Source organism: Coptis chinensis, chromosome 2, assembly GCF_015680905.1.
Source record: "Coptis chinensis isolate HL-2020 chromosome 2, ASM1568090v1, whole genome shotgun sequence".
NCBI classification, from domain to species: domain Eukaryota; kingdom Viridiplantae; phylum Streptophyta; class Magnoliopsida; order Ranunculales; family Ranunculaceae; genus Coptis; species Coptis chinensis.
The window spans coordinates 95,195,255-95,483,612 of record NC_141457.1 but is presented as its reverse complement, the minus strand read 5'-3'; the positions used below and the strand labels follow the sequence as shown (position 1 = coordinate 95,483,612).

Here is a 288,358-nt window from a genome sequence, read left to right as displayed (position 1 = left end):
GGAGCAAGAGTATGCCGCGAAAGGAGAGAAGAAGAGATGAAGAGATGAAGACAAAAGAAAAAGCCAACAAGATCGGGGTCAACAGGTTTGTGGAAATCACTGCGAGCCATGTATAAGGAAACATGTCCGTGGTAAGTTTATGAGTGGACCGATAGTCTCAACAACTCCTACTTCTTATGGCAATGCGGCCATTGATTCATTAGCATCACCACTGCTTGCAGCTCCAAGAGCGGAATCCGTAATTAGTGTTTTCACTCCCTCACTTTTTTTTTTTTTTTTTTCAATACATCTGGGTCATCATATGGGATTGAAAACACGACTCCTGCCTTTCAGTTCATGGATAAGATTCATCTCGTCCTATCATCATTGGGCATCCAAACCGCACAATTCTAAAGATCCAAAGTATTGATACTCAATCATTGTGGTGTACAAGATACTATGCCCTGTCAAGAGACTTCGAATCTCATGAGTCAACATTCGTACATGCTTAACTTGCTTCCTTTTGTTTCTTCATCATCCCAACTTCCCTATCAAGCTCCCAAGCTTTTTCTTCTTCAAGAAGAGCTCTCTTACCTTTGGCGAAGAAGAAGAGGTATCAAAGTTATGAGAGTAATTGCAGTTGCAATGCGAGACCAAAGCAGTGAGGATTTTGAAAATAGTAAGCCAACATCACTGAAATGTATGAGGCACATAAGTCCATTCATTTAGTAAATCGCCATTCCACAAAGCACAATAAACGCTATAAACCGAGCCATAACCCATTTGAATGGGATGTTAATGAAGTAGACGCGAGCTCGAGAAGGATTGAGAAATATGCAACCGCGAATGAGAAAATCACTAACTAGTCGGCATTGCATAATGCTCTCAATACTCCAAAATCCTTCCTCATCGCGAATTACCCCGCTGGAATTCATCATCTTCAGTGAGTAACCAATACAAGTAGACACAAGATCAAAAGCACAGTAGCTATTCCTTTTGACATTACATCCAAATACTTCTTCTCTCAATCCATTCCTGCAATAATATTGAATTTCTGATAAGCCTAATTGTAAAAGAATAACTAAAAGAACATATCTTTGGTACAACATTGGATAGAAACTTAATATTATCAGTAACCATTGGATGGAAACCACAAGATTTCGACACGTGTAAATTTTATTTGTTTTCAATAAAATCAGTACGTGTGTCACGTGTGAGGGGTATTTATGCCATTACAAAAATGTGAGTAGGAAAACATACGATGGAGTTAAAGTTGACTAATTCAACTAACATAACTGGGGCCAAAAACGAATTTAGCAACTTAGGAGAGCCAAACGCTAATATCCATATATAAAGTGGGGCCAAAAGCTAAATAACCCTAAATTTTTTGATACATACTAATAAAATAAAAAAAATTATATAAAAATGGTCATAATGTTGTGTGTATAGTATTTTGATTGGTAGTTGTCTTTGATATGATTGCCTAAGCATTTGCAACAATGGTGATTCGCATGTAAGTCCTTGGCTCCCATTTGATTGGGATTCGAGCCAATGCTCTGTAGTAGATTTCGGTTTTAAACAATTAATATATTTGCTACGTATTACTTTTGGCCCTGTCCTCCAATTCGTTTATGGTGCTGATATGGGAATGCCACCTAATGAGCTTACTTAGGTGGTTTTGCTCATGGTTCGAGAGGAATAGACATCGAACGTTAATAATCAGCTTACACAAAGGGATTCATCTGAAGATGTTTACACAATTTTTTTTTACTACCGCTATCATACGTCATTTGCTCCCATTTTATGGGGAATCGAGCCAATTGTCTGTAGTAGATTTCGGTTTTAAACAATTAATATATTTTCTACGTATTACTTCTGGCCCTATCCTCAAATTCGTTTATGATCCTGATATGGGAATGCCACCTAATGAGCTTCCTTATGTTAACTGGGTTTTGCCCATGGTGCGAGAGGAATAGACATATGGAGTGTTAATAATCAGCTTACATAGAGGGATCCATCTGAAGATGATTACACAAAAAAAACTTTTACTACCGCTATCATAAACAAAAGCATGGCTTAGGTTGCAAAATATGTTTGAGTGTTGAAACATAGTATATCTTCCACTCTAAATTCTATGGGGGACTGAACAAAATACATCTTAGGCTATACAAGTAATTTTGGACCTACAGGACCCTGTTTCAGACTTACACAATGGGTTGGTGGTAGTTTTACATTGGTGTTGGCCTGATTTTGTAATTCAAATTGTGTTTAGAGTTTGTCCCTTTGGATCTGAGCAAGGTATAATGATAGCTTAGTGCACAATTTAGAAATTGCTCCTACTCAATTTTCTTTTAACCGAAACCGTTCTCGCTGCAGAGAAAGTAATGGCACCTGACCAGGTGCAATGTGGGCGACCGCACAGGGCCCCCAATATACAAGGCCCCCAAAAAATAGTATTTATATAAAAGGCCTATTTGGCAAATCACAAGCCCAAACCAATCAAAACCCCAAAAAATTGGAAATTTCACAAATCACAATAAACAACGGAAATATCCCCTCATATTCTCTTTCCTCATTAATTATTTTCATAAAAATAGGAAATAAGATATATAATAAATGATCAGTATCGAAAAACAGAAAAACATATCTCTTCTCAACGACTAGATATCTCTCTCAACGACTAGATACCTTATTAATTATTTGCCTAAATTAGTCAATTACTCAAATACAAAAGAAAGAGTAAAAAAAAAAAACCCTCATTTTGCAGCCAAAAATGCGAGAAGGGAAATATTTCGATGATCCTTTGTGTTGATGGAAGAGTATTGGAAGAGGGCCGCATTTCACTGTTTGCACAGGGCCATTGAAAACTCAGGGACGGCCCTGCACCTGACGACCGTGACTTCAAGTCCTTAATCATGGTTCCTTCGTGGCATTCCTTCCCAACTCGGAAAATATTTTCTGTTACTATTAAAGTTGTTGGCGCTACACCATGGTATAGTTGGTTGGTATTGTTCTCTAATTTGAATTAGCTGGAGGCACATCTCATTTTTATTTCATTTGTTTAGTTGATAAGTGTATAATCTAACTTGCTTTAAATGATATGAGAAGTGTTCGTTTTGCTACACACGATTGTGTTGTACATCATAAAGAAAGAAAGAAAAAATTGCTACACACAATTGATTGAATTTGCATATATGTTTTTTGGTTTTTGTTTTTGATTTTACATATAATATGTATGCCTAAACTGTCTTTTGATCCTTTCCAGAAGAATATTTCATATCAAGTACTTTTCTTAATTTAGCACTAAATTTTGGAATGAATTTGCATACTTGATAAAATTTACTGAATTCAAGCAAGATGGGGAGTACAATGCTTTTTCACTTTGAATTTATGTCGATTGTTTTAGTATATATACATATAACGCTAAAGAAAATGGTTTTACTTCTAGGGGACGACTGTTAAAATGTACTGCAATGCATATAATTTAAAGAGGTATGAAGAACAATGCAGCCTGTGAAGCGCCATTAGGCAAAGTGTATTTCTTTGATAGTACATTTGTTTCATTCCAAATTGGATATAAGACAAATAACTTAGTTATGCGTGCTGGAATAAATGTGTTGCACTGTATAAGTCGTGTATTAGGGTTTCAGGGATGTTTGTATATTTATAGTTTTCTTCTAGATTTGTCACCTATATCATGATATTCATCTAGATTTGAAATTGGCATCGATTTGTCTTTTCAGCATCTGGCGATGCATCGGAAAAAATGTACGCATTACACGTACTAGATCAAGGTTTGAGAGCTTGCAATCTCTTAAACAAAATCGAAAAACATAAACTCTTCAAACAAAGTATGCAATGAATCATTAGCTATCAATATACATATATTATTTATTCAATTGGACTTTAGGCTTTTGAGTCATTACCTATCTATGTAGCAAGTCCGGCCATAGGCCGGGCCAAATGGCTAGTTTATATTAATTACTCATTTAAATTTCTTACACCACTCTCTATAAAAAGGAAGCACCAAACCTTGATAAAACTTATCGATTTCTTTTTATTGTTAGGTTTAATAATATAAGTTTGATTAAAGTTTTGTGAGAATGTCCAATGTGGCCAAGATAATATTGAAGCTGCTTGAATAGCAAGACATTCCCAATCACAATAAAAGAATTGTAATAAACACTATTTAAAATGCAAAACTATATTTGTTGAGACATTTATTCTCCATACATATAATACAAATATGTTTTAAGGTAATTAGTTCAATGCATTTGCATCAAGTTTCTGATTTTCCACTAATTATATATTATCTGAGGTTAGTTTAATGTAGTACGTTGCATCTAGTTTCAAATTTCTCATTAATTATTCTTTGAGGTTAGTTCAATGCAGTTGCATATAGTTTCTGATTTCCTATTAATTATTATTTGAGGTTAGTTCAGTGCAATTGTATCTACTTTATGATTTCCCGTTAGTTATTCATTAAGGTTAATTCAATACAGTTGCATCCAATTTTTGTTATTTTGTTAATTAGTCTTTGAGATTAGTTCATTGTATTTGCATCCATGTTCCAATCTCCCGTTAATTAGTCATTGAGGTTAGTTCAATACATTTGCATCCAATTTCTGATTTTCCGTTAATTGTTTTTCTAGGTTAGTTCGATAGTTTACAATTTCTATACAATTTGCATACATGTAAGAGTCTGTTTTTATAAATTCATTTTCGTTTTGGGTTCCTAATTACTTGTAATTACTCATGTGAGAAGGCTAAAAAAGTTGACATTTATGCTTTGAGGTCAGTGCGATGCAGTTACATCCGACTTCCGATTTATAGTTAACTACTTTTTGAGGTTATTTCAATGCATTTGCATCCAATTTTTTATTTTCTTTTAGTTAATCTCTTATTTTAGTTTAATGCAGTTGCATCCAATTTTTGGTTTTCCGTTAATTATTATTTGAGGTTAGTTCAATGCAGTTGCATCCGATTTCCGATTTTATGTTAATTGTTCTTTGAGGTTAGTTCAATGCATTTGCATCAAGTTTCTGATTTCCTATTAATTATTTTTTAAAGTTAGTTCAATGCATTTGCATCAAGTTTTCGATTTCCTATTAATTAATTTTTGAGGTTAGTTCAATGCAGTTACATCAAATTTATAATTTCCTATTAATTATTCATTTAAGTTAGTTAAGTACAATTTCATCCATTTTTCAATGTTTCGTTAATTAGTCTTTGAGATTACTTCATTGCATTTGGATCCAGTTTCTAATTTCCCGTTAATAAATCTTTAAGGTTAGTTCAATACATATGCATCTAGTTTATGATTATTTATGCTTTGAGGTTAGTTCGATACAATTATATCCGGTTTCTGATTTCCCGTTAGCTATTCTTTGATGTTATTTCAATGCATTTGCATTTAGTTTCTGATTTCCCACAAATTATTCTATGAGGTTAGTTCAATGCAGTTGCATTTGGTTTTTGATATTTAGTTTATTATTTTTTGGGTTAAGTTAAATGCATTTGCATCCAGTTTTTGGTTTCTCATTAATTATTATTTGAGGTTTGTTTGATGTATTTGTATACCGTTTCTGATTTTTTGTTAAATATTTTTCAAAGATTTGCATCCAATTTCTAATTTCCTGTTAGTTATTCTATGTCGTTAGTTTAATGCAATTTGTATAAAGTTTCCGATTTTCCGTTAATTACTCTTTGAGCTCAATTATGTATTTGAATCCAGCTTCTGATTTATATTTATCGAGACATTCTCACAACATATAAACCAACTATGTTTTGAGGTTAGTTCAATGCATTTGCATCCAGTTTCTGATTTTCCGTTATTTATATTTTGAGGTTAGTTCAATGCAGTTGCATCCAGTTTCTGATTTCTCGTTAATTATTCTTTTTGGTTAATTGAATACATTTGCATCTAATTTCCAATTTTATGTTAATTGTTCTTCGAGGTCAGTTCAATGCATTTGCATCCAGTTTTTTATTTTCCGTTAATTATTATGTGAGATTAGTTTTAATGCATTTGCATCCAGTTTCCAATTTATCGTTTATTATTTGATAAAGTTGCATTTGCATCTAGTTTCCGATTTCCCGTTAATTATTGTTTGAGGTTAGTTCAATGAATTTGTAACCAGTTTTCGATTTCCTGTTAATTATTTCTTGGGGTTTTGCATCCAGTTTGTTTTTTAAGATTAGTTCAATGCAGTTGCATTCGGTTTCCGATTTTCCGTTAATTATTTTTTAAGATTAGTTCCACGCATTTGCATTATGTTTCCAATTTATAATTAATTTTTCTTTGAGGTTAGTTCAATGCAGTTACATTCAGTTTTCGATTTCCCGTTAATTTAATCTTTGAGGGTTAGCTCAATGCATTTGCATCCAGTTTTCGATTTTCCGACGATTATTTTTTAATATTAGTTTGATGTATTTGCATCCAAGTTTTGATTTTCTGTTAATTATTCATTGAGGTTAGTTTAATGTAGTTGTATCCATATTCCGATTTTCCATTAATTACTTTTTAAGATTAGTTTAATGTTTGCATTTGCATCCAGTTTTCGATTTTCCGTTAAATATTATTTGAGGTTAGTTCGATATGTTTGAATACAGTTTTCGGTTCCCCATTAATTATTTTTTGATATTAGTTTCATTTAGTATTATACATATTTTAAAATATCTGTCATTATTGCTTTGTCATTATTATTTTTTTTCCATTTTCTATTATATATTTTGTGATGTTATTTTTTGTATAATTGTTTCGTGTTAAGGATATATTCGAAATAAGTCGGTGCTTTATCAACATAGACACTAAAATTGTATGATTTGTAATAGGGAATTAGTTTATACAAATCACCTACTTTTTAGCAATTTTTTTTTTTATTTTATCAAATATATAAGAATTAGAACACTAAAAGTGTTTGATTCGTAATAGGAAATTACCTTCTACAAATCACCTATTTTTTAGCAATTTTTTTTTTATTTGATCAAATATATAAGAATCGGAAATACACTCAAACTCTTGAAGTATAAGAATTAGAAATACACTCAAACTCTCCAAAGAGGTTCCATGTACGTAGGATTGTAAGCTATTAGAAAATATTATCTTTCATATTACAGTGTCACATAGGATAGAGAAAATGTTAACTCTCATATTAGAGTGACACATATGATAGAGAAAATGTTAACTCTTATATTAGATTGATACATAGGAGAGAGAAAATCCTCCTTTAAAGGTCTCTACTTTAGTATGTAGATAATAGATATAAACATTGTTAAACTCTCTTAATAACTTCATAGTGACTTCATATTTTAAGTGGCATCCAAATTATATTCCTCTTTCAAAAAATAAATAAAACAAATAAATAACTAATAACTTACCCATCATATAATAACATAGTCCAAAATAGTTGCAAAAACAAATCGCATCATATAATTTCGCCAAAAAATAAATCCCAGTCAACACTTGGAGGGATTCAAACTTGCAAACTCTCCTATGAAGAGAGGGGTACACAACCAAATGAATTAAAAACTATTGTGATATATATGTTATATTAGTTTAAATCGATATTGTCATTTAGATCTGCTAAAAAAACAAAAAACATCAAGGTCGGTGCTCAGCTCATTTTGGCTCATTTAATAATATAGAGACGAAAAAGATTTAGGGTTTCTCCAATATAAAAACAAATGGTTCTCAGCATCTCTCCAATATAAAACCAGAAGATTAACACAAAAAACTTCAATATTTTTTTAGATATTTTGTTCTTATTTTTTGTGATATTTATTATTGTTTGCTGTAACAGTTTCAAGTGAAGCTTACAAATATCGAAGTGCATACCAAAGAAATAAACGTTTTCTCTTGAATAAAAATGATACATACTGAAAAATAAACGGATGTGAGTACAAACCCGAAGTTTCTAAAAATGATACATACTACCATACCCGAACCCGAATCCGAAACCCGATCGGGTAACGCTAAATTTGATAAAAAATAAAACAAAACTCGTACCCAAACCCGACCCGATTCTATCTCATATTTAGGGTTTATCAATATAAAAACAAAAGGGGCGTCTCTCAACGATATTATTCTCTCTCGTATCGAAAACAAAAGGGACCTAAATTGCGTGATTATTCTCTCTCGTGAGCCTCTCTCCAGGTAACTAATTATATATATATATATATCAATTAAAGTTTGATTCTTGATCAAGTATTTGAAAAAATGGCTAAACCACTTACTAATAATTTCCCCCAAAGAAAACCCAATGAGAGTAAGGAGAGATGTTTTTTTTTTTTTTTGAGAGAGAAGGAGAAACAAAAATAAATTAGTTTTAATAGTGGAAATATATAGAAAGAAAGAAGAATAAGAAGAGGAGGATATTTTAATTATAGGAGAGAGAGAGAGAGAGAGAGAGAGAGAGAGAGAGAGAGAGAGAGAGAGAGAGAGAGAGAGAGAGAGAGAGAGAGAGAGTAGAAATTGTTTAGAGTTGTTTTTTAGGGTTACTTTTGTGATAAGTGAAGATGTGACCATAGGATCTTGAGATCTAAGGGTTGGATATATAAGTATTAATATATTATGCGGTTTGGTTTGGGTCTGATCGGTTTAAGCAATTGAAAACCAAGGACCGAACCCACCCAGTCGATTTATAGTTTTTTCTAACCGAACCGAACTGGTAGTACTTGAAAACGTTTGATTTTGGGTAGGTTCGGGTCATGTCAGTCGGTTTCGTCAGTTCTTTCAGTTTTTTGCACACCCCCACCTCTTATTTGCTCTCAAGTCTTGTAACGCCCGTATTTTTAAATACGTATTTTTCTATTTTATTAATTAATTAAATTCTTTATTTTCAAAATTCGCTGGATTGGACTCGGAATACGTGGGCCTGGTTTTTGGGCCCGAGTCTGTGTTGGGCTTGGGTTTCGGACCCAAGTATATAAACACATTTTTCTAGAAAATAGGGTTCCGGGAGAATAGAATAATGAAAATGGAGGCAGAGCATGAAAGCTGGATTTCTGGAAGGTGGAGCGCGACGGCTCGGACTCGGAGGAATTCGTAGAGCTGTTAATACAGGTGAGTAGTTAGTTTCTACTTCACCGGTATACAATAATAGTTTATCGCTTCATCATTCTTGTCATATCGTTAATTATTAAACCTGGTTAGTTAGTAGTTTATTGTTTTGGTTATCTTTTGGACATTGCTTTATGGGGCTATTTGATGTTGAACTGTTCGAAGCTTCGACAGAGCATCAATGGCGGCCAAGGCTCTGACAAGATATCGGCAGTACCACTTTTTGAACTGTTTTTGTTGTTGTTTATGTTTGAGTGGGTGAGGGCGTCGGGTTTGATATGTGGGTACTGTTGGAAGCTGTAAAACGTCGACAGACAGTCGGTAATGGAGGCGTGAAATATGAACTGTTTTGTTGTTGTGTGATGTATGTTGATTGAACGATGTTTAGGGATGGGGGTTGAGGTGAGTTCGAAGCTTGAAGGTCCATCAATGGCGGACGCCCAGACGTCCTCCAGTAAAGCGTTTTTTTTATGTGTTTGATTGTTTTGTTGATTATTTGATATTGTTGTGGGTTGTTTGATAATGTTTGGTTAATGTTGGAATATGGTTGGGGCTGTCGATTTGAGCTTGGAACAAGCTCTAATGGTGGCCGAAATTCCAGATCTAGATTTAGGAATAGTTTTTGGTTTTTATGATTTGCGGTTTTTGCTTTTGTTAAAGGTGTTGGGTTTTGCAAATTGAGTTAAACCGATGTGTTGAAAGGGGAGGACGATCGGTTTTGTGGTGGCCGGATTGGGAAATTTGTTGGTGGAAGAGATTATGAACAGTGATTTCGTTTTGGGCCTTGGGCGAAATGTTTTAATTTTTGTTTGGGCTTTAGTTCTATTTTGTTAGTTCCGAAATTTCAAGGTTTGGTTTGGGCCAAAATTTATTAGGCCCCGGCGAAATTTCGATGGTGGTTGGCGAAATTTTAGCTTTAGTTTTATGTGGGCGAAATCTAATTTAAGTGGTTGGGCCCTTTCTTTTTTTTGAAATTTTTGACCGAACCACTTAACCTGTTTTGGGCCAAGATAAGTTTTGGGCCCGTTTTAGTATTGATTGGGACCGGTCCATAGGACTTAAAATATATCCAATTCGGGTCTTCCAATGTTTAGACTTTCGGTTCTAAGGTTTGGGCTTGGCGGATTAGGTCGAACCATGACTTGGGTCAATTGAGCCCACGAGCCATGCACCCTCGACCTTAAGCTATGAACCATGGTATTATGACCATGAACCCGTCGAACACCGGAAATCCAGTTTGACTTTGACGATGACAGTTTGACTTTGACCAGGACCTGTTGACTTTGACCAGGACAATTTGACTTTGACCAAGACATGTTGACTTTGACTTTGACCATGACATGGTGAGTTTGACTTTGACCATGACATGTTGACTTTGACCATTGACGGTTGACTTTGACCTTTGACCATTGACGATTGACTTTGACCTTTGACTATTGATGGTTGACTTTGACCTTTGACCTTTGACCAGGACAGTTTGACTTTGACCATGATAGTTTGAATTTGACCAGGACAGTTTGACTTGGACTATGAAATGTTGACTTTTCCAGTTTTTCTCATATTTGATTTTATAGACTATTGTAATAATAAAATGTTGTCGAACATTATATAACGTTGTTTGTCATTATCTAATTATGATTTGACGTGAGTAGTGTGTAACGTATATATATATATATTGGGCTTTGATTGTGGATTGTAGACTGTTTAATTGTGCTACATTTTATGTTGTAAATTGTATGGACAAATCAAATGTTGAAATGCTGTGGAAGCTGATATAAATTTGGTTGTCAGTATCTATGAAAGATTTGACATTGATGTGGTGTATTTTTGACACGTGACGATATTGAGATGTTAGGAGATATTATATTCCTAATACGTTATAATAAAAATGTATGTGATACGTTGAAGCATTATGACATGATATCATATGTTGGGATATATATATTAATGTAATATTTTTGGAGGAATTTATATAAACGCTCCATTATTATATATGTGAGATGCTACTATGAGGTAGCATAGTATTGGTGAATATTTGCCCACCGGAAGTGTGGTGTAGCAATAATATATTGGCACGTGAAAGTATGAAAGTGGTTATGAGATATAATTGAGATATTTCTAAATATTGTGTGGCTTAGTGCAATAAGGTAATTGACCACACGACGTGATATAGTGGAATGCTTATGAGTCATAAACGCGTATGACACCGAATAAATTCACGAACTAAAATCCTAGAACCTCGACTACCACAACTCATGTGATCCGGTCATGTGTTGGATGATTTGATATATAAGATGATGATATATAAGATGTTGTATATATATGAGATGTTGATTGACCCATGTGTCAGCAATCGTGAAATTTAATAGTGGCTTGATATATAAGATGTTGATATATAAGATGTTGTATATATATGAGATGTTGATTGACCCATGTGTTGGGGCAATCAGAAATTTAATAGTGGTTTGATTATTCCGTCCATAAAATAGAACGATGATCGCTAATATTTTATGCCGAATAGTGGCGGGCTTACATAGATTTGGCTTCCGTGTGAGGATTTCTTGGTGTGCGCATCCCGCCAGTGGTGGTTGGTGCACGAGTGGCTCATTAGGTAAAGCGGAGGCATGTGGATGTACATGTTATCGGGTTCTGTGATTATGGTAGCCGTGAAACTAGGTAAGACATAGATACGGACGTGATTTTTTGGACACGCAAAGAAAGCTTGAAATAATCTAATTATGGTAATGTGTTGGTTAATGATGTATCTTTAGATAGATGATTGTATATGCTCATCGGTTATAGTTTAGTTAGAACCTAAGGCCTCGATGGAGGAACTACATGCCTTATTTATTATGAGTATAGTTTGTTGTGTGGTTAGTGGGAAGTTAAAAGTTTCCGATGGAGGAACTACCTACCTTAGTTATTGAACTTAAGGATGTTGTATTAGTCGTTGAAAGTAAAGGTTTCCGGTGGAGGAACTAACCGCCGTATGGATTGTGTATATATATGTATAATTATATGTTGTATTTTAGGGCTACTTTTACACCAAAGATTGTTTATAATGTCGACCCGATTTGCATGTTTGTTTATCGGTGTGTTCATTCAATGAACATAGTTGATAAGTTTTGACAGTTTAGTGTTGAAGAAGGTGGTTGTTGCTTGTGGTTTGCGTTAGCATCGCATCTCGGGATAAGTTTTGTTTTCCCTCGAGGTGATGTAGATTCTCGATTGAGATAAGGTTATTTGCATTTTCATTTGTAAATTGTTTTGGTAATGAAGATGATCATTGTTTAAGTTAAAAATTTTATTGGTTTTAATTATCCGATATTTTAAAACCTGTTTTATGGGTTTATGGAGTGGAGAGAGCGTCACACCTCGGAAATCGAAGAGTCGGGACAAATAATGTTTTTCCAATTCATTCCGAAATTGGTGTGACAAGTCTCCTATTAAACAATGTACAATGTACAAGTAGAATGTTCTCTCCATTTTCCTAAATTATGTGAAACTACTTTTACCTAGTATTGTTAGCATACAACATATTTTGAAGTCGCAAGATTAATTTGGAATTAAGATTTTGAATTTTGTCATGCATCATTAATAGCCTAGCTTATTATTGAGCTAATTAGCTAACTCATTATTGAGCTAATTAGTTAGCTATCGCAAGACCAAAAAATTCGAAACCCAATGACCCAATGTTCACTAGTGGCGTTAATGGAGATAGTCAACTCGGTCAACAATTAAACAGACTAACGCGTGTATGGCACGTTAAGGGAACTCTAGATATTAGAAGAAAATAGAAGATAGACTAACACAAAATGTTAGTCAATTGGGATGACTCATGGTCAGGTGGATCAAAGTTTAATAAACGATTATTTATTGACCAAAACCTAATACCCCTATTTTTAGGAGGATCAAAGTCTTAAAACCCCAAAATATAATCTCATTGGTTCCAATAGTTTTTGAAGATTTGTCATGAAATGTCAAACACCACGACCACCAGACTTTGGATCGAGTGTTTGAGACAACGTAAATGCATAGAGCTGACCTATTTTTTCAATGGATTATAAATGAAAAACACTTCAATGGATATACAAATTAAACGAGCCGAGAAATATATATATACAAGCAGGTTCCGTTTACCACACTTTTTATACCATGCCTCACAACTTTATGTACAATGTGAATTATAACCTAGTTTTTTGTGGATGTGTTCAACTAATCATGAAGATCACCTTTACAAAATTTCAACTCATTTGAAAGTGTTTAACTATATCAAAAGATGATTGCAAATTCGAAAAAATTTAGCCGTTTAAAAAAAATCAAATTTGAGAACGATTTTTAACTAGGTTAGAAATTTCTAAATGAGACTTAATTTTTCTCAATCCTCGATCGACTGAAGTCCGGTTCATCGATGATTTTGAATACTCTTTCCGAAGCGCCGAATTTGATTATAACTGTCTTTCCAGAGTGAAGTCCCGCCACCGGGGCCTCGACAATCATCTTCCGGAAGTCCGTCACCATCAAGGTCGATGTGTGGTTCCTTCCCTATATCGATATGGTACAACCGCCTTAGCAGCTGCACTTCTTTTTAAGGTTTCACCTTTGCTACTCCGAGAAGTCTAAACCACCGACTTGCTTAAACCCCTGAGTGGCTAGTGTGACATTCGCCGTTCCTTCCTTCCCTTCTGGGTACCATTGTTGGCATCCCCGGGTGGGCGACGAAGTTCATCATCACTACTACTGAAGTTGGTCATGAGGGAGAAGATCATCATCGTGTAACTTCGATGTTTTCCTTCTTTCTACTAGCTTCGTGCTCATTCTCCCTAGGCGGTGTGTTCGACTTCGGGAGCATGCACTTTTTTGTTGTCTTCCTAGATCCCCGCCATCACAACTAAAAAAGAAAAAATGTTTAAACCGAATCAGTTGACGGACGTTAGTTGCTTGTTCCGTTCCCGGTAGACGCCGCCAAAAGATGTGGGGAGTTTCCAGTATCCCACAATCCTCTATTGGGCGTGTGGATGCAACTAGAGAATTGTGATTGAATAGGGGAATGATGACAATGATGCTTGGGATGAACCGATATTCGGCTACCTATGTATCTCCTATGGTATAGAAGAATCAAACTCTAATCACGTAGTTCATAGGTACTTCATAGGAGTGGATTCCTATGGTTTATATAGGAGAAGCCCCAAATCCATCGTCCATTGCTTTCACTCAAAATGGTACTCTTTGTTCAAGTTTCGGCAGCAAGGAAGTAGCGTTAGTAGGTAATCTGTCTGAACCAGCTTCCATATGCTATGATCCACGATAAGCGTAACTTTGTGCTGTACAATTCCAATAATCATGTCATATACTCATATGGGAAAGTTTTGATTATCCGACCGGACACCATTCTTCCAGGGCAAACACTTAAAGTTGGTTCCTAATTTCGTTGCTAGCAAGTCTCAAACTGATTATCCGGAGTGGGAATCTATAGCTTGGAGAGTTAGCAGATTTGGTCACATAAATATATTCGACGATAGAAATTCTTCAATCATCAACACAGTATACTCCGGATGATTCTGACCTCGGCCATTGGAGATGGTATTCCATCTGAACAGTGATCTCTACATTGTCGAGTGGGATGGTTCAGTCGTCAAGGACTTAATGACCGAAAACAAAAACAAAGATGGATTTGGATGGTCCATCGCCATCAAGGGCAGCTTAATGGGCTAAGCGAAGAGTGGACACAAATTGGGTGGACTCGTAAATGGCAGGGGCTACATTGGCTTCTGACGGAGTTTTTCAGGGCGTGAGGTAACCTAGTCTAAATCCATTACATTCTGGAGCAGAGTCAATTCTATGTTTGTAATTTTTGTGATGATTGTAATTGCTGTAATTTTGTCGGCGCTTTAGTTTTCTCTTGTTCCTATTATTTTGTGTATCGCATGTTGGCACCGTTGAACCCAGGACCTGTAAATTCAAAGCGCGGAACAACTAAGAAACAGACGCCTGGGAGACAGTGGAGTCCCATATATAGTGTGTGTGTGTGTGGGGAAGAATCGATCGGGTGTGATCTCTTAGGTGTATGCAGGACTCGTATTCATCATTACTATTTGATATATAGATCATGATCATAATGTGGCTATCCCATGGTTTTGGTTTGGGTAAAAAAAATTTGACACATGATTGTTAATGCCTTTTAGATTTTTGTCAACATGATATGATCTCGCCATATAATCACCCCTCCACCAATTTAACAGTGAAAATTAAATTAATTGATTAAAGTTCTCCAATCTGTTGTCTATAGTCTCTATTATGGAAATTTTTGTTTTTCAGAATTTTCGTTTAGCCCTTCTCTTCACCTTCTTCTCTTTTTTTTTTCTTGCTCTCTTTATATATCCAATTAATTCAGAATCTCATCCAAGATAACCATAGTCCTTAAGGTTCATCTATTTATATCCATCCATCATCCATTTGTTTCAGTCGACATTGCATCATTGCGTTACTAGGCAATGTGCTTCATATGCTATGATCGAGCCACAATAATGGTACTTGCCTATGTAGTCACGTCATTTTTCCTGGACAGACTCATTGGCTAATCAAATTGGGTTGACCGTGTTTCTTTTGTGTGTATTGGGAGGAGAACCTAATTTCCCAACTAGTGTGGTGAATGGTAATACTCTGTTAACCCTACTTTTGAAAGATGTTGAGGGAGGAGTTGAAGAACAAAGAGAAGTGAACTGCAATCTGCCACTGTTCGTAGTAGCGTGGGCAATACCCTTGAAAGGTCTTCCTTATGCCTCCTCCAAAACATGATTCTTTAATGTGAAATGAGTTCCTAATCGAATTTTCTCCACCAAACAAATATACCCATTCACCCAACAAAAAAAAAAAAAACTTTTATAAAACTAATAAATCTTATTACTAGTTGCAGCAATTCAACAGATTCTAAAATTTTCAAGAAACACTACAAACCATACAATTGAAGTTTGTCATTTTGAAAATAAAAAAAACGGATAGAAATTAATTAGGGATAAGATCACACAGACTTCTTTTGTGTTATGTGGAACTTTATCTAACTATATTCCGTGGCTTCAGCAGAAGTATTTTATTCCTATTTACTTGTTCAGTATCTTATAAGTAACTTCAAAGTATGGGGCTCACATTAAACTATTAAAGCAAGTTAGGAGAAAATGGTAATGGGAGGCCGCCAGACCCTCATCCTAACACCAAATAACAATCATGTAGTAATCATCCATAGACGACCATGGACAAAGCAAAACCCAACAAACACCAAAAAAATAACTAATTGTTTGTTAGTTGCATGCAGAAAGTTTTTCCCTGTAGTATAGGACACAATTGTCCTGACTGCAGAACTTATCAGCTAATAATACTCAAAGGTGGTCCCGAATTGCAATTGGCAAATGATCGAGGTGTGGTCACTGACTAGAACTAATTGGGCTTTAAAAATTTTGGAGTTTGGAGATGGAGATGCGTCAATGATTCACTAGCCCGAGAGACTATTCAGCATATATCCTATTATCAACTTAAAATGGAGCAAAAAAAACTCATGGCGCGGAAATACTTTTTAGGGACCTTGCATGCGTTCTGATTGTTATCGAAACAAGCAAAACAGAGTGGAAAACGAGAACTAGTCTTGTAACATGGTATTTTTTTTCCTCAAAAACCAAGCCACGGATTGGTCCATGTGACATCCATAAATACATAAACCTATCTGTTTGGTTAAATTTAGGATTTGAGAGGGAAACCCAACATGGTCTTTCCATTTAAAGTAAGTTTTCAGAGTTCATAGTTTTGTAGTTCAGGTGCTGATGATAAAGCACCCACCACCCTCACCACCCTCCAACTAACTTTCTCAAATCTCCACATGTTCTCACCTTACATACAGCATATGAACCTCATGTCTTCACTTCCACGCTTTTATTCCAACTAATCTTTTCTTTCCGGGATTATTGTTTTTGTTTTACCTGTTCTGTTAAAACAAACTCACTTAAACTCCAGGTCTCTTTATTATTGTCCTAGTTCTGTAGTCCGTCACATCTAAGTCATAAGGTAAACCTCCACTAGTTGTTTCACCAGCTTCTCTATTAATAACCCAATCTCCACACCTTTATTTTCAGAAAGGTTTTACACTCTCCCATACCGTAGTTGTTAAGTTAGCTGCTACCGTCAACCAGTATGGTATGTCGTTTCTTTGTGCAAAATCCTTCGTAAAAACAGTTTTGTAACGACGAGTTGCGCCAACAAGAAACAATGACCCAACGTTTTCTCGCGGACGATCTTGCCATCACTCTGGAGCCAGATTAATCACCAAACCAGACTTAGAAAATGCATAATTTCTCCTTCAATCCCTCGTTTACATAGGTTACTAGCCATATATTGGACTTCTAGCTTGTTGCTACAATTACTAGTTTGTGGAAGAAACAACTCACTTCAACTTTATTTTTGCTTCTCAGGGCGTGGGAGATGTTTCCTGATTGTTCTGGTTATTTACTCAGCCTGGATTTGCCCATTCGAATTTGCATTTCTTTCCTACAAGCAAGACACATTGTTTGTTATTGACAACATTGTCAACGGCTTCTTTGCCATTGATATCATCCTAATGTTTTTGTTGCGTATCTCAACCGCCAATCATACCTTCTGGTTGATGACCCAAAGAGAATTGCAACCAGGTTAGTTAGTCCCTTAAGGCAATGCAGCTCAGACGGCTACATGTTTCAATTTATTGGTTTTGCATGTATATGATGTTTCAAGTAACTAAAATCCATCAACAGGTACATATCTACCTGGTTCATTTTTGACGTCTGCTCAACAGCACCATTTCAAACTCTCAGCCGCCTCTTCACAGAACATAACAGCGGTCTTGGTTACAGGGCACTTGGTATGCTCCGACTTTGGCGCCTTCACCGTGTCAGCTCCCTGTTCGCAAGGTTCATCACAAAAATTCAAATCTCTGCTTTTTGGTTTCTAGAAACTGCAAATTGTTCTGGTGGAACAACAAGAATATTCATTTAGCCCATTTACTTTCCTTTTAGACTGGAGAAGGATATCCGGTTTAACTATTTTGGACTAGGTGCACAAAGCTCATCTCAGTAAATCTCTAATCTCATTTTCCTTTCTCCTATTCATATCTAGCCTATATATTATCTATCATGGGAAAACTTATTTTCATGTCCATTCACAGGTAACTCTGTTTGCAGTTCATTGTGCTGGATGCTTTAACTATCTAATTGCAGACAGATATCCAGATCCCAAAACAACTTGGATTGGAGCAGTAATACCAAACTTCAAAGAAGAAAGTCTCTGGGACAGATATGTAACTGCTATGTACTGGTCCATCACGACACTAACTACAACTGGATATGGGGACTTGCATCCCGAGAACCCAAGGGAGATGTTATTTGATATCTTCTTCATGCTATTTAATTTGGGATTGACTGCTTACCTCATCGGGAACATGACCAACCTTGTCGTGCATGGAACCAGCCGTACCAGAAATTTTGTATGTAATATCACTTTGGGAAAAGCTTGCACTTCGCTCTCATTTAATCTGCACAGAAACAACAGCAACAATAACAGACATATGAGCATGCACACTTGCTCAAAAATCAGATATATGAGATCATTTCTCCATGTTTAGATTGGAAAGGGAGTCCAGTTCTACTCATTTTGGTCTTAAATTGTTTTTCTTAATTGTAGAGAGATGCTGTCCGATCTGCTTCAGAATTTACAGCACGAAATCAATTGCCCACATACATACAGGATCAAATGTTGTCCCACATATGTCTGAAATTCAAAACAGAAGGACTGAAACAGCAGGAAACCCTGAATGGTCTCCCAAAGGCTATTCGCTCAAGCATAGCTCATTACCTCTTCTTTCCCATTATTCAGAAAGTCCATCTTTTCCAAGGAGTTTCCAACAACTTCCTTTTCCAACTGGTATTACTCCATGCATCCTATTTCGAACGACTTGTCTTTTTCTCTTTTTTTTTTTTTTCTATTTGTGTTTATTTGTTTGTTTGTTCGTTTTTCCTTCTTTTTTTTTGGATAAAGTCTGATTTGAACTTTTATGATTCTATACACATGGTTGGTGGAGCAAATGACCATAGCACCAGTTGCACAGTAATTTTCTCTTTGTAGTTTGAATTACAGCGGATATTTAAGTCATACTTTTTGCATGAAAAGGTTTCAGAAATGGAGGCCGAGTACTTCCCACCAAAGGAAGATGTGATCCTTCAAAATGAGGCCCCGACAGATCTTTATATATTGGTTTCAGGAGCTGTGGTCAGTGATAATTATTCAGTTTTATAATTCATTTTGATATAGAGCTTATGCAGATCAATACACTGCCAATATAAATCAGTTGAATTTGATCCGTAAACGGTTGTACTTGCAGGATTTGACAGCATCTACACCTGGGCATGGGAAAGTATGGACCTCCTTTGTTAAATATATGTTCACTTAGACAGACCAATGCAATTATGGAAATGCCTAGTAACTTAGTAAGTAATAATAACAATACCTGAATATGAACTTCACAGGTTCACAGAAAGGTAACTGCAGGAGAAGCATTTGGGGAAATAGGAGTTTTATGTTGCCGACCACAGCCGTTTAATGCTCGGACTGCAGAGCTTTCCCAAATCCTACGACTGAATAGAAACTCCCTGATTAACATTGTCCAGACAAATATGGAAGATGGAAACATTATGATGAACAACCTGGTTCAGGTACATACTCAGTAGACATGCATCCTTCTATCATGCATATTTAGGTTTAATAGCATTCCACTTTATTTCTCTTTCTTTGAAAATTATAAAAGAAAAATGGCATTTCTGCAGAAATTGAAAGACCCTGGAAGTGTGGGTTTTGGAGATGCAGACGCATATTTGGGATTTCTCATTAAAGAATGGTTAGATGAAGGACCTCTACGGGGTATATGTACTCAAGGACATAAAGTATATAATCCACAAGAAGATCCATCAATTCACAAAGGTAGAGACATATACATTTCCATGCATGACTCTGCAGAAAAGGAAGAAACAGACCATATCTATGAACTTATCAAAGGTGGAGCTGACATTAATTTGCCAGACAAATACGGGCAAACTGTTTCTTCATGTTGCTGTCCGCAAGGGCATGTAGAAATGATTAAGCTTCTTCTCGAACAAGGAGCAAATGTGAATAAAGCAGATGCAAGAGGGTGGACACCAAAAACTTTGGCGAAGTTACTAGATCAGAAAAGCATCTATGATCTCTTACAATATTATGAAGGCGGAAACAGAAATTTGGAGGATAGAAAACCAGAACCTATTGAGCCAGAAAAAGGTGAATCTAAGTACTCCCATTGCTTCCAGGTAGCAACAGAATCCCATTCTGGAAGCAGTAGCAGTAGCAGTGCTAGCCAAGTTATGAGCTTGGCCAAAAGGAGAGTCACAATACACAAGAACTTACAAAAAGAAAATCAGCTTGGGAAGTTAATACTTCTACCTGATTCTTTGGAAGAGCTACTTAGAATCGCCGGTAAGTCATTTATTATCACCAAAATAATTATTATACATCTGAAAATCAAAATGCAATAAATTAAACCTTTAAGCTTAAACTAACTAAAGTAAACACAAAAGGGGAGAAGAAATAAGCCTACGCATCCCTAGATAAATCCGTAAATTATGATGACATTTGTTCATGCATTTTGGATATCATACTTGTACCTTGTCAAAGTGCAGGTCACAAATTTGAAGGCTACCATCCTACAAAAGTCATCAACATAGAGAGTGCAGAAATAGATGATATAAGTGTAATCCGCGACGGAGACCATCTGTTTCTCCTTCAATAATCAACTGCAATTAGCAGTGATAGAAAACACATCTTGAAGGTTATAATGTAGAGTGCAAAATACAAGAGTAGTTATGATGCAGTACATCCTCAATGAGATTATATGTACACGATGTCAGATTTCAAGCATGGTCTGCAAAGCCAGCAGTTCCGTTAGTGCTATTTCATTCTCCTCCAAAGTGATTGAATAATCACATGGATAAGAGGAGCTGATATAACCACTATTTGAACGCTACAAATGTACAATGTAGTCATGCATCATCAATGTAGCTTCAAAGGAATCCTGAAAATAATATTAATAATATAAAGAATAAGGTATCTACTGTTCCATTTAGCTGCCCTTAACATGTTTAACCATTGCAAACGCCAATTTACAAAGACAACTTTCAAGATCTTGTTATATAAATAAAATAGATACAGAATCCAGGCTGCAAAATTTGGTTTAGGACTTGAAGTAATATAAGAATTCATGTGTCCCTGCAGGGGCCTTCAGTTACATTTTGTTGCACTATAATGATATCGGGAAAAAAAAACACTATGGTAGTGATCCAAAGTCACCAATTTATGGAGACATCATTCAATATAGCAGTGGGCTGGCAATCCAATAGTATAGATGTCCAGAGCGTTTGTTTGTTTCTGAAGAGATCAGAGTGTCCCATGCTGAAGGGATATATAAAATCACTGATGCTCTGCAAAAAAAAAAAAAAAAAAAAAAAAAAAAAATAAAAAAAAAAAAAAAAAAAATCTTGTGAGCTTATGAAGAGAACAGCCAGTCGAGCAATAACATGCCTTCTTCATACTCGCTCATTCCGCCACTTCTGACATTGATCACAACACAGACATGTAATCGAATTTGTTAAGCCCAAAGAAACCAAAGTGATTCAAATTCCACCAACCCAATTGCATAAATATACGACTTCTCTTTAATAGTTCAATGGAGTGGAAGGGGGTGTGCTTCGGTATTGAAAACAAACTTATCCAATGGAAGGACAGTGCTCTCACTAAACAGCAAATATATATACTTCAATGTCTCTCCCAAGAAGAAGGTCTCCATCTTGTCTCTTCTTTCAGGGGGGAGTTTGGTGACGTCATTCAGGGAAGTAAAACCCCCAGAATCAACCTTTGTATATTTTTCAAATGCCTCAAATATCTTCCAACCCCATTCACGATATCTGCAGAAGAAGAGAGTTCTTTAGTTTACAGAATTTGAAATATAACAAACATATTATGACTTGAAAACATATAGACCATACTTTGGGTCTTCTGTGATGCGGTACAAGACAAACAATGATTCCACTGTTTCAGGGCGCAAAAGATTGTGACGGTCAGCAGGCTTGATAATTATATCATTGACATAATAAGAACTTTTGTTCCCACCATCAAGGCCTTCTTCAGAAAACCCCTGTTTAAAAATAAAGGAAAAGTCAATTCCCTAATTGTAGGACGCAGGGAGATCTGACTGTAAACTTGATATTGAAAATTAAAATTGGAAATAAACCAGTTAAGTGCCTTAACCCATTGACTGTTGCAGTAATTAAATTGATAATTAGTACTGGTTACCGCATGCTACTTTTACTTCAGGCAACTGCATTGCAGTAAATAGATATGCTGCTGGCAACCATAAATTCTTAAGAATGATATACCAATTGGGAATCATGAAAACCCTAATGACAGGATGATCCACATCGATGATATTATCAATCTGATGGAACAGATATGGATGCCAATTCAAATGCCAATAGAGAAATAATGTATGATTGGACGAGGTTGATTGTGGTTTAACAGAGAATTTTGTACCACCTGTTTCAAATGTCATGGACCTCTCCATCACTTTCTTAAGTCTGTAAGTATCAAGACCATTATAAACCAAATTATGTGTACCAACTTTCTCACCTCTACTTTGAAGTAAGCAATTTCTGGAGCAAGGCCTGTGGAAGTGACTGAATACATCTCAAAGCATGTCTTTGTAAGATCTTCAGCTAGTTTCAAATTCTCCAAATCTTCAAAGGATAACAAATTGTCTTTCATTGCCTGTTTCTTTGTAATTCCTTTAGTTGCACCTAAAGCAAGAGTCCCCGGCAGGAAACACACCTGCATATGACATTATTTATGTCAGGGGACACATCTAGACCAATTCTCAATCAACAGATTACTACTGATAATGCTTACCTAAGGCAAAATAAACCATGCAAGTGAATTCTTAAGAAGATGCAGCTAAACTCATTGCTCGAATATGTGCTTCTTACATTACATTACTGTTGAGAAAAAAAAATGCATTCTTGATGGCAGCACGTCATTACACCTCAACTTCATGTTATTGTAACATTGTACATTTGTACTTAACAATTTGATGTAGTTATATGATTATATCTATATTGAAATCTTTCTTCTTCTTCTTTTTATCAAATCATGCGTACTAACACCAACTTGAATATATGTGTGATCTACGAACCCTGCACATGTCCAAGTGTCCAACATTTTCATTATATATGGGTTACGAAATCTTCCATAAGCATATCAATTGACTAAGGCAGAACTAAGTACTTTACCGGTTACAAGAAAATCTATAAACTAAAAAGTATCACATACCAGGTGATCCATTTTGGGACTTAAAGTACTTTCAGATCCATAAGGCAGCTCTCCAATAAAAACCAATCCATTTGGAACAGATTTTCTCACAAGTAGGTTCCTAACACCCTTCATTGCTTCTTCATACATCTCACGCAGGTAATGAAAATCACTATCTTGACTTCTTCCACGCTGAAGCCAAACTTTCAGTAAGTACTCATAGTAGCTGTCACCGCGTGATCCAAGTCGAATGTTTTGTCCACTGAACTCACCAGATTGAGGACTACTCCCACAAAAAAATAAAAGTTTACTTTCCCTTTGTAATTATTTTTCCATAACACTAATAGCAGAGCATGTAGCAAGACAATGTAAAGTAAGACCGAGTGCACAGATAGAGAAATCATACAATTAGCAACTAAGAATAACAAAAATATATATATCATTTCAATTACATCAATATAATTAAGTAAAGTGCTGTAAATGCTTTTCACTCTTGGAGATATAGTCTGGCATTAGGGTAACTCTTCGTATATTTCAACTTCTCTCATCCATGGCCAAAAACATAATTAAAAAACATTATCGAAGCTGAAATGTCATTTATCTTAACTATGTTCATAAATTCAGGATATACGTCTTACGCTAAAGCAATCAAGCAGAATTAATGGAAGTTAGTATATCACTTAAGACACAATTGTTGGAAAATTTCACGATGAAACGAGAAAAGAATTAAGTAGGTCACTTCCGTGTCATCAATTAGGTTCATGATCTGAAGATTCAACATCATCAGCAACACATAAGATTTCCTTTCAATTTGATATACTCAAATGCTTACGAATGTAAACAATATTTGGAAGTTGTGTTAAAGAGGCTGGATGATCATGTAAAGCATGCAATGTAATTTCCAAATGCCAGGTTGATGCCTATTAGAAAACTTTATGACGGATCTTTTGTGTGTAAGCATACTATATTAAATGACAGAAAACTGGAAGCATAAGTAGTTTGGGATAGAAGGTCTCATACTTGATGTATATAGGCACCAATCCTTCAACTTTAGGAAGACTTCTTATATGTTCGAAAACCTTCATGGCTTCCACACCATACTTCGAATCATTTGATACACTACTGAGATAGTTGAACTCAAGCTGTACAGAAGAAACCTCAGCAGTACTGCTCAATCCGTCAGGTGCAGGATGTCCTGAACTATCGCGAAGAACAACATCACTGAACGGAATAGAAGTAGGACTAGCAGTAAAGGCAGACAAAAGACGATCCGCCAAGTTCTTTGCAATATCCAGATAGACACTTGGTTTAGGACCATGAACTTTAACACCATCCACCCCATGCTCCCCTCCACTTAAATGATAAGCACTAAGAAGACCACCCAAAACACGTATACTAGTTTCAAATAAATTAACTTGACCTTTCACAGTAATTCTTTCTAACAAGTGCTTTTCAATCCACGTCCCTGCGTCCAAAACAACATCATCAACGCCCATTATAATCGCCGTATCAAGAGCATCCACAACCGTAGCGCCTAAACCACCTAAACCATCAGTTCCCCTCTGACTCAACGGCATAAGCTCGTCATAACCCATTGCATATTTCTTATAACCAGACCACGCATGAATAAATGCTTGTTTCACCTTGTGTTGCCTATCTGTCCATTTTAACTTATATTTTTCTCTATCAAGACTAGAACTATTTTGATTACTAACTGTTTCATCAGGAGATAACCTCGGAGGAAGGCGTGGCGGTTTTCTAAAGAATTTTCGAAATCCTTGGACACCACCACCATAGATTGTTGCTTTATCAGAAGGAAGTGTACTTGTGTGTGTCAACATTAGATATGATAAACCACCAATCATTAATAATGCTAACAATTTTCCTGTACTACATTTAAAACAGTCGTTTCTGATACTAGTCTTCAACAACAAATGAGTCATCACCTGGATAAACAAAATAATAATAATAATAAGGGGATTGAATTAGAAACAATTAATAAGAAGAAATTTGTCTGATGAGGTGGCAGACCTTGAAGAATGATCGGGGACGGAATTTGGCGTTGTCGTAATCAACATCTTTAATTGAATACGGTAGACCTCCTTTCGACATATCTCTCTCTCTTTTATTACAATGATTGATGAAATGAAGTTGGCATTAGAGTTCTGTTATATGATGAGTGTGGTGGAGTTGTAAGATTTAAGGACAGAGATAGATTGAGATCGGGATGGACAGTGTGAAAGGAAGGTGAAGACTGACAATTGTCTTGCCACGTTCGTACGTTGTTTCCTTTGTTTTATAATTGAAGACCAATTGCTCAGTTGGGGTAACTTAATTAAAGGCGTTGCTTAGAGACAACACATAACAACAGGCACGTATCTCAGAAAGTTGCATACAGCTCACACAATTTAAGTAAGGAATCCAGAAAGTATATCTACTGGGATTTTGTACTCCTAATGTATATCCACAATTTAAGCATAGTCTCGAAACTGTAAGGCAGTATCTTTGTTTGTCTTTTGAAGCCAGCGGGTGCTATTGCTAACATCTGCAGGTTCAGATCCAACGCTAGCCTGTAGAACAGAATTCTTACACATCTTAATGCTCACTTCCACTGTCCCTGCATGATATGAATCGAAGGTTCCATTGTAACTTTTGAGTTCTGGCCCTTCAATGGTCATGGTTACATTCTACCAAGAGTTGCTGTGATATAAATAATTCCCATTTATTTGCCAAGAATTACTAAAACCCTCGCCTACCTCCTCTCTTCTCACGCTGTCTCCAACCGCATGTGAAGGCTATACCTGGAAAAAAAAATAGTGTTGGCAAATCAAATAGAGCAAATTCTTCTGTAAGGGTTCCGACACATACACCACTAACCATGGCACTTCCAGTAAATGAGTTTGTAACAGGAAGATGGGAAACACACTCGCCTACTAGATATGTGCTCAGCATGCCTTTAAGCCTCAAGTTGGTCTTTTTGGAGTAATCTTGAGACTGTGAGATCTGGTCCTCCAAAGCCATCCATTACAGCATTAGCTGAAGGAAACTCGGTTCTAGATGTCAAGCTATATTCAAAAAATAATAATAATAAATTTCAAATTACAAATTACAAATTACAAAATCCACCAGTTACATAAGTGATTAGTTGTTTTCAACAAGTAGACCTTACAGTACGAAAGGAATAAACACTGTGATATGGGTGGCGTAGGCGCATAGCATTAATTATGTGGAATGCACTAGAGGTGCCAATAGAATATGTACTAAAGAACAAAACACGTTCAACACTTGCTTGGTAGGAATCAAGAGTCTCTACAATCTTAACATGGAACAAAAGTTTTCATGAAAAAGCATATCAGTAGGCTTGTAAAAGCACCTACCTGCTCCTAAGTACGACGCATGGCATGCCTATGCGCTCGGCACCAAGCAAACCAGACTTACTTCCTGCAATGAGCACACAGTTTTGTACAGGAACCCCTGCATATTCTGCTCCCGCACGAAGTGTAGCCACAATTCTTTGAAAGCTGAATAAATGAACGAGTCATAGGCTTATTGGTAACTTTGGAAACAGAAAGAATCCACAAACTATATGTATGTATGTATGTGCTCTTCACTCCTCCATACCATATTTAAGTCACAAAATAGAAACCCCTAATTTAGTTTTTTTGAGTATCAACGCAATTATAAGGTAAAACAGTGAAAACAAAAGTAATTTGCTAAATTGGCAAGAATCTAAGCTGGTCGGTACAGGATTATCAATTCAGATACAGTCTTTCATGCCACAGACTTGTTCTTTCCAGATCCACTGACCCATGGATTAGTCCGTCCATTACTTGATCTGATCAATATACCCCCACAAGAAATCAACTTCACTGAAGCCATGTAACCATCCGATTCCTTTTCTCATCAAAGATTTGATTCACATAAGAATGTGATTAAATATAGAAATTTATACAAACAAAAGGTTAAGCCTTAATATAGGAGTAGGTATACCAAGGGATAACCCAACATTTTGTGTGTGATTGAGAGCAATATACAAGGCATAAACAGGATAGGAATTTCTGTAGTAAGAATTTCTAATTTTGGTCCAGGGCCCACCTGATCCTTTCCCATTTTGGAACCAAAGGCATTAAGAGGACCATTTAATTTCCTAAAGATAAATGCATCTGCAAGTCTTAAGTCTTAACTGATGTAGCAATTAACTTCTGCATCATTTACTGGAATGGTCGTTAAATATGTCTCAACAGCTCCACAATGAACTGAGATTCCGATCTCTACTAATCAATGATACAGTGACATACAGACTGTCCACAGGAGGTCCTGGATAGTGAAACTAGTTTCATGAGTATAAAGCTTACTAAAATTCCTCAAGTGTTGTTGGAAACAAACACAAAGACATTAAGACAGCATTCTTGGAGCAATATATTTCCTCACAATATTTGCAAATCATTCCTATTTCTGTCTTCTGTGAAAAACTAAAAGCTTGGACTTCTCCAACATAAAATTGACAATTTTTGTAAGAGATGGTAAGATATGGAGATACCTCTCAGTTGTACCGCTACCAATCTCAACGCTCACATTCAGCATTGCCTCAACCTCTTTGGCAATCTTGTGTTTCTCAGCATTAGCTGCACCAGAAAAGTATAAGAAGTCTTTTAATTAAAAAGATCCCCCAAAAAGAAGAAAATATATAATAAACCAGGCCAAAAATCTCAGGATCGAGAATACACCTGCTTTTCTTACTTCCTCTGCCAATTGCTCATCCAACCCAGAAGAAACACTTTTAGAAAGTACAAGCTGACCATAGAAACTTCTTTCCACATCCTCCTTCCCAACAATTTTTATCCTTGAAATTCTTTCTTGACCAAGCTTTTCAATGATTGGCCTAACAGTGTTTAACCAGAAAAAGGATATCAGAACGGTGCAATGCCATTGCACCAATATAACACGATGAATGCAGTTTTAGATTGTAGACCGAAATACTAATCTAAAGAATCATATTTTGACCAAACCTTAAATACCAAGTTTTCCTCTTGAAATTATACATTTTTTATTTTTCGAGAAAAAAATTTATAGATAGCTATCTTCAATAGTTAAATCAAAAACAAATTATAGAATCCTTCATTCATTCATTTATTTAATTAGGAATCTCTTTATCACACAGTTTTAAAATAAATTTGGTATGTGTATCATCAAAACAGAAACCTAAAGAACATATTGAAGCTTAAACATCAGTATGAATAATAACCTTGTCATTTTCTCATCGTTTGTACAGTATGCTGTTAGTATGACGACAGGTATACCTCCAACAAGTGCATCATCAAGAAATCTGTCAGAAAATATCCACAACAGGGAAGAAAAACAAAGTCAGATACAGGAGAAAATTAAAATATATATATAAAATAAAGACAGACAACAAAACAAATGAAAGAAGACAAAATATGCTTTACAAACACTTAAACTACTCAAATTCACCATAAATAGAGAATGAAATCGTTTACACACACTTCGTAACCCAGCTCCTCTAGATGTTTTTCACTAACCCATATAGTCTATCATGTAACTCAAGATGTTAAAGTTGACATGATCAAAAAAATTGGCTAGGTCAACTTTGCACCAATACATGTGATTTTATACCTTTCTATCATTATTATTTGAATAGCGGTGAGAACCTTATTGAGGATCTGCCTTTTTCCTTGAAAGAACAACGACCAAGGACCAGTTTGAGTCTCAAGTAAAGTAATAAGGTAATAATATAGGCACTACACAGAATACTGTAAGACTTTAGGAAAAGGCCAATCAATTAATGTAAAGCTATCTCACCTGAATAGCTTGATCGAGCGATTACTTCTTAAGATACCAGCATGTGTAGGTGTTATCCGTCACAAAACTACACTAGTGTACAAATTTCATATCATATTTTGTACGAGAACACGCCTACTTAAAACACAACAACCTAATACATGTCAGTCTCATTAAGAGTTACAACGCTGTTTAATTTGACAATTGAACTGGAATACAAAAAGAAACCTAAAGAGTTAATTTTTTTTTAAAGGTGGAGAGAAAAATAAAATAGGAAAACAGAAATGAGCGGAGAAAGGATGTGGCTTGGTTTTTTGTAGTCTCCTATCTTGCATCATCCTTTATTATTAATACAGAAAGGTGTAAAGTGGCAACTATCCAGTTCCTACGTAATTGACCACAGGGATAATAAGATAAAAGAGCATACGGAATTTACATAAGAACAAAGGCAACAAATAAAAAGTTTCCATAATGAAAAGAAAAGGATTTCCCAGTATCATGGTAATATACACAAAACATTGAAGCCTATGAGAGATTGATAACCCAAGCAGGGTGGACATCATTCCAATAAGAATCCACAACAAAACAAATTAATAGACAAACAACTCACTCTTCTATTCCAGGTCGTAAAGGCAGACTTTTTGTTATAATCAACTCATCCAATGCATTCCGCTGCCAGAATACTAAACACAAATTTAATGATTGGCACAGAAATTATGACCATAAAAAACAGTTAAACCACGAGTAAAATTGTTAAATAAGAACCACGGAGAAGTTTAGGACATAAGAATGGACCAAGAAACTTATTCGGATGAACACCCACTAAAAAAAATTAAAAACAGAAATCGGAAATCTTCAACTTAAACAGGAAACAAATCAAGACTATATTGTGTTTCTTCTCCCACAAATTCAAGCCAACTACTTCAACAGGTAGTAACATATTAATTACATCTACTCTATATGCATTAAGAGTCTTAGAGATGTATGATTAAAGGCTTATGATGCAAACTGAAGATAGATCCTGAATTCTAATTTCATCGAAGACAAGTGTGGCATGGAATTTATTCATTACATGTCAAGATCTAGAAACCATCATTAGCTCTACTAATTCAAAGTGTAATGAGTAATGAGCAAAACTTCTGTCAAAGCAAGATATGTTGATTGAATATAACAATAGAAGGTGTGAAAACAAATCAACTTGAATGGAAGGAACAGCTTTGTTCAGCTCACCTCAGGGCTCAAAGTAGTGGAATAAAATTTCAAAATTGTGACTATTATCAGAATCCTATAACCTGATACATACTAAGGTCTCTGGTCTATAGATATGTTTGCAACAATTTCATTATGCTGAAGATATTATGTCCTATTAGTCTTACTAAAGTTTTCAAGGTATATACAGCTAATGCAAAATCTTAAAACTACCTTTTCCCGCATAACACCTTTCATAAATGATTCCTTCTCATTTGTGGGCAAAGAAGTAGGCCAACCAATCTGCAAAACGAATTGAACATAAAAGGAAATAAATGAAAATGATAAAATACATGAATGAACAAAAACATGGATATTTCAAAGCTTACCCTGTTAAAAAACAGGACCAGCATCCTCTCCTCATCATCAAAGGCTTTCCTACAAAGTAACCGATACAACATTACATACCAAGTCAATAAAACTGGTTATAAGTTAAATATCATGAGTAAGCAGTACAAACCTTACAAGGTCCAAATAAATAGGTTCAGTCCAATTTGCACAGTCAAGGCCAAGTTTTTGAAATGCTGATAAAACAAATAAAACTTGGTATATCAATCATTGCATTTTACAATACAGTATGAAAGTCAGTAAAAAAGTGTGCTACCTAAATTAAAGGCTTGTCGATTGCCCCAGCGATATACATCCATAAGGACTCTACAATGTAGAAAGAAACATTAAAGTAAATGGAATCCAAATAACATTTTAAATTGCAAAAAGAAAGAGAAGTTTTAGACAACAAACCCTTCCACTTCTAGAAGAATAGCAAGGTCCTGAGAAGGTGTGTCATCGTTATCGTTTACCGACAGTGAGCTGGTTGAGTCAGCAGCGGAAAAATGAACAATTCCAATATGCTTCTTTTTTCTTAGAGAAACAGGAGCAGTATAAATAGTAGTAGAAGCTGAAAACAAAGGAATTGTAATGGAGCTGGGCCTGAGTTGAGGAGGAAGTAATGGTTTGGTGGATGAGAAGATCGTTGTTGTATGATGATGATGAAGGCTAGTTTCCATTTTCTGCTTAGTCAAGAGAAAAAGTAGTGGATGTGTTTGTTTTCACACTTGTTCTCTTCTGTTACTTCACTATTTTGTTACTTGTTGCCGGTTTATATATGTGTGCAAGTGGATCGGTTCGTAGAACCCAAACCCACGGCCCATAAACTACGGGAAGTTCAGAACAGATATTTCGGTCTATCTCGATATAGTGTGCAATATTTCAGTTTGAGATTTAGGTCAGGGTGTTTTGGTTCAACGCGAATACATAATAATGCCGCAAATAAGAAAGGTTTGAACATTGTGCAAACTTTTGGCTCAATTAGCTTCTGGAAGTTGATCAAAGATAAAAGAATTATAATCACCACTAAAAGCGTTCAAACAATATTGATTTGTAAAGAATATACAACATAGTTCTACACTGGTGTAAGCAGCGATTCCAAAGGAACTGCCGTAAATCCCAAAAATGTGGGTGCACAACAAAATTGTGGATAATAACACTCTACAGAATGATCCAAGTGTGGATTTTACAAGGATTAAAGTGGAAAGACGACTTTTCATTGGTAAAACTGTTGCTGTCATCTAAAGTTGCAGCAATGTGCTCGACCTCTTGCCAGCTTGTCCCACAGACATAACATTTGTCTCGGTGACTGGTAATGTGCAGTATAGTAGTCCTCCATACAGCCATACTGACAGAATTTCCAGTTGTGTGAATACTGCACAGGAGTGGAGCTATTGAACTGCTCAACCCACATTCCCACGCTAACATCCTCCATCTTGAATAACTGAGAAAGTCGAAAGGTTTTAATATTAGGCAGACTAACATTTGTCCATATATAGATTAGATATTGTGCCCATATTAAAAGCAGCATCTGCCCATTGCTGTAGGTGCCTCGGTTCATATATCTAAAATTAAAATATAAACAAGATATAAAGCAAAGCTTCACTTAATTTAAAAGACCATATATGGGGAAGAAAGTGTGCTTTGATGAGTTAGTATACCCTTAAGCTTTGGTTGGCATGTTGAGAGACAATAAATTTGGCAATGTCGATTGAGATGATATACCCTGGTCCATTGGCATAAGGAGGGTATACTTCTTCTGGCCATTCCTACAAAAATAGCAAAACATTAAGCTATCGAAAAATCTCATTTTAGTCTTCACTGTTAATATAGAAGGCAATAGCTAACAATAATTTGGTTTTGGCTTGTATAATCCTGCAATATGACTTGCGTATCAGATGTTTTGTAAACTGTTATTCCTAGCTAAATCAAGTAGGTCTTGCCAATACGTTGTACATATAATATGAAAATAAGCCCTCATGCACCATAGGGTTGGCATCAGCAGTGAATCACTGGGACTGGAGCACCACAATCTCATAAGTCATAACCATGCTATACAGTAAGGGAATGAAGTCCTTATTAAAGTTCAACGATCATTGTATATTAGATACCCTGGGGTTGGAACCATGAATACTCAAATACTGATGGTGTCCTTTGTCCTCGAAGACATGCTAGCAACACATGTTTTTCAGAATATTTCTCATGGATAGAACTAGGCAAACATACCTCATAAGTAACAGCCCATTTTCCGTTTCTAAGAGGTCGGTGCAAAAGGTTGAGATTTCCCATATAAAGAGACTTCTTTGGAGAAATTCCACTAATTTCTTTCAAAACAGTATCCACTCGTACAAAGGTATCATCGTCGCACTTCATGATGTATGAAGCAGTCAAATTGTGAATCTGCAAAAGGATATGTAAGACATTACGTGAGGATTCAAGAAAGGCCGAAATAAACTGCATTTAAAAATAAATAGAAAAATCAAAGGTAACATCTGATAAAAGAAGCTGACGGACTAAATGAAAAAAAAAACTGACCCCATACTTGCAGATGGCAATAGTTTTGAGGACCACAAGCTCATACCGATCCATAAAAGGCAAAATTACAACATCACCAAAGTAAGCAGCCTCCTTCTTCAACACTGCATTGACTTCCCTCCTTGGGTTCTACATGGTGAGCTTAAATAAGAATATATCTGATACCAAATGCTATAAACATTAACAGCATAAATAGCACAGAAGCGACAGACAATCTACCAACATTTTAGATAGATATATATGATATGTATGTATATGTTATAGAAGATCAGAAAAACTTCCTGAACTGGATTTAGGTTCTAAGATTATTCTGGAATCAGGATACTGACATTTTCCAAAAGTACTGACTGTGAGAGGGGTAATACAATATGCTGATTGCTAATCCACAAATTTCATGCATATGTGTGTCAAGCCGTCTACCCAACTGTATAAGTGAGACTACAAGCAGGTACAATCCCTAAAATACGTTTTTCAAATATGTTTGTCTACGAATATGTGCAAATTCTTATGTACCTCAAAAAAATAACAAGTGCTAACTCACCAATGCAACAAAAAAGCGGGACACAACATTTGAAGATTTGACAGCAGCCGGATTGCATCCATGTTTTCCTAACTGCCATGCGTTCTGCAAAGTGATTTGTAGCAGAAAGAACCCCAATAAAAAGTCGAATGGGCCTTTTTAGGCAAAAGGATTGGCCTTCCAGATCTTAGACATTTCCAAGACTTCGTTGGAGTGAAAAACTTGGATGTGAGACGGGAAGAGAGGTGGCAAAACCGATTGCGCCCACGTCACCTTTAATTGCTAATCCTGTGGCATCTTCAAGTGTGAACCCCTGAAGGAATATTCATACTTCCAGTCAGTAGAGTATACTTCAAGCTATTTGCAGAAGCAGATGTAAATAATCAATTAATAGAGATCCCAAGATTCCAACAACGGGAGCAAGGTTATGAAATCAGAAAACATAATCATGCACTGTAAGCAAAAGCAAAAAGTTGTTGAAGTAGAGAAATGCCAGCTCATGATAGAAATGGACAGGAATATATCATATACCTCTCATATCAAGCCCCGCATTCCACTCTCCCCACCTAGGAGATCTCCGAAGAGAAAAATCGCGAACCATATGTCTGTTTATCAGTTCGTTCTTAAAAGGAGACAGACTACTAGACTAGGTCAACCAGATTACTTAAGATATGGAGCATCCCCCCCCCCCCCCCCAAGAGAGAGGGAGAGCAAGAGAGAGAGGTGAAATAAAAAAAAGTGGAAAAAACATAAAGTGTGAAGCCCTAGCATTATAGTTAATCGTTGCGTGGTCCCCAAATTATTAGTATTCCTTGCAAAAGTGGTTTCATGCTATAATTACCGTTCGATAAGGGAATGAAGTCATATGTCGTCCACCCACACTTATGTGGTATCCTTCTACACCAGCTCTCACAGTGAGAACAAACATTCTACCCTCCACAAAAGCAAACGGCCAGGTCACTTCGGTTTCTGCTCCACGACCTATGAATCTTTTTGAACCATGAGGTTGTCTTGGACTCTTTTGACCCCACACTACCGCCCTCAAGATCCACTTTTCACATCTACGAAAGCCATCAACTGCCCAAAAAAAATTTAGAAATATGGGCAAATCAATACAGAGACAGATAATGAGGGGGAAATGAAAACATATTTCAGTATTTCACAGTTCAACACATATTTAAAAGCGTGCCCTTCGCACTATACATGCACATGCATATATATAAACGTCAAGTGCCACTTAAACCAAGTACCAGCATGAATAACTCATAAAAGCAAAGAAAAAAAAAAAGTCAGCATATTTGGTAGAAGTGTCTCCAAAATAGTGGTCCAGGACAATGTCATGATTATCCAACCAGACAAGAGAAAAGCACATTGAAAGAAAACCGCTCACTCCGCTCAGGTCATTCTACAGTGGCTTAGAGAAGGACAACATGAAGAACGAAGCTAATTTAGTTCTAATTTGTTTTAGCATCTGTGGGGACAAAGCCTTAATTGTGAATTCCACGGTTTACTGCCTCAAGAAGTAAGCAACCAACAAATACTAGATCTGCTATAACTTTTACGAACTATATTTTCAAACTAACATCTCCTAATAAATTTTGGACAAATCTCAGAACTATGTTTACAGAAGAAGACAGAGGGAGATCAATGAAAAGTAGTTATTGTAGGAGAAAGAAATATGTGGCTCATGTTGATGAAACATAGACACAAGCCGAGTTATTTATTACATACAAGAACTGGAGTTTTAATAAGAAGCTCCCTTAGATATCCACGTGTAATGAAAACCATGTCCACACTAAACTGAGACGACCACATAAACAAACAAACAATTATTAGATGCTATTAATTCATGATCAAGTACACCACAAAGGCCACTATACATTTTACGAATTTACAGCAACTAGATAATTTCTGATATTCTCACCGAACCCTTAAACCACAGAATAACCTCGCAAACTGATAGAGTAAGGAGTACCTAGTCAGGGAGCTAAGCGATTAAGCCCCCATCAATCAAGCTTCCCACAAGAGTAAATGGCCAAGAGATAACTACAATGAATTTCTAAATACCTCCAACAGGGTCCCCAAACCACAGAGTGCACGATAACAAACTCAAGCAGTTAAGCTTGCCAAAATTTCATAGACCCGTTATTAAACCTGAACGCATGCGTATGTATGACTATGAGAAAATTCATATATCGACTTATTCATGCGAGGGGGGGAAATAAAAAAAAAAAAAAAAAAAAAAAAAACAGAAAAACCCAGACAACCAATCACACATAAAGACAAATATACATCCAGTGAGTTGCCATTTTGAAACATGTATCATTTTGACAATAAGTATATAGAATCCATGGCAACATTCTCCTTCAAAGTCGAAAGATAACAGAACAGTGTTTAAGCCCAAAAGGCTGAAAGACTTGCTGAAGAACCAAACTATCACAATACAACAATTAATATTAGGCACGCTAAGTATCCAACATGCCTATGATTAGACAAGATGGCACCAAATCCAACGTGGGTAACCACATAACAAGAAGGATAACTTAACTAGCACCCTTGAAAAACATAATTACCACATCTTCTTTCTAGAAAATGTTTTAGTTTAAAGAACTAAAAGCTTGGTACGACAAAACATAAAATCCACAGATACACATACATGGGTACAACACGCTCTTTACAAAAAGAAAAAAAGATGTTCTAAAAAACTTTATTCTATCTAAGAAACCAAATTGTGCACTCTATCCCGTATATAACAAACGACACTTTAAAAGCCACACTTCTCAATTATCAAAAGGAATCCCATCAACATGATTTCCAGTTTAAGCCAACTATATATTTTCAATAGCTGGTCAGAAGCAGTAAAAACATATTACTTGTGTGTGACCAAACTCATTCTACCTAACAAACAGTCTTACGGCGCCTTTCATCCTAGGGACTCTCGGACCACGTTGCTCTTACATTTTGCATATCCAAGGATCACTCACAAAAAGGATCTTGCTTTCCTCAGGGCCAAGTCCCATGGATCACCCTACTACGTCTAAACTCAGCTGCCTATACTAAACACATTTTAAATGGTACGTCTAATCACAGTATTAAAAATTCCTTAATGTGGTATTGTAAGTTATAAACTTAAGGAAAGCAACTTATACCTTCAGGTTAAGTAAATGGAAGCTGTTTTGTATTTCCAACTGATATAAGTGCCTACAAACTATTAATCTCTCCACAAACTAATGTGCATAGTTGTTGCTAGCAATTTAAGTTGTTTAGGTTGAAAAATTACCAAGCAGGTCATCATCATTCTTAGATGGCACTCCGTCACACCTTTGCCCCGTCCCCCATTGCATCCTATAACATGTATTATGCTCAATAACTGGCTTGTGGCTCCAATCGCCTCTCAAACGAGGATTCAAATGCAAAATCCTCGGTGGATCCTCCCCGTCGACAGCCTTCAACCCTTGCAATTCAACCATAAACTGTGAAACTAAAACCTTAGAATCCTTACGTCTCAACCTTGCCAAATGAGGTATATTTTCCTCATGAGCATGATGTGGTGTTCCTATAACAGTTATCGATGAACCCGCTGCAAGTCCACATGGAAGAAACAACAAATGCTCGCCGTCACCCTTCTCTAGTTGTTCTCCACTCACTTGTACTGAAGAAGTACACCCTTCTTCTCGCCTCCCTTCAAGTACAGAAGTCTGAGCTTGAGTATTCTCCTCATTAACATTATTCTCCAATTCCTTCAAAGCCTTAGTACCCAGTGTCCATGCCTCATTAGCCATTCTCTCCAAGGACGAAACCCGATAATCATCATCCTCAACCCCCGTCGTTTTATTCTCCATCCTTCTCAAAATCTGGCCCGTAATCCGTCCATACTGAATCTGAAGAGGCTTAATCGACTCCCCATCACGACGAGGAGGCAATTTCAATGGTGCATTATTACTACTGCTACTAATTTCATTCTCTTCTTCTAACAACCTATGCAGATCCACATCATTGGGCTCCTCATTTCTAACCAAACTAGCATCATCAACACCACCCAACGTCGTGGCAATCTCTAAAAATTGTGGGAACTTGAAATAAATGAAAATTAGGTACAATGTAGCTAACCCCAACAAGAAATGTGACAATCTAAATTTCCTACCACCATTACCAACATTATTAAAAGGGGCTTCGCTTCTTACCCTTTTCATCTTCTTCCTCAAATTACAGAGAAACCCTCAAAAACTCCTCATTTCTTCTATTTTGCATTTTGCCTTTTAAAAAAAAAAACCAAACAAGCCCTATAAGTTGCACGGAAGAGAGATGGGGGTTTTTTTTTTTTAAGGAAAATAATGAGATGGTTTTTACTTTTTAGTACAAGGCTGGAAATTTTTGAGTGCGCGTAATTTTATTTGAATTTAATTTATGGGGAAGGAGGTGGGTTTTTTTGGGGTATCAAAAAAGATATATTGACTAATTTTGCAGTTTTTAATTTTTTTTTTAGGGAATAGAACTTCCCTCTGTAAATTTAGAAAATTAAAGTTAAACTACTCACTTGCATAGCACGTGACCTATTGACCCTTTTAACAAAATGAATTTTGGGGATTTTTACGGAAGAGGTCAGATCATTCTCCTATCATTTTGTCTTAGTATAAAGTTAAAAAAGAAGGAAATTTCTTGAAAACAAACATTTCATAAAATCCCAATGAATAATAGCTTCGGACAAAACCAACCCAAGTTTACTTAGGCTTCCCATATTCCTAACAAAGGATTAGCAAAATGCCCCAGGCTTCCCCTCTCTAGAAATTTGGTTTGAAATGTACCAATCCTAAATACCTAGTTCGAATAGCCCATTTGAAATGTCAAATACCAAATACATGTATCACGTCAATCATGATAATAACAATACATAATTGAATAAATCAATAGTCAATTAATTGAGATTTCTTTCACTTGATACGAGTATTGTAGAGCTTACAAACGATTTTTTAAGTCTCTGTGAAACTGTACATAGTGTTACATGCAATGTGTTGTCAAGATGTGTGATTTAATGGATGGTCAATGCCGGAAGGAGCCAATTAAAGAAGCCGCAATGAGTTTCACCCTTTATTCTCTGAGATGAATACTCCAACAACATATTCCACAGATCCCCAACAGTCCATCCGTGTGATAGAATCCATCTACTTAGCTGCCAAGCCATATATATGAATTCAAATTAAAAATGATTGCTACTAGAAGCCCACACAACAACAACAAAAAAAATAACTATATATATAAATAATAGTAATAATTATAAATAAATTGATTGATGGAACAATTATCATCACTTAACCAGTCCCCAGGTCTGGCCACCAAAACAACATGAGGAAGACCACTAGTTGGCGAGCCATGATGATTGATACTAATGGATGCATGGTCCCGAAATAAGAAAGGACACTTGATATAGCACAACAGAAGAAGGAAAGACTCGTGATATTACAATATTATTGGATGGGTAAATGTGTGAAAATTCTTATATGTAAAATTCCATGGCAAATGTCCAAGATGCTACTTAGATTGGAAAAACTAAATATGGGGGAGGACTCGGTGCATGATAAACACCTACTGCTGTCAAAAACATAGTTTGAGGTTCCTCAGTAGTGAGTAGTGACACAGGTGGTAAAACACACAGTACCAGATGATTCGTTTTCATGAAAAATCTAATTAATAGTTGTCAGAGGGATGCTATATATGATGAACTTTTGACAGGATTCACCAGAAAGTACCTGGTCCAAACACGATAATGCTGCCTCTTCAAATGTGTAGTACAGGATGAAAGGTCTCAATGCCTGAGAGAATTCAGACTTGAGTTAAAAGAAAATCAAGTCAACGAACTCAAACCAAAAGATAATGATAAATTCAAAGTAATGATAACAATGTAAGGATAATCCACTCCCATTCGCATAAATAACACGTTTTTAGTACTATAAACAGCATTTGACAAGACATAAGCCTTTTCTTTAAAAAGATCCCTTTGTTTTGATAGAAACTTGCATTCTAATAAAATTATTTTACCTCATAAAACACTTTCCAAGCAGCGGTCTTGAAGCAACATCTCCTACACACTTCCTAAAGATTTGTGTCAACTTATACTAGAGTCATGGCATTGAGTATGACAGGATTCATATCTCTTTTCAGGTCCCACGAAATACACTATTCACACCGTCCAGCTATTCAAAAAGTGAAATGGCAGTTTAAAAACTGGGTTTTGAGTTTTTAATCAACCAAATTTTGAATTGTTGAGTCTTTCAGCTCCATGAGAACTGGCTAAGCATGTAAAAAGAAATTTCTTTGATCTACAAGAATTTTAAAGCAACCAAGTCATTGAAATGTAAGATCACATCTCTTCCTCCCTTACCAAGTCACTAATTGGAGTATGACAACCCAAACAACCTATATATGCTTTACATGAAGATTATATATTTATATATGACAACGGTATCCCTTATCAAGGCTAAATTTTGTTTTCCATCTAGCTCATGACGTGCAGCATCATTGTCTGCCTTGCAAGATTAAAAAACAAACGCACTGAGGCGTAAGGCTTCAGCATCAAGGCGTAAGCCTTTATATATGTTAACAAAACAAATTGTACACCTTTTTTTTTGTAACTTTTTTTCCATAACTTCTCACAACTTCTTAGAAAGAGTAAAACTTCTATTATGTTATGTTTTGAGCATCAAAACCCCTCACCCATTCTATTAGAAATCACAAACTTCAATCATTAAACCCAAATTTTCCCCCATTATCTTTATTTTTTATTTTTTTTTATTGAGCTTAAGCCTCAATCCTCACAAAGGCAGAGCACCATGAGGCTTTGGTCCATTTTTTTAAAAACTGCAGAGTGCCTAGATTAATACTTTCATTCCGGGAAAGTAAACAAAGATGCAAATAGCTAATAACGGTAAAAATGGGGGGAAATTACCTGAGAAGCAGCAAGCCACTGGATTACAGCCTTAAGCTCCACGTCTCCTCCGAAAGCACCACAGCCCCAATTTCCCGTCACAACCCCGATAATATTGTTGAAGTCGAAGTTCTTCCTACTCTCCCCACTGTGAGAATTTACAATCCATTCAGCACGAGCTGCTTCTTCTTCTCGTCCTTCGACTGTGGAAGGGGATTCATGCAACTAGGAGAAAGTACAAGAACGTGAATCAAACAACTAGATGATGTATATATGTTTACGTAACAAATTCTACAGCAGGCCTGGTCATGAAGCAGACAAAAACAAATACGCCAGGAAATAAAGGTTTGCATTATAAATATCAATCCACATAAAAGATGGAATAAAAGCGAAAACCTGTTTAACAAGACGATCTTTGCAAAAATCATCATCTTCCAAAAGCTTCTGGTACAATTGATATTTGGATTCGTCAAAAAATCCACAGAATGCCTTGTTAATTTCCCTGTTGAAATCAAAAGTAAGATACATACTAGTCTAGCTGTGTAACTAGAGAATTAACATGTGAACCCCTTTAAGTAGGCCACTGTGAACCAGTGAACCACAGAAAGGGATAAAAAAGAATCACTTGTTGGCTCATAAGAGCAATGCACTGATTTGAGTACACATCTATGCTCATTCGGTTAAAACATTTGGGACTTGCATTAGTTCAAACAAAATTGTTATGACTTGATACTCTCTTCTTTTTTTAGTATTTTTTTTGCGCAGGTAAAAATATGATCTGGTATGTCAGTGAGACAGTGACACTTTAAACAACAGACATTTTAACATTATAAGCACCGTTATGGTAAAAATAGGTAACTAAAATACAATGCTTTCACTGTACTCTGTAACTCAATTTTCTCTGTCTCTTGTTAATTGGTCATACCGTAGAAGGCAATCAACTCCATATTGTCTCATTTTTGGGCTGCACAATGCATCTATTGCAATGATCCTTGTTCTCCGTCTTCCCATGCAATCCATTGGCTTCCTATCCAGATAGTCACCAGAAAACCGGAACGTTGAAGCATATCTATAACAAAAATGAACATAATAGAATTAAGCCAAGAAATCTGAACATGCTAACCAAATTCTTACGTATTTCACGACGTAAGCAAATAAAAGATAATCTCACCCAGAATAATTTGAAAATCTCTCTGCGCCAACGATTTCTATTGCCTCATTGTCTGACATGGAAGGCAAGAAAAGCATCCCAACAATTGATTCAGGATTGATCATGAAACGGATCTCTTCCTACATAAAGGATAGCAAACCAACATAGAAGTGAAAAATCCAAAGTTCCTCGATAAAAAACCCTGTCACTATAAAAGGAGCTTCAATAGGGTTGGAAACTCCATAATACTGTCTGAGATAACTGCTAGAAATCATCAGTATACAGTATCAGTCTGGAAATTATACTAGTTTCTCTAAATTGATACAATTTATATTGCTTCTATTGGTTATCTTCAAATCTATTGATTTCGGAAGAGCACTTTACCACGTCAACATCTGGTCCTAATGTGGCATTACATATATTTGAGAATACGACAATAATAATTGTCAGCCATCCAACTGATCAATATCACCAAAGCTACATATGATTAGGGTGACAATATCTTCTTCTTCTTCTTGATAAATCGGAATCTGTACCAGAAGTTTAAGAAAGAAACCTGTACACAACCTCTAGAAAGAGCACCGCCTCCGAGATACTTGTTAGCAAAATCAACTTCAAGAGCTTCATTCAGATGATCTTCTATCAAGCCTGAATGACAGACCTAAGTCAAAGAAACACTAACAGTAAATAACAAGTTATATTTAGTGATAATAATGAGATAGACGAGGCAAATATTGAAGGTTAATCTAAATGATCATGGATGTACGCTCACTTGTTACCTCAAAACGGCAAAGAGGGACAGTTGATTTGCTCCAAATATCAGATTTTGGATAAGAAACGCAATTACAATTATCATGCAGTGGAAGAACTTTCCGTTCAAAAGAAACAAAGCCTTTTGGCATGCATAAACATATCCTTTTAAAATAATGTACAAGACACAATATTTTATTTTCTTGGTTCTGGCTGTAACTGGGACAAAGACTCCTGGAAAAAAATTATAACAAAATAAACGAAACAATTTTTCCAGCTGAAGTAAATGATAATGTAGTATAGGTGAAGGTTACTCACGCAAACAAATGATCAAAGTTAATAATTGGAAGATGTTTTCCACGTCTAATTGTTGACGGAAACAAACAAAACAAGGAGCAAGCCAGGAGTGCAGCAATCAACTCCTAAAAGACCAACAAAGTATCAATTGTCACAACTTAATAACAAATCAGATACATTCAACACTTGAAATAACAAAATTTTAGTAATACTGAAATTCTCTCGGTAGACTTGCAATAGATTTCAATTAATTTGATCAACTAATTGCAATAAAAATTAAACTTAAACTGCAATAACTAAAAAGGACAGTACACGGCAAAATGATATTTTACGGTGGCAAAAACCACTTCACAGGGAAAAACCCATGCCACCACCTATCTCAGGTAATGGAAAAAACACAAGAACAAAACTTCAAGTTTTACATGTATAGAATCGAAGATACTCACAGTGAGAAATGCATTATCCCAATCATGAACTCACCATCTTCTTTCCTCAACGGAATGCTCGAAGTCCCCAAGTCTTTCCCCTCTCGCAGGTGAAAGAACAATCCTCCTCTTGCAGGAATCACAAATTGAATTTAAAGTATTGGGAAGAATTCTTCACAATAAATAGACCCCGAGTTCTCGCAACAAGAAGTCGATTTGTAAGAAGTGGAGAAGTATTGCTTTTATCAAACAAACTTGATTCAAAACACAATTCGAAGAGATATGAAAATCAATCAAAATCAATAATGCAAAGATTTTATCAAATATCAAGAGATCCGGAGAACAATTTTTTCAGGAAAAAAAAAGGTCCTTAAAACCACTGTTCACGTTCTCCTTAAAAACTTCCTGAAAACCAAGTTGGTTTTCTCAACTTAACCCACGTCCTATTTTTCCAAAAAAAAAACACACATTTCGAAAGCCCACTACTATTTTACTGTGAAATTACTTTTAAACCCATGCAACTTTAGAACCAATACAGCAGGACAAATTTTATTTAGAAAAAAAAATCTTTAGGTTCAAGTAAAATAAATACTTCTCCAAAAACCTAAGGTCATCTAAGCCATACGTACCTTAGATGTGATACAATGAAATTGACACCATCCGCGGGTTCAATGTAACTTCAATCATGATGTCTTCAAGGTGAGTTCATGGAATTAATGCATATTCTCGAACCTATGTGACACGAAATGAGGACAAACCTAAAATGGGCGTTTCAATCTCCCCCTTTTGGCTCATTTCGTGACAAAACCTCACAAAGCATGCAAACAAATAGTATCTCCAGACTTCCCAACCTAAAGACAAATTTGATTACATGGACTTAAAAAAATACAAGTTCCTCAGTACAACTTCATCCATCCTTGACAGAACCGAATTCTGGAAGCAATAAGATCAGTGACCTGCACATAAAACAAACACTCAAACAGATACATCTCCCCTTTTTTGTCACGAAAGGACAAAAGGTGAAGGTAAGTACCACACAACAATCAAATGCAACGTGAAAGATAAGCAGCGGAAGCATTATCAAACCGAGCCAACAAAAAATGAACTCCCCCTAAATGACACAAGTAGGGATGCATGTTCAGCTCACAAGAATCAGAACTCCCCCTCACTAATAGAACCATGAACAAACAAAACATGTAGTTGCAGGTGACGAATTCTACAAACTAGTCCATGACCACATCAAACATTTACACAGCAAAAATTATGGAATAAGCATGCTACAGGAAACCACACACACTCGGTAGCAGAAAACCATGTTATCAACAAGTGTGTGTGTGTGTGTGTGGGGTGTGTGGGCAGAAAACTGTGCAGACATGTACACTCAATACCACACAAAAAAAACAGCACAAACCATACTCAATGTCCAATCAAATCGAGATTTGTATTCTTCATTACTAAACCAAGTAGTGATGTGTTCAGACAAAGTGAATGCATTGAAACAAAAAAATGAAAAGTGAGTCAATGCAAGTTCAGTCTACAGATGCATCATATTTGAGAGAGAGCTATGAAAATAGTAATGGTCATATAACACATTGGGGAATGATCATGCAAGCCTTAAATAAAAGAAAATCAAGGAATTATGGATAAGTGTCAAAGCCAGTTAACCCAAACAGGAGATATGATCGACAAAGTTGAAAGTTCAATAAAAAATATTGAAAAGACTATACAAATCACATCATATAGGCGAGATGCAATGTAAAATGGAATCATACAAGACAGTGAAGTCTCGATTGCTGATGAACAAAGCAAACAGAAGTTCACACGTAGTGAGAACCATGTAGGTGCACAAAAAATCCTCTATCCACACAAGGTGATGATTGGTGTTAACTAAGAAGTGTTTAGCATACCAACTATGTTTAGAAAATGACATGGACTCTTAACACTTGAGCCATTTGTTCTTTCTGTGCATTTAACCTTCTTCTGTTTTTGAGGTGGCATGGCTTTGCCTGCATCATTTTACTCTGTCTTTGCAACATGTACTACAACCGGTTTCCTTAGTTGTGTAATTTTTTTTTTCCCCGGCTCAAACTTAACATTATCATCGTGAACCATGCTATATGCTAAACAGAAGATGATAGACAAAACACAATACTTAGTTTAGACCAAGCATCACAAAATGTAGACGAGTGTATTGGGTATGAAACATGGATCCTAACTATGATAGAACTACGCAAGAAACGCCCAGCAGAATCCAAAAATCAATGTATCAGATGATTTTTAATTTAAAAATGAATCCCGCCTATACAGAGCAGATGGTATAAAATCATCAATATAAAGCATTGAAAATAAACTAAGCACAAAAATACCATCATGTCATGGGTACACCAAGCAAATATATATATATATATATATATATATATATATATATATATATATATATATATATATATATATATATATATATATACATTTTTTTTTTTCTTTTTTCTTTTTTATGTTGGTGCAATGGCTAGGCATGATCAATTAACCAGTGTGTCAAATGAACAAAAATATTAACTATAGATCTGGTACACAAAAGATGCCTAACAAAACAAGTGTTGAACATGCTGTGACCAAGAATGAACAGAAGACTGACAAACAATGTAAGGAACATAAACTAGTTCAGAGTTGGAACCATGGAGACAAAAAGAACTATAGGCAACTAGGCATGATTCTGTGAAGAAGGAGTTTCAATCAATGACACAAAGACCAATAGACGTCCTAAGGCATTCAAACCTAAGGGAATCTAAAGGCTTGGTAAACAGATCGGCTAGCTGTTTTTCAGTTTTGACATACTCCACACTAATCTCCTTTTGTTCAACTAACTCACGAACAAAATGATGACGAATGTCTATATGCTTAGTCCTAGAGTGTTGAACAGGGTTCTTGGTTATGTTTATGGCACTAGTGTTATCACAGAAAATTGTCATGGTTTCTTGCTGAATCCCATAGTCATGAAGCATTTGGTTCACCCAAAGAAGTTGAGCACAACAACTTCCAGCTGCTATATACTCAGCTTCGGCTGTGGACAGGGAAATGGAATTCTATTTTTAACTTTGCCACGCAACAAGACTATTCCCAACATAAAAACACCCACCTGATGTGCTTTTTCTCTCATCAACATTTCCCGCCCAATCTGCATCGGAGTACCCAGCTATCTCAGAATTAGTCTCAATAGGGTACCAAAGACCATAATCCAAAGTCCCAAACACATAACGAATAATGCGTTTTACAGCAACTAAGTGTGACTCTTTAGGTTTAGCCTGATATCGAGCACAAGCACCAAGTCACCAACACTGAAAGCAATGTCAGGACAACTCGCCGTCAGATACAGTAAGCTGCCAATTATGCTTCTATACAACTTATGGTCTACATCTTTTCCAGAAGAGTCTTTACTCAACTTAGTTGTCGTACTCATAGGAGTGCGAGCAAGCTTTGCCGAGTCAAGACCAAACTTCTTCACTAAGTCTTTAGCATATTTGGATTGAGATATAAAGATCCCTTTATCCATTTGTCTAACCTGGAGACCAAGGAAGTAACTCAACTCACCAACCATGCTCATTTCAAATTCGGAACTCATAATATCAGCAAAAGAAAGAGCACGACTCTCACAAGTGGATCCAAAAACAATGTCATCAACATAAATTTGAGCAATCAACACATCACCCTTGATTTTCTTCACAAACAGAGTCTTATCTACACTTCCTCGGGAAAAGCTTTTTTCCAAAAGAAATGAAGTAAGACGCTCATTTCAAGCTCTAGGAGCTTGTTTCAAGCCATAGAGAGCCTTCTTAAGGCGATACACATGATTAGGACAATGCGGATCCACAAAGCCTTTGGGCTGCTCAACATACACTTCCTCATTAAGAACATCATTAAGAAAAGCACTTTTAACATCCATCTGAAACAACTTAATATGCAAATGACAAGCAATGGCAAGCAAAAGTCGATGGACTCTAACCTAGCAACGGGGGCAAAGGTCTCATCAAAATCAATACCCTCAACTTGGGTGTACCCACTGAGCAACCAACCTGGCCTTATTTTGACTATGGTACCAAACTCATCAGTTTTATTTTTTAAAATCCACTTAGTACCAATGACATTAACATCCAAAGGCCTAGGAACCAAGTACCAAACATTGCTACGGACAAACTGACCTAGTTCTTCCTGCATTGCAAGAATCCAATCTTCGTTGTTAAGAGCTTCAGTAACATTTTTGGGTTCTATTAAGGAAACATAGCAAACATAATGAACGGTATTTTTTATTTTGCTCCTAGTCTGCAAATCAGCTTTCAAATCACCAAGGACATCACCAACTGAATGGTGTTGTTGGACCCTGGTTGAGGCATGGTCAAAAGAAACCAAAGGGGCAGCAACCCCAACAGGTGTAGCATGTGTAGAACTAGTGGACTTGGGACTAGTGAGCACACTACTTGGGAGGAGAATCCAAAATACTAGAGTTCATGTGAGTCTGAGAATCATGACTAGGTGTACTACTACTAGATGTGGCAGCAGCAGGCGCACTAGACGGAGGTACAAAGACAGATGTAGACGGACTCATATCAAACACACCATCATCTACAATAGCATCATTACTTATGTGACACAACATATACATGGGTGACATTTTCAGACGTGTAACTACCTGACTAAGAAACACAATGCCAGCTTGCTGAGAATCCAATTGCCTCAAACCCAACTCAACACCACAAAACCCCTCAACTCCGCCATTCCCAATCTCATCAACCTTGGCATAATGCCCCTCCAACAAATCAGGTAACCTCAACAACAAACTCGCCAAACCCGGTACAACCTCATCAAACCACTTGTTCGATTCCACACTAGTCATCAGCTACAAAATTTATCCCAAATAAAAAATCAAGACCCTGGAAAATAAATATATAAATAATTGAACAAGTTAAATAAAAATTTACCTCGTCGAAGAAGAGAGAGTAACCTTGTCCAGCATTAGAAGCTAGAGAGTGAGAAGAAAGACCAAGTGAGTTACGAATATCTTCAACTGCAAGAAAGAAGATTTCTCCTGAATCTACGTTGCAGTGAGTGGGGCCTTTGGCTAGAGATTTTAAAGCTTTGACTACTTGTGATGGCCAGAATAGTGATGATGATCTAAGAACTAGTGGCAGAAATGGGAGTATTGATTTCAAATCTTTCCGGTTTTCCATTTGTTTCTCTCTTTTCTTTTCTTTTTGGATTCCGGAAATTTTTCTTGTTTTTTTTTTTTCTTTTTGTAAGTGCGATTGTGCTTTTTGCAGCTTCACGATCAATTAATGTTGGAAGGAGGGGTCCGAATTTTTCATTGGAAGAAGACGAGGCATTGTGCAAAGCATGGGTGGCTATTGGTGAGGATTCGGTTGTTGGAATATGCCAACTGGAAAAAGGTTTTGAGAGCGAGCATTGGATGCGTTTCATGAGATTTTGAATTACCAAACCGGTCGAAGTTTCGAGGGGATAAATGATCGATGGGGTATAATTCAACTCGCAGTCAACAAGTTTGGCGGATTTCTCGGTCAATTAGAAGCAGTACGGTCAAAGTGGGATGACCATGCAAAATCCGGTAATGCATTTGTTTGCTTGAATTTATGTAGTATGTGTAAATGTCTTTGATGAAATGTCCAACAAAAGATATTCACTCAAGGGGAGCAATCCTATATTTGTTTGTTCGGATAACAATAATCCTCAGACGTGAAATGTTTGGCTGTTAGTTTTGTTAATGTGTTGAGAGAGAATTGAGATTTTAGAATGAGATATAAATGTGATAATGTCGAGTACTGATGGAAGCGAATGGTCAAAATCTCGATGTCAGTCCCTAAATTGACAGGTTTTACGTTTAAAAAAAGCAGTAAGAAAACGAGATAGGGAAGACATCTTAACCTTATACTCAACAGCTATATACTCTGCTGAGTTGCTTCAGTTTAGTTTTGTGAAGGTTCATGTTATAAATTTACAATGCCATCTTTCATTACTTCTAGATCATAATTGTATAATTAACTTATGTATAGGATTGCATAAATTAATGCGTTTTTATGCGGGATGCGAAACAACCTGTTGTGGCTGTCAGCGGTTCCATGCTTAACACTTGATAACCACAATGGTGCACTTGTTGGTTTCGTATCGCCGAATTACTAAATTATATAATTACTAAATTATAAAAAGACAAGCTGTTAGAATCACTGAATTAATGAGTAAATTAAACAACAGATAAAAAGACTAAAATAGTGAAGAGAGTGAGCTGGCATTAAGCTTAATGCAGAGATAGCAAGCTAAGTATTTGGTTCAGTAGACAAGATTTTAGTCCAAATTCGGCACCTCCATTACTATTTCAAGATTTCATTTTAAGTTAGATTTTTTTGTTTCTTGTTATAGCCGTCTAGTTATTTAGTGGGGCAGTTTCAGTTTCTCTACTTATTGTTAGATAGAATCTTAGTAATATTTTTGTAAAGTTAAAAGGAGGGGTGTGTATTTGTTTTGGAGTTATTGAATAATACTCACATGGTTTTGAGCTTTACACATACAACTGCAGATACCTTTCCCAGCAGTTTGTTGCAAAGACTTTGATAGTTAGAAAATACTATCTGTAGCTTGTTTGCTTGCTGCATTGGGATAGGGAGGGATGGAAAGAAATGAGTTTATTTTGTTGGATCTTGAATAATTGGGAGATCTGGTTGTGAAGATATTTATTTTCTACCTGTTAGTTTTTAATTTTGTTTGTTGAGTACGTGTTTTTAAGAAAAAAAAAATGGCTCCTGGTTTGGATTTTTCCGATTGGTGGGCGAAGGAGACTAGGAAGGGAACTCCAGTTGTTGTGACAATGGAGAATCCCAATTACTCTTTGCTAGAAATTGAGGGTCCTGATGTTCCATTTCAACCAGTACGTGGATAAGGATAGAGGGAAGAATGCAAAGCAATTTACATGGGTTTTACTTCTTAAAGCTCATCGTGCTGTTGGGTGTGTCACTTGGCTTGCGACTATGCTCTGGGCATTGCTCGGTGCTGTTACCATGTCCCAAACTAGCTCTAGAGATAAATGCTTTACCACTGTGTTGTTTCTATTAGGGATGTCCATTATGCCCGAAACTCGAAACCCGTCCGAAACCCAAAAAAAAAACCCCGCACCGAACCCTGTCCGAGCCCGACAAAACCCAAATCCGAACCCAGACCGAAATACATAGGGTCGGGTTTGGTCACACTATTTAAACTCAGACCAACCCGAACCCGACCCGATAATTTGGCCCTAAACCTGTTAAAATGGTTAAAAAGCCCGAAACCATATCCGGACCGAACCCGAACCCAAAACCCGGTTATATAGGGTAAAAATTCCCGACCAAAACCCGAACCCAAACCAGACCATAATTCCTAACAACTTTAAATTTAATTTATTATCTATTTATCTTCAACAAACTTTGGTCTTTTGCTTTCATTCTATTACTTTTTTGGTCTTCAAGACAAATTACTTTGACCAGGTACTTTTACTACTCTTCTCCCTCTTCCCTCCAACAACTCCCCAAGAACAAGACAACCTAATCACACGTTCTTGATCAAGAGATTGGTGGGTTTGATGGTGCTGCTAAGTTTGCATTCACTCAAAAAATTTGTAGTACCTCCTCAAATATCTCTTTCTAAATGTGGTCACCAAGGCTGAGCAAATCAACAGGTCGGATTCACACCACCACAAGAAGTCGAAACTCCCAAAAAGCCATCAATCTTATTGTCAAATCAACAGGTTGGATTCACATCACCACAAGAAGCCGAAACTCCCAAAAAACCATCAATCTTATTGAGTTATTGTCTTTGAATTGCTTGCCTTGTTTGGTCTACTTTTGTCTTCTTCTGCTTTTCAAAAAATATAATCATGTGTGCTTTGAATCTTTGATGACTGTTGGGTGGTTTTACGATGTTAAAGTTAAACAGATCAAATCCAATAAAAGAAGATGACTTTTGATTAATTGGATGAAAAAGAGGTTTTTCTTGAGATCTTGAGATCCAATAGCTGAAAATGACGTTCCTGATGAAGAGATCTAATATTATTTTATTTCATATATTTCGGGTTTTATCATACCCAAAACCCGAACCCGAGCCCGACGAGTACGAAATATAGGGTTAGGGTAGGGTTTGGTCACATGTATCCAACAAATACCCGAACCCAACCCGCAAAGAATAGGGCCGGTCCTGGGTAACCCAATACCCGTTCAAAACCTGAAAAATTGGGTTCGGGCTGGGTCGGGTACCCGTTTGGACATCCCTAGTTTCTATAGACCATAAACAAAATCAACGGTGTTTACAAATTCTACCTTGGTTATTCTTGCCTTCAGTTTTAAGCTTTTCTTTTCCAACATCTACTTTATTTTTTTCCGACAACATCACCCCAACATCTACTTTGGTTATTCTTAACTTGTCGTTCAGATTTTGTGCTATTTGGTTAATCATTATACAATTCTTTTGTGTTTTTTTTTCATACTATCTAGATCATGGAGGCAAAACGTGTTTACGCTAATGTTCAAGAAACACAATTCAAGTTCGATACTTGTTGGAAGATTTTGAAAACTACTCCAAAATGGAATCAGTTGATGACGAAGAATGAAAGTACCAACAAATCAAAGAAGTTGAGAGTTACCATTAAACCAAATGGTGGAGATTCTTCATCATCCAATCTCACTACTCCAGGATCCACAGACTCTTGCTTTGATCCAATGTTAGTAGAAACTTCGACGACAAAAGAGAGACCAATCGGATGTAAAGCGGAGAAAGATTGAAGGAAGAAACATGCCGACACAAATCGAAACCTATCGGAGTCTAATGCAATAATGAAAAGTTTCACATCTTCACTTGATGAAAGACTTGAAAGATCGGAAAAAATGCAAATGGAAAATTTGCAATTGAAGAGAGAAAAAATGCATCACATTCGGCTAATGAATGAAAAGATGATTATGGACACCAAGTTGGATGGCATGACTTCAATTGGCCGAGAATGGTACCAACTTCAACAAGCTGAAATTCTTCAAAGGTGGAAAGAGTCTAGCATGGGAGGGGAAGTAGGTGGTGGGGAAAATTAGAGTATATTCTTTGTTTTCCTTGGAGGTTTTGTGTTCTTACTATCGAATCAATTATGTTTGTATATATGTTTGTTTTCTTGGGAAATGTATCTCATAACTGAACTAGTATGAGATGAATGCAACTTCTAAATTACTCGACATCTATGTAGTAGTATTTGAGGATTTTATTACTCGTATCTTTTGGCGTGGTAATTTTCTGCCTGTCTCATGCATGGAGTTCGGGGAGTGTTTGATATTTTTAAATAGAATTTCAGGGAAGAATGCCCTTTTGGTAAGGTGCTCGGGTATTTTCTACATCACTACATTGCAGAGAATTTACTTGAATGGTGTGCATCGAGCTAGCTTGTTGGTGTGGATTGCTTCACACCTGTGAATAGCAAGATAGATTTATCTTCAGAAATGATAAAGTCACAAGTACGAAATGGCTGAGTTCTTTTGTGAATTGTCAGTGTATACTTGCTGAGTTCTTAGTATATGATTGTAGCTGCACTTGTGGCGATAATTGGAAATTATATTCGTCAGTGCATTATTGAATCGACCCAAAACAAGCTCTCAGTTTTGCCCAAAGCCCTCAAGTTGATTGAGATTAGTGTACTCACGCGGGTCCATAGCAAACCTCATATTTGATTCACGTTGATCTCCTATGATCATATTATGCAAGATAATGCAAGTTTTCATGATCAAAGCCAGGTCTTCTTTACTCCATAAGAGCAATGAATTTCTGATAATTGCCCAACGAGATTGAAGCACCCCGAAAGCTCGCTCGACATCCTTTCGAATAGCCTCTTGCTTTCTTGCAAAATATTTTCATTTATTCCCAACTGGTTGAGATATGCTTTGGAACAAGGTTGCATATTCAGGATATATACCGTCTGATAGGTAATATCCCATGTGATACGCGATGACCATTCAAAGACAAAGTTGCAAAGCGAGGAGCTCTCCCATTGATAACATCATTGAAAAGTGGAGAACGGTCAAAGACATTAATGTCATTATGAGATCCAGGCATGCCAAAAAAGGCGTGTCATATCCATAAATCTTTGGAAGCTACTGCCTCTAATATCACAGTAGCTTCTTGCTTGTGACCAACGTGGGTACCATGCCAAGCAGTTGGACAAGCACGCCATGTCCAATGCATACAGTCCAAACTGCCGAGCATTCCAGGAAATCCCCTCTCCTCCCCTTCTTTTAGTAGGCGTTGAACATCAGCTTCTGTTGGTGCTCTCATATATTCTTCTGCATAAAGCTCAATTACAGTTAAGCAAAATCGCTTAAGGCTCTCAAAGATAGTACTCTTTCCAATTTTGAATTGTTCATCTATATGATTTGCTGGACTTCCAAAAGCAAGCATTTGGATAGCGGCTGTCACCTAATTTAACACGAGAGTGAAAAAAATGAAATACAGAGATAAAGAGAGATATATTAAACAAATCACTTGAGTTGGTGTACCGGAGAGTGGAAAAACATACAAAGAAACACAACCAACTAATTGATAATACACGTACTCACCTTGATCTTCGATGTTAGGCCCGATCGTCCTACAACATCATTTTTCTGAACAAAATATTGGTCTCGCTTTTCAACATCAACAAGTATGTGAAGAAAAAGCTTTTTGCTCATTCGATAACAACTACAAAAATCAGCATCCAAATATGTTGAATTCTCAACAAAGTAGTCCTGCTCCAATTGATAAGTAGTAGAAACCCTTGCATGACGTTTATAAATCCTCCCAAAAGTAGACCCACCATGTTTACCCTTCTGGTTTTGCATCTCCATGAAGCACGCATTGGTTCTTATATGATGATGTAGGAGCGGCACCACTGAAACTGCAACTTGGTTGAGAATATTTTGATATTCATCAGACTCATCATCCGAGGAAGAGTCGGAAGAAATGAGAGAGAGAGAAGAGGAACCATGGTAAAGTGCCATGGGAATGTGTCTGGACTCAATCACTTGCTATGCAAAACACACAACATAAAATGCAAATGGATAAGAAAGAAATAAGTATAGAAATCATAATAACACGTAATAGTTCATAACCAACAAAAGCAAGATATTGAATTTTGCCAGTAAATTACGGCATTCCACACAACAACATTCTTTAAGCCTAGTGATTCCAGTTCACAACTAGAGTTCACAGTATATTCTCATTGCAATAACGTAACTTTAAACATAAATACCACAAACTAAATAAACAAACAAAATTGCAAACACCAACAATAATCTTGAATCAAAACAACATATGCATTAACTTGATATGGAACTACTCAAATTAAAAGATGACCGTACCAACAACAACAGGAACAAATTTCACATTCAATATGATACAATAACTAAACTGTCCATATTGATTCTAGTACCCAAATTGAAACCACTTCATCCCAAAGTAAACACAAATATAAATGAATATATGTGAAGAGGGAGAGAAGAAGAAGTGCTTACAGAAGTTTGAGCTACTTTAGTGAAAGAGAGAGACCAACAATAGAACTTCTAGATGAGAGTTCCCACCACAATTGAGCTGTTTCAGTTTTTCTGAGATATGTTTTAGAAAAAGAGATGAGTTTTTGCGAACGAGAATGAATTTCGCGTGGGTTTTGAAGGGTGTTTAGTTCTAGTGTTGGAACCATCTTTTTTTAGAGTTTTAAGCTCCTTCAAATGGACCTGATTAATCCAACATGGCCTTTTAAAAAAATGACGTGGGCCTGGATTATAGGGGCATGCATTGGTGATGCCCTAATTAACTGCATAGGAAATCTAAATTTAATTTTCCAGAAGTAATATTGATTGAGACATGATACTGACTATGGGGCTCCAATTTAGCTAGAAGCATGGCACATGTAAACTGAGTACTCCTACTGTATAAAATGTAGAAGGTTCAGACCAAATTATAATTTGAGATTTGCAGACTATGTTGTCCTCAATGGCGATTTCGAAGGACCATGGATGTTCAGAAATGATTCACTTGGTGTTTTGCTTCCCACTAACCTCAATGAAGATATATCATCACTGCCTGGTTGGATTGTCGAATCTAATAGAGCTGTTCGCCACATTGATTCCTATCACTTCTCTATTCCTCAAGGGTAACGTGCAATCGAGCTGCTTCCCGGGAAAGAGGGTATCATCTCACAGATGGTGGACACCAAACCACAGCAACAATTCAATCTGATATTCTCTTTAGGACATGCAGGTGACAAATGCCAGCAGCCACTAGCAATCATGGCCTTTGCAGGGGATCAAGCTAAGAATATTCACTACTTGACGTGAACTGATGACAATAGCTCCCTGTGTGGGCCTGTTGTGGATGATGTTAGAGTGTGGGGACTGTCCAGATCAGGAAGAAATATGCAGGCTTGGGTTTGAGGCTTATAATAGGATATTCTTATATATAGATTGTGAAAATCTTGTAGTATATTGTGGAAAGATTCTTAGCATAAGTTTAGGAGTTAGTTTGGTAGTTTTCTACATTAGCTAGGTCATTGTTATTGTATCTATATATATCGAGGTGAATAGAAAGAGAATTATCTGTTACTCGCCCTGAGTTGAGTTATTCTGTTCATACTCTCATTTCGGTTTGAGAGCAACCCCATAAATAGCTCATTGGGATCTTTGCTATTAGGTGTTTTACGGTATCTGAAAGGACACCCTGGTCAGGGAATTTTATTGCGTCCTAGTGATATGCAGTTGCATGCTTTTTGTGATAGTGACTGAGCGGCTTGTCCCTTGACCCGTCGGTCATTGTCTGGTTACTTTGTACTTCTTGGTAGGTGTCACAGCCCGAATTTCTAAACAATAAAAAAAAAATGAATATTTGAAATATAAATATCTCAAACATCACTTGGTTCAATTGTCTAAAAACCCAAGCTATGACGGGGTGGATACAACACATGTCAAAACCTAAAACCCACATCATAAAGAATCTTAACAACAAAAATAATCTCCAAAAATTCTCTTTATAACTTTATGCAAGTCTATCTTCCATCAAAAATCATTAATATAACATTCTAAGAATAACAGGTCCTCAACATCGTATTCTCATGTCATATGAAAAGAAAACTACGTTATTACATCCTTCCAATAAGAATCAGACCTAAAAGAAAACTAACGGATCGCTCGGGGCAAGGATCCCAAATCAAACGCCCAGCGGTTCCATCGCCTTCCACCTATGTTCCTAAGAACACACCCACGTAAGCCAAAACAAAGCAAACATGGATTGAGAAAAATGGAATTTCTTTGGTAACTAACCACATATAAATATTATCATACTTTAATTATCCAAACAATCACGTTATATTTTCCCATAACTTAATCATTCTCAGCTTGGAAGATAGGTAGTTCCGTCATTTCAACCGGCATAGTTTCTTCCCAAGCAAAACTTCCATTATATTAACTCATTCTAATACTCGTTTTAATATCTAAATCATTGAATTAAAACTTACCGATATCTACTGATGTATAAGGGTAGGACCGCGTCCCTGCACAAAATGTTATTAAGTCCTGCCCTCCTGCAAAAGAAAGTTAGAACTTCTATATAACATATGTAGATATTATATTAGGTATTCAAAAATAAGCCCAAACACACTCGCATAATCAAATCAATACCACTAACCCGCAAGGCGAATACCTTAGTTCCTCTCTAGGGCAGTCCAAAGAATCTGGTCATTTATGACACATTCAATGAATACCTCTATATAACGCTAACGGGCCATTTATGGCACATTCAATAAATGCCCACCTAACATATGACATCAATAGTCATAAAACTCAATTCCAAAACTTGAGGCGTGGAGAGTTCTAAAAGAGTGCGGTAAATTGTTTACGCATTATTGGATTTTATTGCATATATTATCTCCGAGAACGAAGGAGTATCTTGATTCATGTATTTTTGGTTTACGCATTATTAATTAGATTAATGTCTAAGTGTCATAACGTTGCATATCATAAAAACTGAAATATCACATAGTAGTTAATACACATACACACGTATATCTAACGGTCTTAGCCTAAAGCCAAGCATGCTAATAGCCCTAGACCTATCCTAATAACCCAAATCATAATCCGAGTTAAAAGGTCAAATTAGGTTAACTGGTCAAAGTCAACCCTAGTCAAAAGTCAACTCTGGTCAAAGTCAAAGTCGACCTGCCAAGGGTCAACAGCAGTCAACCAACCCCAAACTCCTCTAACCCAAAAGCCCAAAGCCTAAGGCCCAAAGTCTAATTGGTTTCGACCCAAGCCAATGTGGTCTAACCCAAGAACAAAATAGAACCTGGCCCAACCCAAACTAATAGATTTCGGCCCAAATAAAACTAATGTCTCAGCCCAACAGCTAAACAAACTAAGGCCCAAAACAAAAATAGATCTCGGCCCAATCCCTACTAAGGAACAGTGTCATCTTCCTCACTAACTTCTCTCCAGCAACTCCTCTCCACCGCCAGCCACCACCGTATTTCTCTTCCTCCTCCAATTCCATCATATCGGTTTGACTCCTCCCGAAAAACCCTACATGCCGATATCGCCCAATTGAAATTCCATCACTCTTCAAAAACGCGTTTTGACGCCATTACTGGACATTCAAGCCTCAACACCACCCCTTAACAGCCCTCACACACTCACTACACTACCCCATCACTAACAATCCATTCCAGTACATAACCAAAACCCCAATAATAAGTTTTAAATAATCTAAGCTACTGGGCGATTTCTCTGGCCGCCATTAACGCCCATACGAGCTCCAACAGCCCACCCAATCATCAAATCAACAAATCCACAATCCATACAATTCAATGTAACCACAACAGTTAACATCACCACCTAATTAAACAAAACCCATCATTCAAACACAACCAACAATATATGGGGACGGTTTGGTTTCGATGGCGGCGCTTATTAGCAACCGATGTCAAGATGTCAAGGCTTCGGACGGTTTAACTTTTACTTTATCGAGTTTTACATACCGTAGAAATCGCAAAATTCAGATTTATCGGTCGACACCATTAACGGGTTTACACTATCTCAAATTTGGAAAATCAGATATTCGGGTATGAATAGCATAAACAAATATAACAAAACTTCGGACTACTCACCTTTTATAAACCGAACAAATGAGAAAACCCGAAGACCGAAGAAATTAATTTTATTTGTTAAACGACGATCTGCCTCGTTCAAAACCTTTTTTTTTATTTCAGAAAAATCTCGTTTTTCTGTATAAAACCCTCGCTGTGTTTTTCCCCAAAACTCTACATGAGAAAACTCATCGAAAAACAAGGACAACCCTTATCTATTTACCTACGGGCTTTTATCCGTAACTGCTGGATATCCTATATCTGTTTTATCTATTATCTATTATTATTATTATTAGGAAAAATAAACGAAATAAAACACGGGGTGTTATAGTAAGTCTCCTGTTTCTTGGAAAACCAAGAAACAACATACGGTGTCCCGCTCGTCCACCTTCTTCTTCCTTGAGAAAATTGTAGACGAACCTGAACCGGCCGATACCGATATTTCATTATAAGATTGCTATTTTTTAAGTGAATAAGGATCTTTGTGTCGGAAAACCGATTCTCTTTCGAAAAAATTAGATAAATCCGAACCAAAAGAAAAAATTTGGTTTTCATCAACAAAAAATGCAAGTGTTTTGGAAGAAATGGTCCTCCATACTTCTTACGAACTACTTGTAAACTATGAGAAAAAATTGTGTATTGTGGAGAAATTATTGATGATTCCTAGAGGTTCAAGAAGCATAATCAGAATTTGATAGTCGAAACTCTGAACTTTCAAAAACTAAATCTCAAAAGTAAGTCTCCAGCCTTCTAGTAGTATTCACTACACAACACACCAGAAAACACTTTTGCTTTTCTCTTACTTTTAGTTGTATATTTCTTGAAAAGTGTAGTGGGATCCACTTATGATTCCAAGTCTTATCTTAAAAAGGACAAGTCTTTGTCATACAAGTATTTGTACTTGATATACTAAAACACTTTTAATATACGAAAAACGACTAAAAAGGGTATCAAACTTTACACCTTTTGACAATATGGGGACCAAACTGTTTGATTTTTGCAATGTAGGAACTTCCGTTAAATTTCTCTAACATCGTTTCTAATTTGTATTAATTTGTATTTTTTTTTTCAACATTGCAAATTATAAAATTTATATTAATTTTTTTCAACATTACAAATTAATTTATATTAATTTTTTTTCAACATTACAAATTAATTTTCATTTGTATTAATTTATAAAATGAAAATTAATACAAATTATAAACAGTATTAGAGAAATTTGACGGAAGTTCCTACATTGCAAAAATCAAACAGTTTGGTCCCCAAACTGTCAAGAAAATAAGTTTGCTCCTCATATTGTAAAAACGTGTAAAGTTTGATACCATTTTTAGTCATTTTTTCTTTAATATATATCTCTTTAATATGGAAAGTGCATATTAACAAATTCATATTTACAATAAGGCTCATGGAACTATCAAGAAAGTTCTTTCCTACCATTATTTAAATCCAAGTCCCTCCACCTCACTTGTATTCACAATTAGACCATTGAGAATATGTTCTTCACTGTCACACTTATGTCTAATTGACCCAATGTGACATTCAACATCAATTGAGCATTAAGAAACTATTTATTATATTGGCCGGGTTTAAGCTCAATTAGTTATGTCACAATATTCTAATGCATAACTCCGTAGAGTGGTGGATCCTTTATTAGAATTCGTGATTCAAGACATCCTACATTCATTACCCAAAACGTCAAGTCTAGTATATGAATAGACATTACTTTTTAATGTTTCAAAGTAATAAATTTGAGACACAATGAATTTTTACAATTCCTCAAGTCTAAGGATTAAATGGTAGAGTAAGATTTGCACACTAACCTTAATAACGAATTTATAGTGTGTTCTCACTTTGATCCCCTTAGTGTCAGTTATGTGACTACACCAATATACAAACTTAGAGTCATACTCAAATGATTGAGATATCATCATCCTATCATATAGCACTTATGTATATTACAGTTTTATAAGTGAAGCGTCCGACTTCACCCCTAATTGCGAGCATTATAGGTAAATAGATACAATCAAATCTCCTGCACATAACTCTTCATATGTTTGATTATTCTAATTCTATTACATAAGGAACTTATGGTTTTATCATATGATATTAATTCACCCACATGCATAATAATAAGATTTGTATAATTAATTAAACATTATTATGTATAAACAATAAATGTTCATTGGCTTTGTAAAAGCCAAAAATCCCAACAACTACTGCCTTTTGTTCGTTGCATGATCCTTGCTTAAAACCCAGACCTCACTGTCTTCACTGGTACGCTAATTAGCAGTGTTCATCATTTAATTTACTACTTATTTTTCATAAGATGTAGTCCAGGACTCCAGGTAACTTAATTTGGGAAATTGAGACATAGATTAACCTCATCAATTGACGCAAGTTTTTTTTTTTTTTTTTTTTTTTTTTGTTTTGTTACTGAACTGATTTTGGTTCTCTGCTATTTTTTTTTTTTTATTTTTTTATTTTAGGGGATAATATATCGGCCTAATTCATGACCATCAGAATGACATGTCTTCTAGCCCGAGGTAGAATAAGATAGGAGGGAGAGGGGGCACTGGATCCATTCCACGAAACCCTAAAGGGATGTGGACTCCATATGGATATAGGGGCCAGGAGGGAACACAAAATAAGGAAACAGGAACATGCAACACAGTAGCGAGGCCGCGAACCCTGAAGCGACAGGTGGACAGTAGCAATCAAGGGATTGAAAAGAAGATCATCGGACAGGAAATCATGAGAAAAAAGATATAAAAAGAGAGGGAGGAGAGAAGAAAAAAGGAGGTTGTAAAAGAGAGAAAAATTATAGTTAAAGAAGGGTGTAAATTTGGTTAACACATTTGGCGCCGTCTGTGGGGACGAGGTGACCTACGATCTAGTGGTAAGAAGAGAGAGTTATAGTATGGCTATAATAGCTAAGAAAGGAAGAGGGAGACCCAAAAAGGTGAGGGTTAAAGTTGTTGAGGAAGAAACAGTGAGTGTGGCGGCGAAAGTAACCAGACTCCTACAGGAAGAGGTAGTGAGGCTGAGAGATGAGAATTATGATTTGAGAAGGGGAAGAGAAACCATATAAGGAGAGGAGGAGACATGAGAGCCATAAAATAGCGAGATGGCATGGAGGGCCAGTATGAGGAAGCCCCTCATAGACCAGGAGCAAATCTAGGGGGAGGCATCACACTGGAGATGGTCCAAGCAATGATTGAAAAAGACCGAGAAGCAAATCGTGCGGTGGAAAGGGAGAACCAAGGGGCGGCAAAGAAAGTGGTGGCATGGCTTAATCAGAATCTGCTAGCAGATTCTATCTGGAACTTCGAGGTACCTAAGAGGTTCGCGCAACCAAGATTCGAGAGATACAACGGGAAGGGTGATTCTGCTGACCACTTGCACCATTTCAGGCAGCAGATGCCGCTGTGGCAAGAGAACAAATATGTTGGACTCCGCTGTATGATGTTTCCCGCCAGCCTGAAAAGGGGAGCTTCAGACTGGTATTATTTATTGGCGTCGCAAAGTATAAGTAAGTTCGAGGAGTTGGAACAGGCATTCGTGGACCATTTCATTCATTAGAAGAGGAGGGTAGTCGACATCGCAGATCTCTTTAATATCAAACAAAGATCCACCGAGACTCTTAGGGAATTTTTATGTAGGTTCAAGGAAGAGACGCTGAGGGTGGAAAATCTGGATGAGCATACCACGGTTATAACTTTCTAGCATGGGTTGAAGCAGGGAACTAGAGTCCACGAATCTATGTCCAAGATCGAAGTCATTACGTTACCCGCGTTATATCCGAAGGTCGAAAAGTACATACGCTATGAGGACATGTTGCAGAGAAACACAAAGGAACCCATGAAGTCAGAGAAATCAGTACAGAATGTAGGACAGGATGATCGAAAAGACAGAGGCAAAGCTGCGGCAAGAGAGGGGGGATCTTATAGGGAAGAGACACAAAGCAGAGAGAGGCAGATACCAAGTTAGGAGGGACATCCACGAAAGAAAACCATACCACGACATAGAGTCGACACCTTTGAACAAACCGTTGGAAGAAATCTTGTCGCTAATAAAAGGGCTGCAATATTATGAAGGTCCGTGGAGTATGCCTAGGGAGTTGGAAGGGAAGCCGCGCCATTTTGTGCATATCACCAGATCAGAAACCATATAACCAATGAGTGTTTCGCGTTGCAATGGCTAGTGGAGAGAATGATAGAAAAGGGGATGCTGAGGGAGTTTATCAAAGAGGTACACCTGGTCGAAAGAGTGCCGACAACGACCAGGATCCTAGGTACAATCAATGTCATCTTTAGTGGAGAAACGTTGGGGAGGAATGCTCAACTCATAGGGACAAAGTAAGGAGGACGGCCAACTTACAACAAATAAATGAGGTTTCGAGTATTCCTCGGCCAGTTTTGGGGGCCACTATGGGAGATGGGAGGATAGAGTTCACACCAAAGGATCTGGAAGCGGTAGTCTCGCCTCACGAAGTCGCATTGGTGATCACAATAGCAGACATGGTGAAGAGGGTATTAATAGATTGGGTAGTGGAAGTTCAATAGATTTGTTGTTTAGGGGAGCGATGGAAGAAATGTGCATAAGAAAGAAGCAGATGAATCCCTTCCAGACTAATTTGTTTGGATTCAACGACAGCATGACAGAGCCAATAGGGAGTTGGTGCTACCAGTAATTGCGGGACCGGTGACTGTGTTCATTCGCTTCATGATAGTGGACACCAATTCACAATACCATGCGATCTTGGGAATAAGATGGATTCACGAGATGAAGGCTAATTCCGTCCACTTACTATCAAGTGATCCGCTTCCCAACTAACGGCAGAATGTACGAGATAAGAGGGGACTAGGTCGCAGCCCAAAGCATTCACCAGGTGGCAGTTAGAGAATTGGTCCACGCACCAGAGAAGGGTACGCAGGGGAAGGACGAGCCCCTATCATATCAGTTACAAACAGCGATCTCAAATGAGGAATTGCCTATGGGGGAAAAGACAATGGATGAGATTGAGACTGTGAACGTAGGTGATGAGGAGGAAGAGAAATTTGTATCTGTTGGAGCAAATTTATCGGAGAAATTGGAAGGCTAAGTTGACTGCCTTGCTGACATAAAACAATGACGTTTTTGCTTGGTCAATAGAGGATCTGGTGGGACTGGATCCGGAGTTCGCATGTCACAGGTTGCATATGAGAGAGGGTACCAAACCCATCCGACAAAAGATAAGGGGTGTAAGACCGCAGTATGTGCAAGGAATACGGGAGGAAGTACAGAAGTTGAAAGCGGCTGGAATAATCCGCAAATGCAAGTTTACAGAATGGCTCTCAAACATAGCTGTGGTGCCGAAGAAAAATGGGAAAGTGAAAATGTGCGTCGATTTCACGGATATCAACCAGCAGTGCCCGAAAGATTGCTATCCAATGTCGCGGATCGATGAGTTGGTAGATCGAACCGCCGAGTTTAAGATTTTATCGTTCATGGACGCGTCAATGGGGTACAATCAAGTGTTAATGTACGAGCCCGGCCAACCAGGAGAAGACCGTGTTAATTTATAGTAGAAGGGGGAGTTTACTGTTATACCCGAATGCCTTTTGGATTGAAGAACATCGGGGCAACGTTTCAGAGAATAGGAGAGAAGATGTTTGAGATCAAAATCAGAAAGGGAATGGAAATCTACATAGATAACATGGTAGAAAAGAGTATGACCGAGGAGGAACATCTGGTGGGTTTGAGAGAGACGTTTTATATACTACGGAAACACAAACTGATGTTGAACCCTAAGAAGTGTATATTTGGGATGACGTCCGGAAAGTTATTCTTAGGCTATATAGTCACATACCGCGAAATATAACCAAACCCGGATCATATCAGGGTTTGCTGGAAATGCAGTCACCATAGAATGTGAAGGAGGTTCAGAGGTTGGCAGGGAGAATTGCGGCCCTTAACAGGTTCATTTCAAAATCTTCAGACAAGTGTAGACCATTGTACCTACTCTTAAGGAAGACAACTGACTTTCAGTGGACCGAGGCATGCGAAAGGGCTTTCCAAGAGTTGAAGTTATATTTAGGAAAGGCCCCGATCCTATCGTGACTAAGGCAAGGGGAAAAGTTGTATCTGTACTTAGTGGTGTTAGAGTACGCAATCAGCTCAGTGTTGATAAGGGCGGTGGACCAGGCAGAGAGGCCATTTTATTTCCAGAGTAAAACAATGTTAGATGCAGAAACCAGATATAGCAAGATCGAGAAATTTGCTTTAGCTTTGGGTTTCTCAGTGTTGAAACTGAAACCCTACTTTGATGCTCATTCGGTGGTTGTGGTGACGAACTTGCCTCTCAAACAGGCCTTAAAGGCTGACAAATCAGGGAGAATGTTGAAATGGGTGGTGGTGCTGAGTTCTTATGACATTGAGTACCATATCAGGATTGTGGAAAAGGCACAAACTATGGCAAAGTTCCTCGCAGAGTTCCCCACTGAAAACCCTACTTGGGGGGAAGAGATTTTGGAGTTCAAACATATAGTTAAGCAACTGATGTTATCAAATGTTGTTCTAAGGTTTCCAGAAATTATTGTATGTATTTCTCATTGAGCGTACTATATGTTCCATATACTTTTGCTGCTCTTTCAATGATTGTTCTTGTTGAAATGTGCATCTCGATCTTTTCCCGCAGACGTTATCTTCTGATATTGGGGAAGCATCTCTAACATTAAGGCAACTGAATGATATTACAAATACTTACCGGATTGGACGAGCCTTACACACCAATGTAGCCGAAGGAGATCTTGTTACATTTGAGCAAATGAAGTTGAACTTAGTCGAGCTACACTAGAAGTACGTGGTAGACTATATTCACGTGGCATGATGGACCACTTGTTCAATCAATGAAGAACGGTGATCTATTTCTGGTGGATGAAATTTCCTTAGCTGATGACAGTATACTTGAAAGACTGAACAGTGTCTTGGAACTGGAACAAAAATTGGTGTGTTGATTTCTTCCTTCATATATGTGCATGACAATTATTGCTTCACGATTCAGATAAATTAGTTTTAGCTTCATATATGTGTATTAAACATCTCACTGGAGTAATTGGATTACGGGCGGCCTCAATGTGCTTAAGGCTCTCCTTGCGACGAGGGGCATAAAGCATTTCGCAATTAGGCTCTTATATAATTTGCCAAGACATAATGTGCCGAGATATTGATCCATTTCCTCTCTCGTCCTTATTTTCGCAGTCTTTGGTGGAGAAAGGGGGATCTATGCTGGAGAACATAACTGCCCATCCAAATTTCTTCATACTTGCAACAATGAATCCTGGAGGTGATTTCGGGAAGAAAGAGCTATCTCTAGCTCTTCAGAACAGGTTTACTGAGATATGGGTTCCTCCTGTTAGCGAGATGAATGAGCTTCGAAGTATTGCTCTGAGGTATAGTGAATAATCAAAGTTTCTCTTTCTCTATTTTGCTCTTCCAGTTCCTAAACGGATCTCATTTTCTTTTTCTCCCTTGTGTTGATCTAGTTTTGTTGGGAAATCACTCTCATACACTGTGGATCCTATGTTGAAGTTCTGGGAAGTATGTACTTGACTCCTCTTGGATTTTTTTTTTTGTTTTTCCTATTGATATGAATTTTAGAACTACCGGGGATTCCTTTTTTTACTTGTTCTTTTGCAATGATCACGAACAAGACTATTCTTGATGATCATCACATTCACATAGTTCAGTATCTAAGGTTAGAGATCAATACTTTTAAATTAGTAGCTGTTTTGCATTTGGTTTGCTACATCACAAGTGTCCAATGTCAGGGCTGAGGTCTTTTTGTAAGTCCATTCTAAGTACTCTAGAGTCTAGAGTTCAAAGCCCCCATATATTGAATTTACCATCTTGTCCTCTAATGTCTAAGATTAGCCTGAAAGTGCTATTGCCACTTTCGAGCTGTTTGTTCCTCCAGTTTGTGCCATTGGAATTCAAAGTTAAAGCAGATGTGTTAATCTCAACAGAAATACTATTTGTTCTGTGATAGTTTTTATTGTATAGTGTCTCTTTTTATTTATTTGACTCTTATTCATTGTCTTTTTTCTTGGGAATTCTAGAGTTATATTGTGAGCCAATCTGGGTTGTATTGGGTTGTTACTCGATCAGTGAAAGATCTATTGTATTCTTGGGTTCTTAGGATCCATTCCCTAAGGGATGTAGAATGTGGAGTATTTTACCTTCTGCTATCATTTGGGCTATGTGGTTGGAGAGGAAAATGAGCACTCTCATAGATGTGCCACTGGGTGATATATATATATATATATATATATATATATATATATATATATATATTTTATTTTTTTATTTTTTTTATTTTTTTTCCTTCTTTATGTGGTTTAACTTTTGGGGAGAGTGTACGGATGCGTCATTCAGAGACTTCATGTTCAGATGAGAGTCCTTGCTTGGCCATGCATGATCACAACTTTTTTTTTTTTATTATTGTTTTTCTCAGTGGTAGCTTTTTCTAGTATCGCTGTTGTATTTTTATTTCCCTTTGTTGTATATGAGTAGGATATCTCATCCTACAAAGTTTTGACTTTATGATTATATATGCACCCTCTCTTACCATCCTCTGCGGACACATATTCCATGAGGCAGCAGCTTCTGCAGTTTTTTCAATTGGGTTGGCCAACTAATACAGTCTCTTGGAAGCAAGCTTCTTCTGGTATTTTTTTTTTTTTTTTCAGATACTTGTTATTCCTCATTGAGTTAACTTATTCATTGTCATAAACAAAACAAAATGTACTCTTAGCAGGAAATCATGTTCCTGTTAAAGCAATTTTATCAGCCAATACGGAACTTCGATTCTTAGCGATGCAAGATATCTTTTGAGTTCCCTTTGCTTCTCTTTTTTTGCTTGCACACGTGGATTTGTTTGATCTTTCTTTTTGTATAGTCTTTAAACATTATGCTGCAATTATTGCCTTTTCATTTGGTGTTGTTATTTCATTCTATCAATAATACTCAATTCAATTTCAAATAATTACGTGGTACAAATTATATATAATCATCATAGGTAGCAAGCAGCTACTCGATCTACCCAAACATACTCTCAAATCACAGGAGTATCCCAATTACATATAATGTATTTGTTATTGGAAAAAAGTTCCTATCTTGTTTAGGTGATTTCTCAACACATGGGACATGATTATGTAAACAACTGGAGGGAGATGCACTCATGGACTTCTACAGTTAAGGATTCGATCTAGAACCCTAATTTCATGGAAACTCACAAACTCAAATCTTTCTCGTTAGTTTCATATCAAATAGCATCAGAATGGGGGCATAGGCCTTAGTTAGAAAAGGGAATATGAAAACAAAACATGCTAAATAAACAAAATAATTTAAAACATAAAACGTTGGGTGCGGAGCAGATCTGATGATTGATGACTTCATATGAAGTCATCCTATGTGATATAGGCCATAGCCTACGGGTACAAACTTACCCTAATGTATAGATTAGTATTTGGGCGCGACTACAACACATATCCCAGCACCCTAAAAACTTGTGAAGTCCAACCTGATTGGCTAAAAAAGAATGACATGGCAATAACTAAAAAATAAAGAAAAACAAACACAGAAAAAATAGGAGAAATTGAGAAACCAAAAAGAGAAATACAACAGACGAGAACAACACAAGTCCACCTTCTTCTTCCTTGAGAAATTTGTAGACGAACCTGAACCAGCCGATACCGATATTTCACTATAAGATCGCTATTTTTTAAGTGAATAAGGATCTTTGTGTCGGAAAACCGATTCTCTTTCGAAAAAATTAGATAAATCTGAACCAAAAGAAAAAATTTGGTTTTCTTCAACAAAAAATGCAAGTGTTTTGGAAGAAATGGTCCTCCATGCTTCTTACGAACTACTTGTAAACTATGAGAAAAAATTGTGTGTTGTGGAGAAATTATTGATGATTCATAGAGGTTCAAGAAGCATAATCAAAATTTGATAGTCGAAACTCTGAACTTTCAAGCATAAGCATTGAAGAGTAGTTGTCGCGTTATTTCATTTTAATATCTGTTCAGTTTGTCGTGTTATTAATGGTTTTGTAGTTGTATACTTTTGTTATCTGTTTTGGTATTGTGCATAAATCTTCTCTACTCTATTTGATCTATCTACTCAGATTTAGCATTTCCAAGAATACTTTAGCTTGTTGTTACTGGGTATGTAGTGTGTTGTCCCAAAAGTGTGGTGCAATTGAATTTCTGATCGCAGAACCGGTTTTGTTCCTTATCATAGACTCCTGACCTTACAACATAGGATGCGAGAAACTCCAAAATATTGTTAAGTGTCACACCCCAAATTTCCAGACAATATTTAAAACAATTATATTTAATTATCTAGAAACCAGGGGTGAAACAAAACCCACAATTTCAACTTGGAAGACAATATAGTTCCGTTTTCCAAAATGGCGTGTAGTTTCTTCCCAAGTAAGATTTCACCCCCAATATACAAATTCCAAAAAATCTCATATAACAGTACTCATCATTTCCACTTTCCAAAATAACTCACAACATAAATACCACTTACATTTCATTTATTAAATGCACATATGATAACCTAATTAAATCTAAGTTTGGTATACCTTACCTTTAAGCCAACACGTCGTCTTAGGGTAGGATATTTACGTCCCTGCAAAAAAGATTAATAGATCCTACCCTCCTGCAAAATAGAGTTAGACATCACAATAAAAGAATTTATCTCAGCCAGTCAAATCTCCATTCATAACCAAACCTCATTTAAGACATTTAAGTCTAATTGATATAACTGGTAAGGCCCCAAGATATTAGGAAATACCACTTATCATAATACTTATAGTAAGGGTAGTCATTCATATGACATCATTACGTCATAAAGTTTCTGCGTGCATAACCGTAAATCTCAAACTATCACAAGTCATTGATATTTTCGTAATAACATATCAAGTTATAGTCATTTCGCAGTCACATAGAAATCACAATCATTTACTAAAATTATTCACAATCACACCTCACATCCATAACATCACACAATTCATATACTTTTACTTAAAAACCACTCGTCTACTTATGAGAATGAGAAAATATCACACCCAAGGAGTATATTCATCCCTTGTGAGTATCAACTCATACAAACCACGTAAACATTTCTCATAAGAAATCATATACATCATATGCAATAACTCTAGCACACGTAAAATTAATATTTTACTTTGATTATTAATTATCTCGTTAACTCATTTATTAAAAGACACAGCCCAACCTTTACTTCCTACTCCACGATTTGCACTACACACATTTGCCAAATCACACATATCCGTGTGCCTCACTCACACCGAGTACCACTACAAGACATATGTCCCAAGCGGAATATAAGCCTCCGGAAACATACTTTCATCTTGTAAACTTCGTAACTTGTGAGTCTGACCATCTCTCGGGCTTTCCATACACATAATCACAAAGCCTCTTTTAGGCATAACAAAATATCGGTCATTCATGACACATTCAATGAATACCTTGGGTCATTCCCCCACATTCAAGGAATACCCATCATAACACTAACGGGCCATTCATGGCACATTCAATAAATATGCCCCGAAGTCATTCCCCACATTCAAGGAATACCCAAACCTACATTCCCGTACATTCAAGGAATACTAACCAACCCAAGGGCTTAATACCTTAGTTCCTCTCTAGGGCAGTCCAAACTATTGGGTCATTTATGGCACATTCAATGAATACCCGGGTCATTCATGACACATTTAATGAATACCCATCTATCACATGACATCACAAGTCATAATATCTCATTACCAAATCCTGAGGCGTGGAGAATTCTAAAGATGTGGGCGACACATTAAAACATTATTATCACTTATAATTATACTAGTATTACTCATGTCAAAACAGACCACACATGCAGAGAGTCATTTTCGTGCGTCAAGGCAAATCAAGTACTTAAATATCATTGAATGTAAACATACTTATAATTAAACAAATACAATTTACATAACCACACTCATATACACAATATCGTAAACAAATAGTTAATTAGCCCAAATTTAAGTCCACACACACTAATGTCCAAAACAGATCCACATATACTAAAGTCTATATTCATATACAACTTCTATCTCACACATATATATTTATGTAGTCTCAAAACAACAGTAATTTCTAACACAATCACATACTTATCACACAAACTAATATATAAATTATAGATATAGTGTAGTATAGTGGCTGCACTTTTTCTCAAAGCTGCCTACGTATCCAAATCTTTTAAGATTGGAATCAAGCCTTCGTAGTTCTTACCAGCCACATAGTCAATGCTATAGTTTTTCCTACATTCATCCAAAAGACATGTAACTTAATTATTTAGAAACTAGGGTATGTAGACATACTTTTTCATGTAGAACTCGAAGTCCCAACCTAAGCCTATCTAGAAGAAAACTTAAGTTGAAAATGGTAAAAATCCTAATTTTCAGCAAACTAGATTTCTGACGAACTATCTTCCGAATGACACAACGCTTTCCACATGTGTCCAAATGCATCAAGGCTTTTTGCGTTAAAAAGCTAACACACAGAACTTATTTTCTTATGTTTTACAAAAATACTCAATCTCATTCTAAATGTTTGATAACTAAGCTCGAACACAGTGCGCATAAACTGATTTCTGACGCACTATTTTCTGCCAGTCAAACTTCCAAACACCATAATTAATTCCACGGGCCTCGGAATGCGATGAGGCCAATTGGAATAAAAATCAGACTTCCAAATCTTATTTTTTTATGTTTTATAAAAATTCTAACTCTCAGTCTAACTATTTTAAAACTGGACTTGAACACAGTGCGCATAAACTGAATTCTGCCACACTATTTTCTGTCAGCCAAACGTCCAGACACCATAGCTGTCTCCACAGGATTCGGAATTGGACAAGGCCAATTGATTTAGAAAGAAGACTCATAAAAATCACTTTTTCATGTTTTACAAAAACTCTAACTCTCCCCCTAGCTTTATGCAATTTGTGATCAAACCCTATGCAGAAAACTATTTTCTGACAAATAGAATTTCTTATGCATAAAATTTTCAAAGTCATATCTTTTCCGTCACTCATCCAAATTAAATGAGGCTCACTACTTTGGATAAAAGACTAATGGGCACGCCATTACTCATGGTAAGGACTGGTTCCACTGATCTAGTATACACTTATCCTTATTATACCAGACTACCAATATAATTGGATAAGAAGCCTTATAAGATATGACCTTCCATGCATAGTCCATTTGAAATAGGTAAAACCTAAACTTTGTCACGATATAACCTCATTATATAGAGTACATTACCAAAACATAAACCAATATATACATAGGGGTAGGTTTACAAACGTTACCCAACTGTTTACAACAATTTTATACAACGTTTTATAAAATGGGATAAAGCATTGGTGGGAATATTCAACTAAGGTCCTCTTTTTATTTTATTTTTTGATAATCATTCGACTAAGGTCTTGAAGTATGGTCTTAAAGGGTGAATATCAGGTAGAAAAAAAAAACATTAGAAACTGGAACCGATTTCACACAGCAGTTATGACAAAGTCAAACGTTAGATCTTAGATGGTCTCATGGGAATACACTAATACAAATGGTATTACACAAATCACACGTAACTCCTATTGGTCCTGCTGATCCAGTTTCGACTCCACAAAATAAATAAGCAGCATTCGTGACATACCTTGAGGAATTGGCAAGTACGTGTCATAACATAGCATTTTCTAAGCAACAATGATGTGACAGAAGAGATATATCAAAGTCAGCTTTAACACTGTCGATGAGTTTACTTACCACATTTCCACGACAGCATCTCGAAGACTGCCACAGCCCCTTCGTGTAAACACCCTTAAAACCAACAAATCGTAGAAAACGGTTATACGCTCTCCGTATTTATGTAAAACTCTCATTTTTTTTTTCTTTTTTCCAAAACTCCTCAAAAATAGGAAATGAGGTTTATCCTCTTTATCCTATCTCTTTCTAATCATTAGCAGTTTTATTTTATTTTATTTATTATTATTATTATTTATTGTACTAGAAAAATATTAAATTAAAATACGGAATGTTATATTAAGACTCTTGTTTTGTTTACATATATTCAAACACCTGCTTAAATGAGGGCGTTCTCTTTTGCAGTGCACCATTACGAAAGAAAATCTTTGTATTGTACCTCAAGGAAGAAGAAGGTGGACTTGTACGTGTTGTTCTCGTTTGTTGTATTTCTCTTTTTGGTTTTCTCAATTTTGTGTGTTTGTTTTTCTTTATTTTTTTAGTTATTGCCACGTCATTATTTTTTAGCCAATCAGAATGGACTTCGCAAGTATTTATGGTGCTGGGCAATGTGTTGTAGTCGCGCCGCGGTCATTGCCATTTAATTTCTTTGTCCTTGGTCGTCTTTGAATTGATTATATATATATATATTTGTTCTTCCTTTTTAGGCGTCTGCATGACATCATTTCTTACTAGTAAAGATGATCTAGATGATGCCAGCGAGGTTCAACAATTGGACGAGATGCATCAGGTTCAGATATGTAATTATTGTTGCAATTTCCAAAGACTTTGTTTCCGTTCAGTTATTGACTAAATTATTATATAAATTGCAGATTCTGTTGAGAAGGTTCGAGTATGAAACACATAAGTTGGAGGGCGTTTTAGTGTTTTCTGCCCTGAGAAATTTCATAAGAAGCTTAGTTTGAGTAGTTCGCAAGAAATGTTTTGTTTATTTGATAGCACGAGTTTCTTCCCAGATATGTAGTGCCGGCCCTGACATTTTGGTAGCCTAAAGCAAGACAATAGAATGTGGCCCTATATGCGTTAATGTTATCATTTTTTTTTAACTTGTGTTATTCAATATAATCCAAAAGAGAGCGAGTGAAGTGATTTTGTTATTTGACAGAAGAGTTTTATTTGTTTTTTTAGATATAGATAAAAGTTTAGGTTTTTTAATTATGAGTTGGTTTAATGTTTTTTATTTTTTTTAATTGTTTGTAATGAGTGGGGTTAGTATTGCCAAAGAGTTTAATAAGGAGTTGGGTTCTCGGGGATTGTGAGTGATTTTGTTATTTGGTAGAGAAGTTATATATATATATATATATATATATATATATATATATATATATATATAGATAAAAGTTTAGGTTTTTTAATTGTGACTTGGTTTAATGTTTTTTGTTTTTTTAATTGTTTGTAACGAGTGGGGTAAATATTGTCAAAGAGTTTAATAAGGAGTTGGGTTCTCGGGGATTGTGAGTGATTTTGTTATTTGACAGAAGAGTTTTATTTATTTTTTTAGATGTAGATAAAAGTTTGGGTTTTTTAATTGTGAGTTGGTTTAGTGTTTTTTGTTTTTTTTAATTGTTTGTAACGAGTGGGGTAAGTATTTTCAAAGAGTTTAATAAGGAGTTGGGTTCTTGGGGATTGTGAGTGATTTTGTTATTTGGCAGAGGAGTTTTATTTGTTTTAGTAGATATAGATAAAAGTTTGCATTAGATTTTTTAATTGTAAGTTGGTTTTTTGTTTTTTTAATTGTTTATAACGAGTGGGAGTGGGGTAAGTATTGCCAAAAAGTTTAATAAGGAGTTGGGTTCTGGGGAATTGTGAGTGATTTTGTTATTTGTGGATGAGTTTTATTTTGTTTTTTAGATATAGATAAAAGTTTGAGTTTTTAATTGTGAGTTGGTTTAGTTTTTTTTAATTGTTTGTAACGAGTGGGGGTAAGTATTGCTAAAGAGTTTAATAAAGGAGTTGGGTTCTCGGGGATTGTGAGTGATTTTGTTATTTGGTAGAGGAGTTTTATTTGTTTTTTAGATATAGAAAAAAAGTTTGGATTTTTAATTATGAGTTGGTTTAGTTTTTTTTTTTTTTTTTTAAATTGTTTTGTAAGTGGGAGTGGGGTAAGTATTGCCAAAGAGTTTAATAAGGAGTAGGGTTATCGGGGATTGTGAGTGATTTTGTTATTTGGCAGATGAGTTTTATTTGTTTTTTTAGATATAGATAACAATTTGGGTTTTTTAATTGTGAGTTGGTTTAGTGTTGTTTTTTTTTTATTGTTTGTAACGAGTGGGGTAAGTATTGTCAAAGAGTTTAATAATGAGTTGGGCACTGGACTTGAGTAGCTTGTATATTCATTTGTTTATCTGTTGCAAGTTGGGCCAAGAGTAAATGGGTTGTGTATTATTATTAGACCTATACAGCTATACTGACAGGGTCTAAAACAAAACATAGGTATTGACGTTAGATCCGGTTTTGGATTCCGGAAATTTTTCTTGTTTTTTTTTTCCTTTTTGTAAGTGCGACTGTGCAGGGCAGTAAAAAAAATAGTAATCACTCAAAAATACAAGGGTTAACGAGTATTACCCCCACTGGACGAGCCAATTAGGATTTTCCCCTAATTAGGCTCTCCCACAAATACACACCAAAAAAAACAGTCAACCTAAAAAATTTGGGTTTATAGTTTTTTTTTTTTTTTTTTGGAGGGAGACCCTAATCTAATAGGTCAACAGTCTCCTTTTTCTATTTAGTAATTGAAGTGCGAAACAACAATTATATGCAAAAGAAGAATAATTAGTGTTAATTACTACAAAAAAAAACCGTTTGGATGTATTTTTCTGGTAAAGATTGAGCTCATGGATTGAAACTGTTCATCTTTGTGTGTTTAACTTATCGTTTTAATTGCTAAGATCCAATAACAAAGTAAAGTAATGACATTAGTGAGAACGTATTTCAATTTTTTTTTTTTTTGCTTGGTAACAAAGAAATGTTAGATTGTAGTTCCAGTTAAGACAGTTTGTAGTAAACTTGATAGGGGACCTCCCATCTATAAATTCATAGAGGTCTCTAAATAAGTTCTTTAAGAACATGGAGATAATGAAACATTTGTTTTATTAATCATATACGGGATAATTGATTTCGTCCATGAAGTTATATGGATAACTCCTTCAAAACATCTTAAAAACATTTTGTTCGTTCTAGATTTAGGGTTTCTTACGTCGGGAGCCTCTTTTTCTCTCTCTCAAAAACATCGTGGTTTCTAACCTCTTTTTCCCTCCCTCCCACTTCACTTTTTTTCTCTCGTAAACAAAAAAAAACATGTAGAGAAGAGAGAATGTAAGTATCTAGATATAAGCTATTTTGTTAAATGTTTCTAAATAATAAAAAACATTGTACAATGTTGTTTAAACTAAACTAACTAAGCATAACATAAAATTTATTAACTTAATGCAGTAACTAGTACAATTCACTTCGGCGCAAAGGTTCCATGCCGTAAAAATGTTGACAATCAGCCATTGAGTTTTAAAATAATTCAAACAAGATGTGAAAATGGAGAAACATGAATTGTGTTGGTGGAAAAAGGTTGAACTTTTTTGTCTTGCAAATAAAAAACTCCCATGTCAAAAGGAATTTCAATATCGAGATTAGTTCCATAATACTTCATACGATAGTCTTTAGTGAAATAGATACAATTCCTCTTGAATATTGTCAAGTCAGAAGTCAATATAGAAACCGAGGTATTAAAACCCAATAACAAACCATGTTGTCCCAAGGTTTCCACAATACGCCATTTGTTACAAGCAAAATCAAATTTGAAAACATCGAACATATAAGTAGCATAAGTAGTGCAGAACCTTTTTCAAGATTCTTGTCGAAGAACTTGTAGCAACTCCCTTGACCATTCTGCCAAGTAGCGATTGCCTGCATCTCTTAACGATATGTGCACTTCACTTGTCTTTGGAGGATCACTCTTGATATCACAAATAAATAGCTTGTTATTAGCACAAATTCCATATAATTCATCCTTGAAGTATATAATGTCCTTAACACCAGTGATATTTTGTATTGTCATCCACGTTTTGAATATTGCTGAGTCAATAAGTCAATATTGAAATCGATGTATTATGTTACACTCCGAATTTCAAGACAATTAGATAGGAATTAACTAATATATAAATATCTCAAACGCCACTCTATTCAATCATTTGAAAAAACATAGATAAAAAAATTTGCGGCTATGTGTTTAGGAGCGAAAAGGCTCCTAAGCACATCTCTAAGCTACCACGTATTTGGGCACCATGTTTTCAACTATCGGCTAATTCTAGCTAATGAAAAATCTAAATAAAGATTCATCTAATTCTCTATCGAAATAAAATCTAAAATGGTAAGTTAAGATATTAAGACATACTCTATCAGTCCTTTTTGGTCGGTTCTTTATGTTATTGTTTGCATCAAATTTCCACTTCACTGTGGACAAAATTATAGGATAGTCGTGGTAGTAAGTTAATATATCATGACAGTCGAGGTCACAGTCACGGCCATCACTCTTTGGTGCTAAGCTGGTAAAGTTGAGTGCATTTTTCATGATTATCGAAAAAAAAAAAGTGCATATTTCATTGTTTATTGTGCTCAGTTTATGTTTATGCCCATTTTCTAATTGGGCCATGAGCAAATTGGACTTTTCCTGTAGCAGCAAAAGCAAAATGCACTCGTACTAAGACTAGTGTCATACTGTCATATACTCATATTGCGCATTCTTCCTTCACAACCATACAATGTTCATGGACAAGAGTGGACAACACACCTCTGCAAACCATCTACCTAGAGCCGTAACTAATTATTAATTTAGAATTGTCAAGGACAAAGTTGGTAACATATGAGACCCAGGGCCGTCTCTGAGTTTTCAATGGCTCTGTGCAAACAGTGAAATGTGGCCCTCTTCCAATACTCTTCCATCGACACAAAGGATCATCAAAATATTTTCCTTCTCGCATTTTTTGCTGCAAAATGAGGGGTTTTTTTTTAACTCATTTTTTTGTATTTGAGTAATTGACTAATTTAGGCAAATAATTAATAAGGTATCTAGTCGTTGAGAGAGATATCTAGTCGTTGAGAAGAGATATGTTTTTCTTTTTTTCAATACTGATCATTTATTATATATCTTATTTCCTATTTTTACGAAAATAATTAATGAGGAAAGAGAATATGAGGAGATATTTCAGTTGTTTATTGTGATTTGTGAAATTTTCAATTTTTAGGGCTTTTGATTGGTTTGGGCTTGTGATTTGCCAAATAGACATTTTCTACAAATATTATTTTTTGGGGGCCTTGCATATTGGGGGCCCTGTGCGGTCGCCCACATTTCACCTGCTCAGGGCCGGCCCTATTGAGACCATCCTCAGATTAGACATTTTTTTGATATTAAATAAAAATAGTGGAAATCCTCTTATACCTTAAGGGTACTGGGCTGGTAGTAGCGTAGTAGTAGCCTAGTAGGACCTAATGCAGCTCTAGCAAGGATAAGATTTTGAATAAGATTTTGATTGGATTCTCGTATCAATTCAGCATTACTGATGGGGTCAAAGCATTAGATTTAGCAGAAGTGAAGATTTACATTTTAAGTGTTTTTAAAGTTTTTTTACGTGTGCTTTGATTGGAATGCTAAAAGTCATTAATTAATCAAATCTCCACTTTGCTTTTGTGTGAGTGGTGAACTGGTGATCAAGAAGAACTGAAGAAGTACATTGGACAGTGGGAAATAAATATTCTACTACACGACTGTCAGACTGTGTAGGGGTTACAATGTAGATTGAAACATGAACATGCTGGTTATCTAATCAATTAATGTGTGCTTCACACTTCCAGGCTATATAGGACAACTTTGACGCTATGGTCCATAATAGGTTTTGAATGCAACGTATCTTTACTTTGTAACAGTTCCGTTTGGGTCGCCTGGATTTTTGTTTTTCCAATTTTACTTTTATTGCTATTTCTTATTTACAGACTCTTATGCTGGGTCTAAGATGTAAATTCTGGTATTTAAAAGGAGTATAAATGTCATTAAAATGTAATTCTTTCAGGTCAGCAATTTCTGCTGGGCTTTATGATGTACACGTATGCTAGTATTTTTGTAGAGCACTTGGCTAATTTGATCTATAAATCTTCCCCCTTGAAATGGCTCCAACAGACGGAGGAGTGAGGGATGGTCCTGTACTCCTGTTTCTATCTCTGATTGGAAATTAAATGGAACAGTCAAGATGGTCTAATCCGGACAGAGGCAAGGAGGGATGATCCTTATAGTACCTCAAGTACGTGCAGTGCGTCTTGGCAACGATACAGAGATAAGCCAAGAGCTTAAGCTTGAGAAGGGTTCACTGTACTCCATCACATTTAGTGCTGCAAGGACGTGTGCACAGTTGGAGTCTCTTATGGTATACAGGACTGGGATACACACGCATGGGCCTTTCAGGCTGAATCGGATAGTGGTCATGTACTGTTTCGGAATCCAGGAATGGAAGACGATCCAACATGTGGACCTATCTTTGACGACATTGCCATCAAGAAGCTCTTTACTCCTGAAGAAACCTAAAGATACACACTACTACTTCTACGGATGAGGATTTCATTTGGGCTTTAATTACAATGATTATCTGTGTATCAAGAAGATCATCCTCTGTTGAATCAAAATGTTGTGAAATTTATTATCTGGTCAAAAGTGGTTGAAGAATCTTCCGAAATAAATTTGGCGATCCAAAAACTTTCGGATTCTTCCAGGCTATGACTTCTATTTGACGAGGTTAGAATTTTGCAATAACTTTAATTCTTGGCATGCTGATTTTCATCACATAGAGACCATTCTCCCTAAAAATGACAGCTTGAACTTGACGTAATTATTGGTTTGGCAAATTTGCGTCAAAACCTCACGGAACGTTATAATGACTTATTCATCTAAGCTCTAATCAACTGCATAGGAAATCTAAATTTACTTTTCCGAAGTAATATTGATCGAGACATGATACTGACTATGGGGCTCCAATTTAGCTAGAAGCAAGGCACATGTAGACTGAGTACTCCTACTGTATAAAATGTACAAGGTTCAGACCAAATTATAATTTGAGATTTGCAGACAATGTTGTCCTCAATGGCGATTTCGAAGAAGGACCATGGATGTTCAGAAATTATTCACTTGGTGTTTTGCTTCCCACTAACCTCGACGAAGATATATCATCACTGCCTGGTTGGATTGTCGAATCTAATAGAGCTGTTCGCCACATTGATTCCTATCACTTCTCTGTTCCTCAAGGGTAACGTGCAATCGAGCTGCTTTCCGGGAAAGAGGGTATCATCTCACAGATGGTGGACACCAAACCACAGCAACAATACAATCTGATATTCTCTTTAGGACATGCAGGTGGCAAATGCCAGCAGCCACTAGCAATCATGGCCTTTGCAGGGGATCAAGCTAAGAATATTCACTACTTAACGCGAACTGATGACAAGAGCTCCCTGTGTGGGCCTATTGTGGACGATGTTAGAGTGTGGGGACTGTCCAGATCAGGAAGAAATATGCAGGCTTGGGTTTGAGGCTTATGCTGTTGGTTTTGGCCTTTGTATTGCTATGGACATGAAATTTGATTTCTAAGGACTCAGGGTAAAAGCTTAATCAGACCCAAAGATAGGCTGCTGTGTGAGTGTGTCACTGTGAGTGTATCGGATTTTAGGAAAGATGTTAGTTAAACAATCTTACTGAATCTGTGTTCTAGTTCCTATGTAGTTTTGGTTCGATGGGCAGTACTGTTTCCTTTTGATAATTAAATTCCATGAAAGAAACATTGTAGATTCATAGTATCACGTAAAAACTAATTGATTCGCATGCAATTTGCATAGGCTTAGAACCGTGTAGTGAATGTCAAAAGCATTGTTTCTTTGTTATGGTATATGAATTCTTCAACTCTTCTAACTTTTGAGGATTGGAGAACTTGAGCCTTCTACAGTAGACTGAAGATTTTAATTTTATTTTGCTCCTAAATGCTAAACAGAGACTTGTCTCCTATGCGTCTCACATTGCAAAAACAAGTTTGATAGATGCACTTTAGTGGGCACTTTTCTTCCAAGTGCTTAAGAAAATTAACGGGAGTCCTTGAGTGATGGAGAGCAGTTTATGAGACAATTCTCTCCTAGTTCAAATAATCTAATCTAAAGCTCAAAGGAGTGCTTGAAATTAACCAGAACACTTTCCTGGGGTCTGTTTTACCAAGTAGGATATACATAAAAGTGATAAAACATAACAGCACAAGAGTTTTCCTTCTCAACATAATACGGTATTTAGTATATAAACTTCTACATGCCTCGTGAAAATGTTTGAAATCAGTGCCATACATCAGTAGGAAATCACTGATTTAGGATGTTTTGACACATGCAATCGAGACTGTTGGAGTTATCCCTCACATGAGGAGAGAAACGGAGCTGATTCTGCGAGGATTTGTCGGGCCAAGGCCGAGGAGGAGGCACCTGGCGCTCATCTTTGTGAAATCATTCCAGTGTTCAGAGCGCGACCCGCGCTCAAAGGGGGCGCACCCGCGCAAGGCCGGCTCTGAGATTGTGGGGGCCAAGGCAAATTCTTAAAAAGGGACTAAATAACCTATTGTTTATGCTACAAAAATATTTTAAATGCCTAATAAGCATCCAAAATTATTTAGTGTAGTTGGTTGCTATTCTAATTTCTCTATCTGTGAGTATTTTTGTATCTAGATCATTTGATATATAGTAGATAAACCCCGGACCCAAACACTGAATGGGGGCTTTATTATTGGGCTTTGACTCGGGGGCCCTAGGCGCGTTTAGTTGGCCCTTTGCCCCGTGAGCCGCCCCGCGACTGCGCTTAGGTTCCAAGTATGTTAAGCGACCAGCTCATATGAGGCTGACCAGCTCGCCAAAGGGCGCCAGCATCGTGTCTTTTTTTGGGGCTTCTACAAGAATCGTGAAATTTGGTTTTTGGATATAAAACCAAAATCAAGGTTTTGGAAAACCTAAGACTAAGAACCAGACAAAAACAAAGAGTGAGAAACCCAATCTTGAAAGCTATCAAGATTGAGAGATAACCTTTACAGAGATACAACCCTGTAAAGAGATAAGAGTGATCTAGTAAGGTGAGAGACTGAAAGGAGAGATTGTAATCTTCCTTCCCACTTTATAAAGAACTGGCTCTTGTGGAAGTAGGCATCATTGGCCGAACCACGGTAAATCTTTGTTTTGTGGTTTGCCTTTACTGCTTTACATTATTATTTGTTGTTGATAATTGTTCAGCGAGTTGGGCATGTTAGTATAGGTAGTTTGTGATATTTAGAATTTGTTTGGAGTTGAAGTGTGTTCAAATACAACTTATCTGTGTAGTGGGGGAATCGATTGGTATTGGTATAATCCCCAACAGAGACACAGCAGTGTCACTTAACTTTTCTCATTCTCAACAAACTCGATGGGCTCGCAGCTAATCCTCCTACAAACAAACAAAAAAAATGTAAACCATTAATTATGTCCATTTGGCTTGAACATTTTACCCAATTAAAAGGAAAGGCAACATAATGTATTATATGGGTTGACTAAGAAGGGATGAGAGTCACAAGTTGCATGGAGGGAAGCATGAACATAGTTTATACCCTTCAGCTTGCCTGCTGATATCTTAACTGACTGTTTTTGCATTGGTGTTTTTAGTATGTTCAATCAAGTTGAAGCCTGTACAATCCACCTAGCTACCACAAAAATTCTGAGCAATTTCTGCTTTGACTATTCTAATGTTCTCTCCTTCCATCCTGTACCTAAAAGTCTCGATAATAGATTATTAACAAGAAAGCAACATCCAAGTCACTGCGGACATTGGATTGTGAAGGTAACTAGAAATCTAACACAAAAGTAATTAGCCATAACATCCAAGTCACTGCGGACATTGGATTGTGAAGGTAACTAGAATACACTGTGTTAGGCTCACATTCAAAGCGTATGGACTTATTCTTGAACTGGTTAGTAACAGCAGGAATCTCTGGAGTTAAGAATAACGAGTCATTATCACTCAAGTAATTGGTAGTCTTCTTCATAGTACAAAATATCCCGATATATCGCGATATTTGGGGATATCTATCCAGATTTCAGAGAAAAATATATAAATATCACGATATGTACAGAGATATATACGACTGCAAATATCGGTAATATTTCAATGATATTTGTGATATTTGAGGATATTTTGTGATATTTTGTGATATTTTATGTATATAACAATTTTATTTAATATTTACCATTATATTTCAAATAAATATAAATAATGTATCATGATATATCAAAAAATATCCACAATATCCACGATATTTGTCGATATTTTGAATATATCCATGATATTTGAATGTGGAACAATGTCAAATATCCCCAAAGAGGAGGATATATCCACGATGCATATCCAGAAATTGAATATCGATAAATACCTATATCCTGATATTTTGTACTATGGTCTTCTTATCTGTATCAGGACTCTCACCCCCCGTGTTTCCAGGAGATGTCAAAGAGTTATTCACTGCTAGATTCTGCTCCCTTGAATTAAAACTATGAGAAGTGCTGACATAAGAGAGAAAAACAACCAAAGGTCAGATGCATAGACACCGTGTTCAAGCTATGCTACCAACCCTGAATAAAAGATGATAATAAACTGTTTAAGATGGCTGATGGCCTAATAATTAATGAAGTTGTTTTTCTTTTTGTTAAGAGAAAAGAGAAAGCAATACACACCAAACAGTTATCATTTGGACATGTTGGATTGAAGCACCTCTTTCTCGTGAGAGTCCGAATTTGTTGCACACTGATAAATCAGGGTGCTTGTTAACACTTTTTCTTATTGGTCCACATCTTAATTTCTTCCACCTCAGCATTTGACTTAAAATCAAACAAAGATACGAGATAAAGTTTCTCACAACTCATGAGAGGAGAAAATGAAAAACAAAGAAACAAAAGCTTTCTCCCTCCATTCTCTGTATCGTCACTTTCCATTATTCAATTTATGTTTCAGCATAATCTAATCGTCACCAATACTCATTCTCATCGCTAAAAGTATCTCCACTCACCATTCCCAACTCTCATCAATTCACATTCCATATTCACCTCCAAAACTATTGTCCACATTAATTAATGGATCACTACTTTAATTTTCTCCTACTAAAACATCACCTTTTAATTTTTTTCAAGCTAGTTTCTTGAAGTGATCATTATTGTTAACTTTGTTTTTTTTGCTCAACATTACAGATTTTATTTTTAATAAATATTTTCTTGTTTAAACTTGTTCAATGTCAATATAAATGAAATAAATATATTTGATATTGATATACTACCTTTCTTTTGTAGATGGATGATGAAGATTTCCAGGTCCTAGATTCCCTTGATTTTGATGATGATAGTCTGGAGGCTTTCGACAGAACACAGTTGGGGTCTGATGATGATATGGCAGAGCATGATGAGTATAACTTAGAAAGTAGCATCTTGGCTGATGAAGATCCCAAAGTTGGTATGGAGTTTAACACTACAGAAGAGGCGTACAATTACTATAATCACTACGCAAGAGTTGTTGGATTTAGAGTTAGAAAACGGAGAACAAATAAAAGCGCAACTGATCGAAAGAAGATACTGAGATATACGTTATGTTGTTCTTGTGAAGGTACTTATACTAAGATCAAAACTCCAATAAAAAAGAGAGATGAAAGACGATTTAATTGTAAAGCAGAATTTGTTGTTAAGCTTAACAAAAAGGGGAAATATGAGTTGGTCAAGTTTATTGCAGAACACACTCATGAAGTTGTCGCAGCTAAAAGTGCACATTTGATGAGGTCACAGAGAAGTGTTATGTTTTCACAAGCAGACTTTTTTAGTAAAATGTATTCTTCAGGAATTCGACAATCAGATATATTCAAATATTTCAGTGAAGAAGCCGGAGGAGCTGAATATCTTAATTTCACAAGAACTGATCTCAATAACTTCTTTCAAAGACAACATGCAGAAATTCGTAAAAGAGGTGATGCACTATCTCTACTTGATTATTTTAGAGCAAAAAAAGAGGAGAACAAGCATTTTTATTATTCTATTCGAACCAATGATGATAATGAAATTTGTCGGGTCTTTTTCTATGATGGATTGTCAAGGCGTGACTATGCGTTGTTTGGTGATGTAATGAGTTTTGATACAACATTTAGAACAAATGACTACAACATGCTTTGCGCACCGTTTGTTGGTGTCAACAATCATGGGCAAACAACTATCTTCGGATGTGGTTTGATAGAGAGAGAAACAACTGAGTCTTTTATATGGTTGTTCACTACTTTCTTGAATGCTATGGGAGGAAAAAAAACCTGAAGCCATTTTTTAGATCAAGCTATGGCGATTTCGAATGCTATCAGTGATGTTTTCCTGGTGTTTATCATGGACTATGTCTTTGGCACATTTACAATAATGCATTAACAAACTTGAATCACATATTTCGCAAGTGCAATTATGAATTTAATCGCCGTTTCAGAGAATGCATATATGAAGGAGAAACGATTGAAGAATTTCAAGAGACTTGGGCTGATTTTCTCAAAGATTTTAACTTGGAAGATAATAAGTGGTTGTAAGGGTATACAAGTCACGCGAAAAATGGGCTCAAGTGTATGCTCGTATCCATTTTTGTGCAGGTGTAACCATGACACAAAGGAGTGAAAGTATAAACAAGTTTTTGAAAGCATTCTTTGGAAGTAAGATGATTCTTCGGGAGTTTGTAGATCAATATGCCAAGGCTATGGCTACTCGTCGTGAATCTGAAAAGGAAGAGGACTATAGGGCACGACAAACTGCACCTAGCTTGTGGTCTAATTGGTCTGTGGAACGTGAAGCCTCCGAAGTTTATACAAGAAAAATATTTTATATATTTCAAGAAGACTACAAAAAAACTCTTGATCTTCGAATGGAATTGGTTGAAACTGACGGAGATGTTTGTAAATATAGAGTGGAGGAAATAGGAAGTCAGAGAAGGAGTCGTACTCTTTACATATAATCAATCAAGAAAAGTCAGGTGTTTTGTACATGTAGAAAGTTCGGGTTTCAAGGAATACTTTGCTCCTATGCTTTGAAATTGTTTCGTGACTTGAATTTTTGTAGTTTGCTCTCCAAGTATTATCTGAAAAGATGGACAAAGAATGTCATTGATGAAGTTGTTTTTGACTCGTATGGAGAAGCGATCCTAAGGGACATTGATCCGAAGTCGCTTTCGATATAGTGAGTTGTCACATATTTTGCAAAGAATTATTGCAAAGGGTGCGACGTCGAGTGATTTGTGCTTAGTTGCTAAGTCAGAGTTACTACAAGTCGAGGCAAAACTGGATGCATTAGCCATTAAAGATGTGAACCAAGGACAAGGATCTCAAAAGAACACACCTGATACACATGGAGTTTCTTTACCCGACATGAATGAGGATGCACAATTCGAGACCCAAAAAGAAAACCAAGTCGTGGCCCATCTAAAAGAGCAAAAGGTCCGCTCGAGACTAAACCATCCAGAAGGAGAACTTCATCTAAACCAAAGGGTTTGTGCTGACATATCAATGATATTTTAATTATCTATTTGTAACTTGTGAGTGTATCATATAGGTAACCAAGAGACACAGGAGATACCTATTACAGAAGACATAGAAGGGGAATTAAATGTGGATAACACAACTAACCCAACTATAGTATGTATTGCTTTATTCTTAGTTTTAAAGTATTGAATTGCTCAAGATCTTAAGATATATGATATATCATGTAAGTCATTTCTTTTTGTATGGGAGGCACATGAACAACAATATAACTTTAATAGATGGAATATCGGAGAAACATCAAATGCTTATCAAGTTGCGCAGGTGGTAAGTATTTTTTATGTCCATTGTAGTATATCAATATATAGAAGATGATTATGAATTCTGACATATGTGTTGTGTAGGATCCATTTAGATTGGGACTTGGGCAGATTCACCAACAATCACATAGCCAAATTTCAAATAACATGGGCACAACATTAGACATGTATCGACAAGTACTGGTACATCAACCTTCATATGAACACAACCCAAATCAAGTACCTCCATTTCTTGGCCTTTTCCCACCGAATGATGTCTGCCATTCTATGCTACTATTTCCTAGTGATTATTCCACATCTCAACAGGTATCCAAAATAGCAAATACATTACATCTTTATATTTTGTTGGCTAGCTTCTCCATCTCAATGACTAAGTTATGCTTCAAATGTTTTTGTAGGCAAGTATTTCCCGCGATTCTTGTGAAGCTCAACGACCGGCTCGACGATTGTCTTTTCTAGATTCATCGATACCATAGATGGTACAATACGTTGGTACATGGTTTATATAAAGAGTGTTTTGTAAATGGCTGGGTAAAAAAATTATATGGGGCACAAAGAAAGTTTTTGGGAATTTGCATTTTTTGAAGATAGTGCTGCTAGTATTTGTTGGTTAAGTTGTAAACTTTTGTGAATTTTGTTTTTGGTGAAAAAAATATAATTATTGTCGTGTAGACATTGATGGGGAATATTGTTTTTGTATTTACATTCCATTATCTACTCTGCAATCCAGCATGTTGTTTTTCAAATTGAACGGCAAAGGTCTGCCGCAATCTTTGAGGCATTCTTTTGTTTAAGGATTTAGGTTTTCATAATAGTATTTATTCCGACTTGAAGTTAGCGATGGTTGATAGCTTTATGAGCTGTTTTATTTTCTTTTTGGGTTGTTTTTGGAGCTCGAGTTCTATAGCCATATCAATAAAATGGCTGAGGATTGAAATATTAATATTGTTATAGATTTTTCTCGATCCATATATTATCATAGCTAGATATGTGTTTGCAAGGGAAGCACTCAATCTTTGGGAGTTTTTAGTTGGAAATTCTCTCCTTCTGAATTTCTACAAAAGCAACGTTTGTGCTTGAGGGCCTCAAGTATGATGAACAAGTGTGTTGGGTGTTTATCTTTGCTTGAAAATTTTCAATAGCAGTACCTTCTTTGTTACTTTCGATAGTTTTTGAGGTCTGCCAGATATGTGTTTCACGCAGTCTTTGTGAGTTATCATGGTCAGTGGAATACTACTTCATGGGTTTTAATTCCACTCTACTTGTAACCTCAGTATTTTGGTAGCTTAACTTGGAATTAAAAAACACTGGAAGACATGTGAGATATTGGAAGAAAACAAGTATAGAACTTCAAATTAGGAAGCGTGGGTGCCTTCTCTTAATTTTGTGAACCTCTTTTCCTGGCCTGCTAGTAACTAAAATTTCCTTTACCTTTTTATTAAAGGGGAATTAGCGATGATTATAAAAAAATATATATATTGTAGTAGCTTGTAACAGCAATTCTTTTCTTTATTATTTTTTTCATTTTCTTAACCTGCTGTGAGTGGAATTTGATCACCACAACTTGGCGGTTCATTAGGAATTATAATACCAATGATATATTTCATCAAGAACTAAATTTTTTTATCAGACTTTGTTTAAACAAATCGTTAAAAACTCGACTTCTCTAGCTCAGAATATATGGTGCAATATGAAGACAATGATATATTTGACCCAAAAACATGTGTCTCATGAAAAATATGGAGTGCCGCGATGATCGCGGAAAGTGTTGGGGAAACTAAAACAAAACGGTTTTGGAGGTGAACATAGAGTATGAATTGATGAGAGTTGGCAATGGTGGGTGGAGATACCTTAGCAATGAGGATGAGTGTTGGTGACGATTGGATTAGGCGGGAAAAATTGAAGAATGGAAAGTGACGGAGGGAGAAAGTTTTGTTTCCTTTTTTTTTTTTTTTTTTTTTTTTTTTTTTTTCCCGTCTCATGAGTCTCATTATCTCGTCTCTTTGTTTGATTCAAATGCTGAGGTGGAAGAAGTTAATATCTGGACCAATCAGAAAAAGTGTTAACAAACACACTGATTTATCAGTGTGCAACAAATTCGGACTCATCTAGTGACAACTGACAACCTACCATTTCCTCCCTAATTAATGAATAAAAAAAGTTAGTTGTGCTGCTGTTGGGAAAGGTTGAGAAAAAGAAAATCAACCAGCTAATATTATTGTCACCCATCAAATTTCTAAAAAATTAAAAATAGGGAATTATCCACACCCTATTCTATCTTCTTCTGAAAACCCAAGATGAAATGAAATCCTAATAATCTATTACTAAACACGATATAGAAAAAAATGAGATCAAATTAAAACCAAAAGAACAACTCTTAATTCACAAATAAAAAAAAAAATACTAACCAACTCTATTACATCTATTTCAAATCAAAACTTTCCACTTCAGAAAACTTAAACTAGTAAGGCTCCAAAAGCGAATCCAAATCAAACGTTGTCATCCACTGTATTCTACCATCTATGTTTCTAAGAACACACACACGTTGCAAAACAAAACAAACATGGGTCAGCAAATTGAATTTGCTGGTATGAGTAAGACTAAAATAAAATATACACTACTACATTTCATCTTCCAAATAAATAAATATAACATTACCAACTATTTCAACTTGGAAGACAAGATAGTTCCATTTTTCAAAACGGCATGTAGTTTCTTCCCAAGTAAGATTTCAATCCCATTATCTCGTAAATTAATTTAATTCAAATCTTATCTATAACTGCTTATGTGTTAGGATAGGACAACGTCTCGTCTCTGCATAAAAAGTTAATAAGTCCTGCCCGCCTGCAAAACAAAGTTAGATTTCCCAAACGTAATCCTTAAAAATCTACATTTATTTCACTCTCACTGCAACCATCATGAGTATACATAATCTGGCATAATATATCGCTAATATTAACATTCATGTCACACCACCCTATCCATCATATCACGCTAACCACATTCAGTGCTTGGGGCCAGTCCATAGGACTTAATAGAGATCCAAATGGGTCTTTCAACGTTTAAACTTTTGGGTTATAAGGTTTGGGTTTGGGTTTGGGCTTGGCTAGTGGGTCCGAACCATGACCATAACCATGACCTTAGCCATGAGCCCATGAACCATGCACCTTTGACCTTAGCCATGAACCATGGCTATGACCCTGAACTTGTTGAACATGGAAATGACAGTTTGACTTTGACCGTTGACTTTGAGTGTTGACCGTTGACTGTGGAATGTTGACTTTTTCCAGATTTTCACATATTTAAGAATATGGACAAATTTAGTAATAAAATATTGTCGAAGCTTGTATAAATTTGGTTGTCAGTATCTAGGAAAGATTTGACGATGATATTGTGTATATTTTGACACGTGACGAGATAGAAACTTTAGAAGATATAATATTCTTAAAACGCTATAAAAATATATGCGATACGTTTAAAGCAATTGTGACATTATATAATATGTTGGGATATATATATTAAATGCAATAGTTTTGGAGAAATAAATGTATAAACGCTCCATTATTTTATCTGTGAGATGCTACTAGGAGGTAGTAGAGTATTTGTGGATATTTTCCACGGGAGTGTGGCGTAGTGCAATAATATATTGGCACATGAAAGAAAGAAAGTGATTATGAGATATAATTGAGATATTTCTAAATATTATGGCTTAGTGCAATAAGGTATTTGACCTGCACGTGATATAGTGGAATTATTATGAGTCATAAATGTATGACATTTGAATAAACTAGGTAAGACATAGATACGACGTGATTTTAGGGACACACAAAGAAAGCCTTAATTAATATAATTATGGTAATATGTTGGTTAATGATATATCTTTATATAGATGATTGTATATGGTTTTATAGAAGGGTGGGTAAAACTAATTACTTGGGCAGAGACGACCCACTTTGTAATTGAGCATGAAATGCGGTACGTATATAATATGCTTGGTTGGCTATTTGTTTAGTTCGAACCTAAGGCGCCTCGATGGAGAAACTACATGCCTTATTTATTATGCGTATAGTTTGTCGTGTGGTTAGTGGGAAGTTAAGGCACCTCAGTGGAGGAACTACCTGCCTTAATTATATTGTTGTACTTAAGGATGTTGTATTAGTTGTTGGAAGTTAAGGCGCCTCGGTGGAGGAACTAACTGCCTTATGGATTGTGTATATATATGTATAAGTATATGTTGTATTTGAGAGCTACTCATACCAGCATTTTTATAATGCTGACCCGATTTGCATGTTTGCTTATCGGGTATGTTCATTAAATAAACATAGTTGATAAGTCTTGATAGGTTTAGTGTTGAAGAAGGTTGGTTGCTGCTTGTGGTTTGCGTTAGCGTCGCATTTCAAGATAGGTTTTGTTTTCCCTTGAGGTGGTATAGATTTTCAGTTGAGACAATGTTATTTGTATTTTCATTTGTAATTTTAAATAAATAGTTATTGGAAAGAGATTTGTAACCTAATTTTATTTGTGAATTTTTGTAATGAAAATGACTTTTGTTTAAGTTAAAATTTTTATTGGTTTTTAATTATCCGCATATTTAAACTGTTTATGGGTTTTTGGGAGTTGAGAGTGCGTCACACCTCGAAGATCGAAGAGTCGGGAACAAATAATGTTTTTCCAAATTCTGTCGAAATTCGGGGTGTGACACGTACATTCCTTTATAAGAAATTATATGCATCCACTCGTCTACTTATAAGAACGAGGAAATCACAACCAGATAGTACATTCATCCCTCGTAAGTATCAACTCACACAACCCACGTATATATTTTGTGTAAGAAATCACATGCATCATAATACATAAATATTCATATGCAATAACTCCATCATACTTAAAATCAATATTTTACTAATTAACCACTTGTCTACTTATGAGAACGAGAAAAATATCACAACTAGGGAGTACATCCATCCCTCGTGAGTATCAACTCACACCAACCACGTATATACTTATTGTAAGAAATCATGTACATCATAATACATAAGTATTCATATGCAATAACTCAGTCATACGTAAAATCAATATTTTTACTTTGCTTATTAATTATCTCGTTGACTTATTTATTAAAAGACACAGCCCAACATTTAGTTCCTACTCCACGATTTGCACTTCACACATTTGCCAAATCACACATATCTGTATGCCTCACTCATACCGAGTACCACTACAAGACATATGTCCCAAGCGGGGATATCGCCTCAAGGAAACATATTTTCATCTTGTAAACTTGTAACTTGTGAGTCACAACCATCTATGGGATTTCCATACACATACACAAAACCTCTTTTGGGCATAACAAAATATCAGGTCATTCATGGCACATTTAATGAATACCTTGGGTAATTCCCGCCACATTGAAGGAATACCTATCATAACACTAACAGATTCATGACACATTCAATGAATACCTTGGGTCATTCCCGCCATATTGAAGGAATACCCATCATAACACTAATAGGTCATTCATAGCACATTCAATGAATACCTATCATAACACTAACAAGTCATTCATGGCACATTCAATGAATACCTTGGGTCATTCCCGCCACATTCAAGGAATACACATCATAACACTAACAGGTCATTCATGGCACATTCAATGAATATCTTAGGTCATTCCCGCCACATTCAAGGAATCCAGACCTACATTCCCATACACTCAAGGAATACAACCCACCCGCAAGGCGAATGCCTTAGTTCCTCTCTAAGGCGGCTTTTCACATGACATCATTAGTCATAAACATTTCTTTTTATCAAAGAGGCGTGGAGAGATCTAAAGATGTGGGCGACACATTAAATTTTCACCGGACACTTTTACACCGGATTTTAACACTCATGAGTTCTCATTTATTATAATATTTTCATTACAAAACAAACATTGTCTCAAACAATAATGCATTACTAAAGATTCCAAATACAATAACTAATCAACTCACCTCATTATCAATTATCTTAATCATAGATATCAAAATGTTCAATCAGGAATAATACATTAGTTAAATGTCTTGTGAATACATTTTAAACAACCACAATCACATACACAATTAAGTACTAACATTATTCATATATAGTTATCACAATAACTAATAACTAATATATAATATAGTATAGTGTAATGGCTGCACTTTTGCTCAAAGATGTTCACCTACGTATCCAAATCTTTCAAGATTGGAATCAAGCCTTCGTAGTTCTTATCAGCCACATATTCAAAGTCAAAGTCCATCAGTGCTAATATATATTATTGCATAATACCACGCCAAATCTTTAGCTACCAATATACGCTATATACATACAATATTCATCAAACAATTATGCATGCAACTCTTATTCCAATACATATAATAGAACTCTTTAGACAAATAAAATAATTACTCCTCCAATCAATACACATTTATTTGAAATATTAATACGATACAAATTGCATGATCATTACATTTTTTCTTGTACAACTAAGACCTACACTAATAAGTTACGTATATTGTTCTATGTATGAGAAATTAAATTGGTTAGGACGGTTTAACCTTTGTCCATTCTAAAAATTCTAGAAAATTCATATAATCAAAGTTTTGAATCATTTATACCATTATGAAAATTAGACAGAAAATCCATTTCAATACAAAAATTCCTAAACACTAATTCGTTTAGTATGTACCCTAAACTATGTGATGGGACATACCCAACAACTTAAATTCTGCTATTTAATTTTCTAACGCACTTTCTTGTAAAATTCACATCAAATAGAATATAAACTGGAATTAGTCAAGGCCATTTGGAAATGAAAGATGATTCAGAGAACTAAAATTGTTTAGTTTTGTCGAAAAACTAGCTACATCATATAATTAGTCGAATTCAAGTCACAAGTCAGTACTTGTGCAGAATTCTGCAAACATATCATCGTTCCAAACGACAATGAAAATTTCAAAACAAATAACAAACATTCATAATTAAATATGAAACTTTTATAAAATGATAATGAAGCAAACAATATAAAAATCACAAAAAAACGATATATATTTGATAAAAATATGTTTAATCACCTGAAATTGAGTTTGCAAAAGAATATCAATGCTTCCTTTTCTCCAACCCCTTTTATTCTTTTTCCCCTTCTTTTTATTTCTTTCAATCAAAGGAGGCTAGGGTTTTGTTTTTGAATAATAAGTTTTTTTTTTTTTTTTTTTTTTTTTTTTTTTTTTAAGAGAGAAAATTCGCAGGTATTGTTTATTCAATGTTTTAAGTCTGTTAAAATTAACCTATGGGCCTCAAATGGGTCTAAAAACACCCAAGGTCCATACCTATATGAGTGAGTACATTTTAACAATGTTTTCAAGCCCAAAAATGATTCTAAAATACCCACAAAAATTTTAACAAACAAATTCAAGTAAAAACAATTTTGAAAAATCAACAAGCCAAACAAATTCTAAAACAAGCTAGACTTCATAATATAATAGTTATTTTTAATTAAAATAATGTAATTTATGTTGTTTAAAAAATGGGTTTGTTATAACTATGTTCATGCACTGAGTTATCACTGAATGTTATCACTGAATTTAACAGGGGTAACAAGAAACTGATTTTGGTGTCCTTCCAAGTGTAGGTTCTCGATTGATGTGGTTGGAAGCCATGAATGAAACTTGGTAGTTGCTGAGTCTTCATTATGAGGTAGCACAACCTCTACTCTCCCAGATGCCTTCCGAATCTCAACGGGAGTTTCCAACAGTACAGTGCACTGGCCACAAGATTTGAGGAATTTGGCCTTTGAAACATTTTTTATCAGGTCCCATAAAAAGTTATTAGAGAGAATTTAAGAGAAAAGCTATTAGCAGACAGTCAGACACTAGTTTGAGAATGCTGAACTAGCAGTTTTAAAAGAAAATAAAATTTAGGTCATTACTGTCAATACTTTGTTGGCAAGGAGAGCTCAAATTACTAACTTTGAGACGACCCTTCATTTCTAAAAGTTAAATTTTGGGTTTAGAATTAGAATGAGAGGGAGAATTTTTTCCTTTTGTTTGTTATAAAAAATGAGTGCCACGTCAGCAAAGTCACGTCATTCATTGGTTTTAGTTTTGACCAATTATTTTTATGCCACGTGGCTTACTACAAACTGAAAGAAATTTAATTACCATTTTTTCTATAGTTTATTGTGTTGGAGTTTAAAAAAAAAGAAAAAAAAAAAGAAAAAAACATGTTGGATGTAATATAATGGCTGCAGAAAATAGTTACAGACATAACCTAAATTTAATTGCAATTTTTATATACCAAAATCTACGGTGCGCCAGCTGCACTATAGTTGTGGTGCACAGCCTTCTGAGCCACATATACTACCGAGGGTGATTCAAATGCGATCGACGGTCGATGGTTGTATTAAATGAAGTTAGGGGACGAGGAAGACCGATAATAATTTTGTTATGTTGAAATGGTTAATATAAATGTAAACCGAAATCTAATCTAAAGTAAAATCTACATTGTAAATTACATTTTCACCATTTTAACTAAATGTCATTAAACTTACAAACTTACATAGCTGGTTACCAAAAAAAATACTTAAAAAAAAAACGTGGACCAGAAGTTTGCGCTCTGGTGTACCTTGCACACTCTAGAAGCTCTATTTATATATAATTTACTATGTTGGAGTTCAAAATATTTTATAGGGGCAAAAACATCATAATAAAAGTGACCAAGAGATACATAAAAAAAACATTAAATCACTATTGCATAACACAAAATTGTAGATGAGGCTTCAAATTTTTAAAGTAGTAGAGATTTGTGGTAATAGGAAGCTATACATTAGTGATATCAAGAGTGATCCTCCAAAGGCAAGTGAAGTGCACACATCCTATTATTTGTTAATAGGTGCATGTAATCACTACTTGGTGGAATGGTTAGGGGAGTTCGTTGCTACAAGTTATTCAAAAAGAATCTCGAAATTTTTTTTGCACTACTTATGCGTTCAATGTTTTCAAATTTGATTTTGCTTATAATAGATGGCAGCTCGTGGAAACTTAATTTCAGACAACATACTTTGTTCTTGGGTTTTAATACTTCGGTTTCGGTATTAACACTATCTGCTTCTTCACCCCTTCCTATTGCGGGTTTCAACTACTAGCTGAAACGCCACTGAACCCAACTCTAAAGAATGATGGCTTGCTACTATCCAAAGGTTATTATACTTTTTTTTTTTATTCAACCCTCATTCGGATGTTGGCCACCACTTCCGCAGTTTTAGAGCCGGGTAAGAAGGGGTCAGAACTCAGAAGGCACCAGGTCCAAATGATTAAATGCACAAAAGTTGAACGCAAATTTATTGAAAAAAAATGGTCCTATTAAAACTTGATCAAAGAAACTTAAAAAATATGTATTCGTAGTGAAGAAATCCAAATCTCAATCCTAAACATTTAAACCTCATACAAACCATGAGGTCAAATATTTAAAACAAAACAAAAAATAATAATAATAAAAATTATCGAGTTAATCAAAAGATTGTAAAATGTTATAGATGTCAATGTGATGGTTGCTTGCTCAATATAACGAGTTTGTTTTTAGGAAATCAAGTAGGATTTGCTATTCAGAAATGACTAGTGGCGCAATTTGCACCGCGCTTGTCACCTCTCCAATGTAGTTTGTTTATATATCAATAAAATCCATTTTAAACAAAAACAAAAACAAATTAAATAAAAAAAAAGAAAAGATCAAGAGACAACCCAAGGAGAAAATGGGGATCAAACAATCAATTAATTAGAAGACTCTCATGGACAATTACTTGCCGAAAAGGAGAATTCAAAAGTAAACAAACAAAAACAAGTGAAAAAAAAAACAGATAAAAAAACATTTTGTACTACTAACCATACTAACCATGAGGAAAAAATTCAAAACGTCGAACCTACCATCAATTAACCCGGGCAAATAAAACAAGTTCAAATGATCTAAAAGAGAAAGAAAGAGTACCAGGCTAGCAAAGTCATTCATTTGTTTTGGACCATTTAGGTTATGTGACACGCGGCTAACTAGGAATCGTTGATTTTCGTTTAGAGATACACAACTTACAAACTAGAGGTGATTATTGATTGATGAATTGGGCTATGTACACTAGGTAGGGGCGTCTCTTTTTGTCGAATTTCCGATTTTGCTGAATTCCGACCCAAAATTGGTCTGGCTTTGGGTCTATTTTTCAAGATCCGATAACTGATTTTTTGATTTTCAAAAATTTCGAAAAATAATCGAATTGGATTTGGATATAACTCTCAAATCCGATCCAAAAGTTCCGAAATGTAGCCGATCCGAAATTTCTGACATTATTTCCGATTTTTTGTGAAATCATGTACTTATAATATAACAAAACTCCATTGTCCATTTGATAAGATCATGACCATTCATTCATATGCTAGTTTTCTACACTAGCAAAACAAAACAAACAACTAAACAAATCTAGCTTAATAGCTACTTCTCTCCCTCACCCTGGTAAGTAGGGTTCTTAAATTAGCTTTTTATAAGAACATTTCCTATAATATTTATTTTTTAGTTTCTGACATGTAAAGTTTTGGTTTTTTGAAATTCTAAATTGGTTTAGTCAAATTTTCTTTTCCAAAAATAGTGGAAAGTAAAGAGATCTATGAAATTTACCAAGAATTCTGAAATTCCTGAGTTATTCTGAAATTTCCGAATTTAGACAAATATTTTGATTCCGAAAAACAATTCAATCGGATTTGGCTCAGCTCGCATATTGGGTTCTGAAAATATTTGGAAAATTTTCCGAAAGAGGTCAATCCGATCTGATCTGAAGTCACCCCTAATGCACACTCAAAAGTCAAAGATTCGTTTGGACTTAAATTGATTACAACAAAAAAGAATATTATAATGTTTGATTGGGCAATATAGATTTTACTGGCGGAAGACTTCAGTTTAACAATTTACACTTGAATTAAACAAACAAAAGACAACACTTTTATTAAATATCTCAAATCATAAACATCAACACTCTAAAAACACAGCTCCCCCAAACCCTAACCATAAGCCATTTATTTATACTAACTCTAAAAACAATAAACCAATAGTAACACGACCATGTGTCACAAATAATAACTTGAAACAATTAAACTATTGGACTCTGGATACATTGGGCTTGGACTCAAACTATGGGCGCCCGGCGCACACCAATAAAATCAGAAGAAAACAAGGGCACGCCCCTTGTCTTGGTAGCAACAATTTCAACATCTTCATGCTTCGCATCAATATTTCTTGTTGTTTCTCATTACACACAATTGTAATCATTCCTGAATTTTCAAAACTAGTTTAACTATTGATTCTTTTGTACAAAATGTTTTTGCTACATATGAGCAGAGATGAATTTAGTGACTCTGGAAAGATTTGCGTGTGTTGGCACACGAAGTTGACATAATCTTTTTTGAAAAGGCTTGATATCTTCTAAATATCGTCATCATCCCAATTGATTGATCTGTTTTCTAAGCTGTATAATCCAGCTGTTGAAACCTGCTGCGACCCAACCAGCTACTCGTCATCGATAGACCTGAAAAAAGTTCGAACAACTTCATTTTAAGTTCAAGGTGCGTAAAATTATAACCTAAAAAGTAAGTAAGTAAATAAAGCTAGACACGGTCATAGTGGATTGCATATTTTGAAGCGAGTGGGGAGAAGTGCACACACCTCCAACCATTTTGTACAGAGCTGACCACCATCCATCTCTGGGAATCTGTTACTGATTTAAGGTGTCTTCTATACCTTTGTCATGCTTCCCTTCCAACACACCTTGCAGGGTAATGACTGCATCCTTTGTCTTCTGTTGGATGTTGTTCTCATCTTCAATCTCTAACTTTTGCAGGTCATTTTGTGAAGAAGTGAGGCTAGCACCAAGTGCAAACTGGGCAGCAGCTGCCCATCGTGAAGAAGCCAGTTGCCATCTCCTCTGCCCATCTTGCTGCATGGCATCTTCTCTACGTACCCAACTTGTTTTCTTCTTCTCTAAGTACTAAGCTCCGCAAGACCGCAAGTACTGAGCATTTGCTGATCCAGTGCCTTGATGAACCATCTTAGAGAATGCACTCGTTTCATTAAACAAGAGATGCCCAGGTGCATCAAATTCCAAAACCTGAAGAACAAGGGTTACATAATTTGGTAAAAACCTGTAATACAAACTAAACTCACAAGAACTATAAATATATATGAAGTGTAGTATAAACCTAATTATTCTCATTTATCTGTCTGCTGATTCAGAAAAGTGAGATTTTTATTTAATCACAACCATACAGTTTACCCAATACAAAGGCATGGAAAACCAGATTTTGGGTTTAATCTCCCAGGTTGATACATAACCAGCATAAAAACCCCCTCATCACGTACAAACTCATAAAAACTCCCTATTTTTCTAAAATACTCAAACAGACCAAAATACCCCTGTAAAAACCGGGCTGACGTCATCAATCTTTACTTATAATTTCGGCTTAAAGACAAACCGGGCTGACGTCATCTTATGTAAATTTGTATTTACATATGACAATATAAAATTACACAGTCTTCTTAACCTATTTAAATTTAAATTTTGTTTGAGTTATGGACGTAAATCTTTGATCTTTCATGTAATGTCAGTTTGTCTTAGAATTTCGGATGAAACTTTTGGATACTATATTTGAATTCTGAATGTAATGTAAGAAATGAACTGATTAGTCTGTCGGTTTGTCAAATTTTTATAGCTATGCCGAAGAAAACAGTTTATTATAATTCATATTTGTATATGTAAATTTACATTTCATAGCTTTGTGTCACCGGTCGGATGGGGAAAAACGCATATGTGAAAATCAATGTGTACATGTAAATTCATATTTACATAACCTGTGTCATCTGTCAAATGTCGAGGAAAAAATGTCTATGAAATTTCATATTTGCATATGTAAATTTGTGTTCACATATGTAACTTCATATTTGCATATGTAAATTCATATTTCCATAACCAGCGTCACACCGGTTAGAACTCAAATGTCAAAAACGTCTATAAAAATTCAGTGATTGTAAATATAGTTTTACAAAATGTGTCTATATACATCAAAATGAGCAATCAAATATATTATGCATTGCTTCTTGAGCGAGCCCAAACAACCAAGGCCGGCCCGGACGACGAGAAAGAAAGAGGGCATCTTGAGAAAGGATCGTCCACCGGCATAACCAAAGATAACCTCAATCATAATACTCCAAGAAACAACATTCCTCTTGGACATCTCATCAAAAATAGTTCTAGCCACATTCATATCCCGCATTTTCGCATACAAATCCAATCGGCGCATTATTAATAAACATTTTTTTTTTTCATATTCACGGATCATTTCAATAACATCAAGCCATCCAAGCATAAGTATCGCTCTTCGGTCCAAAACTCAAATCGATGCCTACATACCGCGCACAATTTATAAGAAAATATTACTTTACATATCTTCCAAGCATCACGATAATCGAGTCGATGCGTACATAATGAAGTAATACCTTTGAACCTAATTTTAGAGGTCGCTGAACAGTGTTAACAACCCGTGCCCTTTTCAATTCCATGATATGTTCAGCAGAGTGATCTTCTAAGATTAAAGGATCTGAAGAGGTTATAGTTTCACCATCTACAATGTTGGAAAACACAACTTGTGGGTTTCTTTTCCCATCTACAGGTGCAATGAACAAAACCTATGTGAAACAATTAAATCAGTTTCGGGAATCAAATAATTAGGAGCTCCATTCACTTTCTAAGGGGGGGGGGGAGGAACCACTATCATGAAACTAATTTTTCCAATCTTTTCTCTTACAAGCTATCTTGCCTAAAATGTGTTTCATATCGGACACAAAGATGCTGGCATTGAAATATGTCTTCCAATTCATGAATTTTAGCAATTATAGCATTCTCTGTTGTCAGTGCAAATATATTAAGGGAAGACTTGCACAATCATTGAAATACATATTGACACATATAGGCAGATAAATCAGGATGCTCATTCATCTAAGCTAACATAGCTTTAAAAGCGAGAAAGTTGTAGCCTTAGGTAATAAGGATAACCTCACATGTTTCCCACAGTATAAATGCACGCAGATAAGAGAGGCTTTTGTGCGGCTGAGCATGCTACTCAAAATAGCCAAACTTAAACGCAGATAAGAAACTTAAACGCTTACGTGACTAGCCAAACTTTATAGAGCTGAAAAGAGAAGCCTCCATTTCTTCCTGCAATTAATGTTCACACAGTCATATTCGCATAGGTGTATCATAACATAACGTTATTACATTTCACTGATAAAGTGAATGACTAAAATAAAAACCTGGGAATAAGATCGAGATTGAGGGCCATCAGTCTTCTATTCCAATTTATGAGTTAGCATTATCAACTCCGAGTTCATCAGCATCAGGTTCTATTGGAGCTTCAAGTGGCTACCCCAATGCCACTTCATTCAAACATTAGTTATCTTATCAAGGCAATTCAACCGCAACTTCCATGTTCAGAAATTCTTTCTGGAATTTTATCAAATAAGTCATAGACACCTTACACCAATGCCAGACTCTTCAACAACTCAAGTCTAAATGCAGGAAACCTCAAAGAGCACACTGAATCATAAACCAGAAAACAAAATTATATAGCTTATTACCCAAACTTTGAGTTACCTCGAGCAAATTGAACACTTGGTGACAAAATCAATGACTGCTCCTTTGATATTTGAGATGATTTGATAACTTAAGAACATAGATCAATTTTTACTTTAGTAAACAAAGACACGCACCTGAAAGGAAGAGTGAAGTCAATTTCAATCGGATCTTTCTCGCATCCATTTGCATGGTACTTGATCTTATATCCCTTTCCCTTTGTTATCTAGATGAATCGGTGTTCTTCTTGGATGAATATGGAAAAAGGGTAAAACGGGTAATAAAATAAAATAGGAAATAGAAATCGGGCTGGAATTTCGCTGATATTGGAAAGTAGGGAGTTTATGTGATATGGGCCGATAAATAGAGAGGTTAAGTGATATGGGCTGATAGGAAGGGGTTTACACTCATCCGGATTCAAACCAAAGGGCTGAGCCCCATTTCTTGCATGGAAAACCGCATCTACAAACTCTCTCAGCTTATCCTTGTAATATGACATGGCGTGCATATTCCTTTGCATTTTTAGTAAAATGTGGTAAATGAGCAGTGTTAGAGTTCTAGGAGGACATCTCCAGAGGGGCGGACCAAATATTTTAGTCAGTTTCTAGTTTTTGTAAACCCCTAATTTTCATATATATCTATTAAAGTGATACAAGGCCAGAAGCAATTAGGCCGTATCCACTTTCCTCCAAACTTCTTCTCCATTAACACAATTACAATTTTACTAGTAGAAACAATGCTCAGGAGGCTTTTGCCTAGGATATTTGCTAACCAGGTTTCAAGCCATTATGCATCACATATTCACATGCAAGTATTAACGACAAGTAGGAAACCATTAATTGGGTGAGCAGTTAAGGTTAAAGCCATGATATCATACCGACCCGGCATGAAGCAGAAGAACCCGGTCACAGTTGAATATGGTATTTAGTCGATGTGCAAAAATGAGCATGGTGCATGACTTGAATTCTTCCCTAAGGGTGTGTTTGGCAACCAGGATTTTAGGGTGGAATTCATAATATATTTCCGAAAATTAAGAGTCACCTGTTTGGCAACTTTTTATGCACTGGAATAGAAACCTCAAATCCCCAAAATCAAAGAATTGTAAGTTTCTATAGGGGGTAGAAACTTGAGATTTCCATATATTCAGGAATTTTAACTACTTAAAATTGTAAGTTTTGGAATTATATTTTCAATTCCAATTATATTTCTGAATATATAAGAGCATCGGTTCTCACATCAACAGCTGTCGTTGCTTCATCAAGAACAAGAATTTTTTATCTCCGAAGCAATGCACGAGAAAGACTTAATAACTGTCGTTGCCCAACACTGAAATTCTCTCCTGCCTCAGAGACCTTGACAACACAAAACATCAATGGTCTTCAGTTAGGAACACGTGATTGTACGTTTTCTGTAAGAAATAGAAAAAAAAAGTGACTCATATCGTCCATGTGGCTATCCCGTATGTTCAATCTGCCAAGGGAAAACTAGCCGCCGTTTATTAGTCTCTGGATTCTCGGTTTTAACCCAATGTTTTGGTCCAAAAGGTACCCAAAAGTTTCACCCACCAAATTTTCTATACTTCCTCGAACGTGAAAACAGATAGAGATGACACCGTTTTGCGGTTTCCCAACAAAAAAAAAAAAAACCCGTTCGTTCGTCTTCTCCGTTCCTTCCCAATTAAAACCCATTTCAAACACTTTGTAACCACTCGATCAGAAAAATTCCGAAACTAGTCGATAAATGCAAGTGAGTAAATAAAACTCTTCGATACAATTCTTTGTTTCCAATTTGTAGGAAACCACACTAATTTTTTGCACCATTTCAACACCGTTTCCAGATTTTACAAACAATCAGATTATTCTTCGATACAATTCTCTGTTTCCAAGGTTATAGGTTATCGGTTTGAGAAGAAACATAGTTCAGATCTACTTATGAGGCTTGGTACTTTTCGCGAACTTCGTTTATTTGGAAATGGTATTAAGTAGAATTGAATTGAAGTGGATTTTGTGTTTTACAAGAAAAAAGATAAAACACCGATTACTAAGCAGCGGTGGTATTGTCATCGGCTTCAGCGGTCTTTAAGAAAATCAACTCAACATATTCATGTATGCTTCTTAAGCATGCATAACAGATTTTCACTTTCGGATGATACCTATAGAGGCTCTTACGGTGTTAGTATCCACGAAGTTCAAACTTACTACAACTCTACACGGGATATGGAGATGAACCGTGGGCGCTTCTTGCCTCTACCATGCGACAGGGGAAAATTCATGTCTCAAGTATCGATAGGGGAAAATGGAAAAGAATTTGCCAACACTGGGGCAATCCAACATGGTTTAGTTGGGATAGCTAGCATCTTTGGAACTTCGGTATCGTGTTATTGCCAAATGCAAGATATACTGTAAACACTTTGCATTTAATTTTCATCTGATCATGTTAGTCAACTGACTTCTCTTACTACATAGTGACATATATGTACAACGACTACTACTAATAACAACATCTTGAGTTTCAATAAAACGAAAGTAATTTACACCTAATAATTCCGTAGTAATTTCTCAGATATTCAAGTAATGTGTTATAAAGGAACATTAAATCTCTACACCTACTGATAAGACTCTTAGCAATTTAAACATATTTGTAAAAATAATTAACTATAAAAAACAGTTAAAAAACAAAAAAGAATACCTCACCTTATAAAGCAGAGAGTTGTTGCAGGTGTTGATAACGCTTAAGGAATAAGCTGTAACAATCACGCAAATCTGCAATTTTGGGCGAGGTTCTCTTGTCGTCGGGGGTAAGTTTCTTTGGTGGAAAAGAGATTTCAGATGCTGATAGCATCGGACTCCAAATGTCTGAGAAGAAGCGGTGAGGCTCTCATGTGCGAGCCTTCTACCAGATTCCCCTAGCCTCACGAATGAGAACATCGGTAATCTTTTACATGTCCAAACATAGACCAATTCATTTATTAAGGAAATTTCGTCGGTTATAATCCAGCTAACTTTGTCCATTAAGTAGTTTGTTATTGGCTATTGAGCTTAGAACTATTTTTTACATATAAACCGGTAATGATTAGGAGGAATCTGTACAACATTGTTCTCGGCACCTCAGATTCTTACCAACTTGCGGGTGGTATGATATGGGTCGATCAATGGAATGCTCTGCAGCCTGCTTGTTGGCTCGGCATTTCTTGCCGTTCTTTCTGATGATTACATGCTTTCATCCCAAACGGCTGCCCTATATTGTAATGGAAATACCTACACATATGCAAATCTTTGGAACTTTGCCATTTCAGAGGTACTATCCAACACCAATACAAATAGAAGAAGAGCTCGTATATTATCACTTGATAGGGTCTTTAGGGTGGGGGAGGGGGGAGGGGGTTGAACTATATGATGATTCCCACATCCACTCAACATGCACTATTATTTTGGACCATAGTAAAAATGGCGCTCTCCTTTAGAATCAGAGCATTAGATTGTCTGCACGTTACTAAAAAATTGCCCATAATGTAAAGCATCTATCCTTTATCCCCCAACAGCAGGTTTTAATTTGACCATGCTTATTTTTTGACAAAAAGAATCCGTTTGGACTTTGGCCGGAACCTTACGTAGAAACAGGTGTTAGTGAGCACTACTTTAGTATATGCCTGTTGACCTTCTTTTGTAGATAGAATTTTCAATGAGTGAAACATTTCTTATGTTTTGAAAAATATAATAAAAGTATGTTTCTATCATGGAACTAGAGTATACCAAGTCCAAACCTGGCAGACCGGTAATTGATTGCTTTGGTTATGTGGTGTGTCATTTTATGCATTACACAAAGTAGGGGTGAGTATTGGATTCCATTCCAATTTTTAGCTGATGTAAATCCTTAAAGCGCAAAACCTCAGCCGTCTACCACCCCTCCTTCACCTATGAATTAACACAGGTCTTTGTTTCCGAAGAGTTGTATATAGACAAGTTCTATTGGCCACATTTCTTTATAACACCATCTAACCATCCTAACGTGCAATGCTTCTTTTAGGCTGATTATGTGTTGGGGAATTGATTCAATGATAAGGTTATTTTAGGAATAGTAGTAGATACAAACACTTTGCCAACCAACGAAACATAAATTTAAACCCTGTTTTCATTTTCCCAAATCACTATTTTCATCCGGTTTCTTCTCTCCGTTCTTGATATTCCCAATTAAAAGCCGTTAAGTTTGAGAGTTCAAATCAGAAGGGCCGCGTATGTTGGTCATTTTATGTACAACAATTTTTTGCTAATCCAAACAGTGCGTCTCCTCCGTATTCCCAAATACTCAAATCACAATTTCCGTCCAGTTTCTTCGATTCTTCCCAATAAACTTGCGAGAAGTTCTTGAAGATTGAAAGATTCGATTGCTCTGGTTATCTGGATCAAGGGTTCCAACCGTAAGTCGCAAATCAACTTTATATTTTTCCTTTCCAAAATTTCTAGATTTCTGGATCAATTAGTAGTATGAATTCATGCTATTGAAAGTGGTTTTCTAAAAAAAAAAACCCGGCTTTTCCCTCCTGTAGTATCAGTTCTTCTGATTTGTTGTTTCATTTGATGTTTAATTTATTCTATGTTAATTCTCTGATGATTTTTTTTTCTACTTTGCCCTTTCAGGTGTAGAAAGGAGTCTTAAGTGGTTTCGAAGGCGCATTTACAAGAAATGTTGTCTACAAAGACGTTCTCCAGTCATGTAATGTACATTTGTATTCCAGTGTAGATTCTCCATAAGTCCAATGTCATTTCACTATAAGTTCCTCCCTAATTTCCGTTCTTGCTTAATTTGGCCATCTTCTCCATATTTAATTTTATGTGTACATATATTTATCATTTTGTTTGTATGTGTTTACCTCTAGAGGTCAAAGTGGCTATAGCTCGAAGAAGGACCTTCAATACGACTCACCAGGTTGAGTTTTAACACTTTGAAGGTTTTTTTTTTCAATTATGAAATCCACTTTCAAATGGTGATATTTCAATGTTGCATGACTAAGGAAGCTCATGCAAAGATGGAATGCTAGAATGCTTCATCCTTTTCATCGAAATCAGTGGGGACAATATCCATATATTATATATATATACTTGATTTTACTAAAAGAGCTATAACTGCATCTATGATATATATAGGTCGATAAAAGTCGTAGAACCTACCTCCTACTTTTGGCTATTTTTTGCTTCAATATAGTTTTGGCTATATGTCGAACATGACTTCTGTGCTAGATGTTCTACCTAATGTTCTAGCTTGATAAAAAAAAAAATTAACTGGGGTTGTTCGTTTTGGTAATCTATATTCTATTGTATCATCTCCTCCTGCTATTGGTTTGATCGCCAGTATATAATTTTTAATGAATATGGTGTTGGACTGTTGCTAAATCGCTGACGATATTATTAGTTTGACTGGTTTTCGAAGATTAGGGGAAATGATATAATTGTTATGTATTCCATAGCTCTCCTGTGCTCCAGCTAATGTAGAGAAACTATATTTTACTTTGAGCAAGAAACCCTGTAAATAACCATATCTGAACTCTATACAGAGAATGTTATGTTTTTTGCTGTTTTTGTTGTTGTGATCTGTATACAGTAGTATAAGCCAAACATAAAATAGGAGTTGAGCCCAGGGAACCAATAAAACTCTCTAGGAAACGGGTTTTAATACTTGCAAGCCTCACTTTGCCCAAACTCTTAAGGAGTCTGCTAATTTCAATGATGATAATGACGACACAGTGCCAGAAAGATGGAAAGTTGACTGTGGAAATGGATCAGCGTTCAGCTCTTCCAAGGACTTTGATTATGACTCGCCAAGAGACTTTGAAGTCTATGGAACGGACACATCCTCAACAGCTGTAGGTAAATCTGTTATCACTGAAGCACATTTCGCATAAAAAATCACGCTTAATCACAAGAAAAACCAAGAAATTTGAACGTTTGACATCCCTGATCCAGAATATTATCAATGCGATAATGATAGAATGGAAGTAAGTTTAAAAAAGGATCAAATATGGACATCACTGAAGTTAATCTCCAAATACCCTAAAGCGTTTTGTTCGGGTTGGTCAAATAGTGGCGCCACTTGGTTTGGTTCGAGGGGCCGGCCGGCTAAGCTCCAGGGGGAGCTTATTCATTATAGATGTCCACTTATTTCAGCAGATGTTTTTGACGTTAGCTCCTATTAATCACTGCAAGAATCTAGAATCCGAGCCTAAAAACAGAAGAGCAGTACATTTGTATTTTGCTCATAAGATATTTTTAGGTGCATTCAAATGATTTAAGCTAATTCACTAAATTCCTAATTTGTTAGTCTTTGTTTCCAATTTGCAGGCAATCCTTCTTCATAAACAGGCACGCTCCTTTCTATTGTACATTTACCCCATTTTTATTTCCTTTTCATCTTCCATTGAGAAAATACATCTTAAGAATTTACTGCCATAACATATGAGCGGTGGTATCTTTATTATAGTCTTATTTGATAATTGATTGTTGTCTCGGACCAACTAACACAAGCCTTTAAGTACAAAATATGTTTCTACTGTTCTTCAGATGGCACTGTTCTCCAAAGTCACAAGGTCTTCTCAAACAAAAAGGAAAAATAAGTTGAGTTTCAACACAGATGGTAGGAACAAAATACACCATACCCTATTGTCATATACAATAATTAGTGGTTTTAGTCAAAGTGTTTCACTGATTAACGAGAGACTGGTTCAATGAAGTCATTTATATGTGTGCAGCATGCAATTTTTAAACCTATTTTTTGAAACAGGTAATAGACACTGTGGAAGACAAAGGGCTTGAGGCTGTTGGTTCTAGCTGTCATTTGCTTGAGGAGCTCCGCGTCTTCCCAGCATACCCCTTTGATTAAGATGTTGTCCTTGGGGGTGGTCGTGGAGTGACCGAGGCAGGATTTATTGCTGTATCTCGTGGCTTCCGTAGCCTTCGCTATGTCCTATACTTATGCAGGCGGATGAGTAATCTTGCTGTTGCTCTGATGGTGCAAAACAGCCCCACGGCTTTACACACTTCCGACTTTGCATTATGAATCCATGCTAGCCGACTACGACAAATGAACCCATGGATGAGGCATTTGGGTCATGAGTGAAGACCTGCACCAAACTACTGAGAGCATTTGGAATAAGAGAAGTTCCTCGGTGGTACAACAAAATCATTGCAAGCGATAAGACCCTCCAGAATGAAACAGATTATACTAAAGCGCCACCTGTATTTCCTCAAGAGCTGAACACGCTCCTTCATAAAGAAGCTTCCCAGAAAATACAGGAATAGCTGGATGATCAGTTTCCATCAAATGATGTTATCACAAGGTGTAATTCTTCGCAGGACGAAATAGATGGGATTTGGCAAAGACTGTACGTGTAAGAACAGCCCAAAGCCCTCCAACTTAAAGAAGCAAAGTTTGGTGAAAAAACCATTTTAGACTCTAGCCCAATCAAAGAATCAGGTATTTTGTTTAGGCGTATGAATGCATCAGGTCTGTGTCATTATTGCAGCAGTATTGATTTGTCTTCCCTTGGTTGCTAGGAAGTTGAAGATTTGAATGTGCTCAACAAATATTTTGTTGGCATTTGTTTGCCTTCACTGTGATAAAGTTGGGACTTGGAATCATATTTTTTTTGCATGACTACCATTGCTGGAAGAGCTAGGGTATACTTAGATTATGCTGCTGTCAAGGATACAACTATATTATGAGCTGTACGAGAATATACATGTGAATCGGTTGGTACCCTATTGTGCTAGACTGTTAGTTTTATGAGTTTGCAGGAGATTGGACATTGTCGTCCGGACTTCATTGAGTAGATCCACAGATACAAGTAGTTGAGTAAAAAAAGATTGGAAACAAATGATGCATGTGTGGTTTGGTTTGCTTTATATCATCTACTCAATTTGTATTGGAAGTGGCATGGTGTTGTTTGTTTTAGAGTTTCAAAAACGGAAATCTGATCTATTTTTTGCATCATTATGTTTGGGTCAACACAATATTGTGGAAGTTATCCAAACAAACTTGCTCTGTCCGATTCAATATGACATCACATATTCATGATTCATTAAGATAACAACTTTCTCTTTTCCATGGAACTTAAAAGTTCATCATTTAATCAGATTTATTTGTCCGTATACTTTTCATTCTTGCTCGAGAGATGGATTCAATGTTTATAGATTTTATTAGGTGTGCATATACACACAACAAAATAACCTCGCATAGTGCGACAAAGTGTATTACGTTATCTTTTGCTTTTGTTGTATAGGTAGTGGTGTTCCTATTGGTTGTCTGTGTGTATATAAGTGTGTTGTGAGCTGTATTGGTGGCGGGGTACCATTGTTTTTTAATAATATGATTGTAAACTGTAAATTCCCTATAGGTAGCAGGTGAAAATTCTATAGTTTGCATGCTTAATTGCTAAGTTTTGATAATGTAAAAAATGTTGTAAATAGATGAAAGGTAATTGTGGTGAAAGTGGCATAATAGATTTTGACCCATTAACCATGGAGATGGTTGCTGGTGGATATTGTCTTAGTTGTTTTGTTTTACCATTTTTAGCTAAAAGTAAGACCAATAAAGTTTTGGAATCAAGAACTTTATTATTATGAAACATATAATGGGATGGAAGTTTAGCCGGATGATGAGTTGGTCTATAGGTAGAAAATAAAATGGGTGTACATTCTTCGATAATACAAAGACCTCTTCAACATGAGATAGAGTGAACTACAAAACCTTATTAAAATCCACCTTAGTACCTTTCAAAAAAAGAAAAAGTACGAGAATAGGAGAGTCTGTTATTATATGATTTGAACATGTATTAGGAAATCGCCTCGGAAAAGTATGGCATGTATTATAGGATTTGATTACCTTTATTGTCGTGTATCACAATATACACATAATTGAGACTAGAGAATTAGAGTTTTATCATTCAACTGATGAATTTTTATTGAATCGTGACTACATCCAAAAAGCAGTTGAGGGGAGATAATTCCATTGGATCGTTATATTATCAAAGATACTTATATCTTTACCAGATTGGTACTCTTATATGTATTACAGAATATAATTTCACCTGAGTATGTTTATTTTATTCCCTGATGAGGATGATTATTGTCTGTGGTGAGGTACATTCTAATTTTTTCCACTCTAATTTTCTTTCCTAGCACGTGCAACGCACGTGCCCGTTTACTAGTAGAATTAATATATATCAACATACACAAACCCCACAACCATGGTGCCCTTCAATCCTAAATGCCTCCACAAAGTAGACCTAGAATAAAACTAGATGATAGAGTCTTCTTTTCTACACATACTTTATTATATGCACTAATGATTTAAATTAGACTAGTACCTCGGCATCGATACCCAAAGGATTCCTCCTGATGACATCTTTCAGGTGTGCCCTCTCTAACGCCTCCCAAAGGTCAGCGTCATTGTGCTCATCAAAGGATCAAGATTAAACCATACAGTACCTAAACAACAGAAAAGCAACCAAAGATGAGATTGCTTGGCGAATAGACTTTATTATATTGGACACTATTTGTCAACCAAGTAATGCCATTATCTGATTTTAAACTTTCATGATCGGATAACATGTGGGAAAAAGAAATCAAACAGCAAACCAAACAAATTTAAGCAAGGGAATAGCATACCTGAGAAAAGAACCGGTGATTGTGGTATTATTCCAAGAACTTTACGTAAATCTGTCAGACCTAACTTTGCAATATCGCAACCATCAATCCAGATTTTTCCTCTTTTCATTCAGTTCCACAATCCGAAATAAAGCATTGAGCATGCTATACGTCCCTGCCCCAGTTCTCCCAACAATTCCCACTTTCTCACTTGGAGATGCTGTGAAAGACAAGCCATGAAGAACGGGTGGAAGTTCAGGTATTGATAAGTCCTGATGAAGGCCACCCAGGTGAGGGTTGGTTCTGTAAAGGTGTGGTTTCCTTTACATACACAGTTGAATGGGAACTGGAATGGATTATAGAGAGGACCGAGTTCGATTTTGGGAGCGAACTGCCTACGTATCTTGCTCTTGGGTTTTTTGGGAATCAAGAATCAGGTCTGGCGTAGTTCATAGGAGAGGTATTTATAGATGTTGAGAGTGTATCCTCGTCTACCACGTGTAAAGGGCATCATAAACGTGGGGTGGAGATTAGGAAAGCATGTGAGAACTGTCCTCATAGGTCTGCTGTGATGATGTGGAGTAGCAACCGGACAAGTAGCTTCAAGGCAAATTGGTCGATGAGTCGGGCGGCCAAGATTGGTGCAAGTGCATCTTTATTCATGATTGCTTCTGGAGGGGGGGGGGGCGGCTGAGTCACCTCATAGCCTGGTTCGCGAGCTAATGCGAACTGTCTGGAGCGTTCTCCTAGCTCGTAGATGCGACCTGGCTCCATAGGTCGATGCGTTATTTCCACTATGCTGGGCACGTATTGGATAGAGAATATCACTCCCTTACACAGCCCCCTCTCAGTAGGTCGTGGAAGCGACTTGCTGAGAGAAAACGATCTGGGGGAAACGGCCCGTGTTAACATGTGAGATGGTGGGTGTGGATGTTTGACACGTGTTCGGCACGTGATAGGATCTAAGCAGTTGCAGGGAAAACGTGCCGTCCCGTTTTTTCGGGATTTGAAAAGACAGGACAGTTTGTTGGAAGCCGTGTGCGGCTAGGGCTAGGGTGTAATCATGATGCTTTGGAAACTGGAGGGGTGGTTGATCAAAACTTTGGTTGGTTCTTATGAACGTCATTTTGCTGCTTCATCTTATAGAAAACACTCCACTACTCCAACAGCTTTCAGGTTAGTTTTCTGCCATTTTTGAACTCTTGCTTCTTACTTCGCTCTTAGTCTTTGGTCTATAGTTTGTTAGGACGCTCGGTTAGTCAGTGTTTGTTAGGTCTGTAAGAGATAAAAGAGAGATGTCTGACTCAGATGATACGCGATCTGATGAGGTTCGCGAAGTTTCTCTTGGTTGGGAAGATGAGAAAGAGAAAGACGAGTCGGTTTGTGGGATGAGTGAGGGTGATGATGGTGATGACGGTATTGATAGGGCCAGAAGTGGGGAAGATGATGCTCGATCTGCGTCTGTGGCTGCTGCCCCGAGCACTTCAGGTCGCAGTGAGAGGTCGTCGTCTAGTGGGTTGCCCCCTAGAGTTGTAGACAGAAGTGCGTTGGTGGCGTTCCCCCATTTGAGGGAGACGTATGGTATAACCGTAGGCAGTCTGGAGATCCACGAGCCCGATCAGTTCGCACGGGTATTTAGTGATCTGTATAATCCTCCGAACTATGGGGTTATAATCTGTGAGGGGCACCTGAGAGCGCATCTGACGATCCCATTTTCTAAGTTGGTCTGCCAGTTTCTGAACCGTTGTGGCAAGGCACCTATTCAGTTTGTGGGTAACACCTGGCGTTTGTTTAAGGTGTTCGACCTGTTAAACGCAAGTGGTGAATACCGTATAGAGGTCGCTGATGTTATCGAGCACTTCTTGTTAAAGCGGTCTTGGTCGTATAACTTTAGCTTGCAAACGCGACTTACACTCTCGAGTGTTATGAATGGTGTGAGCAACGGGTTTTGGGATAAAAGACCGTTGTTGCTGGTTGGGAACTTCTATGCTAAGGGATTCAGTGTGGAAAATAGGAAATGCGACTTTATCGGTGGGTACCCGTACTATATTTGGGTATTCTGATCTTCCGTTGGATGAGCTTTGTATTAACATCTTTACTTTGTTATCTCTGCAGATCTCTCTTTAGAGAAGGAAACTGATCGGCAGGAGATCGAGAGGTTCGCGCGGTTGAGTCAAGCTGAGAAACAGGCGAAGTTGCCAGAGATCGCGCATTTCTTTAAGGAACGGGGAGGGCCTGCCATTAGGGAGAAAAGGGTAGCGCAGAAGGCGAGAGCTCGAGGTAAGGTGACTGGGGGCGTGTCAAGGAAGCCTGTGATGGATAAGCGCAAGAGTGACCTGGTGACCAGGGAAGATAGGAACCGAGGCCGTGCTGGGCCGAAGCGACCTGCTCGGGGTGCTGGTTCGTTTGGGGTTGGTTTGGGGAGAGGTGAGGAGGATGCTCCCTACGATCTGGATGAAGTGCTCTTTGAGATCCCCGAGAGGAGTCGCCTGCCAAAAAGGAAGAGCAGCGATGCTGAGACCCGGTCTGCTAAGGTCGCTCGGGTAGTGGAGACCGTGTTTGGGGGTGGTTCTGGAGCTGGTGGTGAAGGATGAACTAGGGGAAGGGCGGCTCGCAGCTCGAGGGCGAGGTCGATGCCTGACTTCAGCGTACTGGGTGAGGAGACCATGGAGGTCGCTCTGACCCAGGTCGCTGGAGATACTCCCGGGAAGATGAAGGGGAAGGCTGTGATGACAGAGACTGGCAAGGGTCACTCCAGTGGTGGGAAAGATAAGCTGGAGTGCAACCTGGTATATGTAGATGAGGTAACTAGCAAGAAACACTATGTGAAGAGGTCGGACTGTAGCTACAGATCTGCACCCATAGCTGCTTGTTTGCTCGAGGGGATGACGCTGGATGGAGATAGAAAAGATTTGGACTCCAAAGAGTTGGAATCGAATCTCCGAGGGATGGACAAGGCGCTGTGCCTGGTAAGTATCTTGTGCCTTAAGACCTCTTTGGTTAATTGTGCGCCCTGTTTTTGCTTGACGCTAACGTGGAGCGATGTGTAAACTGTCTTAGCTTATTGCTGGGTATCAGAAGCTGAAGACGGCCGCCCAGTTCGCTGAGATGGAGAAGACTGAGGTCAAGACGCTGAGGGACGAGCTCTCGACTCTCCGAGAGGTGGAGCAGTGGGAAAAGAAAGAACTGGATGCTTTGAGGCCTCAGGTCACCTCTTTGACGCTGGAGATGACGTATGCTGTGAATGAGTCTATCGAGCTAAAGCATGAGGTGGAGGTGCTGAAGGCAAGTTGGCCACAACGAATGTCTATGCTGAGAGATGTAAAGCTGCCGCCTTGCATGCGAAGGATGCTTATCTTGGCATTCGTGCTGAAATAGAGGAGCTGGAGAAGAAATATGACTATCTGCAAGAGGAGCAGGCACGTGGAACTTTGGGGGACCGCGGGGTCGACTCGCTCGAAGATGCTAGTGTTGCTCTAGCGGTCGTGCTTCCTCTTGCTACTGGTGTGGTGACTGATCAGCCTCGGGTCGCTGGTGAGCTGGATGGGACCTTAATTGAGGGAGTGGTGGCGCCTCTTGGTGAACCGAGCTCTTCACCAGTGCTAGACGTCCCTCTTGTTGACAATCTTGATGATGTTGTTTGAAACACACTGTTTGTGTTTGTGTTTGTACTCGGCCTTTGACCTAAAACAATAGAGCTGGTCTCCTGAGGTGACCTGGGTAGTTCGCTTTTCTTCCTTGTTTTGGTTTATGATGGCTAGTGGCTAATTGAGTTGGATTTTCTGAGTATTCTCAGCAGCTCGGTTAGTCTGCTAACTGAAGCTTCACTGAGGTTGCCATTTTGTTTATATTTGTGAATGGACTATAAGTCGCCTTGCTTTGTTCGAGTAGGATTGTGTATGCTTTTTGTGGTTGTATTCTGTAAGCATGTGTATGCTGTTGTGATTTATTGTTTTCGTTGAGTGTTGTAGTTCGCTAAGATCTTTGAGGACTCATGGGGCGCTCTTTACCCGGGAGCTGCTTGGTCTACAGTGCGTCGTTGCACATGTAGGAATATAGGCGGTCAGGAGATATGACATGATGGCTGCCAGGTAGGCTGCCGTTTGGCGTCTCGATGCCATCATGACCTGTCTTGGGAAGAGACGTTACCCCAACATAAATAGGAGTGTTCTTGGAAGAGCAGAGGCATTTGCTCTTTTTGCTCTTCCTGTTGTTGCAGCTTCTCTTCTCTCGAGTGTAGTGCTTCATTTGCTTTGCTGGCTTGCTCATGTACGTTCGGTTTCTATGTTTGACTACTTTTCTTTTTGAAAGGAAACCTGTTGCTGGTTTGTTTTAACCAGCGTCCTGATGTTTTTTGCGCGTAGGTTTCCTTATGGCCAGGTGCCGCAAGTATGTTAGGGGAGATGGGAGTTTGAGAGAGACCTCCCCTCTGATAATGGAGGAGATGGAGTTCCGACCGCATGTGCACGGGGATCGTGGCAAGGCAAAGGTGGTTACTTCAAGGGCCAAGACCAACAAGCGACCCAGGCATTCAGGTCGCTCGCCTGGTGGCATTGTCTTCAGGTCGCCTCGGCAGGTAGATGACGCCGATCGGGTTGTTGAGGGAGACGGCGACCTGGGGTAAGGTCATCACGTAGCTGGTGAGAGTTCGCCCCCTCATATCGGGGATGTGGGGAGCGAATTCTACTACGTGGGAAGGACGGGGAAGAAGCGTGTTGTAAAGCGTTCTGATTGCAACTTCCACTTGGCACCCATAACAACTAGTCTTCTGAAGGGGATCGTGCTAGACGGTGACAAAGCTGAGGTTGAGGATGAAGATATGGAGACGCTGTTGGGGACCATGGACATGGCTACTTGTTTGGTGAGTGTTTATCTGTCAGCTTTGCCGTTCTACTTCTTGAGTGATCCTGATTTTCATTTTGTACTTGTAGTTTCTGGCTGGGTACGACAAGTTGAAGAACGCTGTGCAACATGCCGATACTGATGTCAACTCCCGAGTCAATCTGGGATGTGTGCGAGCTGCATGGGGAGTTGACAAGAAGAAGCTGGACGATGATGACAAAAGAAGCATCCGGCCGCCTGGCGATGAACGCTTAAGCGGGTTGGGCGATGGCTGAGCTGCAAGTGGAGGTAGCAGAAGTCACCGAGTACGCCAAGCAATGTCAAGGGGTTGCACGTAAAGCTCAAAGTGCGTATACCACGGCCTGTAGTGAATATGCCAAGCTGGACGAGAAATATTGTCAACTGAAGAAGGCACATGGGGGTCAAGGGACGGGTATGCGCATTGTTCTGCAGGCTGCGAGGCAAGTTCCTTAGACCAGTGCTGCTCCCCAAGACAAACATGTGGTGGCTGCTCCTTGATGGTGATTTCTCTTCTTGTTCTTGAAAACAAATGTTGAGACTTGATGGCTGTTGTGTATGTTCTTCTCCCCTATGAGGGTTAAACATTAGAGCTGTGTTTTCAGGCTTGCCTGAGCAGTTCGCCTTTGTTGATACAGAGAACTGGTTTCCACGAAAGTGGCAGTTCGTTAATTTTGCTCCCCACGTTCATCGAACCGATTTGGATTTTCTGGGTACACTCGGCAGATCGGTGGATTGGAACTGGCTACTTGGCATTGGCCGGGTAGTTCTATTGGTAAATGTATGTGTAATGTCATCTTTTGCTTGACTGCTTGTAGTTAATATTCTGTTTATGGCGCTTGTGGCATGCTCCTGAGATTTATTTTCATAAAACGTTATGTTTGTGAAGTATTGCTCGGGAGAGCGATCTTAGAGATATATATAGGTCCCCGATTAGTGAGACTTAGGGAGGCCATGAGCCTGTAAGCTCCTGAGAGCGTTCTGGTTGCGGAGAGCCCATATAGCCCCTGTGGGAATGCTGCTCACTGAGAGTGTTCTTGCGGAGTTGATCCTAGGAGTATAGGTCCTCAACTTAGCGGGATTTGGAGAGGTTGTGAGCTTTGTAAGCTCCCTCGAGAGCGCCTCGCTTTCGCTGAGAGCGTATGTAGCCCCCGGCGTGTTGCTCGCGAGAGCGTTCTCGCGGAGTTGATCCTAGGAGTATAGGTCCTCAACTTAGCGAGATTTGGAGAGGTGAGAGCCCCAGTAAGCCCCCAGAGCCGTTACGCGCCGTGGAGAGCGTATGTAGCCCCTGAGGGCGTGTTGCTCACTGAGAGCGTTCTCGCGGAGTTGATCTCAGGAGTATAGGTCCTCAACTTAGCAAGATTTGGAGTTTGTGAGCACAGAAGCTCTGAGAGGCGTTACGCTTTCGGGAGAGCGTATGTATCTCCTGAGGGCGTGTTGCTCACTGAGAGCGTTCTCGCAGAGTTGATCTTAGGAGTATAGGTCCTCAACTTAGCGAGATTTGGAGAGGCTGTGAGCCTGTAAGCTCCTGAGAGGGTTCTGCTCGCGGAGAGCGTATGTAGCCCCTGAGGGCGTGTTGCTCACTGAGAGCATTCTTGCGGAGTTAATCTTAGGAGTATAGGTCCTCAACTTAGCGAGATTTGGAGAGGCTGTGAGCCTGTAAGCTCCTGAGAGCGCTACGCTTCGCTGGAGAGCGTATGTAAACCCCGAGGGTATTGCTTCATCGAGGCGTTCTGCGGAGTTGATCCTAGGAGTGTAGGTCCTCAACTTAGCGAGATTTGGAGAGGCTATGACCCTGTAAGCTCCTGAGAGCGTTCTGCTCGTGGAGAGCGTATGTATCCCCTGAGGGCGTGTTGCTCACTGAGAGCATTCTCGCGGAGTTGATCCTAGGAGTATAGGTCCTCAACTTAGCGAGATTTGGAGAGGCTGTGAGCCCGTAAGCTCCCGAGGCGTTACGCTTTCCATGAGAGCGTATGTAGCCCCTGAGGGCGTGTTGCTTACTGAGAGCGTTCTCGCGGAGTTCATCTTAGGAGTATAGGTCCTCAACTTAGCGAGATTTGGAGAGGCTGTGAGCATGTAAGCTCCTGAGAGCGTTCTGCTCGCGGAGAGCGTATGTAACCCCTGAGGGCCTGTTGCTCACTGAGAGCGTTCTCGCGGAGTTGATCCTAGGAGTGTAGGTCCTCAACTTAGCGAGATTTGGAGAGGCTATGAGCCTGTAAGCTCCTGAGAGCGTTCTGCTCGCGAAGAGCGTATGTATCTCCTGAGGGCGTGTTGCTCACTGAGAGCATTCTCGCGGAGTTGATCCTAGGAGTATAGGTCCTCAACTTAGTGAGATTTGGAGAGGCTGTGAACCTGTAAGCTCCTGAGAGCGTTCTGCTCGCGGAGAGCGTATGTAGCTTATGAAAGCGTATCGTTTTCTAAGAGCGTTGTGGCTTCCGAAAATGTTGACAGTGCATGTGTACTGGTGGTGCTTTTGGTGCGAGTGGCGTGGCTTTGGCGATGCGAGTAAATGGAGTAGATTATAATCACAAGCATGAGTAGACTAAACTTGAATTTACATCAAATGAAAACATGGAATATACAACAAGGTAATGTTAATGATAAAATTTCTTTAACAAATACGTGTTCCAAGGTCGTGGCAATAATTTCCCCTCTTGGGTTTTGATCCAGTACGCTCCATTGCCTACAACATGTTCCACTATGTAGGGGCCTTCCCATGTTGGCGCTAGTTTGGAGTCATCTTGGGTCTTTTTCAGGACTAGATCCCCAGATTGAAAAGATCGAGGATGTACTCGTTTGTTGTAGGACCGCTTCAGGATTTGTTGGTAAGATGCGACTCTGATGGCTGCTAGGTCGCTCCGTTCTTCCAGCAGATCGACCTCTCGAGCTAGTACTGAGTCATTGTGTCCTGACTCGACAAGCTCAGATCGAGTTTTCGTGATTGTCAGCTCGGTGGGAATAACAGCTTCTGTGCCATAACATAAGGAGAATGGTGATTTGCCTATGCTGGAGCGAGCTGTGGTGCGGTGAGCCCATAGAATGTTCTCGAGCTGGTTTGGCCATTGGCTCTTGTTCTTTTCAATATTTTTCTTCAAATTCTCTAGAATGGCTTTATTGCTGGCCTCTGCCTGTCCATTGTTTTGAGCGTACTGGGGAGTGGAGAATGCATGAACGATCTTCCACTTGGCTAGGAACTCTTTGACTGTTTTGCCCTTGAACTGGGAACCATTATCCATCACTAGTGTGTGTGGCAAGCCAAATCTGGTGATGATATGAGTCCAAATAAAATTTATGACATGTGATTCTTTGACATGTGCTAATGGAACTGCTTCGACCCACTTAGTGAAGTAATCTGTTGCAGCCAGGACGAAGCGAAAACTGGTGCTTTTGGGGGATGAATGGTCCCATAATGTCCATGCCCCACATGTGGAACGGCCATGGATTCGCGATGTTGATCAATTCGCGGGCTGGTTGAATGATGTTGTGGCCAAATGTTTGACATTTTACACACTTGAGGACATATGCTTTGGCGTCAATCTGCATGCGAGGCCAAAAGTATCCTTGGGAGATTGCTTTATGGGCCAAAGAGTGACCTCCAGCATGGTTTCCACACTCTCCTTCATGAATCTCAGCAAAAATCAATTGACCTTGTTCTGGACTAATGCATCTCAGGTGAGGTCCACCAGCGGATTTGCGAAACAATCTGTCATTTAACAAACAATAACGATGTGCTTGGTGTGGAATCTGTCTGGCTTTGGTACACTCTTCTGGGAGTGTACCGTGCTGGATGTACTGTATGATGGGCTGCATCCATGTTTGACTCATATGATCTCCAGAGAGTGGGCATAGGTCGTTGATTTCTAAGACGTGATCTGCTTGGTAAGCTGGTCTGTCGACCACCTCAATGGTCAGTTGTCTAGGGGCACAGTTCGGTGTCTGAGTGGCCAGGTATGCTAGACTATCTGCGTGATGGTTCTCGTCACGCAAAAAATGGTGTATTATGGCTTTCTTGAAAGAAGGAAGTAGTTGATTAACAACTTGAAGGTATTTGGAAAGGTTACATTCGTGGGTAGTGTACTCTTTTGCAATCTGGCGAACAACCAGTTGCGAGTCACTAAAGATTTGGAGTTCCTTTACACCGAGCTGCATTGCCGCACGTATCCCCATTATTAATGCCTCGTACTCCGCTTCGTTATTGGAGGTCGCGAAGTCTATGCGAACTGACTTCTCTATCATAGCTCCTTCGGGGGATACCAAAACGATTCCGATACCACTGTCTCCTGGGTTACTGGAACCATCTACAAAGAGGGACCAAACTGTTTTGATGTTTGCTTTTGTGGGTGCGACCTCTGCTTTTGATTCCCAACTTGGGTCGTCGACTGGAAAATCTGCGACGACCTGGCCTTTCTGAGATGTGCGGGGGACGAATTCCATGTGGTGCTCGCCCAATTCTTCGGCCCACACTGCCATCCTAGTAGTCTTATTCTCCTTGTGAAGGATTTGCTTCAACGGAAGATCACTAAGTATTTTGACTGGATGAGCTTGGAAATAAGGCCTGAATTTTCTTGCCGAGTACAATAAAGCAAGTACTGCTATTTCAATGTAAGAATAATTCTTTTCGGCTGGAGTGAGCGTCTTACTTGTAAAGTAGATTGGTTTCTCTCAGTTGTTCTCCTCTTTGAAGAGAACCGAGCTGATGGCTTAAGTCCGATCTTGCCGGATAGAGCCCGGTGTTTTCTCTGTTGGCTGGGCTAAGGCAGAGGCGCGTTGGAGGTATTCTTTGAGAGTGGAGAAGGCTTGGTGACATTGATCGTTCCATGAGAACTGTTCTCCTTTTTTGAGGAGTTGTAGGAACGGTCGACACTTGTCTGATGCCCTAGATATGAATCGGTTGAGTGCAGCGACCATGCCTGACAGCTTATGTATCTGTTTCTTTGTCTGTGGATCGGGCATGTCTAAGAACGCCCGGATTTGGTATGGATTTGCTTCGATCCCTCGCTGTGACACCTGATATCCTAGAAATTTTTCGGAGGACGCTTCAAAGAGGCATTTCTCTGGGTTCAGCTTCATTCGAGTTCGGCGTAACCTGGAGAATGCTTGCTCAAGGTGGGTGAGGTGGTCGCCTGCTTTCTTGCTTTTGACGACCATGTTGTCGATGTAGACCTCCATGGTATCTCCTAACATGTCCTGGAACATGTCGGTTACTAGACGTTGATACGTCACTCCAGCGTTCGTGAGGCTAACGGGAGGACGTTGTAGCAATAAATTCCTTGCTCAGTGATGAAGGAGGTCTTTTCTTGGTCTTCCTCTGCGAGTGGTATCTGGTTGTACCCACTATATGCATCCATGAAGGAAAGGAGCTCGTGATCACAAGTCTGATCGACAAGTCGGTCGATTCTCGGTAATGGAAAGCTGTCTTTGGGCGTCTCTTGGTTGACGTTGGTGAAATCGACAAAAAGGCGAACTGTGCCATTCTTCTTTGGAACTGCCACTATGTTTGCTATCCAATATGGGTAATTGACCTTCCGGATGAAACCTACTTGCTTGAGTTTGTCGACCTCATCATTGACTGCTTTTTGAAAGCGTAGTGACAATTTCCTCGGTCGCTGTCGGATTGGTTTGGCACTAGGTTTTACGTTTAACTTAAGGCATGCAACGCTAGGGTCTATACCTGGCACATCAATATATGACCAAGCAAATTGATAAGCACCCAAAAGTGTATTATGAAACCCCATTGAGACATATAAATTTGGTTAATTATGTGTTTAATAATCATGAAATAAATATGTTTTCATACTTTTGCAGGTATTCGCAGTAAACATGGAAATATTGGTTAAACCTGCGATAAAGCACGAGGAACGACGTATATATGAATTCTTCCAAATCTGCACAGAAGCATCAAACTTCCAAAGCTCATACATCTTGAACTAGTACTCCGAATGCGACAAGAAAGATGCTTAGACAATTAAAGCGATGAACTCTACGCATAGGCGGGAAGTTATAAAATTGCCCAAATACCGGATCACTGGACTGCCGCACATGGACCCACTATGCGGGCCCGCAAGATTGGATGAGTCATCAATCATAGAGCATGTCAAGACAAAAATGACAAATTATTGGTGCAAAGTTGACACCTTGCATGTAATTAATTAGATTAGGTGTTAATAGTGAGAAAAAAGGCAAGGTGTCACTTTGTTTTAATGTGGTGGATAAAAATGAAGTAAATGTGGTTTGATGTTTCACGTGGGAGGAAATGAGATTTCCCTCAAATGGAGAAGAAAACAAAACAAGGGGGGGACACTCCATTTACTCCCTTGACTTCTTTTCCTTACCTTGTATTATTTTAGTTTCTTAATCATTTTGATTATTTAGTTTTTAGTTTTGTAAGAAAAGCTTGTAATAGTTTTAATAGAAGAAACTTTGGTTTTCTTTTAGTGAAATAAATCAAAAGCAAGTAAGTTAGATAGTTAGTCTTCTTCTTCCTTTTTCTCTATCTCTTTTTGTTACTATTTAACTTGTAATCCTTTATCCCAAGGATCATGAGCTAACTTCCCTTTTGGGGAGTTAATAAAACTCATGTGAGGGAAAATCTTTGTTGTTGGTTTGGTAAGTTGTTAGGAAGAACAACTAGACCTACATCCTATCCCAAAATGATAGTTGGTGTAGTGTCTAGTTAGGGATCAAAGTGATGAGCTTAGAGATAAGTCATCGCTTGGTTCCACTTGCTAGCATGTATGAGTTTAGAGATGAGCCATACATGTTAGGGATCAAGTTTTCTTCTATTAGGACTTGTCTATGAGTCTAGGAAGAATAAAATGAACTTATTAAAATCAACAACAAAAGTTATCTTCACATGAGGAGGATTAACTCTCCACCTTTTCTTTAGTAAATTGTATTGTGTTTTAGTTGCATGATTTTGAAACTTAATGTTTTTTTTAATGTTTGTGTAGTAAAGAAACCTAGTATTAGTATTAAACTTACTCACTAGTTCCCCAAGAGTAAAAACCAAGTTGTAGTTTGTCCTAGACTTTAGGTTGGTTCGAATCCTTACTTCAACTTTACGAACACGAAGATCGTGAGTAAGAAAATCTTTGAAGTCGCATTTTTCACCAAATTAGAGAGTCAATCTCTAACGTAGTAAAAAGAGCAATATCAAAATGTAGCCGCTGCTGTTCTAAAGGCATAGGACTTGTGCTACAGATTGGAAGTTGCATCAAGGGGGAACCCCCACTCTCTTCCTTTCTTCCTTTTCGTTTCTTACGTTTTTTGTTTAATTTCGTATTTTGTCTCGCAAAAGAGCTGATCACTCACGGATTTTTGGCTGCACTTCCAGGTACCAAAAGTTAGGACTGGGAAAGTACACTGCAGGCGATTATAAGGGTTCTGTGAAAAGTTGAACTCATTGTGGCATAGTTGACACGCGTGCGCGTGGCTGGACTCGCGTCTGCGGGTCACTTTGCTCATTTGCTGCTCATCTAATAGCCCCAACATCCACTGCTAAATCCTGATCCATATCCAGACCTAACTCTCTGGACCTGTACCTGAAAATTCGAATATCTTTTGGGATTAATCACGTCAACGGATTGAAACGTCTGTTTCATTTCTTTGGCGGACTAGTGGGAAGCTACAGGTTCCAAATTTTTAGTGTTGTTTTAATTTTTAGTTTTTTTTTGCATGAATGCCATGTACGTAGTTGTCACACCCCGAATCTCGACAGAATTCGGAAAAACAACATTTGTTTCCGACTCTTCGATCTCCGAGGTGTGACACACTCTCCACTTCCAAAAACCCATAACCAGTTTACATATGCGGATAATTAAAAACCAATAAAAATTTCAATTAACCAAAAGTCCTCTTCATTACAAAAATTTACAAATAAGATTAGGTTACAAATCTCCTTTCAATAACTCTTTATTTAAAATTACAAATGAAAATACAAATAACATTGTCTCAATTGAAATTCTATATCACCTCAAAGGAAAACAAAACCCATCTTGAAATGCGACGCTAACGTAAACCACAAGCAACAACCAACCTTCTTTAACACTAAACCTGTCAAGACTTATCAACTATGTTCATTTAATGAACACACCCGATAAGCAAACATGTAAATCGGGTCAGCATTATAAAAATGCTGGTGTGAGTAGCTCTAAAATACAACATATAATTATACATATATATACACAATCCATAAGGCCGTTAGTTCCTCCACCGAGGCGCCTTAACTTTCAACGACTAATACAACATCCTTAAGTGTAATAATTAAGGCAGGTAGTTTCTCCACCGAGGCGCCTTAACTTCCCACTAACCACACAACAAACTATTCGCATCATAAATAAGACATGTAGTTCCTCCATCGAGGCGCCTTCGGTTCGAACTAAACAAATAATCAACCAAGCATATTATATACGTACCACATTTTATGCTCAATTACAGAGTGGGTCGTCTCTGCACGAGTAATTAGTTTGACCCACCCTTCTGCAAAGCCATATACAATCATATATTTAAAGGTATATCATTAACCAACATATTACCATAATTATATTAATTAAAGCTTTCTTTGCGTGTCCCTAAAATCACGTCGTATCTATGTCTTACCTAGTTTCCCTGGCTACCACAATCGATTCCTAACGCCGAACATGTACATCTACATGCCTCCCCTTACATAATGAACCACTCCGTGCGTAACTACCCTGAGCGGGATGCCACACACTAGGTAACCCTCACACGAAAGCCATTATGTAAGTACTGCCACTATTCGGCATAAAATATTGCGCGTCTCGTTCTATTTTGCGAACGGAATAATCAAGCCACCAATCGGCTACGATTGCCCAACACATGGGTCAATCAACATCTTATATATACACCCTATATAAGGGCCAATCAAATTGCACACGCCCACACAGGGCAAATCATATGAGTTGTGGTAGCTAGGTTCTAGGATTTTCGTTACGTAATTTATTCAAGTGTCATACATTTATATCTCATAATAATTCCACTATATCACGTGTAGGTCAAATACCTTATTGCACTAAGCCACAATATTTAGAAATATCTCAATTATATCTCATAACCACTTTTATTCTGTCACGTGCCAATATATTATTGCACTAAGCCATAATCCCGTGGGAAAATATCCACACATACTATACTACCTCATAGTAGCATCTCACATATAAAATAATGGAGCGTTTATACATTTATTTCTCCCAAACATATTGCATTTAATATATATATCCCAATATCTCAATTAGTAGAGTACACCATAATTAACATGGACATTTAAATTGGACCAGCCTTTTTTCTACCACTAAATACCCTTATAAAATATTCAAATAAATTATTCAATGCCTTTAAGAAGGACCATTTTGTCATTTCAAAATTTACTACCATTTATACCCTTAAGATGATATAGCACCCTTAAGGACGTATGTGTAAATTTAAGTTGGAAATCAATTACACGCCACTATTCAATTGTTCGCGACTAACACATTCACATTAATGCCAAATTATTACCATTTATACCGAATTTAAATGCCAATAAACCAAACGTCTTTCTCTTTTTCTTTATCTTCTTCTCAACCCCCTTTCTCTCTCTCAAATAATGGCGATTTGATTATTGAAAAAGAGTCTCTCTGTTGCCATTTGATTTTTTTCAAAAGGTAAGATCTTTTTCTCATCCTTTTGAGCATGTAACCATTGTTTAAGAATCTCTCCATCTTTTCCCTTGCAGAAAAAGAGAAGACAAGAAGAATAAAAAGGGAAAACTTTGGCTTGGATTTTGATTTGGTTCAGTGTATAATCCCAAGATATACATGTTCGAGGGTTCGTTCATTTCCACTTCCTCTTTTTGGTATTTAGATGTTTAAATTTCCATTACACAATATAGGAACAATTCTTTTGTTCTTTTGTTCGTGTAGCCTATTTTTAAACTCGGACATTTTAACATTAAAGTTTTTAAAAAAAAAAAAATTAATATTGTAATATATTCTGAGGGCTGAAGTTGAACACTTGGGTGCAATGGCTGGGAAGTATAAAGTATATTTAGTGATGGGTGTAATTGAAAGAGAAGGATACACACTTTATTGCACGATTTTGTTTTTTGATTCACAAGAGCATTATCTTGGTAAACATAAAAAATTAATGCCAACATCATTGGAGCGTGTAATATGGGGATTTGGAGATATATGGGTCTACAATTCCAGTGTTTGAAACTCCTATTGGAAAAATAGGTGGGCTTATTTGTTGAGAGAATAAAATGCCACTTCTAAGAACAACAATGTATGGAAAAGGTAATTAGCAGTTGTGTTTATCTTTATTGTTTGTGTATAGCTTTTTAACTGTTTTGTCTTTGTTATGAACTTTGTCAGTTTGGTATAGCTCTTTATAGTTATCTTTCATTCGATGAATGAAAATTTAAGATAAATATACTATTTGGAGTTAAAGAGTGGAGATTGTTTACTATTATTAATAGGACCATAGGCATGGTGGTAAGTCGAAAGTCGAGATATCCTCCAGTTTACGATTATTACCTACTGTCAATTTTTTCTTGAGTTAATTTTTTGGTGAACTTTCATGCAAGTTATCAGGGGGTAATAGTGTGGTTACGACTAGCCAAAAGGAAAAAACCTTAAGGTTGTGCGATTGGTCAAAATTGCCAAGAAAAACATGGCCGAAAACTTCATGAATGCCTCTGAAAAGAATCCAATTAACAAAAGTTTTAAAGCTGCTGAAAATGGTTATGATCCATTCTCCAGAAGCTGTAAAAAGTCCCGAACAAATAATTAGTGATGTGAGAGAAGCTATCTTCCTATGGATTTTCGCTTCTTCTTTCCTCTGTTAGTTATTGCCTGTAAACTCTCTAAGGTGGTTATTCCTTCTTAAATGGATGTTCCTAGAGAGTTATCGTACTTTGATGAACTTCCTTGAGTTTGCTGTAGTTTCTCTTTTGAAGTTTATAACAGATAAGGAAAGAAAATAATGTATTAGATTGGGCTTTCCCTTTTGGGAAGTAGGATGTAGCCTCACTTTCGTGAACTAAGCTTGCAGTTCTCTAAGGGGAGTGAAGCAAGGTCCCTCCTCTATCTAGAAGGAGGAGCGTAACGCCTAAGAGTATGATCTCTTTTCTCTTTTGATAGCTCTCGATAGTGAAACCTCGAGGCAAGTAGCTAATCGCATCGAAAGCATTCCGCCTTCTTCCTCTATCATTATCACAATTGCTTCCGCAGATCTTTGGAAGCCAAGTTGGTTACACCCATACCTCCGTGCCGAGATCGATCCACCTCCCGGGAATCATAATCCTAATACCAGCGTGAATATCACATGGGAGGAGCAGGGCACTTTCGACCGATAGATGTTACAATCGATAAACCTGGTGTAAGATCTTATTGACAAAGAACTTCGAAGTTTGCACCACCGGAAGAGAAGCCTCGCGTCTGGCCGCTATTGATGCATCCACGCCATTGAATTTTGTCTTGTCTCGACTTACCGACAAGTAGTCCAAGGCCTTACCTTAGTTCCTTATCTTTAGCTTGAGAGATGGGAATTGAAGGAGAAGTCGTGATCTTAACTTGTTTTGCCTCATTCACGACTCTCCAATGAAGGCTTCCGTGCCTAACCACGCTTATTTTCCGGAGTAAGGATGTAAGGGATCGACCCTACCCACGGTTCAATTTCGAAAGTGAAATCCCCCAAAGAACGCCCTTACTTAACTTACCCCGGTTCTAGGGGAAGACATTTTTTCTTTAGGGAACGACCTCAAGCTTTGATTTATATTTATTCTAAAGGCAAAAGGGGGCATCGCGATTTAGTTGTTGTCGAAAGGGAAGATAGTTCTTTGATCCAAAGCGTTCTTCCTCAAGTTGAACCATTTCGGTAAGACCGGGCTTAGATCTTTGAGGCAGATGTTGAAGGAATAAGGAACTCTTTGTAGATGAACTAGCCGAGGAAAACTAAGCCGTTAGCCAAAACCGAAAATGTCTTCCTTTCAAAAGGCCTATTTCATCATGATCGCGAAATTACCAACGCACCAGAATATTTCAAATCTTAGGCGGAAAATGGATTATTTTCGCATGGCCGGATCGAGACCTTCATGGCTGATTGGCCTCTACGACGCTTTTACGGAATAGACTTGCTTTCACGCGTCTTTTCGGCTCCCCTCTTTCCTTAGATCAGGTTAGCACTTATCTTCACGCAATTATATTCAATAAATTGAGTCGAAGAAAAAAGCAATTGAATCGGCCGTCATACTTCCTTTTCGCCCGAAGTTTGCTAGGTTAGATTTGTATGGAATGACCGGACTGACTTCAGTGAAGAAAGTGGTGACCTACCAAAGGCAAAGAGTTGGGTTCTCTACCGCTAAAGCAAGCCGTTATTGGGCTTTCCCTTTCACCGAGCTACTTGGGAAACTTCCACGAGCTTCGTTTCCGCTAGGGGTAACCTCTGTCTTCATGTTCACATCTTTATCCGACTCTTTCTTTCATTAGCCTTTCACCTCGCTTTCGAAGTCAAATCTATCCTCTCGGTCTCGAACTCATATGGTCCATTGTCCTATCCTTGAAACTATCATCCGCGCCTGGGTTCGAAAAGTCCGGAAAGCCATCACTCGTGTACGTTTTGAACCCTATATCCGTCCCTTTCAAGGCATTTTCAAAGTCGGTGATCGGTCTTACGTCAAGTAAGTTAGTCACTTTCGGCATTGGAAACATCTTCATTTAATCATTCGATTGTCGCTAAATCTATCATTTGATAAACATCGCCAGGGGTCGGCACAAGGTGGGGATTCAAACTAAATCAAGTTCATCTTGGAAGTTGGAACTTCAGTTCTTTTGGCGCTTTTGCTTTCGACTTGATCGTTCTTGCTTTCTCCTTTCTTTCTATCGTACTTCACTTTCCTATACTGGCGGCTCTTTCTTTGAAGTCTCGTGACCGGGTCGCTATTGAGGACAGGGTTAGGGCTATGTTCTTCTTAGCTTGACTCTCCTATTGATCCTCGGTTTTGCCCTTCTGCCTTATCGTTCAAGTAATTCTTCTTTCTTTCTCCTGTCAAACCAGAGCTGGCATTAGGAATAGCGTAAGATAAGTGCCCTCCAAGAGTTAGTTGTACTCCAGAAGTTCCTTCTCTCTTTCTTCTTTCTTTAGTGGACCAAAGTTCCAGTTATAACCAAACAACTATTTTGCTAAGATTTCGTGCCATTCTTTCAATCAGTATCGAAAAATCAATCATTCTTTTGTTGCCCTGTGAGGAGTTGATGTTGAAGCTGTGTTCGACAAGCCCAGCACGTAGATGAGAAAGCCTTGAGAAGTAGGTCCGTGTAGGGGTTGAAACTCTCCCTATTCAGTTGCCTACTTCACTTGGAATAGATGGTGACAACTGTAAGAGCTATTCACTTATTTATAGGCAGGACAAAAGAGGTTTCTAACATCTGCGACATCTATCAATTAAGAGAAAAAGAGGATAAGGGATAGTTGTTGATTCATCTTATATGAAACTCTTCTTACTAATCACTCAAGCCTCTGGTATCTGTTGTTGTTTCGAATGTTTTCATGGTGGCTACACTAAAACTGTTGGAAGCAAATTCCAAATCTTAGGTTCTTCCATGTTAGTTTTGAAGCAAGATTAAAAAAATGAAATTCTCTTGGTTGTTTTCACCCATGCATCTTCTACTGCAGATTTTGCAAACTCTTTCGGTTCAGGGCATGACTTCGTCAGGGGGTGGTAGTGGAATGGGAGGTGATGAAAGTGTACCAGTTCAGTGTACTGGACCTCAACTGGTTTCTCTAGCACCAACAAAAGATGAATCTTTTGTAAAAGGTTTCCCATATGCTATTAAAACTCACATGGAGAGCCAACATAACGGGGGATTACTTATTGAAAACAATTACGCATTTGTGAACTCTCAGTTTGAAGTCCCCCATCGGTGGGAAAGAGTTAGCACACCGCAAGGGGCCTCTGCGCTACAGGACCAACCACATGTATGCACATTTACTCAGCTACTCATCAGTAAATCTCATTCATACTTGAATCTGTACGTACCTTGCTTTATGCCTTTCTATAACTGTTTTTTATTTACTATACTTCATCTAAATCAATTAGCCTGCTGTTAATTGAGAGTTCCTGAAGTTTCATATATTGTTACAACACGTGAGTAGAATCAAGTTTCCCGTTTAAGTAGGTGGTCTAATTATTGAGAGTTCAAGACACAACACATGTACGTACACACTCTCCTATAAAAAAAAATTGTGTGCTTTCTCTCAAAATTTGCTAGCTTCCAAAAAGCCCAATATGAAGATTAATAAAAAATGGCGAAGTAAAATTATGTTTACACTTTTTGGCAATTTTATTTTAACATCGCGTGCATAGCACGTGCATCTTGCTAGTATCATATAATGTCACAATTGCATCAAACGTATCGCATACATTTTTATAGCGTTTTAGGAATATTATATCTCCTAAAGTTTCTATTCTCGTCACGTGTCAAAATATACACAATATCAACGTCAAATCATTCTTAGATAATGACAACCAAATTTATACAAGCTTCCACATCATTTTAGCATTTGATTTGTCTATACAATTTACAATATAAAACGTAGCACAATTAAACAGTCAACAGTCCACAATCAAATCCCAAAAATCTAAAGTCTATGAATTTAACTCCGTATATAATTTAATACTCATAAAAACATATATATCAAATTCTTATTATCAGAATTCCCCTCTAGTTACGTGCCAATATTTATATATTTTACACACTACTTACGTCAAATCTTAATTAGATAATGACAAACCAAGTTATACAAATTTTCGACAACATTTTATTACTACATTTGTCTATATTCTTAAATATGTGAAAAACTGGAAAAAGTCAACATTCCACAGTCAACGGTCAAAAGTCAAAGTCAACGGTCAAAGTCAAAATCAACGGTCAAGGTCAAAGTCAACACATCATTGTCAAAGTCAAAGTGTCATTTCCATGTTCAATAGGTTCAGGGTCATAGCCATGGTTCATGGCTAAGGGCAATGTGCATGGCTCATGGGCTCATGACTAAGGTAATGGTTCGGACCCAACTGGCCAAGCCCAAACCTTAGAACCCAAAAGTCTAAAACCAACTTATTTATTCCACCTGACCCAATTGGGGACATAAAGACCAGCCCACATAACTTAGAAACCGGCTCAAAGAAAACTAATTGGAAAAGGCCCAAACAAAATTAAAAGAAATGAATCCGGCCCAACCACTAAAATTAGATTTCGGCCTAGCAAGAAATAGAACCGGCCCAACATAAAAATAAAGTTTTGGCCCAACCAATTAGGCCCAAGCCCAAGAGAGACCACCAGGTCGTCTTCTTCAGCTGCTCCAGCAGCCTCCCACCAAATTGGCCACCGTCAAGCCTCCACACACCTCCTCCTTTTAACCCACCGATTTTTCTCCTTAAGAAAACCCCTACAACTTTAATAAAAGTAAAAAACCTATAAGCATTAAATCAAACTCTTCATCAACCTAGATCTGTAAATCTCTGGCCGCCATTAATGACTTCTACAAGAGCTCCCCCACTTCACAACACTTAGTCCCATCCCCTACAATCAATTCTCAACCAACCAAGACAACTTCCAATTTAAATTGTATCGACCCTTCCTCCACAGCTACCTCCAGTTGCTCAAGTCCGGCCACCAGCCACCAATTCAGTTTTACCAAAGCCTGACTTGAGTACACATTGATTCCTAAATCAATTTGTAAGTGAAAACCTTAAATCTCGAGCTCACACCACATTACAGAGTTAGTTTTCAGCAAGTAACACAGCCACACAGGCGGTCTGACTAACACATCTGTTGGATTACTAGATTATCCTCCATATTCACATGGTATCTACACATGATAAATGACGTAACACTAGAATGGCTAAGGAGTAAGAGATAGTAACTTCGCGGTTTGGAACAATGGACGGTTTGTTGTAGAGATAGCGTGTAAGTAATGTAGCAAGTTTTATCGACAACTAAAAGTAACCCAAATCACAAGGACACGACATCCAAAGACCAACAAACAATATGTAAGTAACCAGTTTAACAACGACATTAACAATAATAATAACGACCAAAGAATACACAGAAAATATTGGACAGTAGAATTAGACCGTGAAATATAAAACTAATCTACTCACCTTTATTAAAACCCGACGAATCCCTCATCGTCCGAATCGTTGGTTCCCACTCTCTAGCAAACCAGCTTCTCTCTCTGCCTCCATTTTTATTTTATTTTATTTTCTAAGAACCCTATTCAGAACAATATGAATATATACTTGGGTTTGAAATCTAAGCCCAATACAGACTCGGGCCTAGAAACCAGGCCCACATATCCCAAATCCAATCCAACCAATTTTTAAAATAAATAATTAAATTAATTAATTAATAAATAAATACGTATTTTTAAATACGGGCATTACAGTAGTCATTATGTACTAGTTTATGGATTGTTATTTACGTCTTAGGCTAGAAATATGCATGAATTATGTTAATACACCTGTAAATATTTATATGCGATTAAGTGGGTATGAATTGCATATTAATGTATATGTACATACCAATGGTACTGTTTTGCATGGTTATCTATACTTATATGTATAAGTGTCTATTATTGCATGTTTAGTATTTCTCTAAGTATAAGTACACGGTATTGTCTAATAAGTCGATTTTGTCAAGAAAGAGGAGAACATTCCAACGAGGGTTAAAATCTGAGTTGGGTAAGTTGTTTTTAAACCCTACGGGGTGAAGCTGCTCTCTATATGACACTCGCAATCTCAATGAGTATTGTCGAAATCGAATTATTATGCGATACAAGAGACGTATTTTAGTATAATACGTTGCATGCTTAGTTTTAAGCATTATCGTATTTAATTGCGTACATATACTATATTCACATGCTTATGTATTTAGATACGTATGAGTGATTCAAATTTGTGTCATTCATCGTGGATATCGTCTCACATTAATATATATTTACAAATTAGCGTGCATATACGTATTACTGATGTATATTTGCCTGTACGTATAGAAGTATTTATCGACGATACATGGGCCTATTCGTATTGCTATACGTATGATTAGAGTATCTTCACATGCTACTGCATCTGGTATTGTATGAGTAGATAGTATTTGCATGTTTGTATTTTCACCCTTGCATAAATCTTTAATATATATATAAATTAATTAAGCCCTTGCATAAATTTTAATTCCATAAATCTTAATCATATTCCAACGGTGTCTAGGAAACTTGAAAGATTGAGGTTACTTAATTAGAACCGTGCTTGCACGACAAACCTCCCTCATATCTTTCTTGTGACCTGGCTGTTGGTTTATGCACACGTATTCCTAGCTTAACTGCTACGTTAGCAGCGGCTTAGACCTACGTTGTTCAACTCCAATGCTTAAAGATATTAATAATATTCAAGTAATAATAAGTTTCTTCTATCAAATAGATCTAATTTTATGCTTGCATGAGATTACAGTCTGGTTCCACTAAAGAATTTGAACATACCTATCGTCGAAGAAAATACGATAAGCAATTACGTAAGTTCTCACCTAAAAATTGTTCTTCTTCTGTTAATTACCTTCATCAAGATCCTTCGTCGTCATTAACTTCTGTCGTTATGGCCGACGATCCTCCACCAGCTGAGAAGCCCCTGTCGGACTTCTATACTGCATTACAGGAAGGACCTTCTTCCTGCATCAAACTTGAGGACATTGTCGGTGATTTTCGAATTCCGCCAAACGTTTTTAGTTTGTTACCTATATACCATGGTTTGGATCACGAAAAACCTTACAATCATCTTCGCTGGCTTCAACAAGTGGCCATAACATTTCACCACCTAGCCGTCTCTAAGGAACAACTCTTGCTTCGGCTGTTTCCATTCACTTTAGCGGAGAAAGCGTCAGTTTGGCTAGCAGGACAACATCCACAATCCATAGACACATGGAATAAATTAGTTTAAGCTTTCATGCTTCAATTTTAGACTCAGAAGAAAACAACTGAAATGCTTCAGAAAATTCAATTCTTCCGTCAAAATCCTTATGAATCCTTTACGAAAGCATGGAGTCGTTTCACTGATCTTCTGTTAGAATGTCCTCACCATCAACTAGACAAAGCTGTCCTTGTTTGTTCATTCTTTAATGGTCTGTCGGATCATCAAAAAGAAACTCTTGATATAATGAACGGAGGTTGCTTCATGGACAAAGGAGCTACTGAAGCATACACTTTTCTTGAAAAACAAGCGAAAAAAGGTACACACTGGGGTAACACTGAGTCGTCTAGATCATCAAAGGATACTGTTACAAAAGCTACATCTATTTTTGAGGTAAAACCCGATCCCGAATTAAAAAATTTGATAGAATTCTTAACTAAAAAAGTAGATGCCCTTGTAGTTCAAGTAAACGATCAACTACCAAAACCAGTCATGAACGTTGACACCTCCCCATGTGTTCTTTGTCTTAGTCCTGACAATCCTGATGCATATTGTCCCTTGTTATATGCTTCCCCTACTCAACATTCGAAGGAGGCATGTGCATTCAACATTCCTAATGCACCTTGGAGACAACATCCGAATTTCGCTTGGCGCCAAAATAACCAACAGATGGGGGCTCCTCTAGGTTTTGCTAATCCACCTGTTCGACCAAACAACAACTTTATTCCATACCGCCAAGGAAATAATCAACAATACCAACAAGGTCAATTTCAAAATAATTCCAATGCTAACTATCAAACCAACCGCATCCTTGTTCCAGCTAATTCAGATCCCAACTATAATCCACAACTTCTAAGCAATAATTGTGAACTACTACTTGTTGCACAACCTGCGCCACCCGTTACGGATAGGACAAACGAGACTTTCTTATCTTACATGAACCAACAGTCTCAAATTTTAACGTCTATCCAACAATCACTTCAACAATTGGCCCAAGAAAAGAGTTAGAAAGGCGTGTTTCCTGCACAAGCAGTTCCAAACCCTAAACCAGCAAACACAGCCTTTGAACTCACCAATGCACCTGGTACAAGCACCCCCAACCAAGGTGAGGTGCATGCAATCACTACTCTACGATCTGGAAAAACTGTAGACAATCAAATATGTATGCCAGATGATCAACCAAAAGAATCCGAATGTTCCAATGAATCTAATTCTAATAATGAACCTACGGAGGATTCCCCAGATCCAACAAAGTCAACAACTCCGAATGTAGGAAACAAGCAAGTAGACCCCTTTGCCAAATTCGCCCAAAAGGCACCGTTTTCCCGCTTTGGCAAAGAATAAACCTGATGAGAATTTTGATGAAATTTGAGAGACTTTTCAAAATTTGACAATCAACTTACCTTTTCTCGATGCTTTAAAGCTATTGCCAAAACATGCAAAATTTCTGAAAGATATGTGCACCACAAAAAGGAGAACTAATGTTCCTCAACAAGCGTTCCTCACTGAATAGTTTCCATCCATCACCGAACACAATGGTATAGTAAAATACAAGGACCCTGGTAGACCAACGGTTCCATGCACCTTAGGTGACAAATATACGGCTACTGCGCTACTAGACCTAGGAGCTAGTGTGAGCTTACTTTCTTATTACTTATTTAAACAACTAGGTCTTCATGAGCTCAAACCTACCACCATGACTCTACAGTTAGTTGATCGTTCCATAAAGTATCCAAAAGAAATTGTGGAAAACATCCTTGTAAAAGTCCAAGACTTCTTTTATCCTGTAGACTTTGTTATTTTGGATATAGAAGTTGCATGTGATTCCATTCCTATCATCTTAGGACGTTCGTTCCTAGCAACTGCTAATGCTTTTGTTAACTGTAGGGATGGTTCCATGACCATGTCCTTTGGAAATCTTTCGGTCGAGGTGAATGTGTTCAAGTTGATGAAACAACTTCCAGAGCCTGACATTGATGGTGAGGTCAACAGGGTTGACAGCATTACACAAGAATATTTAACAAACACTTTTCCAGAAGATGAAGTGTACCAATTTCTTTCCTTTAGCGAATCCGAGTTTGAGGACGATGATTATACACAGGAAGTAAATGAGTTATTAGAGTCAATACCATTATTTGACCCTCACGACGTGATGTCGATAGCTTGGATGAACATCAATCTGTTTACTGCATGGATGATGATTTTCCTCAAGAATCTTTAATACCCACTCCACCCACCCCTGATTTAAAACCTCTTCCTTCGGAATTAAAATACGTATAGCTTGATCCAAATGGTCGTCACCCAGTTATCATTTCTTCACAATTGACTGACGATCAGGAAGCTCATTTAATTAATGTCATTCAACAACATCGTTCTGCTATTGGATGGTCCCTCGATGACATTAAAGGCATTGAACCTAATGTGTGCACCCATTGCATACACCTGGAAGAAAATGCAAAGATGTCGCGTGAACCGCAACGTCGACTAAACCCTACCATGAAAGATGTGGTACGAGAGGAAGTTTTAAAATTACTCGATGCGGGTATTATTTACCCTATCTCTGATAGTGTTTGGGTGAGTCCCATACACGTTGTTCCCAAGAAATTTGGCATTACAGTTGTGCAAAATGATAAAGATGAATGCATTTCCGATCGTATCCCAGTGAAATGGCGAATATGCATTGACTATCGCAAACTTAATGTCGTCACTCGTAAGGATCACTTTCCATTTCCATTAATCGATCAGATGCTCGAACGTTTAGCCGGTCATGCATATTACTATTTTCTTGATGGTTATTCAGGTTATTTTCAGATTGTCATAAACCCTGCTGATCAGGAAAAGACCACGTTCACCTGTCCATTTGGTACATTTGCATATAAACGAATGCCTTTCGGCCTTTGCAATGCACTGGTACTTTCAAATTGCATGCTTCACATTTTTCGATTGATATGGTTGAGCGTTTTATGGAAGTATTCATGGGCGACTTCTCAATATATGGATATTTTTCGATAGTCGTCTATCAAATCTTGAAAAGGTCTTTACACGTTGTGAAGAGAAAAACCTTGTTCTTAATTGGGAAAAATGTCATTTCATGGTTACAAAAGTAATAGTTTTAGGACATATCGTTTCAAAGGACGAAATCGAAGTCGACAAAGCTAAGATAGAAAAAATTGCTTCACTTCCTATACCAAAAACAGTTCGCGACATTCGCACATTTTTAGGACATGCAGGTTTCTATAGGAGATTTATTCAAGATTTCTTAAAGGTTGCTCGACCTTTAACCAATCTCCTGCTTAAAGATGCCACTTTTGACTTCAGTTTCAATTGCAAACAAGCCTTTGAAATTTTAAAAACCGCATTAACTACCGCTCCCATAATTCAACCACCTGATTGGTTTAAACCTTTTGAATTAATGTGTGATGTGAGCGACTATACTATTGGAGCTGTATTAGGGCAACGCCGAGAAGATAAGCCAGTTGTCATTTACTATGCGAGTAAAACCATTAATGAAACTCAACGTAACTATACCACCACTGAGAAAGAGTTTCTTGCCGTTGTATATGCTTTGGATAAGTTTTGTCCTTACCTAGTGGGTTCTCCAACTATTGTCTACATTGACCATGCGGCACTTCGTTACCTATTAGCGAAAAAAAATGCAAAACAAAGATTGATCCGATGGATTCTACTTTTGCAAGAGTTTACTCTAGAAATTAGAGATAAAAAAGGTTGCAAAAATGTGGTTGTAGACCATTTATCAAGATTTGTCAGTGATGTTGATACTGATACCGAACCTATTTGTGATTCCTTTCCAGATGAACACTTGTACTCTATTTTTTCGTTCCCTTGGTACGCCGACATAGTAAATTACTTAGTTACCGAGGAAGTCCCTTTATCTTGGTCTTGTAATGACCGGAAAAAGTTCTTATCCACTGTGAAATTTTATTTCTGGGATGATCCCTACCTCTTCAAGTATTGTTTCGACCAACTAATCCGCCGTTGCATTCCCGACTGGGAACACAATGATGTGTTATGCTTTTGTCATGAACAATCTTGTGGTGGTCATTTTAGTGGTAAGAAAACTGCAGCCAAGGTCCTACAATGTGGATTCTATTGGCCAACACTGTTTAGAGATGCACATGAGCATTGCAAAGCATGTAATCGCTGCCAGCAGCTAGGACGCATTACTCAACGAAATATGATGCCCTTAAATCCCATTTTAATTGTGGAAATCTTTGATGTATGGGGCATCGACTTCATGGGTCCATTTCCAAATTCACATGGCTTCCTATACATACTAGTAGCAGTTGACTATGTGTCAATTGGATTGAGGCATTGGCATGTCGTGCTAATGATCATAAAATGGTCGTTTTGTTCGTAAAAGAAAATATTTTCTCTCGATTTGGTGTTCCAAAAGCTATAATTAGTGATGGGGGAAAACATTTCTGCAATAAATTTTTTGAATCATTAGTAAAGAAATATGGAGTCACGCACAAAGTGGCAACTCCGTATCATCCTCAAACCAGTGGTCAAGTAGAAGTCTCTAATAGAGAGAACAAATCCATTTTGGAAAAAACTGTCAATCCATCTAGAAAAGACTGGTCTCTATGATTATCTGATGCCATGTGGTCATACATAACAACTTTTAAGACACCTATAGGGATGTTTCCTTATCGCCTCGTTTTTGGAAAACCTTGTCATCTGCCGGTTGAACTTGAGCACCGTGCTCTATGGGTCATCAAAAGCCTCAATTATATTACTAACGCGGCAGGCGCAAAGAGAAAATTGCAGTTAAATGAGCTTGAGGAAATTCGGAGTGATGCCTATGATCTCTCGAAATCTTATAAAGCCAACATGAAAAGAGTGCATGACAGGCACATATTGAGAAAAAATTTCAAAGTGGGTCAAAAAGTTTTGATGTACAACTCAAGATTACACATTTTTCCAGGAAAATAAAAAACTCGATGGTCTGGTCCTTTCACTGTCTCTGCTGTCACCCCTTATGGGGCGATCTCTTTGAAAAACGTAAATGATGATAGCGAATTTCAAGTAAATGGCCAATGCCTTAAACATTATCATGAGTTGCGCTCTCCAGATGTCGAAGAGACTCTTCTCAATGATCCAGTCTACGGACTAATAGAGATTTGGTGTACTTCTTTCCATGTGATTTAAACAGGAAAAGTACGCCATTAGGGTAGCCGGGCCCTCTTCTATTTTCTTTTCTAAAAATCCCTAGAGTGTGTGGGTGCAAGCGCCAGAACTCTACAAAAACTCTACTTCAGAACTGAGTATAAATGTCTTCTGATAATCGAGCAAACGTGCCTCCTAGAAAATAATGGGTACCAAAAATTTCAACTCCTTCTTTCTCCTCCCTTTTCTATTCTCTTCCTCGCGAACTCCAACTCACCATTTGGTGTAAATCTTACCCATCTCGAATTGGTAATGGTCGTAGTACTTTTGCTCGAAAGTGACGTGTGCGAAAGATGGGGTGGTGTATGAATTGTCAACAACGCTTCTGTCCAGGTCTTGATCTATTATTCGAGATGAGCCGGTATAAGGTATACTATTGTCTGACACCGCAACAGCAGGATAAACTTCGTCGTTGCCCTGTTATTCCTACAGGTTGGGATTAGTCTTGAGGATCTGACATTAAAAGACTCACACTCGTCTTGAGGATCTGACGTTAAAAGACTCACATTCATCTTGAGAATCTGACGTTAAAAGACTCACATTCGTTTTGAGGATCTGACGTAAAAAGACTCAACATGTATATACTCGTTTTTTATTTTTCCCTTAGCACCAAGCATGGTGCCCAAAGAGAGTCGTGATATGCAATATCGAACATTTCCTAGTTCGTGCGGGTAATGGATTCCACCCAGGCCAACCCCGATCGGTTTTCTATGTGACTGTATCAAGGGGCGGTTTGAGGCTATATCATATGTACTAAGGGTAATATTATTATTAGACCATTGCACATTGGTCAGGGATGGTACCGTCCTGAACCCTAGGCTCCCAAAACATAAAGGTTAAGCCACAGTCTGGCTAGATTGGGTTCGCCCCAGAGCCGACATGAAAGTTGCCTGATTTAAGCTGTTATGATGTGTTGTTTTATTTGGACTGTCGGTGTTGTTGACACGTTCCTCTAGACTTGTACATTTGTATATAAAATTGTAAATAAATAAATAAATAAATAATAATAATAATAAAAAGGGTTTGAATGTGATTATGTCATATTCCAGTGGATGGCATTTTTAATGCCGATCGTTTTGATATCTCATTGGTTCAATTTGGAGTTAAAACGAATCGAAATTCTAAGTTTGAAATTTCGGGACATTTCGGGACATAAGGGGAATTTCTTGAAATCATATGGGCTTGGGCCAAAAAATGGACCTGACTAGAAATCACGGACCCGATTACAAAAACCTAAACCCGGGGCACCCACGCGTCCACCCCTATCACTTCTTCCCCCTCAAAATCCGGATCTTGGTCTCCCTCAAGCTCACCTCGCGCACGCGACTCGACAGACGTGAATTCAACCCGTGCACGCGGGCTAAACTCCACCAATTCGAACCCCCTTCCTCCAGCACCATCTCCTCCAACACTCCTAGCGATTTCCACCCTCAGAAAATCATCTAGAACTCTCTATGGCAGCACGAAGGAGAATCACAGTTGAGAATTTTTTTGAAAATCTCTACAATTCCGGGATGTTTCATCCATTTTTCGATGAGGAAATTGCTAGTAGAGAGTGGGAATATCTCTTGCATCGAATTCCAGCTCAGTATTCCAAAGATTTAGTGTTGAAATTTTACAACAATGGAGGTTTGGGGGTGATGAATTTTGGATTCTGGCCGGATGGGTTGGAGCGTGAACTCATTTGGAGTTAATATCGAATACGCATTTCGATAAACTCGATAGTCCAACCCCATTTGTTGTTAGAGTATCCGACTATGAGGGACTTAATGTTTGACACGTTTTCGAGGGAGAGTACAATAATGGCTCGAATGCGTGTACCAGCACTTTATTTCGACGTAAAACCAACTAGCCGTCACTTTCGATGGGCTTACAACGCGTCATTGGAACTTCAAAGGCGTCGGCGTGAACAAGACATTCTTGCACCTGGCTGTGGATTCTCCAGAGAAGAAGAACACTTTACGTATGGTCCATTTCTGGGCCATGTTCTTACGACTGCGTCAAGCAGGTCAGCTCCTCTTCTCAGCGTACTTGTTACTCGGCTTATGCTTAACTTAGGATTCGGTCCGCTACTCCTTTCATTCCAACAAAGGTTTTTCGAGAATTTTGGAATTTTCGAGACTTGTGTTCGACGGACCTTGGGACCCGGTAGCTAGAGATGATATTGGCGTGATAACGTACCTCCTCCCTCCTTCACCACCCGACTATTTTAATGAGGCTACCATCGCGTCGAATCAAAGCACTCCCATGGAAGCCTTTAAGACACATGAACACTAGTATCGCGGCAGGATGTTTCTTCGTCGGGGAAGAGATGCTTACTTCCCAAAATGACTTCCAGCAAGAAATGCGCAATCGCCAAGGCCGTTTCCAGAGAATGATGATGCCAAATCAGCGGCAATTCCAAGATCAATTGCTACAGTTTATAGGCCACATTCTAGACCAATCAACTCAGCCAGAAGTTAAATTGGGTGGCCCGGCGACGGCTTCCGGAGGTTCATCTTCTGCTAACCCGGAGGATTCCCAGTAGCTGTTTATTTCCCCTTGGTGTAGAAATGACTATGTCATTTATTTCCCTTATGCATTGCATTTTTATTTTTCTAGTGATAAAAAATTATATATCGGTTGATTTCTCATAATTTTGTATCTCCAGACGGTTTGAATGAGAAATTATTTATGTTATGCAAGTATTGTATTTCCTAATATATTAGTTTGTTCCTTGATGCATTGGGCCTACTCTCAAAGCCCAACGGTCAGAACCCAACGGACTGATCCAAACGGTCAGATGCCCAACGGTCGGAAATCTAATTATAAATATAACTTTCCTTTTCCACTTTCACTCATTCCCTTCTCTCACTCTTCACAAATTCCTCTTCACAAATTCTCATTTTCTTGATCATAATGAATCCAATCGAGCGATGGGAAAAGGAGCAACGCGAATGGGCTATCACAGTATTCGTGATAACAGTGTTTATCATTATTCTCCTGTCACTCATGCATAACATGATCCAGAACATCTAGATCTATGTAACCATCTCTCTTTCCGTTTTTTGTTTGTATATTAGTATGGTGTGTTAAATAATTCTCACACATTTGTATGGGTTACGTATTAAATGGAGAAGTTTCGTATTAAATATTTGTGTATATTAGTTGTCTTTTCCTCTTTAAAAATAATAATATAATAAAATAAAATAAAAAAATAGAAATAAAAATAAACAAATAATAATAATAAACAAAATATAAACAAAAATAAAATAAAAAGTAAATAAACAAACCATAACAAAGAAACACCATCCAAAACTCACAAAAATAATTAATTGATACTCATGGTGTTCAGAGAAGATCGCGCACGCTACAAGGTACGCATAACACTTGTCACACATGCAGCTTGATTATTCTATCTATATTCTATTACTGAGGTATGATCATCAGTTCTAAAATTACATGTAAGTCTAACTACCCTGTGAAACTTTCCTCCGTATTTTCTAACATTGAAACATCTCATTAATTGTTTTTGGAAATCTGACATAACAAGACTTACTATGGATCCCAATTGTTGATGTTCATAATCACATGGGTCATTAACTACACTTGGAATCCAGATTGGTACACTCTCATAGATTGGCTATAAATCTCTTCTTTTTCAGCCATTCTCATTCAAACAATTTTCACTATCCTTCCCTCAGTAATACTACCAAATGGATCGACCAAGAAAAATAATGCCCGAGAAAGACTACCTAAAAGTTTTGGAAGATGGCCGATTTTATCCTTATTTTGACACCGAAATAATACGTCGGGGATGGACGCCTTTTCTATATCATTCAGCAGCTTGTTATTCCTAAGAATTGGTTTTGATGTTCTACCAATTTATAGGACCTGAGAATGGAAAATTCTACTTCAATGCTTATGGACGACGATTGGAATTGACTAGGGAAATTATCTCCGACATACTTCAAATACCAATGAATACCCAGGAGTTCCTTTTTCCAGAGTCATCATTTGATTTTGTCAAAACTTTACTAAGAGCTACCATATCTCATGGCGAAGTGGGAAATAGACATCATGTTGTTCTTCAACGCTCTTTGAAACAGAATCAACGAGTTGTACTCCACTGGTTGGGACACAATGTGATCGGTACATCTCACCAATCAGAAGTCACAAAGACTCAACTTCACCTGCTTTGGATTTTGCAGACTCAAAGAGATGATTTTTGTCTAATCCAACACCTTTGGAACGTGATCACCAGGAAAACAAGAAAGTCAGCACCTCTACCTCTACCTACTTTAGTCACGCAAATTATGATGCGTTGGGGTTATCCAGTCATTTCTCCAGAAACACCACTTCAAAGAGCACATATTAGTGTACTCTAAACAGACTACTCCATTGGGTTTTGGACTCCTGATACTTTAACAGATGAACAGAATGACCCAAGCTCAAACCCTGACCGTTTCTTTGATGAAAATGCCATGCTAAAATTTTTTAATCCCATGGAAGGCATTCAATTTCTTCATCACGGCATGTGGGAACTACACGCTCGTCAGAATATCATCATTACAACTCTGAAGGATTTCCAAGAACGTCAAGCAATGCATGATGTTGAACAGGAGGAAATCTTGGAAAATCATTCTCAGTCCTTGCAAAATCACGCTCTCCTTATGGAAAATCAAACTACACTCTCTGCCAGCCAAGGGGACATTTAGATGTAGCTCGGCCAACAAATGGAAGAACTACACAGTCTGGTGCACGATATGCGTCTCCAAGATCAATATAATAATCTATAATTTTCTAATATTACTAAGTCAATAAATAAATAATCGTATATGTTATTACGTTTTTCATCGTATTATGAATTGTGTTTTATCTTTGTGTCTTCTTTTGTATGAAATGCTTAGTAGGATTGTCATCATTTCCGTCGTGACTAATATAATTTTAACATGTACTTACAGGAGGGTCTATTTTCTTACGTACTCATTTATCCATCCAGTTGCCCTTGTCGTTACCTATTTCTTTACTACATCCACTATGGCATCTTCATCAAACATGGTACCTCCCAAACTTATTCCTGAGCAATCCTTTCAGTCTATGATGGATTCCAATACTTATGGCCATCTCTTCCGTGACTACATTACAAACATCGGGTGGTCTTCCCTAATTCTTCAACCTGACCAAACTTATTCTCCGAGTTTGGCTGCATACTTTTATGCTAATATGGAAGACACACCAGCATTCAACCATACGCATGGTTTCTACTTATACGGGTTCACAATCCTAGTTGGTGACACACATCATATCTTTTCTGAACAACAACTTGCCCTAACTTTGGATCTTCCATATCACGAACCTACTGCATCATGGCATTACATCTATCATAATTCTTACCGTTCCTTTCAGTGGCAAGCGTTTCGCGATTCTTATGGTGATGGCCTTGAGATTAAACGAGAAGGAAATGGCCATGTGCCATGGCGCGACATCACCATTCCATTAGCAAGCATGACCATGAACATGGGGACTGCGATGTTGTTTGTACTCCTGAACATTATGGGAGATTGGCATTTTTTCCGCGTTAATGAGGTTGCCTGGCGGCGATTCAGCAGGTAATGGCTCAATGTCATGCATTATTTAACATCTTAGGTTGTGTTATCTTCAACCTGAAACGAGTCCGCACTTTTCAGGATCAGTATATACTTTTACCAGTAACCGCTTGCCGAATCATGAAGACATATTTCCCAGAGTTTGCAGCTACTTTTCATGATTGGGTCAAGGTAGATTCTATGTGCCCAGCAAATAGAATCATTCGTTCATTGAGGTTTCGGCAATGGAAGTGTCCTGCTCGGTACCTGAGGCATGTTCGTTGTTACCCGAAGGATGAAAATATGAAGAAACATTTGAGGAAATCTGGAGACGAAGAATGGGCGTAAATTTGCGGAACTATTATCTTTTGGCGCGATGCTAAGGAAATGCATTTCCTTAAAGAGGACGCCAGACCTTCACATCCTGCTGGATGGTAAATTTGAGCTTGCCATTGTACATATATCTAGCTAAACCTCATGTTTGGTGTGTTATTGTTTTTCATGTTTCGTGTGCTATTGTTTTTTATTATATCGTGTGCTATGTTTAGTGTGCTATTGAACATTTTATTGTTTCTTTCTGAATAATATATTATGTTCTCCAACCTTTCTGTTCCAGCAATCTAGCCCTAATTTTGCTCATGGTTCTCAGGTATTTTCTCTTCTTATTTATTGATCCTTCGAGGACTAAGCATCATTCTGTTTGGGGGTGCTTTAACCCTGTAGCAAATATTAGGCAAATTGTAGCCTGTATATAGTTTTTATTTTCTTGTTAATAATGGTACTTAGTGACAAAGTCTTGTTTCCTTTTCAATGATGAAAATTGTCTAGAAATCTCACATTAGTATCCGAATTAGGATTTGTTTTTAAGAAACTTAAGATAATACGTATGCAATAGTTTATATATCTTTTCATGAACATTCATGCACTAAGTATCATCGATTGTACATAACAGTAAGTTTCTGGAACCAACGGTTAGTTACTTAAACTATAAATCCTGTGAGAACCTAACCAAAAGCCTTGACATGAGTGATTTGTGTGTGATGACACAGAGGAGTAGTTTTTCCGATTAGAGAAAATCATGCGTCTACTTACTTGATCACCACCCGAACCCTAGGCGAGAATTTAGGCCTTCTTTGGATCGACATAGCTACAAATTCTTACCTGTTATAAATTTTACCGCTAGTCACTCCACTGAACCTTTCATCAAATCTTTCACTTTCACCAAAAATTCCTTACCCATCTATTAAACCAAATAAAAGAACCTACCTAAGTGATGAGCATGAGAAATAGGATGAAATGTGGAAAAATAAAGAGAAAGACTTGTCCCAAATAAAAGTCAGTTACTTGCTTCAGGAAAGAAAAATAAAATCATGTTCTTAAGTGATAAACATAAAAATTGGATAGTTTACCTACGGAATGAACGATGAACTCAAAACGTAAGTAAACTAAAACTATCTTACGTGCTAGATTGCTTATCAAAGTTTCTACTCTCAATTCTATCGAAATAGAGTGGAGTAACAAATTCGTTCCACTCCTAGTTCTCTAGCATGGAATGTTTCCTAATCTAATTAGTCGGTCTTAAGTCTAATGAGAGCTTTACGAAGGGGAATTATACTACGATGCAATATGAAAAGCAATATGTTGAATGTCGCTACGAAATATATGGAAATACTAATGTTCTTGAATCTAGATAAAGAATTAGAGGGGAATTGAATCCACCTCGAATCCAACTTAATCACCTAGAATAGACTGTTGTAATCCAATTCTTACGTTCTTACGGTAAGAATTGCTCTTTCTAATCCCTAATAAACATGGCATTTCTACCAATTATAACTAGCATGTGAGGTCGTCCACCCATTCTCATGGCGAAACACGACCTTCTAGAATGGAATAGACTCTACAACGCTTCTACACTATACAACTAAGTTTTCATCAAGGCTTCATCAACCCTTCTAATAGAGGTTTTATCCTTGATTCATCAAACCATCATTTCCCATTGAAATTGAATACAACATATTACAAAGATTCTAACTTTATGAATTTAACTAAACAATAATCGAAATCTAATTAATAACTAAGAATTGAATGATAACAAGAATTGAAATTAGATCTAATAAATTGTAAATGACAAAAATCGAAATTGACAAGAATAACTATTTTATTTATCTAATCAATAAAGAACAATGATTTAAAGTTTTTAATCTAAAACAGGGAATGAAATTCTAAAACTAAGATCTAAAAACTAATTAATGGAGGCTACTAATCTAATTTCTAATCTAGGGCTAACTATCTACCCTTCACAAAGAGCTAAGTTTTTGTTTTTATATTTTCAGATCCAAAAATCGTGCATGGGCTTGGAGCCATGTTTTGGGCCAGAGAATCAGGCCCAAAACCCAATTTCTTTAGTCCAAAAAGGCCTCTTCAGCTACAGTTGGCTTCAATAGACTTTTCGTCCACTTCTGCTCCTCTGATTGGGTCAAGGCTTAGACCATTGAAAAGCTCTTTCCGAGTCGGTCGTTTTGACATAAGGTAGGCCCAATTCCAAGGTCTGAGTCCAAAGATATGGTCTTCGGAAGTTCTGTTGACTTTGTGCACTATTTCTGCCCGCGTGGACTTTGACTTTCATCTTTTGACCAGGCTTTACAAAGGCTTTGTCTTCTTGAAAATTGGCTTTTAATCACAGAACTCCTTAGCAACCGACCTTTGCTCCTTTATCTCGCTAAAGTGGCACATTTCTGCACATAATGGACTTTGAAGCCTGAAATGCATAAAAACACGTAATCAGTATTAACTCTTAATTATTACTCACATAATTGGTCTAAAAGTATGACTGTTACAGGGTTAAAACTACAGTTTTGGGCTCTTATCAAACCACCCCCAAACAGCATTTTGCTTGTCCTCAAGCAAAGATGAGAAATTAGAATAAGTGACCAAAAAATGGAGTTCTAAACTCTCGTTTATTTGAGTCGCGATTGACAGCATTGACCATATACGCAACAAGGCCTTAAACCACTAGGAATTCCCTAGTGGACGAGTTATAGCCTCGTGAGAGTTTTTCAGTGAAGGTACTCACAAACTTCATCTATACTACAACGACTAAGAAATAAAACTATTGTTTCCTTATTCATGCTCTAAATTATCTATACATCTCACTAGTTATGAACAAGAATAACCAAGTCAAAAACCTAAGATAATATATGCATAATAATCAATCATCTATAATAAACATATATACAATGAGTAATACTATGAAATACAATAGCAGGTCCATTTCTGAAACTCGGAATAGCGTCCTTAAGTAGGTTCTCACAATAATAGTCAAGATACAACACTTTGATTTTTCCACTCAAGTTTATTTACTCTAGTCTTGCGATGGGCACACTTTACCTTACAATCTCAATGACACACAAGGAAGCTGGAGTCGATCAAACACATCTGCCACTTACTATCACACTAACATATTCCTAATTGAGCTAGAGGTCTTTATTAGGTGTTTCGGGGATTAGGAGATGGTTTAAGAAGGAAGGAAATGGATATTCAAAAAGGACAAGTCTGAGATAATAGAGTCTTCATATTATGTAACTAGAGAAAACCTTGTTATTTACTTTTGCTTCTACACTTTGTTTCCATCCTTAGCCATATTTTTTTTTTCTTTTTCTTTGGCTTTTGAATCCTTTTATTCTATTTTTTTGGAGTATTTATTTTATTTCTATTTTTATTTTTCTTTTCTTTGGATGGAAACTTATTTTCTTTATTTTCTGAAGCAACTAACTAATTTTTGTTTACACAGGTTTTTCTCTTCTTTTTTCTTCCTCATTCTATTCTTAGACTTATTCTAAATTGGGTAAATTTTTTTTTTTTTTTTTTTTTGTTTTGTTTTTGTAACGAGGGTAAAGGATTTGTGGTTTATGAAAGGCTAAAGAAAGGCTCGAGGGGAGACTAGCGAAAATAATTCATAGGTTTGAATTTCTCGGCTATATCGACCAAAAGAGGGCCTAAATTCTCGCTTTAGGATATGGTTTAGTGATCAAGCAAGTGGACGTGTGATTTCTCTATCCGGATTTTACTTCTCCCTTTGTGTCATTTCTCAAATGTTTCACTCTTTATAAGGCTTTTTAGGCTATATTCTCCGCGGGATTTGTAGAATAAGTACTCTAGCCTAGAATTTTAAACTTATCTTGCTAACAATCATAGATACTTATGTAATATATTTATAGATAGATGCAAAGATTATTACCTACATATTAACCTAAGTTTCTATAAATTATTCTAATGCAAAAAAGCATTGAGACTTCTAGATTGTTAAGAGCATAGAGAAAGTAAACAATATCAATATTCCTAAGTGTATAGCATAAACTTATATATTTATAATTTTGAAATTTTTAACTTGAAAACAAATGTATATTATACATATCTATATCCTAACAGATGCCTTAATTACACGCGTGTTTCTATGCCCCCAAAAAACAAGAAGCATGCTTTGTCCTCAAAGCATTTAAATAAAGAGGGTAGAAAAATACCATGGAAAATTGAAATTCTCGGAACATCCGCAAAACAAGGTTAGAACATACTAATATAGGAAATAAAAAAAACGCGAACTCTATAAGAGTTCCACCCATTATGGGGTTATGAGAATTAAATTGTTTTGGGACATAAGCGGACACTTAACCGAACCTAAAACTTACCTTATCTCCGGACATGCATATTATCTACCCAATAGCACCATGGGTCTTGTATTTCAGCGGGCATGGCAAGTTCAAGAACAAATGCTAGCAAGAACCATAAGCGGTTCCCAGCTACGTGTGTGATCGCCTCGCAAGACCAAGCACCATAAGTAGTGGTTTGGAACAAATCTTCGAAAGACTGTTATGGTATTATTGTAGGAGATGTCATCTCAAAATTATGCTCTGGAATAGCTATGAATGACTTGGGAACAACCCGCAGAAAACTGGAATTTTTCTGGTTCACGGAAGTCCAGGAAAGCGCCTGCATGTACAAAATTCGACAAAAGTGTAGAGGAAGCGAGTCGCTCCTCTTGGAAGCGCTTGGTGCTCTCCGAGGTGCTGCAGATCGAAAAATGAGACGAACAACGTGAAACGTGGGAGTGAAAGGTGAGTGATGGAAGTTGGGTGTAGTGTGGGTTGTGAGTGTAGAATGAATGAAGTTTATATAGGTTTTAAGTTGCTAAAACGAATCGGGAAGTTACCAAAAAGCTTTTCCGGCAATTTCCGGAAATACTAAAATTTCCGAACCCGAAAACGAAAACAACTCATATTCTTGATTCTAAAACAACCCTAATATCTTTTAGGTTGAATTTAGGATAGAACCTACCTATTTTATCGAGATTTCATCCTACCATGATATTTATTCATAGATATGCCTATTCGGCAATATTCTCACCCTGACTCCGAAATAACTTCTAAAAAAAAAGGAGGTCATATAAAAATCATGCTGGACTACATAATACCACCCCCAAACAATTTGAGAAAGTGGGATCAACATTAAACAACCACGCACAATGAAAATAACCACATTATATTAATATTGTCATTCAAACAACATTTCACTACAAAAGTCAAAATTAACTACGGAATTTAACAACGTAACATCCTATCTACTAAATATAAAAAAAACAACATCAAAACAACAAACAAGAAGAAATCTAGCTACTCTTAAAGGGAGCGAGGTAGGGATAAGAATAGGAAGTTTAGTGATCAAGCATGGAAAAACCAACACCCCACCCCCAAACAAATTTTTGAAAACAGGTTTGTAAAAATTTGTATTAAAACGTGGGTCTTTTAAAGTCAGATTCCCGAGACTTGCTAGATTACTATTTTTATAGCTTTAAACTTTTGTACTTTTTATGAATTAGGTTTAATATAAAGGAAAACAATAAGCAGTAAAGACATAATTCACACCATAGAGAAACATGACTCAAAAACCAAAAAAACATGCAAGAGTGGAAAACGTGAATTATGTGAAACGTGGACTTAGGATCCGGTACTTACAGCCACACACTCCATAGGGAGGGCCTGGTTACCTGAATGGTGCATTCACCAATATATGGAAATGAAAGGAAATGCACCAAACACAAAAATTGAGTAGTTTATAGTCAGATACTCGAGACTTTATCTAAACATATATATGTATGAATATGCAGTTTATCATATATCAACAACCGAAATAGTTGTGGATCGTTCCATAAATAAATATCACAGAAAACATATCCAAACACAATCAAGCACCAAGATTTCCTACGACGCAACCTAGTGGAATGAAAGTGAAGTCAGATAGACCTATAACATAACCGAGCATGCACCTTATGTTTCATTTTTGAACGAGAGGGTGTCCTAGTGAATAAGTGTGGAAAAGTGAATGGTTGTGGAAGATATGGTGGATTGGGATAAGTTTTTAGGGAAAGCATGGAAAAATGAGGATGTGGGTTTAAGCACAAAACTCATTCATGGTGTAGTTAGTGGACTGTCTCAAGTCCGAAAATGAAGGTGTCAAGTGGTTTATCCTCGGGAAGTATTTGTTTACTAGGTGGATTTAAAAATCATGAAGCACACGGGAGAAACTAAAGGATCGAGTGCAAAACTCGAGGTTCCTTTGAAAAGGTGGAGGTGGGGAATATTGGTGATGGAAGGTGAATGATTCTCAGCTAGAGCTCTCAAGTCCATATCATCGAAATCTTGATATATGCAAGACATTCCTCAATAGGTGGGTCAAAAGGATCACTGGGATAGAGATTGAAAATTCATCTTCCGTCATAGCATCAAGGGATGAATGGTTATTGGCAAAGGGGACTCGCTGAAGTGGTAAAGAAGCGGTGCAAAAGAGTTGTAGGAATTCTTCTTCGATTTAGATTCTACTACCGGGAATCATTGTTAAAGTCGGAATTCTCGAAGGAAATGAATTTGTTAATCTGTTTCTCCGAAACATGTTTTTGAAGTAATCTTAAGCTAAGCTCGATCATGCTAACCTCTCCATTTGTAGATGAATCGATATCGTGGTCCTTGTTTTGAAAACATTTACCTCAATGAGAAAAGATGGCCAAAGGACAAGGACATCGAACCATCGCTGGCAGCTTTATGAGCCGCCGTTGGCGAGTAAGAAGCGGACGCCCTAAAATGATAGGTACAGAGTCGTTAGTGACTTTCGTGGTCGAGGATAACGAAGTCGGCCGTAGTAAATATTTTGGACTTTAACCAAAGACGTTGTCAACCACACCCTTAGGATATTTAATAGACCGTCGACTAATTGCAATGTCATTTTAGTAGGTTGCATCTCCTCTAGACCTATTTGTTTATACAAATAAAACGGGAGTAAGTTAACACTAGCCCCGTGTCTAGTAGCCGTGCCGTCGTCGTCGTGTGAGAATCTCCTAAGGTGCATTTAGAAAGATGGGGCGACCGGGGTCCTTATACTTAACAATTCCATTATTTTCGGATAAAGTTGGGAACTATTCAGTTAGAAAGGCTTCTTTAGGGTATGTGGTCTTACGCCTAGTAGTGCACAACTCCTTAAGAAACTTAGCGTGGTTAGGTAGCTTTTTATAGCCGAGAAAAGGAAGGTTTATCGTTAGATTTTTGAAAACGTTCCTAATCTCCTCAAAGTTGGTATCCATGGTTAGCATGGCTAATTTCTCGAGGGAACGGTGGTTTCGCTTCTATATTTAGCGTATGGGCTCGACTTGATGTGTAACCTTGGCTTTTCGTTTCTTAGGTTGTGGTTTAACCGGTACCTCTACAATGGTAGGTTCTTCGGTTTCTATTTCGGTATCTAGTTCGATATCCGTGTAGGGAGTATTGATGGGGTAACTATAGGCATAGTTACTTTGTTATCAACCACTCTTCCTTAACGGAGAGAGTGGTGATGGCATTTAGCTCACCCACGGTTGTAGTTTCGCACTAGTATTACCGTTTACCTCAAAGGCCGTGGTTTGTCGCTCTAGGGTTGGGTATCGCTTGGCTGGAAACACGCCTTTTGGTTGGGCTTTCTCTTTAGGCTAACTATTGGTTTAAATTATTAACGGATTGTAGAATGTGTTGGTTAGATTGAGCCATGGTTTGGAAAAGTTGTTGGCTCACTTGTATGAAGGTGTCAAGATCCGGTTGTGTGGGTGTAGTAGTCATTCGGTGGTGGACCGGAACTATCTCGCTGATTGATTATTTATGGGCGGATTGTGATAGTTATTATTCTGGGAACGATACCTCTATTAGCATTATAATTATTATAACTACATTGACCTTGTGCTTGACCTTGTCGAGGTTGCGCTTTGGTTGTTATAATTATTATAATTACCATCGATCCCCGCCCTTGTTGTGGTGCAGCTTGGTTATAACCGCGGCGTTGCCTAACATATTGATTATTGTACCTCGTAGGTGTGACTTGTTGGTTATTTCTCCAACCGAAGTTGGGATTTTGTCTCCAAGGGGCTTAGGTTCACTATTAATGGAACAAGAATGTTCATAGGCTATAGGACAGGCCGATGGGGATCGGGATGCTTTCGGGACTCCAATAGAAACTACATGGATTTGAATTTACATTCATGACGGGGATAGGCTTTTGTTGTACAGAAATGGCCTCTACCGCTTTTTATGAGAGGATTCAATTAGAGTTTTAAGCTCGGGATCTGATTTAACCTCAAACATACTTGGTAGCCTTAACCATTGTTGAAGAAGAACTAGTGGAGCGGGGAGTAATCGTCACTACCCCCAATTATTATTACGCTTTAGTCCGATCTTCCAAAATTTATATGCCTCTCGAGGCTCCTTTACTTAGGAAACTACCCCATTCATTATGTCAGGACTTCTTTATGGTGGTGTAGAAGTCTTTTGAAAAAGGCACTAACTAACGTGTCTTTTGCTAGGTGATGGTGTGGACACTCTATAAGGAGATCGGTGAACGATTCCAAGCCTCAAAAATGATTCATGAGGATTCTGGCCGAAAGAAGTGAATCTTGGAAAACATTTCATCCGCCTTTAGGGGTGGGTAAAATGTTCCATAACAGCTGAACAAGTTTGGCCCACGAGTCCACGAGAATTATGTGTGCTTGGGCAGTTAACCAAGACGCTTTATCGCTAAGGTGAAAGGGAATACCCTCAATTTAATTTGTTCGCGAAAGAACCGTAGGATGGTGGAATGTTGTAAGGAATTCGGTTCAATCCTACGCGATTAATGCCGATAAGGTTTTTCATGGTCTAAACCATGAAAATGGGTAACAAATTAAATATATTTGGGGGATGTGGAAATCCCCAACCGGGTTCGCTAGAACGATGCAAGATTTAGGGCTATCGCCAAGCTTTTATAAAAGTCGAGAGGAGTCTCTCTTTCTTGACCCATAATATCGGTGGTGTGTGTGAAATAGTAGCTAGAGGTGTAGTGGGTGGGGAACTAGATAGACTTGTTTTTGTTGAAGTTGCCGTGTGTAATTACGTTAGTTGTTTTTTTCGACCAAACCTTAATCTCATGCAAGGCTAAGTCGAACTTAACTAAACATGCAACACTCCAAACAATTCTCGTTATACTAGTAGAAACCTCTAACCGGAGATCGCGAGGTGTAGAAAGAAAGGAACCGACAAGGCCCTTGCTTCGCTTTATGAATAGCGTCTTGTTTTACGGGTTCGGTGTAAATAACAAGTTAAGAACGAAAAACTTAAAAAAATCGGGTTGAAACAAAACCGTAGAAATCCGGAAAAATTTAGCTTTGTGGGGTGCGCAGCTTAGTATGTCGTCGCTCCGTGTTCGATAACTTAGCGAATGGTCGCTTCGGTATGGGGCTGGTCAGCGCTCAAGGTTCGATCTTTAGAATTTGGTAGCGCTTCGGTTAGAAGGCGATGGCTCTCGCGGTATATTTTGCGGAACTTTTCAAACAAAACGGACAACCACAAAGATGAATCAAACAAGAGTGGGTAGGTTTAATGGGACTTAAAAATGACTAATTCTACTATGAAAACAATTCTAAAGTGCAACTAAGATGGCAGCGGTGCCATTTGATAAAACATAAAAATGAATAATTTCCTAATGAATAATTAGACCTAAGCGAATAATTAGGCGGTCTAATTAGTGGGTTAATGAATAATTAACAACTAAGAAATGGTAACCAACAATAATTAAAACTAGATCTATAAATTGAAATAACAAAAATCGAAATGACAAGAATAATAACTATTTTATTTACCTAATGAATGATATTCAATGATTCAAGAAATTAATCTAAAACAAGAAATGAAATTCTAAAACTAAGTTCTAAAACTCATTAATGGAGGCTAACTAATCTAATTTCTAATCTAGGTCTAACTATCTACCCTTCACAAAGAGCTAAGTTTTTGTTTTTATATTTTCAGATCCAAAAATCGTGCATGGGCTTGGAGCCATGTTTTGGGCCAGAGAATCAGGCCCAAAACCCAATTTCTTTAGTCCAAAAAGGCCTCTTCAGCTATAGTTGGCTTCAACAGACTTTTCATCCACTTCTGCTCCTCTGATTGGGTCAAGGCTTAGACCATTGGAAATCTCTTTCCGAGCCGGTCGTTTTGACATAAGGTAGGCCCAATTCCGAGGTCTGAGTCCAAAGATATGGTCTTCGGAAGTTCTGTTGACTTTGTGCATTATTTTTCGCCGCGTGGACTTTGACTTTCATCTTTTGACCAGGCTTTACAGAGGCTTTGTCTTCTTGAAAATTGGCTTTTAATTACAGAACTCCTTAGCAACCGACCTTTGCTCCTTTATCTCGCTAAAGTGGCACATTTCTGCACATAATGGACTTTGAAGCCTGAAATGCATAAAAACACGTAATCAGTATTAACTCTTAATTATTACTCACATAATTGGTCTAAAAGTATGACTGTTACAGGGTTAAAACTACAGTTTTGGGCTCTTATCATTAATCCACATAAAAAAAAAAAATCATAAGTATCCAGAGGCTTAAGAACAAGGTTGGAAAACTCAGTTAGAAGAAGAAAAGAAAACAAGGATTTCTCTAGTGTAAATATATGAAGACCCTATTATCTAATACTCGTAAATTTTGATTATCCATTTCCATTTTCTTTTACATTATCACCTAAGCCCCACATTATCTAATAAAGACCTCTAGCTCAATTAGGAGTAGGGTGGTGTGATAATAAGTAGTAGACGTGATTGATCAACATCGGCTCCTCTGACTGTCATTGAGATGTGAGGAAACGTGTGCCCACTGCACACTAGAGTTAACAAAACCTGAGTGGTAAAATTTTGAGTGGAATTGTGTTTCGACACATACCTGTGAGAACCCATTTAGGTACACTCTCCAAAGGATCCAGAAACGACCCTGCTAGTACATTTCAATGCAAAGTTCACTGTATGCATGATCATATGTAGATGTTTTAATTATTGAATACATATTAACTTGAGTTTCAAAGAAATCAATCCTCGTTCCCTGCTAAGGAGATGTATGAATATCTGAGATTAATTTAGGAAACGAGTTTTTGTCACTAAGTCGTTATTGTATAAATGAAGTTTGTGAGTATCTTCTCTGGAAAACTCTCACGAGGCTATAACTCGTCCACGAGGGACTTCCTAGTGGTTTAAGGCCTTGTTGCATATGGTCGAGGCAACCGCACTCTGCGAAACGAGAATTAGTTAGGACTGCACATTTTTGGCTACTTATCTGTTTTAATGTCTCTTCTTTGCTTGAGGACAAGCAAAATGCTGTTTGGGGGTAGTGTAATAAGCACCCAAAAGTGTATTATGAAACCCCATTGAGACATATAAATTTGGTTAATTATGTGTTTAATAATCATGAAATAAATATGTTTTCATACTTTTGCAGGTATTCGTAGTAAACATGGAAATATTGGTTAAACCTGCGATAAAGCATGAGGAACGACGTATATATGAATTCTTCCAAATTGGCACAGAAGCATCAAACTTCCAAAGCTCCTACCTCTTGAACCAGGACTCCAAATGCGACAAGAGAGCTGCTCAGACAATCAGGGCGATGAACTCTACGCATAGGCGGGAAGTTGTAAAATTGCCCAAATATCGGACCAACTGGATCGCGCACATGGATGGGGCCTGCAAGATTAGATGAGTCATCAATCATGGAGCATGTCAAGACAAAAATGACAAATTATTGGTGCAAAGTTGACACCTTGCATGTAATTAATTAGATTAGGTGTTAATAGTGAGAAAAAAGGCAAGGTGTCACTTTGTTTTAATGTGGTGGATAAAAATGAAGTAAATGTGGTTTGATGTTTCACGTGGGAGGAAATGAGATTTCTCTCAAATGGAGAAGAAAACAAAACAAGGGGGGGACACTCCATTTACTCCCTTGACTTTTTTTTCCTTATCTTGTATTATTTTAGTTCCTTAGTCATTTTGATTATTTAGTTTTTAGTTTTGTAAGAAAAGCTTGTAATAGTTTTAATGGAGGAAACTTTGGTTTTCTTCTAGTGAAATAAATCAAAAGCAAGTTAGTTAGATAGTTAGTCTTCTTCTTCCTTTTTCTCTATCTCTTTTTGTTACAAGTTAACTTGTAATCCTTTATCCCAAGGATCATGAGCTAACTTCCCTTTTGGGGAGTTAATAAAACTCATGTGAGGGAAAATCTTTGTTGTTGGTTTGGTAAGTTGTTAGGAAGAACAACTAGACCTACATCCTATCCCAAAAATGATAGTTGGTGTAGTGTCTAGTTAGGGATCAAAGTGATGAGCTTAAAGATAAGTCATCGCTTGGTTCCACTTGCTAGCATGTATGAGTTTAGAGATGAGCCATACATGTTAGGGACAAGTTTTATTCTATTAGGACTTGTCTATGAGTCTAGGAAGAATAAAATGAACTTATTAAAGTCAACAACAAAAGTTATCTTCACATGAGGAGGATTAACTCTCCACCTTTTTTTTTAGTAAATTGTATTGTGTTTTAGTTGCATGATTTTGAAACTTAATGTTTTTTTTAATGTTTGTGTAGTAAAGAAACCTAGTATTAGTATTAAACTTACTCACTAGTTCCCTAAGAGTAAAAACCAAGTTATAGTTTGTCCTAGACTTTAGGTTGGTTCGAATCCTTACTTCAACTTTACGAACACGAAGATTGTGAGTAAGGAAATCTTTGAATTCGCATTTTTCGCCAAATTAGAGAGTCAATCTCTAACGTAGTAAAAAGAACAATATCACGAATACGTCTTTATTCATGGACAAAAAGTTTACAAGGTGGGCTCTAAGTGTGGGGTCGAGGTTAGCCCCTACATAGACGAACTTGAGGTCGTCTTCTGTTCCCAAATTCACTCGCTGCCTTTCTTCAGTTGGTGTTGTAGCTTGTGTTTGTTGAGAGTCCTCGGGGAGGCTGCGCTCTGTGGATGCTTTGCCTGTCTGATGCGTGACGGGAGTGGCAGTAGGAACCGGAGTCTCTTCTGTGGTTACGACAACAGGGTCAGAGGTGACTTCTGTGGTCATGACAACAGAGGCTAGAGTAATCTTCTGAGGCTGCATTTGCTGTACAGGACCTGGTAGGGCGACCTCTGGGGTCTGAACATGCGAGGTGCTGACTGATGGAGCGACCTCTAGGATCTGGATTGATGGGTCAACCGCTGCCTTAGTGGGTTATGGGATCTGGATCGGTGGGAGGAACTTCTTGCCTTAACCCCCAGCGTTCTGCTTTGGTGCGTTGGCTCTGACCTCGGCCACTAAGTCCTTGGCCATTGTATAACTAGTGGGCTCGTCTCTGGCGTTGCCGGGAGATTCAGCGGTCTTGTTCGTTGCGAGGACTTGTGTCACACCCCGAATTTCGACAAAATTCGAAAAACAATATTTGTTCCCGACTCTTCGATCTTCGAGGTGTGACGCACTCTCAACTCCCAAACACCCATAAACAGTTTAAATATGCAGATAATTAAAAACCAATAAAAATTTTCAATTAAACAAAAGTCATCGTAATTACAAAAATTCCCAAATAAGATTAGGTTACAAATCTCTTTTCAACAACTCTTTAATTAAAATTACAAACGAAAATACGAATGTCTCAACTGAAAATCTATTTCACCTCAAGGGAAAACAAAACATTATCCTGAACTGTGACACTAACGCAAACCACAAGCAGCAACCAACCTTCTTCAATACTAAACATGTCAAGACTTATCAACTATGTTCATTTAATGAATACACCCGATAAGCAAACATGCAAATCGGGTCAGCATTATAAAAATGTTGGTGTGAGTAGCTCTAAAATACAACATATACTTATACATATACATACACAATCCATAAGGCAGTTAGTTCCTCCACCGGGGCGCCTTAACTCCCAACAACTAATACGACATCCTTAAGTACAATAAGTAAGGCAGGTAATTCCTCCACTGAGGCGTCTTAACTTCCCACTAACCACACAACAAACTATACGCATAATAAAAAGGCATTTAGTTCCTCCACGAGGCGCCTTAGGTTATAACTAAACTAATAACCAGCCAAACATATTCTATACTTACCTCATTTCATGCTCAATTACAGAGTGGGTCGTCCATGCACAAGTAATTAGTTTGACCCACCCTTCTGCAAAACCATATAGAATCATCTATCTAAAGATATATCATTAACCAACATATTATCATAATTATATTAATTAAGGCTTTCTTTGTGTGTCCCTAAAATCACGTCGTATTTATGTCTTACCTAGTTTTCCTGGCTACCACAATCGCTTCCTAACGCCGAACATGTACATCCACATGCCTCCCCTTACATAATGAACCACTCCATGCGTAACTACCCTGAGCGGGATGCCGCACACCAGGCAACCCTCACACGAAAGCCATTATGTAAGTACTGCCACTATACGGCATAAAATGATCGCGCATCTCGTTCTAATTTTGCGAACGGAATAATCAAGCCACTATTCGGCTACGCCAGAAGGGCCAATCACATTACTTACGCCAGAAGGGCCATTCAGATTCACTGAAACGCCCAAAGGGCCAATCATATCACATACGCCCATCACAAGGGCCAAATCACATGAGTTGTGGTAGCTAGGTTCTAGGATTTTTGTTACATAATTTATTCAAGTGTCATACAGTTATATCTCAGAATAATTCCACTATATCACGTGCAGGTCAAATACCTTATTGTACTAAGCCACAATATTTAGAAATATTTCAATATATCTCATAACCATTTTCATTCTGTCACGTGCCAATATATTATTGCACTACGCCACAATCCCGTGGGAAATATCCACAAATACTCTACTAGCGTCTCACAGATAAAATAATGGAGTGTTTATACATTTATTTCTCTAAAACTATTACATTTAATATATATATCCCAACATATTATATAATGTCACAATTGCTTCAAACGTATCGCATAACATTTTTATAGCATTTTAAGAATATTATATCTCCTAAAGTTTCTATCTCGTCACGTGTCAAAATATACACAATATCAACATCAAATCTTTCTTAGATAATGACAACCAAATTTATACAAGCTTCCACAACATTTTAGCATTTGATTTGTCCATACACTTTCGACAATATTTTATTACTACATTTGTCCATATTCTTAAATATGTGAAAATCTAGAAAAAAGTCAACATTTCATAGTCAACGGTCAACAGTCAATGGTCAACGGTCAAAATCAACCGGTCATTGTCAAAGTCAAGCTGTCGTTTCCATGTTCAACAAGTTGAGGGTCATAGCCATGGTTCATGGCTAAGGGCAAAGGTGCATGGTTCATGGGCTCATGGCTAAGGTCATGGTTAAGGTCATGGTTCGGACCCAAAGAAAACTAAAGTGGTTTGACCCAAGAACGAAATAGAACTGGCCCAACCAAACAACTAGAACTGGGCCTAAAGAAACAAAATAGAACTGGCCCAACCAACCCAAATAGAATCGGGCCCAAAGAAACAAGTTAGAACTCGGCCCAACAACTAAACAACTAAACAAGCTAAGGCCCAACCAAACAAAATGTTTAGGCCCAAGCCCCAAGCCCAAACACAGCAACAGTGTCATCTTCTCCCTCCAGCAACCTCTACCACCGGATCGACCACCGTCAACTTCCACTCGTCCACCCATTTCAACCAACCTATTTTAATCCCCATAAAAACCCCTACAACTTTAACAAAACCAAAAAACTCAAATCATTCAATTCATATACTTCATCAAAACTGGATCTCGAATTCGCGCCGCCATTAATGCCGGATCCAAAGCTTCAAATGGCACTACTGTCAAGCACCCAATCATCCCCACTACCACCAAACATAAACTAACCCACAACCACCACATTATAAACATTATCAAAATTCAAAAATCGTTAACAATACTGATTTCTATAGGCTGGCGCCTCCATTAATGCCGGTTCAAAGCTTCCACAACACCCCAAACCATATACAACAACAACCAAACATCAAAACTATATACAAAACTATATACAAGTTCAATCCATCTTGTTCGACAGTTCGACAATTTGACGATTCTTTCCTTTGGGATTTAGCCGCCATTAACGGGCCCAAACAAGGTTCGACAGTTCAAATACAAATTTTCGATATTCAACAAAGTTTTTTTTTTTTTTTTTTTGGAAAAAACTAGGGGTTAAGGATGCCCCAACCTTTATTTGATCATGATCTCAAGTACAACTTACCCTCTTCATCCTCTTTAACCAAAACATGCAAACTTTGGTCTAAAGGGGGAATGAAATACAAAACACTATCGTCTATAGAATCACTAAGCTTAGATAAGTAGTCTGCAGCCTGATTCCCTTCTCTGTAAACATGTACAAAGTCCACCAATTCAAACTCATCCATAATGCGCTTTATCTGGGCTACGCTATTCCTCTCCGTCCAAGGTGGCTCCTCCTTCAAGTTTAGGATACGTACAGCCCTCATGGAGTCAGAATGTACATGCAATCGCTTTACTCCCAGCTGGGCAGCTCCTTGTAGTCCTCTCATAACTCCTAGCAGTTCCTGCCGAAGCACTGAAGGAGAAGTGGACGATCCAGTGAACCCAAAGAGGACCCTGCCCTCTACGTTTCGCATTAGCCCTCCATACCCCCGCCTTTCCGAAGTTTGGTGATTCCATCGGTATTCAAAGACCGGTGCGATCATTCGGCTTTGACCAGCGCACCCACTGTTCCTCAACTGGCTGGTAGTTTCCTTCTATGCCTAGTCTTTCCAGCAGCACCCGCAGCGCATAGCTCTCCTTTATAGACTGCAGTGTTTTGCCAAGATAAACCTTCATATCATTCAGAATCTGCATGCTCAAGAAACTCGGTAATCTTTTCCTGCCTTTCTTTAGACGCCAGTTCCTCTCATTCCAAATCGCATGGGCTGTTGCGCACGTGAAGGCCCGTAGAATTTCATTTTGCATTGAGTTCGCTCTGCATAGTCGCATTAAGAAGTACCACTCTTCATGCGATCTCTTCACCTGCCCAGACAAGCCCAAAGCTAGCTTTATCCTCGTCCAAACTTGCGTTGAAAACGCACAGTCAAAAAAAAGATGCGAAGAACATTCCGCGTGACCAGAGCATAAGCAACAGCTGGATACATTTATGACTTTCTTGAACATAAGTCGATTTTGGGTGGGCAGGGATCCAGAGAAAAGCTGCCATACAGTAAAAGAGTGTTTGGGCACCGATAACTTACCCCAAACAAGCTTGAACCATTTCACTTTTCCTCGAATATTCTTTAGCGAGAGATAAGCCGATGCAAGGGAGAAGCGACCAGTGCTTGTTGGAGTCCAGATGACTCTATCCTCTGCCAGAAAGCTGTTTACCTCTGTTTCCATGATACATTTTTTCAGTTCGCAGCTTGGTAATTGACAAATGGTATTTGACCAACTCCCATTTTCAATAATCGATCCAACACAAGCATCATCGGGAATAGAAGCGAGCAATTCCTTAGCTTGGGCGTTGAAGATCAAAGGGCCAGAACACCACGGATCATGCCAGAAGCTCGTTTTTAAACCATCAGCAATACTGTATCTCACACTCTTCCAGGCAGCCTCCCTGTGCCTAAGGATACCTCTCCACACCCAGGAACAGTCCTTGGGTTCTTTCATAGTCCAGAAATGTCCCCCCTTTATACGATGCTCCCATGTCCATTTCACCCACAAGCAATCATATTTCTGAGCAATCTTGACAACGAGCCCACAGTATGCCGCTTTGTTCCAAGTTCTAGGATCTAGCAGCCCAAGCCCACCTTGGTCTTTGGCCACTCTCATGGTTTCATGACTCGCGATGATGCATCTTCCTCTCCATGGAAGGTCCAGTGAGATAAACTGTTACATAGCTTTGCTACCTTATCCAGCACCGTTTTCGGCAAAACAAAGGTTTTCGCCCAATACGTTTGGAAAGAGGAGAGGACCGACTGAACAAGCTGCACCCTTCCTGCCCGGCTAAGAGCTGCATTTTTCCAATTTGAAATTCTCCCCGTTATTTTCTCAATGAGTGGGAGACATTCCTTAATACCCGGTGGCCGTGAGCGGTAAGCCGAGGTAGGAGACTGGAGGAGTAACCAGGGAGATTCCTAGTACTTCTGCAAGTTGTAGCCCTTCTTCCTCAGACATACTACCCGTGAGGAGGGTAGTTTTTGCATTACTGAGCTGTAACCCTGTTGCATTAGAAAATGCAGCCAAAATTTCTTTTATCGCCAGAAGTGACTCCATATCACCTTTACAGAATAGCAATACATCATCGGCAAAACAAAGGTGAGAAATACCAATCTTTCTACACTTGGAGTGAGCATGGATAGACTTTGACCTAAGCCCTTTTTGCAGCATAGCACTTAACACCTCCATCACAAGAACAAAAAGATACGGAGAGACCGGGTCACCTTGCCTTAGCCCTCGCTTTCCTTCAAAATATCCTTCAGGTGTCCCATTAACTAGAACGGAGTAAAACGGAGATGAGAAGCACATCTTCAGCCATTCGACAAACAACGGGGGGAACTTAAATCTCTGTAGGATCACCAAGAGGGAATTCCAGCTTATAGAGTCATAGGCCTTCTTGATGTCCAGCTTTATTGCACACCTCTTTTGTCCTCTCTTCCGGCCATAACCTCGCAAAAGTTCATGAGCAAGCAACAAGTTATCCTGTATAGTCCTCCCAGGCACAAAAGCAGATTGGGCACAAGAAATCAAAGGAGAAATACATAATTTCATTCTGTTAGTGAGAACTTTAGATACACATTTGTATATAATGTTGCAACATGCTATAGGTCTAAACGACTCAACACTAGAAGACATTCTCTGCTTCGGAAGAAGACTGAGGATTGTGGAATTTATACCTCTAGGCATCTGCTTATGTTGGAAAATGTGCTGGATGGCTCTTATTACATCATTGCCAACAACATCCCAACACTTCTTGAAAAAGAAAGCGTTAAACCCATCAGGCCCCGGAGCTTTATTGTCGTCCATATCAAAAAGAGCTTCTTTTATCTCTGCATCAGTGATAGGGGAAACCAGCTGAAGACTAGTGCAATTATCCACTTCAACGATACTGAGCTCATTCAAGACTGCACGGTCACAAAGAGCAGGTGAGGTGGCCTTGAAGGTCCTTGTAGTACTCAATAAATGCATCTTTCACCTCCATCTGGCCTTCTCTGAGATATCCCTCCTTGTCTTTTATACACCATACAACACTCCTAGACTTCTTCTCCTTTATAGCATTAAAGAAAAAAGCATTACATTTTTCCCGAAACCACGACCACTCAATATTTGTCTTCGATAAAGGTCCGCCTCCTCCATCTTGATCAAAGACAAAGCTTTTTGCCTTGTGGCACTCTCTTGGCAGCATAACGAAGAATCTAGAGGGTTCACCTGTAGTCTCACTTGAAGATGTCTCAGCTCTTCTCTAGTTTCCTCCACAAGTCTGTGGGCATCATTACAAAAGGAGCGAGCCCAGCCCTTGAGGACTGCCTTTAACGCTTTTAGCTTGCATGATAGCATGTAAGGTGGGTTACCATGGTCTTGGATGTTCCAGCATTGAGCAAGGGTAGGTGCAAAATCCTCATGAAGTCGCCAAAAATTACAAAACCGAAAAGGTGGTCGACTTCTAATTTTATTCAGAAAAGACATCACTATTGGGCAGTGGTCAGAAAACTCCTGAGTTAGAAATTCCACGCTCGTAGCCAATTGTAAGGACGCCCAGGAAGAGTTCACAAGACACCGATCCAGCTTTGACCATTTCCTGATGACCTCACCCCCATTGTTCCATGTATAGAAGCAACCTGTTGCGGTATGATCGAACAGCCCCGAAGCATTTAAGCAGTTTGCTAGTGGAGCTGTTTCCCTCTGGTGGACTGCCACATCCCCAATTCTTTCATGCGAGAAGAGAACATTATTCAGATCCCCAAGAACACACCACGGACCTTGAATTCCCTGACTGAGACACTTCAGCTCCTCCCAGAGGATCAGTCTCTCTGCATTGTTATTACTAGCATATATAACTGTCAATGTAAACTGGAAATCATATTGTAAGATAGAGACCTTACAGTGAATAAATTCGCCGTCTCAACTCTTTTGTAATCTCCATAACTACCGGATTCCATACAATCCAAACTCGTCCACTATCATCGCTTGCATAGTTATGCATACTTTCCCACGAAGGACATACTATTCCCGATATAGCTAGGAATTTTTCTCGTTTTACCTTCGTTTCCAAAATTCCCATACAACTAATGTTCTTCTTTCTACTAAACAAGTTTAGTTGTCTAGCTTTTGTGTGGTCATTTAACCCCTCGCACATTCCAGCTACACACTCTTATCATAAAAATCAGTGAGCTTTTCTCTTTCCTTGCCCTCGGCCTCTCTGTTTACCTCTATTACTAGAAACTGCCTGTGTTTGGTGTTGGTTTTCACTTCTATTCTTCTTTTGGCTTCGAGTCTGTACTGACAAAACAGCTGGTATAGGAGGAGGAGTCCTATCACCAAACAACTCCGGTTCTGCATCAGAGATGTCGTCCTCAAGGTCGTCGCCTGCTGCAAGGCATTCAAACATACCCCCTTCACTGATAAACTGTAGAGCGAGAGGGTTATCTGGTAGAAAGTGATGTAACGGCCTATCTTCATCCCCACTCTGTACCCTCACCATCTCGCAGCTCAGTTCTGCCTCTTGTAGCCCAGCAGTGCTACCACTACATACAGAAACTCCTACCGCCATCAATTGGTTTTGCTGCAATGTTTCACCCTGTGGCGCTACACCTCTTTGGGAGTTAGCACCTTCACTGTGATTACTGGCAGCCACATTCACACCTGCAGTTAGGTCCACCACACCTACCTCTAACATTTGTCCAGCAGCCTGAGTATCCACAACTGCTTCAGCCATGGCAGCATGTTGCTCAAGTTCCTCATTGCTACCTGAAATCTGGATCACTACAGCAGCTGTTCGCGATCCTGCTACTTCTTGGTTCTCTTGGACAGTTTCGATATCAATCCCCTCTTGGCTGGGAGTCACTCCTCTTGTTCTTGTGGCTCTTATGGTCTCTCCACCATTACGCGAAACTGCCCTCTGTCTCCATATCCTAGTTTGTCTACCCGAGCATTGGTCTGCTGAGTGCCCAAATTTATTACAGGTTTTGCAAGACTTCGGTTGCCATGGGTATTCCAGAGGTATAACAACCTCTCTATTCCCTGCTTTCATTGTTATTACTTCCTTGTAATCATGGTTTACTGGGAACTCAATGCAGAACCTAGCAAAAGATAGTCTTTTCCTTTTAGCTGTTGCATCATCCATAAACAAGGGTGTGCCACCCACTAAACTTGCGAGGTACGAAAGTCCATCAAAAGTCCACATTTCTTTCGGGACATCCATCAACTTTACCCATAGAGGAATGGAGGCCACCTTATTTTTGTAATTATCAACCTCCACTGTCCATGGCTTTACTACAAACACTCTGCCCGCAATAAAAATCGGACCTTCATCTAATACCATTTGGCGATCCTCTGAGCTCGTAAAACTCATATAGAACAGCTCTTTATCTGTAGTGATATCAAAAGACCCTTTCAATTTCCACTTTCTCTGCAACACTTCCTTTACCATCGGGAATGACAATCTTTTGTCCAGAAAATACCCAACCAAATACTCATCCCACTCCTTTTTACCTTGTTCCAGTAAATCCGACGGAAACTCAGCCACACCATCAACATAGATCGGGGAGAAGGACTTAAAAGCTACTGTGGATTCAGAAGACCCAGGCCGACCAAAAAGGGACCTCCAGGACGTGGTTTGAGGGACAGCTTGCCCATTTTCACTGGTTGCAGAAGCCATGAGAACAAGCTAGGCTTCAAACTATTTCAGGAGAAAGCGAACCAGCACTAAGAATTGCCTCAGCGAACTCACACTATAGATAGCGGAGGATTTTACCTTTGAGGCTAAAAGCTATAAACTTCCACTAATAAACTACCACTGTATAGCAATGGAGGATTTTACTATTATTGGAAGCAAAACCAGGAAAAACTAGATAAGAAACCTACTAAAGCTTAGTTTTTACTCTATTTTTGGTAATAACAGGAGCACCAGATCAGTGCAGCAACCTATGTTATCTCACAACCTATCGCACCAAACACACCTATGTTATCTCACAACAAAGTTTAATAATACGACAGGCACGACGTCGAATAAAAACAAGATAACAAGCAGTATCAATAGGCCAAAACCTTAGACAGAGAAATATGTCTGTATACACCGATACACGGAAAACTATAGATTCGGTGAAATAGCAAAAATACAACTCACCTTAATTAACAGCTCGACGAATCCCTCCTAACCCGAATCGTCGTGCTCCAATGCTCTAGCCAACGAGCTTCTATCTCTGCCTCCATTTTTATTTTATTTTATTATCTAAGAACCCTATTCTCCAGAACAATATGAATATATACCTGGGTTTGAAACCCAAGCCCAATACAGACTCGGACCCAGAAATCAGGCCCACATATTCCAACTCCAATCTAGCGAATTTTAAATGAATAATTTAATTAATTAATTAATAAATAAATAAATACGTATTTTAAATTCGGGCGTTACAACTTGGTTACAATGATAAGCTTCGAGCTGGTTGCTACAAAGTTCCATCATTCCCCTAGGGCCTGGAAAATGGATAACCTGATGCAATGTGGAAGGCACTGCCTACATCTGATAAATCCAACGTCGTCCTAGAATAGCATTGTAGGACAACTTGGTATCGAGGACGCTGAAACGCGTATTGAAGCTGACTTTATCCTCTCGGGAACCCACTGAGACTGGGAGTATGATGTCTCCTATTGGGTCGGCCCTGAAGCCATTGAAACCAAAGAGAGGGGTGATTGGGTCTATGAAGACCGATCTTGGCAGGTTCATTCCTTGGATGGTATGGTAGAACAAAATGTCACACGAACTGCCAGGATATATCAAAACTCGCTTGACGGTCCAGTCACTGATTTTGACATGGACCACGAGTGCATCATTGTGCGGGAGGCAAACCTTGTTGAGGTCGGCCTCCGTGAAGGTAATGTCTCCTGACTTGCGGCCTGAACTACGCAGTGCAGGTGCGGCTTGCGAAGAAAAGTTGTAGACTTCATGAAAGGCGCCCACGCGCCTTCTCTTTTCCCTAGATTTTGAAACGGAATCATCTTGAAGTGTGATCATGTGAATGGTTCTGTCATATTCTCGATCTGATGATTGCTGAAGACGATCATGACGAGAGCGGTCTCGGGGGCGTCCTTTACTATGAGAGCGACCTTGGTCCCTCTGGTTGTTATGTCGAGGTGGGGACCTACTTCGTGTTCTGCGGGCCATAAGCTTGTAGCGCAGGTCGCCGTCAGCGATGTTGGTGTATTGTTTGATGTGCCCTACTTTTATGAGGTCTTGCAGGTAATGTTTGAACCCCCAGCATACATCGGTCTCATGTCATTTGGCGCGGTGGAATGTGCAGTAGGGCTGGTCGGGGCGATCTGCTGGTTGCCGTACATCGGGTCGGTAGTAGGCAGCTCGTTTGATCTTATCTAGTATGTAACTAGGAGATCGGGTAAGTATAGCGAACTCTCGGTTGCTGCTTGCCTTGCCTTTGGAGGGCTGCCCTTACTGTTTGGATCGCTTTTTGGAGGGTGATGTAACCTCGTAGATTTCTTCTTCTTCTTGTTGGTTCTGATCTTTCAAACCTTCTTGCAACTTGATTTACTTATCAACTCGAGCGTATAGCTCGACCAAAGTTTCGAGCTGTTCTTTCAAGAGCGATCTGGTGAGTGCGGTGTTGCGGGTGCGGCAGGCGTTGGTGAAAGCCACTGCGGCAAATTACTCTTTGAGGCCACTCTCCATGTCTAACAGTTCGGTTTTGAACCGACTTAAGAAGGCGCGTATGGTTTCCTCCTTACAGAGTGCGAGCTGGAAAAGTGAATTGAGATTGCCTTTCTTACGTCTGTTGTGGATGTATTGGCTTACGAACAGGTCAGTGAGTTGTTCGAAGTTCTTTATCGAGTCAGCCTCGAGAGAAAAGAACCAGTCGAGCGAACCATCTTTTAGACTAGCGGGAAATAGGCGATAGTGAAGGTGGTCGAACTCTGGTGCACTGTAAAGTGTTAGACTTTGAACATAACGAGCTACATGCTGACCGGGACATGTGCGACCGTCATACATTGGAAACCGTGGTTGGATGAAATCTGGAGGAGAAGCTTTATTGAGAAGCTCAGCAGCAAATGGAGATGCGTGGTAGGTTTTCAACATCTTTTGTACGATCTGAGTGGAGTCTTTCTTTACTGCATTTTTGTCGAGCCTTTGGCTCAGTTCGTTGATCTGTTGGCTGACGTTGATGACGTCGTCTTCTGCAGCTACACCTAGTGGGTTCTGTGTGTCCACTTGCGCGCGTAGTGCGACATTCTCCTGCCTGAGTTGAGCAATTTGCTCATTCACTGTCCCTAATTGTCCTGCCAAACTGTGGAGTTGAGCTTCGAGGCTAGCCATGCTTCGTGGGCTTGAGAGTTTTGTTTTTTAGTTATTGATTTATGTGAAAGTGGTTTGGTTTCTCAAGTAATCGAGACCACAGACGGCGCCAATGTAAAGGTGTGGTTTTCCTTTACATACACAGTTGAATGGGAACTGGAATGGATTATAGAGAGGACCGAGTTCGGTTTTGGGAGCGAACTGCCTACGTATCTTGCTCTTGGGTTTTTTGGGGAGTCAAGAATCAGGTCTGGCGTAGTTCATAGGAGAGGTATTTATAGATGTTGAGAGTGTATCATCGTCCACCACGTGTAAAGGGCATCATAAACGTGGGGTTGAGATTAGGAAAGCATGTGAGAACTGTCCTCATAGGTCTGCTGTGATGATGTGGAGTAGCAGTCTGGACAAGTAGCTTGTGGCAGTGGTCAGTAGCTGGCGGCCAAGATTGGTGCAAGTGCATCTTTATTCATGATTGCTTTGCGGAGGGGGGCTAGGTCACCTCCTAGCCTAGTTCGCGTGCTAATGCGAACTGTCTGGAGCATTCTCCTAGCTCGTAGATGCAACCTGGCTCCATAGGTCGATGTGTTATTTCCACCATACTGGGCACGTGGTGGATAGAGAATATCACTCCCCTATATAACACCTGGAGGCTCAAAGGGCAATTCTATATATGTGCCGACCCGCTCAACAACATTCAAACTATTCTCAGCTAAACTTGCCAGTCTGAGGACAGCAGTCAACAAATTTGTGATATTCAACACATAACTAAGAAGAAGACCCATAGTTGATGCAAAAGCCACCTGGCTGGTCATCTGCTCGCTGATTTTGCACAACAGCAAAAGTTGCCGTTAACCAAATCATGAGGCCTCCCAATGTTTCCAAACGGATCGCGAGCCAGCGATTCGCACTCATGTTAACAAGGGTGAATCGAATATTATTGTCCATAGAGTTCCCATTAATTTTAGCCATTCGGTCATATGTTTTGTATGCACGAATGCTTGATAAACCATTTAAAGCTTCCCAAAATTGAGCATAAACAGGATATCTGGTTATGGAGTCCAAGCGTTTTACTTCACGAGCTGTGCTCTGCAAAATACAAACAGTGATGCAATCTTAAAAACTTCCTATTTACAGGTAAAATGTCAACCGCATGATTATGTGAGGTATTGTATCGAACAATAAAAGTTGGCAATGAACAAGTAACCAGGATACGGATAGTTGGACCAACAAACATGGATACGGATATCTAGATCTTAAAGAAAATGTCTGGGCTATCCGAAGATATCTCCATAGGGATGAGTGTGCCGATACTTTTTTTTTTTTTTTTTTTTTGATTTCCGGACCGTTGGATCAAAATAGATCCAATGGTATTGGATGTCATCCCTATGAGGATATCCTCAGATAGATGAACTCGAAAGAAAATAGAAAATCATTGAAACTACACTAGAAGAAACTAAAGCACCACTAAAGGTCAAAGAACGTTGTGACACTTGGCTTAAAACAATATCAGAAGTGGCATTATGGCCCACAGAGATATGGTGCACAAAGTCAATCAGCACAAAAGTCGAAAGAAGTTGTGACACTTGCTTAAGAACATATATATTTATCAACACAGCAAGGGGGCTGGGTCACCTCCTAGCCCTGGTTGGCGTGCTATCACTTAACCGTTTGGAGCATTCTCCTAGCTCGTAGATGCAACCTGGCTCCATAGGTCGATGTGTTATTTCCACCATGCTGGGCACGTGGTGGATAGAGAATATCACTCCCCTATATAACACCTGGAGGCTCAAAGGGCAATTCTATATATGTGCCGACCCGCTCAACAGCATTCAAACTATTCTCAGCCAAACTTGCGGTCGAGGAGTGACAAAGATCAACAAATTTGTGATATTCAACGCATAACTAAGAAGAAGACCCATAGTTGATGCAAAAGCCACCTGGCTGGTCATCTGCTCGCTGATTTTGCACAACAGCAAAAGTTGCTGTTAACCAAATCATGAGGCCTCCCAATGTTTCCAAACGGATCGCGAGCCAACGATTCGCACTCATGTTAACAAGGGTGAATCGAATATTATTGTCCATAGAGTTCCTATTAATTTTAGCCATTCGGTCATATGTTTTGTATGCACGAATGCTTGATAAACCATTTAAAACTTCCCAAAATTGAGCATAAACAGGATATCTGGTTATGGAGTCCAAGCGTTTTACTTCACGAGCTGTGCACTGCAAAATACAAACAGTGATGTAATCTTAAAAACTTCCTATTTACAGGTAAAATGTCAACTGCATGATTATGTGAGGTATTGTATCGAACAATAAAAGTTGGCAATGAACAAGTAACCAGGATACGGATAGTTGGACCAACAAACATGGATACGGATATCTAGATCTTAAAGAAAATGTCTGGGCTATCCAAAGATATCTCCATAGGGATGAGTGTGCCGATACTTTTTTTTTTGTTTTTGATTTTCGGACCGTTGGATCAAAAGAGACCATTGGATCAAAATAGATCCAACGGTATCGGATGTCATCCCTATGAGGATATCCTCGGATAGATGAACTCGAAAGAAAATAGAAAATCATTGAAACTACACTGAAGAAACTAAAGCACCACTAAAGGTCAAAGAACGTTTTGACACTTGGCTTAAAACAATATCAGAAGTGGCATTATGGCCCACAGAGATATGGTGCTCACAAAGTCAATCAGCACAAAAGTCGAAAGAAGTTGTGACACTTGCTTAAGAACATATATATTTATCAACACAGCAACATTTGGATAAATATCACCCATATCCTTCGCAAATCTATTGATTGTATTATCCGTCCGAGCGGGTTATTAGTCTTAAAGAACACCATAGGAGCTCTTAAGTTAGAGTGTAGCATGCCATCATGTAGCCTTTTGGAAGCGTAAAGCTAGACTTGAAATGATCAACCAATATGAGTTCGTTAATGTCACTAGTACCGAACCCGCATAAGATTTTGAGTTAAACACTTTCAAGAAACATGAGAACGTTGTAGAAATTTTCTTTCATTGCTTTGCATCTTATTCATTCAGAACAACAAAACTAAATTTAAGATAACATAAAGATAATATTGAGAAATATAGGGGTATAACTGGAATTTAACTGATTCCAGCACATGATTTACTGCATTATAGGTAGGCAAATTTCCTCAAACATGGGAAGAAATTATTACCTCTTTTCGGCTCTATTAATAAATAACAAGGTACTCGCTATGGGCACCTCCCATTTTGACATACTAAATTGACATACACAATCTTATATATCTACATAATGAACTAAAAACTGATTTTCTGGGAATGTGATCTCTACAACATGGAGATCATTTTCACAAAAAATCAGCTCCTTTGAACATTTCTAACCCTACCAAAAATTGAGTTTAAATTAGAAATTTATCTGATGGTCCAGAATTTTAACACTCTTTTGACAAGACTAGACATATCCGATTGAGGTGATTTTTTATGGAGATACTATCCATAGTAGGTAAGTCATCTCTACAAAAAATCAGCCCTTAGTTCAATATGCAAATCTGCTTTTGGAATGCGTATGTCAATTTTATATGTCGACGTAGCCGGCCCGTATATATATATCTATTATAACAAAACAAAATGGATAGACAAAGAATGGTGGGGATTGTCTTGGGATCTGAGTTAGATGGGGCAGATGTATGGTCTAGAGCATTTTGAAACCCCTTTGATGCTAATTCTCAATGACATTTAAGTCGATTCCTCACCTATATTAAACTTATTAAGTGCTTTTAAGTATTGTATTAAAAAAAAATAAAAAAAAAAAACGGTTGTATTAATAGTAAGGATTAATACACCATCAGAGAAATTTTCTACACCATTTTTGAAATTTTGAAACTCTCGTAGTCTTCTGAAATGACCTTTTACACAATATTATACTCATAATCAATTTGTAACATTCTCATAATTATAAATCATCAATTTACCCATCAATGTACCTACGTAACATTTTAGTCTTTGGAATTACCTTAATTTTTCCACAATTGTTGTTGTTCTTAACTAAAGCGGTAAGCAAGCTATGATATGAGGTTAATTAGTATTCTCACATTAATTAGCACCATTAAAAGGCACCTCTAAAACATAACCACTACTCCATAATCAAGAAACTAATAATTTTAGTTTTATTTGTTTTTGTCATTGCTCTTCTTCTCTATTTTTCATTTTACATTTTATTTTCTCATCAACATTTTATGTGTTTTCTTCATTCATTGCTTCTGATTAAGTTTTAAATTATTTCCGTTTAATTCTAACTAATTTGTTTTAGTCATGTTAGCCTGTTTTTTTTTATGGTGTGTAACTTTGATTTTGGTACCTTTACATATTTCTGTGAAGCTAATGAATACTATTGGCAGGCTTAACGCGTTTCTAAAAGCATAAGACAATGGGGTTCGATCAACAATATGACGTAAGTTCCATTGTTACGTACGTTGTTATTCTGTTCACTCCATGTTGCATATATGGTATTATCAGTGTTTAAGACATATTTGTCTTGATATGAATTATATATAACACTAATTATCCGTGTTGTTGTTGCTTTAAGAGCAGTACGTACATGATTCTTCGTCAATTTTAATCTATTTCGAGATTCAAGAAACTATGGCTTGATGATGTTCTCAGAGTTGCTAACCATGCATGGTAAAACTATATTTGTTCATTTCTCTTGCGAGTGCCCACAAATATTTGTGTATGTTTTTTTGTCGTGCAATTTTAACATTAATAATAGCAATTAAACTTTAATGATTTCTTTATTTGCATTTTAAACTTTTTAGCATGTTTGAATTGATTTATTTTGTAGTTTCAATTTGTTGATGATGAAAGTGTCTAAGTGCAAGACTTTTTTTTTCCCCCTCGATAAACAGCTCGAGGTAGTTAGTATGCTAGTAGAAGCTAGCCATAGCCCATAAGTCTAACACAATATTATTCACGGAAGAAGAATGATTAATGTTCAATTTGGTTTTGAGTTCAATGTGTTTTCATTTCAGTTTGAAAATTTTGTTTTTGTCGTTGTTAAAAATATATGACTTTTCCTATTGAGCACCATTGTGACGTTCATTCATTCTTTTTGCGAAACCTTGCTGCAATCTTTATTGGTAATAATATTATTATTTCTTGACCATATCAGTAGTGAGTTTCTTTTGTATCAAGTGAGATCGTTAGTACTTGGGTAGATTTGTGCATCTTTTTCAACTCCATTTCTTAAATTTTGATTTTATATGGTATTCCTATGTTATTGATCTTTTATCAGCAAATTAATTTGCTTATTAGTTTATTAACAATAATTCCCCCCACCTACTATTGTGTCTAATTTGTTTTACCCAAAATATTTGATATTATAGTTATATAATTAATCAAGTTCGTGGAGAATCAGTTAATATATATGGTATTCCTATGTTATTGATATTTTATCAGCAAATTAATTTGTTTATTAGTTTATTAAAAATAATTCCCCCCACCTACTATTGTGTCTAATTTGTTCTACCCAAAACGTTTGACATTATAGTTATATAATTAATCAAATTCGTGGAGAATCAGTTAATATATATAAATTTTCAGGCCACAATGTACAAAAAATTTAACATTTATGTTGATTGCATTGCTTTGTGACTTTTAACACCTGACACAATTGTTAAATTTCAAGAGAATGATACAATGATATGATCCATTAGAAGGCTAGGAGCATTCAACTAGCTTGGTTATATATTTATCGTTTGTGTTGAGAATCTGTGTTTTTTTTTCTTGAAAAGTTTCCTCGCAATGACCTCATCTTTAAGGTCCCTTTTCTTAATACTTGATCTTATTTTGCTGATGAGAAGATTGTCTTGAAGTTGTCGGTAAAAAAATATGTAACACAAAATTACAATTTAGCATGAAAGGGTAATATATTGAAAGTTAAAATTACATCACATGAAGAGGAGTTACCAAAATCTAAATATAAAAACTATTTAGCATCCACTAAATTTACGATAATGAAATTTGAAATGGTAAAGTACTTTAGAAAGACCATGCACTCAATTCTTTAGAAAGCCTAGCAAACGTGTGGCCGTTTGTATTCCAAACGGAATCATTGAAGTTTCATTTTTCTTTACCAGCAAAATTATTTGATTTTTCAAGACTCCCATTAGTGGCAGTCATTACTCAGCTCCCTCTTCGGCTTCCTCTCTCCCATTACTAAATCCAAAGTTTCATTTTTCTTCACCAGAAAATTAATTGGATTATTCAAGACTGCCATTAGCATAGCCGTTACTCCCAAGCCTCTTTTGTCTTTCCATTTTCCTCTTCCATTCAACTCAATTATTCAATAGAAACACAACTCAAGTATAAAACCCCAACTCCCCACTCTTTCTCTCCCAGGATCGGTGGTTTCTGAACTTGCTCAAACTCACTTATTGTAACCATCCCCCAGAACTCCAGAAGGGTTCTATAAAGTATAACACAACTGCAATTTCCAATATCATTGTCTAAGTCTTCCTGTTTTCGTCAATTTCTTGGAACTAACTTTTTTCAGTCATTGTTCATTGGGTGAATCTTGATTCCAATTTCATAATTCAATTCGGTACTTGCAGAGTTTTTCATTCCTTTTCTTTTTATTAACGATACAATTATACAGTTCGAATTCACTTGGTAGGTTTTCTATTTTCTGATTTCTATAATTGAACAAGTTCAACGAATTCGATCATGTTTGGTAAGTTTTCATTTTCATTTCATTTCGAATTCAGCTATTTTAGTTTGAACGAAATTGTGCAAGCATTATTTCAAGTTGCGAAATGGTTTTAGATTGCATCGTTCAACTTGGATAACTAATAAACTGATGCAGATTGTTTTGTGTTTTCTGCTTACATACATTTCGTAAATACCATTATGAGAATTAATGGTTTTAGTAGATTTATTGTTTTTTTGGTGTTTTCGACTGTGAGTACAATGTTGAGAATTGTTGATGCAGTCTGTGTGCTCCATCTTACTTTTATAAACCACAGGTCACCGAGGTGTTAAATATACTCGGTTTGTGAGTATATTGGAAGAAATAATAACTAAGTTTAGTTTTTTTATTGCTTCAAGTTTACTGGAGGTTATACTTACGCCAACCGACATGTATATGCAATGTCGGATGTTTCAGTGCAAACCAAGAAAGGTAGGTGATCCCCCAATGCATTCATTTGATTTTTCCCTATTTTGATATACTTGCATGCCGTTTTGTATATTTCCAGACTCCAGGTGCAAGTGATGCTTACAAGGAGTGTTGTGAAGAACTGTATGGACTTGGTGTTTCAAGTCCTCATTAGACTTCCTAATTAACAACTATAAATTCAAAGGTAAGTATGTTGGAAAGTGTTCCCAGCTCCCTTTCACATATTATATGTTACTGATGCTTTATCTTGATCTTTTCTTGGATGAAAATGTTTCAATTATCAAAGAGAGGGTGTAATAGCTGAGACATATACTCCAGTTCTATGTGAGCCAATGGACATCATGCCAGATTTGCAATGGTGCTGAAGAAATACCAACTTTACATAATATTTTAGTCAAGCCTTTATGTAAAAGAAAACGTGTCTTGTTTCAGTGGGGATTAACCCGTTAATAATGGTGGAATGATTTTGTAATGTTATTAATTTTGGTGTTAAATTTTCAAGGTTACAAGTCAAAGCTTGAGTAGATATATCTAACAAAGGTTTTGTGTGATAACTAACTTAAGAAGTAACTCACGTGTTCGATGTCGTGGTCTGTTTTTGTTACGTTGTCGATTTTGCTTGGCGAAGAGGCTTTGTCATCTTAGCTACCAAAGAAAGTTAAGACACGATATATCTTCATAATTATTTTTATCCATGGTCAATTCGAGAATGTTTTTTTATTTTGTATGTTTCCAATATTATTATGGCATGTAGTTTTTTATTTTGAGTAAACACATTTGAAAATAACTGGTTATTCATCTGGCTATTTTCACCTCTACTCATCTTCGTCAACACATATCATTCATCTCTCCCAATCTCTGCAACTCTCCTACCAATTCTCATCTACTCATCTATTTATTTATTTATTTTCTTATGCAAATCCTATTTTCTTACATCTTCTCTAAAGTTATTCAAATACTATTCAAGTACTTTGAGTTACAAATTGATGAAGAAGAAGCTTGGAAAAATTCATTAATGGCTGCTACAAAAAATTTAAATACTATTTAATTTTTGCGTTCCAATTTTGCTGCAGTTCCATTAGTTCATTTATTATCCGTAATTTCATCGGTATTCCATATATTTACTCAAAATACTACTGGCGGTATGATGTTTCGTTTCAATTCCATTTCGGTTATTGGGAAAACCAAACTAACCGTCGGAATTCCGTGATTCCGTTCAAAATCACAAATTATGGGTGCACCAAGATTAATACCACAAATAACATAATAATCACTTCATAACAAACTGTGTCGTAGGCACGGGTGATACCTAGTCTATATAATAAAACAACTTGGTTTTTAAGTGGTTTGTGTGAAGTCTATATCGGATGGCTAATAGTTAATACAATCAATACATCTGACGGTGGACCGACACAAATTAAAGAGTAAGTTGATTTCAATTAAGAAACAATCTTTATGAAATCGTACTCAAAGAAATTACTACTAACTTATCTAGAATTTATAAAACTTATCGAAATAACTTATCTAAGTTATTTAAATTCTAACTTATCTAAAATTATCTAAATTCTAACGGTAACACTTACTAATACCCACAAAATTAGGAAATAAGAATAAGAATCTTTCATCGGGCCAATCTTTTTTTTTTTTTTTTTTTTTTGCATTCAAATCACTTTTAGTTACCAATAAACAAATCTTTTTAGTTTTGGGATGATCTGACTGTAATTATAACATTTACTAATACCCATTGAAGTTTGCAAATTGGGAATTAGAGGTATTAAGAGCAAATTTTGGAAGTTCATTTGAGTAGCAAACCTATTCCCAATGGTATCTTTGAGTGGTAGATCGAACTATTCCCAGTACAGTAGTATCTTTGAGTAATAGACTTATAAATCTGTTTACAATAGCCATGCTTTAATTGGGCCTATTTGAAGCTCCATGGGCTCTATATTGGTCATTTGAAATATCTTTGTTTGTTCAATGTAATGACATAATTTGTAGTGCATCTTACATATGATCTCTTATGCATTTTTGTAGTAATTGTGTAATGGACGTGATTAATTAGATGCATTGAATTGATTTAGCTACCGTCTTCGAATTTTTGATGTTGACAAAATCAAGAAAACTTGAGAACTTTTTGTTACTTCAGCAGTTCATATTAGATATTGCTTTTGTTGTTGGCTGTTGACACTTTGTTTGGCAGTCTTCTTGGATTGCAGACTTGCAGACATGTCCTTTAGCAGGAAACATTTGATATCAATTTGGGATCTTAGTTGTTTGATCAAAGTATGTTCTACCGCAGGACTATCTGCAGAACTATTGATGATAATAGTTATGTGCTCATGAATAAGCTAATCTCGCTATGTATTTAGTAAGATTAAAAACAAGTAAGCCAAAAGACACACAAAATTTCTCTCAAAAAGATTGTCATTGGCAAAAATTGCATTTGCAACGATGCGGATAGGGTGTGTTTCAATGTTCACTCTAAGTATACACATATGACTAAGAGCCTAATAGTGCTCCAACAATGTTTGTATAACCCTTGAGCTTTAGGTTCTTATTGATAGCAATATGTACCTTGGATTATAGGAGTTTGTTATTGACTTTTTATTTATTTTTCTAATTCTTATAAAGGGACTTAACAACTATTCAGGTTTTGTTGGCATAAAACATATTTACTCATGGGATTTAAAGCACTTGTGGGTGCATTACTTTTATGGGCATATTGCCGTGTGAAATTGAGTATGTATGATGCACAAAAGTTCAATTTAAATGTAAAATAATAGTGGAAACACTCTTGATTTTTTCCCAATAAAATTGGGGTTAAAATAATAAATTGACACGATTTTATTTTGCTAAATTCACCCATAATGACTCGAGTGGCGTAACCACGGGTTAAATTATAGTATATAATAAAACAGTTTGGTTTTTTATGCTGTTATATCGAGAGGTCAGGGAGAAAGCAGTTTTGGGATGATCCTACGGTGATAAATCAGTTTCTTTTAAGTGTCTTACTTACTCTAAACTAAAGAGTCATACTTTCTTTTAAGAGTCCTACTTACTCTAAACTAAAGAGTCATACTTATCTTTTTCTCTCCTACGGTGATCAAATCACTTTCTTCCTACTTTCTTTTAAGAGTCCTACTTAGCTTACTCTAAACTAAAGAGTCCTACTTATCTTTTCCCCTCCTATCGTGATCAAATCACTTTCTTCTAAGAGACCTACTTACTATAAAAAGAAAACCTACCAAAAAGAAAATAATAAAGCAACTTGATTTTTTTATGCTGCTATATCGAGCGGTTAGGGAGAAAGCAGTACTGTTGGGATGATCCTACGGTGATAAATTAGTTTCTTTTAAGAGTCCTACTTACTCTAAACTAAAGAGTCCTACTTTCTTTTAAGAGTCCTACTTATAATAAAATAGCTTGGTTTTTAAGTGGTTTGTGTGAAGCCTACATCAGATGGCTAATAGTTAATACAATCAGTACATCTGACGGTAGAGTTAATAAAATCTTTATGAAAACATACTCAAAGAAATTACTATTAACTTATCTAGAATTTATGAAACTTATCTAAATAACTTATCTAACTTATTTAAATTCTAACTTATCTAAATTTATCTAAAATTATCTAAATTCTAATGTACTGATGATATTAATCCTCATAGCCTTCTTATCAGCAAACTCTTCCGAGAGTATTTCTCTGGTGTTATGAATTCTCTATATAATAAAGCAGTTTGGTTTTTTATGTATTTATATCAAGCGGTCATTAATACAATTAGTATATCTGACGGTAGACCGACACGATTAAAGAGTAAGTTGATTCCAATTAGGAAACAATCTTTATGAAAACGTACTAAAAAAAATTACTATTAACTTATCTAGAATTTATAAAACTTATCTAAATAACTTATCTAACTTATTCAACAGACAATATTAATTTGTCTTTAGTTTACATAGTGGTTAAGTGCATAGTTTTATGGGTGTAATGAAAACTATGCATTTACCACTCAATTTGGATTTCGGCGGGATGAGATTTTGGCAAAATCCATTGATACTTGAATAAATATTTTCTATTGAATAAGATTCATTGGGATTAAATGACAGTTGTGAAGGCAAATACATTTTAACGTCATTTTCTTCTAATTGTTCAAGTTTATTTCTATGCACAAAACAACAAAGAATCTACATTCATTTCGGTATGTACAGAGTGCAGAGACTTCAACGCTTCTTTTGCAAGATTGAACTAATCAATGGAAGGTTTACGTATTGTTGAATAGGAACTTTTTCAGTCAACATGACTGAGAACGTGTCTGAGTTACAAGAAAATGTAAGAGTGAAGAATTAGCTATAATGGAAGCAAGTAAGTTAGTGGAAATGTTATTTTTCACAATTTATATTTGAAAAACTATGTCTTATTTGTATGTAGATGTATATTTCATTTTGTGCATTTTGTAGTTGTAAAGACGTGTTGAGTGGGAGACTAAATGCAGAAGAATGCATCGTTTCCCAATCCCAAATGTTTATGCTGGACTCATTTCCCATGTTTATTGTATTGCATAAGTGCATGGTCAAGGATATAACAACAACCAAAAGAGTATAAGTCAAAGCACAAGTAGAACTTCTACTTTTTATGATATCATCACTCGAGTATCGAGGATCAGTATCCTCTTTTCTTATCAGATTTTTGAATCCTTATAATTTATAATATTATATTTTAGTTTCGATAAATTTTTATATTAAGGTTGTAGTTTCTTGGATGTTTTCGACCTCTTTGTATTGTGACTTTGTGTGCACTTATTAGGACTTCATAACCATACCTCACAATATATGAATTTAGTTATCATTTGACAGTTATTAATTAGGGTACCCTATTAATTATGTTAGATTCAAGTACAAAAGATTGTGGGTTAAATTGAAACCAACATTTTGAGAATGTGATACATGAAGACTACCTCACACTAAGATCGGAACAAGTACGTAGATAAAGGTAGGCAAGAAAGCACCCTCTTCATCAGATATAATTGAGTTGCATACTTGGGTAACAAGTTTGGAAACTAATGGTTTATATCCTTGGATTATCTAACGAACGTAGCCGGATTGACAAAATATTATATTTTCATCATTGCATTGTGAAAGGTTGGCCATGGCTTTGTGATTAAGATTTAGTTGTAAGAAGTGGCTACAGAAGTTCAGATTTCATTGTCAATTGGGCTCACTTCTTAATAGCTAGCTACTAAACTGCCCCATGTTGTCTTGAACATTGGTTGTGGGTTGTCTTTAGCTTCTTATGTAGTAGTGTTGGTTGTATATATGCTGGATTTAGCAAGGATCCATTTTGTTTTTACTTATTAATGGATCTATGACTTTCACTATTATTATATTTATGCAGGAACTATCCAACGAAGGAAATAAAGACAACAATATTTTGGCAACTGACAGATTTCCTACCCATTGAAGTTTGCAAATTGGGTATTATAGGCATTAAGAGCAAATTTTGGAAGTTCATTTGAGTAGCAAACCTATTCCCAGTGGTATCTTTGAGTGGCAGATAGAACTATTCCCAGTACACATATTTGACTAGTAGACTTATAAATTTGTTTACAATAGCCATGTTTTAATTGGGCCTATTTGAAGTTCCATGGGCTATATATTGGTCATTTGAAATATCTTTGTTTGTTCAATGTAATAACATAATTTGTAGTGCATCTTACATATGATCTCTTATGTATTTTTGTAGTAATTGTGTAATGGATGTGATTAATGTCACACTCCGAATTTCGACAGAATTCGGAAAAACAATATTTGTTCCCAACTCTTCGATTTTCAAGGTGTGATGCACTCTCAACTCCCAAAAACCCATAATCAGTTTAAATACGCGGATAATTAAAAACCAATAAAATTTTAAGATAAACAAAGGTTCTCTTCATTTCAAAAATTCACAAAACTGATTAACTTACAAATCTCCTTTCAACAACTCTTTAATTATAATTACAACTGAAAATACAAATTACATTTGTCTCAACTAAAATCTATTACACCTTAAGGGAAAACAAAACATATCCTGAATGCGACGCTAATGCAAACCACAAGTAGCAACCAACCTTCTTCAACACTAAACCTGTCAAGACTTATCAACTATGTTCATTTAATGAACACACCCGATAAGCAAACATGCAAATCAGGTTAACATTATAAACAATGCTGGTGTGAGTAGCCCTAAAATACAAAATATACTTATACATATATACATACAAACCATAAGCCATTTAGTTCCTCCACCGAGGCGCCTTAACTTCCAATGACTAATACAACATCCTTAAGTACAACAATTTAGGCATGTAGTTCCTCCACTGAGGCGCCTTAACTTCCCACTAACCACACAACAAACCATACACATAATAAAAAGGCATTTAGTTCCTCCACCGAGGCGCCTTAGGTTCTAACTAAACTAATAACCAGCCAAACATATCCTATACTTACTGCATTTCATGCTCAATTATAGAGTGGGTCGTCTCTGCACAAATAATTAGTTTGACCCACCCTTCTGCAAAACTATATACAATCATATATTTAAAGATATATCATTAACCAACCTATTACCATAATTATATTATTTAAGGCTTTCTTTGCGTGTCCCTAAAATCACGTCGTATCTATGTCTTACCTAGTTTCCCGGGCTACCACAATCGCTATCCAACGCCGAACATGTACATCCACATGCCTCCCCTCCCATAATGAACCACTCCGTGCATAGCTACCCTAAGCGAGATATCACATACCAGGTAACCCTCACACGAAAGTCATTATGTGAGTACTGCCACTATTCGGCATAAAATATCGTGTGTCTCGTTCTAATTTTGCGAACGGAATAATCAAGCCACTATTCGGCTACGCCAAAAGGGCCATTCAGATTCACTGAAACTCCCGAAGGGCCAATCAAATTACTTATGCCCGAAGGGCCATTCAGATTCACTGAAACGCCAGAAGGGCCAATCATATCACATACGCCTATCACTAGGGCCAAATCACATGAGTTGTGGTAGCTAGGTTCTAGGATTTCCGATATGTAATTTATTCAGGTGTCATACATTCATGTCTCATAATAATTTTTATTCTATCTCATGCCAGTATACTTAATTGTACTGAAGCTCAACATTTCTCATTATAATACAATCCACATTATCACGTGCCAATACTATTCATTGCACGCGATATCCAAGTATCTCTATATCAAATCTCGAAACTTATTATTTCACGTGCCAATCATATATTGCACTATACCATATGAAATATCTCAAGCCTTCATACATACTACAATTCATTTAAGTAGCAACTCATAATAGTAATCAATCATGTAACGTATTCATTCAATATATTTATGTGAACTCAATTCACCATCAAAGACACGCATTATTTCCATTTGGGCACAATATAAATAGTATATAAATAATCAAAATATATGTCCATTCCACCAAATATCAAAATGAAACGACTTTAAGAGAAAGAACAACTCAAGTTCAAATATCACGCATAATTATTCGAGTCCAAATCACAAGTCTTATAAGAATTCCCCTCTTGTTACGTGCCCATATTTATATGTTTTACACACTACTCACGTCAAATCTTAATTAGATAATGACAACCAAGGTTATACCATTTTTGACAACATTTTATTATTACAATTGTCCATAAAATCAAATATGTGAAAAATCTGGAAAAAGTCAACATTCCCCAGTCAACGGTCAATGGTCAATGGTCAATGTCAAAGTCAACCTGTCATTTCCATGTTCAACAGGTTTAGGGTCATAGCCATAGTTCATGGCTAAGGTCAAGGTGCATGGCTCATGGGCTCATGACTAAGGTAATGGTTCGGACCCAACTAACCAAGCCCAAACCCAAACCTTAGAACCCAAAAGTCTAAATATTGAAAGACCCATTTTAAGTCCTATGGACCCAGCCCAAAAAAAAAATAGAACTAGCCCAAACAAAAGAAATTAACTGGCCCAACACAAATAATTAGATTTCGGCCCAAAACAAAAAAATTAGATTTCGGCCCAAAACAGAAAATTAGATTTCGGCCCAACCCAACAGAGTCATCTTCCACACCAGTGCCGGCAACTTCTCCTCCACCACCAGCCACCACTAATTCCAATCGCCACCCCTCCAAACATAACCGAAAATGATCAGGGGAAAAATCCCAACCACTTTAACAAAAGCGAAATCCCCAACTCATTAAATCAATACCCTTCATCAAATCTAGATCTGGATTCGCGCCGCCATTAACGCCAGATTCAAAGCTTCAATCCGCCCTACTGTCAAGCACCCAATCATCCCCACTACCACCAAACATCATCCAACCAACACACAACATATTAAAAATAATTAAAAGTTCAAGCAGTGAATATGATCCGACATCAAAACCATATTCCTCCCCCATTGATGTTTTCAATAATATCCACTTGGTGCTCTAGGTGGTGCTCTTGGCTGCACAAACCAAGACAGAGCGCGGGGTGAGGCTTTTCTGGAATTACTGAATCAGTAGCCTCTCATTGCTGTCAATGACTCGTGACATAGGAAGGTTCGAGAGAGAGCCATCGAATATCATGGTATTCGTGGTATCTAAGGAACTTCATTTTCAAGATACCCGACATCAACCAACAAATAACACAATACCACAGTTTTAGCCACACCACCACATAGTATCACAGTTCGACGGTTCAATATCAAATTTCAGAGTTTCGAGTTTTAACAACACGACAGATTTCAACAGAAAAGAAATCGACAGTAACAAGGATTTTATAAAATAAAAATCCATAAAATATCTACTCACAATAATGAAAAGCACCACGAATCCCTCCTAGTCCGAATCGTCGCGCTCCAACACGCAAGCGAGCTTTTTATCTACGCCTCCATTTTTTATTTTATTTTTATCTAAAAAACCCTATTCTCTAGAAAAATATGCATATATACTTGGGTTTAAAACCTAAACCCAACACAGACTCGGGCCCAGAAATCAGGCACACATATCCCAAATCCAATCTAACAAATTTTAAATTAATTAATTAATTAATTAATTAATAAATACGTATTTTAAATACGGGCGTTACAGTTATACACATCTCAAAAGAATCTCGTCCCGAGATTCAGAAGTAAAGCTATACGAACAAATAACGTTGGTTATTAACTTAGAACCTACACCAGAATATACAGAGATTAAACTTAAGCATGATAACGTTGATATTAATTATTTTTAAATAATTCCAGAATATATATGTCTTCATGCCACTACAAAATCTATTATAGTATAACTGTCTATATATTAAAACAAATTATTACTGTCACTTAAACACAAAACAAATATATTGTTTCTCATAGCATGCAGTTTCTTGACACGTAGCAACCTCTACGAAAAAATAATATATTTGTTTGTCAGTAAATGAACATAAATTATTATAATTTATGTTCAATTTCACTGCCCCATCTCTTGAAATCATCAAAATTTCGGCCAAATATACCATTTGATATTTGAAGCAGCTGAAAAACTTCCCATTTATAACTGTAGTTTGGCTGGTTTTAAGTAGTTTTGGTTCTGAGTGTTGGAGAATTGTTCAGAGATGACGATTGTTGAATCATTTTCTGGAAGTTCGGGGTATTTGGATTCATCTTCAAAAAGAAAAATTTCCTACTTTAGTAATTCATACGTACTAAGGTTGACTATCACAGCTGGTATTGGTGGACTGTTGTTCGGTTACGACACAGGTTATATCATAATCGGATTAGTTCTCTTGTCAAGGGTGTCAATCCGATCTCAATCCAACGGAAAAAATTGAGGAAGAACTAATCCGATCTCAATATTAGAGTGTTTTGTTTGTGGCCCATTTTCTTTTATTTGCTTGGTTTTCTAGAAATAGATATGGCCATTAGATTTTGTTTGATCTGAGGGTCGGCTGGGTATGTCAAGATACTATGTTAGAATAGGATGTCGACGTAGCCGGCCACACACACACACACACACACACACACACACACATATATATATATATATATATATATATATATATATATATATATATATATATATATATATATTATAAAAATCATGTTTTGTGTTGGGCACCCCATCTACATCAATGGTAACCTATTGCAACTTCCTATTGCGCTTACTCTCAAAGACCTCGTTTTTTTGTCTTCTCATACACCACTTTTAAAACTGCCAAGTCTTTAATAACAAACTCAATTTTTCCTCCATATCTTAATTAAACCCTTAAAATTGATGACCCACACACTACTACTACATTGTCAAATTAAGTGTACGGTACACAATTTTTGTGTTTTAATGTCAAATTGTGTGTATAGCGGTCGTAATTTTTATAGAATTTATGATGGGTGTCCAAAAGACTCCATGATATCGTTTGGTACCTTTGATTTCGGCCCAACTGTGCCGTTTAGATTGTTTAATTTCGGCACCCAACCACCGAATGGACATCTCTCCCACGACACGACATAAGTATATTTCGGACGATACCCATTGGCGAATGGATACCGCTCCCACGCTGCTGTGGTGTAGCTACTAAGCCAAAAAAAAAAAACTAGAAACTTAACGTATTTCAAACAACACTCCCGCACAGTTTAGGAGTGATGAAAACGACACACCTGCACCGTTTAAGACCAATTCGTGTGTTCGGCCACTGTATATCGTTTGAAACAAAAGCTCATATTTCAAACGGCACTCCTGCACAGTTTAGGAGTAATGAAAATGACACACCCGCACCGTTTAAGACCAATTCTTGTGTTCGGCCAATGCATATCGTTTGAAACAAAAGCTCATGGTATGGATGGGTCGTGGGAACTAGATGGAAATGTTACTGTTGGGTCGTTTGCCATAGGGAAAGTTACTAAGTTTCTTCCCACAATCTTATTAAGGTTCTTCAGGAATCACTTGTCACATAACCATAACCAGAAAAAAAAACATATGATGTTCCCAAGTAAAACAAAGCTTCAAGACAAAATTGGCAAATTACATGGGCTTCCAAACATGGCAGCTTCCTTAATTCACATCCATACAAGATTTGATGGTGGAACGTCCTGATAATGTATACTGTAGATGAAAGCTCTATATTTTGTTTGAAGTTGGTCGGTTTATTTTGATATCGTGTTATATTGTCGAACGTCATTACCCACCCCATTTTACTTTGTTTGAGCTTCTTCTTACTTTGGTTGAGTTACTTACCATTACCAAGCAATCACCTTTCTATCCAATTGAATTACCTCCCACCCACCCTCGCCTTTTAGCTCTAGGAATTAAGGGTGAGGAGTTGATTAGCTGGACTTGCAGGAACTACACAAACTCAAAAAAGAAAAGAAGGAGAAGAATGATGAAGATGAAACTGGTTCTAACTAGTTTTCTCGGTCATATTTTGATTGGGTTTTTGGGCATGGGGTGCATTGGACTCTATGTTGTGCCCAACATAATTGTAGACTCCAAATTGGGCTGGGGTCTGCCCAACACAATTTGGGGTCTGTCAATAACATGACCCAATAACAATAGCAAAAAAGCTAAGTTACACTGATCCACGGATAGGTGTGTCCATGTCTGACATGGATACAAAGTGTCTGACACGACGAGATATCAAATATTGAAGTAAATCACATACAAAATGTGTACGATATGTGTCCGTCACAGACATGTGAATACGTATCCGACACATTTTTTTTCAAAATATGGAGTGTCCATGTAACATATATAGCAAAAAAGATAAAATTGCAAAGCAATGATTATCATACGAATATAAACTAAATTAACCCAGTTAAATTGGTAACGATCGCTTACTATGCCAAATGATAGGAGTGCATAAACAAGGTTGTAGAAACCAACCCCATGGTTCTTTGGAGTGCTTTGATCAGTCCAGACACTTAACCATGTTCTACTAGAAACTCAAAGAACTTTAGTCACGATATAGCAAGAGAAGAGTATCAAACCCACCCAAAAACCCCCATTGCATTTCTATTCCTGCAAAACAAATAAATGTTAACATATCAGTTCACATTACAACGATACCATGTTCACAACTATGTCGACAAGGCGACAATGAACAGAGATTTGCAGCAAAACAAGCATGGTTTGAAAAAAGAATGTAGGGATATACTGGGGATTGTATACGTCAGTCATATTTATTAAAATTTTCTAAATCGGTAGAAAATTTAGTAACAGTCTTCTAAAACCAACACTTTCTCACCTAATGCTCAACAATAAACTCCTGCCGATACTGTGACAACATTTGCCTATGTACCTAATGTTAAGTACATCTCTCCTTCATTCAACCTTCTTGTTTCCTAAAGCCCATGTAACATATTACAAACGTGGTTAGTTGCCCCTGAGTCCACACACCAGGTGTCAGAAGGAAAAAACCAACAAATTGGTTTCAAGAATAAAAGATTGTATACATTCTTTATCTATTTGTTTCAAAAACAGATTCTCCCTACAGTTCCATTTCCAATGACTAGACTTTTCACAATGGTAACAATTACCCTCTGTTTTAGCCCAACTTTTAGCAGTCAATAAGATGGATGCTAAGGGATTGAGATTTGATTAAGACATATATGGAACAATTACATATACATAAAAATTATTATAATGCATTTAATATTGGTTTTGGGAATTTAATAAACCAATTACCCGCTTATATAATAAAAATACAACACCCTCCATATTGTATCATTAAGACAAATATAAGCAATGGAAACCTAATACTTATGAATAATATCTTATCCATAGGGCATCAAAATTATTCAACTTAATCAGGCGGATTCTACTAGACCCATCAATTTTTCATACATATAGTACATAGAATACATTATGATTATTTTGCTACTAAAACATAATTGCACAAACCGTGGGGCTGCAATTGTATTTCAGTCATATATGAATTTTTCTTCTCAAGAATAGACAAACCGTGGTCATATATGAATTTCAGTCATATAATTGCACAAACCATGGGGATGCAACTATATTTCTGTCAAGTGTACTATCATCAAAATTCATTAATGTAACCGCAAGATAATGGATCCGTAAGGGAAAACATTCCCACTAGTCATATATAAATTTTTATTCTCAAGAATAGACAATAGGTAAAAATATTTTAACATGCAATTTAATTTATCCTTATGGATCATATTAATCACATTTAAAAATATAATTCCTATCAAATTGATAACGGTGTAGAAAAGGATTCAATTCGTAAATTAAATGCCTTTACCACTTGCTTTATATAGACTAAGGGTATTAATGCTTAAAGGTCAACACTTTGCGTACCTTTTCAAATGTAGTAGAACCATAGTTCGGGATTTCAGAATTATCAGAATTCCGACAAATCCAAAAACCGAAATTCATAATATTTTGACTCATGTTATATTTGGAATTTCAACAAATTTTGAAATTATCAATATTTCTACTATAAACGGGTTTTTCCGGTTTTTTGAAAAACTGAAATTATCAAAATTATCAAAATTTCCGGTTTTTTGAAATTATCAAATTTTTTGATTTTAAAAAAATCAAAAATGTTTGTGCAATTCAAGTTTGTTACAAGGCAGCATGTATAGAGTCAATTCTTCAATGTTAGATTCCGCAGTGAGCCTACATCAAGCTTGGCTAAGAGAAGTTCAAAAGAAGGCTATGAAGACAACCTATGGTGGGCTGGTCTTTCTTGTCGTTTTATAAGTCGTTGTCCACTAGTTCCTTGTAAGTGTTAGAACTTGTTCTTTAATTTGTAAGTGTAGGCGTGTTAATACAATTGTTGAGTGAAATTTACTATGTAGGACTATGCATGTAGCAGGGTTACAATTATATTGTTTGTTGAGAATACAATGTTATATATATTAAATATTTTTAATATGCACAAGATTTCTTCTTTTATTTGTGTGGTAATCAGATGTGGATGGATGAATGGAAACAATTGTATAGTAGTGATTAGAGTACTTGCATGTAGTTTCAAAATATATGGCAGCAGGTGCATTATTATGTTTTTTTAAAAAGCAAAACGAAAATATGATTAGTGACGCCATAATGCCGTCACAAAATTACTGACGCCAAAATGTTGTCACAAATTACTGACGCCAATATGCCGTCATAACTTTTGTGACGCAAATTGAAACGCCTATTTGGCGTCACAAATACTATTTGTGACGCCAAATAAGCGTCACAAAAAAGCTGTTTTGGTGTAGTGACTGGGCAAAATTCCGATATTCCGTTCAAAATAATGAACACTGAGTAGAACAGGTGGTCCCTGTTTACAAGCAATATCCAGTAGTCCACTTAGTGGTTCCTCTATTATTCTAATATAATATAATAGATTTTACTAAAATAAGTTAGGAACTTATATGCCAACTTTATTCACTTTCTTCACATGCTTATGCTTATAAAATAAATGAACTGGTACATGTGGTCCCTATAAGCACATACACATGTAAAACATCTTATGTGAACAATACTTTATAGGGTACAACATATGTGGTAAAAATCTTCAATTTACACATGTAACCGAAATCAACATATCAATGTCAAATATTAAAACGATCAATATATGCTAATCTTAAAATAAAAAACTTTATCATATTAATTAAACTAACATCTCGTGTTTATAACGCATATCTACATCATATTTTTTCCTTCTTTAATTTTAAATTGTATGTATTAATACTTCAAAAAAAAAAACACATTTATTATTTAGAATATGCAGATTTGAAATTATCATATATCATATATATTTGTCTAAACAAAAAATATTCAGATCTGATTATTCTATTAAAAGTAAATCCAAAAATAGATTATAGCACGACCCGCTCTGATACCATATGTTAGGAATATTTTAATCTTACATATTTAACATGTTAATCTATTACTGATAAAAAAATGGATTAAAAGATAAATACCTTCAAAGCTGAAATTAGAAATAGTCAATAAAGAAAAACTTTCAAAAATTGAATCCCAAAAGTAAGTCTTCAGCCTTCTAGTAGTATTCACTACATAACACACCAGAAAACACTTTTGCTTTTCTCTTACTTTTAGTTGTATTTTTCCTGGAAAATGTAGTGGGATTCACTTAGGATTCCAAGTCTTATCTCAAAAAGGACAAGTCTTTGTTATACAAGTACTTGTACTTGATATACTAAAACACTTTTAATATATATATCTCTTTAATATGGAAAGTGCATATTAACAAATTCATATTTACAATAAGGCTCATTGAACTATCAAGAAAGTTCTTTCCTACCATTATTTAAATCCAAGTCCCTCCACCACACTTGTATTCACAATTAGACCATTGGGAATATGTTCTTCACTGTCATACCCATGTCTAATTGACCTAATGTGACATTCAACATCAATTGAGCATTAAAAAACCAATTTATTATATTGGCTGGGTTTAAGCTCAATTAGTTATGTCACAATTTCCTAATGCATAACTCCGTAGAGTGGTTGATCCTTTATTAAAATTCGTGATTCAAGACATCCTACATTCATTACCTAAAACGTTAAGTCCAGTATATGAATAGACATTACTTTTTAATGTTTCAAAGTAATAAATTTGAGACACAATGAATTTTTATAATTCGTCAAGTCTAAGGATTAAATGGCAGAGTAAGATTTGCACACTAACCTTAACAAAGAATTTATAGTGTGTTCTCACTTTGATCCCCTCAGTGTCAGTTATGTGACTACACCAATATACAAACTTAGAGTCATACTTAAATGATTGAGATATCATCATCCTATCATATAGCAGTTATGTATATTACAGTTTTATAAGTGAAGCGTCCGACTTCACCCCTAACTGTAAGCATTATAGGTAAATAGATACAATCAAATCTCCCGCACATAACTCTTCATATGTTTGATTATTCTAATTATATTATATAGGGAAGTTATGGTTTTATCGCATGATATTAATTCACCCACATGCATAATAATAAGATTTGTATAATTAATTAAACATTGGCTTTGTAAACATTGGCTTTGTATAATTAATTAAACATTGGCTTTGCATAATAATTTATATGTATAAACAATAAATGTTCATTGGCTTTGTAAAAGCCAAAAATCCCAACAACTACTACCTTTTGTTCGTTGCATGATCCTTGCTGAAAACCCAGACCTCACTGTCTTCACTGGTACGCTAATTAGCAGTGTTCATCATTTAATTTACTACTTATTTTTCATAAGATGTAGTCAGTGGTGGAGCCAGGGGGGCCCAGCATACACCCGGGCGTACCCTCAGTTTGACAAAAAAAAAAAAAAAAAACTATTAGCTAGTTATGGCGCAAGTACACGACTGTTTGTAGAGTTACACAAACTTTACCAAGACGTTTAGATTCTTCTATTGAATGGGAACCTATTAAAGATGGTTCTCAAGTTAAGTTGAAAACTAGATATGGGAAATTTTTAAGAGCTAATCGTGCTTTATTATTATCACCTTGGGGAAACTCTCTTACTCATGACATTCCACATAGAAGTATAGAACTACTACTCAAGAATGGATTTTATGGGATATTGATGTTTTAGAGTTTCAAGATCATGCTGATTCACTACCGAAACCCATAAAAGAAGAACAAGTCTTAGAGGTTGGGTCTTTTGAGTCTTGATTTAATATTGTATTCTAAGAAAAGGGTATTTGTCAAAATTTGAACCTGGGCTAATTTGTGTTTGTAATTTTGGATTTTGCAGTCAAGTGGTTCTTTCGCTAATTCGATGCAAAAGGCGGGAGATGATCGGATTATATATTATCGTACTGCTGATAATAATCAAAATGTTAACTACGTGATTGAAGAGGATTCGTTTAATTTTAAAGGGAATGAAATAAATGAATTGATTCAGAAGTTGGAAGAAGAAATTGGAATTGATAATATTACTGTGAGTACTCCAGTCCGTATATTTCAAATATTATTATGGGTACTCGTCATGTATGTTGTTAAGTATTTATACGTATTTGATGATTTGGCAAATGGAGTTAACTAATTTCAAATTTTGACCGTTGTCAATTTTGACCGTTGTACAATTATGAAGCAAACAAATTTTGACCGTTGTAAAATTAGTTGACTCTGTTAGCCAAATCATCAAATACGTATAAATACTTAACAGCGTACATGATGAGTACCCATATTAGTAATATTTGAAATATACGGTATCCTATTCTGCAAAAAAAATAATATAGTACCCATAATGTAAAACCCACTATAGTTCAGTACCTATATCAATAATATTTTCAACAAAAAATAGAGCCCCCTTTTCAACAATTGCATCACTTTATATGACATGCATTAGTAAAACCTAATCATATCTAGAACCACCTGAGAGGATTAAGAAAATAAGAAATGTAGATGCAAAAACTACTTAAATTAGAGTCATTATCGGAAAAAAAAAACTACTTAAATTATTTATAAAAATCTGGATATTAGTACATAAACAACATTAATGGGTCTAGAGATTTGCACTGACATTCAGTTTTGATTCTTTTCATTTTGGGTGAAATAAAAATTTCAAATAAGAGTTATGAATAATTAGTTAAAAATTGATTTTTTTTTTTTTTTTTTGTATACTTTGTAGTCAGGGTTGGCTCACCCTCATTCAATTTCCTGGCTCCGCCACTGGATGTAGTCTAGGACTCCAGGTAACTTAATTTGGGGAATTGAGACATAGATTAACCTCATCAATTGACGCAAGTTTTTTTTTTGTTACTGAACTGATTTTGGTTCTTTGATGATTTTTTTTATTTTAGGGGATAATGTATCGACCTAATTCATGACCATCAAAATGACATGTCTTTTTGCCCGAGGTAGAATAAGATAGGAGGGAGAGGGGGCACTGGATCCATTCCGCGAAACCCTAAAAGGATGTGAACTCCATATGGACATAGGGGCCAGGAGGGTTTTGGTGACCCAAAAAGACACAAAATAAGGAAACAGGAACATGCAGCACAGTAGCGAGACCGCGAACCCTGAAGCGACAGGTGGACATCGAGGGATTGAAAAGAAGATCATAGAACATGAAAGCAGGAGAAAAAAAGATATAAAAAGAGAGGGAGGAGAGAAGAAAAAAGGAGGTTGTAAATGAGAGAAAAACTGTAGTTAAAGAAGGGGGTAAATTTGGTTAACACATTTGGCGCCGTCTGTGGGGACGAGATAACCTACGATCTAGTGGTAAGAAGAGAGAGTTATAGTATGGCTATAATAGCTAAGAAAGGAAGAAAGAGACCCAAAAAGGTGAGGGCTGAAGTCGTTGAGGAAGAAATAGTGAGTGTGGCGGCAAAAGCAACCAAACTCCTACAGGAAGAGGTAGTGAGGCTGAGAGATGAGAATGATAATCTGAGAAGGGGAAGAGAGACCACATATGGAGAGGAGGAGACAGGAGAGCCATAAAATAGTGAGATGGAGGGCCAGTATGAGGAAGCCCCTCGTAGACCAGGAGCAAATCTAGGGGGAGGCATCACACTGGAGATGGTCCAAGCAATGATTGAAAAAGACCGAGAAGCAAATCGTGCGGTGGAAAGGGAGAACCCAAAGGGGGCTAAAGTGGTGGTGGAGGGGCTTAATCAGAATCCGCTAGCAGATTCTATCTAGAACTTCGAGGTACCTAAGAGGTTCACGCAACCAAGGTTCGAGAGATACGACGGGAAGGGTGATTCTACAGACCACTTGCACCATTTCAGGCAGCAGATGCCGCTGTGGCAAGAGAACAAATATGATGGACTCTGCTGTATGATGTTTCCCGCTAGCCTGAAAAGGGGAGCTTTAGACTGGTATTATTGATTGGCGTCGCGAAGTATAAGTAAGTTCGAGGAGTTGGAACAGGCATTCGTGAACCATTTCATTCATCAGAAGAAGAGGGTAGTCGACATCGCAGATCTCTTTAATATCAAATAAAGATCCACCGAGACTCTTAGGGAATTTCTATGTAGGTTCAAGGAAGAGACGCTGAGGGTGGAAAATCTGGATGAGCATACCACGGTCATAGCTTTCCAGCATGGGTTGAAGCAGGGAACTAGAGTCCACGAATCTATGTCCAAGATCGAAGTCATTACGTTACACGCGTTATATCCGAAGGTTGAAAAGTACATACGTTATGAGGACATGTTGCAGAGAAACACAAAGGAACCCAAGAAGTCAGAGAAATCAGTACAAAATGTAGGACAGGATGATCGAAAAGACAGAGGCAAGGCTGCAGCAAGAGAGGGGGGATCTTATAGGGAAGAGACACACAAATCAAAGAGAGGCAGAGATCAAGTTAGGAGGGACATCCGCGAAAGAAAACCATACCACAACATAGAGTCGACACCTTTGAACAAACCGTTGGAAGAAATCTTGCCGCTAATAAAAGGGCTGCAATATTATGAAGGTCCGTAGAGTATGCCTAGGGAGTTGGAAGGGAAGCCATTTTGTGCATATCACCAGATCAGAAACCATACAACCAATGAATGTTTCGTGTTGCAATGGTTGGTGGAGAGAATGATAGAAAAGGGGATGCTGAGGGAGTTTGTCAAAGAGGTACACCTGGTCGAAAGAGTGTCGACAACGGCCAGGATCCTAGGTACAATCAACGTCATCTTTAGTGGAGAAACGTTGGGGAGGAATGCTCATAGGGACAAAGTAAGGAGGACGAACAGATTACAACAAATAAATGAGGTTTCGAGTATTCCTCGGCCAGTTCCGGGGGCCACCATGGGAGATGGGAGGATAGAGTTCACACCAAAGGATCTGGAAGTGGTACTCTCGCCTCACGAAGACGCATTGGTGATCACAATAGCAGTGGGTAATTACATGGTGAAGAGGGTATTAATAGATTGTGGAAGTTCGGTAGATTTGTTGTTTAGGGGCGCGATGGAAGAAATGTGCATCGAAAAGAAGCAGATGAAGCCCCCCCAGACTAATTTGTTTGGATTTAACGGCAGCATGCAGAGCTAATAGGGGAGTTGGTGTTGCTAGTAACTGCGGGACCGGTGACTGTGTTCACTCGCTTCATGATAGTGGACACCAATTCGCAATACCATGCGATCTTGGGAATAAGATGGATTCACAATATGAAGGCCAATTACGTCCACTTACTATCAAGTGATCCGCTTCCCAACTAACGGCGGAATGTACGAGATAAGAGGGGACCAGGTCACAGCCTAAAGCATTCACCAGGTGGCAGTTAGAGAATTGGTCCACACACTAGAGAAGGGTACGCAGGGGAAGGATGAGCCCCTAGCATAGCAGTTATAAACAGCAATCTCAGACGAGGAATTCCCTATGGGGGCAAAGACAATGGATGAGATTGAGACTGTGAACGTAGGTAATGAGGAGGAAGAGAAATTGGTATATGTTGGGGCAAATTTACCAAAGAATTGGAAGGCTAAGTTGACTACCTTGCTGATAGGAACAACGACGTTTTTGCTTGGTCAATAGAGGATCTGGTGGGACTGGATCCGGAGATTGCATGTCACAGGCTGCATATGAGAGAGGGTGCCAAACCCATCCGACAAAAGATGAGGGATGTAAGACCGCAGTATGCGCAAGGAATACGAGAGGAAGTACAGAAGTTGAAAGCGGCCGGAATAATCCGCAATTGCAAGTTTACAGAATGGCTCTCAAACATAGTTGAGGTGCCGAAGAAAAATGGGAAAGTGAGAATGTGCGTCGATTTCACGGATGTCAACCAGCAGTGCTCGAAGGATTGCTACCCAATGTCGCGGATCGATGAGTTGGTAGATCGAACCGTCGAGTTTAAGATTTTCTCGTTCATGGACGCGTCAATGGGGTACAATCAAGTGTTAATGTACGAGCCCGACCAGGAGAAAACCGTGTTTATAGTAGAAGGGGGAGTTTACTGTTATACCTGAATGCCTTTTGGATTGAAGAACGTCGGGGTGACGTTTCAGAGAATAGGGGAGAAGATGTTTCAGAGCAAAATTAGAAAGGGAATGGAAATCTACATAGATAACATGGTAGAGGAGGAACATCTGGCGGGGTTTGAGAGAGACGTTTTCTATACTACGGAAACACAAACTGATGTTGAACCCTGAGAAGTGTACATTTGGGATGACATCTGGAAAGTTATTCTTGGGTTATATAGTCACATACCGCGAAATAGAAGCAAACCCAGATCATATCAGGGTTTTGTTGGAAATGCAGTCAGCACAGAATGTGAAGGAGGTGCAGAGGTTGGCAGGGAGAATCACGGCCCTTAACAAGTTCATTTCAAAGTCTTCAGACAAGTGTAGACCGTTGTACCTACTCTTAAGGAAGACAACTGACTTTCAGTGGACCGAGGCATGTGAAAGGGCTTTCCAAGAGTTGAAGTTATATTTAGGAAAGGCCCCAATCCTATCGCGACTAGGGCAAGGGGAAAAGTTGTATCTGTACTTAGTGGTGTTAGAGTACGCAATCAGCTCAGTGTTGATAAGGGTGGTGGACAAGGCAGAGAGGCCATTTTATTTCCAGAGTAAAACAATGTTAGATGCAGAAACCAGATACAGTAGGATCGAGAAATTTGATTTAGCTTTGGTTTTCTCAGCGTTGAAACTGGAACCCTACTTTGATGCTCACTCGATGGTTGTGGTGACGAACTTGCCTATCAAATAGGCCTTAAAGGCTGACAAATCAGGGAGAATGTTGAAATGGGTGGTGGTGCTGAGTTCTTATGACATTGAGTACCAGATCAGGACTGCGGAAAAGGCACAAGCTATGGCGGAGTTCCTGGCAGAGTTCCCCACTGAAGACCCTACTTGAGGGGGGAAGAGATGATTATGGAATAGGAGAGCGACACCAGCCATGACCCGTTAGACCCTTGGGATATGCGGAATAGATGGAGGGTTTTTGCAGATGGGTCCGCTACCGACACAGGTAATGGAATTGGAGTGGTATTGGTTACACCAGAGAATAATCGTCTAGAGTTGTCGATGAAGCTGGGGTTCGCCGCTTCGAATAATGAGTCAAATTACGAAGCGGTGATAGCTGGTTTGGGGTTGGCCACCGATCTGGGTGTGAGCGAACTGACAATTTATTCTGATTCCAACTTGGTGATATGTCAAATGAACGGAGGATTTGTTGCCCGATGCCCCAGGATGGTGAAGTATTTGGAGGTATTACAGAGAAAGGCTAGCAAGTTTGCTAAGATCATATTTGCTCATCTAGGCCACGGAGAAAATAGACACGCTGACGCATTAGCATATGTTGTAGTAGTCTTTCCTGGGACCGAAGGCAGATCCATTGAGATCAGGGTGCAGAGCAAGCCAAGTACCTCCGAGGACGAAGGGGTTTGGTTAGCCACTGAGGAAGAGCCAGGGTGGATGGAACCCATAAAAAAATTTCCTGTCAGGGGTAGAGATCGCGGATAAACGAGAGAAAAGGGGAATGGAACAGGTATCCCAATGATACGTACACTTTACTGGATGGGGACCTGTACAGACAAAACATCAGTGGACCACTATTGAAATGTTTGGGGCCACGACAGGCGCAAGAGGTCTTGGGGGAGATTCATGAAGGGGATTGTGGGAGCCATTCAGCAGGGAGAACGATGGCTCACCGGTTGTTATTACAGGGGTATTTCTGGCCTCACATGAAGAGAAATGCAACCGAGTATGCCAAGAGGTGTGAGAAATACCAAAGATTCTCAACACTGATACATGCACCAGCGGATCCCCTGCATAAGGTGTTTAGCCCTTGGACATTCACCATGTGGGTGCTGGATATCGTCGGACTGCTACCTATGGCGAGTGGCAAACGACAGGTTATGCTTGCTGCGACTGACTATTTTACCAAATGGGTAGAGGGTGTGGCGCTGCAACAAGTTAAGAAGGAACAAGTAAAGAAATTCTTGTGGGAGAATATAATATGTAGATTTGGGCTGCTGCATACAATAATTGCAGATAATGGGACTCAGTTTACAGGGGGTAAGGTGCGAGATTTCTTCCAAGCGTTCAAAGTGAAGCAGAAATCCTGAGGGGAATGGTCAGATAGAGTCTTCGAACAAGACCATAATGGATAACCTGAAGAAAAAGCTGGAGGATCGAAAGGGGGCCTGGGTAGACGAGTTGAACCATGTGTTATGGGCGTACCGAACAACGCCGCAAACATCAACTCGAGAGTCGCTATTTGCCATGGCGTATGGAGTGGAGGCAGTGGCTCCAGTGGAGATGGTGGTGGCCACCACTAGAACAAGGGTTGTGGAAGAAGGAGTTAACGAGACCATACTAGCCACAAAGTTGAACCTTACGGAGGAGAGGAGAGACGTAGCGCGCATTAGATTGGAGGAGTAGCACAGGACATTGCAGAGGCAATATGATAAGAGAGTAAAGCCGCGGCAGTTCCAGGTGGGTGACTATGTTTTGAGGTAAGTGACCACGGCTACCAGGAAGGAAATTGATGGAAAACTGGGGCCCAACTGGGAGGGGCCCTACACCGTGGTTGAAATAGGGAGCTTCGGAACCTATCAGTTATAGACTCCAATGGGAGAAGACATCGCGAGGCCTTGTAACATCAGAATGTTGAAGAAGTTCCATGAGTGATGCCTTGAACAGTTGTTTAATTAAAGACAAGTTCAGTTGCCTCTAGAGATTGTTATTCGAGTTTTCTAGTGATGTTTTGTGTTACATATTTTATCAATGAATAGAGAGCAAACTTTGTCCAAATTGTTTGTTACATTATTGACTACGAATGAACAGAGAAACTGACTGAGGGACTAGAGGTCCGAATCCAACTTGGAGGCAAACTGAGTTGCCCCCAACCAGCTTCACGACTGACAAAGATAGCAGGGGGGGGGGGGGATCCCTTAGCGGATGATGAGGTCCGAATCCAACTTGGGGGCAAACTGAGTTACCCCGGCCCGCCTTAACGGTGACAAAAGACAATGGGGGTGAGCCTTTCGTAGATGATGAGGTCTGAATCCAACTTGGGGCAACCGAAATGCCCCCCCTAACCAACTTCCACGGGTGACAAAGACGGGCCGGGAGGTGAGCCCTCCACGGATGAGGAGATGAAAGTCAAACTTGGGGGCAAACTGAGCTGCCCCAAGTAGCTTCACAGCTGACAACTAATTGAAATATTGATTACCGAGTTGGACGATTTTAGAGTTTAGCTAAAAAATTTAGTCAAAATGGCAAAACAGGGATTCAAAAGAAATAATAGCTAAATTGCATCACACCAGATAGGTTAATTAGCAAGGAGCAAGTCACTTACTTGCCCACTATGAACACCCAGAAATACGGGACACAGAGTATACATACAAAAAGTTTGAAAGCAAAGCATATTTAAACCAAGAACAAAAAAAATAAACTCCAAGCTACTGGTCCTCGGCCGTCTCCTTCTAATTATGATCCTCAGTCATTTCCTTTAGGGGTAAGCCTTCGGATATTTCCACCACAACATCATCTGTCACAAGGACAGTGTTGAGTTCCCCTTCAAGCATCGGAGTAGATGCAGTGGTGGGATTGGCGGCAGGGGCATAGGTAGAGGAGGGCGAGGGGAGGAGTCTCCTAGCAGTAGTGAGCTCAGCCAACTGACGTTGGAGCTCCCTAACAATTTTCTTTTTGGCTAAGTCGTGGAAGCGTTCAGAGGCGGCTTTCAACGATTGGTCAAAGGTGGCTGAGCTCTTTGTTAGCCTAAAGATCAGCCATCTGTTGGCAGAGAGCCTCTTCCACAGACTGGAGCTCTTTGTGCGATTTTAGAGCCGCGAGGCGAGTGTCGTCATGTTCTTCCTCCAATCGGGCATATCTCGCTTTCCAGCCTTCAGGCCCGTTGATCTCCTGCTTTACCACATCCAGGGTGTCCAGAGTGTTGGTCAGGTCGTAGATGACGTAGCCTATATCTAAGCTCAGCTGAACATAAAAGGGCCATTAGAGATGTTACGAGTAAAGAGCACCAGGGCAAGAGGGGAAAGAATCACACCTTTTCCCATCCAGTATAGATAGCAGCACGGTGTGCGACAAAGGTTCCAGAATTGCCGTAGGCTTGGTCCCGGGGAAGATGGGGGATGAAGAACAGGGTGGCGGCCACCGCAGCATTGTCTAGGGCCAAGTCTCAGGTGGAGACCATGCGATCCCTAGCTTTGAATTCGGGATGCCAGACTTCGGGCCCAACGGGCGTGTGATCCTTGCCTGGGCGACGTGGTGGAGCCACATGCCGCGGTACAATAGCAGCTGAGGCAGAAAGGGCAGCGGTAGTCCCCGTAGTTTTGCACTTTTTAGCGGGTGGTCCCTTCGCCGCAGATCGAGTTAGTGGGCTCATCCTCTGAGTTGCTGTCCCACATTTTTAGCTTCATAACGTCCATGTTTGGGGAGGGCAGAGGGGAGCCGGTGACTTCAACATCGTCTTCCCAATCAACAAGGGAAGAATAAGTGGCGGGGGCGCCTTCTGGGATGTCCAAGGAAGGTTCCACGGTAGGAGGGTGGGACTGAGAGGCCTCAGCTCGTTTGGCCACAACTTGCGTATGTGAGATCTTCTTGGTGTAACTCCTCCTCTTGGTCTTGGAGGGGGGGAGGTTTGGGTAACTTTTCCTTGGGAGGTGGCAAACGGTAGAAAGGGCCTTAGTACTTGCCGAAATCTTTGAAAGTTGGGTCCAGGAGAAAAGGAGTGCCTTTGTCAGGGTCGATACCAAGAACGTCGCACTGATCACTTTCTAAATCGCGGAGCTTCTGGAAGATTTTTGAGGAAACACCGGTGTATATTTTAGACTGCGAGTCAGATCTCCAATCTGTATCAAAGAAAATTAAGTGCGACACCAATGAGAATAGTAACAAGACACATAAGCTGGCCGACTACATTTACCGCTCTAGAGAAAATGTAAATGCCTTAGAGAAACTTCAGGAGGTATGTCCGCCGACAGAAAGCTCTCGGACACATACAAAGGATAGTGGTGCCACACTTTGTCGGAAGTAGTGATGTAGAGAACGAAAGACTTCTTCTGTGGACGACTACAGTAGGATTGGTAGCCTACACTCCCAAACTTGGTGCTCTTCTTTATGTAATAGTGGGCAATTATGTCTCGAAGTTGGATTTTGGGGGAGTTGGTCTTGTTATAGAAGTTAGCGGCATACATGGCACGCCAGAAATTGCCAATACCTTGACATGACAGAATGTTGAAATGATTGCATACCTCCACATTTAGTAAGGACAAAGGAGAGTGCAAGCCGACCACTATTTGTCCTACTATAACGACCAGACTTCCCGTTCGCAGATTGACGAGGTGAGGGAAGTGAGTAACTCCCGACACGTGTTCTAAGACCACGTCATCAGGGATGCCATATGCTGCCTTGACCGCATCTAGGTTAGGTCTGCGGTAGTAGTAAGGAGGCAGAGGAAGTTTAAACGGTCTCCCTTAGGTGGAGGGGACAGTGGCAGGGCTCTTCGAGCCCGAGGCTGGGGACTCAAACCTATCAGCGATGGGGCTACTAGACCTAGAGGTTGGGGTCTCTGATCCAGCGGATCTGACGGCGGATAAGCTCTCCGACTCTAAAGCCGACATAAGGGACACAGTACAAGAGGTGGATGCAAGAATGAGATGGATCCAAAGGGGTAAGTGTGAGGGGTCAAAGATTACCAGAGACTAGTAAACAGAGTATGGAAAAGAGTTGAAAGAGTAAAAGAAAGAGGAGAACGAACCTAACTTTTGGTGTAGCAGCAGGCAAAGGGGGAGAAGGCTCAGAGAACTTGAGCGAAAGCAAAGGGGAATATCACTGGGAAAGAGGAGAGGAGTGGGAGGGCTGATCAGAACAGAGAAAGCAGGGAAGGAGAGGTTGGGGTTGAGTTTGAATGAATGAGGAACTATAGAGAAGTTGGAGTGAAAAGGAAGAGTTCGAGCGAGAATCGAAGCGCCAGGGGTACGAGTGTAAGAGAACCAAAGAGCCAAAGAAAATGGGCAAGAGGATGAGTGACGCATGGATTCCAAAAAATAGGGAGTCAGGTTCTGCAGGTAATCATGACGCATGGTGGCATGGGAAGTACGTGAGCGGAGCCAGGGCCAACACGTAGGGGTGTAAAAACGACCCTCAAGCCCTCGGCCCGCCCAGCCCATGGACAAAAAAAGCCCTCAAATTTAAGTCCGCATGCAATTTGAGGGCAGGGCCGGCCCAACCCTCATGTTTTGAGGGGAGGGTAAGGGCCTAGATATGGAAACATGAGGACAACCCTCGGCCCGACCCTCTAAAGCCCTCACAAAGCCCGCATTAAGGCCCTCATTGGTATCTAGATTTTCTAAACAAAAATACATATAATACTCTTAGGGTTTTAAGTTTCACTTATTATTATATAAGGTAGAAATGTAAATTTAAAGTATAGTGGTTGATATAAATTCAACCAAATGAAACCCTACTACTCATTTCTTTTCTCTTTTCTTCTTTAGCCTTCATTTCTGCCGCACACAAATGACACAATATGCATCCTCTAACCATTCTTTCCCCCATAATCATTCTTCCAATTATATCTTCTTAAATATAATTCCGTGGCACTGTGTCTCCGCAATGAATTGAATTAGGTATCTTCATCCTTATTTCTTTTTTGTCTGTACAGTTTCATTTTCATTCTCATAGTGTTGTTTTCTAATTTTGTTGTGTGTTTCTTTGTGGTTTGTTAGGCTAAGAAATTAGACTACTGTAGCACTTGTTTTGGTCAAGTTAGCTTGGATCTATTTAAGTAACACTTAGTGACAATCAGTGAAGAATTGCTAAGGAGGTAAGCTATAATTTTTCTAATGATATGATGTAATTTCTACTTTGCTTTCTAATGAGCTTGTTTTATATATATTTCAAGTTCATTCTTTGGTACAAAATGTTTTTGGTACGGTTTTGTATATTGTTTCTTGCTGGAATTCTTTGGTAATCTGTTTTGGTAATATTGTGTGTTGAGCTACTATGCTATTGGTGATTATATATTTATATTTGGTATACCTTTGATCTTCGTACAATTTTTTTGCTTGCATGTTTGAATGCACTCAAATTCTTTTTTATGTTTTATACTTGTAGACTTGTAGTACCTTTCTAGAGTATTAAAAGCATTGTGTTGTTTCGTTAACTTTTTGGACAGGTTGGTATCACACTTCTGGTTTAACAAATTTTGCTTGTGCGGTGCTAAGGTTTGCTTGTTCCAACTTGTAGATCTTTAACACTTCTAATTGATTGGAATGGCCAACATGTCAGCTTTGATATTAGATACTGTTACTGATGTAGAAACTCCAATTGAAGATGGGGCAGAAGGAGAGTCTGTGAATTTCCATGCTCGACCCCCTAAAAATCAAAAACGCAAAATTTCAGATGTTTGGACCCAATTCGATAAAACTGTTGAAATTAATGATGATGGTATTGTTGTAAAAAATGATGATGGGTCTGATTCAATGGTTGCTATATGTAAAATATGTTTTCAAAAGCTGTCTTGTGGGAACAGGGGTGGGACTAGTCATCTCCGTAGGCACAAGGAATCTTGTCTCAATAGAACAGCAACTAATACGGGACAAACCATCATTGGTGTTGGCCTTCTAGTTCCATATTCTCTTTCACCTTTAACCAAGCGAGAGCCCATCGCGAGACTGTGCGATACTTTTTTCGTGAAGAGTTGCCATTCGTTAAAGTAGATAAGCCAGCTTTCCATAGGTGGATTACCAAGTCTTTTGGTCCCCAGTTTAAACCTCCAAGTATACTCCCTTTACCATTTACTAACGATCTTCCCATGAAAGATTGATATAATGATGCAGGCTGTTTAGTTCTTTACCATTGCGAAGTATACTATGCACAACAAGCCTTCTGGTTGCAAATCAGACTCTGAGCAAGATTCACCTCTTATAACGAACTCAAAAGTTCAATTGTCCATGACGGTGAATCCATCCATACCGCAACTACACTGCCAACTTGTTGCTGACATTCTAAGAATTTCTTCAAGTTTCTATAGCTTCACCAATTGAATGCGATATCTTACAATCTAGTTTTGCAGATCTTAAGAATGCATTCTACCCATCACTGGACTATGTATCACATGTTTAAACACTTTGCAGCGACCTCAACCGAAGTGAGAACTCAAAAATTTGTGTCTCGTGAAGCTAAATCTGGTATTGCTTGCCAATGTATTTTCTAGGCGAGACACAGGTTTATCGCTTTCTCAACTTTGAGAACGCACTTGGTGGTGAATCTTAGATCTATTGATCTGTTGATCATTTAGACTCACAGCAGCAGCAGGCATTCCACCATTTTCTTATAAGGAGCCACCTACATAGGAAAAAGATCCGCCTCCAAATTTACAAAAGTTCGATCAAACAACAACCTTGATAATAATGCTAACTTCTATGTCTACAGCTCGACATATTGTAGGCCGATTACACTCTAAGTTGTAGCACATCCATCTACACATGTCGAGCTATGACTCAGATGGCGCAATGGCTCCAAGTTTTAGTACCATTGATATGCACTAACTCTTGTTGTATTAGTTTGATTTTTGGCAGGTCATTCAAATATGTAACACCCCCTCCCCAACGTTCAAATGTTCGATTAAATCATCGACTTTGATGAACCGGCATCTTCGCCAGCTAGCATTGATCATATTTTGATTTCTGACAAGGGCTACCACTCATCCAAATTTGAGTCTCTTTTGAGCTTGAAGCTTTCGGAACAGTTTACGCGCAACATTTTTACCATAATAAGTTTCAATACAACTAATCTCATTTTCTACAGCTCGCTCCTGGCTAGGTCGTTTTACAACATGAACTAGGGGCTAGCTACACTCCAAACTAGGGGCTAGCCACAACCATATCCGGATTGGGGCTAGTCATTGCCATCTAAACATGTCAATCAAGCTCCAAAACTGGGGCTAGCTATAGTCACGCAAATTCAAGGCTAGTTATCAACTGTGATCTCCAAATCAGGATGTTCACTAGAGCAGACACACTCACTCGGGTCACGAAGCCCACCTGGGTACAACGCTCACTCGAGCTCAAATGCTACATAGTGTCACCACTTCTCACTAGTTGGGGACCTATACTTCTAGGACCGACTCAGTGCAGAACGCTCCCTGGTCCCTTGACCTATGCTCACTCGAGCAGAATGCTTACATAAGCGCTAAAATATAAAGGTCCCTTGACCTACTAGAGCAATACACTTACTTAAGTATTAAGTGGTCCCTTGACCTACTGGACCAGTACGCTTACTTAAGCATTAAGCTGGTCCCTTGACCTACACTCACTCAAGCTCAGAGGCTACATAGCCCATCAATTCTCGCTAATTGAGGTCCTACACTTCTAGGATCAATTTAGTGCAGAACGCTCTCTAAGAGCACTAAAGGTCCCTTGACCTATGCTCACTCGAGTTCAAAGGCTACATAGCCCATCAATTCTCGCTAATTGAGGACCTACACTTCTAGGATCAATTTAGTGCAAAACGCTCTCTAAGAGTACTAAAAGGTCCCTTGACCTACTAGAGCAGAATGCTTGCATAAGTACTAAAAGGTCTCTGGACCTACTGGAGCAGTACGCTTACATAAACACTAAAAGGTCCCTTGACCTATGCTCACTCGAGCAAAACGCTTCTATAAGCGCTAAAAGGTCCCTTGACCTACGCTCACTCGAGCAAAACGCTTCCATAAGCGCTAAAAGGTCCCTTGACCTACACTCACTTAAGTAGAATGTTTACTTAAGCACTAAAGGTCCTAGACCTACGCTCACGCTCACTATAGCAGAACGCTCACACACCCTCCAACATGCTCACTGTTCCACTTGGACACATGTCAAATTATTTCTCTCGTCAGATCGTTCTTAAGAAAGCATGACCTAACGAGAGGGGGCTGTGTGGGGGACATATATTGTCATCAATATATTCGCGACACGTGTCATTGTCATTGATCATATCTTGAGACTAACTTATTGTATCATTACAATTGGTCATATCAAGAGTCATGAGTTACCAAATGGTTACAAAATGAACATGAATACATGCATAGAGCATTAAATATCATCAATGAATGGAGCACCAAAAGTGGATCTCATTCAATTCATGGAGCACCAAAGGGGGGAGGGAATTCTATATATTTCCTCTCCACTCTCCAACAAAAGGAGGAGAATTCGAGGCTTCTTCTCCACTCTCCATCTTCTCCGTTCACCATCGATCACTCTATCACTCAAATCCAAACAATGAACTACGTTTGACTTGATTCCAGTTCGTCAGCGAACTGGATAAGTAGGCAGTTCGATTCGTCGAACTCAGTCATAACATCATTTTATCCAAATTTCCTATACACGTAAGGTTAACCCAAAAAGAACTTTTACATATGTTACACCGCATTTGTTGAAAGATCATTGCCTTCAAAGTTCAAACCACCCACTTTCATCATGTGTATCGAGCTTTGGTGCACCGTGGGGAATGTTCTCTTCTATATTTATTGTCTTTTCATATTTCGTATCAAACATGTAATGATTCTCATGCTTATTATAAAAGGTCTAGACAATTTTTTTGACCAAAATTTATAACTGAAGAAACTCTAACAGAGTAGTACACATCATTATAATCAACTTTTATATTTTGGTGAATGTGCCAGTGGCTACTGGTCATTCTTGGGAGTTAATGTTGGAATCTCTATTGTATATCTAAATACTAGTGTGTGTGTGTGCAAAGTGGAGGAGATGAACAAAGAGTGTTCTCTCCACTTTAGTGCATAGAAGATAGTCCCACATTGGTTGTTCCTACTGTTGTCCTTGTCTCTTTATTGTTTTCTTTATTCTAATACAACAGTTAAGTGGACACAAATTAATCATGGGAGACATGCATACAAATAATTGGGCATTAGTAGTAGACTTTCTCTTCAATATATCGTGTTCAATGGGAACACTGGCAAAAGTTTAATTGTTTAAAGCAATTTCCTTGTTGACTCATGGAGAAATTTCCCCGTTGATTCATGGCCAAAGGTTTAAATCAAGTTCAGTGTTCACTCTTAAAGCAAAGCTGTCTGCTGCAGTCAGCAGGTGCCGCCTAGTTTGGTGAAGTCAGTGGGAGTTGTTGTCAACTTGCCTAGGTTTTCCCATACACGCCAGCATAGTAACCCAGACCTAAAAAATGGTTTTAGGAATCTGGACTGAATCATTCATTTTATTTTTATGTTTTTTGCAGAAATCGTACATGACGAAACCAAAAGCTCAAGCAAGATCTGCACCAAGGCTTGTTTACTTCCACATACCACTGCCAGAATTTGCTAGCTTTGACTCAACAAACTTCACTGGTGTGAAACAGGAGGGCATTAGTTCGCCTTCCATCAACTCGGGCTTCTTTACAACCATATTAGAAGCAGGGGATACAAAGGCTATTTCTATTGGCATGTTGGGTTTGTGGAACCGTCGAGCTTTGCTCCGGTGTCCAACCATGTTGCCTTCAGTATGTGTTTCAACTTGGAGAAGAGAGCACGCCCCGCGCTCTACTATAGCTTGCCCAAGGCGCGCCACGTGCTGAAACTACTGGAGGTTGGACACGAAGAAGGTGCGCCACGCGCTCTCCCATGCCTTGACTAAGGCGTGCCACGCGCTTTCCCTTTCTGAAATTTCGACAGTTTAACGAAATTTTGGCCCAAAGCCCATTTTCTCACCTTTTTCTATGTATACCTATATAAAGAAAATAGATTAGGGTTTTGAGATAACTTTGAGAGATTCATTTCATGGGAATTGTGGGAGCTCTATTGAGATAGGGTTTGAGTGAGGCCTCTTGTTCTTGATTCTAGATACCTCTTGTAAACTCTCCAATCTTTACTATAAAGGAAACTCGGCTCTTGTGTAGACGTAGGTAACATTTATCGAACCACCTTAAATCTTTGTGTCTATTTGCATTTACTTCCTTATTTATTTTTTGCTTGTTATGTGTGATGATAAATTAGTGGTTTTGCTTTGTTGAGTTTGTTGTCATAACTACTAAAGTCTTGGGTGGGTGATTTCCTTAGTGTGAACTCAAAGTTGAAGTCATTTGGGATTGAAAGTAACTAGGTTGAGGTGTGACTTCCTAGTGAAATCTCCCAACCACGCCAGATTGAATCACTGTATATAAGGTGTGTGAGGAAAGACTACACCTTTAGCATTGAGAGCTAGGTGTTTGTTGAAATTCCTCTGAGAGGTTCTCTACCGTTGTTTTGGTTCAGTGGAAGTCATGACGACCGACAAAGAAAGCTACAAGATAGAAAAGTTTGATGATACAAACTTCGGCTATTGGAATATGCAAATTGAGGACATATTCTATCAAAAGGATTTGTATGAACCTTTAATGGGAGAGAAGCCAACGAGTTACAAGCAAAGTGAATGAGATTTGCTAAATAGAAATGCATTGGTGACAATTTGATTGAGTCTCTCAAAGTTAGTGGCCTTCAATATTAAAAATGAGAAGACGACAGTGTCTCTCATGAAGGCACTCACGTGCATGTATGAGCAACCTTCGGCCACGAACAAGATCTATTTGATTACCAAGCTCTTCTCCATGAGAATGTCGGAGAATGATTCCTTCAAGGACCGCTTAAATGAATTCAACCAAACGAAAGACCATTGGAGTCGGTTGAGATTACATTTAGTGATGAAGTGAGAGCATTGGCGATAATAGGACAAATGCCTCCAAGTTGGAAGGCTACGGTTGTGGCTATTAGTGGCTCGGTGGGAATGAATAAGTTGAAATTTAATGATGTGGTTAGTATGATACTAGCAGAGGAAATTCGAAGGAGTTCGGATGGAGCCTCGATATTGGGTTCTGCTTTGAGTACCGAGAGCGAAGGGATGCACATGCATAAGGGTCGTGGTAGACCGAGAAATAGATGGGGGAGAATGAACTCTCATGCCCCTAGCGATGAGCCTAGAGATGATAGTATCATTGTATGTTACAATTGTGGTTTGCTTGGCCACTATAGTAACCGATGCCAAACACCAAGGAATGACAACTACTAGAAGAATCAAGAAGCTAATGTAGTTGAAGTGGAAGATGATGCTTTGATATGTTCAATGAAGAACAATAAGGAGTCTTGGGTTTTAGATTCTGGCGCATCATTCCATGTGATCTCAAGTCTAGAGTTCTTTGAGAACTACACCAAAGGTGACCTTGGAAAGGTCTTTCTTGGTGATGACCAATCTTGTGCCATTGTTGGCAAATGTGATGTTCGTGTCAAGTTGAAAGACAGGACATGGTTATTGAGGGATGTTCGACATGTTCTGGATTTGAGGAAGAATTTGATTTTGGTAGGTCAATTGGCTAGTGAAGGATTTGTTACAATCTTCATGAGAGATACTTAGAAAGTCTCTAAGGGTTCTCTAATAGTCGCTAAAGGCGACAAGGACGATACTCTCTACATGACCGCACACGGGTGTAGGTCGAATGCCATGGAAAATGGCAAAGAGGATCCGAATGTTTGGCACCGCAGACTTGGTCACATGAGTGGGAAAGGAATGCAAATCCTTCACTCCACTAGTAAACTCCCGTTAGAGTCGACGGAATTTGACTTCTACAAGAATCGCATGTTTGGAAAGCAGAGAAGGGTGAGCTTTCAGGAGATGGGTTGAACTCTGAAAGCTAGGAAGCTTGCTGATTCATACAGATGTCCAGGGGCCAGCTAATGTCTCTTCACTTGGCAGAAAGTTATATTGTGTGACTTTCATTGATGACCATACTAGGAAGGTGTGGGTCTATTTCTTGAGACACAAGTCCGAGGTATTGGAAGTGTTTAAGACATGGAAGACCATGGTTGAGAATGAGACATGCTTCAAGGTGAAGAAGCTGAGATCCGATAATTGTGGAGAGTATGTTGATCCAGGTTTGAGAAGTATTGTGCTAACAGTGGCATCAAGATGGAAAAGACTTTGCGAGGGACACTTCAGGAGAATGGGGTCGCAAAGCGGATGATTAGAACACTGACATATAGGGCTAGGTGTATCGTACACCATGGGCTTACTGAGCAATTCTGGGTAGAGAGTGTTAGCCGCAGTGACTTATCGATCAACCGGGGATCCGGTACCTTTGGATTTGGATTCCGAGGAGGAAGTGTGGAGCCGGGAAGGATGTGAACCTTTCCCATTTGAGAGTATTTGGGTGTGAGTCCTATGTGCACACTAGTGACCAAGCTAGGAGTAAGCTTGATGTCAAGTGTACCTTAATTGGATATGGCGATGATGATCTTGGTTATCGTTTTTGGGATGACCAAAACTAGAAAATTATTCGGGCGAGATGCCTTGTTGTTTGAGGCGGTTTTGTGCAGGGACGAGAAAAAGAAGACACTGTGGAGCCGATTCTGAGATAGTGGCACTGAGTATATTGAGTTAGAAGGCTCTGATGTGAGTCGTGGTATTGTGGAAGTTCCACAGTCAGATGATGATAGTAGTGACTCGGGTGAAGAGACTACACCACCAAGTCCATCTCCACCTCATGCACTAAGGAGGTTATCCAGGCAAACTGTACCGAGCATGAAGTATCCTCCCTCCACCTATTTATTCACTGATGATGATGAACCTCATTGTTATGATGCGGCATTGGAGGTTGGTGATGCTAGCGAGTGGGAGTTTATTATGTATGATGAGACGAAGTCTTTCGTCTTTAGTGTCACTTGGGAGTTGGCCAAAATACCCAAAGACATGACTCTACATAGCAAATGGGTATATCGAGTCAAGAAGGACCATGATGGTTCTAAGAGATATATGGCAATGGTATTCTCCCCAAATACTTTTCAGTCAGTATTTAGTATTGTTATAGCGGAAAGTTTAAATCTTAAGCAGTTAGATATGAAAACTGCTCACCTCAATTGTGACCATGTTAAGAAGATTTACACGTGACAACTATTGGGTTTCCTACGGAAGGATAGAGAGAATATGGTGTGCAAGCTGAGAAAGAGTTTGCATGGTTTCCAACAAGCCCCTAGGCGATGGTACATGGTTTCACGCACCCGGATATATCCCATGCAGTGGGAGTTGCTTGGAGCTTTATGGCTAACCTTGGCAAACATCATTAGAAAGTGGTGAAACGGATATTATGTTATTCATGGAGTACCACAAAGACATGTCTATGTCATGGTAGGGGTGTTGTGAAGATGAAGTTGAAGTGTTCAACTTCGTCGGATCTTCTTGCTTGAAGACCACGTTGGATGAGCCGAGTGTTTCATTAGTAAATTGGATTTGGATTGAGTTGATACAATTGAGATGTTATGTGCATGTAGAATCTCAAAGGTTCCAAGTGGGAGATTGTTGGGTTTGTGAAACCGTCGAGCTTTGCTCTGGTGTCCGACCATGTTGCCTTCAGTATGTCTTTCAACTTGGAGAAGAGAGTGCACCCCGCGCTCTCCCCTGCCTTGACCAAGGCGCGCCACACGCTCTCCCTTTTTAAAATTTCGACAGTTTAACGAAATTTTGGCCCAAAGCCCATTTTCTCACCTTTTTGTATGTGTACCTATATAAAGGAAATAGATTAGGGTTTTGAGATAACTTTGAGAGATTCATTTCATGGGAATTGTGGGAGCTCTATTGAGCTAGGATTTGAGTGAGGCCTCTTGTTCTTGATTCTAGATACCTCTTGTAAATTCTCCAATCTTTACTATATAAAGGAAACTCAGCTCTTGTATGGACGTAGGTAACATTTACCGAACCACCTTAAATCTTTGTGTCTCTTTGCATTTACTTCCTTATTTATTGTTTGTTTGTTATGTGTGATGATAAATTAGTGGTTTTGCTTTGTTGAGTTTGTTGTGATAACTACCAAAGTCTTGGGTGGGTGATTCTCTTGGTGTGAACCCCAAGTTGAAGTCATTTGGGATTGAAAGTAACTAGGTTGAGGTGTGACTTTCTTGTGAATCGCCCAACATGGCCATGATCACGTTAATGACTTCTGTGGCGAGTTAACTGGTATACATCTTTGCTATGCTTGGGGGGTTCGGGTACCATGCCTATGGTCAGGCTGGGTGGGATAGAACTGTAGAAGGGCTACAGTGGTCCTTGCGACGCCGGAAAAGACAGAGACGAAGGGTTGGGGAACAGTGAAGTCCATCAGAACGTGGAAGCACCTTGAGGACGAGCACCTCACGACAATCGATCCTCAAGTCCTCTGGACCAAGAGCTCAGCTGGTAGGTTTCTCTCTATCATTTGTCTTTCAGTTGACCATCTAAAAGACTAAAATGAATTATAACGGCTAAATTATGCTCCACTTGTCATGGATCATATAGCTTGTGAAAGTTGTTTTTGTGTCCTTCAGGATAAAGTGATAAACGGAACTAATTCTAGTTGTCCAACATGTAAATGTCATGATCATGTAGTAAAAACTGAAAAAGCTCCTTAGGCATAGGTTTGAGAGGTAATGCTACGGTACCGAGGCATATTATTATGTGATAGATGACCATAGAGGAGAATCGTGGAAGGTGCAGAAAAGTATGGTAATAAGTTGCATCAAGACACTTCAGAATAATATTGTTGAACAAAGGAAACACTTGCAGTACGTCAAGTCAGTTTAGCAAGATGCTAGAGGCTGTCCACAACACCCATCTTCATGTACACACAACAGCCGGCCTCTCAAGCATGTTATTATATCTACCTGGATTACGAATTTCATGTACAATCAACCTTACATTTGAATATTTTACATTGAATAGGGAGGCGTGAATAGGTAGACGGAGTATTCCCAGTCACTTCTGAGTAGTCAACATGAAAGAAGTTGAGAATATCAGGCGGAAGAAGTACTCAGTTCGCAAGCTACTTTTTCCTTTGGATTTTGCATTAGCTTGCTTTCTTTGGTTTTGTCTTATGGAATTCAACTAAACACATTGAGGTAGCTACTCAGTTACCTTTGTTCGAGAAATCGTCATCTTGAGTCTCTCAGTTGACGATAAAGATCACACTTCACCTGTGTGTTCTTCTGGTCATATTCCTATGCTTTTTGGAAAATGTTAACCGTGAATAGATTGTTCTAGTATGCAGCTAATGTTATTGGTAGTGTGATACTTCTTTGGGCATGCGGTGTCCATTGAACGCCTAAAGTAGGAGCGCGAAATTTCTGTACCTTATTTCTTTCCTTTCTTGCTTCCTTAGCATTCTGGTTATGTGAGAATAGATAATAGAATGGTGTAGGTGTTGAGCAGAGCTGCTATAATATTTTTCTATTATAATGTGTATCAATTTCTTTGACAATGCCGAAACTTCCTAAATTGATCGAAAATGAAGGCAACGGATTCTAAGAAGAGACACACTGTGTCCATGACTATTTGTAGGCAAATGATAATTCCAGCCAGGGCGCTGGACCATCCTCGAAATGCTCAGGACATTGTTTTGAGTTACCTTTGCTGCAACATCTGCCTGGCAGAAGTGCAAAACATGTCCATGAGTATGCGTAGGTTAATGACACTTTCCTGAATTTTCGTTTAAAGTTCTTAGGACATAGTTTTGAGTTACTTTTGCATAAACATCTGCATGGCAGATGCTAGAAGGGGGAGTTAACCTCTTTAGGTTTCCCAGCGAAGCATTAAAATCAAGAATAATACTTTCCATCACTTAGAAAGTCAAGGTGCATTGGGTTAGTTGTTTCTTTTCTCTTCATCTATTTGGAAAAAGGAAAACCTAAAAGAAAAGCAAACTTAAACAGAATTGGCTGGGGATAATTAAAAGAGAAACAACAGATTCTAACTTAGACCATTTGCTTTCGTATAAAGCATCTAGTAAAGGCAATGGAAAAACGGTTGTTTAAAAGCAGGCAAAGATGAGTGTCCTTTATTCCTAATTAGGATAACCTAGCGAGTGGGATAGCCAGTGTCATCTTTGTATGATCTTAACAAATTCGTGCCATGTGCTGAAACTTTTGGTCACCATACGTTGGTTAAACATCCAACCTCATTTGTGATTTTCAGCTATTGGCTTTGTGGATATGTTGTTATCCATGGCCTAGATAAGCAGGGCCTACGGTGTTTTCAATTCACTTTTTAGTGAACTACCCTACGACTTTCCTAAAATAGGCATCTACCAATTGATTTATGAGTCCATATTCCATGCACTGATGCACAAGGCTATTTCAGATATAGTTGATGTTCACGCTTCACATCCAAGTGATGTCTCTGATCCAACCTCTGCTAAAATTTGTCTAACTTTTCATATTATGAAGGCGTTGTTCTCTTAACTGGTTGAAAAGCTGCTTTCACAAACCGTTTTGCCAACCAAACACTATATTTTCCTTTAAAGCTCTAATAATAAAAGGTTCTACACAGAAGAATATAATTTCATCTCTGTTTATGAAGTCCCTATATATGTGATTTGTCTCAAATACTCTCAAGGTCTAGGCGGATTATCCTCTTAATCTGCGTAGAATGGTAATTAACCTTCCTCTTCCATCCCATTTCTGTTACATAGCAAAAGTAATAACAATAATAAATAAATAAAAACTAACAGAGTGTACATCCCACTTGTTTTACGTGTTAAAGTAGGTTAAGTAGTATCATAAGCACAATTGATGGTGTGACGGGATAAGGGATATAGGATCTTCAGTGCAATACTAGAGATGTGAATTGCTAGGAGTTTTGCTTCATGTGCAGCCATGGTGGCGGTACAAGTCGCTTACGGTGGTTCTAACATTCTCATTAAGACTACACTTGAAAAGGGCCTGAATCAGTTAATCTTTATAGTTTATCGGCACCTAATTACTATGCATCTCTTAGGCCCTTTGGCATATGCAATTGAGAGGTAATTGGTATCACAGTCACATTCATTTTGCATCATTTTGATTGGCATGGATAGCTATTTTGTGTTTTGCAACATCATGTAGATGATCTCTGCCTTGGGTAACATTACGAATATGGTTTTTGGGATTCTACTTGAATTATCACTTTTAAAACCCTAATTGCCCAGATGCTCCATTACTGGTATAGCCGTAATTTTAAAATATGACTGCTCTATATGCTCTGTTTGTGGTAAATCTATATAACTATATTTGGATAATCTGATTGTTCTGAAAGCATTCTGATTTCCGAGAGACAAGGATGTTTAACTTGGCTGATTGTATACTATGATTGTTACTAAAGAAGAAAAAAAGGATGAAAAGAAATAAGTGAGAAAACTTATTAAGAACTGAGCATGAGCAAGTGTTAAAAACAATATCTTAATTATCGTTTAGATTGTGTTAGTGTCTGTGGTCTCTGGAAATGTGGAGACAACAACCACTTCAGACTAAATAGACTCCCAGAGAAGTAACAACAGTTGTACAAGCTTAACAACTTTAAGAACTCTAAAACTGCTACAGTCTACATATTTCTGATTGTGTGTATCGTTATTTGCATATATTGCTAACCAGTTTGCATTTAGGAATCTAATATGTGGTAATGCCACCAGAAAGTTATAACCAGTTCTTGTGCTCAAGGCCTGAGTTAGAATATTAATCCTTTGAAGGTTTTATGTGACATTCATTGTTGGGGTGTCTCTTTACCATTTTACCATTTCCGAAAGATGATAGTACCCTGCACGAAACGACACCCTTCTGTATCATTTGCAACTACCATGAAGATTTTTGTGCTTGCATCACTTGGAATCACTATCCATTTCAATGTCGACTATGTTGGACTCAATTACACTTCTGCAACAATTGCAAATGCCTTGAGCAATGTAATTCCTGGTCTGAGGTTTCTATTGACAGTTCTATTTCGGTAATGTCCCAACATTAATTCTGCATTGCCATAATGCTTTACAGGTGTTAATTTACGTTTCTACATTCACGAAACTTCTCACCTCATTACCTATATATACAAGAATTCCACCATAATACTATAGACTACTGAACATAGCTAACTCACTCATCTAGGATGGAGAAAGTCACATTTCACAAGGTTGAAGGTCTAGCAAAGGTTATATGTGCTATTATATATTTATATGTATAGGGGGAGCACTCACATTTACCTTTTCAAAGGCTAGATTCATATGGAAAGGAGGGTACCTGTTCAAAGGCTTCGTGAAGAGGCCATTGATTCATATCCATCGTTCAAAGGATAAGTTCAGCTGGGTTGAGGCACCAAAAAGATGATTGGATCAAAGGGTCGGCTCTTATTCTAAGTAGCAATGTTGCGGGGAGTGCTTGGCTCATTCTTGGGGTTGTGATGCAATGTCCTCTGTAAAACTACATAAGTTAGTTTCACAGTTACCAAAATTGTTCATCTTCAACTTCAATAGTTAATTTCCTTTTTTCTCTTTCCGTAGGCCATTGTCTGCAAGGTGTATCCAGCTCAGTTATCACTGAACACTTTAATTTGTTTCTTTGCACACATCACTGCAATCTTTTCTTCTCGCACTTATATTTGATAGGCAACCTAGCTCATGGACATTGGAATGGGATTTGAACCTCTTGACCATCATGTACTCTGTGAGCTCACTTAATTCCTTCTATACTAGGGTACGCCGTAGTGTACTACCTCCAAACATGGGTTATCATTGAGAATTTGCAGAGCGGCTGCATTTAGGAAGGTGAGCAGTGTGCGTAATGAAGGTTCCGGATATGTCTCATTGTTGGCTGGATTAAGGCCTTTCCTACAATTATTTACTTACTCCTTCATGATTTGTTTTTTTCTTGGAATATTAATATAGGTTTTTTGCAATCTGATCAGGGTATGTAATGAATCCAGTAACCCTTTTATTTTTAAAGATTAGATGTAACGAGGCTTCTCTTTTATGTTCTCCACAGTTTGATTTGATTACTGCACTCTTCATAATCATTGGCCCATATTGTGTACTTTGGGAAAGAACAACGATGGTTGTGTAGTAGAGGATGCAGCAGAGAATGATTGATTGATCGATCTCTTGGCAGTCCAAAGTAGATATTCAACATAAAAAAACAAACAAATAACAGTGTGAAAAAATCCGTTGTGTACTTGTGTGTTACATACTAATGGGCCCAAATTATGATAGGCCCTTTTAACAATAAATGAGGCTCAGCCCCTATAAACTCCCTCCGGACCCATATCACATAACCTCTATATTATTTAGGTCTCGTTAAATAACCTCTTAGTTTTTCAAAAAAAGAGATAAAATCTGGTTTGTTTTTATTTCCCATTTTATCTTATTTCCTTTTTTACCTTTTTGGGATTGAAAATTTCCCAACTATATGTAAATATAGTTTTACATATATGTGACTATAAAAACTTAAATTTACATAGTAACTTTTGGGATTGAAAATTTTCCGACACCTGACAGAATATATGTAAATGTATTTTTACATATTTATATATATGTAAAACTATATTTATATAGTCATTGGAGCTATGAAAACTTAAATTTACATAGTAACTTTTGGGATTGAAAATTTTCCGACGACACCTGACAGAATATAAATATAAATTTTCCTATGAAAATAAATTTCATATGAAAATTTAAATTTAAATAGGTTAAAAAGACTGTGTAATTTTATATTGTCATATATAAATACAAATTTACATAGGAATATAGGACTCCCGGTTTGCCCTGAAGCTGAAATTTTAAGCCTGGTTTTATTTAAATTTGAAATAGAAATTTAGAATTCACAGCAGGGGTATTTTGGTATATTTTGGTTTTGAAGTTGTGTTTTAAAATGGTGCGCAGTCCCAAGAGACCATAGATGCAGTACTTTGTGATACAATACACCTTCACCCTTTGTGGATGAGTGGTCCATATTCAATACACCCTGCTGCGCACCATAGATTTACCATTTAAACAATGGCTAAATCCAGGTCTTGTGAATGTCTTGAAACTAATGGTCTTGTAGCGTTTTCTAGCCACACATTTGCGAGGGTAGAACGGAACAAACCGGTGAACAAGTCAATGCAACAAAAAGTCACATAAACTACTATTCGGGATCAACAAGTTAATCCAACCAAAAGTAACAAAAAGTACATAACATTCGAAGTATGATATATATAGAGATTCGAGTGCTAATATGACATATATAGTGTCATATATGAGATAACATTATCAGTCATATAAAAAGTGAGATAACATTCGAGTAAGACATATATAGTGTCATATCTATCTATCTGTGATTGTTGGTACGAATGTATAAAACTCTAATTGACATATATTATAAAAGTGACATAACATTCGAGTATGACATATATAGTGTCATATCTATCAGTGAGTATCTAAAATTATATGACATAACTCCTAGGAGGTCGGAAGATCTAAAATTATTGTGAATATACCTTTGGTTCCTCCTCGTATGATGAGGACTTGCACGATTAGTACTAATGAGAATGAGATTAAGAAACCAATTCTTGATTGTAATGCGTGGGGAGAAAGGGACTATGAACATCTCATTATTCATAGCTACCGAACTATAAACAATTCTACTTTCCGATATGTTTATGTATACTGTACGTACTACGAACAATCAATGTTCATAGTCATGAGCTATGAATATTCTTTGTTCATACCACAATTCGATTATGAACAATGATTGTTCATAGTTCGGTAGCTATGAACAGTGATTGTTCATAGTTCGGTAGCTATGAACAGTGATTGTTCATAGTTCGGTAGCTATGAACACTCAATGCTATGAACAATGAGTGTTGAGCTATGAACAATGAGTGTTCATACCACAATTGACTATGAACAATGATTGTTCATAGTCATGAGCTATGAACATTCTTTGTTCATACCACAATTGGACTATGAACATAATGAAGGTTGGACCGCTTTGAGAGGAATATGTCATATGTTAACATAACATTCTAGTATGACAAATATAGTGTTATATCTATCCGTGATTCTTATGATATACTACCAAGCGAATATATTATAAAACCGACATAACATTCGAAGTATGACATATATAGTGTCATATCTATCGGTGATTCACATAACATTTGAATATGACATATAGTATCATATATATATCGGTGATTGTAGAACTTATGACATACTACCAAACTGTATAAAACTCATACTAGCATATATTATAAAAAGTAACATAATATTCGAGTATGACATATATCTAATTGTGATGGCTACGCTTATAAGACCCAACGTATAAAACTCTTATTGACATAGCTTATTAAAAGTAACATAACATTTGAGTATGACATATAGTCATATATATCGGTGATTGTATAAAACTCTTATTGACATACTACTACCAAGCGTATAAAACTCTTATTGACATACTATCCTCTTAAACAATTGTTTTATTGTACCATCCATAAAGTATGATATACTTTCTGTTTTATAGAACATGAGTACGATATACCATAAAGTATGATATACTACATCTATATGACATTTTTATAACATATATCCATGTTTTTACAATGCAATACGGGTAGTAGGTCCGTACTCTGTACTCTATGAAATATTAACTTATGAGTAATACTTTCGTCACACCCGATTGTCTCTCTACACACGGCAAATTTATTCAAAAAACTGGTCTTTGCTCTCTCCACACCCCATTTTTGTTAATATGACCATTATAACCTTAAATAACTCTCAACTCTCTCCACACCCCATTTTTTTTGTTAATATGACCATTATAACCTTAAATAACCCTCTCCACACCCCATTGTAATTCAAACGAGCTCTTCACGTCTTGACTACTCCACGAACACTCCTACCACTCATGCTCTCTGAAATTTCTCCCCCGACTCCCTGTTGTTGTTCTCTTAGGTTAGTCTTGAGTCACCCACAAAATTGTTGTTATTCCACCAAATTTTCACTTTAAGAATGGACTCGTGTGCGGGAAGCAGCGTTCAAGATAAATTCTCCGCCAAAATCAAAATGATAACTTTGATTAGTGTTAAAAGTGACATGGAGTCGGCTTTAACACACTTGCAATCAAATTATTATTCGATGATGAACTTTACAACAATGTTGAAATTAGCTATCCCGATATGACCGAATCATTTACAACAATTGAGGTAATAATGTAATTTGAAAGCTTGTATTTTTTATTTATTTTATCAATAACTTAGCAAAAACAATTTTTAAATCAATAGTATCTAAGATCAAAGGGTTTACGCGAGGTCTTCAAAGATCGTCACTCGTTGATCCGATGGTGTTCAAGCAGTTGGTATGATTGTTGGAGTTGTGGTTTGTGATATCAAGGTCGATAATTAGGGACTTGGGAGAAGACCTAGAGTTTTCTTGAGTTGCGAAAGGAGTGGAAAATTTAGACCATCCGTAAAGCAGAAAATATTGAACAAAAACCAAAGAATATAGGCAATCCATTTTGAAGAAATGTGGTACATCCATTTGTGTTGAAAGGGAATTCTGAAGCGAAGGTGGATGGATCTTGAGTGTTATGTGTGGAACTCATAATCATACTATTGGGGAGCATCTTATAGGTGCATTCGCTGGGAAGGTTAAAAAGTGAAGAAAAATTGATTGTTCGAGATTTGTCTTTGAGTGGTGTTAAACCGGCGTGAAATTTTACCCTCTTGAAGCAGAGAGATGACAATAATTTGTCAAACAAAAGCACTTTATACAATTATCGTCACAAGAATCAGTTGGTTCGGTTGAGTGGAAGAAACCAAATGCAAGAATTTCTAAGAAATTTAGAAGAATTTGGGTACACAGAGTTTCATAGGGATAATCCAGTAACAGGTGAATGTAGAGATTTGTTGTTTGCACATCCCCAATCAATTCATTTGGCAAAGTGTTTTCCTGAGGTCATTGTCATGGATTGCACTTACAAGACGAATGTCTTCAAGATGCCATTGTTTGAAGTTGTTGGGTTCACATCCACGATGAAGACATTCATAGTCCATACTGTACGAACAATCAATGTTCATAGTCATGAGCTATGAATATTCTTTGTTCATACCACGGTCGACTATGAACAATGATTGTTCATAGTTACAGAGCTATGAACACTCAATGCTATGAACAATGAGTGTTGAGCTATGAACAATGAGTGTTCATACCACAACTGACTATGAACAATCTATGAACAATGATTGTTCATAGTCATGAGCTATGAACATTCTTTGTTCATACCACAATTGGACTATGGACATAATGAAGGTTGGGTAAAACTTGCAGAGGAATATGTCATATGTTAACAGAACATTCTAGTATGACCAATATAGTGTTATATTTATTTGTGATTCTTATGATACACTACCAAACGAATATATTATAAAAACTGACATAACATTCGAGTATGACATATATAATGTCATATCTATCAGCGATTCTAGCGCTAATAATACTACCAAAAGTATAAAACTCTTATTAGCATATATAATAAATAGTGACATAACATTTGAGTATGATATATATAGCCTATATGACATTTTTTATAACATATATCCATGCTTTTTACAATGCAATACCGGGTAGTAGGTCACGTACTCTGTACTCTATGAAATATTAACTTATGAGTAATACTCGTCACACCCCGATTGTCTCTCTACACCGGCAAGTTTATTCCAAAAATGTGGTGGTGTCCATTTTTGTGTTGAAAGGGGAATTCTGAAACAACGAAGGTGGATGGATCTTGAGTGTTATGTGTGGAACTCATAATCATACTATTGGGAAGCATCTTATAGGTCGTCGCAAAGACATCGGGAGGAACATCGAGACAAAGGCCAAAACAACATTTGAGAAATTTTTGAGTATGAACAATTTATGTTTATGTTCAAAATAGTGATAAATGACTCATCTTGAAGTTGAGTACTTGGAACACCTACGTTGTTTTAAACTTGAGTGCGGAGATTATTATGGTGTTGTGGAATACATAGAAGACCGGTGGCTTTCGGAAGTACAAAGAAAGGTTTGTCTCGGCTTGGATAGATCTCCATATGCATTTTGGTACTTGACGAAAGCCCGAATTGAAAGTATGCATTCCTCTTTGAAGAGGCATTTGCGTTCTAGCAATAATGGTAACTTCTGCGAAACTTTAATTTGATTAATAATCTCGACAAACCAAGTCACGTAAAATTGAAAGTTCTTTTAATAGGAGCTTGAATCTCCGGGATCATCGTTACAAACAAAACACATATGTGCAACTTAGAGGGTACATTTCTAGAGATCGTTGGATTTGATAGCAAAAGAGCTAATAAGGTGCGTTAGAGTTGGGACGGATGAAATTCGTTGTCGTTGTGTTTACAAGAGTATGTATGGGCTTCCTTGCGCATGAGTTATGTGAAATTGTTCTAATTGGTAGGGGAAGCATCCCCTTATCTTTGACACACCCTAGGTGGAGACGACTTAGTAGCACTCCGATTGATCTTCCTAATGGGTCCTTTGATATTCGGCCAGAGCTTGCAGTTTCGGAAGAAGTTTGATTGCTCTCTCGGATGAACAAAAGGTTTTGATCTTTGAAAAAGTGTGTAGAACTAGGTGATCCAAAGGCAACTTTCAGGCGAGAGCACCGGGTCAACACCAATGTGAGGGGTAGGCCACGGAATAAAAATTGGTGTGAAGACTTGTAAAGATAAAAGGGACACAAAGAGAGAGCCCCGACTTTCGAAAGTATGCACAAGCAGTTGAGGAACAAATTGTAACTCAAGAAAGCAAGAATAGTAAAGCCAAGAAGTTGGTACCATGCAAAAGAAAACCGGGAAGAACTCATATTCAAGTGTTTGTAGATTTACACGAAATCGGGTCTAAATGGGATGATGGACTCATTGACTTAAATCCATTGATCTGAGACTTCATTGTGGATTGGCAAGATGTTGAACCGAATGGACATTGTGGATTTAAAGCGATTACCACGATGCTTAGGGTCTAATGGAGGTGATGCATGGATTCTTGTGAGGGCTCTTATGTTGATGAGTTGATTTCCCATGAGGCAGATTATACTTCAATGATGGGTGGAGAAGAACGAAAAAAGCGATCAAGACAAATCTACGATGTACAGTTCCATATCGATGAACCCCAAAGAATGGTTTGAACTTCCTTCAATGGGATTTTTAGCCGCTAATACTTTTCGGTGTGTCCTTGTCGTCATTGGAGAGAAAGAATGTATGTCATACTTTCCTTTGTGGATACTCTGATCCAACTTCGTGTCGGATAAGCGGCAATAGGCCACATTGGAGGAGGCACACATTTTGTGAAACTCGTGCTTGAAGATGATAGTCCTATTCCGCCATTTGCTCCAGGGTGGGAATCATTTGCATGGACAGAAGCTTGGGATTGGGCAACTATAATGGAACCAAGGATCGTGAAGTGGTATAAAAGGGTTCCAAAAAATGTTATGGATTTAGACCTTTCGTAACTATCCTTGTACTGACAGGGTTTTTTGGCTTTAATATCTATTTTGTGTATGTGTATATACTGTCATAAATTGCAGAATGTATTAGAATATGTCAGAAATGGTATTAACTAGTTTTTGTTAAGTGCTCTGTAAATAGCATTAAAATGCAAGAATATGGTAAGTGCTTTGTCGGTTTAAGGTAGGAACCAAAGGCGTATCGAGCTTCAGGCCGGTGAGCTTTATCACTTGTGTTGTGACAAAGAACAACACCAGCTGCCTTTTAAAGACAAAGTGAACAAAGGGACTGATGGGTTCTAGAACAAGCTATCTTAATTAGTGATAAGAATTCATTTGGATCGGGAACTAGCAAGGATATTCCTGTCATACAGTAAATGCAAAGAGATTTTTTTTTTCTCTTGTAAACACAAGTCAGAGTATGTTTATGATGCTCTGCAGTGTACTCAGTTGAATCCTGTTTTTATAGCTAATTTTGGTACTTGTTTGAACTTGCATTAATTTAGTGAATTGGCAATGGAACGAGCAACCCAGAGTCCAATACACATCTTAATCTCAGACAAATGTTTCTTAATCACGTTTTGCACAAACTTTTGTTTTTCAAACATTCTCTTATAACATTTTTTATCAAGTTTGGGACATCATATGTAGCAATGACTTCATGGAGATTACAATTATCATTAAACCCTAACTATCAATGTTCTAAACCGTCATTTTAAACATGCCTCCACGAACACGAGGAGGATCAAGCACCCAAACCCGAAAAAGAAAATGTAACGAAGTGCCACCAATTCCCATTGTTGACAACTCCTCCACTAGAAATTTCATTGCCAACCATCGTAGGCTTAGAGTAGGTTCTTCTCTCTTTCATTTTGATTTAGTTATGACATTTTTCATGCTTGTCGAGTGAGCGGAGCGAACGATCTTGGCGTGGTGCGGACAAAACCAAGTTGGTTGGTTTTGTCTCGTCCTTAACTTCTCTCTCATTTTTTCTTAAGCCCAATACCCTTTCTCCTTCACCCAACTCTCTCTCCCGCAGCTCAGCTCCTCCCCCCGCCATGCAAGATATACTAGTTGAATGTTCTTAGAATTTGTTGTTCTCTGCCAAAATTTTATAACCGGTTGAAAATATATTTTATACCCTTATCTTATCTTCACTCTCTTATCTTATCTTCAATGCTACTCTATTGTCCTCCATACTACATAGTGGACTTTAAGTGTTCATACCCTAGTGGCTCAAACAGTGGGGGGTATCTCAAATTGACCCATGAACATTGGGTGTTCATACTCTAGTGGACTATGAACACTGAATGTTCATAATTTTGTTGGACTATGAACATTCAGTGTTCATACCATTGAATTATGAACAGTGAATGTTCATACTCTTGTTGGACTATGAACAATGAATGTTCATACTCTTGTTGGACAGCTTATACATTGTCGTATATAAACTTTCTTTGTTATATAGTGTTGTGCATAGCTTATTCGATGTCGATCCATATAATGTCGTGATATAAGCTCTGCGAGTAGATATGACACTATAACTGTCATACTTATATGTTATGTCACTTCTTACAAAATCGACGGGGCCGGTATGTCACTTACTTTAAGTGACATACTTTATAAGGTAAAACTCCAATCGTTGACATCTCATCGCATATGTCGCGATGCTTCCAAAATGCCATTTCTAGTTGCATATATTTGGCATAAAGTATGATATACTTTCTGTTTATAAAAGGTATTTGTTACTGACGGACCCTAATTTGTGTTGGGCAGACTCCCAAAGAAAAAACTATTATTACAAGTATGCCATTGGTCTCAAAAAATCTAAAAAAAAGTATGCCATTAGTCCAAAAAAAGTTGAATTGAAAACCCAAACTTAAACTTAACCGGCTAGGGTCAAGTTTTGGAATAAGTCCCAAACGGTGTGGCCAAGTCATTTGGGACTTAGTCCAAACGACCCGGCCGGGTCGTTTGGACTAACTGGCCGAAGTTAGAAGACATGCTCAAATATTAATAAATGCAGAAAACTTCTAGGCATTGAGAGAACATCTTGAGAGAATATAGGTATTTGTTACTGACGGACCCCAATTTGTGTTGGGCAGACTCCCACAAAAAAAACTATTATTACAAGTGTGCCATTGGTCCCAAAAAATCTAAAAAAAACAATTATTACAAGTATGTCATTGGTCCCCAAAAAAATGAATTCGAAACCCCAAACTTAAGGCTCCAAACTTAAACGACCCGTCTAGGTCGTTTGGACTAAGTCCCAAACGACTTGGCCACACCGTTTGGGAGTTGGTCCAAACGACCCAGCCACACCGGTAACGAGCCCAAAAAACAGAACTTTATATTTTTTCAAAGTCCAAATTTAAACGACATGGCCACATTGTTTTGGACTCAGTCCGCACGGTGTGGCCATGTCGCTTGGGATTCGACTTGAAAAAAAAAATGGCCACACCGTTTGGACTAAGTCTAAATCCCAAACCACATGGCCACATCGTTTGAGATTTAGTCCAGACGGTGTGGCCATGTCGTTTGGGATTTGAACTTTGAAAAAAATATAAAGTTATGTTTTTTGGGCACTTAACCGGTGTGGCCGGGTCGTTTGGACTATGTCCCAAACGGTGTGGAAAAGTCGTTTTGGGACTTAGTCCAAACGACCTGGACACATCGTTTGAGATTTAGTCCAGACGGTGTGTCCATGTCGTTTGGTTTAGGGTCCTTTTGGGGGACCTTGATTTGAATTGATTGAGCTTTAACCCGCTGCGTGGGCTGTTGTTGTTTAGTCGTTTTGAACTCCATCTCGGTATCCGGACGACATTGTGATGTCTTAAGCCGGGCTGCGTAGTGTGAAATGCAAGGTGCTCATGTAAAAAAAAAAAATGATAGCTGCACATAAAATGTTCAAGATGCCATTGTTTGAAGTTGTTGGGTTCACATCCACGATGAAGACATTCATAGTCCATACTGTACGTACTACGAACAATCAATGTTCATAGTCATGAGCTATGAACATTCTTTGTTCATATCACAATTGGACTATGAACAATGATTGTTCATAGTTCGGTAGCTATGAACACTCATATATTCATAGTCCAATGAGTGTACTATTAACAATCAATGTTCATAGTCATGAACTATGGCCATACGAGGCAATAATTCGTAAAATATCGATCTCGGTTTGCTAAAAAACAGGCATATATGATATATCGTCATATTTCGCGTCTCTATTGCATGTGGAACAGACACATTGGTACGTGTATGGCACCAACAGTGTCATACCCCAAACTCCAATCCCCAAGTATGCCATTGGTCCCAAAAAAGTTGAATTCGAAAACCCCAAACTTATACGATCCGGATAGGTCGTTTGGGAATTAGTACAAACGACTTGCCCAAGTCGTTTGGGACTTAGTACAAACGACTTGGCCAAGTCGTTTGAGACTTAGTACAAACGACCCGGCCAGGTCGTTTGGACTAAGTCCCAAACGGTGTGGCCAAGTCGTTTGAGACTTAGTGCAAACGATCCGGATAGGTCGTTTGGACTAAGTCCCAAACGACTTGGCCACACCGTTTGGGACTTAGTCCAAACGACCCGGCCACACCGGTCAAGAACCCAAAAACATAACTTTAAATTTTTTTCAAAGTTCAAATCCCAAACGACATGGCCATACCGTCTGGACTGAGTCCAAAATGATGTGGCCATATTGTTTGGGATTTGGACTTAGAAAAAAATGGCCACACTGTTTGGGACTTAGAAAAATCCCCAACGATATGGCCACACCGTTTGGACTAAGTCTCCAATGATATGGCCACACCATTTGGACTTAGTCCAAAACGATGTGGCCATGTCATTTGGGATTTGAACTTTGAAAAAATATAAAGTTCTGTTTTTTGGGCTCTTAACCGGTGTGGGTTGGAGTGTCGTTGGACTAAGTCCCAAACGTGTGGTCAAATCGTTGGGACTTAGTCCAAACGACCTAGCCAGGGTCGTTTAAGTTTGGGGTTTCGAATTCAATTTTTTGGGGACCAATGGCATACTTGTAATAATTGTTTTTTTTAGATTTTTTTGAAACCAATGGCACAATTTGTAATAATTGTTTTTTGTGGGTCCGCCCAACACAAATTGGGGTCCGATCATCTAAATAGGACTCATAAACAACCAAAGCAACTAATGATCCGAACAAAATATACATTTTCAGCACCATATACAATGGATAATCACATTAGCATCCAGTATCCACATTCTAAATTTATAGGCAAAAAACTAACTAAAGCACCGAATGACCCCCGAAAAGATATGCGGTTCAAAGAACAAACACAAAATGGATCACCACTTTAGTTCCCACTTCCCACATTCCAAATCATTTTTGGCTAGATGATATAGCAACCATTCCTACGCCTCAAATTTTTTAACACCATGAACACCCTTGCTTTTTGTCATCATCAAGGAGCTCTAAAGCTTTAATGAAAGTAATGCTATCTAGGTCGCACATTTTCTAATTCAAAGAATGATCTTTGCTTCTTCAGATGTTCAACACTAGAACCAATGAATTTGTCTCTTCATATTATTTAACCCTTTTCGAAACTCGCAGCGGTTTCCATGCCATGAATTGCCTCTTCCATACCCTCTCCGGTGATTTTTCGCAGTTTCCTAGCATTGGATTGATTGCTTGATCGCGTTAATCGATTCCTCTTAGCATTAGTTGATGGGACTTGAACATTGTTCATCACCTTTTGCCTTCGTTCTAAATAAAAGACATATTTACTTAATCGATCGGTTGATAACCTTAATATGCGGCGGTAGTGACGACATAGAAAATGGCCAACAATACATGTGTTTACCAAGTTACCAACTAAGTCCGTGGTATAGTTCATTTATCCTATTCATAATCCATAAACCAAAATGACAACTGAAAAGGGACTGACCATTTTGATCCTTACCATGGCCCCAAAGCAGCTAATTCTTCATCTACTAAGTTGATCATTCTTTGCATTTGGGGAGGAGTCATGATGGCTCTCGCTTTCGGGCTGCCTTTTCGCTTCTATATCGATATATTGATTCAAGAAGAATATCGCCCTCGATACCTAGACTGCCTAGAACGACGATGATGCGCATAATACGTTGATTTCTTTCTTGAAAGTTCGGACCATTTCTACTTCGATTTGTCCGAGCCATATTAAACCTCGAAATAAAAAGTTTTTATAACTCTCGAGGTACCAATCAACCACCCTACCTCTACTAAAGATATGCGGTTAAATGAATCGCTACTCGCTTTGAAGAGCTTAGTAGTGAGTAGGTGTAATCGGTCGGGATTAGTGGATGATTTTTCATAACACTACATTTCTTTACAAATAATTATTAAATATATTTAACTTTGAAATACCAACATAATGAAGCCAATTAAGAACCCAATCAATCAATAAACAATTAAAATACTCAATCAACTAAAATAAATATGATTAAAGTGTAGAACTTTACGAATCGAGGGTTGGTCAAATCAGCAAAATGTTGAGTTCAATGTTTAACATTGAAATAGTGAACACAATTACTTTTCGGTTAATCGGGCCTAATCGGCCGAAAGTACTTGAGGAGTTTTGAGCCGATTGTGATCGGGGATTAAATTGTTAGTCGGTCGGCTAAGCAAATGAGTAGCGAAAGTACTCACCGATTATTCGGGAGTACTCAACGATTTAATAGCCCGGATTTAAGCTCTATAAAGATGTACAAATGCTCCAAAATAAAATGATTTCCAAAATGATATATTACTTAAGTTTGGTGGACGTGGTGGAGACTGGAGAGAGGAGTGAAATTTCAGGTGATTTCGGGGAAGGAAATTTTCATGAAATTATCCGATGTCGAGGGTTGGTGGGGAAATCCACGTTGGTTAATGGAAGAAAATTTACCCGAATTTTTGATTCTTGATTTAATCCCGTGAGTTGAAGATCTAAAATTATTGTGAATATACCTCCCGGTTCCTCCTCGTAGGATGAGGACTTGCCTCGATTAGTACCAATGGCAAAGGCGATGAAGCCTCACCTCCACTCCTTTAACCCTAACATCTTCATCACTCAAAGTTCTCTCAATCCATCGATCAACATAAACTTCCCCCACTCAAACTATCATCGGGTCATTGACATTGCAAAATAAAAGAAGAAGAAAGATCAAATTTTTATTAAAAGCACGCACCTGATAGCAAAGGATGGAAAAAATTTCTTTCTTTCTAGCGCTCTGCCTTTCCTTTGATTGAAGAATGAAGGGACGAAAACCTTTCACAAACCGTAAAGGCAAAAACCCTTACCTGCACAAACCTCGAAAACTGACAAAAACTTTCGCATTCCCATAACAGCAATGATAACTCGCCCACAAACCTGTCCAACACGTGTTCCAAAACTTTATTTTGCCTTTATTTTAGGCTAAATCTACTGTGCACGAGATGTATCGTGCGCCCTCACATCTGGGCCACTCACACACAAGGGGTGAGCGTGTATTGCATCACGAAGTACTGCATCTATGGTCTCTAAGATGTATCGTGCGCAGGATGTGAGGGCCTTTGGATCCGTACTTCGTGATGCAATACACACACAACCCCTGTGGATGAGTGGCCCAGATGTGAGGGCGTACCATACATCTCGCGCACAGTAGATTTAGCCCTAAAATAAAGGGAGCTTGTGTGGCATCTTGTCCGTTCTACACCCATTAACGGTCCACACATCAGTCGTGTTCCACCGATTCGTACCAAGTCATCGTCGTCGTTGTCCCCTAAACACCAAAACCTGTACAATTGATTAGGCTATTTCATTATGACTGCTATTTGATTAGGGACTGCTACAAACAAACAAATTGATTATGTTCTCGTTTAATTACAAAGATAACCGCATACTACATTGGCGTATAACGAAGCTACATTGTTTATTTAAAGAACAAGCATAAGAAACCAGAATCCATAATAAACAAGAAAGATTGATGTCTGACATGAATGGGAGAATGGAGTGATTGCCGATGGTTGGGATTCTTTTGACAAATAACAACTTCTCTTCACCGAAATCGTACTCTAAGGATACCTTCGTCGTTGCATTCAAAAACCGCAATATTTTTTCGTGGAAAGGTCAACCAAAAAATAGGTGACGGTAATGTAGTGAATAGTGAATACAATTTGTCCAACGAATCGTCCTCGGTTCACTCCACAACCTCGTTGTCGTAATCATGTAAAACCCTAAATTCTAATTTCAAGAGCATTATTCTCCTCACCCCTGAACCGAACATAATAGCAATAGTACCATTAAACCTAAAACAGCTTTGTATGCGACTTTGGTGGGGATTTAGTCTCTGGTAGCCTAATCCTCGGCCCAAGATTCGAGGGCAATGTTAAATACCAATATGCTTTCCTCATAAAGAGACCATTGAAGATATCCTTTTGCAGCCACCACGGCCGCTTCCTCGATCGTTCATCATAAAATGCCAAGTCCAAGTCGTTCAACCTTTCCATTCCAAACTTCGGGAATCAAACAATTCAACATACTTGATGCGAGATAGCCGTTTTATCTGCTTTCGGGTAGGCCTTTACGAGTTGAATTTGGGATCCGATGAAATGAAACATAATGGTTCCATTGAATTCACCAACATTCCATGGATTTTATAAAGAATCTAACCCTAGGAGTATGATTTGATACTCATGACATACTTTCTTGGATATGACTATTCATATGACATACTATCATGTATGTCAAACATATTGATATAGACAATTATTTGTATATACTAATTTTTAGTGAAGCGTTTTTAATGGCATACTTTACTACATGATAATGCTTTGTGAGTTTTGAGTGTTAATGAAGTGAGCTAGGATTTTGCGACTTCCATGGAGCCTTGGAGGAATGAATGTTGCACACATTTACATAATGAATGGCACGAAGTTAGGAAAATTTTCTAGTAGGGTGGAGTTCAATAGCTACACAATAGCATTTTGGATAGTGATGGACAAATATGATGATCTATTTTAGATGATACTTAGGCACCAAGCTTTTTGGATAAGTGTGTAACTTCGGAACATAAATAATTCCAAAATATAGTATTTGGTTGAATATAGATTTTGTTAGTTGGTTCAAATTTTTAGTTTCATATGATTCTTAGGAAATTCAAGAAAATAGTGGAACCAGAAAAAAAGAGAAGCAATGAAATTCCAAGTAAATGGCATCTAATCTCGAGTCCAAGTAAACAATTAGTAGTTAATCTTACTTATCGATTTTGTTTACAATCATTATCTCACTGTTTTTATTGCTCTACCTATCACTAGTCTGCAACGTTTTGCAACATATTAATTCTTGAACATGAACTAAGTAAAATACTTTACTCTAGGTAACTAATTGAAGTCATAACCATGGAAATTCCTGCTTCTGAAGAGTCTTGAGCTAGACCTAATGGCCTAGTAGGTCTACGGTTTAGCAAATCAACATTTAGAAGAACATATGAAATGTGCATGTTTAGAATCAATAGTAAGAGCTCACCAACACCTGATGCAAAGACAATAGTGTTAAGGTATTACAAATCTAAAGGCTACATTCTATTGACTTGTTCAATAACCCTAGAAACCTAATACAAATATATACATACCCCAAATATATGCCCTGCAGTTGATTACAATACCCTTACAGAATGACCTAAATACCTTATTATCATAACAAAGGTAATGCAAGGAAAGATGCAAGCAATAAGCATTTCAAGTTTTTCTAATTCCATAGAGATGGAGGTAATCAGTACAATGCTATGATGCAAAGAACACTCGTGCAAGCAATTAAATTACGTTGAGAGCGGTAAATGGGAAAGGCTTAGTCAAATGCAGTGTTAAGAGATCGACCTCTTATTTTCTTATAGTTAACTAAACTGCAATAAATTTGAGCACCACACAAGCTCCAAAGCTTGTTTAAGAAGTGTGAATGCAGTAAATGTAATGTTTTTTTGTTCTTTTGTTATGAAAAGGTTAGGGGTTCAGGTAACCCAAACTCGCATTCAATGAGTTGTATCCCAAGACGGTCTTTTCCACAATACACTGTGTAGGCTTTCAAAGGTGGAGAGTAGAGGAGTACAAAATTGCATCCCTGTGCATACTCAAATACATTACAAATTGAAAAAGAGATGAACGATATGGAGATAATCGAGTGGCCGAGTGAGGAACGATTTTTGGCGAAAAGGGGCTATAGGCACAAAACCAACTTGGTTGGTTTAAATCGTCTATCCTCATCTTCTCTCTCATTTTTTCTTTTTCTCCTTCACCCATCTCTCCCCTCTCCCTGCATCACCCAATTCTCTCTCTCTCTCTCTCCTCCACTCCACTCCCCCACCCACGTGATTTATAAGCAATATTAAGTATTTGATAGTTTAGTATGCATGACAATAGAGCATTAAAGCTTATTGTTTTAATACCCATTTTCTACCAATGTAGAATCACTTGCCTTTAGTTAGAGCTATACCAAGCAAAAGCCCCACCTAGCATTGTTCCCAAAACACTATCCTCCAATATCATCAATTTACCTTTTTAAGTCTGTTTTGAAACCCTAACTACTCTAGTAAGTTAGCCCACGATCCCAAAATGATGGGGTATGAGATACTAGGAACTGCCCAAGGATAAAAAAGAAAAGAAAAAAGGTGACTTAAGTTAAAGAGAATGTACATCAAAATCAAGAAATTTAGATACAATTCAAACAAATGGGGATATTATATCCAACCATAATTGGGTCAACCATCCCAAAGTGTCCAATTTCAATTGCTCCGTCACCCACATTCTTTTTTTCTCAAAAGAGACAACTCACTAACAAGACAAGTAAACAAACCTAATCTCACCTTCTTCACAAACTTGAGGCGTGGCTATATGCAATGCAACACATCTAAAAGTGCACCTAGTATAAAATGTTTGGTGCGAGAGTGGTATTGTATCCCGACATGGATATAACACCATGACATAACCGATGTGTACCAGTCGGTCAACATATGGGGATTGGGTCACCAGCAATAATGAAATCACATAACATGGAACAATCTATTTATTTTCCATGACTCTTAAGCCTAAGCAATTTATGCATCATTTATATAGAAAAAGTTATCGTGGTCCCCTTGGGGCATACCGGTTATGGAACGCACTGTGTGGTGACTCGATGACGCGAAGTCCTCGAACAAGCCAAGTTGCCACCCACAAGGCCACAACACAAAAGATAACACAAGTCTTGAAAGCTTTGTAACAAAACTAAACACCACCGCTTCATCGTGTGGTGCCATTTACACAAGTTAATATATATATAACAAACTTAAAGAAACTACAAATTGTCCAAAATACATGATGAACAACAACAAAAATTATACACACGACGTGAATATTTAATGTAGTCCTACTCTAATTACAAGAAGTATGGTCGGACACAGAATGAACACCTAAGTGTAAACACACTAAGCAAACATAGATGACCAAGTGAAGTATTCCTAGTCTGCATCGAACTAGTCCCGCATATATATAGCGCTTTTTTTAATTATTGGCTAAATATTGTAGATATTTTTGGTAGTAATATGCGGGGTTGCATATTTATTTTGCTATGTATACTTTGGACAAATTTATCTAGTTTTCTTGAATTTAAACCTTTGTACCAAATATGTAGAATGTATATGACATGATTTGGTCGATGGTGAATTTTAACTAACTTAAATACATGGACACATTTTAATATAGCTATACATTTTCTTTGCCATGGGTTGCAAAGTGAATAAGTATTTGGTTCTACTATCTTGAGGCCTCGTTTCTTGTGAGTGAATAGGTCCGTTCCAAAGCACAATGCTCCAAAGTGGGACGCTTGAGGATGATTTAAAACCAACCAAACTCCCTTTGTCCCAACAGAATCCCCCCAACCTAGATCGCTCTCGTCCACCACTTGAAAAATACGTCCAATTTACTCAAGAAACAAGATTTTTTTTGCTCTATTATTTTTTAGAGTTTATGAAATTGAAGCACCCCCATAATTTCAAACTAAATAAAATCATTGTGAAGTAAACACCCTTGAACCAACTAAAAAAATAATAAAAGATGAAGATACTAATTTCAAAACAAATAAGATAAAATAAAAGTATCTTCAAACCAAGCAAAACCGAATAGTATCGATATATTAAATTCACATCAATAACTAACAAAATATAAAACATCCTCAGTAAAACATACGCTTGAAGCAAGAAAATTAAAGCGTAATCAATGCAAACAAAATCTAAGCAAACGTAAAAAAAACCATAAATGAAAGAGAGATGAAAAACAATTTGTTAACAATTAATGGAGAGATGAGTGGAGTATTCTACTTACCCTAGCTAGTTTAGAATATCGCATGCCAAAGGTTAGAAAAGAGTGTGTACCAGCCTGGTGAGGCAAAGGAGGAGAGAGAGAGAAAGGGAGGTTTTGTTTCCTCATATATGGCGCATCGAAGGGGATATTGAGGTTTCCAAAAGGATTCAAAATAATGATAGAGCGGGGATTTTTGGTTTCCAAATTTTGCCAAATTTTCGGGTTGCTTTGGTTTCCTCTTTTCGCAAAATTTTGAAATTTGCATTGACCAAAGATGACCCCATGAAATTTGAGTATCAAGAAGTCGAACCGATGGAAATTTGACTAAATTTCATCAACCTTACCCCGATTTGGGTCAAAGTCGAACTGGTTTTTGACCGGAGGTTAGACCACTAGTTCAAATAAAACCGCAGAGTTCTTTGTTAGAGAAAAATCGTTACGCCATTAGTTTTGGTACGAGACACACGAAGACATCGAGATTTAGCGATATATAATGGCTCAATTATAATTGAGGCAACTAAAGGAAGTATTTGGTTGAATCAACACGGCCAGGTTAATTGAAAACTCCAAAGTTAAACACATTTTTTAACATTTGAACAACCGAGTTGACCGGTTCACCAGTTCATAACTTGAATCGGGCAGTTCAAACTTCAAACCATAGTACAAAATATCAGGATATGAGTGTTTATCGATACTCAATTTCTTTATCGTGGATATATCCCCATCTTTGGGGACATTTTACATTGTTTGATGGGAGGGGTTCAAGGTACATATCTTATCTTAACACTTAAACAAACTCAAAATTGTTAGGGCATTTATAAGTTTTGGATTAGGCTAATTTTTGTGGATATGATTTTCTAACTATTTTTAAACATTGTCACAAATATTTAAAAATATATATATATTATAAACTTGCTAAATACAATATCAACAATGGTGAAAATGAACGGTCTACAATTAGCCAAATTTTGTAAATTGTTAACTACATTAAACAAGTTTTGAATTTTGGATTTTTTTATTATTTGTGAGAATGTTTAGAATAGTTAGGAGATCATATCAACAAAAAATTAGCCTAATTCAAAACTTATAAATGCCCTAACGATTTTGAGTTTGTTTTAGTGTTAAGCTAAAATATGTCCCTAGAACCCCTTCCTTGTTTGATATGCAAATCTCCATGGCAATTGGCTAGCATTTTTAGAATCTGTGTTACTTGTATTTGCATGTCAAATAGGTGGGAGCCAATTGCCGACATAAAATTTGTTTACAGTGTTTCTCAATTGTTGTGGGTAGGACTAAATACTTAATTTGATCATTTTCTTTATCTTTACCAGGATGGCGCTCAACTATTGGATGCTGTGCGTGCATCCCTTCGCCTCCTGCTGGCGGAATCCCAAATCTTCTCTGCATTGTGGGACTGGTCCTCTCTCTTGGACCTTGTACATCAGTCTGCAAGTGCTCTTTCCGGCAAGGATCTGGACCTTGTAAATATTGGTTTCGACATTAGATGGTGTGCAGTACAGATATTATCTATCGCGTTGAAAATGAGTGAAAGGGTGACAGTGAACTTCTCCAAGGATGCAGAGAAAGCTAACACAACAATAAACTTCACCATGGATGTAGAGAAAGCTCTCGAATGCTTCTTAAGGTTGGTCTTTTGTCAAACTACAAATGTTGTGCGACCTATGCTCAATTTTTTCTGTTTGCAGATGGGAGGAGTTCTGTCGAGATGTATCTTTAGAAAAGGCTGGGTGGTATCTTGGTGCAAATGTGCTGGAAATGGGGGCATATGTTGATAGAGACCTTGTTTTCAATCAAGAGAACCGTCTGAAATCTTTTGATTTTAGGCGGTCAAATGTTTCCCTGTCACTTACCAATGAGATTAAGACATTAAGAAAGAATAGAAGGCACATAAGTAGGTAAGCAGGGTACAAGTTAATTAACAATAGTGCCAAGTTATTGTTTAATAATGGAAATTGTTGATCTATCATCATTTTTAAGTTCAGTTCATTTTGTATTTTGAACGAATGCAAATCCGTCGTCTTTGGAGTGTTCATTTCTCTTAACTTCAGCTGTGAGAATGAACTTTGAGATGGTCCTTATGGTAGTTAGTCAAAAATGGCCTGTCCTTTTGTATGGCCCCATTGGCCCCACAGGTGCAGGGAAAACGGCACTGATCAGCTGCTTGGCCAGAGTTAGTGGGAACCGAGGCGCGTTCTCTGTTGTCATAATTCATAATACTAATGTTAGTAGTAAAATTATATGATTGTTAATGGAGAAGAAAGTTTGGAGAGAAACGAAAGAAAAAGAGGATAAGGCCTCAGTTCGTTTCAGCCTTGTATCATTCACAATATATATTAGAAAAACGGGGTTTGACCTAATAGAAACTTTCTATAGCTCCTGGGGAGATGTCCCTTAGAACTCTAGCATTAGTGTTGATTTCAAGCTTCTATGCGAAACTGAAAATCTTCATTGTTTCTACATTTATGTGGTAATCTATACCTGATTTTGCTCCTTTTGTGTGGGCGTGGTATAGTTCTTTTTCCTTTGGTCTTATTCAAGTGAACAGAAACCAAAACAAATACTTATACGGATTATGGAGTTTGTACATATTTTCTTTATTCAAAGTAAAAGCAAGAATGAGTTAAGAACTAAATAGGTTAAGTACCTATATTATTATATGGGCCAATACATTTTGCGGAAGTGGCATGGAGAGCGCTCATCTATTATAATTCCCTAGCAAAAGTGAAGCTCATCTACGTAATGTCTATACCTTGGTTGAATTCTAGGCAACATTTCTTGTTGGATTAATTGCTATGTTATGGCCGTGGATATCGCTTTAAAATGAGGGTGGCACTCTGTTTCTAAGACCACGTCTTTTTTTTTTATAAAACATCTCTATCAGGCATCATATGTTGTATCAGGACCAATCAGGAATATTGATTATATTACATTGGATCTCTAAGTTGTAGTACAACTTTCGGTTCTTGTAATTCATTTGTTATATGACAACTTCTTTGGCAATCTATGTTGTTTCTATTGTATGTCGAACTTGACTAGAGATGTCATAAGTGCAGTGTAGTGTGTCTACTGTGTAAATCATGTGCTGATGCTACACATTATGGAAACTCTTGTTATGTAATCCGTTCTTCGTTTTCGTACACGGTTTTTGATCTTACGTGGCTTTAATGAATGTTTGATGTTCATGAAGTGATTTTATGTTTTGATCTAGAGTGTTTTGAATTATTATAACTGTCAATTGTTCTCTCTTGTTTGTTCAGTTTTGTCTATTCACATGGATGAACAGATGGATGGCAAAACATTAATTGGGGCTTATGTCTGCACTGAGCGACCTGGTGAATTCCGATGGCAGCTTGGCTCTCTTACCCAGGTTTGTTTTAGTATGGTGCTAGCTTTGTCAATTTGCATAAAGTACAGTCTCACAGTTTTTTCATTATTTTTCATTCATTTATGTATATACATTCTACAGGCTATTTTAAATGGATTTTGGGTGGTCTTTTGAGGATATTGACAAAGCACCATCAGATGTACAGTCCATCTTACTACCTCTTATGGAATGCACAAATTCGTATGTAGCGGGCAGTGGGGAGGTATGATATGATTGATATCCTATACAGCTTGTCCTGCATACCTTTTATGTCAATATAAACAGGTCACCTCTCATATATATTTATATATTAGGGGAGGGTTACATGTAGTTACATACTTACATAAATATCTTTATACATAACTATTGTACACGCTATGCTTTTGGAGCTGGCTGGAGATAATCTCATCTCCAGAAATAGTCAGCCCATATCGACACTAGACTCATAAGATGCAGGGCCACTTGGGACAAAAACCTAATATTCATCTGATTTGTTTCCGTTCCCTAATATAGCACTACTTAGGAGTACTAGCACTAAAGTGTCCCTCGTTCATACAGAGAATCATTGCAGTTTAGAACTGTTAAGATTATTCCACCCTATTTCTAGGTGTGTCCCACCCCCGAGCCTCCTCTTTATATTCATAGAGTTCGAGCTTATGGGGAAATTGGCAATTCGACATGGTATGAGAGCACAACTTATAAGAGGTGTCAGGTTCCAGTCTCTCAAGATGCAGTTGCAAAAAGAAAAGAAAAAGGAAGTGCCCGCTTGCTTTTATTTCCAGTGTGGCCCGCTGAGGCGGAATGTTGGGAGTATTCCACCCAATTTCTAGGGGTGTCCCACCTATGTTCTATCATGTTGCCTTTCATAGTGTTTGTCCTCATCACAATTTCAAGCTTATGGAGAAATTGCCAATTTGATAAGAACGGGTGTCTTTTGCTTAAGGGTTCATGTTCATCACTGTGTTTGTGATTTTTGGTTGTGGTTATGAACCTCAAGCCATTATGAATTATGATGTACTACATAATTTTTGTTGGTCTGCGGTTACCTAATAAAGTGGTAGACACCTTCTAATTTCTGCAAAGTCTGTGCTTCGTGGTTCTAATGTTTGCATGTGTATGGCGACTGATAGGAAAAATTGTTTTAACACTAAATTTCTTTTTGTTTGTCTGATGAATAGAACTGATCAATGCCCCCTTTCTCGTTAGATGATGGTTTATTGCTTTCGTTTTTTCAGAGAAAATAATTTGTATTGTGATATTACTTTCGTTCTATAAATTTAGGTAATTAGCCCTTGAGGTTCGGTGGAATGAATAATTTTCTTTTATCTATTTTGTTGTATACCCTGGAATTTATTTAGGACAATAAACCTTATTACGTGGAGGTGATGTTATTTTGAAACGTAAGTACAATGATGACGGTACCAATAACTTCTTCCCTTTGTGTGTCAAAATGTATTTGCAGGCAATAAGTGTATCTGACAGCTTTCGGTTATTTGCCACGATGGTTACTGATGATGTTTCTGGTGAGTCAGAAGGTTTGCTATGTGTTCTTCTCCATTTCAGTTTTCAATGTGTTGTGCCATTATACTCATGTTCATGAATAACTCACTAAAGTGGATGTCTCAAACATTTTATGCGTATAATTTTGATTTGTATTTGTCTTACATTGTACTCTGTAATTTTATCCACTCTCGTTATGCATTGGGATGATGAGGACTTATTTTTCTTCGGGCTTGCAACAAATCCATTTTTGAAGGCCTTCTTGCTTCTTTTTTCTTCTTTGTTGGCTCTTAGAAGAAGTAACACCCCCAACAAAAAACTATGATCATGCTTGGCCGAGCAAGGAATCCCATCTTAAGATTGAACTTTGAAACTCCTCAATTAGTTGGCTAGTGAAAGCTCACAAATCAAACTTGCTGTCGGGATAACTGGAAATGCAAATATTCCTCTAAGTGGTTTTATTAGCTTCTTTTTCTTTGGCTCAATATCTTTGTTATTCTCAGTTTCATTAGTTATTTGTTGCTATGCTCATTTATATCTAATTGCAACTTAAATGTTTCATCCACCTGTGCTGAAAAGTTGACGTGGTACCACCACATAGAGCTCTATGTCTGACTGTATGATGTTTTGGCAAGTAGGTAAGAGCACGCTTGGGGTCTTGTGGAGGAGAGTGTTGATTAGTCCATGTACAAGTGAATATTTCTTACTTATAATTAATAAGGTGTACCCAGAGTTGGAAGCTGTTGCTAAGAACCTTATAGGTATGTGTGTAGATTTCATTGTGCTAACTGCTTGAACATTTTTATGCTTAATGATAATGACTTGTATCAATGACAGAAGCCTACGAAAGGATTAGGTCTTCTCATTCACACCAGCTTGGTGCGTCTCAGCTGTTTACCAGATTTTCATTGCGGTAGGAGAAGCCTTTCCCACATTTGTTTCTTTTAACTCTCCTTCAAAATTTGTTATACATTATCAATTTGAATGTCAATGGCAGAGATCTGCTGAAGTGGTGCAAACGCATACAAAGCTTAGGATTTCTGGGGCATAGTTTGTCAGCCCACGAACGTAAAATCATTTATGTTGAGGTGGGATACTTGCGGCTCATTTTGCGACAAAGAACTACTTATATTTGCTATTTTGTCCCTAATGAGTAGGTTTTTGTTGTCCAGGCTGTAGATATTTTTGCAGCTTCCTCAGCTTCTTGTGTAAATCGGTTGATCATAATGAAAGAAATTGCGAAAATCTGGGGAGTATCGGCCTTAGAAATAGAAACTTTACATCCCCATCATAAGCCTTAAGTTCAGGTCTATTGATTATCTGTTTTTGAGTTTATTGCTTATCTTTCCGCTTCATTACTTTAGGTTTTACCTCTTTAAATCTGTAGGAGTTGCCATCTGGATTTCAGATTGGTCGAATTACCCTGAATTGGAGTAGAAATGTGGTATGTGTGATATTTAAGCTTTGAATTTGAACATGATTCCTTGGATTATTCTTATTCTTATTCCGTTTGAATATCTTTATATGTTTCCCTCAGGTACATAACCAAACAAGACCTTTTGTAGATATTCCTAGTTCATTACACGTTTTTGAGAAGATTGCATGTTCTGTTAAGCACAATGAGCCTGTTCTTTTGGTTGGTGAAACTGGTACTGGGAAGACTGCCCTTGTACAGAATTTGGCGAGCAGGCTTGGTCAACCACTTACTATCTTGGTATAATCTCTCTCGACTCACTTCAGTAGCTTTGAGATGCCTTCTTCATTACATGATGTGTCGAACATCAATTGCTTATATTATTTGCCTTGCAGAACTTAAGCCAGCAAAGTGATGTTGAAGATTTATTAGGGGGTCTTAAGTCCACTGATCCCCGATTTATATGCATTCCTCTTTATAATGAGTTCATGGAGCTGTTTTCTAAGACGGTATTCTCCATATGGAAGTTTTTGAAATCTCATCTTATTTTACTATTATTTTTTATTAGTAACTTCTTGTACTTGCCTCCTCTTTCTATTCAGGTTAATCCTGGCATTCTCGAATACTTGAGAAAGCATAGGAATGACAAGAACTGGAAAAAGATATTAGAGACACTACAGAAGGCTCTTCAGAAGGTTCTTGATCTTACTCAGCGTGAAAGGCGAATAGCCGGAGCTGGCAAGCGGAAGAGACCTTTGAGTGAAGAAGTTTTTCAGGCTTGGGAACGCTTTTTTTACTGATAAACTCAATCTAGCCCACCGACAGATTAATGCCTCATCTTGCATGGCATTTTCATTTGTTGAAGGAGCTTTCATAACTGCCCTTAGAAATGGTCATTGGATATTACTTGATGAAGTAAATTTGGCCCCACCAGAAACATTACAAAGACTTATGGGTGTTCTGGTGGGAGGGAATGGCTCTCTTTGTTTAACTGAACGAGGAGATGTTGATTATATAGAAGCGTCATCCGGCTTTCCGCTTGTTTGGTTATATGAATCCGCAACTGATGCTGGAAAGAGACTTGCTGTACTCCGTGAGGAGCAGATTTTCTGAATATTTTGTTGATGAAATTCTAAATGATGAAGACTTGACTTTGTTTATTAATCAGTTTCTGGATGATAGCTGCGTAATGGTGAGCTAGTTAAGAAAATCCTGCATTTTATAAAATTGCAAAGAGAGAATCTGAGGAGAGGCTGCAAGATGGAGCTAATCAGAAGCCTCAATTTAGTTTGAGATTTCTATATCGTGCTGCGGAATATTTAAAAAGGCAAAGAGAAAATTTGAATTTCGAGAAAGCCCTGCGTGATGGATTTTGTATGTTTTTCTCGACCTTATTGGACGGACCTCGTTGAAGCTTATGAACAAAATGATATGCTCATATTTGTTAGAAGGAACTATACCGCCAATGTTCCCTTTGATAGTTATCGATGGTTGCAAAAGGGCGGAATCTGATTCTTCCCCGGATGATTATATTTTTGACAGGTGTAAAAGAGCATTTAAGGATCTTGCACGCTCTATATTGATTAAAAGGTATCCTGTTTTCTTTACAGGGGCCCACGTCTAGTGGGAAGACAAGCCTTGTTCGTTATCCGCTCACGCTAATGGCCATGAATTTGTGCGCATTAATAATCATGAGCACACTGATCCAATGAGGAATATTTGGGTTCATATGTTACCGATGCTACGGGAAGCTTGTCTTTCGTGAAGGTGTACTTGGTTAAGGCTGTTCGAGCCGGATCTTTGGATAGTCTTGGACGAGCTTAACCTCGCACCATCAGATGTTTTGGAAGCACTAAACCGCTTGTTGGACGACAACAGAGAGCTCTTTGTACCTGAGCTGCTGGAGACAATCAAGGCTCATCCAGATTTTATGCTTTTTGCCACCCAAAATCCACCTACATTCTACGCGGGACGGAAAATTCTTTCCCGAGCTTTCCGCAATTGTTTTGTGGAGATCCATGTCGATGAAATTCCAGAAGATGAGTTATGCACAATTTTGGAAAAGAGATGTAAAATTCTGGCGAAATATGCAAAAAAAAAATGGTTGATGTAATGAAAGATTTACAGTTGCATAGGCAGAGCAGAAAAGCTTTTGCTGGAAAACACGGTTTTATTACTCCGCGGGACTTATTTCGATGGGCTAATCATTTCCGGGAACTTGGAATATCAAAAGAAGATCTGGCAAAAGATGGTTATTTTCTCTTAGCTGAAAGGTGAAGAGATGATAACGAAAAGGCAGTTGTTCGAGATATTTTGGAGAAACACTTGAATCCACTTGTCGAGGCTGATCTGTACAAGCAGGTCTGTTTGTTACTCAATTCTGGCTGGTTAGTTAGCTGTCCAGTGTTCATTTTCTTAGGCTATATAGTGATCTGTCTCATCAAGTATAGGCGCCTTCCTTGATGACTGCTAAAAGCCTAAAATTCTACCGCATAAATGCTGTTTTAGAACCTCATGATGATATGATCTATCTATTTCTAATTGGTTTTGTTATACTATGGAAACTACGTGTTGTTAAGAGCATCCAACTCAAAACCAATTGATAATGAGTGGAGAGACCCAAGATCTTATGTATTGTTATGCGAGACTTTCAATGTCCCATGTAGGACTAAATTAAACATCTCAACAACCCCTCATATTATGTAAGGCTTTCAATGCCCCATGTGGGACTAACTAAGCATCTCAACAAGATTCATAATTGGATTTGCTATCAGGGCAGATCCAAGATTATCAGTTGGGCGGGGTGCTAGTCACTACAACTTTTTTGGGTGGGTAAATAGTTAGCAACCAAAGCAAAGCGGCGAAAGTGGAGTGTTGTTAGAGCGTCAAAGCATTTAAAAAAAAAATTATAATATCTAAAGTGCTTCCAAAGCGTCCCTAACACAAATATATAGTCGTTATTTTAATTACTAATTACTCTTTTGTAGAATCAAATAATGATATTCATGTAGAATAGACAAACAAATAATGATATTAGGTGTAGAGTCAAATGGATTGGGATGTGGTGTTTGTCTAGAGTGTAGAGTCTAGATATATTGCAAAAGCACAAGGATTATGTCTTTTTGATGGGCACGTGTAGGTAGGGAAAGTGTAGTTCCATAGGGTCTAGGTGACTAGGTCTAGTATTATGTAAAAAGTTTTGACACCAACACGAGTTTTGCACATAAACCAAGCATGTCTCTAAAAAGTGATGAGTGCGACCTGTTGTGATACGAGTAGGCTCAGACAAAAACTGAGACACAATACTACTATTATTTTTTCGTGAAAGTTTGGGGGGGCCCTGCCCCTCCGGATCCGCCCCTGTTTGCTATGATTCACTTCTTTCTATATGATAATTGCACATTGGTTTTCTAGTTACGTGGAGTCAAGCAGAATCCGTATGGAATAATCATTACTAATTGGAGAATGGTTCTTGGAACAGGTGAATGACTCGACCTCTGTGTTATCAAAGGATCATGGAACGTATGGTTTACACCAAAAACTTTTGTACTTATTTATTTCTTTTGGTGGATTTACTTTTTTAGAATATTTTACTCTTGATGACTTATTTTGTTATTTATACATTTATTGCAGTGTTATATGGACTAGAAGTATGCAGAGGTTATATTTTCTGGTTGAGCGTTGCAACAAGTTGCGTGAGCCTGTCCTTCTTGTTGGTGAGACAGGTGGAGGCAAAACAACTGTTTGTCAGTTACTGAGTACTGATTTGAAGAGAAATTTAAACATTTTGAATTGCCATCAATTCACTGATACGTCGGATTTTCTAGGGGTTGGTTAAAGCATATTTCCTATCAACTATAGTGGTTTCTCACCAGTGCATATTGTGTGGCTTCTTTACCTGAGATGTTCTTCTATTATTTTCATTTCAGGGTTTCTACCCTGTTCGGGATAGATCAGTGTTGACTTTGGAGTTCAAACATATAGTTGAGCAACTGATGCTATCAAATGTTGTTCTAAGGTTTCCAGAAATTATTGTATGTATTTCTCATTGAGCGTACTATATGTTCCATATACTTTTGTTGCTCTTTCAATGATTGTTCTTGTTGAAATGTGCATCTCTGTTCCCACAGGCATTATCTTCTGATATTGGGGAAGCATCTCTAACATTTAGGCAGCTGAATGATATTACAAATACTTACCGGATTGGACGAGCCTTACACACCGATGTAGCCGAAGGAGATCTTGTTACATTTGAGCAAATGAAGTTGAACTTAGTTGAGCTACACCAGAAGTGGCAGACTATATTCACGTGGCATGACGGACCCCTTGTTCAATCAATGAAGAATGGTGATCTATTTCTAGTGGATGAAATTTCCTTAGCTGATGACAGTATACTTGAAAGACTGAACAGTGTCTTGGAACTGGAACAAAAATTGGTGCGCTGATTTCTTCCTTCATATATGTGCATGACAATTATTGCTTCACAATTCAGATAAATTAGTTTTAGCTTCATATATGTGTATTAAACATCTCACTGGAGTAAATGGATTACGGGCGGCCTCAAGGTGCTTGAGGCTCTCCTTGCGACGAGGGGCATAAAGCATTTCACAATTAGGCTCTTATATAATGTGACAAGATATAATGTGCCAAGATATTAATCCATTTCCTCTCTCGTCCTTATTTTTGCAGTCTTTGGCGGAGAAAGGGGGATCTATGCTGGAGAACATAACTGCCCATCCAAATTTCTTCTTACTTGCAAAAATGAATCCTGGAGGTGATTTCGGGAAGAAAGAGCTATCTCCAGCTCTTCAGAACAGGTTTACTGAGGTATGGGTTCCTCCTGTTAGTGAGATGAATGAGCTTCGAAGTATTGCTCTGAGGTATAGTGAATAATCAAAGTTTCTCTTTCTCTATTTTGCTCTTCCAGTTCCTAAACGGATCTCATTTTCTTTTTCTCCCTTTTGTTGATCTAGTTGTGTTGGAAAATCACTCTCATACACTGTGGATCCTATGTTGAAGTTCTGGGAAGTATGTACTTGACTCCTCTTGGATTTTTTTTTGTTTTTCCTGTTGATATGAATTTTAGAACTACCGGGGCTTCTGTTTTTTACTTGTTCTTTTGCAATGATCACGAATAAGACTATTCTTGATGATCATCACATTCACATAGTTCAGTATGTAAGGTTCGAGATCAATACTTTTAAGTTAGTAGCTGTTTTGCATTTGGTTTGCTACATCACAAGTGTTCAATGTCTGGGCTGAGGGCTTTTTGTAAGTCCATTCTAAGTACTCTAGAGTTCAAAGCCCCCATATATTGAATTTACCATCTTGTCCTCTAATGTCTAAGATTAGCCTGAAAGTGTTGTTGCCACTTTCGAGCTGTTTGTTCCTCCAGTTTGTGTCATTGGAATTCAAAGTTAAAGCAGATGTGTTGATCTCAACAGAAATAATGTTTGTTCTGTGATAGTTTTTATTGTATAGTGTCTCTTTTTATTTATTTGACTCTTATTCATTGTCCTTTTTCTTGGGAATTCTGGAGTTATATTGTGAGCCAATCTGGTTGTATTGGGTTGTTACTTGATCAGTGAAAAAGCTATTGTGTTCTTGGGTTCTTAGGGTCCATTCCCCCTAAGGGATGCAGAATGTGGAGCATCTTACCTTCTGCTATCATTCGGGCTTTGTGGTTGGAGAGGAACATGAGCACTCTGATAGATGTGCCACTAGGTGATTGTAGCAATAAAATGATTTTTTTTTTCTGTGGTCTAACTTTTGGGGGGAGTGTACGGATGCGTCATTCGGAGACTTCATGTTCAGATGAGGTTCCTTGCTCGGCCATGCATGATCACAACCTTTTTTTTTTATTATTGTTTTTCTGAGTTGTAGCTTTTTCTAGTATCGCTGTTGTATTTTTATTTCCCTTTGCTGTATTTGAGTAGGATATCTCATCCTACAAAGTTTTGACTTTATGATTATATATGCACAACACATTTAATATTTTACCGATCAAGAAAAAGAAAAAGAAAACTTCTGTTTATAAATTTGTTGCTATTGATAACACTTTTCCATTACTTGGTTGCAGTGGTTTAGCCAGTTACACACGAGCAGAACGTTAACAGTGAGAGATCTCCTTTCTTGGGTTGATTTTATGAACACGACAGTGACAAGTTTTGAGTCACCTAATTATGCACTCTTGCACGGCGCATTTCTCGTTTTGCTCAATGGCCTAAGTTTAGGTATACTCTGTTTGGAATGAATATATCATCCTTGTGCTGTATCCGTATTGTGTATTTCAGTGCACTTTATGTAGACATTTTGTTGCAAAAAATTGTTTCTTATGGAGTAGCACTACAAGGAAGTAGAGGCTAACTTTGAAGTTTTTATATCTGTTCCTAATTTGTCAAGTTGCTCAGAACCGATGTAAAAGAATCGGGACTACTTTTAGAAAGATAAAAACAACATTCAAATGAAGGAAAATAAGCTTCAATAGTATAATGGCACTTTGTATTTGAAGTTTGGGCTTCACATCATTTCCTTTTGTATTTCTCTTACTGAAATCTGGCATGTTATACTCACTTAAGATTCGTACAGGTACTGGTATTTCTAAGCATGATGCAGGAAAGCTGAGAGAGTAGTGTTTATCATTTCTTCTCCAATCTCTAAAGGTCCCTCCTTTGTCCCTTTTATTATGCAAGTTTTATACCAATTCAATTGTTTAAGAATGGCAATGAACAACAGAACAAGATGTTTGGCGGATAGTTGTGTGACCTCATCACAGAAGCCACCTTGATAATATTGGATAATTGCCGCTTTCTTGCGTTTTTAGCCTTGTCAATGTAGGATCTGATGTTGGAGATGGCGATTGTACATCTGTCCATTTTTCAAAATTTCAAATGCTATGTTAAGTTGGATGTAATACTGATATAGTTAGTGGGCAATGATGTCCATGGTGACGGGATCATTTAGACACACAATATTGGGATCTTAGCTTATCTCCACATGCCCCCACTAATGTCTACAGCTGTAACAATTATCTCCCACTCTCCATCCCCGGTCTCTATCTTCCCTTAGTGTGAGGCCTTGGAATATTCTAACGATTAATGATCTTAGGAAGGGAATAATTTACTTCCTCTAAATTTTGTTCCATTTCTATTTCATATCAGCTGGTGGAGGATTCTCTGTTCTGTTGTTTCTGTGTGGTCTTTATCCCCTTTTCTTTTCTTGTGATCTTTTATATTCCCTGGAGGTTATGGGTTTGGTGAAGGAAATCATAGTTCCATGGCATTCGATAATGTTTTCTTTGATAGGTAATTTCATTTTTGAGTATGCTTCGTTCGAGATTGTATTGCATTTGGTGAGATCTGGAGGTACCATTTTGAGGGAACACCATTTGATCTTTTGATTAACATTAGTGCTCCACTCCTTTTTGTACTTAGTTTGTTATTTGGTTTAACGTTATAGCTCCACTTGGGCTGACATGATTTGGTGCTTTAGGAGTAATTGCATTTTGAAGCGTCATTGAACAGGAAAAATTCTGGATATACGTCTTATTTTGTTGGTTTACTTAGTTTACGATAGCAGTATAATAGCACTTCTATTGGATAGATCTTATTTAATATTTGGTTGTTCTCAAAAGGCTTGTTCTTGTAGGATTTCCTTGTACGGTAGTTGAATGTTCATTTAGGTATATCCATTAGTGTGACCATCTGTTGTACAGCTTAGTAAGATTTACTGTTGTAACAGCAGAGCGATATTCATTCAGAGGATTCACAATTATCTCAATTGCAAATTTGGCTGGGATGCAATTGGAAGAAGCAAAGAAAGTATGTTGGATAATGTGGTGCAATCCCACAAGTATTTTGGTATTGCTCCATTCAAAATAAGTAAAGGTAAAGATATATTTATTGTCATTTATTTCATATTAAATTTTTATGTGTATTTTGAAGTGAAACACTCAATGCAATTGTTGCACCAAACTTTGAAAATCTTAAATATAGCTGGGATCATCAAATCAACAATTCGAGCAACAATAAAAAGTCACAAGTTAGTAGGAATGGCCATTTCATAAGCAACATCACTGTCATGCAAGAAAGTTTTAATATTTGTTTTTCGTTTATTTCTGTTTTTTTGCTAAGTTACATTGACACGGACACGTGTCCATATCCGCACAGATCTGAAAGGTCTAACACGGCAAATTAAAAAAAAGGCTGAGGTATGTCACATACAATATGTCCGTGTCGTGGTGTCGACAAGGGCACATGGATACGTATCCGACAATGTTTATTTTAAAAATATGGGGTGTTGATGTAACATAGTTATTTTGCTTTGTTTTATTTGATACATTAGCTTTATTTATTCAATACCCAAACCCTGCCTTTCCCCGGTGAAGGTGAAAATTGTTATCAAGAACACGGGCCCAACCTGCCAATGTTTGACCAAGGGGCCATGAGAGACAGTTCATATTCCTATTTCTTTAGTTCTAAAAACATCATTATTGTCTATCTATGGTCAAAGATTTGGGAGGAGGGACGGATACATTGTTCTGGGGACTTTATGTTACGATGAGGTTCCTTGCTTTCGGCTATGCATGATCGTCCTTTTGTTTTAGTTTTTCTCACACGGTTGTAGCTTTTTCTAGTATCGCTCTTGTATTTGTCTTTCCCTTTGTTGTATCTGAGTGGGATGTCTCATTCTACGAAGTTTGACTTTATGATTATATATACATACATCACATTTTACCGATACAAAAAAACTTCCAGGATAAGTTAACATTGTCTTGAACAATTCTCAAAAAGGCTAAAAAGGTCTACAACCAATAAGAAAAAGAATAATGAAGTCTGAACCAAGCAAGCATATTAAATCTCCCCCCATTTGCTTGTCGCCATTGCTATATGCATGATTGTTGTCATTCCCTAATTGTCTCCAAGTGGGCTTCTTCTTCCAAATATGTCTCATCATCATTTTCTAATCTCTCCACAATCTCTAAAGAAAACAAATCCCATCGCAACAGTAAAAATTTTCTTAAAAAGTGCCCACACACCAAGGAGCGCACCATAAGAAAAAGGCTAGTATGGCGTTACATGGAGAGTGCCTTAGTCTATGCGCCTTATTTGTTAACGTGGTTTGTTTTCTTAACATAGAATGGCACTCTCTATGTCCAAGTGGTTGCAGTAGGAGGACGAGTGGACGCCTTATTAGTCCCTGTCTTGCTCATAATCAAATTTTCTTTTCTTGGTTGTATCTTAATCAAATTTTCTTTTCTTGGTTGTATCTTTATAAGGCGATGATGATTGCAAGCCTGAGGATTTGAATTCTTGGCACCAACCACCTGTAGAAATGCAATGTGGGTACTGTGAGCAATGCAACTTAGGAAGCTTGGTTTGTACCTACGACAGTATTGTTTCCGCAGAAATATCTCTTTAAATATTAGTTTCTTGTTTACCATATTTTAAATGGTCTGTATGTTTTTCAGTCCTCTTGGAAGGTAGCCCAGGTGTCGGGAAAACAAGCTTAGGCGTTGCAATAGGCAAATATTCTGGGCACAGGGTTGTGCGAATCAACCTTTCTGAGCAGGTGTCCATTTTTTCCATATTGCTCTTTTATGTCTCACACCGGTATTTACCATGCAATATACCTCTGACTCACAAATTTGAATATAATATGTTGTTAGACGGACATCATGGATTTATTGGGGTCTGACTTACCTGTTGAGGATGTGGAGGGAATGAGGTTTGCCTGGTCTGATGGAATCCTTCTTCAGGTTAAATGCCTTACTGTTGCAGTTGATTTACATTTCTATTAAATTTGACACAGTTATATCAAATATTCTGTCTCTTTTTGCAGGCTCTGAAGAATGGTGATTGGGTACTGTTGGATGAACTTAATCTTGCCCCACAATCTGTCTTAGAGGCATGATTAGTCTTATTTCTGTGCTGCCTTTTCCTTCTTTAGGAATACACCTTTCTGCCATAATGCTGATAATGCTATTGGTAACAGGGTTTGACTGCTATTCTTGACCATCGTGCTGAGGTCTTCATTCCAGAGCTTGGTCAGACGTACAAGTGCCCGACATCTTTCCGAGTGTTTGCCTGCCAAAATCCTTCTTGTCAGGGTGGGGGCAGGAAAGGGCTTCCGAAGTCCTTCCTCAATCGTTTCACTAAGGTTTGGGCTTTGCTTGATAAAAATTTCTTTAGTTTGTTGATAAGTGCTAGGAAGTTGATCCTCTTCATTTTTTCAAGGTTTATGTTGATGAGTTGGTGGATGATGACTACTTTTACATGTAATTCACTTCATCCGTCAATCCCAAAACCATTGCTTTCGAAGTTGATACTCTTCAATAAGAGATTGTATTCGGATAACATGATTTCTCACAATTATGGACGGGAGGGTTCCCTGTGGGAGTTCAATTTGCATGACATTATTCGATCTTTCCAGATCATAGGTGTAATTTCCTTATCTTCTGTTAGAGGTGTGCATAAAACCGGCTGAACCGACAAAACCGACCGAACCGAACTGGTTAGTTTTGGGTCGGTTATGTTTATGAGTTGGTTTGGTTCGGTTAAGTATATTTGAAAACCGATAGGGCAGTTCGGTCATCGGTTTAGTCTCAAACCCGACCTGATATATATAATATATATTAAAAAATATATATTTAATTGATTTAATTTAAAAATATGTAAAAACCGGTCGGTTTGGGTCGGTTAACATCAGTTAAGCCATAACCTAGTTGGTTTGGTTTGGATATCGGTTCGGTTGGAAATTAATTTGGTTTGGTTCGGTTAATATAATACAGCTGGTTTGGTTCGGTTCTAAAAAAATATAAACTGATAAGGTCGGTTTGGTTGTCGGTTTAGACCCAAACCTGACCAATTTCATTCCCGATGCACACCCCTATCTTCTGTAGATCGGAGTCCTTTTTTTGTTTGTTAATCATGTCTTGTGATAAGCAATAATTCTGTCTATAGGTGCACCGGTTATTGAAGGAGGATGTCTTTCTCAACACTGTCTACATTCAAAGGATGCATACAGCAGCTGACCGCCAAGAAGTTGTAAAACTATATGCAGAGGTTTTTGGGGTGAAGCCATTCATAAACCCTTACCCAAGACTGCAGGTTAATCCACGTTACTTGATTGTGGGGAACACGGTTATTGAAAGAAATCGTTTCCAACCATCTGAAACTTTAAAGAGCCAACTTAGTATATTGCCAGGAATTCGTCATAGCTTGGAATCTGTTGCGCACTGTGTGCAGCATCAGTGGTTGTGCATATTGGTAGGTCCATCAGCATCTGGGAAGTCTACAGTGGTTAGATTACTTGCTGATTTGACTGGTAATGTGCTCAATTAACTAAATCTTTCATCTGCAACGGACATTTCTGAGTTGCTTGGATGCTTTGAGCAATACAATGCTTTTAAGTAGTTTCCGCCGCCATAACTCAAGTTGAGAGATACATTGATGAGTATTGCAGTCTTAGTTTGGAATTGGAAGATATAGTACTTGAGCGAAAAGATCTAGTCTCCAAATGGTTCAAATTGTTATCCAGCATGTATGGCAACCTGACAGCTGCATCTGCTTCAGCATATGCCGATAGTTGAAAAGTGGATCAGGCAGTTCTCTTGCCCCATTGATTCTTATCGTTGAACAACTAAAACTTGGTCTGGAGAAGTATCACTTTCCTGTTTCTTGGTCAGCCAAGGACCTAAATAAAGTTCTGAAAAGCCTCAAAGACTTGCTAGACTATACGAAGAAAGAGGCAGCCCCAACAAAGTTTGAATGGGTCACCGGGATGTCAATAAAAGCTATCGAATGTGGTGAATGGATTGTTCTGGAAAATGCTAATCTGTGCAACCCCACAGTAAGCTGATAAGCCCATTTTGTTTTATTTGTTTTTTTGGTTTTTCCTTTTACTGACTGCCTTTTTCTTTATTTTTCCCGTTGTTCATTTATTAGGTTCTTGATAGAATAAATTCTCTAGTGGAGCCAAGTGGATCAATCACTGTTAATGAACGTGGGCATGTTGAAGGGAGACCAATGGTTCTACGCCCGAAATGCAAATTTCGGATTTTCCTCACAGTTAATATAAAGTATGGTGAAGTGTCTAGAGCAATGCGTAATAGAGGAGTTGAAGTATTCATGATGCAGCCAGATTGGTTACACGAGGGTGAAGATGGATATAAACAGAAGGGAACAAGGATATATGATGTGAAGAGGTTCCTAGTTCTCTCAGGTATCTCCTTGAGTGTATTGGTTGATGTGATGACTGAAGCACATATGTTTGCACGAGACACTAGTGTGCACCTTGGTGTGCAAATTACACTTCTGGAGCTTTCGCACTGGGTCAGTTATTCCAGTAGCTTCTAATGAATGGAAGTACGCCTCTGTGGAGCCTCCAACTAAGTTGGGAGCATACCTATCTATCTTCTTTGGGCGAGTTTGAAGGGAGGTCTGCTGTGGAACATGCAAAAAATTCATATTTGTCAGCTTGAACTTGTCCAAGTTGGATCGTGTTTGAGGTTTTCTTTGTCTCTTCCAGGAGGGTGGCCTACACCCCTGAAATTAAGAAATTTCGTTTTGCACTCTAAAGAAGCTTCTGTGAGACAGAACTGCATGTACTTGGAGTTCCTGGTGGCTCAGTCTGCATCTTATGAGTTAAGTGGTTCCCATAACGGAGACCTCACGATGCAAAGGTCACCTATGAATGGTGCCGGGCATATGTCAACTTCCTCATTGAATTCTGGATCGACTTCCTCATTTAATAAACTACATCCATCACTGATTCCTTTAAAGATGTTACTTCCTGTTCTATTTCCTACCACTCCATATCAGCTGAATTCTGGATCAACCAATCTTCCAAACTTTGATCTGGCACTGGTTAATAAGATGCTTTTGTTTGCAGCTAACTGAACAATTGAACAAGCTAACGAGGGTGATATGAAACTATATCTTCACTGGTTTAGCTTGTACAGTTCCCAATTGCATCCATACTGTCGTTTTTTTTAGTCTTATCTGAGTATACTCAAACAGGAATTAAGTCATCGTATTTGGAATTGGATTTTTGATTGTTGGAGAGAACTTATTACTCATTGTGCAGTAGACATTGATCTCGGACCCATTTCTGTACTTTCATTGAAGATATTAAAGCATCTGATGAAAGTTTACAAAGATTAAAGAAGCGTCTCTACAATTCTGTTGTATGTGCGGAGTTGTTACGTCATAGCCTTCAACAGTGGAATGCTGAAGATGATCACAGCCGCAGGGAAGAAAATACTTTTTCTCCTGTTTTGGAGTCTCTGCGAGAGTTGGAGAAGGACGTTCTTGATAAGCTTGTGGACTCTTCTTCTTTCGATCTTCTGTTTCAGATTTACTCTAATGTAATTGAGCATCACTCATTAGTTTGGAATGGAATCATTTCATCTAAATATGAGTGCTTGATATTATCCTGGCGTTCTCTGAAAAAGTATGTGATGAAGTTACAGAGTTTCTTTCCGAAGGCAGTAGAAAACCTACTGGTATGTCTGTTATTTCCTTATTCTTTCTCTATGCGACGTGTTTCTTGTGATTCTACATGATATCGTACTTTTCATGTTTTTAACCTATTTGATGTGACATCTATGTTGGATTAGGTGCGAAGTACTGGATTAGGCAACATATCAGCTTGGAACTTACAATCCGTTAAGTCCATGCTATGGGTAAACAGCGGTCACCCTCTCTTACCATCCTCTGCGGACACATATTCCATGAGGCAGCAGCTTCTGCAGTTTTTTCAATTGGGTTGGCCAACTAATACAATCTCTTGGAAGCAAGCTTCTTCTGGTATTTTTTTTTCAGATACTTGTTATTTCTCATTGAGGTAATTTATTCATTGTCATAAACAAAACAAAATGTACTCTTAGCAGGAAATCATGTTCCTGTTAAAGCAATTTTATCAGCCAATGTGGAACTTCGATTCTTAGCAATGCAAGATATCTTTTGAGTTCCCTTTGCTTCTCTTTTTTTGCTTGCACATGTGGATTTGTTTGATCTTTCTTTTTGTGTAGTCTTTAAACATTATGCTGCAATTATTGCCTTTTCATTTGGTGTTGTTATTTCATTCTATCGATAATACTCAATTCAATTTCAAATAATTACGTGGTACAAATTATATATAATCATCATAGGTAGCAAGCAGCTACTCGATCTACCCAAACATACCCTCAAATCACAGGAGTATCCCAATTACATATAATGTATTTGTTATTGGAAAAAGTTCCCATCTTGTTTAGGTGAGTTCTTAACACATGGGACATGATTATGTAAACAACTGGAGGGAGATGCACTCATGGACTTCTATAGTTAAGGATTCGATCTAGAACCCTAATTTCATGGAAAATCACAAATTTACTACTCAAATCTTTCTCGTTAGTTTCATATCAAATAGCATCAGAATGGGGCCATAGGCCTTAGTTAGAAAAGGGAATCTGAAAACAAAATATGCTAAATAAACAAAATAATTTAAAACATAAAACGTTAGGTGTGGAGCAGATCTGATGACTGATGACTTCATAATGAAGTCATCCTATGTGATGTAGGCCATATAGCATACGGGTACAAACTTACTCTAATGTATAGATTAGTATTTTGATTATGCAGTCATTGCCATTTTATTTCTTTGTCCTTGGTCGTCTTTGAATTGATTATATATTTGTTCTTCCTTTTTAGGCGTCTGTATGACATCATTTCTTACTAGTAAAGAAGATCTAGATGATGCCAGCGAGGTTCAGCAATTGGACGAGATGCATCAGGTTCAGATATGTAATTATTGTTGCAACTTCCAATGACTTTGTTTCCGTTCAGTTATTGACTAAATTATTATATATATTGCAGATTCTGTTGAGAAGGTTCGAGTATGAAACACAGAAGTTGGAGGCCGTTTTAATGCCTATTGATCAATCTTTCCTTGAGAATGATTTATCTGCTTGTTGTGTTTTATGCCCTGAGAAATTTCATAAGAAGCTTAGTTTGAGTAGTTGGCAAGAAATGTTTTGTTTATTTGATAGCACGAGTTTCTTCTCAGATATGGAACTACTAAAAGAATTCTCAAGTGCCATCTTGGTTGATAGTGAAGAGCTTTATAAAGTAAAGTCCAAACTGAAAAATGATATACTCAATTACCGCATTAACTTCTTTGCTATATTGCTTGTGACTTTGAAGTGTTGTTAACTAAAATACTGCAAACAATTGTAGGGTGTTTATGCTCTAGAAATGGCCCGTTGTTCCTATATACTGCTTTGATAAATATTTGCTCGAGTTGAAATTTGTTGAGTGTGCCATCTTCAGTTGAAACATATTCTTGGCGGGTTTCCTCAAGAGATTGTTTTTGGCTCTTTGAAACTTGCCTATCTTGAATTTTATGGTGGCTTAGTGTTGTCAATCCATGTTATGGGAAGCATCGTGTCATGAAGATAGCTTGTATATTCATTTGTTTATCTGTTCGTGTGAGAATGACGATTGGAAAACTTGCCATTTGGAGGAGGAAAGTTAACAGGGTTGGTAAGCTGGGCGAGGCAAGTTGGGCCAGCTGACTGTGCAACTGGTTTGTACCAGTTTGACCAATTAGAAAAGCCAAGATAAATAGTTTGTGTATTATTATGGTGATTTAATTGGGCACTCATCAAATTGGATTGGGCAACCCAAAAAAAAAAAAAAAAATACAAGTTTGCCATATTAAAAGTTTGTCATTAAAGTCCAGGCCCAACAACCAATTCAACTGGTCTCGCCATAATGAATCTCCCGTGTTGTTTGAGTGTACACTCGAATGGTCTGTGCATGTCATTTGAAACAAAGCTCTCGGGTTTTTAGCTAGACAATATGGCTAGGTCGTTTGGGTAGTCACTAGGACGACATGATTGTTTGGGGACTCTCTTAGGCGATATGGCTGGGTCGTTTGGACTAAAAACGATCAATTATTCCAACACAATCTCAAGCAAGTCAGTGGGTGAAGTTTACTCGAAGTGAAGGTCAATCAATTGAATTTTACTCGAAATTTACTTTAAAAAACACGATCTCAAATAAGTCAATTAGCAGTGAAAGTCGAATTTATTCGAAGTTTACTTTAAAAAACACAACTCGAATTGGGTGAAGTCGCCAATTTCAATTCACATTGTTGATTCACAACTCAACATTCGAAGTATGTATATGACAAAAAACTCATTTTTTTTTTTAGGTTCAGTATCGCGAGAGAGATGATACTGGCTAAAACGGTTTGAAAAAATGGTAACTGGTATGCGTTGATGGGGTGTATTGGGCTATTGTTGTTGGGTTTTATTGTTGGGCTTGGGCTGGAGGCTGCCCGATCGAATTCAAGTGGTGCCCAATACAGGACCATTATTAGACCTATACAGCTATACTGACCGGGTCTAAAACAAAACATAGGTATTGACGTTAGATCCGGTTTTGAAGGATAAGAAAAATCTCAACCGTGGCTTTATGTTAAAGTTAATCTAACGCCTGAGAGTGAACTGACTTTTCAGAAAATCTAACAACCTCTTAAATAGAAAAAGGTGTTCTGAACACAGACGTACTTGGTTGGTCATGAGTAGGGGTGTAATACGGGGCGGGGCGGGTCAACCGTGGGTCAAATAGTGATGGGACGGGGCGGGGCGGGTCTAGGGGATACAAATCTAGTGGTCTCCAACGGGGCGGGGCGGGGCGGATTGAAGTGTCATGTCTTAGTACCATCACCCGGCCTGTTGGGTCAGCTTACGAGGCGGGTTTTAGGCGGGTCATCCGAGTCGGGTGGAAATTATCATTTTATCCCAATTTCACCTAAAAAAAACTTTCTAATTCTGCAAGTAATATATTTCTAATTCACAATATAGAGAAAAAAAATGGAATCAATCAATAAAAAATAAACAAAAATAAAAAAAACTTGAACTTAAACCCAAAACCATATCTGCAAATTTGAAACTTCTTTATCGTGATTTATTTGTAAATTGATTATTTTCCATAGCATGATAAAATGAAGATGAGAGCAAGGATCTATAGTACAAAATAATAAAATATAAACTAAAATAATTCGAAATTAATACAAGGATGAATGATTCATCTTCTCCAAAATTTGAAAGTTGAATTTGAACTTTTGATATTTGTCCAATATTCAAACTTGAATATTTGAAATTGATGTTGAACTCATAAGTTTGTGTTCATATCTCCCAAATTTCTACAAAAGTTAAAAGAAAATATAAACAAAATACAAAAATATTAGAGTTCGAGTTTTGAAATTATGCGGGTCAACGACTTTTGACACGGTGCTGGTCGGGTGGCTTAACGGGTAGGGTTTGAGCATAGAACCTACACCCATAGCCCGACCGCGTAAAAACGGTGGCGGGGCGGGTCTGTTTTTTGGTCGGTGCGGGTTTGGGTAGCGGGTGAAGACCGGGTACCCTACCGGATGATGGGTCAACGGTTTTTTTTTACACTCCTAGTCATGAGAAACAAAACCTACCCTTTCTCTCTCTCTTCCTTCCTTCCTTCACAAAGAACCTATCTTTCATCCTCCTCAATTCTCTGTTCTCTCTCTTCCTTCCCAACAATGAAAATGAAAAACCTCTCTTTCTTCCTAATGAATTCTCTAAATATGGTTTACCTTTTTCTCTCTCTTCCTTCCCAACAATAAAAATAAAAAACCTCTCTTTTCTCTGTGGCTTACCTTTTCTCTTTCACAATTCAATATGGATTTTCGCTGTATTTCTTTCAATTGCTTTATAGGGATCAGGGAGGCTTGGCAGATGATGATTTCTTCATATTTTATGGCGGTTTGAGGTATGCACAAACATCTCAGGATGCCATGGAGGAGAAGGATATGAAGGAGAATTTTGAGGGAGTCTACTACCGAGTTTTCTTACGTTTTGGTTTGAGAGATCTGACTCAGAGATGAGTCGAGATCGGATCAGAAGCAGGTTAGTTTTTTTCGGGTTGAGTATGAAAGCCCAACTCATATACGGGCCTGCTAAATTTTTTCTGTAACTGAACGTCCAACCCAAATTTAGCAAGCCCGGATATGGATCGGACTAAAAGGCTAGCGTATCCAATACAAATTTTTAGGTTTTCCAACCTCATATAAAAACAATCTCGCCTCAAGCCCTCGTCTCTCTCTCTCCTCAGAAAACAGATCCGGCTAAGGTATGTTTTTGTTTAACGAAAAAGTTGTTTTCATCATAGATCTGTTATTGATATTTAACGAAAAAGTTGTTTTCATCATATATCTGTTATTGATATTGTTATCTCTTAATGCCAACTTTGTAGGGGATTTTTTTCTGTAGCTTCTTTGTGTTAATCACTACGAGCATGAAATGGTTAAGTTTTTATGTTTTTGTTTAACGAAAAAGTTGTTTAAAAGTTCTAGCAATATACCAAAATATGTTATTGATATTGTTATCTTGTTATCTCTTATGGTCAACTTTGTAGGGGATTTTTTCAGTAGCTTTTTTGTGTTAATCACTACGAGCACGAAATGGTTAAGTTTTTATGTTTTTGTTTAACGAAAAAGTTGTTTAAAAGTTCTAGCAATATACCAAAATCTGTTATTGATATTGTTATCTTGTTATCTCTTATGGTCAACTTTGTAGGGGATTTTTTTTCTGTAGCTTCTTTGTGTTAATCACTACGAGCACGAAATGGTTAAGTTTTTATGTTTTTGTTTAACGAAAAAGTTGTTTAAAAGTTCTAGCAATATACCAAAATCTGTTATTGATATTGTTATCTTGTTATCTCTTATGGTCAACTTTGTAGTGGATTTTTTTCTGTAGCTTCTTTGTGTTAATCACTACGAGCACGAAATAGTTAAGTTTTTATGTTTTTGTTTAGCGAAAAAGTTGTTTAAAAGTTCTAGCAATATACCAAAATCTGTTATTGATATTGTTATCTTGTTATCTATTATGGTCAACTTTGTAGTGGATTTTTTTTTCTGTAGCTTCTTTGTGTTAATCACTACGACGAGTTAACCTAAAATGGTTAAGTTTTTATGTTTTTGTTTTAACGAAAAAAGTTGTTTAAAAGTTCTAGCAATATACCAAAATCTGTTATTGATATTGTTATCTTGTTATCTCTTATGGTCAACTTTGTAGTGGATTTTTTTCTGTAGCTTCTTTGTGTTAATCACTACGAGCACGAAATGGTTAAGTTTTTATGTTTTTGTTTAACGAAAAAGTTTTTTAAAAGTTCTAGCAATATATCAAAATCTGTTATTGATATTGTTATCTTGTTATCTCTTATGGTCAACTTTGTAGTGGATTTTTTTCTGTAGCTTCTTTGTGTTAATCACTACGAGCACGAAATGGTTAAGTTTTTATGTTTTTGATTAACGAAAAAGTTGTTTAAAAGTTCTAGCAATATACCAAAATCTGTTATTGATATTGTTATCTTGTTATCTCTTATGGTCAACTTTGTAGTGGATTTTTTTATGTAGCTTCTTTGTGTTAATCACTACGAGTACGAAATGGTTAAGTTTTTATGTTTTTGTTTAACGAAAAAGTTGTTTAAAAGTTCTAGCAATATACCAAAATCTGTTATTGATATTGTTATCTTGTTATCTCTTATGGTCAACTTTGTAGTGGATTTTTTTCTGTAGCTTCTTTGTGTTAATCACTACGAGCACGAAATGGTTAAGTTTTTATGTTTTTGTTTAACGAAAAAGTTGTTTAAAAGTTCTAGCAATATACCAGCTGAGGAGCTTCGCCGAGTCATGGACCTGAAAGATAACATTCGGAACATGAGTGTTATCGGTCATGTTGATCATGGAAAATCAAGTCTTACCGATTCTCTTGTTGCCGCTGTTGGTATCATTGCTCAGGAAACTGTTGGTGATGCTAGAATCACGATACCATGCAGATGAAGCGAGGCGTCGTATGACAATTAAGTCTACCGAATTTTCTCTACTATGAGATGTCTGATGAATCTCTCAGCACTTTCAAGGGTCCAAGAGTTGGAAATGATTTCCTGATTAACCTTGTTGATTCGCCTGGGCATGTCGACTTTTCATCTGAGGTAACAGCTAGGGGTGGGCAATGGGCCGGGTCGAGCTAGCCCGGCCCTAAACATTTAAAGCCTTTCAGTTATTAGGGCCGGGCTAGCCCGACCCTAAAGTCCCCATAGGGCCGGGTCGGGCCGGGTCATAAGTCTAAATTTCAAGCCCTGACCTACCCTAAGCCCTCTTTACGGTTTAGGGCGAGCCTATATATTTTCTTCTTTTTTTTTGCATCGAGTTTAAAACTCATTTATATTACAAAAAATTTCAAAGATTTGCAAACTCAAAGTCCCACCACTTTGAAATTTGAATAACAACCAATCTAGTAATAATTCTTGATAAGTCCAACAATTTAAAATGCATATCCACAATCTAATAAACTGAAGTACATAGAGACTCATATTTATATTTCAAAATTACAGTTAAAATGCACAAGACACATTTTGGAATGAGCTCTTCACTAACATAAATCCATTATTTCTTGTACTCAAATCTCACCAAAATTACATTTAACATTGAAAAACACAAAGACAAATAAGAGTATGGAAATAGTTTTTACTGACGTCAACCTATTTTTCATTAGGCTAGTGCCCAGTACTCATTATTGTTCTTGGCGACTAGGTTAGACGGGGAGTTGTGAGTAGGGCAGGGAATCTGGTCGGGTTTGACCCGAACCCGACCCGACCCGAATCCAAATAGTTCGGGTTGATTTTTGTATCCGTTTATTTATTCGGGTCGGGTTCGGGGTCGGGCCTGTCGGATTCGAATTCGGATTTGGGTATATTTTTTGGGTTTTTTTTTAATTTTTAGTGTTATCCGATCGGGTTAGTCGGATATAATCGGGTTCGGGTCGGGTTCAGATATTAAATTTCGAATATAATCGGGTTCGGATTCGGTTTCGGATATTATAAAACTATTCGGATTCGGATTCGGATATAGCCATATCCGACCCGATCCCTGCCCTAGTTGTGAGGTGTACGTGAGTTGTGAGATAGAAACAATTAGGTTTACAAGTTTTTATGATATAAGACAAGTTATTAGAAGTACCCATACGGTAAGTGATAAATTACAAAGGACAGTGTTATTTTAATTGAAAATATGTAACAAGGAGTTGGATAGTTTTAGTTGTGTATTTTATAGTGAAATTATAACTAGGGTTTGGTTAGGATTCCGCCTATGTTTGAACCTTAGCCGACCACCGCCTTTAGAAGGCATTAGGGCGGGTCGCCCCTGCCCTAAACTCTGTGAGGGCTTTAGTTGTGAGGGCTTTATAGGGCTTAGGGTCGGGTCGGTCAGGGCCGGGTTAGGGTCGTTAGGGCCAAATTCCCACCCTTAGTAACAGCTGCCCTCTGTATCACTGATGGTGCCCTTGTTGTAGTTGACTGTATTGAGGGTGTTTGTATCCAAACTGAAACCGTCCTCCGACAAGCTCTTAGAGAAAGGATTAGGCCTATATTGACAGTAAACAAGATGGACCGTTGCATTCTCGAGCTTCAGCTTGATGGAGAGGAGGCATACCAGACATTCCAGAGGGTCATAGAGAATGCCAATGTTATTATGGCCACTTATGAAGATCTTGTACTCGGTGATGTCATGGTTTATCCAGAAAAAGGGACTATTGCCTTCTCTGCTGGTCTGCATGGTTGGGCATTTACCCTCACCAATTTTGCAAAGATGTATGCCTCTAAGTTTGGTGTTGATTGAATCAAAGATGATGGAACGGCTTTGGGGCGAGAACTTTTGACCCAACTACCAAGAAGTGGACTACCAACAACTTTGGTTCTCCTACCTGCAAGAGAGAGGCTTCGACCGTTCGCTACTTAACCGATCAAGCAGATTATTAATATCTGTATGAATGACCGAAGGACAAGCTGTGGCCCATTTTGATGAAGCTTGGTGTAACCATGAAGTCGACGAGAAGGAATTACTTTCGGCAAGGCTTTGATGAAGCGTGTTATGCATACCTAGCTCCCCTAGCTAGCTTTGCTTTGGAAATGATGATACATCACCTCCCTCTCCTTCAAAAGGCCCAAAGGTACCGTGTGTTGAAAATTTGTACGAGGGTCCTCTTCCACGATAAGTATCTTTGAAAAGCAATCGAGGCTGTGGATCTGAAGGACCTCTTATGCTCTACGTGTCCAAGATGATTCTGCGCATCGACAAAGGGCAGGTTTTTCGCGTTTGGGCATGTGTTTGCTGGAAAAGTTTCAACCGGTTCGAAAGTGAGGATTATGGGTCCTAACTTCGCCCCCGCCGGAGGAAGGACTTATGCAAAAAGAGTGTCTAGAGAACTCTTTATTTGGATGGGGAAGAAGCGAGGGGAATCGGTTGAGGATGTGCCTTGTGGGTATCTGATGGGACTAGTTAGGTTGGATCAGTTCATTACTAAGAACACTACATTGACAAATGAGAAGGAAGTTGAGGCACATCCAATCCATGCTATGAAGTTTTCGGTTTCACGTAGTTAGGTGTTTGCGTGCAATGTAAAGGTTGCCTCGGACTGCGAAGCTTGTTGAGGGTCTTAAATGTCTAGCCAAGTCGGACCCTTTGGTTATGTGTACAATTGAAGAGTCCGGGGAGCCGCGTTATAGGCTGGTGTAGGAGAGCTTCATGTTGAGATTTGTTTGAAAGACTTAGTTGACGATTTCATGTATGGGGCGAAATCATTAAATCTGACCCTGTAGTTTCCTTCCGTGAGACTGTGTTTGAGAAGTCTGGCCGCAGTGTAATGAGCAAGTCCCCTAATAAGCACAACCGTTTGTATATGGAAGCCCGCCCGTTGGATTATGGTCTTACTATGGCTATTGAAGATGGACGTATCGGTCCAAGGGATGATCCTAAGGTTCGCTCAATGATCTTGTCTGAAGAGTTTGGCTGGGACAATGATCTTGCAAAGAAGATCTGGTGTTTTGGTCCCGAGACCACCGGTCCTAATATGGTTGTTGACAAGTGTAGGGGAGTTCAGTACTTGAATGAAATTAAGGACTCGGTTGTGGCTGGTTTCCAGTGGGATTCCAAGGAAAGTGCATTAGCGGACGAGGAGATGAGGGGCATTTGCTTTGAGGTGTGTGATGATGTGCTTCATTCTGATACCATTCACAGAGGTGGTGGTTAGGTCATTTCAATGGCAAGGAAGGCCATCTATGCGTCACAGATCACTGCCAAGCCAGGGCTGTTGGAGCCTGTATACATGGTCGAGATCCAGGCCCCAGAGCATGCACTTAGTTGCATTTGTGGTGTTTTGAATCAGAAACGTGGGTATGTCTTTGAGGAGATGCAGATCCCAGGTACTCCATTATATAACATCAAAGCGTACTTGCCAGTCCTTGAGTCATTTGGGTTCTCCGGTCAACTCAGAGCTGCAACATCCGGACTGGCCTTCACCGAACAATGTGTGTTAGATCTTTGGGACTTGGTGATTTCAGATCCTTTGGAAATTTGGGTGCATGGCAGCAACCCTTGTGTGCGAGATTCGTAGGAGGAAGGGCTTGAAGGAGCAAATGACACCTCTCTCCAAATTTGAGGACGAGCTATAAGGTGTTAGTTATCAAGTTGGGTTTTCCCATCGTAGTTTTGGCTGTCATGTTGTAAGCTCAATGACAAACATGCTAAAAGGGAATCTTCTGGTACTTCAAATTCCAATGAATGACTCGGGGTTCGATCTTTCAGAGTCCCCATTTAATTCCGTCAAAAAGTTTACGGCCACCGTGATCTCATGGCGAAGTCGGAAATAAAATCACATTGTTCTTCAACGCTCTTTGAAAGCAGAATCAACGAAGCCGTGCTCCAATTGGTTGGGACACAATGTGGTGGGTAAATCACACCAATCTGAAGTCACCAAGCCTCAACTACACCTACTTTGGATTATGCAGAATCAAAGAGATGATTTTTGTATAATCCAACACCTCTCGAACGCAATCACCGTAAGAACAAAAATGTTAGCACCTCTGCCTACTTTAGTCCGCGAAAATTATGATCGTTGGGGTTATCCAAATAGTTTCTCGAGAAATACCTCTTCAAAGAGCATTTGTTACTATACTTCACAAAGATGTGCGGTGGTTCTTGGGCGCCCGGATACTCGCCGGATGAAATGGATGGCCAAAACTTAAACTCTGCACATTTCTTTGATGAAAATGCCATGCTGAGAACATTTTAATCCCATGGAAGGTATTCAATTTCTTCATCAAGGAATGAGGGAACTCCACGACGCCGAAATCATCATCAAAAGTCTTATGGATTTCCAAGAATGTCAAAGCGATGCATGATGTTGATCAAGAGGCACTATTGGAAACTCACTCGGTCATTAGAAAATCACACTCTTCATTAGAGAATCAAACTACGATCTCTCGGCAGTGGGACCCTTCAAATCCGGCTTAGCCAAAAATTAATGAAACTGACAGCGGTGTTGTCCACGATCTGCATTCCTATCACCATCCTTATCATCATTCTGAACTATAATTAAAAAATAAAAAATAAAAAATAAAAAAAAAAAAAAAAAAAGGGTTGCGTTCTGTTTTTACAAAACTCAACTTTCCCCAAAATAAATAAAATAAAATAATTATTATTAAGTGTTTCATCGTGTGCTCCTTTAATTAAAATTTTTGTTATCTTTGTATCTTCTTTTGTAAGAAATGCCTACTAGGATTGTCATATTTCAAGTTGTGATAATAACAATTTTAACGTGTTCTTTTAAACTTGATTACAGGAGGTTTTATCTTCTTACATACTCATTCCTCCATCCAGTCAAATTTTCTTGGACATATTTCTTCTCATATCTTTCCCCATCACTCCACTCCATCAAACATGGCCTCTTCATCGAACGTAGCATCTTCATCAAACAGGACACCTCCAAAACTCATCCCTGAGCAATCATTTCAGGCCATGATGGATTCCAATACTTATGGACTTCATTTCCGTGATTGCATTACTAACATCGGGTGGTCTTCCCTTGTTATTCGCCCGACCAAACTTATTCTCCAAGTTTGGCGACCTACTTTTATGCTAATATGGAAGATACACCAACATTCAACGCTGCTCATGGTTTTTTTCTTAGACGGATTCACAATCAAAGTTGGTGGCACAAACCATGTCTTTTCAGCATTCAACACTTGCCCTGGCTTTAGATCTTCCATATCACAAGCCGGCAACAACATGGCCATACATTTATCACAACTCTACTCGTTCCTTTTCATGGCCTGCTTTTCGTGCAGCATACGGTGATGGTCTTGAGATTAAAGATGAAGGAACTAAACTTGGCAGATGGCCAGACATCACCATTCCCTTAGCCAGCATGATCATGAACATGGGAAATGCGATGTTGTTTGTCCTTCTTAACATCATGGGAGATTGGCATTTTTCTACCGCCAATGATGCTGCATGTGTAGTCTTCAATGCACTTGCTCGAGGTCATACATTCTTTGATATCTTAAACTGTGGTTATCTCCAATTTGAAACGAGCTCGTGATTTTTTAGGGATCGGATATACTTTTACCTCGTGAATCGCGAATTATGAAGACACATTTCCCACAGTTTTCAGCTACTTTTCATTCTTGGGTCAAAGTAGATTCTATGTGCCCAAACAAACAAGATAATTCGTTCATTAAGGTTTAGGCAATGGAAACGTCCCCGACGATACTTGAGACATGTTAGATTTGTTATCCAAACGATGATAAGATGATGAAGCATTTGAACGAAATCGGTGAACAAGAATGGGACACCATTTGGGAGTCACGTTATCTTTTGGTAGCGATACAAAGGAAATGCATTTCATCAAGAAGATGCGGACCTTCACCACATCCCGGATGGTAAACTTGAGTAGGGAATTGTACATATATCTAGCGTATATAGTTGTATATAGTGTCTTTATTTTTTTTTCTTTTTTTTTTCGTATAATATATTATGTTACCACAACTTTTCTGTTCCAAAGAATCTAGCTCTAATTTTGTTCATGGTTATCGTGTAATTCCTTTCTTTATCTATTTCTATTTCGAAGACTAATCATCACTCTGTTTTGGGAGTGATTTAAAAAATATATATATATATTAGGCAACTTGTAGTCCGTATATAGTTTTATTTTCTTGTTCAGTAAATGTAATTAGTGACAAGGTCTTGTTTCTTTTCAATGATGAAAATTATCTAGAAGTCTCACATTAGCATTGAATTATGATTCATTTTAAGAAACTTAAGCTAATACGTCTGATAATAGTTTTACATCTTTTCATGAGTATTCATGCACCGAAAGTATCATTGATTGTACATGATGATAAGTTTCGGAACCCACGGTTAGTCTACTTAAACTATCAATCCCTGTGAGAATCTAACCAAAAGCCCGATATGAGTGATTTGTGAGTAATGACCGTAAGGAGTAGTTTTTCCGAATGGAGAAAATCACGCATCGACTTACTTGATCACCATCCGAACCCTAGGCAAGAATTTAGGCATTCTTTGGATCGACATAGCTATAAATTATTACCTGTTACAAATTTTACCGCTAGTCACTCCACTGAACCTTTCATCAAACCTTTCACTTTCACCAAAAATTCTTTACCCATATATTAACCCCAAATAAAAGAATCTACCTAAGTGATGAGTATGAGAAATAGGACGAAATGTATAAAAATAAAAGAAGACTTGTTCCAACTAAATGTTAGTTACCTGCTTCAAAAAAAATAATAAATAAAATAAATAGAATCATGTTTCTTAAGCCTTGAAAAAAAAACGAAATAAGCATAAAAGGCTTAAAAGCAAGGTAGGAAAACTCAAGTAGGAGCAGGAAAAGAAAACAAGGATTTCTCGAGTGTAAATATCTTGAAGGCCTTATTCTCTCATACTTATCATTTTTGATCTTCCACTTCCATTTCTTTCTACAATATCACCTAAGCCCCATAATACCTAATAAATACCTCTAGCTCAATTATGAGTAAGATGGTGTGATAATAAGTAGTAGATGTGATTGATCGACCTCGGCTCCTCTGACTGTCATCGAGTATGTGATGAAAAGTGTGCCCACTGCACACCGGAGTTAACTAAACCCACGAGTGGGAAAATTATGAGCGAATTTGTGTTTCGACACATACATGTGAGAACCCATTTAGGTCACGCTCTCCAAAGGATCCAAAACTGCCCCGCTTGTGCAATTCAATGTAAATTCCTTTGTATGCATGCTCATATGTAGATGTTTTAATTATTGTATGCATATTAACTTGAGTTTCGAAAGAATTAATCCTCGTTCCCCGCTAAGGAGATGTATAGATATCTGAGATTAATTTAGGAAACAAGTTTTTGTTACTGAGTCGTTATAGTATAAATGAAGTTTGTGAGTATCTTCTCTGCAAAACTCTCACGAGGCTATAACTCGTCCACTAGGGAATTCATAGTGGTTTAAGGCCTTGTTGCATATGGTCAATGCAACCGCACTCTGCGAAATGAGACTTAGCTTAGAATGCACAGTTTTGGCCACTTATCTGTTTTAATGTCTCTTCTTTGCTTGAGGCAAGCAAAATGCTGTTTGGGAGTGGTGTGATAAGCACCCAAAACTGTATTATACAAACCTGTAGAGACATAACATTTCGGTCAATTTTGTACTTAATGATAACCGTAAAAATAATAGAATCCTAAATATTAATGTTAACAACACTAATACCCTACCGTTCTTACGTTTAAATCAATTCTTCTTACTCTCAAAACATAATCATGCAATATAATGAGTAAGGATTCGTTCCACTCTTAAACCCTCAAGACGTAAATAGAATTCAACTACTCAACCCCAAGAGAAACAATGGTGAGAGCAATGAATTGATGTGAAATTTCTATTCTACCATTCCCAACAATTGAATCTAAACAAGACATAATATAAAGATTTGAACTTTATTTGTTTAAACTCAATTCAAAACTACTCATGCAATAATTGAATTAAACTAATAATGACAAATAAGTAAATCTAAGGATTTAAGCTAATAAATAAATGAAAATAAAACTAGATTATGGAGAACTAATTAACTTTATTTATCTAATAGAACAATAAGAACAAGATATGATTGAATGAATAACAACTATTTTATTTATCTAATGAATGATATTCAATGATTTAAATAACTAATCTAAAACAAAGAATGAAACTAATTAATGGAATGAAAACTAAGTAATTAACTAATCTAGATCTAACTATCTTTTTCTAACCCTAAACTCCATTAACATTAGCTTCCTAACCTAACTGCCATTAACAAAGAGTCAAGCTTTTGTTTTTATACTTTCAGATCCAAAAATCGTGCATGGGCTTGGAGCCATGTTTTGGGCCGGAAAATCGGGCCCAAAACCCAATTTCTTTAGTCCAAAATGGGCTATTCAGCTGCAGTTGGCTTCGACAGATGTTTTGTCCACTTCTACTCCTTTGATTGGGCCAAGGTTTGGACTATTGGAAAGCTCTTTCCAAGCTGGTCGTTTTGACATAAGGTAGGCCCAATTCCGAGGTCTGAGTCTAAAGATACGGGTCTTGAGGAAGTTGTTGACTTTTTTTGTGTATTGTTTACGCCCGCGTGGACTTTGACTTTTCATCTTTTGACCGGGCTTTCTGAGAGGCTTTGTCTTCTTGAAAATTGACCTTTAATCACAGAACTCCTTAGCAAAGAACCGACCTTTGCTCCTTTATCTCGCTAAAGTGGCATATTTACGCACATAATGGACTTTGAAGCCCTGAAATGCATAAAAAACGTAATCGTATTAACTCTTTACTTATTATTCACATAATTGGTCTAAAAGTACGATTGTTAAGGGGTTAAAACTACAGTTTTGGGCTCTTATCAAACCACCCCAAACAGCATTTTGCTTGTCCTCAAGCAAATATGAGAAATTAGAATAAGTGACCAAAATGGAGTTCTAACTACTTTCGTTTATGAAAGTGCGATTGCATTTACCATATGCAATAAGGCCTTAAACCACTAGGAATTCCCTAGTGGGCCGAGTTATCTTCGTGAGAGTTTTCCAAGTGAAGGTACTCACAAACTTCATCTATACTACAGCGACTAAGAAATAAAACTATTGTTTCCTCATTCATGTCTCAACTATCTATACATCTCACTAGCAAATGAATAAGAATAACCAAGTCAAAACCTAAACTAATATATGCATAATAATCAATCATCTATGATACAAATATATATACTATGAGTAATACTATGAAATGCCTAGCGGGTTAAGTTTTCAAAAACTTCGAATAAGCGTCCTTAAGTAGGTCCTCACATAAATGTCAAGACAAAACCACTCGATTTTTCCGCTCAAGTTTAAGCTACTCCGGTGTAATGCGGTGGGCACACTTTACCTTACAATCTCAATGACAAACAAAGGAAGCGAGTCGATCAAACACATCTCGCCACTTACTATCACACTAACATATTCCTAATCGAGCTAGAGGTCTTTATTAGGTGTCAATGGGGATTAGGAGATGGTTTAAGAAGGAAGGAAATGGATATTCAAAAGGACAAGTCTAAGATAATAGAGTCTTCATATTATGTAACTTAGAGAAAACTTTGTTATTTTCTTTTGCTTCTATACTTTGTTTCCATCCTTAGCCATATTTTTCTTTTTCTTTTCTTTGGCTTTTGACTCCTTTTTATTCTATTTTTGGAGTTTTTATTTATTTCTATTTTTTTTTCTTTTCCTTGGATGGAAACTTCTTTTCTTTTTCTGAAGCAACTAACTAATTTTTGTTTACACGTGGTTTTTCTCCTCTTCTTTTCTCTCAGACTCATTCTATTCTCGGACTTATTCTAGATTGGGTAAGTTGAATTTTTATTTTGTTTTGTTTTTTTGTAACAGGGTAAAGGAATTGTGGTTTATGGAAGGCTAAAGAAAGGCTCGAGGGGCTTACTAGCGGAAAATAATTCATAGGTTTGAATTTACGGCTATATCGATCCAAAGAGGACCTAAATTCAAAGCTTAGGATATGGCATAGTGATCAAGCAAGTGGGCGTGTGATTTCTCTATCCGGATTTTACTTCTCCCTTGTGTCATTTCTCAAATGTTTTTTCATATAAGGCTTTAGGCTATATTCTCACGGGATTTGTAGAATAAGTACTCTAGCCTAGATTCCGAAACTTACTTGCTAACAATCATAGATACTCATGTAATATATTTATAGATAGATGCAAAGATTATTACCTACATATTAACCTAAGTTTCTAACAATTATTCGATGCAAAAGCTTCATTGAGACTTCTAGATTGTTAAGAGCATAGAGAAAGAAAACAATACCAATATTCCTAAAGTGTATAGCATAAACTTATTTATTTATATTTTTGAAATTTTTAACTTGAAAACAAATGCATATTATACATATCTATATCCTAACGGATGCCTTAATTACACGTGTTTCTATGCCCCCCAAAACAAAAAGCATGCTTTGTCCTCAAAGCATTTAAATAAAAGAGGGTAGAAAAATACCATGGAAATGCGGAAATTCGGAACATCCGCAAAACAAGGTTAGAACATACTAATATAGGAAATAAAAACCACGTAACTCTATAAGAGTTCCATCCATTATGGGGTTAACATAATTAAATTGCTTGGGACATAAAGCAGACACTAACTGAAACTAAAACTTACCTCCTCCGGCGTTTACTTTCGTCATCCTCCTCTTCTATAAAGAAGTGAGGTTCTTCGCGAATCTGCCATGCCATGATAATTTTCCATGCTTCACGCCATTTATCATCTATGATTGCTAACTCAAGTTAAAGCCACTTGGTCGGATGGGGTGTAAAGTGCAACCTAATCGGTTTGTATCCTCCACCCTTGCCAAGTCATTTTTGCGGAAAGATCGAATAATAGAATTGGTGGGTCTCACAATGTCGACCCTAACCCAATCCGTGAAGCGGGCACAAAAGGGGAAGAAACATAGCATAATACGGCAAACTAAAACAGGTATAAGAAGATACTTATGCCTCATGCTATGGGCTCGTGCTAAACTAGACATCAAGGTTCTGGGAAGGTCATGGCACATACGTCCCGTGGCTAAAGCAAGGAAGATGCTGCAAGTGGCATCATTCACAGAAGAAAAAACGCCATTCCCCTAAAATGTTTAGCATGATCCAAAACATAACAGTTCCTATGTTCATGGATAGGCTACCAAGGGCAACGTTATATTCGCCTTGGTCCTCGATATGGAAAATGTCTGCCCCATAAGCCTCATGCAAAAAGTCATAAGTGTAGACATGCATATTATCTACCCAATATCATCATGGGTCTTGTATTTCAGCGGGCATGGCAAGTCCAAGAACAAATGCTAGCAAGAACCATAAGCGGTTCCCAGCCTACGTGTGTGATCACCTTGCGAAACCAAGCACCATAAGTAGTGCTTTGGAACAAATCTTCGAAAGACTGTTCCGGTATCAATGTAGGAGATGTCATCTCAAAATTACGCTCTGGAATAGCTGCGAATGATCCGGAAACTACCCGTGAGAAAACTGGAATTTTTCTAGTCCCACGGAAATCGGCGGTGGGGTGCGCTTCCTTGAAGCTGGTCGTGGCTTTCACGAGGTTTTGGAATTCAGGTGTTTGATGAATTCGCGCTCACACTTTAAGCGAAAAGGCCTCGACAAAAATCTGAAAAAAAATTGCGAGTCGCGAAAGTGCGCCACCTTTAGCCGAATGCGCCGAGGTCTTTGAAACTTCGGAAAATGAGGCGAGCGAAAACGCGTGGGAATCGTGGGAGTGAAAGGTGAGAGATGGAAGTTAGGTGTATTGTGGGTTGTGAGTGTAGAATGAATGAAGTTTTTATAGGTTTTGAATTGTTAAAACGAATCGATAGGTTGCCAAAAAGCTTGAAAGGCAATTTCCGGAAACAATAAAATTTCCGAACCCGAAAACGGAAACAACTCATATTCTTGATTCTATAACAACCCTAATATCTTTCATACTGGATTTAGACTAGTAACTTCTAAACTCTCTTAGATTTCATCCTACCACCACATCTAATCATAGGTATGCCAATTACGACAATATTCTCAACCTTCACTCCAAAACAAACTCTAAAATGGATGATCTTCTACAAATCATGATATAATAAATAATACCACCCCCAAACAATTCGGGGAAGGTGGGATTAACAATAAAATCCATGCACAATTTGAAAAGAACAACATTATATTAAAATTGAAATTCAAACAACATTTAACTACCAAATTCAAAGTTAACTACGGAATTTAACAACGTAACATCCTATCTACTAAAAATAAAAATAAAAAAATAACATCAAAACAACAAACAAGGAGAAATCTAGTTACTCTTAAAGGGAACGAGGTGGGGATAAGAATAGGAAGTTTAGTGATCAAGCATGGAAAAACCAAACACCCCACCCCCAAACAAATTTTTGAAAATAGGTTTGTAAAAATTTGTTTTAAAACGTGGGTCTTTTAAAGTCAGATTCCCTTTACTTAAAGTGATATATATGTATTTACATGCAGTTTCCCATATATCAATAGTCTAAATAATTGTGGATATTTCCATAAATAGTTAACATGGAATGCACCACCAAACAGAATCAAGCTCCAAAACTTTCTACGACGCAACTTAGGTGAATAAAAGCAAAGCCTTATAGATCTAAAACCTAATCGAGCATACAGTTTCTTCTTTGTCCTCCTACGAAGGGGATGCCAAGTAAATGAACGTGAGAAAATTGATGGTTGTGGAAGATACATGGGATGTTGATAATTTTGAGAAGAAAAAAATGGAAAAAATGAAAAAGTGTCAGGTGGCTTGTCCTTGGGTGTTACTTCTTCACCAGTTGGTTTTAGATAGTTATGAAACATAGGAGAAACGCCAAGGTCAAGTACAAACTCAATGGTTCTTTGAAAAGGTAGAGGGCAAGGAACATTCGTGATGGAAGGTGAATGAGTGACATGAGGATGTGGGGTGGGTGAATGGTGTTCAACTAGTGTTCTTAGGTCTATATCATCAGAGGCCTTGAGATATGGAAGACATTCCTCAATAGGTGGGTAAGAAGAATCACTGGGATAGAGGGCGAAAAATTCTTCTTCCATCATGGCTTCAAGAGATGAATGGATGTCAGTAGGAGAGAACTCGCGAGGCGGCAAAGAAGGGTTACAAAAGAGTCGAAGGAAATCCCCCTTGATGTTATCTACGTCTAGGGAGTAGAAATTGTGATCCTTGTCTTCTTCCATAAGAGGGGTATCTACTAGTGTGGGAACTAAAGTGTCAGCCGCACTAATGTGAGGTACAAAACTCTCAATGGACTTAACTTCCCCTTCTACAGGCAAACCTAGTTGTCCCTGTTTTTGTCTAAATATGTTAATTTCTACAGAAAGATTTCCAAAAGAAAGAGTCATTGAGCCATCCCGACAATTGATTTGGGCATTGGCAACCGCCAAGAAAGGACGCCCTAAGATGATGGGAATGGAATCATGAGCAACTTCTGTGTCAAGAATAACAAAGTCGGTTGGATAGTAAAAATCCTGAACTTTAACGAGAATATTTTCAACTACACCCTTGGGATACTTAATAGAACAATCGGCTAACTACAAAGTCATTTTGGTTGGTTGAGGTTTTGTTAGACCTAGTTGTTTATATAAATAAAAAGGGAGTAAGTTAACACTCGCCCCCAGGTCTAATAAAGCAGTTGTTATGAAGGTATCACCTAAGGTGCATTGTGACAAAGATGGGGCGACCGTGGTCCTTGTACTTAACAATTCCGTTATGTTCAGATAAAGAGGGATATTCTTCAGTTAAGAATGTTTCGTGGGGTATGTTGGTTTTCCTCTTCTTGGTGCACAACTCTTTTAGAAACTTAGTGTGTTCAGGTAGACTTTTTATAGCTTCTAGAAAAGGTAGGTTTATAGTCAAATTTTTAAACACTTCCCTAATCTCATCAAAATTCTCGTCCTTTTTAAACACAACTAGTTCTTGGGGATATGGTGCTTTATCGCTATTTTTAGCAGAAGGGATAAAGTATTATTAGTCTTTGCTTTATCTCTATTCGTTTTCCATCTAGGTATCCATATTGGAACCTCTACAGGTGTAGGGTCTTCACTTTCTATTATTGGGTCTTGTAATGTTTGCCCTTTTGGTTGTGGTTTAACTGGTACTTTTACAGTTGTAGGGTCTTCAGTTTCTATTATAGTATTTGGTATGGTATCATTTTTAGTTTGCGGGTAATCTTTAGGCATAGTCACTTGGTTATTAACTACTCGCCCTGAACGAAGGGTAGTGACTGCCTGTAGGTCCCCTTGGTTTATATTACCATTACCGTAAATACTGTTTATTTCAAAGGCGGTGTTTGTTGACTTAGGATTAGGCACTGCTTGACTTGGAAACACGCCGGTTTGGTTATTATTTTGGTTAGAAGACATGTCAATAACCTTTTGGCACAAAGACTGCATCATTTGCATCGTTTGTTTCATCATATTAGAGTTTTGATCATGTTGATCTTTCATCAAGTTGGAGTTTTGTTGTATAATTTGATTTTGTTTCTCCAACAAGGTCACTACTACTTTGTCTGTAGATGGTTGTATTGGAATTAAAGCTTGTTGAGCGTTCATGTCTTGATGTTGATAGTTCTAGGTAATGGGTACTAAACCTCTATTCTGGTCACCTAAGTTCCCTTGTCCTTGATGTTGAGTTAACTGGTTGAAGTGTGATGGTTGTGGTGGTGTTTGTGCATAGACAAGAGGACAATAGAAGTCGGAATGCTCAAGACTACAACAGACATTACAACGAAAGTAGAGTTAATGTTCATGAGTGGAGTGGGTTGTTGTTGAACAGAGATGGCATCTACCTTTTAGTGAGGGCATCGATAAAGAGTTTTAAGCTTCGGGATCATGTTTAACCTCAAGAGAAGAAGGAGAGGAGTGGGAGGAATCGTTACCTCCCCAATTGTTGTTCTTCTTAGATTGATCTTCTAAGAATTTATAAGCCTCCAAGGCTCCTTTACTAAGAAAAACTACCCCCAGTCATGATATCTAGAACCTCCTTATGATAATGTGAAAGCCCCTTAAAGAAAGCACGAACAAGCGTGTCTTTCGCAAGATTATGATGCGGGCATTCAATGAGAAGATCAGTGAAATGATTCCGTGCGAAAAGGATTCATGAGGATTCGGGGCCAAGAAATGAATCTTGTGAAGCATTTCATCTGCCTTTAGTGGTGGGTAAAATTGTTCCATGAACAATTGAACAAGTTGAGCCCATGAGTCCACAGAGTTTGGCGTTTGGGCAATTAACCAAGACGCTTTGCTTTGAATTTAGGGTGAAAGGAAACACCCTAAGTTTAACTTGATCTGGACTTACGCTAAAATGATGGAATGTAGTGAGAACTTGGTCTATCCTACGCATGTGATGGTAAGGCTTCTCGTGGTCTAAACCATGAAAAATCGGTAACAAGTTAAATATATTAGGGGGGATTCGAAAATCCTCCACTAGGTCTGCAAGAACGATGCACGACTTAGGGCCATCGTTTAGGGCTTTATAAAAATCAGAGAGAGGAGTCTCTTGTTCTTTAGTCATTGATGCAAGTGTAGTGTGTGAAATTCTAGATAGGCGTGTTGTATTTATTTCTGCGAAAAACAAGCCTGATTATACTAGAATTAAAACTCCTCTGACAGAAGAGGCGAGGAGTGGAAGAAGGAGTACTGAATGCCTCCCTTGCTACAGCGTTTGAATAAGCGTCTTGTATCACGCTAATCTCGGTGTATTTAACAAGTTAGAAACACTGAATAACTTGAAGAAATAAAAATTTGCATTTACCTATGAAAATTGGGCTGTTCACGCTGAATTTTCCTTCGAGGGCGCGAGTGCCCTCTGTTTGGGCGCGGGTGCCCTCTGTTTTGTCGAATGTCCAGTGTTTTGGGCGCGGTCGCGCTCAGTTTGGGCGCGGGTTGCGCTCCAAGGTTTTCGAGTTTTAGACCTTTTATCGTACTCCAAAAAATTTGAAATTTTTACAGTAATTTGCTAAGACGTCTATCAAGTAGTCTGTAAAATTTCAGATCAATCGGAGCTATGAAAAACCCTCTACTGCCCTGCAAAGTTTGCGAAATAGTTTTCGGACACAATACAAACAACCGAATGGTTAACCCATCAAAACAAAGCCAAAAATTTCCAAATTTTTACTCGAGACGCCTGACAGATCCTACTTGTTCCTGTAAAAAATTTAGAGCAATTGGAGTTCTACAACCTTTCCTTATTGGCTAGTGTTCCAGATATTAAGTGTTTGCAACACTGCAGAAACACACTGGAAACACTCTACTATTTAGGAGGTCAAAACAAATCAAAAACTCATCAAATTTTTACTACAAACTCCTGGCTTAGGATAGATACTCCTGTAAAAATTATAGAATTTTTAGAACTCCCTAAGTAACCTTACTCGTCTGTTTTTCAAGAACATACAGTGTGAAAACTGAAATGCAGCACTGTAAAGATCGTATTTTTTTCACAAGGTAAACCAACTTTGAAAAATCTGAAAATATTCCAGTAAATCAAAAACACATTATATATTATGTATGAATATTTTCAGAATTTTCGGAAATTTAGAAATACCTTCACCGCAGTATTTTTCTCTGTGAATCTGCAGCCCCTATGCCTGAAACAGTGAACAGTTCCGAAAATTCAAGAAATAAGAATGAAAATTAAAAGGGTGGGTGGGTAGAGAATGGGGGATTGCCCCTTGGATTCAAGCAATTGAATTATTGTCATGAACGAGATTAAGATGGCAGCGGCGCCATTTGATAACCGTAAAAACAATAGAATCCTAAATATTAATGTTAACAACACTAATACGGAATCCTACCGTTCTTACGTTTAAATCAATTCTTCTTACTCTCAAAACATAATCATGCAATATAATGAGTAAGGATTCGTTCCACTCTTAAACCCTCAAGACGTAAATAGAATTCAACTACTCAACCCCAAGAGAAACAATGGTGAGAGCAATGAATTGATGTGAAATTTCTATTCTACCATTCCCAACAATTGAATCTAAACAAGACATAATATAAAGATTTGAACTTTATTTGTTTAAACTCAATTCGAAACTACTCATGCAATAATTGAATTAAACTAATAATGACAAATAAGTAAATCTAAGGATTTAAGCTAATAAATAAATGAAAATGAAACTAGATTATGGATAACTAATTAACTTTATTTATCTAATAGAACAATAAGAACAAGATATGATTGAATGAATAACAACTATTTTATTTATCTAATGAATGATATTCAATGATTTAAATAACTAATCTAAAACAAAGAATGAAACTAATTAATGGAATGAAAACTAAGTAATTAACTAATCTAGATCTAACTATCTTTTTCTAACCCTAAACTACATTAACATTAGCTTCCTAACCTAACTGCCATTAACAAAGAGTCAAGCTTTTGTTTTTATACTTTCAGATCCAAAAATCGTGCATGGGCTTGGAGCCATATTTTGGGCCGGAAAATCTGGCCCAAAACCCAATTTCTTTAGTCCAAAATGGGCTATTCAGCTGCAGTTGGCTTCAACAGATATTTCGTCCACTTTTGCTCCTCTGATTGGGCCAAGGTTTGAACCATTGGAAAGCTCTTTCTGAGCCGGTCGTTTTGACATAAGGTAGGCCCAATTCCGAGGTCTGAGTCTAAAGATATGGTCTTCGGAAGTTCTGTTGACTTTGTGCATTGTTTCGCGTGGACTTTGACATTTCATCTTTTGACCAGGCTTTTACAGAGGCTTTGTCTTCTTGAAAATTGGCCTTTAATCACGTAACTCCTTAGCAACCGACCTTTGCTCCTTTATCTCGCTAAAGTGGCACATTTACGCACATAATGGACTTTGAAGCCCGAAAATGTATAAAACACGAATCGAGATTAACTCTTACTTATTATTCACATAATTGGTCTAAAAGTACGATTGTTAAGGGGTTAAAACTACAGTTTTGGGCTCTTATCACTTAATAATCATGAAATAATCGCATTTTCGTGCTTTTTGCAGGTTGGAGCAACTAATGTAAAAATTATGATAAAGCCAGCATTTAAGCACGGAATAGGGAGTATACACATGCCTTCCGATCAAGCCCATGTGAAGCCCTACAAATCCGGACTAAAGCCCAAAGACTCAAATAGTACATAATCCAGTCAGAAACGGGATTACGTGCATAGAAGCGTCAAACTTCCGAAGCTCATATCTCTTGAACCCGGACTCCGAATGCGACGAGTGAGCTGCTTCGACGATCAATGCAACAAACTCTACGCATAGGCAGGAAGTTATAAAAATGCCAAAAGACCGGACCACATGGACCGGACGACGTGGGGCCCCACCACTAAGCGGCCCATAAGATTTGATGAGTCATCATGCAAGTCAAGACAAAGGTGCAAATAATTGGTGCAAATTTGACACCTTGCATGAAGTTAATGAGTTGGTTGGATTTAGGTGATGATTATCTAAAAAAATGAAAGGTGTCAAATGGGGGTTAGTTTTGGATAAGTGAAAAATAAATGAGAGGAGAGTGTTTCACTTGGGAAAAGAGAAAAATGCTCTCTTATGTAAAGGGGGGCTGATTTTGGGAGTGGAAAGCTTTTACTTCCTTGACTTTTACTGTTCATTTACTTCCATGTCTTTACTTTAGTTTTTAGTTTTTAGTTTTAAGAAAAAAAACTTGTAACTTGTTAATGGAGGACTACACCTTCTAGTTGTTCAATAAAATCTTCTGTTTTTCTTAGGTAATTAGTTGGCTTTGTATTCATTTCTTCTTTCTATCTCTTTTTACTTATCTTACTTGTAGTTTTAATCAAATCCTAGGATCATGAGCTAAAACTCTCCCAAAGAGAGGGTTAATGATGCTCATGTGAGGATCAGGCTACAAATTTAGGATTCCAAAATCACTACTTAAAAGACTTAGGTTCTATTTTTCATCCTGTCCCAAAATGACAGAGATTGACAAATATCTGATCAATTGTTGTAAAGTAGAACTAGGAGTTGGAAATGATATTTCAGAGCTTCTACATGCTAGCATGATATGTTTAGAGATAGGTATATTATGTTAAGGATTTGAGATGGTAGTGACCTGTTTCTAAAAGGCTTGTAGCTAGGCCTTGCATGAGTAGGATTAATCCTTCCCTATCTTTCTCTCTCTTTCATTTAACTATAAACAAACTTACAAATTTTAGATAACTTGTGTAAAAAAAAATCTATCTATCAAATCCTTCTCACTTAGTTCTCCAAGGTGTAGATTTCAGTTGTTATCATTTAGATTCTTGTCTTAGAAGTTGGAACGAGATCCCTACTCGAACTAGATTGACATTCTAAAAGAAAAACAGTGAGTAAGGAATTATTGAGTTTTAGCACATAGTAAGTCAACTTCTAAAAACACTGAAAAGTGTTAAGATCACTCGCGACGTTTGGGAGAGAAGGGTAATATATATTTTTTTCTTGGGTACTTTGATTTTCTTTTACAAAATCTTTTGTTTCTGCTCATATATATCTAATGCATGCTCGGTTGTTTTAGGAGGATCGCGGAGCGTTGAAGTGTGTTTCGCACTTAGCGAAGTTATCCCAATGGGATTTCAAGAATGAATGTGAAAGGTCTCCGAAATTTGCCCAACAGTTGAGAAAGACTGGGTTGTTTGATCTCGTGGAAGGTTATCACGAGCATATGTATCAACCATTGATCTCTGCGTTTGTGGAGAGATGGCATCCGGAGACCAACACCTTCCATATGCCAGTTGGGGAGATAACTGTGACTTTGGACGATGTTGTCCAAATCTGTGGAGTCACAGTTAGAGGAAGAGCGGTGCAAGGGGACAATGAGCTGAACTTACAATAATCAATACATTTCCTACATATTGGTCTGGGGATCCCTATTGATTTGATTAGGGCGGAGATGGAATCTAGCAGGTTCACTTCAAAAGTAAGGCTAGAATTCATCTGAAAGCATTTTGCGAACAAGGTTCATGATAGCCCTATATGTATTTATTTCTTTGGGAAGGTGGTGGAGAAGGCCTTGAGTTTCCAAGAAGTTTAACGGAACATTAGAGCTTTTATCTGTTTTTCTTTGGATGTGCGTTTTTTTGACAAGTCCGATTTGGAGTGCCTATATGTTATCGAGGCCGTTGTTGAAATTGATTGAGATAGAAGAGTATGCATGGGGTGCGACAATTTTGGCATTTTTTGTATAGAGGTCTTGGGGCTGCCACATGTGCGAAGGTGAAAGGGGTTACAGGCTATATGACTCTTCTACAGGTAAAACTTGAGTATTTTAGAGTTTATTTTTTTTAATGTTAATTTTATTACTCTATCAATATGTTAACTATTTGTGTATATCTAGGCGTGGATCTATGAGTATTTTCCGGTATTCATAATAGTCCCAAACTTCAACTATACCTCGTCTCAGCTGCGTGCTCATAGACACATCCCAGTCGCTCCACACTATTACGATACAACGTATGCATTACAGTTTTATCGAGCGATAATTGATGATTTCAATGATTTCAATGTAAGTATTAAGTTCAATGTATGTAAGTATTTAAGTTTAAGTTTAAGTATTTAAGTTTGTTTATATTTTTTTTTTAGTAATTGATCATTGGAGTTGTTAATGACACATTTGATTTTGTTTCGGGTTGTTTGGCATCCCTACAAAAATGTTAGAGATACAAACCCGATCGATGACATTGCATTTTTTTGGATTGTTATGTTTTTTCAACATTGTTGAGTTTTACTCTGTCGCAAGGGTGGTGCATCAGTTGGGTCACGTGCAGCTTGTACCTAAAGATCCTCCAATACCAAATTGGAGAACAAGAACTGTGGCAGGACGTGGGTATGAGGTTAACTGGACCAATATTGGGCCACTTTACTGGGAGTCGTGGCAGAATCACGTGATCCAACCCTACAATCGAGGACCTATCTCGTCTTATCCATGGGAGTATCATCAAAACTACATGATTTGGTATGCGAGGAATTCTCATGTAGTTTTGGTGAACCCTGAGCTTTTTCCTATTCATCCCTCCCTGGAGACACTGCCTAACTGTTCATCGATTGTAAGTATTGTGATTTTTAATTGAGTTTCTCTAACTGTGATTTTTTTGCATTCGATTGGTAACTTATCTTGATTTCCCTTTTTTTGACAGAACGACGTCATCGATGAAACCAGTCGTTTGCTAGAGAGAGGTCTGCAATTAGCTGGGAATGATATGCCAGAGGAAGTAAGGTCCTCCTTCGAACGGGCGTACAACTTGACTAGGTGTAAGTACATTAGTGGGCGCTATAGTTCATGATTTGTTTCAGTTTAGGGTTTGTAACTTTGTAATTTGTTTGATTGATGGATTATTTGAAACTTGGTTAACTTTGTTTCATTTTTAGTTTGATGGATGTAATTTGTTTCAGTTTATGGTTTGTAACTTTGTTAACTTCGAATGGATGGATATGATGTTTGAATGAATGTTTGATGTTTGAATGGATGTTTGAATGGATGAATGATGTTTGATGTTTGAATGAAATTTGATGAATGGGTGTTTGATGTTTGAATGGAATTAAGTGGAATTTGATGAATATGAAAGTGTTGTAAAAACGAAATGAACTTTCAAATTTTTTTTTCCAAACGACCTAACCGCATTGTTTGGCATAAAGGCCAAATGACCTCTTCAGATCGTTTTCCCTTTATACCAAACGACTTCGGCAGATCGTTCTCCTTTAATCCCAAACGACCCAGCCACATCGTTTGGGATTAAAGGCAAACGACATGGCCAAGTCGTTTCGGTCATTATTGACAGCATACGAACATTATTTCAAATCACTCGATTGCCGTCCGAATCAACTAGTCAATCACTCGATTGCCATCCAAATCAACATATTCGATCACTCGATTTCCAAATCACTCGATTGCCGTCCGAATCAACTTAGTCGATCGCTCGATTTTCAAATCACTCGATTGTCGTCCGAATCAACTTAGTCGATCACTCGATTTCCAAATCAAATCAAATAAAAGCCCTAACATTATATCCAAATAACATAAAAATCAAATCAAATTACACTTGTTCCAAATTACATCAAAATATCACTTAGTCGATCGCTCGATTTCCAAATCACTCGATTGTCATCCGAATCAACTTAGTCGATTACTCGATTTCCAAATCAAATCAAATAAAAGCCCTAATATAACAAATAACATAAAAATCAAATCAAATTACACTTGTTCCAAATTACATCAAAATATCAAATTACATCAAAATATCATATCGACAACATACAAACAACTTAGTCGATAACATGTACTGTTGGGTATTCAACGGGCTCATTTTCCCATATTAAATTGGAAATGTTCAATGCCATAAATTGCAATTGCCTTGCTGTCAAGGCCAAATTCCAACTTTCAGCAATATCATATCAAGCTTTAAGCTATTGGCGCATTACTGGAGGAACCGGACAATCTTCAACAAGTTCAACATTGGCAAAATGATTTCCACCAACATGACAAAATGATTTCCACCAACATTGACAAAATGATTTCCACTCTCTCAGGATTTGCTTGGGTTCTCAGCGGCATGAGAAGGAATCATTGACAAGCTCTTAAATGCAGAAGGACAACATTAAATCTTGAAGCAAATAAGTATCCAGCAAAGGGAATGTTTATCCACTTATTTAAGGGTGCGTAACCTACTTCATGTAGGATTTCCTTCATCGAATAAAAAACCTCACTTTGATTGTACAAAGTACAATAAAAGGGGAGGTTGTTAGTAAGCTCTTCGTACAACTCCCTAAATACATTGTTGACTTCTTCCTAATGCAATGCAGAAAGCTCTATAACCGCAGTTGCCATCGCCAACAGGGTCATGGACTCTAACAATGTATTTATGCATTTCTTCAGGAATATCCAACCCGTAATCTTTAGGACCCCTCGTCTTTCCAAAGTCTAACCCATCTCTCACATTTTGTGGTGTGGTTGTTTTTGGAGAAGGCTTATTTCTTGGTGTTGTTGTTTTTGGAGAAGGTTTATTTCTTGGTGTGGTTGTTTTTAGAGAAGGCTTATTTGTTGGTATGGTGTGGATGTTTTGGGTTGGTATTTTTGGAAAAGACTTCTTTCTTGGTGTAGTGTGGGTGTTTTGGGTGGGCGTAGTGTTTGGTTGTGACAAGACCCACTCCTCATGGTCACATTGAGAATATTCAAAATGAGATGGATCTCACTTTGAAGAGTTATCATCTCCAGTTTGAAGCTTTCTGCTGCAGCTATCTTTCGGCCGACCTTTGGTTTTTGCTTCCTCACGAGGCGGTACTAGTCATGTACTTTCTGATACGGCAATCTCCATAAGCTTCCTAATCATAACCCTCTGCTCTTATTCAGAAACCATTGCAAATCTATTCATGAACAACCCATCGAATGTGTAACATCGAGACCAACACCCACTGACACATTGGGAGAAGTAGACAATGTTTTCCAAAAGGGGTCGATAGCAGTCAAAGGGATGGACCGCTCTTGCTCTTCAAACTCAATTAATTAATGAGCACATGGCAGTCCATAGCTCGTGCGCAAATAACACCAACACCTTATCTCTCCATCTTTAACACGCTTTACGTGGGTATCTATTTCTTCAAATAGCAAGTCCAAACACTTGCGTGAGACAATGCCTCTGAGTTCACGAAACAAAGGAATCGGTGGTGGTGCTGAAGTTACAATCATACTTCTTCTCGAAGGTAGCTCTAATCTCGGACATCCGGATCTCTAAAATCGGGTGGATTAAGCTAAACATAAAAAAAAAAATCTTGACAGTTTGCATTTCCTAGTACACGCTTCACCTGAGCATGAGACCCTTCAACTCTATTGGTCGTTGTATTCCCAAAGTGAATGTGTTGGTCAGTCCAACAATATACGAATCGATCCCTGTGAGGAAACCAAGTCTCTCGCAAATAACTAAAAAAATTGGAGTACTCAACCCTGTAATATTTTTTCAAAGCATCCCATCTACGTTGGAAAATAACCTCTATCTTCGATTTGACTACAGTGTTCCATGAGAAATGGGCCTTCTCTACAAGTTCTGTAGTTGGAAAAATATCGTAACATTTTGAAAGGACGCACGTAGTAATATGCCATCTACATAGATGCTTGTGTGCGTTAGGGAAAACTTTGTCAGCGGCACTCATCAGGGCCAAGTCCTTGTCAGGCACGATCACAGATGGGCTTATGTCACCAAACAAGCCATTAAAATGATACAGGGCCCACTCATAGTCATTGTTGTTTGGTAGGCGCAAAGACCGACACACGGTGAAAGACTTCCACGTTGAAGTCACCCCAACAAACTGTACGAAAGGCCACTGATACCTATTAGTTTTGTAGGTAACGTCTAACATGAAAACTGTTGGAAAAGTCCGAGCCAACTTAACACCTTCTGGATGGGCCCATAACAACCCCGTTATCTCCTCGGTATTCTCATTTTGTCTCAACTCCTCAAAATAATGTTCTTTTGCTAACAACTCACGCAATCTCTACAATTGTGTGAGACCATTCATATCCAATTTCCTCACCTTCTGCCTTGCAGTGTAGACTTGGTATATACTAGATATGTTTTCATGATACCTATTCTTGATGGAATCCAAAATTTGTTTAGGCTTTATTCCACACTTACTCATCTCTGACAAGTACTCGAACTCTGGAACGGTCAGACAAGTAGCAAATGCATGTCCTTCAAGGGTTTTCGCCAATACATGGTTGTGAATACCATTTCTAACTTATATTTTCCAACTATCGACAGTGCCGCGTTGGAAAACACCTTTTAACTTAAATGGACATCCCGATTTCTTGGTTCCTGACCTTCTCTTATTAGCCCTCTCTCTGCCTTCCTTCCTGTGTGACCGATACACACCCGAACACTCGCAAGCCAAATTCAATCTTGCTACTCGGTTTCCCTTGGCACACTCCGACTTTTCAATGACCACAACAATATTAACTTGTCTTCCTCTAGCGGTTGCCCAACCGATTGCCTCGCTACGTGTATGAAAGACCTAAACACATAAAAAACAACAACTATTATTAATACACTAATAAAATTACATTTAGAATTTTTTTTTTTTTAAATGAAATCAATGCCTACTCAATCATACCTCTTCCGTAGTAAAAATTTATGTTGTATCACTTAAAATCGGTTGACAATCCACATCATTCAAGTTTGCAGAGGATCGGTTCCCGGATAGCGGCAAAGAATTCTACATATAGAAGAATAAAACAAGAGTCTCAACCAATTTGCATTTAGTTTCAAAGTCACAAAAAAAAATGAACTTTTAACTAAATTTAGTTCAAACGACCCAGCCATGTAGTTTCATAGAGGGTCCAAACGACCCGGCCATGTAGTTCTATAGTGTCCCTAAACGACCTGGCCATGTAGTTCTCAGAGTGTAAAAGCGATCCCGCCATGTCGCTTTACATAGTTGTTCTCAAACGACTGGCCTTGTAGTTCTATAGTGTCACCAAACCAAACGGGCCATGTCGTTCTATAGTGTTCTCAAACTACACCGCCATGTCATTTTATAGTGTTCCCAAACAACCCAGCCATGTCATTTGGGCTCGGGTTTTGCATTCATTTAAGTGTTTTGCATCCATCCATTCATTCAATCAATCAAGTGTTTTGTATTCATTTTAATCAAGTGTTACCTCATTATTTAGGTTTGTACTTTGTCGTCGACGATTTCTCAGCATCTCATTTGCTCGACTTGTTGCATCTTCAAATTCTTCAAATTCTTCATCTTGACCTTCAACATTTTGTTCCACTTCTTCACTTTCAACATATCTTCTATTTTCTCCTTCTCTAATTTGTTGTTCTTCTCTAATTTGTTGTTGTACCTCCAACATTATCTCAAATGATTCTTCTTCATCTTCATTGTTCCATTTAGAGAAACTTAAGTATGTAAAGAAACTTGAGTATGTAGAGAAACTTGAGTATTCTATGTAAGGAGTAAGAATTTTGATGAAAAAATGAGAAAGGAGGAGTAATGAGTATTCTATATATATTTGAAATTTTGATATATTTCGAATAATTAAGTGAAATATGTTTGTAAACCCTAAACTCTAAATCACCCTAAACTAGTTTATTATTCACAATTGAATAAAAAAAAATGGAAAATAACAAGTTTAGATATAAAACAAATTATTATTTTAGATTTGGATAATTAAGTGAAATATGTTTGAAATTAATTTTTTTTTATGTCGGTACGAAATTTGTAAATCCTAAACCCTAAACCCTAAACCCAAACCCCAAACCCCAAACTAGTTTATGATTCAAAATTTGAAAAAAAAAAATAAAAAATAAAAAGTTTATAAATAAAACAAATTATTATTTTGAATAATTAAGTAAAATATGTTGGTATGAAATTTGTAAACAACCCTAAACCCTAAACCCCA

General features: G+C 37.8%; 7 protein-coding genes, 1 long non-coding RNA gene and 6 pseudogenes across 18 annotated transcripts; 8 read left to right on the top strand and 6 right to left on the bottom strand.

Annotated features, from left to right (window-relative positions):
* Positions 1 to 18,227: 18,227 nt before the first annotated feature.
* On the top strand, positions 18,228 to 21,193 carry LOC147519254 (potassium channel KAT2-like). The gene is made up of 7 exons (XM_086594094.1): positions 18,228 to 18,545; positions 18,743 to 18,982; positions 19,229 to 19,327; positions 19,440 to 19,472; positions 19,585 to 19,770; positions 19,882 to 20,563; positions 20,767 to 21,193. The coding sequence occupies exons 1-7, from the start codon at positions 18,369 to 18,371 to the stop codon at positions 20,874 to 20,876; spliced, it is 1,527 nt and encodes a 508-aa protein (XP_086450220.1). The 5' UTR covers positions 18,228 to 18,368; the 3' UTR covers positions 20,877 to 21,193.
* A 52-nt stretch (positions 21,194 to 21,245) lies between these two features.
* Positions 21,246 to 25,614, bottom strand: LOC147519253 (mannosyl-oligosaccharide 1,2-alpha-mannosidase MNS3-like). 2 transcript variants are annotated; one of them, XM_086590902.1, is made up of 7 exons: positions 25,475 to 25,614; positions 24,464 to 25,389; positions 23,465 to 23,726; positions 22,769 to 22,966; positions 22,129 to 22,277; positions 21,665 to 22,047; positions 21,246 to 21,564 (listed from the first exon to the last, which is right to left on the bottom strand). In XM_086590902.1, the coding sequence occupies exons 1-6, from the start codon at positions 25,553 to 25,555 to the stop codon at positions 21,807 to 21,809; spliced, it is 1,857 nt and encodes a 618-aa protein (XP_086447028.1). In that variant the 5' UTR covers positions 25,556 to 25,614; the 3' UTR covers positions 21,246 to 21,564; positions 21,665 to 21,806. The 2 variants fall into 2 exon arrangements, with proteins under 2 accessions (XP_086447028.1, XP_086447029.1); XM_086590903.1 differs by having other exon boundaries at positions 21,676 to 22,047.
* Positions 25,615 to 25,760: 146 nt separating this feature from the next.
* Positions 25,761 to 31,580, bottom strand: LOC147519252 (CBBY-like protein). Of its 4 annotated transcripts, XR_015212100.1 has the most exons (14): positions 31,232 to 31,565; positions 31,095 to 31,144; positions 30,951 to 31,014; positions 30,820 to 30,868; positions 30,665 to 30,733; positions 29,853 to 29,914; positions 28,689 to 28,769; positions 28,171 to 28,325; positions 27,984 to 28,068; positions 26,821 to 26,964; positions 26,374 to 26,508; positions 26,200 to 26,244; positions 26,040 to 26,060; positions 25,761 to 25,990 (listed from the first exon to the last, which is right to left on the bottom strand). XR_015212100.1 is itself a non-coding variant. In XM_086590904.1 (12 exons), the coding sequence occupies exons 1-11, from the start codon at positions 31,495 to 31,497 to the stop codon at positions 26,400 to 26,402; spliced, it is 1,134 nt and encodes a 377-aa protein (XP_086447030.1). In that variant the 5' UTR covers positions 31,498 to 31,565; the 3' UTR covers positions 25,761 to 26,244; positions 26,374 to 26,399. The 4 variants fall into 4 exon arrangements, 1 of the variants encoding a protein (XP_086447030.1); XR_015212101.1 differs by lacking the exon at positions 26,040 to 26,060 and having other exon boundaries at positions 25,761 to 26,008; positions 31,232 to 31,580; XR_015212099.1 differs by having other exon boundaries at positions 25,761 to 26,060.
* Positions 31,581 to 31,812: 232 nt separating this feature from the next.
* Positions 31,813 to 38,208, bottom strand: LOC147519251 (hydroxyproline O-galactosyltransferase GALT2-like; annotated as a pseudogene). Its single transcript, XR_015212098.1, has 7 exons — positions 37,153 to 38,208; positions 34,714 to 34,949; positions 33,894 to 34,185; positions 33,353 to 33,481; positions 33,044 to 33,217; positions 32,479 to 32,586; positions 31,813 to 32,261 (listed from the first exon to the last, which is right to left on the bottom strand). The product of XR_015212098.1 is annotated as a hydroxyproline O-galactosyltransferase GALT2-like (transcript).
* A 559-nt stretch (positions 38,209 to 38,767) lies between these two features.
* Positions 38,768 to 49,135, bottom strand: LOC147519250 (poly(ADP-ribose) glycohydrolase 1-like). 3 transcript variants are annotated; one of them, XM_086590900.1, is made up of 11 exons: positions 48,390 to 49,135; positions 48,101 to 48,307; positions 43,013 to 43,116; positions 42,717 to 42,928; positions 42,501 to 42,592; positions 41,966 to 42,084; positions 41,720 to 41,863; positions 41,191 to 41,296; positions 40,816 to 41,019; positions 39,620 to 39,682; positions 38,768 to 39,042 (listed from the first exon to the last, which is right to left on the bottom strand). In XM_086590900.1, the coding sequence occupies exons 1-11, from the start codon at positions 48,636 to 48,638 to the stop codon at positions 38,902 to 38,904; spliced, it is 1,641 nt and encodes a 546-aa protein (XP_086447026.1). In that variant the 5' UTR covers positions 48,639 to 49,135; the 3' UTR covers positions 38,768 to 38,901. The 3 variants fall into 3 exon arrangements, with proteins under 3 accessions (XP_086447026.1, XP_086447025.1, XP_086447027.1); XM_086590899.1 differs by having other exon boundaries at positions 42,501 to 42,605; positions 42,724 to 42,928; XM_086590901.1 differs by lacking the exons at positions 42,717 to 42,928; positions 43,013 to 43,116 and having other exon boundaries at positions 42,501 to 42,605.
* Positions 49,136 to 65,088: 15,953 nt separating this feature from the next.
* Positions 65,089 to 67,607, top strand: LOC147519249 (midasin-like). 2 transcript variants are annotated; one of them, XM_086594841.1, is made up of 6 exons: positions 65,089 to 65,161; positions 65,262 to 65,571; positions 65,825 to 66,015; positions 66,109 to 66,163; positions 67,223 to 67,289; positions 67,380 to 67,607. In XM_086594841.1, the coding sequence occupies exons 2-6, from the start codon at positions 65,473 to 65,475 to the stop codon at positions 67,454 to 67,456; spliced, it is 489 nt and encodes a 162-aa protein (XP_086450967.1). In that variant the 5' UTR covers positions 65,089 to 65,161; positions 65,262 to 65,472; the 3' UTR covers positions 67,457 to 67,607. The 2 variants fall into 2 exon arrangements, with proteins under 2 accessions (XP_086450967.1, XP_086450966.1); XM_086594840.1 differs by lacking the exon at positions 65,089 to 65,161 and having other exon boundaries at positions 65,259 to 65,571; positions 67,377 to 67,607.
* Positions 67,608 to 78,712: 11,105 nt separating this feature from the next.
* LOC147519248 (protein BIIDXI pseudogene) lies at positions 78,713 to 80,268 on the top strand (annotated as a pseudogene).
* Positions 80,269 to 83,810: 3,542 nt separating this feature from the next.
* On the top strand, positions 83,811 to 84,812 carry LOC147519247 (protein FAR1-RELATED SEQUENCE 5-like). Its single transcript, XM_086594092.1, has one exon. It carries the CDS (start codon positions 83,811 to 83,813, stop codon positions 84,810 to 84,812), a length of 1,002 nt encoding a protein of 333 aa, XP_086450218.1.
* A 12,643-nt stretch (positions 84,813 to 97,455) lies between these two features.
* On the bottom strand, positions 97,456 to 189,662 carry LOC147519245 (ABC transporter C family member 1-like; annotated as a pseudogene).
* On the bottom strand, positions 99,873 to 101,427 carry LOC147519246 (uncharacterized). Its single transcript, XR_015214198.1, has 4 exons — positions 101,140 to 101,427; positions 100,684 to 100,966; positions 100,540 to 100,588; positions 99,873 to 100,059 (listed from the first exon to the last, which is right to left on the bottom strand). It is a non-coding gene; the product is annotated as an uncharacterized LOC147519246 (long non-coding RNA).
* A 152-nt stretch (positions 189,663 to 189,814) lies between the features above and the next one.
* LOC147519244 (uncharacterized) lies at positions 189,815 to 193,268 on the top strand (annotated as a pseudogene). The gene is made up of 3 exons (XR_015213140.1): positions 189,815 to 189,850; positions 192,567 to 192,874; positions 192,978 to 193,268. The product of XR_015213140.1 is annotated as an uncharacterized LOC147519244 (transcript).
* A 2,387-nt stretch (positions 193,269 to 195,655) lies between these two features.
* Positions 195,656 to 196,210, top strand: LOC147519243 (uncharacterized). Its single transcript, XM_086594091.1, has one exon. It carries the CDS (start codon positions 195,656 to 195,658, stop codon positions 196,208 to 196,210), a length of 555 nt encoding a protein of 184 aa, XP_086450217.1.
* Positions 196,211 to 210,951: 14,741 nt separating this feature from the next.
* On the top strand, positions 210,952 to 257,256 carry LOC147519242 (midasin-like; annotated as a pseudogene). Its single transcript, XR_015213138.1, has 37 exons — positions 210,952 to 211,024; positions 211,534 to 211,910; positions 237,036 to 237,349; positions 237,411 to 237,526; positions 237,858 to 237,911; positions 238,983 to 239,092; positions 239,192 to 239,312; positions 240,552 to 240,612; positions 241,228 to 241,350; positions 241,427 to 241,502; positions 241,587 to 241,677; positions 241,762 to 241,896; positions 241,977 to 242,033; positions 242,127 to 242,303; positions 242,399 to 242,512; positions 242,606 to 244,364; positions 245,485 to 245,525; positions 245,637 to 245,832; positions 245,933 to 246,037; positions 246,134 to 246,439; positions 246,693 to 246,883; positions 246,977 to 247,031; positions 248,083 to 248,236; positions 248,592 to 248,647; positions 249,718 to 249,889; positions 251,298 to 251,378; positions 251,473 to 251,573; positions 251,671 to 251,760; positions 251,844 to 251,909; positions 251,997 to 252,161; positions 252,239 to 252,443; positions 252,965 to 253,544; positions 253,598 to 253,853; positions 253,949 to 255,507; positions 255,622 to 255,811; positions 256,697 to 256,779; positions 256,862 to 257,256. The product of XR_015213138.1 is annotated as a midasin-like (transcript).
* A 4,379-nt stretch (positions 257,257 to 261,635) lies between these two features.
* On the top strand, positions 261,636 to 265,643 carry LOC147519241 (elongation factor 2 pseudogene; annotated as a pseudogene).
* Positions 265,644 to 288,358: the final 22,715 nt, after the last annotated feature.

Bases quoted from the DNA above. Each gene is read 5' to 3' on its own strand.
- LOC147519254 (XM_086594094.1), top strand. From the start codon at position 18,369: ATGTACTGGTCCATCACGACACTAACTACAACTGGATATGGGGACTTG. The intron at 19,328-19,439 runs GTCAGTGATAAT...TTGTACTTGCAG, and splicing joins TATTGGTTTCAGGAGCTGTG to GATTTGACAGCATCTACACC. The intron at 19,771-19,881 runs GTACATACTCAG...GCATTTCTGCAG, and splicing joins TGATGAACAACCTGGTTCAG to AAATTGAAAGACCCTGGAAG.
- LOC147519253 (XM_086590902.1), bottom strand. From the start codon at position 25,555: ATGTCGAAAGGAGGTCTACCGTATTCAATTAAAGATGTTGATTACGAC. The intron at 22,967-23,464 runs GTATGTGATACT...TGTCATATGCAG, and splicing joins GTCCCAAAATGGATCACCTG to GTGTGTTTCCTGCCGGGGAC. The intron at 22,048-22,128 runs GTATGGTCTATA...CTTCTTCTGCAG, and splicing joins CGCATCACAGAAGACCCAAA to ATATCGTGAATGGGGTTGGA.
- LOC147519252 (XM_086590904.1), bottom strand. From the start codon at position 31,497: ATGGAAACTAGCCTTCATCATCATCATACAACAACGATCTTCTCATCC. The intron at 30,869-30,950 runs GTTTGTACTGCT...GTTACTTTGTAG, and splicing joins ATTTATTTGGACCTTGTAAG to GAAAGCCTTTGATGATGAGG. The intron at 30,734-30,819 runs GTAAGCTTTGAA...TTCGTTTTGCAG, and splicing joins TGGTCCTGTTTTTTAACAGG to ATTGGTTGGCCTACTTCTTT.
- LOC147519250 (XM_086590899.1), bottom strand. From the start codon at position 48,638: ATGGAAAACCGGAAAGATTTGAAATCAATACTCCCATTTCTGCCACTA. The intron at 42,606-42,723 runs GTAACAAGTGAG...TCTTTGACTTAG, and splicing joins TCCCTCTTTGCCGTTTTGAG to GTCTGTCATTCAGGCTTGAT. The intron at 39,683-40,815 runs GTAATTTCCCCC...GAATTCTCTCAG, and splicing joins AGTGGCTTGCTGCTTCTCAG to GCATTGAGACCTTTCATCCT.
- LOC147519249 (XM_086594840.1), top strand. From the start codon at position 65,473: ATGAAGAACGGTGATCTATTTCTGGTGGATGAAATTTCCTTAGCTGAT. The intron at 66,164-67,222 runs GTATGTACTTGA...TCCATGAGGCAG, and splicing joins CTATGTTGAAGTTCTGGGAA to CAGCTTCTGCAGTTTTTTCA. The intron at 67,290-67,376 runs GTATTTTTTTTT...ATGTACTCTTAG, and splicing joins TTGGAAGCAAGCTTCTTCTG to CAGGAAATCATGTTCCTGTT.
- LOC147519247 (XM_086594092.1), top strand. From the start codon at position 83,811: ATGGATGATGAAGATTTCCAGGTCCTAGATTCCCTTGATTTTGATGAT.
- LOC147519243 (XM_086594091.1), top strand. From the start codon at position 195,656: ATGCCTAGGGAGTTGGAAGGGAAGCCATTTTGTGCATATCACCAGATC.